The following is a 204757-nucleotide window of genomic DNA, read 5'->3' on the forward strand; positions in this document are numbered from 1 at the left end:
GCAGCCTGATGCCAGTTAGGGGGATATTTGTGGGCAATGAAGCCTGGCTTCTATTGAGCTGGTCTGAGGCAGAGAAATAACTCCTCTCTGCAAAAAAAGGCCTGGCTTCTGCTGTTGGGAGTGTTGTTGGGTATGCTGGCTCCTGCTTGCGCCTCAGTGTTTAGATCAGGGGTGGCCAGCCTGGGGCAGGAGAGCCCACAGGTAGCACAGGCAGCCTGTGTTTATGACGTGGTAGATTGTGGGATGGGGGGGTGGGACACATAGCGTGGTGGCAGAAAAAGCAGGAGGCAAAAAGCAAAGCATCAAATTAAGCCAGGAGCACAGGGAAAAGGAGCAGAAAGCAGAGCAGCAGATCAGGCAGGGAGCACATGGCTACAAGCAGAAAGCAGAGCAGCAGATTGGGAAGAGAATCGGAGTCCGCCTGAACCACCCCCCTGCCGCAGACGGACCTTCACTTCACTTCAAGAGGACAATCATGCTCCACCCAAAGAGGACCCCCATGATGAGACTCTATATGAACTGAGGCACTTCCTTCGAACCACTTCCTCCACCATTGTGGACCATTGTAACGGGTTTGTGTGTATCTATCTCCTTTCTCTGTCAGCGTCATGAACCCCTTCCCTCCCCTTCCCCCTATCCCCAACCGCAGGGCTTAGTTGGCTAACACTGTATCTCCTGTAACCTAGTTGTGTTCACCTCCTCACCCCCATCCCTCTATTGTTAGTCCCTCGCTCAGGAGATCTGTATTTCCCTATCAGCTTTGTCATCTTTTTTTCTGGATTCCCAATCCTAAACATTTACTAATGAAAGTCAATCTGGGGAGGGTGCAGAGCTAATTTGTGGCATGTTTGCCAAAAAGTTTGGCTCCAACTGGCTAGTGCAGTTTCAGAGGTCAGCTTGCTGGAGAGGGAAGGGAGATTTTCTACCTGTATTTAAATTATATTTACTCATAAAGTGTGATAGACCCAATGCCACTGACGGGGAGGGAAAATCCTTATATTATCACATGCTTATTAGGCATGTAGATGCCCAGGATCTTACGTATGTTGTATGACATAAGTGATCTGCCTGAGACAAAAAGCACAGCCTTTACTCAAGGATTTTGCAGCCTACCAGCAGAATGAGACCTATGAAGTAGAAGGCAAGCAGCAGCATGGGGCTGAAAAGAGGCCATGCTTTCACCTGTATTTGACTGAACAGAAGCTACTCCACGTGACCTGGTATATAATTAGGTACTTAACACTTGGTAGAAATCATTGGTACATGCCATGCCCATACAGCACAGAAAGTTAAACCCTGTAGGCCTGGCCCAGGGCCCAGTTATGCTCTGGAGTCCCAGGCCTGCATCAGAGGTGGGATATGGAGCTGTTGTGCCCTGGAGGGTGCTCATGTGTGGCAGGAAGCCACAACCCAAGCTGGGGTTCTGCTACTACATGACCCTGCTACAGGAGACAGTGCAGTGTAGACTCCCCTTGGCAAGCCTGGCTGGTGTGTGGGAGGAGGGACCCCTGGCTGTAAGGGAAGGGGCAGGCACTGCAGGTCAGGAATGGTTCTTCAGGCAAAGAGGCACAAAGACTAAAATGTTGCCTGTACAGGGAGGAAGGGAGCTTCCAGCTTCTCTTCCACCTTCTGCATATAGAAAAGAGGCAGGTCTAATCTGCTGTGCAGGTCTGTACAAGTAAGCTGTTAGCACAGAGCGAGCATGGAGTAAACCCAGAGTACGTGCTTAGGCCCAGCACACTTCACTGCCTGTACCCACATGAATATTCCCATTAGCAAAGAGAATCCTCAGAGAGTCCTTCCCTTTCCTCTGCTGCCAAGTGCCAAGGTAGGGACAGTGACAAGGAGGCTAGTCTCCTCTCCCAAATGCAGGTGCCCAATTTGCCCACATCAATTACTCATTGCTGAAGCCATGCAGAAAGACCCTAATTAGGAGGCCCCTCATCCTCTCCAGGCAGCAGGGGTGTGTGAGGGTGGGGGGGCTTGCAGTTTGCCATTGAAATGATCCCTCATTAAAGCCCATGCAAAACAAGACCAAGCTGCTGTTCACACACATTCCTCAGGGCTTAGGGATCTCCCAGGTCTTTCCTCACTCAACTGATCAGACAGATTTGAAGCAGGAGAGAATTATCTCAGGAATCAGGTCTGACAACTACAGGTCTTAATAACATCTCAGGTCTTAATAACGTCTACTCAGTGCTAGATCTGCCTTTGGTGCCCTCCCCCAGAACAGAATAATGAGAAAGAAAGAGGTGCTGTACAATCTGTATGGTAATAAGGGTACAGGACACACGGCCCCAAGCCTGCAGTCTAAACGAATGCGGTGGTGTAATTTAACTTGACAAGCCCAATGCTGTAATAAAGGCTGATCGTACTGAGAGTTCCTTCTAGGCCCATCTATCTCCCCAGCGTGTCTCTGGAAGGCTTAATTAAAGATCTGATGCTCTCGGCAGGTGAAACAAAAGAAGGAAGAGACATTTGAAAGCGATGGGTCGGGTCATCAGAGGGGGTAATTCTGTTGACAGTAGTGGAATGGCACTGGCTGCAGCAGCTGATAAGCACATCCTATGGGAATGTGTATGCCATGATTCATGTGCAGAGTCCATGGGCTGAGCAAAAATGTCTCTCTTATGTGAGAGGGAGGAAAATAAAGAGATGAAATGAAATCTCCAAGTGGGAGCACAGTGTAGATCAGGGTGGCCAACCTGCAGCATAAGTGTCACAAATGGCTCAGTCAGCCTCTGTGTGTGGCACATGGCAACTTGGGGAGAGGCCAGACAGTACAGTAGTAGATAGGGTAGGGAGTAGAAAGCAGAGTGAGAGATTGGGCAGGGAGCATAGGGCTGGAAGTAGAAAGCAATGCAGCAGATTGGGTAGAAGAAGTGGATCACAGTAGCACTCATGGAGGACGTGGGGCTAATTTGTGGCCCACCTGCCAGAAAGGTTGGCCCTCACTGGTATAGACACACTGTCCTTGCTAAAACGGCACAGCAGCTGGGAGCGAGGAGAGATTTAGATCAGTGGTTCTCAGCCTCTTCTATACTGGAACTACTACTCTCCCCTTCTCTAGCCAGAATCCCTTTCCAGTAACAGGTGACCCTTACCCCTTCACTCCTCTTTGTAATTTCCACGGGACTCAAATATGGTGGGAAAAGAGAAGTTCATAGCTACATCCACCAGAAATTAATATGAGCCGGCTGTGTGATGCTGTAGCGAGTAGGGTAAATAATACTCTGACACGCATCGATCGATGCATCTCCAGCAAAACCAAGGAGGTGATTCTTCTGCTTTACTCAGCACTGGTGAGACCACACCTGGAGTACTGCATCCAGTTCTGGGCACCACACTTTAACATGGCGGTGGACAAGCTTGAGAGAGTCCAAAGAAGAGCCACCCATATAATCAGAGTCTTAAAAGGCAAGCCATATGAGGATAGGTTGAGGGATCTGGGACTCTTCAGCCTGAGGAAAAGAAGGCTGAGAGGGGACATGGTAGCAGCTTACTGCTACACTAGGGGAGTACATCAAGGGCTCAGTGAGCAACTGTTCACCAGGGCACCCAAGGGGAAAACCGGGAATAATGGCCACAAACTCCTGGAAGATCAATTTAGGCTCAATATTAGGAAAAACTTCTTCACAGACAGGGTGTCCAGACTGTGGAAGAAGCTCCCTCCAGAGGTGGTGCAGTCACCTACCCTGGAGATCTTCAAGAGGAGACTAGACAGTCACCTTGCTGGGGTCACCTGACCCCCAGTTATCTATCCTGCTTGGTGCAGGGGGCTGGACACGATGATCTTCCAAAGCCCCTTCTGGCCTTACAATCTATGAATCTATGAAACCACAGCTAATGCTATACATCACCATGTCCTTAGTAAGCACCTTCCTACCCAAAGCGATAGCTCCAAACTTGTGCTGATCTAAAATCATTCAGAAAACTGGAATTCAGCTTCACCGAAAACCGCATTGATTCAACCCTGCTTTGGCAACTCCTTGGGAGCCATCATGAAACCCGAGTCCAGGCTGTGCAAATATGCCTGCAAAGGGGAACTGTAGGGCTGTGGCCATGCAATGGCCAAACAGCAGGAGAAACCAAAACTCTTGTGGAGAGCAGGCACCATGTATAAAAGAATAGTTTGTCCAGCCAGGGTGTCACATGATTCATCTATCATCCAATTAGGGAGCAGAAACATTACTGTGTCACTCAGATGCCCAAGCATCCAGGTAGGCGAGTGAGTCATAAACTGGTCAATTCCCACAACAGTGCTGGCAGCACATGAATTCTGACAAATCCCAGAGCTGGAATTGGCTTATGACAAGTCTCTAGAGAGGGTGAAGGGTGGTGTAGTGATCAGTGAACTAATTGTGATCCATTCACAGGAGCTGGACAGGACTGAAATCCTGCCTCCCCCTCTATGAGCAGGCTCACCACATCTAGCACAGAGCTCTTTCTTTCTGCTCTCTTTTCCCCTCTGGTGTCATTTATCAAGTGTTTTGAAGCAGGGAATGAAGGCAATAAGCCAAGAGCTCTTGATGATGATCTCAGCACAATAGTAATTCTTATTTCCTTCTCCATTTATTGCCAGGCAGCTGAGGTGGGTGTTTTATTAGGTTTAGCCCATCTTGATTTCTCCCCTGTCTTGGTAGAAGATATTGTTTGGCAACTAGAGAAAAGGATCAGAGGGAAGGAGGGATGGACACAGGCCTGGGGAATCCCAGGGATAAAGAGGAGGAGCTTTTCTTTTCTAGCAAGCAACACCCTAATGAATGCTTGGATGCCTGGCTAGGATTATGGCACTGAGTGCGATTAGCAGAACCACACACATGATCCCAGCAGCAGCACAAGCCAGGGGGCCGACTCACCCACCAGTGCTTCCCATCCCACTTCCAACAGCAGCAGGATTTCTGTTTCTTTACTTTGGTGGTACTTTTATTTCTTCAAATCAATATAGCCTAAAATTCAACAGATCGTAGGTTCACAGGAAAGTAGGGCTAGAAGGGACATCTGGAAGTCATCTAGTTCAGCCCTCTGCTCAAAACAGGATCATCCCTGAATGAGGATCCCAGCTGAGTGCCTGTCCAACCTGCTCTTGAACATTTCCAGGGATGGGGATTCAACCACTTCTCTAGGTGGCCTGTTCCATGCTTGGCCACCCTCATAGTCAGAAAGTTGCTTTTACTCAATTTCCTCTGCTGTACTTCAAGCCATTGCTCCTATAAACCAGGTCCCTTCCCCCACAAGTCCCCCTCCCCCCATTCTCCAGCATCTCCTATAGGTTATGCTTCCAACTGAGCCCTATCTTGCTCTCTTATGCAGTGACCAAGCCATCTGCAGAATATTCCTCATCATCTTCCTCTGACCCAGCAAGTGAGGGGGCAGCTGATTCCTCTCAATTGGAGGTGAGCCCAGTTACCTTACAGGGCCATCACATCCTGTGCCACTGTTCCTACATCTACAACCCAGTGGACAATCTGTTTTTGATTTTCCAGAGTCCTGCATAGACTTCCTCCTCCTATCTCTACAATCTCAGGCTAGCAACAGACATTTCATTTGTCACTGAACAAGTTGTACCTGGGTTTGTTCCAAAACAGAGATATCCCAGGATTCGCATGTATACATATCACCTTTCTAATCAGGGTATAATTAGTGACTGAATGTAGTGCCACTTTTCTATCATTGATTCAATGATGCATTTCCAGAATAACCATACAGACACACCTTGCAATGTTCTGGGATCACCTGGTAGCACTTTTTATCCTGTTAACCTTTTTTTGGATTTATCTTGGGACAAACAGACATGGATGTCTGAATAATTGTACTTTATCCCAGGATAAAAAGGTTTATCCTGGGACTAATGTGATGTCTATTTGTAGCTTCAGTGTTGTAGGTAGGTGTTTTCCTGATTCTCAAATAACAGCAATCTCGTCTGTCCTTCAGTGAGTGGCCTGTCTGCATTTTGGCTATGATCAGGCATGACTGGGGCCATCTGAACTCCCAGGCTTCTGGACCTGGGACTTGCATGCAAGATCCCCACTGGATATGGAAAGTATCTGAATCCCCCAGCCAATGGGTCTGAGAGGGAGGATACTTGTCTGGTTGTAGCATTATGGCTTATGGAGTTTTAGAGACACAGTTATTGAGCCTTGCTCAATTGAACTTGGAACTGAATTGGCACTTGAACTAAAAAAGAACACAAACCTGGTCTTTCCTCTTACATAGGACACATTCTCTCAATGCCTAACTTACGTCCCAGAGGCTTTTATGGCTGTTTCCATGTGCCTCAGGCCCTCCAGGCCTCATCTACTAAGCAGGGATGGGTTTGTTCAGATGTAAGACTGCCACATAAGACACAGCTCTTGCAGGAAGCAGTACTGGTTTTTCATTAAAGGAGGTGCTCCTCCCTTCCAGCCAGTCATACTGTGAAGGGGATGCTCTGCACTATTGCAGAGGATAGGAGCAAATCCGCAGCCCTGGCTATTCATGACTATTAGAATTCCCATGACATTTAACTCATTTTCTTAAGAAGCGGGGCTGTGAAGGGATTATACATCTACCCTGCTAATTATACTCCACTCCTTAAAGCTTTCTGAGTCTTTTCAGTAACCTCCTCCTGAGGTTCTGGCTGCATCTCTTCCCACACCTTTTTTAACATGCTCCCCATCTGTGGCCTCACGAAGTCTCAAGGCCTTTTGATTCACCTCCTCCTGGTTCTGGCCAAACTTGCCCTCTACCAGACGAAAAAGGAGGTCCTGGCTGGGGGGGAACTCAGGCAACTGCGGGGCTGGTTTCTTTTCACTCCTTCATGTCTCCAAGCAAACTGATGCGTTGGAGGAGCAGTGGGCACTGGCCTGTCCTCTCTGCTTAATGTCACCCCCTTGAAACCCTCATTCTTAGCCTGTCACCTTGACTCCCATCCCTGTATTATGGTTTGTTGTCCCATGAAATCGGTTGCTACACAGGTAGCAACCTCTAACAACAGAGTGGGGCTCATAGTTTTGGGGGGCGGGGGGTGCAGACCTACTAAGCCAGTGTGTAACGGATGCACCTGAATCTTTCCTATTGGTTCAGCTGGGGTAGTCAAGAAAGTTTATTCCAAAACTGGAAAAAACATGAAGGATTTTAAACAAACCTCTTCTGAACAGAGGTCTCTGCTCATGTGCAGACTGGTTCCACAACCTGCTTATACAGAGAAGTTTGGGTCCCATTGGCTTGCCAAAATCAGCAGGTAGATCTTCCAAAAAGAAAACAAGAAAACCCCTCAGCAAGTTTGGTACCGAGCCAGAAACTTGGCCATAGGTGGCACAGTGGGTACCATGATTCCAGAATATCTGGCCACAGTGGTGGGAGCTGAACACTTAGAAACCTAGCCTCTTTAGAAAAGCTGGCTGAAGGGGCCGTATTCATTGCTGTCACCTTTTCCAGCAGTGTAGAGTGGGTGCTGAGTGCTGTCTGTCTGACTAGGTAGCACTTTACATGCAGTGACCTTGATGCTAATGACAGCAGGAGCTTCAAGGCATTTGGGGAGCTGATCCTTGGCCTCTGAGGTCTCTATACTGCTTCAGTGCTTCTTTGTGGGGGTGGTGGGAAGCAGTCCTGAGTTATCTCCCTCCCTTCCCCTGGCTGGAGGCTGTGCAGCCTGGGTAGTTAGTACAACAGTTTGTAGTGTGACCAATCAGGCCACCATTCAGCAATGCTCTTGGACACACTCTTACACTTACCAAAGGCCTTAGCCTTATAGAGTATCCTGGGAGTGCTCTTCAAGGGGATAACTCCTCAAGTAATTCTGATGACTTCACTCTTTACCTTTAAAGAAGCACCTGGTCTCTAAGCCATAGTCCAGCCCAGGTTTGGCTGGAAACACAGACTGCATTTGCCAAAAGCTTCATCAGGCCAGAGATTTAACACTGCAGAGGTGCCTCCCAGTATTTTCAAACACCCAGCAGGACTTTCAAAATATCTGCCTACCTCTTTTGGCATGCAAATAATTAAAAATCTGTCCCACACATGCTAATGGGATGGTGGTGTCCATTGTCCTGTCCCAGCCTCATCTCTCCCTCCACTGCCTTGTTCCTTCATTTTGCAGTAATTCATCAGACATGTTTTTCTTCCTTTGTTTTTCTTTTTTTCAGCATGGCCTAGGAAGATTTACAGGTAACAGACACCTCTACAGCAGGACCCCAGGGTCGCTGGTGCAGTCCAGCTCAGGTGGCCTGGCAGGTTTCAAGGCATTGAGTTTCTTGCTGGGCATATGATACCTGGGATCTGAGCAGGTGGAGGAGGAAGAGGTCACCCTGGTGGCCCTGTAAGCTTGACAGCCTCATCAGTGAGCAAGAAGGGGCTGGATCCTGAAGCATGATAGGAAGCAGTCAAGCCAGCAAGCATTCTGGCTTTTAAGTGTGTTAGTGTGTACAGAAGGGAAGATGGCTGCTTTCCTTATAAAGCCTATTTCCATCCTGTTCCCACAGAAGTCTGTTGGTGCCTCTCACTCCCTGTAGGCAAACTCCTGTTATCCCAACTCTGCATCACACTCAGCCCACACCTCTGCCCAATGACTCCATCAGTTTGAACCTAAGAAAAGAACACCCAGAACATATTAGAGCAAAATGGCATCCAAGATCTTTACAGATGTAGGAACTGCTAGCCTGCAAACAACCGTTTGGGGATGTTAACATGTAATGCAGCAGAGAGCAGTATGGGTTCTGTTTTGCATGTGATGTTTCAACCGGGCTGTCACAGCCTAGGGGCTGAGGTGGGTGCATCACAGGGCAAGAGGGATTCTGCTACAGGAAGACTTCGTGTAGCAACAGCTCACCAGAGTCAGTGGCTTTGCAGTGGGTAGGGATAGGATGGGAACTGGGAGGAAAACCTAATCTCCTTTTCTTGTGTGGGTGGGCATGTTTCTTCCCAAAGAGACATGCTTTCCCATGCAGGTCAGGTGTATGATCTCCCTTGCAATGGGAAGCCCAGAGTGCTGGTTGACTATACCAGATGGGGGAAGCAGAAATGAGCTTGTAACAGGGCAGCCTGTCCCCTTAAGGATCCAGGGTCTGCAGCCAGTTCAATTAACAAATCAAACTGGGAAGGAACAAATGGTTATAGAAGACAATAAGTGAGTCAGGTGAGAGAGAGTGCTTTATGGAAAGCATACTGTGCTGAGACAGCCAAAAAGAACTGTCTGGGAGAGGCAACATAAGATACTCTGGGGGGAAGAAAGGTTTTTGTTTTGATGTTTTTCCCAAGTTAGATTGGAGAATAAGGAAAGAAACCAGATGTGGCAGTAAGCCCTGCCTTGGTTGCAATGTCCGTGCATTGGATTTAGTGGGGTCCCCACCCTGGTTGGTTGGGTCCCAGGGGAGGTGGGGGCATGGTGGATAACTCACAAGAGAAGCTAATCAGTTTGCATGGCAGGGGGAGGGTAATTACACATTAGTCACAGGGGAACTGGAATTTGCTGATAGCAGGAGGCTGTTGATTTTCATTCTTCCACCTTGAGGGCTCTTTCTTCTGGGTCTCAAATTACCCACTCAGCATCAAGACAAGTGCAGGCAGGGGAGAAACTTGGAGTCATGGCAGGAGAATTCAAGTCATGGGATGAGTCAAAGACCTGGGAGAGGGGAAACACCTTGTACAGTTCCAAGCACACAGCCCGAACTCCATGATCAGGTGTTAGTGAAGAATATGTCCTAAGAGTTCATTCAGGGGGCTGTAAAACTGAATGCAAGTATCAGCATGCAGCCAGCAGGTGGCACTGTGTGGCATGCTGCAGAGTTCCTGCTTCCAGTAGTGCCCAGCTGTTCCCAGTTGGGGCAAAGCCCTTATGGCAAGAGGTTGTAGAAAGGACCCAGGCTTCAAAAACCTCTCACGTGTCTGATCTAGCCAAGACTTTGTCTACAGTAGGGTATTAGCCAGCACAGGGATCATACCCAGAGTAGACCAGATGGAGTCTGGCGTAGTTTACGCCAGTGTGGATGGAGCCTGAGTGCAGCAGCCTAGGGACTAAAATTCCAGCATAACATGGCCTAATTCCCATTCCCGACAGTCCTTCATTCCTGACATGCCAGGCATGATGACTGGATTCACGAGGCTTTCTTGCATGCTGGATTGGCAATTGCAACATGGCTGGCATCCTCAGTTTCCAGGGGGCACAAGCAGGTCTCGCTCACTGAACCTCAGAAGATTTCTGTGAAGAGGTTGGATTCCCCCCCCTTTTACAGATAGGGAAGCGAAGAGGTACGGGGAAGAAAAATAGCTTTTCTGAAGCTGTAAATTGAGTTTGTGTTTGAGAGCCCAGGAATCCTAGTTCTCAGTTACACTACCGCTTCATTTAAATACCAGGCTCAGCTCTGTTCCCACAGCTGGGAATGGAACCCAGCTGGGGTGACTCCCTCCTTGATCTAACCTACAAGCACCCACTTCCCTCTATGCCAGGGAGAGAACCCGGACTCCTGATCCATCCACCCCCCGCCCCCACCTCTTTCTGTGCTGTGATGCATGCAGCAGGGGGCTCCATTGCAGCCAGAAGACACCTGGAGGAGCCTGCAGTGACATGTGAAAGCAAGTAGGAAAAAGTGATGCGGTGGCCTCCAAGCTAATTTGCAGCTGCAGGTGACAATCTGCTGTGACTCAGAGGCTCCTCAATGGAGTCTGCAGTGGAACAAACAGAGCCTACCTGCCTTCACAACATCAGGGAGCAACTAGAACCAGAGGAAAATGAGCGAGCACAGGGCCACTAATGGGACCATTGAAACCCCTGATGCTGGGAGGCTAATTAGCTCCCTGATTAGACCTGGTTTCCGGTGCTAAATGAAACACCCAGGACAAGGCCATCAGCATCATTACTGCTTTGATTCTAAGCACAGAGCAGGCAGCACAGGCTGCTTCCCCAATTCTGCATTTCCTCAGCTGGTCAAGCACATTACAAAACCCACACCAGACAGGCTAGGCTGGGCCAGGCCTTTGTGCTGTCTTGCCCTGTTTGCACTGCATATCAGGCCCCTGGAGAGAGAACATTATGCTTCAGTTGGGAGACGTTGAGCAAACGCCTCCTCTCTCTGATGCAGCTGACTCTTCACAGAGTTCAGTTTGCTCCTGTTGTGTGTGATGGCCCTGATTGTCCTGTAGGGAGCTGATGGGATAGCCAATGTAACAGTCACCACACAGTTGTCACTACTGCACCTAATGACTTGCCAGAGCTTCATAGCTGTAGTGAGACTAACATTCAACTCTTCCTGCTTGATAACCAAAGTCTTCTCTACCCTGCAAGTAAAAGAGGAATCTCTGTTAGCTGCATGGGGTCTATGATAAACAGGGGAATGGTTCTGGTTCGATACAGTAGAAAGGCAGTGCACATGGATGCACAAACACATCATTCCAGGATCTGATGTTCTGAGGTGCTCAGATCATGCAACTCCCTCTGGATATAATTAAAATATAAACAGATCTAATCCATCACTTGGTTAGCACTGGCTTCAAGCATTTGTTTTCTGGTATGTGTCACAGGAAAAGGAAATGAATATTAAAAAAAATCCTTGCTGACTGCAATGAAAAGTGATTCAAGAATATAAAATAATCCATAATCCAGGCCAGGCAGAGCTCAGCAAATGTCCTTCCTTTGCACCCAGGAATAGGGGAGGATCTCCTCATGCAAGACTAGCAGGGACTTAAGTGAAGTCAGAGCTCAGCAAATGTCCTTCCTTTGCACCCAGGAATAGGGGAGGATCTCCTCACGCAAGACTAGCAGGGACTTAAGTGAAGTTACTCTGGTGTCTTTTGCTGCTGGAGTCAAAGGGCATCAGTCTAGTAACCAAGATAAAACTTCCCCAAAGGTTTGAGGAAAAATGGGCAATTCCCCAAATCTTCTCCCCACCACTTCCCCACAAGCTGCTACTAACAGTTACTCAGGCACAGCAGAGGAAATAGGTGTGGCAGTAAAAACTAACAGCTGGAACCTGTCCTTGCATACTGCCAGGAATATGCTGTTGAAAGAGCTTGTTTGGCTAGGGGTGATCTGGGATACAACCACACGTCACTTTTTTTTTTTGGGAAGGCGGAAACCCCCCCCCAAGCAAACCAGGAGACTTAATAATGATCAATAACAATAATCCTTATGTATATGATCCCTTTCAGCTCAAGAGGAAACCAGGCCTGGACTAGCCAGGGAATCTGCACCAGAGCTGCTGTTCCAGTTGCTTGGCTCTCCTAGGCTACAAAAAACCATCATGTTTGTCCTGGGATAAACCATTTTATGCTGGGCGAAGTATAATTGTTCAGACATCCATGTCCATTGTCCCGAGATAAATCCTACAAAAGTTCATGGGATAAGGACTACTAACAGTTTATCCCAGGATATTGCAAATTGCATCTGAACAGTTATCTTGGGATTGGACTAATGAATCAATGGCAGAAAAGAAGCAGTGCATCCAGCTGTTCACTAAACCCTGATCAAAAGGGTAATATGTTTCATAGTTTCATAGTAGCTAGAGTCGGAAGGGACCTAGGTAGATCATCTAGTCCGACCCCCTGCCTTGGCAGGAAAGAGCACCGGGGTCAGATGACCCCGGCAAGGTGCTCATCTAACTTCCTTTTAAAAATCCCCAGGCTAGGAGCCTGCACCACTTCCCCTGGAAGCTGGTTCCAGGCCCTAGCCGCCCTGACTGTGAAGTAGCGCCTCCTAATATCTAATCTAAACTTACCCTCCGCCAGCTTGTGACCGTTATTCCTGGTCACTCCTGGCAGCACATGGGGGAACAGGGACTCCCCCAATACCTGCTGATCCCCCCTGACCAGTTTGTAGCAGGCCACAAGGTCCCCCCTTAACCTTCTCTTGTGGAGGCTAAACAGGTTCAGGTCCCGTAGCCTCTCCTCATAAGGCCTGCCCTGCTGACCCCTGATCATACGAGTGGCCCTCCTCTGAACTCTTTCCATATCGTCCACGTCCCTCTTGAAGTGTGGCGCCCAGAACTGGACGCAGTACTCCAGCTGCGGCCTGACCAGTGCCGCATAGAGGGGGAGGATCACCTCCCTGGACCTGCTCGAGATGCATCTGTGGATGCATGACAGGGTACGGTTGGCCTTCTTGACTGCCTCCCCACACTGCCGGCCCATGTTCATCGTGGAGTCAATGACGACTCCAAGATCCTTTTCCGTCTGCGTGCTGGCAAGAGGGGAGTTCCCCAACCTGTAAGTGTGGTGCCGGTTCTTCCTCCCCATGTGCAACACCTTGCACTTATCAGTGTTAAACCCCATCCTATTCTCATCCACCCACCGTTGCAACCTGTCAAGGTCAGCTTGTAGCCTATTGCACCCTTCTAGTGCACCCACATCCCCCCACATCTTAGTGTCATCAGCAAACTTGAACAGGGTGCTTTCTACCCTGTCATCCAAGTCACTGATGAAGATGTTGAACAGTGCGGGCCCGAGGACTGAGCCCTGCGGAACCCCACTGCCCACGTCCTTCCAGGTCGAGAAGAACCCATCCACCACCACCCTCTGGGCGCGGCCCTCCAACCAGTTGGCGACCCATTTGACCGTGTGGGCATCGACACCACAGTCTCCCAGCTTTTTGATGAGGACAGGGTGAGAGACAGTGTCGAAAGCCTTCCGGAAGTCCAGAAAGACTACATCCACAGCAACCCCTGCGTCTAATGATTTGGTGACCTGATCGTAAAAGGCCACCAGGTTGGTCTGACAAGACCTGCCACTGATGAACCCATGTTGGTTGCCCCTGAGCATGCATTCCCCCGCAAGGCCCTCCTGGATGTGTGCCAGGATAATTTTTTCAAAGAGCTTACCCGGGATTGAGGTAAGACTAACTGGCCTGTAATTTCCCGGGTCCTCTTTTTTTCCCTTTTTGAAGATAGGGACCACACTGGCCCTCTTCCAGTCCTCCGGCACCTCGCCAGAGCACCACGAGTGCTCATAGAGCCGCGCCAGGGGTCCCGCAATGACCTCGGCCAGTGTACATGCCAATACTGGGACATCTCTATTTTTGGACAAAGGCAGGCACAACTTGTCCAGGCATAAATGCAATGCCTGTTCCTAGTCATACTGCTCTGTCTGTCTCCATTGTGAGCTGCACTTGCAGATATGCATTGGGAGCTCAGGCCTGGAGGTCTGCCTTGAGCTACTTTGGTAGATCTGAATGGGGGAAGGCTATTATGGATGTGCCGTGTTTTGGGTCTGGGGAGCTTTGGCAGAGCTGCGTGTATAGAGACCCAAAGGCTGGAATAGCAGGGAACTGTGGATCTGGTCGGTGTTTTATTGGTTAGAGTAAAAGGCAGTCCAGGGGAGAGAGACTTAACGGTGGGAGTCTACTATAGACCTCCCAACCAGGGAGAAGAGCTCAACCAGGAATTCTTAGGTCAGCTTACAGAGGCAGTGAGGGCTAAGGATGTGGTCATCATGGGGGACCTGAACTTCCCAGACATCTGCTGGGAGGAGCAGTCAGCCAAGTCTGATCGCTCACGTCGGTTCTTAGCCAGAGTGCAGGACCTCCATCTAACCCAGGAGGTGCACAGTCCCACCAGGGGAGATGCCTTGTTGGACCTGGTGCTGGCCACGGGTGATGACCTGGTGAGGGGGCTGCGGGTGATGGGCCACCTGGGAGACAGTGATCATCGCTTGCTGGAATTCACCATCCAGCGTAAGGTGGCAAAGGGCTGCAGCAAGGCAACAGCCCTAGACTTTAGGGGGGCTGACTTCAACAAGCTAAGGAGGATCGTTGGGGAAGCGCTGAGGACCCAGAGGGGAAGGGAATCAGATGTCGAAGGTGAGTGGTTGCTCCTTAAGGAGACGATCCTCCATGCCCAAAGGGAGGTAATCCCAACAAGGGTCAAAGGGAGCAGGAGGGCACATAAACCCCCATGGCTCACTAAGAGCATCCGGGAATGTCTCCTTGCTAAAAGGGAGGCATATACCCAATGGAGAGATGGGGTCATCACCAAGAAGGACTATGTTACAGTCGCCCGAGGATGTAGGGGGGCAGTCAGGAGGGCCAAGGCAGAGTTGGAGATAGGACTAGCTTCCCGGATTAAGGACAATAAGAAGTCCTTCTTCAAATACATAGGGGGTAAAAAGAGGGTCCCGGGTAATGTGGGGCCCCTGCAGGACACGATGGGCAACTTAGTCATCACGCCAGATGACAAAGCTAACATATTTAACGATTTCTTTGCCTCTGTCTTCCTAAGTAGGGACCAGTTCAGCCACCTCCCTGCTGGGCCCCCCTCGGGCCCCGAGAGAGACACGCCTGGGCCAGGGGTTAGCGAGGAGTTAGTTAGGGTACTTCTGGAGAGGCTGGACGTGTTCAAGTCTGCTGGTCCGGACGATCTTCACCCTAGGGTTCTACAGGAACTGGCCGAGGCCATTGCGGGACCCCTGGCGCGGCTCTATGAGCACTCGTGGTGCTCTGGCGAGGTGCCGGAGGACTGGAAGAGGGCCAATGTGGTCCCTATCTTCAAAAAGGGAAAAAAAGAGGACCCGGGAAATTACAGGCCAGTTAGTCTTACCTCAATCCTGGGTAAGCTCTTTGAAAAAATTATCCTGGCACACATCCAGGAGGGCCTTGCGGGGGAATGCATGCTTAGGGGCAACCAACATGGGTTCATCAGTGGCAGGTCTTGTCAGACCAACCTGGTGGCCTTTTACGATCAGGTCACCAAATCATTAGACGCAGGGGTTGCTGTGGATGTAGTCTTTCTGGACTTCCGGAAGGCTTTCGACACTGTCTCTCACCCTGTCCTCATCAAAAAGCTGGGAGACTGTGGTGTCGATGCCCACACGGTCAAATGGGTCGCCAACTGGTTGGAGGGCCACGCCCAGAGGGTGGTAGTGGATGGGTTCTTCTCGACCTGGAAGGATGTGGGCAGTGGGGTTCCGCAGGGCTCAGTCCTCGGGCCCGCACTGTTCAACATCTTCATCAGTGACTTGGATGAGGGGGTAGAAAGCACCCTGTTCAAGTTTGCTGATGACACTAAGATGTGGGGGGATGTGGGTGCACTAGAAGGGTGCAATAGGCTACAAGCTGACCTTGACAGGTTGCAACGGTGGGCGGATGAGAATAGGATGGGGTTTAACACTGATAAGTGCAAGGTGTTGCACATGGGGAGGAAGAACCGGCACCACACTTACAGGTTGGGGAACTCCCCTCTTGCCAGCATGGAGACGGAAAAGGATCTTGGAGTCGTCATTGACTCCACGATGAACATGGGCCGGCAGTGTGGGGAGGCAGTCAAGAAGGCCAACCGTACCCTGTCATGCATCCACAGATGCATCTCGAGCAGGTCCAGGGAGGTGATCCTCCCCCTCTGTGCGGCGCTGGTCAGGCCGCAGCTGGAGTACTGCGTCCAGTTCTGGGCGCCACACTTCAAGAGGGACGTGGACAATATGGAAAGAGTTCAGAGGAGGGCCACTCGTATGATCAGGGGTCAGCAGGGCAGGCCTTATGAGGAGAGGCTACGGGACCTGAACCTGTTTAGCCTCCACAAGAGAAGGTTAAGGGGGGACCTTGTGGCCTGCTACAAACTGGTCAGGGGGGATCAGCAGGTATTGGGGGAGTCCCTGTTCCCCCGTGCGCTGCCAGGAGTGACCAGGAATAACGGTCACAAACTGGCGGAGGGTAAGTTTAGATTAGATATTAGGAGGCGCTACTTCACAGTCAGGGCGGCTAGGGCCTGGAACCAGCTTCCAGGGGAAGTGGTGCAGGCTCCTAGCCTGGGGATTTTTAAAAGGAAGTTAGATGAGCACCTTGCCGGGGTCATCTGACCCCGGTGCTCTTTCCTGCTAAGGCAGGGGGTCGGACTAGATGATCTACCTAGGTCCCTTCCGACTCTAGCTACTATGAAACTATGAAACTATGGCATGGCAGGATATGGCACGCTTAGGGTAATAAGGCCCTGATCTCTGCTGAAGCCCAGAGGTGTTACCGCAACATGTGTAAACAAATAAGGGCACAGACAGAAGTAACAATTTTTGCCCAATCTGGCCATAGACAGTGGTCTATAGCTGTGACCAAACACAAGAGTACAGCTGTGGTTGAATTGCTGTTGCACCCTGGTTCAGTTGGGTTTCCTAAACTGGTGTTTGGGATTCTCTGGACCCTGTAGACTTAGGTCTGACACTGCTGCCAGCTGTCTCCAATAGCCCCTTTGCTTTGCATGGGTGATAGAGACTGGGTTGGGTAATTATACTTCAACCCAGTCAGCTTTCCCAAGGTGCTACACTGAGCAGGTGTTTGCAGAAAGCAAGGCCTGTTCACCATAGCATCAAGCTATGTCAAACCAGTGCTCTGTCCTAGAGGTGCAGATTATTTTTAAAGAGCTACAGGACTCCTAGGAGCTGTATGGAGTATTCAGTGCCAGAGAACTACATGGGAGGCTACCAGACGCCTTGTTCCTTCCCCCTGCTCCTGGACTGTGGTACCAAGTGAGTTAAACTTTAGCAGTTTGTGCCAGTGGATGCCAGAGTCCTGAAGGCAAATCAAAGAAAGGACATTCTTTGTGTAAAATGCAGAAAAAAGAATCAAAGTGCACAGAAGCTTCTCCAGGGCCTGCGCTCATACTAGGTGGTGTGTATTTGCCAAGTGAGAAATGAAACAGAAGTTACAAGTGAAATGCAGGTGGCCATAGTACAGCCTACCAGATGTTGGGACCTAGAGGATGACCCTGCACTAGACCAGTGATTCTCAACCTTTTTTGTACTAGGACCCATTTGGAAACATGGATAGCCAGTTGTGACCTAGTGTCCCTCTCTCGCAACCCACTGCCCCCCACCTCCCAGTGTGTGGGGCAGAAGGGTGGGGGGGCCGCCCAAGCAGCTGGAACTCTGCTAGCCTGCAAGAGAAAAGCTATGCTTTCCCATGTTTTTCTCCTTTAAAGAAGAAACCATTTTTTAAGTTTGTTTGCAATCCGTTCATATATTCTTGTGACTCATGGGTTGAGAAATGCCGCACTAGACAGTCATTTGTCTCTGGATGTGACTGCACGTGCTGCCTTGTTGTCATCCCTTGTTTCAATGACCTACATCCAAACGAGTACCCTCTTTGCTTTACCACTGTTGCTCCCAGGTAACTTTGGCAGAGACAGAAGTCTTCCCTTTCTCTCTGGATGTAATGAGATCTGGGTTCTTTTGGGTTGTAGGTGGACTGGATTTCGTAGAAAGCAGGCCTCGAGTGATGCCCACTGTGCAGCTAGAGGACCACCCAGGCCAGATTTGAAAAGAGATGGTGAGTCAATAATACCAAAAACTGCAGGGGTGGAGGGAGGTTATCACATGATTTGTACCAGCCAGGATCCAGGTGGAAAGCAGGGATGGTTCATGCCAGCTGAACATGGCTAGTTAGTCTAGCAGTTGACTTCTTGCTTAGAGTCTGAGGGTAGTGGGATGAAACTGAAGACACAGCATCACAGCAGTGATGAAGGTCATGGTACTGCTCCTCCTTTGCACTGTCTTTATGGCTTTAGCCAGGCCTGTCATTGCCTTTGGGTCCAAGTCTCCATGGATGGCAGCTGTTGATACACGGCATACCAGTGACTGCTGTTCCTGAGAGAGGAAGGACGGAGCTGAAGCAGTGAGCAGGCACTCAGGAGACACATGCTTACTCCCTGGCTTCACCCCAAATTTTCTGTGTGATCTTGGCCAAAGTGCTCACGGACTTGGGTTTTTTTGGAATTTCCAAGCCCTCAGCAGTCTCCTAGAAGTCCATGGGAGATGCAGGTGTTGAAGCCCTTAAAAACCATGTCCTTAATCCTCTAGGCTAGTGATTCTCAAACAGGGTCCTTTGACCCTGAGAGGCCTTGAGATCCTTTCAAGGGTGTTGCAGGATGCCAGGCAATGCTAGTGTGCAAACATGAGTTCAATATAAACCCAGAGATTTCCGATAGGAAACTATAGTGTTAAAAATATTCTGCCCTGCTGTGGACTTTCTGCACTCTTTGCAACAGAAGATTTGCTCTAGTATTTTTCTGTAGTCAAAAAATGAGTGAAAACTAAGAGCTGGCATTTTCCAAGGGTGCCTTGTGTGTATGAAGGGCTGCCATGAAGGGCTGCCTTGATTCTAAAAAGGTTGAGAACTACTGGTCTAGGCCCAGATAATCTGTCTATAAAATGGAGATAATATTTTATGCCTCCCATCTTTCTTTGTCTTTCCCATTTAGACTATAAATGCTTTGAAGCAGAGACTATCCCTTACTCTGTGCAGAGTCCAGAACAACAAAGTTCTTTGGTGCCACCAGGGATCAAAAAGTGGAGACTCAAGGACACAGGGTGGGCAAGTGTCTGTCACAAGGTAGGATGGAGCAATTATTCAAGGGAGTATTAAGAGAAGGAAAGATGCTTGAACTGAAAACTCTGACAGTACAGTCCTGTCTACCCAGTTTTGAAGAAAGAAAATATTTTCATTATTAGTGTTTATTTGTATTGTGGTGGACACTGAAGCCTTTGTCATGAGCCAGAACTTCATGGTGCCAGACACTGTATAAATACAGAACGGAAGATCAGTCTCTGCCCCAAGGAGCTTACAGTCTAAGCAGAGATTCCCCCAGGAGAAGCCCTCTTTTACAGCACCCTGAATAATAACTAGTTATGTCTGCCATTCCTTTGGGGCTTTTTTCATTACCCTACAATGGAACAGGTGCAAAGCAGATCTCTGCAGCTGAATCAAAAAGCATAGTATACAAAGCCATTCCCCCCTGCCCCTTACTGCTCCTTCTCTTCTTCTCAAGGTTGCTCTGGATTCTTCTTGTAAAAAATCTCCTTAAAAAATGAAATGTTGAAGCTGGATATCCCTCCACTGTCTCTGCCTCCCGCCCTCTTTCAAATCATTCTCCAAGGAGGGTGCCTCAAGTCTTCATCTAATCCATTTGCTAGCAAATAAGGGCTATGTCTCCTGGCTGCAGGGGGGTGGGGGGCGGATGGGGGAGGGAGGGAGGAGGTATAAGTGAAGGGCTGGAAAGTGGAGGCTGCTATAGGGAATCCTGCGGCTAGTGTCTGATGGCTGTGTCTGCCCCAGAATTAACAGGCTTTATTCCCTGGTTGCATGGAGACTCCCTCTCTCTCTCTCTCTCTCTTTCTCTTTCCAGGTGGAGTTTTCATTCCCCTAAAGGATGGATATCATTCTCCGGCAAAGAAAAATCCACACCTCTTTCTCTCTCTCTCTCTCTCTCTCTCATACTCACACACGCGCACGCATACACACACACATACACTCACACACAGAGGGAGAGTCTTTCAGTGCACTCCCAGCATCTGAGCTCCTGCTTCTTTCCCGCCTGGATGTGTGACTTTCCCTGCAATTTCTTTCTGTTACAGCTCTTAACCTGGAGAATTTTTTTCTTTATTATTATTGCTCCTTTTCCCTTGCACATGTAGCTGTGCCTGGCAGCTCTCTCAGCTCCCAACTTCATGCTGTGTGCTAGAATAGAGAGCTGTTTCCAAAGACCAGAATCACCCAGCCCTCCTTCTGCTTCCATTCAAAGAGACACAGAAGCCAAGGGAGGGGAAAGGGCTGTGATGCCTATTACCTATGAAGAAATCAGCTGGTGCCTTTCTCTGTCTGGTCTTCCTCCCTCTTCAGTTCCAGGACTTTGAGCAGCTACAGCCAGTAGCTGCAGGGAGATGCAGCTGACTAAAGGTGAGCCAATGTTACTTGCTACTGAGAATGCAATAAATTAAGCTAAGGCATGAGGGTGACAGTTGCCTCAGACAGGTTGAAGCCAAGAATGAGTAAGAGAGAAAGCAAGAGGGGAAACATTGCATTGGCCCAAGGAACAGACCAAGGGTCAAATTCTGCTCTGAGTCACACAGATACAAATTTAGAGTGACTTCACTAACTTTCCATGCCCACTGAAGTACTTGGTTCTGGGATTTATGGGTGAGTAATAATGGAAGCTTATATTTAACAGCATCATTTGAAAGATAAGAGCACAGAACTTGGTAGAGACCTGTCAGGCTGTTGTGGCTATTCCTACATGGCTTTGAAAATGAGAGGAGAAAGTGGGGGCGGGGGGGGGCACATTTGGAAATCGAGGCGGGGGGGGGAAGAAACCAGAAAAATAAGTCTGTGACAGACTGAGAAAGAAGAAGTAGAATGTATCAAGCTCATATGAGCTGTACTCTTAACTCTCTTTTCGGTCTCTGTTTTGAAATCCAATGAAAGATCAAACCCCAGAACATATATAAGGGGGGGCAGTTTAGTATTGTGGCCTCTATATCTAGAATTGAGGCAGTACGTGTTGGAGGATCTGCTTTCTCTTCGTTGCAAGAAGAGGACCAATGGGGATTCTCCTATCTCCCTAACTTTGTCAATAAATTGTCAGGATTTCCCTTTTTTCAGAACTCCAGTGTTGAATCCAGAGCAGATCTGGCTCCCCCTTCTGGTCCTGGGAACAAAATGTGATATCTTTTTCCCTCGAAACAGAGGGCTCAGAAGGTGGGAAATAGTAAGGATTAGAAGGTCATTTCCTTATTAAAATTTGTTTGAAAGGTTTTACTGCCAAGAAACCCCCACATCAGACACCTCCTATTCCTTATTATAGCATCCAAACTAGTGTTCATCACCTCCCTAGACAAGTGCATGATCCCCATCCCAAAGATTTTACAGTCCGTCTCTCAGTGTCTGAAACATGAATGGTGTCCTCAGGCTGGTAAATGCTCTCAGCTGTATATTCCATGCCTGTTACCCTTTCCCCATCCTGCACCTTGCCCTGCCATCCCATCATTGTGTTTTTGATCTAAATTTAGATGGCACCAGGGGAGCTTTGATTTTCTTTTCAGTGTACCACGCTCCTCTATGGCACTCCATTAGTGCTGGTCATCATAGCAAAGAGTGGAACATGCCCATTTCCTTTCTCTCTCTATTAGTGGGATTATTTTTTGGCAAAGATCTGTTTGTGTTAAGAGAAAGTTGGGAGACAACCAGCTTCTGTAGCCCATCTCAGGGAATTCAGGAGCAAGCATATGCACATGCGCAACTGCACACACACCATGTACACACCCCCCTTATCTTTTCTGGTCTGCAAGGTGATTTCCATTGAACATTATTGGGTCCCTGCAAAAAAGACCTTCTCCTTTATGGAGGACAGAAGAATGGTAGGACCCTACATATGTATAATTTTGAATATGTTAAATGTCCTTCCTTTCTCAGAAAATGAAGGATTAATGCAAAAGAAATGCAGCCATCATGCTTTTTGCCTATTCTCACTGCTTGCTTCTTTTAGCTTTATCTGAATACACTGGATAGGCTGGGCATTTTAGGAATAATTCACTACCATACCTCCCTGCTGTAAAGTTCTGCTGCTGGGTGTGCAGTAACATGCTTTGCAAACGGCTGAAATACATTTCTTGTTTGGTCTTCTTGCTCTGAATTGTTGTGGGTAGCAGAAGATAAGGGACTTCTCATCCGCATCGGACAGTTAGCATTTGGGATAATGTTTACCCTCTCTTTTCTCCCATTTACTTCCCATTTCCCAGTGAAAATATCCCTCTAGGTGACATTTCTCTCTCCAGCCAGAGGAGGCCGAATGTCAGTGCTGCCTGAGTGACACCGAACGTTTCTCTCCCAAGAATATTGAAGGATAAGAGCCCATGTTGGAGAGGAAGGATGGTACAATAGTTCAGGGAATAGTTTAGGACTTGGGAGACCTTGGTAGAAGCCTCTGCTATGCTATGTGACCATGGAAAAATCACTTAGCTTCTCTGAGCCTCAGTTCCCCATTTAATCGATGGAATATTTATGCTTCTATACTTACCAGAGGTATTTTGAGGCTTGGTCCACTAACTTTTGGGAGGTACTCAGGTGGACTATAGCCATAGAGGAACTAAAGAATGAACACATTCTAGATCCAAACTCATGTATGCTGCTTGCAAGACCCCAGCAGTAATTGTACTCAGGTTGGCTCAGTAGGAGGTAATACACTAAGGAACTAATTTGTAACATGCCATCAGGATACTGGTGTTGGAGCCTCCTTCTGTGAGAGCTGCCATTTTACTGAGGACACTGCGCCACAGCTTGAGACAGCCTCTGGGAACACTCAGATCCAACCAAGTGTGTGACCAGGGGATACCTATAAACCTGCAGAATTCAGAGTCCTAAGAAAAGCTAGAAGCTCAGAACTAAGGGGGGTGGTGATGGAGTGGAAGATATCTAAGCATGGCTGGTTAATTATTAATTACGGTGCATCCCTTAGGGATAAAGGAATGAAAACTGGAGATGAAGTTTTAATTGTTCAGACCTTTAAACTGCAAACACAACAGTGGGAACTGATGGGCAGGTGAATGCCAGGATGAACGTTGCACTTGGGGATCCTTTGGGATTAAGGGTGCTGAATTATATGTAGATGATAGCATTTCATAGGAGTCTAGTGCTGGACTGAAAGCCCCGCAGAGGCTCTGTCTACAGAACAGCCAAAGAAAGGCAGGGCAGAGATTCTGCAAAGCATTCACATGCCATCTCCTTTCTTCACTGGGGGAGGCATTTTTGCAGGGAAGGGAATGAAGTGCACTCAGCTGTTTGTTCCAAGGCCTTTTTCCCCTGAGACTGCCAGTAATGGCATGGTGGATTTTACAACAGGGCCTTGCAAAAAGTCTTGCCTAACGGGAACTGAACTTGAAAGGCCAAGCAGGATTTGCCTAGACTTTGGAGCAGACATCCAGTCATTACCAAGCTTGGCTGGAATTGAACCAGTGAAATTCTCTAGACTCCCTTTCAGTCCTCCAAGTGATCTGGCACCTCTGTAAGAAAATGATAACAGCAGAGTGTTTAGACAGATGCTGTATTTTTAGGAAAAGAGCCAGACTGTGATTAGCTTTCCATGGGTGTACCAGGGGGATATGGGTGTGAGAGCAGGGCCTTCCGCCTTGTGCAATGGTTCATCTACCATTAAGGCTGGGAAAAGTGGGCATTATGCAAGGTGCATGGCAATGCTGATCTTACTAGCTGGAGGGGAAGGGAGATGGCTAGCAGCAGAGGTGTCTCTTTTCAGGGATCAGTGTGCATTCCCCATCATACACCTCTTTCCCCTACCTAATCAATCAGCTAGACTTCCTCAAAGATGTCTAACTGAGATTTAGCTCTTCAATAGCACCTGGCCAGTACAAGAGGAGTAAAATAGTCCTTTCTAGATTCCAGTGGCACAGGGTCACTTTTCAACCATAATGTTGCTGCTATTGGAACAAATCTCCTGTTGGATATGTTTCTGGGTCTGTCATTTTCTTCTAGCTTGGAAGCTTGGGCCATGTTATAATGCATGTGCTCCCTCAGAAAAACCCTGGGGAAAGGAAACCACTTCTGGGAACAGGTTGAAGATACCAGGGGCCTCTGTGAAAGGCTCCATAAATTGCCAGACTGGCTTACAGTAATGCAGTCCATACCAGAATAAGCCCTTTGCCTAGAACCATGGCCCAGTTCTCACCCACTATTTTAACTCAGTGGTTACGTGGATGCCCTTTTGTCCGTTCCCTTAATCATGGGATGAATCAGGAGACAGCTTCCGGCCCTTGTTGGATTGTTCTTGGTGTTATCAGTCCAAAGTTGTTGTCAGGCTAATAAAAACACAAGGATTTTTTTTTCTGTGTAGCATGGAGGCTGGCGTTGTCAGAGGGGTAATGTACTCCTAGATTTCACTGAATGACCCTTATCTTGTGCAGCCACTCTGGAAACATATTACAAGCTCTACTTGAATGAATTTCCTTTCTCTGTTTTTGTTTCTCCTCTGCTGACGTTCTTCCCCTCTGGAATATAAAGAGCTGGATGGAGAATGTGCTTACAGCAGGTTGCAAGGGTGACCCAAACTTTGTGATACATTGGGATGAATTAGCAACCAGGTAGCCACCCCTGGGCTAAACCTGCAGTACTGGAGTCAATGGGATTTTGGGCACTGACTGTCAGCTAGTGTCCCAATAGAAAACAAGTGTGTCCACTGACATATTTGCTTATGCTTGCATCTTCCTCGAGAGATAAATGGGAATTGCTTGTTTGTGCTTGTTAGCAATAAAAACCTAGCACAGACTAGTGGCAAACTCTCCCAGCAGGGTGCCAGCTCTGTAGATATGCTTGTACTCTCAAATCATTGAATCACCGGCTTAAAGATGTGTCCTCAACAACTTTAAGAACTCTGCATTTTATTCCTCTCAATGTTTTTATTAAGAGCATATTTGTCTCAAAACAGGATTTCTCTACTGCAGTTGCTCCTTGTTCCCCACCTGCGGTCCCAAGGTGAACTCTACGGCTCACTGAAGTCAATGACAAAGTCCCCATTGCTTTCATAGAGGCCAGGATGTTATCCTCAGGCTTGGCTCATACCAAGCCTTTAACAATGGCTTCATAGAATCAAAGTTTCATACATTTTTGTAGCACAGGCAGTTTGTCGAGAAAAGGTGTCTATTCTTCTATGCAGATATGGAGTGAAAGTCTTGCCATTACTTTCAGTGGAAGCACTGAAGAGTTCTTTGTGCATAGGTATAGTACAACCACAAGGAGCACAGGGAAAGCTGTAAACTGACACCTGTGCCTTACATGCAGGAGCCAAGGACCCAGGAGGGGGCATGCCAGGGCATTAGAGCTCATATCATCAACACAATGAAAATGTGAGGCCAAGTACCTGTCTTCTTGTTGAAACTAGAACATTTGCTAGAAACAGAGTGGAATGCTGACCTTCCTGGAAAGCAAATGGTCCTGGCTCTTTTAAACTGCTTCGCTGTCCTCAGGGTGGTTAGTCCGTCATCACCAATTTCCTAACAATTGAACCAGAGATCTAACTTTGTCTAGTGGCTACAACATAGGATTCAGAGGGCAAACAAACCTTGGCTTCTAGTCTCAGCCTTGTTTGTTTTTCTGGGACAGGGACTGTCTTTTTTTTAGTTTGCTTGTACAGTGCAGATGATTATAGATTCCCTGTCCATGTTGGGGATGTCCAGGCAGCATGGTAATACAACTGAGTAAAATAGCAAGATCTTGGACAAGGCTTTTCTTCACCAACCATCCCCGTTTGTGAATTTCTTTGGGATCTAGACAGGCAAGGTGTCAAGTGGTGGTGTTAGTTGGGTGAAATGCTTGGGAATGGTAACCACAGAGCTTGGTTTGAACTGTCATTGCCCTGCACTATATTCAAGGGCTGCTTTTTTGATGACTGGAGTGATGACACAGCTCAAGCCTCAAGGCAAAATCTCCACATTAGAAACCATCATCCAGCGGTGGCGTAGTGGAAATGGGAGTTCAGTTTCTGCAGTGAGATCACTGGGAAAAAGGAAGAGCCTTAGAACACTACAAGATATGTACATGTCCTTGGTGGTATTAGATGGTTTTTCCCAAGAGGTGTGGGTTCAAGAGTTAATGTCCAGCCAATAAAACTAGAAGAAGACCCCAGATCTTCTGGCTCTTTTGCCCCCTCCCCACTCCCACCTTTGTCTCTCTGATGAACTTGTTTGACCTTTTTCCCCTTGTTTTCTCTTACTCAGATGCGATGAATCCAGTAGCCAGCTCCAAGGCTACCTGACAGAGGTCAATGGCTGCTGAGCAAGGGGCTGCATGATTATGCAGATAGATCAACATGCCTCTAGCAGACTGGTTTCTCCGCCACTCAGTTACTATGTGGGTGCTCCTCCAGAGCTTTGTTCTGATTGCTTTTTGCTTCCATTCAGCTACCACTTTCCCAAAGGGTTGCTACCATGCAGAAGAAAATGGCTATAAAACCATTCGCTGTAGCAACGCTCAGCTGGTGGAGATCCCTAAAGACATCCCCAATGACACCAGAAAGCTCTTCCTGGACTTCAATCACATCACTTTCCTCCCCCATGATGCCTTTCGGAACTTGCCATTCTTGCTGGAATTGGATCTGTCCCACAATGCCATTACCAGGATGGAGATTGGGGCTTTCAGGGGCCTCCTGGAGAACTTGCATTCCTTGGACTTGTCCTCAAACAAGCTGGTGTCAGTCAACAAGGACGTCTTTAGCAACCTGAAGGCCAAGGTCAATCTCTCCAGCAACCCTTGGCTGTGTGACTGTAAGCTCCAGGAACTGATTGGGAAAGTAGACCTGATGGCTGGCTCCTCAGGGGGCATTGTATGTGATTCCTCTGCCCAGGAGGAGCATGTTGGCAAACCATTCCTGCAGCTGATCACAGATATGGACTTCTGCAGTGTTTACAAAAGGACCACAGACATAGCCATGCTGGTCACCATGTTCGGCTGGTTCGCCATGGTGATCTCATACTTGGTGTACTATGTCCGGCAGAACCAGGAAGATGCCCGACGTCACCTTGAGTACTTAAAGTCCTTGCCTAGTAAGCAGAGGAAGTCAGAAGAGTCTTCCACCATCAGCACAGTGGTGTGACTAACTAAACTGTCCCTCTTTGCCACATCCCACCAAACTGAGGTACCCAGATGAATCCATGGACAGACTGCCACTGCATTTAATGGGCTTTCTCTCAGCTCCAGGGACATGCAGTGTTATTAAACATAATCAACAACAATAACAATAATAATAATAATAATTTTTTTATCTCTGGAAAATAACAGATGGCTTCAGGAGACCCAGCCTAGCCCATGCCTGCTCAAAACAAAATGGGAGCAAAAGTGGCTTGTTTTTTTTTTTCCAGGATTTTGCAGGACAAGAGCCAAAATGGCTCCAATACTGAACAATTAGCAAGTAACAAGTGGATACAGGAGGGATTTGAGCATCTGTTTATTGTGCTGATTTACAGAGGGAAAACAAAAGAAACATGGAGTGTTCTCCTCAAACATTCAGTAATTACTCGAACTAGTCCCCTTTCAGCTGTTAAACTTCATTTAAAAAGTGTTTTATTTACTTTACAGAAATCTATCAGGGCATTTTTAGAAAATCAATGTTTCAGCTACTCTCTGGCTTCTTCCTTTGCTGTCAGCAAGGGATGTTTCCAGCAACCCTGGGAAAACCCTGTGATATTGCAGAATACTTGAAAATTGGAGAATAGTATTTTAGCTGAACTGTACACTCCTCTTGGCTTTGAGGAATGCTGTGTATCAGGTTTAAGGCAGATCTCAATTGCAGGGGAGTGGTATGGGCTAATCTCCATCAGGGTCATGAATTCAAACTGTACTTAAACATTGTTTCCTTTTTCCTTCTAAGAGCCAGTAAGTTCAATGGGAGCAGAGTTTGTTCAGCTTCTCCAAAGCTTTGGCCTTAGGAGAGATGCAAAGAAGAAAGGGATTCTGTTCTTCGAGATGGCTGAGTCTGTTAGGATAAAATAAAAACCTTTCCCTACCCCTAAAATGCTCCCCCTCCCCTTCACCCTAACCTTTCTTGTAGAAGCAAAGCAGAAATGAACTCTTCAGTGTTCTGGAATGTTTATTATACTTTCACCGACTGGAACTAGATATTGTCAAAATGCCATGTGAAAAGCCATTCTCACAGCTAGCTTAGCCATAGCAGCCACACTGAAAATTGCCCAAGGGAACTTGCCTCATGAGATTTTTCCCCTGTCTGCAGGCCAGAAGAGTCCCATTTTGAGGCTTGGATGCAGTCATGGGCAGGAGATGCACACAGCAGGTACAGGTACTTGATTAAACCCTGTCCTGGTGTGTGATTTGGCACATGCAGTGAGAGAGGGAATGCCTGATGGTATATGAGCATCTCTTTTTTTTAAGAGATACCAGACCTGAAAAATGTAGGTATGGGTGCCAGACCTGAAAAATGAATAGATTGAGCTTGAAATCTTACCCCCTACCACGTCCCCTCCATCCCAATTGTAATGTTGTGCGGTGATTAAAACTGTAGGGTTTGGGAGAGGGCTTTCTGTGGTTCAACCCTTTACAAGTCAGCCTGCCTCATAGCAAGCCATTCTCCCGGCTCCTTACACATAATCTGTGGCTTTTACTTCCCCAGTGGCTATTGGTTATGGCCAAAAGACCTTGCATTGAACTGGGGGTATTCCTCACCATCCTGCACTTAATGGCCACCAGAAGAAAGGACTTTGGTCATCGTGTTTACCTTAGGACTCACAAGTTTGTCGACCTATCACTGTGACAACACGTTGGGAGAAGGACAGATGCAGTGTGTTAAAATAGGAAGCCACGTTAAGTTCTCTCTCTGCCCCCTGCTGGCTAGTGGTCTCAAGCTCTCCTAACTCAAGAAAAAAACCAACAGCTCTTCTCTGCATTTTCAGTATTGGGCTACAATATTCTCTCCTTGTGTGTTGAGAAACAATGCTATAACATTTTGTGATTAAAGAGGGTCCTGAACCATGATGTTTTAGAGCTCAATTGGCCTGTCTCCCGGGCTTAGGTTATGTGTATATGCACATTTGGATCAGAAGTTTTGATTTGGCCTTTGATGGGAGGAGGAGAGGGGAGGGTGTCAGCTGCTAAGTTTGAATCCAGATTCAGCTGGTCTTTAAAGAAAAGAAGGTCATGCAGAACAAAAATCTTAAAAGTAACAGCTGGACCTATTGCTGGTCCAAGGGGAAAAAGCCATACAGCTGTTTTGCATGGTTCATCCATCTTACACAAACTGAAGATAAATTGCCATAATGCAACAAAGGCATGGAATACAGCTCCTTGAAGTAAGGCTTTGCCCTGATTTCAGTAGACTCTAAATCTAGCCCCATATCTCCCCGCCCCACTTATGTAGTTCTGAAAGCAACCTGACAGTATATTAGACCCTTTTATTGCTATTATAACTACTATTAGAGATAGGCTTTCTGCTGCAAAATCTGGATTCAGACCCTAATTAATTAATTTTTGCAACATTTGGGATGTTTAGATATGGGGCCTTGGTTCAGATCCTTCTTTATTTTTTCAATCACCTGTTGAGATCAAATATCCAGAACTGTCAACAACAATCTTTGAATATTGGGAGAGCATGAGATGGCAAATCTTCAAATGATGTGGAAGAGATTTAGAGGCAGGAAGCAACAGAAGGTCACTTGGTGCTCCTGAGCAGAGCTGATATCCCACGCACAAATGGCCTCCAAGCTCAGATACAGTCAGAGCTGCTCAGATATATTTAGAAGTGCCTGCTTTCCAAACCTTTCCAGGTTTCCTGCACCACGCACAAACATCTTTTGATACTGTCTGAAGGCACTCGTGTGCTTCTCCTGGGCTGCACATTGACGGCAATGACCATTGAACAAATTATTCCTTTTTAGATCGATGCTTTGTCCTGCATGGAAGTGTGAACGTGGCTGATTAAATGAAATAGATTGTTCATGTGACAAATGAGAACTAAACATGAATGAACTGCATATTCTACCCCTTCCCCTCACCATATCCACACGCACATGCACACACACACGCACTCCACATTCCCCTCATGTCTATGCTCTGTTACAAAATCCCAGACGAATTCTCATCTGCTGGGTTGCCTGGTTTAAAACACTGAGGTCAGGGCATCCTTGCCAAGTGGGAGAATGTCTTGATAACATCTGACCAAATGATGTGTTGTGTTTAAATAGGCCTTTTACATTCTTACTTTATATGACAATAAAGTTGACTTTTACTTTGGAGTTGGTGTCCCTTGTGTGAAAAGGGTGAAATTTGCATAGCAAATGTTTCTTCACAACCCTGAGCCCAGGATTGATGCCAAGACATTTTGATAAACTGGATGCAGGGCATGGTACAGGGATTATCCCTGAAGAAGAGTACCCACCCCACAAAGGATGTCCTACCTCAGAAGGAAGGTTTTGAGCTGATGCTATCTCCAGGCAGCCCGTGGTTTGATCCTGACTACGTTCCTTATTTAGCAGAGAAAGAAATAGGAGGAGCCAATGGCTGACAGTAAGAGGCAGACAAATTCAAATGAGAAAAAAAGCACACATTTTAATCAGTTAAGGTAATTCATTTTGGAACAAACAGCCAAGGGGAGTAGCAGCAAGATATCATGAAGTTAAACATGACATAGAGGAAGTACCTGTCAGTGTTTCAGGAGGCGGTTGTATGATTTCTACATGGCAGGTCACTATTTCATTGTCAGTGGTAGACTTCAGGGAAGGTATTTCCCCATCGTTTCCTAACTCTAGGCCAAACACATGGTCAAAGGCAGTCTTTGTATCTGCTTCAGTGGGTTTGGACCTGGCCCTGATTGTGCAAGTTTGGGGGCTGACTGATACTATATAAGGCAAAATACTAAACTAGGCAGACAGCGGCATTCTCAGTCACTGCCAGGGTTTTAGGGCTTGAGGCCCAACTTCAGAAGATCCCTCCATGTTTAACATGCCCTTCTTTTGTGCATCCTATTTAAAATTGGCAGCCGTAGCCCTGACTAGGATATAAGGAAGCTGCTAGCTTGGTATTGTCAGAGCAGCCACCCATCCTACACAGCATTCTTTTCATTAGCTGCTAAATGGAGACATTTTGCTACTTGTCTCAAAAACCAGGCCAAAAAAGTACTGGCATACACATGCTAAATATTAAAACAGAGTGTTGAAAAAGCCAGAACAATAGAGCAGCAGGAAGGAAACAGAAGAGGAAGTGGCCCTAAATAAGAACAAGCATATGAAGTGTAAGAGAAGGCTTGTTATGAGGGTTTTGTGGAGGAACAATGTGCATGAGAAAGTGTGTGCAAGATGGCCAGCTAGCAGATTCACAAAGCTGGTCACCACTGGTTTGAACCAGTTAGAGCTTGTTTTGTATTGACCTTGTGACCTCAAGTGGAAAAACCCAAGGCGAGTGGAAATTTCCCAAACATATGTGCGCATATACGCCTATGTATGCCTATATTTGCATATGTATGACCTGTTGGTATAAAAGGTGCTACCGAACTCAGTTCGGGGGAGCTCTTTGTCTGCTGGGCACTGAGTGACCCCTCTGCAGAGAAATAAATCATCTTGCCGACACTCCCTCGTTCTCTGCCTAATTGATTGCAGCTAGGAATGAGCCCAGCAAAAGGGACGAGATCAGTGCTCTTCGGCATATGAGCACACCCTTCGGTGTATGGGTGCTATGCACTAACTGATCAGATTTCCCCTACAGAAGGCACTGTATGTTTTCCAAGCCTGAGTTCATAGTCGTGGTCCATGTGAAGGAGTCTGACTATGTATATAGGCACTACATGTCTGTGTCTCCTGGTGCCTAATGTCCACATGCTGGCTTTATTTGTATGCAGATTGATGGTGTGGGTCTCGATGCAAAGGCTTCTTTGTTGGCCTTTTTTGTGTCTCCACATGTCTGCATGAATTATAGTTCTCTGTTCATTAATCCACCAGAGTGAGGAGGCATATTGTCTGCTTTGCTTCACTTTGCATCTTCATGAATATACTGCTTTGTGCAGGAGGTCAGACTTGATGGAATTTTCTGACTTTAAAATCTATGACTTGGTGTTGGCGCTGGGGCTGTGCATGGAGCCAAGTGCTTCTGTGTGAGCAGAGAGAGAGACTATCTCAGGCAGCCAGTCCGGAGCAAAGGGCAGAAAGTGATAGTGATGGTTTCAGAGCCTCCCTTGCAAAACACTGTCTCTACACATTGATGGCTTCACACATCTGTCACCTTCCAAACACGCCATTGCTAGCAATACAATTTTAATATCAGAAGCAGGGCTATGGAATGGTTCTCATGACTCAAATATCCCTATAGTTTATGCTAGGGGAGCACATTTACCTTTTCCAAGAACACTAGCTACCCTCCTCTTTGGGAATGTCGCTTGGTATTCTGCTTTCTATTAAGAGGATGAAGCTGTTTTAGAAAGAAGATACCCTGATCCCACCAAGTCACAGAGGTGTAACCCTACCTTAGCTTTGAATTAATGAACACATAGCAGCTAGGTTTCTGTAAATAGGAGATGGAGCCCAGGTTCAGAACAATTCAGATCACTGAGAAGCATGAAATTGGATATGCAGGTCTTGTAAAGGCAGCAGGTGGGGCAGAGGGGGAAGTTTTTGCTTTAATCCAGCAATGAGCCATCACATCTACAGCATTTGTTAAATTTCTCCTGACTGTATTTGGCCATTAAGTGCCTTGAGCAAATCAATTGTATACTGTGGAGGTGGAGGGGAAGGCAAGGTCATAGCAGGAGGCAATCTCCCTTGTGTTAGCACTGCCCAGTGGTGAACTTACTTAGTTCTTTGTTTTGGTGCCCTAACAATTATCATAGCAATGTTGTTATTCATGAACAACTGCTAGGCTAGAGGGCAAGGGAACTGGGATCCTTTCTTTTTTTAATGGGACTGGAATGTGTCAAATTGTATAAGACCTCAGAATTGAGTTCAGACTGGGACCACTCTCTCTGAAGCTACTCTGTCTACACATTTCTGCCCTGATCTCATAGTCTGAGCTAGCTGAGCATGTCTCTGTTACATTTCTCTCTCTGCCTTGTACCCATTCAGCATTTTTTCTGCAGTGATCATCACTAATGACAGCATGTAAGCAGTTCCCCTTTAAGATGGGTGCTGATGAATACTTCCTGCCCTTGAACTCAGCTGTAAGTTTATACCCATCCATGTTCCCCTTTCAGAAATGAGGGTGGTGACACTCATCATTGGTTCCTCTGTGCATACAGCTTTAGCCCTGGTATATGTTCATAAGCATTAACCATAAATCCAAAAAACTATTTTGCAAAATCCTTTGGAAATCAATAGAAACCAGATACCTTAGCATCTTTGCAACTCCCACTAGAACCCCATCTGAACCTTCAGACACCTGAAGATCTTTAAAAATTTGGCTCAGAGAGCTTGATTGAACCATATAGTTGTACAACATCACTGCCTTCATCCAGGGCTGCAGGGAAGTTCGTTGGCTGCAGGACAGTTGCATCATGTAAGGGAAATACTGTTTCCGATACTTTGCATGATTACAAGTCTGGTAATTCTGTCTGCCCTGCAGGAGCTCCAGGGAGGGGATTTTGCAGAAGAATCTGCAGAGGAATGAGCCATGACAAGAGATAGTCATAGATCTGTGTTCTTATAGTTCAACTTTTCCACTGACTGCTTAAAATAGAACTGTAAGAAACCTGAAGATACTCTTTATTCCTAACCAGTTTTAAAGGCAGAAGTACAGCTGGAAAGAGCAGTAGTGTAACTGCGGGGGGAATGACCAGGGTAGCAGCCCCAGGCACTGACTTTATGGGGGTGGAAAAATAGCTTCTGCCACTGCAGCTGGCAGCTGGCTGCACCACAGATGGCAGCTTGCCACATGGCTGCAGCCAGAAGCACAGCCCCGTGTACCAGGGCTACCTAGGGTGCAGAGCTGCCCTGCTATGCCTCTGTGGAAGAGACCTGTTGGGTGTGTCTACACATGCATTTAAGCGTGCCTAAATTTAATGTGCATTATCTTAATGCGCATTAACCAGGGTTTAGGCAGGTGTCTACATGTGCAGGCATTAAAGCACATTAACGCTGTATGTGGACTGCCTTGGGATTAAAGTTAATTCCAAGCCAGTTCACACACAGCATTAATGCACTTTAATGTATCTGCATGTTCATTAATATGCTTTAACTATTTGCGCCTAAATTTGATACATGCATTTTTAGGTATCAAATTTAGGTGTGAATAGCCTAAATTCGCCCTTTATAAAGTGCACTAAGGGCATGCACATGTAGACACGTGCCCTAATGCACCTTAAATTTAGGCTAATGTGCCTTGAAGCATCTCATGTAGACATGCCCATTAAGTCTCTCTTAGTTCAGACTGGGCATATCTACACGAGATGCTTTATTGTACAGCAGGCGAAATTGCTCTGCAGTAAAGCATCATCATCTACACGTGTGTGGCAATTAGTGTGCAGTAGATTAATTTAGTTCACTGCTGATTTGTCCCATCAGATACAAGTGGTATTTGACAGCACAGTAAATTACTGTCTCTTTCATAGAGCAAACTGACTCAACCAACTGGTAGAGTTTCAGCCTGCAAGATGCTGCAGGGAGTAGGACGCCAGGGGTGCCATATGCACGTGTGCATGCACACACATGCACGTGGCCAGGAATACTGGTCCAAGCAGTGGTGGAGAGCAGCTCTCCCAGCTACCTGCAGGTAAGTCTATGAGGTGGGGATGGGCAGGGAAGCAGGCTGAGGCCCCCGTGGTGAGGGAGGGAATAGGGCAGGGGCTGGGTTTGGGTGCTCTGCCCAGCCAAGGTGGTATATAGGGCCCGGTCCAGGTAAGCCGGAGGGGAGCGGGGGGCAGAACCATGCACAGCTTGTCCAGAGAACGGAGCCAGGGTCAGCTCCTTGCCACTGCATGCACCCCTAGGCAGGAGGTCATAGGAGGCACATGCCCCCCAGATTTTTGTATGGGGGGGGAGATGTGGGCTGCCCATTGTGGGTTCAGGGCTCCCCGCCATGCTTCCCTGCCCCTGGGAGCCCTGTGCCACCATGGCAAGGCAGCGCCTGCTCATCTGGCAGCAGTGGAGGTGGCAGTGCAACGTTGTGCCCCTTGCTGTTGCTGGGCAGGCAGGGGCTGTTTCCCCATGGTGGTATAGGGCTCCCAGGGGGAGGCAGCAGGGCAGGGAGTCCTGAGCCTGCAATGGGCACCCTGCACCTGCCCCTGGCCTCCCCCTCCCCCCCCATGGGCTTGGTTTGGCTTAATTTGGCTTGGCTCCAGCCATGTGGGGCAGGGTGAAGAGGGAGCATCATCTTAGAGTCTAGCTTCTTAGCACCCCCCCAGCAAAAATAAAAGTTGATACCTATGCTGCATACCGCTGCTTAGAAAACCAGCTCATCCCCTCCTGTTTGAAAGCTGGCAGATTTGACTGATTTTAAAGTGACTTTGCTAAAAAGAACCCTTGAAACAACTACATTAGCTCATCAATACAAAAATAAAAGTCTCTAGATCCTCTAAAAGGGTCCTATCTGCTCAGCTGGTGATGGTAGTAAAAAGATGTTGGATTAAAGAATGGTCCTTTCCAGTTCTCCTTCCTGGTTTCCCATCCAGTATTCTTCTCGTAACTCCTGTCTTCCCCCCATACCTCCATCCTTGTAGCTTGTCATTAAACCCCCTTTAAAGACTCCCTACCCAATTGGGAAACTCTGATGGAACTTTTAGGTGATTTGTAAGACACATGAGGAAAGTCTCTACTGACAGTCCACGTCCAGTGACCTCACTTCCTTTTGTTGGGAAACTAGACAGGACACTGTGAGGCAGAACTTGAAATAAGTCAAAGCATAATGCTTTCAGAGGCAGAGCAGAAGTTTTCTGTTTGGGATACAACATAGGGTCTGCTGCAGTTGGATATCATCTCACAGTTAAAAGAAACAGGAATTTTCTCCAGACACGAGATAGGTGAGTCCTGAGAGTCCAATTAAATCTGTTTTGGGGAACTTATTGCCAGATGTTGCTTTTTTCATTCCTGCTTTCTGCATCTGGTCTTTTGATCCAGGGATACTCAAGCATCTTTGCCAATTCACCTCAACATGACAGCAGCCCTGGGCTGCCCAGACAGCTCTGCTCGTGCCCCTCATCTTTCCCGCACTATTCCAGCCCTGGGCTCTACCACTTTCACAGCTCTACTAATGCCTCTCAGTCCTGACCCACCTCAACCTCCTGCAATTTCTGCTCCAGATTCCCCTCAATCTCAAGCCCATCTCTCCCTGACTATTTCAGTCCCGGGCTCCCCTACACAGCTTTACCATAGCACCTCAGTCCTAACGGGCAACCCTTACTATTCTAGCTCTGGGCCATATTTGTCTTTGACAAAGTACTTTGGTGTTCATTTATAGTCCCTCTTGCTCTTCTATTCTGTTTGTGTCCTAGATTTCTCCTGAACAGGAAATGCCAGATATACCACTATTTGTGTGAGATAATTTAGTGAGATGGACACACAAAAAAATCTGAACATCATGACATTTTGCATATGCAATGCAATCTGAACCCAAATTTACACAGAAAAAGACTGGTGACACACCTCCAACTGGTCTTTGCTGCTTATATTAAGGACCCATATCCTGGAATTAAATGATAATATGAAAATTTCAGCACTTATTTAAAATAAGAATATGTTTCTAGTTCCTTGTGGTTGCTAAGAAAACCTTGAAAGTGTGACTTGAGCTCTCTCTAGAGATTCAAGACACCAGAAAGCAAAGAAAAAAGAACCAAATGTGTAATTATTTAAAATCTAATGATCTGTCAGATAGTCCCATGACTTTCTGGGGGCCTGTCTCATGATTCCTAAATACATGGGCCTGGTGATACTGAAGTAGTTGGTTAAATTTGGATAGGAATATGTGATGTCCAAGAGAAAGTTAAGGGAGCTAGAAATCAAAATGTGAGTTTTGTGGGTACAACCAGTATCCTAGAGAGCCTATGAAAGTACACAGAAACCCTGTGGTTTGGTATGAATCACTGTGGGGACTGGACTCTGGACAGAAAGAGAAACACAAAGGCAGAAGTTTAAAAATGCATACTTGAAAAAGGGACTTATCATTGATTCATAGGTACATAGGCCTGGGGGGAACTGTAAGCAACATCAAGTCCATCTGGCTCCTGGCTTTCTAAGGCAACCATGTTGAAAAATCAGCTCATAGGAACTGCTGCTACCCCCAAGAAGCCAGAAAGGAGAAGAACAGTGGAAAGTGACTCCTGGTTCCAATCTCTGTGATGTGCTTCAACTAAGGCTACTGGGTTCTAATTGGGAGGGAGTGTGCATTTTGCATCAGAGAAGTGGTTCATATTTTACATGTAGGTATTTCTTTGTCCATGAAGAAAAAGGAAATCCATAAGAACTACCTGCATTGCAGAAGGCACCCACAATAGTGGGGTCTGGTTCCTTTTGTGAGCTCCCCCTGTGAGCATTAATTAATTAATAGGCATCTGTCTGTCTTGCAAGACAACAGATTTCTGCCAAATAAGGCATTAGCTCATTCAGTATCGGCAAGTGTGGCTGTAGAGCCCAATTGCTGAGTGACAGTCCCTTCTGCACCTACCCAAGGTGAAATTCATATCTAATAGTCCTGAATGCGGTGCAGGGTTCTTCCTGAGGTTTCATCTTTCTTCTGAATGTTGGGTTCTTCTTTCTACACTTAGGAGACTGTTTCCAAGTGCTTCAGTCCTCAGCAGTCTTCTCCCAGTCATTTGACTCAATGTTCATTGCTTTCTTCTCCTGTGACAGTTGAAGAGACAATGCTACTCACACATCCCACTGAGGTGGTGTCTTTCATCCGTCTACAACGAAAACATTAATAAGACTCACAACGCTCCTATGAGCTGGGTATTTTTTTTACTATTCTAGTATAATTTATAATTACTCACACAAATAAACACTGAACTTTGATACTATGGTGATAGGGGCTATAGAAAATATTTATGTAAGGGAGTGTCTACACTGCAACTGAAGGTATGACTGCAGCTCAGGTAGCCACACTCAAGCTAATTTTAACATAGCCAACTCAAATACCAATAATAGCATAGCTGTGGTAGCAGAAAGCTCAGTGCATGCTGTGAAACAGGTCCAGAAACCAGTGTAAATACTTGGGCAGCTAACCTGCAGAGAGCTTTGTGCTTCAAGGTTACATGGCTATCAGGGCTGCATTGCTGTAGTCACACCATTGTCTGCAGCAGAGGCAAAGCCATAGAGTAATGGCCTGGCCATTAGAGGCCTTGATTGAGTTCCAGCTCTGAAATTTAACTTGTATATGTTACTGGGCAAGTCACCTTGTCTTGGTTTGCTCCCCTAAACTTTGGTCTTGCCTATTTTGATTGTAACCCCTTTAAGGAAACAGATGTCACTTACTAAATGCAGGTACTAGCATATGTCTGTATAACACCAAGAACAATGGGGCTTTATCAGAGTTGAGGGCTGTAATGCAGACATAATGACAGCCTTCTTTATGAAGTACTTTGTACTCTACAAATGAAAAGAGCAAAGCATCATCATTATGCTAACTTCATATATTCCATTCTTTTCTTCCAACAGATGGCTCATTGTTAACACATCAACAGCTTCCTTCTGTCCTGTCCTTAACTAGATTTGGTTACAAGTAACTGAAAATGTTCAAGACACTGGCCAAGCAGATCATACAGGAACTGGACTCTGATGGGAGATTCACTGCTGTTTCTAGTTTGGCTAGTGCCAATAATTACAAACCCTTCTGTGTGGTCAGGAAAGAACAGTTCAGGCTACCTTGGCAACCCAGAAAATACCTCACCACTCCTTACAAGCTTCAAGATGTAGCTGAGAAAGAAACAAATGTGGAGGCAGGTTAGCTTGAATGTATTTTTAATGGCCTGTTGCATGGTCACCAGTTATTATGGAAAAGGGGCCAAACGATAACCGTGCCTCTGTATAGCACTGTCTTGTTCCAGATCTCTAAGTGACTCAGAGACATGCACATGGTCCCAGGGGATGTCAGTGGCAGAACTAGAGTCAGATTTCAGGAGACCCTGACTCCCAGTACTATGGTTTGACCACTGGGTCTCACAGAGGTGTCTTAAATCTCACTCTGGGTTTGACATCTGTCTAGAGGACATGCTGTGTAAACTGTCTTGGGTGGGAATACTTGCCTGTCATGATCTTGAGTATGCTAAGGGCACTGCAGGGGCTATTGGTGAGAGAATGTGATACATATTATATAAGTAAGTACAAATAGGTTTAATTGCTGCAAACTAAACCTGATGCACTTTATTTCCCACAAGAGGTGAAATATGATGATCCATTTGTGTATGATGAGACCACCAAGCACAAAGCAGAAGCAAACCTTAGCTTTGACTCAGAGACCACAGAAGTGGACATCAGTGGCTCAGGCTACAGTTCGTACTCAGTCTCTCAGACATCAGTGAGGAAAGCCTACGTGGTTAAGAGAGTGCCATGGTGGGTTCTGGTTTTTATTTTACTTCTTCTGGGAGCGGCATCCCTTTACAGCCTCGATATCCTTTCCCCCAGCCTCACACTTGCCATTTTGTTCCATTCCCAAATCATGGGGGTCCTGCATTACAGACAGCTTTCCAGAAGAAGAATGCTATATGGATTATCCTTTGGGGAATCTTTCTAGGAATCTCTCTTGGCAGGTCAGCATTGGAACTGGCCAGCTAAACAAATTCCTTGGTTAACCAGAGGTCTCTGTGCAGCAGCTGATGCCAGTTCAATTCCAGCAAGGATGCATTTGAAGTGATTTCCAATGCTGACGCCATAGGAATTCAGCTCCCAGACTACTGCACTGGGCAGCACAGTTTGGGGAGGAGGTAAGCTAAGCAGCTCTCAATGATGAAAGAACAAGTTAGGGGCTATTTAGAAAAGCTGGACAAGTACAAGTCTATGGGGCCAGATGGGATGCACCTGAGGGTGCTGATGGAGGTAACTGATGTGATTGCAGTGCCATTGGCCATTATCTTTGAAAATTCATGGCTATCAGGAGAGGTCCCAGATGACTGAAAAAGGGCAAACAGAGTGCCCATATTTAAGAAAGGGAAAAAAAAGGATCCAGGAAACTACAGACCAGTCCGCTTCACCTCAGTCCCTGGAAAAATCATAGAATAGATTCTCAAGGAATCTGTTTCTAAGCCCTTGAAGAAGAAGGTGATTAGGAACAGCCAGCCTGGATTCATAGTTTCATAGTTTCTAGGGTCGGAAGGCACCTGAGTAGATCATCTAGTCCGACCCCCTGCCATAGCAGGAAAGAGTACTGGGGTCAAATGACCCCAGCAAGGTGTTCATCCAGCCTCCTCTTAAAGCCCCCCAGGGTAGGAGCCAGCACCACTTCTCTGAGAAGCTGGTTCCAGATCCTAGCTGCCCTGACCATGAAGTCGCGCCTCCTGATATCTAGCCTAAATCTAACCTCTGCCAGCTTGTGACCGTTATTCCTGGTCACTCCTGGTAGTGCTCGGGGGAGTCAAACCCCTTGGACCCTTCTTGCCTTCAAACCCTATGACAACTGGAAACTGAGCTCAGGACCTCTGATTAACCAGGAGACCACATTTCTGTGTCAATCGGATAGAGACAGAGGCACTCATTTCAAACAATCTGTCTCTCATTCATATCTGACTACTGACATGAAGAACAATGTTCCTTCCCTCAAAATGCTTAGTATTCTGAACATAATCATACCCGTGGACCCAGCAATGCAAACCCTTATTCATAGCAATAGAGCCATTGACAAGAACTCCTTCCATCAATAAGGGCTGGCAGGGATTTTATACTATTAATTCTTCCCAGTGACTGTCAGATTCAATTACATTAAAAACAGTGGCCCCTTCAGATTTAGTAGTATTCCAACCTAATGAATTCACCAAGGGCAAGTCATGTCTGACCACATTGCCTTCTATGATGAGATGATACCAAGCTGGAGTAGATATGCTGGAGAGTAGGACTAGGATTTAGAGAGATGTAGTCAAATTGGAGGATTAGGCCAAAAGGAATCTCATGAGGTTCAACAAAGACGAGTGCAAAGTCCTGCACTTAGGACAGAACAATCCCATGCACTAGTACAGGTTGGGAGCTAATTAACTGGGCAGCAGCTCTGCAGAAAAGGACCCGGGGGCTACAGTGGACATTAAACTGAACAGAAGCCAGCAGTGTGCCCTTGTGGCTAAGAAAGCTAACAGCATACTGGGCTGCATAGGTAGGTGTGTTGCCAGTAGGTCAAGGGAAGTGATTATTCCCCTCTATTCAGCACTGGTGAGGCCACATCTGCTTACTGTGTTCAGTGTTGGGCCCTCCACTACAGGAAGGATGTAGATAAATTGGAGAGATTCCAGCGGAGGGCAACAAAAACGTTGACGAGGGCTGGGGAACATGACTGATGAGGGCAGGCTAAGGGAATTAGTGCTTATTTAGTCTAGAGAAGAAGAAAAGTGAGAGGGAACTTAATAGCAACCTTCAGCTACCTGCAGTGGGGTTTGAAAAAGAGCTAGACTGTTCTCAGTAGTGGCAGCTGACAGAACAAGGAGCAATGGTCTCAAGTTTCAGCAAGAGAAGTTTAGGTTAGATATTAGGAAGAATTCTCTCACTAGGAGGGTAGTAAAACACTCGAACAGGGGAATCTCCATCCTTGGAGGTTTTTAAGACCCAGGTAGACAAAGCCTTGGGTGGGATGATCTAGGTGGAGATGGTCCTGCTTTGAGCAGGAGGTTGGACTAGATGACCTCCTGAGGTCCCTTCCAGCCTTAATTTTCTATGAGTCTATGATTCTGTGAAGTTTAGCTGGGTGGGCACTAAAATTCTGGAGACCTGGACTCAGTTTCTGTTCTACTACAGGGATATTTTATGACTTAGGTATGACACCGCCCAATGTCTACACTGCAACCCGAAGGTGCTATGGCAGTTTATGGAAACATACACACCAACCATAAACTAGCTAGCTCAGATTCTGAAAGCAGTTTAGCTTCAGGCTCAGAAACAGAGCTGTATTTGGGCATTTATTTATGATCTGCAGTGGGTGCATACATACAAGATGCTTAGTGCAGAGTTGCCTAATTAGTTCCACAGTAAAGTGTCTCTATCTACATGTGCAGAGCTATTTGGCCAGAGTAAACTAATTAACATTACTGTAGGTTAGTACTGCTTGATACAAGTACTGTCCTATGGTGGCATTATTTATTCTACCGCAGTGCACATGTAGACATTGACTGGGGCTAGCTGGGGCACAAGGATGCTTCAGCCAGCCCTTCTGCAGCATGGTGAGCAGGGTCAGAGCAGCCCTGGGTTGGCAGGCTGACCCCTGGGACCTCCTGCCAGCCAGGGCTGCACCACCCCAGCTCAATGTGCTGTAGTTCCGGGCACACATGTAAATGCTGCACCTTGGAGCGATAAACTCCAGCATGAACTGCACCAAAGTTTATTCAGCGTGTTAATATCACATGTAGATTCATCCAGTGGGTGTTTCTCTGAGCCCCAAGTAGAGCAATTTACACTGTTGTTGGTACCTGAGCTAGTGAGTTGAAAGCTAGCTCAAGTATGTCTACACATATAATCCCACTTTTGAATTGCAGCATAGATGTATCCTTAAGCTCTCTGTTCCCCAGTTCCCCATCTACAGAATGGGATAACAGCACTTCCCTATTCACAAGGGGACTGTAAAGATAATTACATTAATTACTGTTAGGCACTCAAACGTTATGGTGATGAGGCACATGTGAGCACCCAAACTAGTAAGAACATTAGCCAAAAAATGGTGTAATGATTTCCCTCACTAAACTGCAAAACATGCACATAAGAGAGGTTTCTTCCTGAAGATAAGCAGCTGCTATTTGGCTTATACCCTGAAGCATAAGTTCTAGGATCCTTTGTAGTAACTGCAGATGATAGTCATTCTATTTCTATGTGTCCTCAACAGGAAAATTGACATGACTCACCAGTTCATACAGCAGTTCTCAGACTCGCAGAGGACAGAGCTGTATGTTGTGACTGAGGCTATTGAACTAATGGCGCCGCTGGTCATAAAGAAGACAATCCAGGGAAGAGGGAATGTCCAGATAAGTGCAGTGGAGATGTTTAGAATACAGGTTTGTGGCAATGGGCAAGTTGGAAGATGCAGCCAGCCTTGCAACTGCTTGTGTTGCATGAGACTCTTGAATCATCTGTCTGACATTTTACCCTAGCATAAATTCAGAATAGCTTCTTAAATCAGACAGAAAGGAAAGACATGGTTTATATGGAATTTTGTTCTATTAAATGTTATGTTTGTTAAAATGAAGCAGCTATCAAGAAGCCATGCCACACAGATTGCTCCTTTCTCTAGAGAAATTTGTTCAAAAGCAGCTTTGTTTAAAATCCATAAATAAGCAGAAGTCTATTTCTGATGAAGGAGCTAAGTAATCCCCCAGACTCCACTGAGAACCAGTGCTTGTCAGAGAGCTACTTGATGATTTATTGATCTGCCCCAGGAGTCTCACCAGAGCCTTGTGACCTGTGTTTGAATCTCCAGGGGCGGGGCAGAAGCATTACAAAGAAAGCGGTGATGATTCCTAAGGGCACAGTGATGGCATACGTGGTCGAGCCGCTGAATACCCAGAAGAGAGATTTCTGTATGTGAACTAAGCTAAGTGTGCATCATGTGGTAATATGTCCGGCTTTAGAGCTGTTATGTTCATAGATTCATAGATTGTAAGGGGCTGGAAGGGACCTCGCAAGATCATCAGGTCCAGCCCCCCTGCACTAGGCAGGAAAGACAAATGGGGTCAGGTGACCCCAGCAAGGTGACCGTCCCATCTCCTCTTGAAGATATCTAGGGTAGGTGATTGCACCACCTCTGCGGGGAGCCTACTCTAGTCTGGACATCTTGACTGTGAAAAAGTTTTTCCTAGTGTTAAGCTTGAAAAGGTTTTCCAGGAGTTTGTGGCCATATTCCTTTTGCTTTTTGTGGCCAACTCAGTGTCCATTTTTACTGTCCTCATAATATTAGATGGAAAGTGAAGGTTTTATCTTGTGGTTAGAGCTGTGGAATGGATGTACCATCTCTGATGCAGGTGTGACTCAGAAGTGCTGAGAATAGATTAATGTTAGCATCTTGGCTTGAATTACCTGCCATGGGGTCAGGATTACAAAAAGTTTATATCACTGCCACACATTGGGGTCAAGTAACTGCTGACATTGGGTGCTTTGGGTGCAAAGATTCCCAGGTTCCCCTCCCACCTGTGCCACTGAGTTGCTGTGACCAGAGGCAAGTTACTGTTTCCTGCTCTGTGAAAAAGGAGAAAATAATTAAAAAGTTAGTGGGAGCCTAATTAATGGGTGGAGAGTAGTGTAAGATCCTAACCTCAGATCAAAACATCATTAATAATAATTTCTGTTTCCTACTCCAGGTTGCCACAAGGACAAAAACCCAAAGGCTAGGAGTTTATTCCTGCATGACGGTAAACTATTTATTTAATTTTCTTAATCTAGACTTCTCAGGTCTCTTACCTTGTATCATTTACATTCTTTTCTCCCATTCTGCATCTCTCATCTAGCTTATTCACAGTAGCCACATCTTCGGTCTGGCTCATAGATGACTGAAGTCAAAATGAGTCAACATGAGTATTTGTTGAGCCAGATTCTCAGAGATTTATTCAAGCTGCTTTGCTGCCTATGAGTTACTCCAAAAATGTAACTGGGACAGGATGAAAACGCCACTGTTTGAAGTGTGAGGATGGAGGGAATGTGACTGTCACAAAGAACTTTACAAATAAGCTATTATAGATAAAGAATGGCAGCTGGGCTTGGGTTCTTAAAAGGTGCTCTCAGGATACAACAGTAGTGGGTTGAGGTAGAAAAATGGCTAGTAGATCTGCTATGAATTAAGACCCAGTTAGGATAAAGCAATTGAGCTGGATTATTAGTAGGGAGAGAGTGGTGTTGGGCTGCTTGACCTTCCTAGATTTGCACCATTCTAGCTTCTGGGAGCTTGAGATGCTCAGTTCATGGTTACTCACAATGCTATTGACAATCTGGAGAAAAAGGTCCCAGAGAAGGCTTTAATCTTGTTATGTTTCTGTTTCCATTTAATTAAGAGCAATGACAAAAAAATGGTATTTTTCTCATTTCAGGTGTCAAGAATGAGCTGGTGACTTCACTAACAGGCAAGTTGCATCTGCTTTGTTCCTTCATATTTTGCTTCCATTTCTCTGATCTCTACAGGCTTGAAAAAGGCCCAGCAGGAATACTAGTCATATAGTATTCACATGTCTAGTGCCTCTCACAAAGGTTAACAACATGTCCTGATTAATCCAAACCACACTCATCAGAGAGAGATCACCATACTTATTTCATTGCTGGGAGAAACTGAGGCACTTAGACACAGACATGCTCAGAGCCACAAAATGAGCCCCTGTCTATTTGCATCTTCCAAGTTAATGTGGGCCTTAAGGCCCACCCAGATAACTAATAGCCCCTACTGTGTGGGGCCAAAATGAGCCCCTGACAGAACTGGGAAGGAACTTTGGAGCCCAGAATTAGAGATGCAGCACGGCTCAGTCCTTGGCTGTCTGGTACAGCAGTGCTGTGACTTTCACTGTATCTTGCCTCACTGCTTGACTCCTTGTTTCCCATGTTAGCCCTATATAATACGAACATTACACAGTATTCCCCATTATTAATATAATAAGAACATTAAATAACATTCTTCTATGATTGGAGTTGGTAGAAGAACTTACCAACCCATTCATTTAGTAGCTTGCTGTGAACTAAGAGGTTGATTTTTACCTACTCAGGGTATGAATTAAGGAGGTGTTTGGGGGTGGGGCTGAGCCCACCCCCGGAGATGAGAGTCCCCCTATAAGATTTGAAAATCATAACCTGGGTGGGGGGGTTTCCGATTGGCTTGCTCCTTCAATTAGGTGGACTTGTTAATCAATGACTGCCCCCCCCCGACAAAGAATCAAAGTGTAATTCAAACCCTGTACCTTCCATCAGAATTTCAAACAGTAAAGGACACTGTTAAAGAAGAATATGAGCAGTTAACCTATCTGAGTCAAAGTCTCAAGCTCAATCTACTGGAAAACTTTTTGAGCTTTCTGCAGGATGGTGACATTGTATCAACTGTGCAAACTCTGGTAGGTTCTCTTTAAATCATTGTATGTGTTCACATTAAGCCAAGAAATGCATTGATTTGGTTCACTTGTGAAATGAGCACAAACCAAGTGCTTCTTATATAGAGATTAGGTGCACATTAATCACTCCAACTGATTACTCGCTACAACACTGTAACCTACCATAGACATAACAGAGCTAATTGATCAGATCTATTGGTAGACTGTGCCCCCACATGGGAATTCCAATGCTGAGACCAGTGGCTTTGAAAAGAAAATGTAGGTTGTGGGTTACAAAAAGGAAAGATTTAAAGTGCAGATTCTAATTTGCACATGCCCCTCCTAGGGTTACTGTGTTTTGAACACTGTATGTATTCAAGCAAAATAAAGGAGATTTAGTGTTAAGAAGAAACTATACTTCCAGGGGTTCCCAAACTGACAGATTGCACACCACCAGTTTAAAAATATACAACTTCAGTTCAACCTTAAGTACTGCCAGCAAATTTTGTCATATAAATAATTATAATAAATCTGTTAATGTGTACCACTAACAGGTGGCCTGCATATCACTGGTGGTACACATACCATAGACTGGGAACCACTTTAGCCATTACATCGGGGTGGGCACTTATTTCAGGAGGAGGGCTGCCTACTGAGTTTTGGCAAGCCATTGAGGGCTGCATGACAGGCAGCCGGGGCAGATAAATATTAATTTTCTAATTTTTTTAGGGGCCCCGCAGGCCAGATAGAATGCGCCTGTGGGCCGCATTTTGCCCACCCCTGTATTACGTTTACCATGGGGACAGATGACTGAGGAAATCAGTAATAGGATACAGAGTCTAGCCTTTTGTCTCTAGGTCATTGTTTTGGATCCTGCCTAGTGTGTAATGACTGAGATTTATTCCCATTTGCTTAATGGTCTCCATACAGTGTGAAGGAGACAGGCATTCTCATCACAAAAGTACCATGTAGTTGGCCAGTTTCAGAAAAGAGATCAAGGATGGAGTGGATCATGGAGACAGAATTAACTTCTAGCCTACTCTGCTGTGACCCCTTTGGATCAAGTCTGAGACACACTGGGCATGTCTACACACTCGTTAATAACATGTGCTAACTTAATGCACCATAATCACCACTACTGCACAATACTACCAGCGCACGTCTTTCTGGTGACACAAATGTGCAGTAGACTAACTCTACTGTGCATTAGCACAGCTTTTGCTGTGACACGCAAATGTGCAGTAGAATTTATCTACTGTGCTTCTAGCATCTTGCATAGACACGCCCACTGACTTGGTGTATTTGTGTATCTTGCTGTCTATAAAGTACTTGTTCTTCATATAAACAAAGGGAAGTACCTTTTCAAATGAGATAGCTGCCACCTTGGCCAACACAGCTGCAACAGATGTGGTGACAACCAGAGCTAAAAGCATGAAATGATACAGATGGAGCAGAAGCATCAATACCTTGTTAGCTGAAGTTGTAACAGGTTAACCTCTACAGTTCAAACATAGAGGCAGAGCCATATAACACACTCCTCGGTGGTTATGCAAGTAAATAATTCTCATACTTGTTAGCCTGGTGCATGTGCACACATGCATGTGCACATGTTTCTGAAGTAGGCATCTGAACCCTGATTGACAGCTTTTCTCCCCTTCCCACCCTTCTTTTATTTATTTGTATCAGCTGGAAATTTCCCTAGCTGGGGGTGAACCTATGCACTCAGTGTTGGATTCCCTAGATGAAAATCTCCAGCCTCGGGTGGAAAAGTTGCTGCAGGACTTAGGGGTTTTTCATGATGGTGAAAGAGGAGAAGCACATTTATTATGGCAACCATTACACTTCCTGTGTTCTTCTTTAGAAGGTATGGAGATATTAATCAGTATGGACAGAGAGTCCTAAGTTATTTGAAAATCTTCTGACTTGGAGAAAGCAGGATGGATCATCCTTATCCATGAGGAACTATGTCCCCATATACAGTTCCGTATTTTAATGTACTGGACTTCAATTAGTTTTGTGTCCAGTCACTCATCTGAGTTTTCTGCCTGGCCTTTTTATTTTTTAGAGGGTGGTAGACTTTCTATTGCCTTTGTGATATCTCAAAGTCAGGGCTGTCTTCTGAGAATTTGAGAGAACTCAGCCTGACATGTCCCTCCATCTACTGGTTCTTTTAGATCACTGATATTATTTCTGTTCGGTCAGTATGTTTTTCTTCCAGTGGTACATATATTTGGCAGATTTGGGATGTTATGCTCATAGGCATATTCAGGATATTCCAATTTGTCTTGTACGGTGTCATGCCTCTAGGCTATCAGCCTTACTGGAAGAACCAAACCCAGAAGCAAGCACTTTTCACATTATCCTTACCTCAGGAAACAGATTTTAACAGATTGGAAGCAGCAGTCTTAGAATGAGAGCTGCCTCATGTCAGGAAAAGCCCAGTCTCAGTACAACAAGAGTGGGGAAGATCCAGAAATATTTTGAACAGCCAACTGTCCATTCCCATTTGATGTTTTCTGCTACAGATCTGTGGAAAAATGGAATGGAACTTCACAGGTTTAGCTTCTTCCAGGTCACAGATTTCAAATATGTAAACTGCCTACAGCAGACAGACTGAACCCAAATGCATTCCTTAAAATAGGACAGGCAACGCTCCGAATGAACGTGAATCTTCGATCTAAGTCATGGTAGAGCAGGTGCAAAATTGACTTTGATGTTTTGTGGGTGGTGTGAAAATTATAACAAGCTGTTTGAACATGAGGTTCACAGAAATCAAAGACAAGGAGGGCTGTAATTTCATTTGCTATTTAAGTTGTATACATTTTTCCTTCTGCTAATCATGAATTTAGAAACAATATTGGTGAGAGGGAAGTGAAAAACAAAGATGTTACTTTCACAGCTTAAATAAGATTAGGAAAGAGTGGAGAAGTCTAGACAAATCAGTAAAAAGAAATTGGGTTACTTTTGCCATAATGATTCTCAACCAGAGAGTTCTCCAGGGGTGGGGAGGAGAGGCCGGGGAGGTGGGGGGGTGTCCCATGCAAAAGGCCGTCAGGGAGGCAAAAGACATTGAAAGTTTTATTATAAGCTAAAGCAAACAAAAATCTGATTTCCCCATTCTTTACACAGCCTTCCCCTTCAAAATCAAGTGCTCTTTTGAAACAAACGTGAACACAAATGTATAGGTTAGCATTTTTATCATTGATATTTAGAAAATGTTTTACAGTAAATGAAAGGGGAGAGCATGACTTTGAATAAAAGGCAACTAACATGAAAAGGCTAAGAAAAAATGCCAGGGATAGAATGCCCCTTAGCAAGGCCCAGTCAGAATCAGGGGTGCTCAAGCCCAGCCCATGGGCCAGGTCTAGTTCATGGAGCCATGCCATCTGGTCTGCAGGGGTCCCACAGGTTCAAAAAGTTAGGAAAGTAGTAGCATTAACTGTTGCTCCCCTGCTGCCAAATATCTGGACCTGTGAGGAGCCCCTGAGCTGAATAGCACCCTAGATCAGCATGCAGAGATGGTTCCCACCCAGGGACACATAGGGGATGGCTGGAGGCAACGCAGTATGTCAGTCTTTGTGGGTCACGGGGAGGGAGAGCTGATCTTAGTGTGTGGGGTCAAGTCTGTCCCATAGACTGGCCCTGTGCCACTCAACCAGCCCACAGCACCAAAAGGTTGAGCACCACTGTTCTGAATGGCTGTATGACTAGATTTAACTTTATTCTTCATGATCTCTTCTCTTGCCTTTTAGCGTTCTGCTTTGGGATTCTGCAGCCTTCCCATTTCTTATACATTTTAACTAACCAAGTCTCATTATTTGTCCTGGAGCATGTAGAACTTGGCATAGCTTCTGTCAAAACTACTGCTTCTTTACCATTACTCTGCATGTGTGTGTGTGTGTGTGTGTGACAGCATTTTGCTGTTGAAAATCCTATGAAGTCCATGGCTGGAAGGACTGTGGTCAGAAGTTAAAGGATTTCTAGGTTTAAGGTCAGATCTTCAGGGCTTTATAGAAAACAAGCAGAAAGAAAAAGAAGATGGCATGGGGGACTCTATGGCATGTTAAACCTTGTGCCTCAGTAGAAAATCCCTAGTCAAATTCAGCACAGGTGAGGTGACTGATAGTTTCTTTTCTTGACCTTCCCTGAGGTTTTTGCTTTATTTCTTACAGATCTGGACTCTAGAATGCTGCCCCTCCTTGCAGCCTGTCTGGAGCAGAAAATGGTGGTCAAGCAGCTTGAACTGGTAAGATCTTTCTGTGCTCATATTTTGATTCTTTCATTTAACAACTACTAGTTCATATAGCATAGTTACCCTTCAGGGAATTATGTGCAGAAAAATTCAAAATTAAGTGCTGAGTCCCAGGGGCTGAACATGGCAGCATAGAGCTGGCATAGCCTGGCCCACTGGCCCACACCTTCAGACCAAACCGGACTGGCTCCGTGCCAGCACGTGGGACTCGTGGCACTGCAGGTGTGAGCCGTGGGCCGTTGGGCCTGGTGGACTCCGTGCCTCCACATGGGGCTTCCAGCATGCCAGCAGGAAGCTGCACTTGGAAGCATGTAATTGCACACCATCAGGCCAGACTGTCTCCGTGCCTCCATGTGTGGCTTCTCGCTGGAGTGCTGGAAGCCCCACATGAAGACACAGACCCGGCTGGCTCAGCCTGATGGTGCATGGCTCCCGCCTGCAATGCTGCAAGCCCCATGTGCTGGCGTGGAGCTGGCCCAGTCTGAGTTGATGGCATGCGCCAGTGGGCTGGCTGGGCCAGCTCCCTGCTGCCATGTGCAGCCCCCAGGACTCAGCTGAAGCCATGTGCCATGCAGCCACGACCACTCCAAGAACCTGCTGCATGCTGCTGCTGCTGGCAGTGGCAGGGGCTGTGCACCATGGGTGGGGGGGCATGTGGTGAGGGGGCCACACCCACATCCCCATGCCCACTCTGCCCTCCTGCAGGCTGGACCTCCTGTCCACTCACCAGCTGTCCAGTCGTGCACCACTGCGCTCGGTGCCTCCACATAGGGCTCCCAGGTAGAGTGCCAGGAGCCCCACAGAGTTGGAGGCACAGAGCTGGCCCAAGTTAAAAGACGTCGCATTATGCACAGTCATACATTTTATGCACAAAACAGTGCAAGCACATAATTGCATTATTCCCTGTGGTATACACAGTGCTGATTGGAACAGATGTGAGGAGAGCTCAGAATAAGGTTTGGTTGGTATAGTCTGTATGAGATTCACCAAGGTGCTATATGAGCTAGGCATGAATATTATTGTAGTCACCCTAAGCCAGTAGTTCTCAATATTTTTAGACTTAAGGCACCTCTTATTATACTCAAGGCCTCCTTTGGAAACTGTCAGCTCTTAGCTTTCACTCATTTTTTGGCTATAGGAAAATAATAGAACAGTTTTTCTGTTGCAGGGAACTCAGAAAGACCACAACAGCTCAGAATGTATTTAACATGATAGATTCCTATTGAAAATCTCACAATGTATCTTATGAATCATGCTTGCACACCTAACAGTGCTAACACTGTGTCATTCTCCCCTTCCCCCTCCCCGCCGAAGGGGTTTCAAGGCACCCTAGGGTACTTTAGCACCCTGGTTGAAAATCATGCCCAACTGTTGGATTACTCTTTCTTTCCTATCTCCTCACAGCTGTCCCTTGAATGGATCTAGGATTTTTCAACTGCAGGTCAATCATGTATAAGAAATGAATGTTTTTCAGCAACAGGTTCCATTATCCACCCTGGGGGCCAGAATTTCAAATAATGTTCAGCAGCCTGTTGCTCTTATTGTGACAATGATGGTCAGATATCAGTACAGCTGAGTCCTCAGAATGCTGTGTCCTTTTGAAAATCTGGCCAGAGAATATGTTGCCTAAATGAAAAACAAGCTCTGGTTTATCTTTGCAGAAGCATGAGGGCTAAAGGGTTATGAACCAAGCGTGCACCAGAACATTGCTCCCTGATGCTAAAATCCTTCAGCTGCTCTCCACTTCACCTCTGAAGGGGACCCGCAATATATACCATGCATGTCAGCCAACACAGTTATACAGCAGGTTCTACCCCCTCCCAACACATTTTTTTTGCTAGGATAATGACACAATGTGAGTCCAGGCAGCTTGGGAAATACTATGGACTCAGGAATTTCTTCCTCCCTAAACATTACAGGAGGATCACGTGGCTGGAAAGTAGCAACAGTCTGTGCATGAGACTGCCTAAGTAGGTGCTGTGTAAGGTCCCTATCCAGTCACAGTCATTGAATCTCAAAGAGTTCCTACCTTAATATTCCCAGTGTAGGTGGCAGCCTGTTGCTATTAGTAGTCTCATATCTCAACTATAAGGAAAAGATTCCTTTACCTGCCCTATTGGGATCTGCCTCAAGGCATACTCTCTGCCAGCAATGGTTCCTGATGTGCATCCCTTCTGTATTGCAGGCATAGCTTTAGCAAGTGGTGATGGACTGAGAACATCCTTTGATTTATGAGCCTTTTAGTTAAAGGAGCAAGAGTAAATACCCACTTTTCCTGAGTATAGCATCCAGCAAGGCCAAACATCTTGGTTACCCTTTGCTTAGAAAATGTATACTGGTGTGATAACATCTTTCAGTAAAACTGGTATCAAGCTTCTGTTTATAGTTCTTTACAATTAATTTAGTTGCTACTGAAAGGCATCAGATAGGAGCCCTGAAAAATCCAGTCTGTATTGAAGCATAGAACAGGTGATACCTTAATAACAATTGAGATCATGGTAGGAAGGCAGGCACAGTATAGTGGCACTACCAGCTTCCACACACTCTAGTACTTTTAACCTGAGCTAGAAGTACTACGTACCATGTAGCTCATTCAATCTTTGGCCTTTCACTGAAGCTGCCAGCATGGGAACTGATTAGTGCCATGTAGCAATGTCATTAGCAGTGCAGGCAGGTGTCCATTAAGAATCAAACTGTTCCTTCCAGCTCACTAGTGAATAGAGGTGTGATTTTTTTTTAAGATGCCCCAATGAATTAGGAGCTTCAAACGCATACTGAAAGTTGATAGGATTTGGGAACACTATTCCCTTTGGCTACCTTGAAGATATCATGTGCCTCTACACTGATTATATTGCCTTTTGTTCACTGCTAGGCTAGGATGGATTTGTGATACAGATTTACCACTAGTAACCTGTTATCCATCTTCTGAATCATGGGTTCTATACTTGCTGTTATGATCATTATGTGAGTCATGAATGGGTTTCAGTCTTACAATCACCTGATTGTTTTGCTCCTATGGGGCACTAGGGGTCTGGAAACCTTTCCATAATAGCATGAGGTCACAGGATGGAAAAGGTTAAGAGCTGCTGCCTTGAACCATTCCCTTCTTTATTTGTTCACAGAGCCTCATGGCTTGCAATTCAATGTTGTTAATAGGTAGTTTCCCCCATTACAAAACACATGGGTAAGCTGAAAGAATGCACAATATTTTAAGCAAGAAAATGACCTTCTTTGTCCTTTCCAACCTGCAAACAATTCTCATTAGTCCAAACAAATCATTCTACTTCAGCAGGGAGGAAATTTCAAGGGGGTGAACTGAGTGGGATGGTATAAAACTGCCAAGAAATGAATTGATTTTATTTGTTTAAACTGGATCATTGAACTCCACAGATACCTTTCATAATGACTGGAGTGAACCAGCACTCAAATATAATCAATTGATAGAGTAGTATCTGGCCAATGTGAAAATAATGGGGGAATAGAGCTTTTTTAAAAAACTAATAAAAGCCTGCAATAACTTAATGTATTTTCAAATGCAAGAGTGTCTCTAAAAATGCAGCACAAATCATGAAATAATCTTATCAGCTGTTGCAGAAAATTGTAAAAAGAAGGCATTTTTTCCCCTATACAGGGTTCATGGGGAAAGTATCCACACATGACTCTTAGGCCACAGCCAGATGAGCGTGAACATGTGGTATGTGGCACCGCAGACCCATCTGCGGCACCACACATGGCATATGAAGGCATTCCTTGTGCTGCTATCTTGTAAGGGGTGGGGGAGGAGGGAGGAGTTGACTCTGGGAGATTCTGGGGTCAAAAAAACCCATGCTAAAAAAAAAATGGGGAAGTGCACATGGCAGCAGCACACACTGCCCAAAACTGAAGCCTGGCCAGCTGGAGACACACTCCAGCTGCCAGACAGGCTCCCAGCTGCAGGAGCACTATGGCTGCAGCTCCCCAAAGCCCCCAGGACCCTAGGTAACACTGCTGGGGAAAGCACAGTTTCTGGCTTCAGCCTTCCCTGGCTCACCCAGGGTAACCTGTCATGTGCCAGAGGGTGCGTAACACAGGTGTTTCCTGGGGACAAGTAGCAGTGGCACAAAGTGTGCCACTGCTACTTGTCCTGTGGGGAAACAAACGTCCATGCTCAAGTGGATGTGGCCTTTGAGGCTAAATGAAATGCAATCTAGATGTACATAGAAGTAGGAAAACAGATGGTTAAGCTTGTTTAAAAACATACACTCATTTCTGTCCTGACTAATAATTCATGCACAGCTCCTTTGACTTTACAGGAGGTTCACAGGTCATAAACGGGGAAAACCTACAATCTTTATTCTAATAAACTACCTATTAAAGTGAACGTAGGGAGTTCAGAATTTCCTCCCCAGTGTTTGCCAGGTGGAAAAATATTGAATCATTAGAAAAAAAGCATATTAAGGTTATGCATGAAAAGGTACTTGACAGAATTTGCATTCAATTAAATGAATTCTCACATGCTCTTCATGAAAATCAACGTATTTTTATAGTGACTAGCGCTGTACAAATCTGAATTATAGCTAGATCTAAAGAGTAAATCCAAGATTTTCAAAACTGACTGGTGATTTCAAGTGTTTCTGTTTAGTTACTCAGCCAGAGACTCATACGGTCCTGAAAAAAAGAAAATCCAGGACTGGACACTCATAATCACTAGTCACTTTTGAAACCCTTGTCCTGTCCCTCTAAGGGTCATATAACTGCTTTGCTCTCTTCTGTTCTGCATTTTCATGCAATTCAAGACTCCAAATGACCAGGGTAGGTCAGTAAGTTGACATGCCAGCTCATGAACAATGATTCATTTGTCTTTTCAACTGTCAGAGGATTATTATTTTTAAAGTCTTCCCTCAATCTCTGATATTTATCTTTGCAAAGATGGATGGCGTCTTGGAATGGATTCTTTCCAGTGACAAAGGAAGCATGTTCGCCCTGACCTTTTTCCTGGCAGAAGAAGAACTTAACATAACTATAGAAATGTTGCATATTTGTGGAGTGATGCCAGACACAAGCAGATCTTCTCTCACCTGTATTTGGAACAAAGCAGCCCAGTCAAATCTAACTGCATTGTATGCATCCTTGTATGGTTTCTGGATTTTAAGTGAATAATGCCATTTTTAAAGGGGGGCTGTTAAAATATTAAAAAATGCAGATCAACATACATCTACAAACCTTTACACTTAAAGAATGAGATTTGGTAAGGTCACTTGAAATATCTGCCCATAAGCATCTCAAGGCTAGAATAGCTTTTGGGTACTCATTAGAAAAAAGGGACTGATTTCTAAGGGCCGTACCTGCCATCCATTTTAAGCAGAATTCACTATTGATTTCATCAGGGAATTCTGCTTAAATATGGATGGCACAACATGGCCCTGGGTACTGCGATCTATCAGATAAAACTCTAGAAATTGGATACAAACTATTCTGGATGACTGTAAAAAGGAGTAATTTCCCTTATCTCAATATTGACTTTATTGCAGTAAATTGCAAGGACTGTCAGCAACCCTTGTGTGCAGAATAACAGCAAGGAAAAAGGTACATTATTCCATAAACAACAAATTAAGGGCAAAATACATCACACAATCCCATCTGGTATAATCTTTCCCAAGCACACAGCAAGTTCATTTGCATGGTGTATACAGTGAGCCTTTGGTACATGCCAGCTGCTATGTGCAAGAAAAGGTGGTGATGTTAACATAAATCTGAATGCGGTCATAGGAAGAGAGGCAATCCAGCATGAAAACCAGTGGAAGTGAGGTCACCACAGCAGTATCGTCAGGGTCACCAGTCTCACTCTAAGTGCTTTATGGATAATAGGAACCAGAGCTCCATGGAAAGAGAAAAAGAAGAGGTGAGTGCAATGACCGCATGTCCTAGAGTCTTTTTTTCAGACTGGTCTATTGTCAGGTTTTCAGATGAGGTGGACCATCACTTCGTAGTGCTAAGAACAGGTGTAATGTGCATAGTAAAGGTGGGTGTGTACATGTGGCAGGTGTCACTGTAAGTACTGATGTCACTGATGGTGATGTTTTCAGCAGTGAGAGGAATATGTGATCTATAGAACTCAAGTAACTCACCAATTAATATTTTGGAGAAATGCCTAAAAAAGGATAGATCTTTTATTAAACTCATTTATAGAATGTTCTAAATACATAGATATCACTTTAATAAGTGTAGTATAGATGCCAAGATAAGCCAAAACAGATCAGTCTTCCTTATTTTCCTAGATTTTGAAAGCAATATCTAAGTAAATATTCTCTTTTAGATCACCAGCTGAGTATACCTCTCTTTCAGATCACCTATTGAGTAGACCACTCTTACTCCTTCATCATTTATATTACATGAATCCCTGTGTGTGCTCTCTGTTTGTGTGCTTATGTTCATCCTGAGTGGTCAAAATTTAGTCAAGGATTGTCTAACGAATTGTGTCTGTTTTTAAGATTTATCATCTTACTTATATGGCTAATTTAGTTTTGGTCCACAGACACATATTTGATGTCAGTAGCTTTCAGACAGACTAGAGATCTCTATTAAAGAGATTTGAACTAGATCATGTTTCATCACTTATACATCTCCAATTTATTTGGAGAATGGTTTTTCCCCTAATATTTACTGCAGCTTTTGTCATTTCTATAAGTGCTGGCATCTGAGGCATCTGAAACCAGACATGACTAGTGAGGCATGTAGCTAACTAAAGGGAATTTGCGAAGCATATGGGTGTTTCATACTGAGGTAAAGTTATCAGCCACAGATGACACAGTGAATGCCTTACTTTGAATGAGGGAATATGTTCGTTCACTTTCACATTGTATGACTCACTAACCTAATTTTTGGACCTGCTGTAGATTTATCTGTCAAAATCAGTAAGAGAGAATTAGCAGTTTGACTTCTGTACAGATCTTTTTATAGCATATTAAATTTTTGTTATTAACTTTTAAACAATTCTTATCTAGGATGTGTGGATAACCAGTTTTGCTCATTCAATACTAGTAGTTGTTTTTTGGGTTTGTTTGTTTTTTGCTGTAAGTAAAGCAAAATCACAAGGCCAAACTTTTCAAAAATATAATTACCACCCTTGTAAGCCTAATACTTGTGGTTCAGTTTTTCCCCGCAGATCAACATCAATGTGATTAGAAGTGTTGTGCAATGTGCCACATTTTAAAATCTTTACTAAGGATCCTTAATGTTAAAAGGGACAGCCGTTATTAGTAAACTCTGTATATTGGGGAACTTAGGAGGGTGATTCTCTCCTGCAAAGGAAGTGAGGGAACTCTACCCTGTTTAATCCATCTATGTAGATAGGGACAGAGCTATTTTGAAAGGGGTGTGCAGATGTGGTGCATCATCACAGAGAACATAACACATATTTTTCTCCAGGTAAAAAGAAACTAGAAGCTTTACTAATATTCTAGGGGCCTAGAGCTATATTATTCATATTAAGATTGAAGTGAAAATAAATATAACTTTACTGGAATGATGTAAAAATCATGGTTCGTTTCTTTGGAGGCTCATTGAATAATAATCCTTAGGCACACATTGTTGGTGAGACAAAAGGTATATATTTGCAAATAGGGTCAGAGGGAGAAGACAAAAGATCAAAACCCTCTGCCCCCGGGCACAATCATTAGCAGGCTTTTATCCCCTCTCTTCTGGCACGTGTACAGAAGCAGGAACTCTTACAACTCATTTCCGGTTCATACAAACATGCATGTGAATACGTCAGATCATGCATCCCATGTGTATTATAATTAACTACTTAAGTATGCGGGGCGGATAGGCTTAATATGTATTAGGTTATTGCGCTTGCCCAGAAAGCACTCGAGGTTATGAAGGGTTTAACTTCAAGGCTAAGATTGCAATTATTCTTATCTTAGCCTAAGAATGTGGGAGCCATGAAAGAAAGTGTGATTTAGTGTAACAAAGAGATAGTAAATTTGCAGAACAAAGAGACAGTGATACCTTAGTACAAAGAGCTCTTGGAGTTTTTCCTTCAGTTTCCAACCCCCCCTTCCCTCTCTCATTAAGGAGACAAGGAGGGCTGGCAGCCGTGCTTATTCAGAGGACAACACTATTGATGGGAGCTAACAGCTATTGATAATGCATTTTTAATAATATTTCTAACAGGAATATGCATTCATTTGATAGATGTAATTTGCTATATTATGTATTAAAAATGCAACAAACTAAGCAAAAAATACTCAAAAGATGTTGTCTCTTTTGCCTTGTAGGCATTAGAATTAAATGTACATCTCTTTCAGATTCATAAAACAAAGTCAAATGTTCCCCTACCTGAGTTAATGTTTTAACTAGAGTTAAAAAAGTGTCTGCAGGGCTGTTAAATAGGAGATACAGTATCAACATAGCTAGTAGACAGCAGAATTGAGAAAGAAATAGTAGCTGAAGAATATTAAAAAAAAGAGGGAGGCTTGTTAACACCTGTGGAATAAAGAGTTTATAATGAGCCATGAATTCAAGTGACACCCTCACTTCTGCCTGAATAGAAATGCTGCTGCCACTGCTGGGCAGCTTGTTTTAAACTTTGGGTAGAGCAGGAATCAAAGGTGCAAGTGCACCATTGCATCTCCCCATCCACACCTGTATGTAGACTTCTGGGATCAACAGAAGCCTCTACATGGATGGCCTTTGCCTCCACTATGTTATCCAGTTGCACTAACCTCTATTTCATTGGTTCCCAACCTCGGGGCGCAACCCAAAAGGGTCACCGGGGGTCCTCAGTAGGGCCATGAAGGGCCGGCACACACATGCACATATATGTGCGTGGCCCAGAAGCGGCAGGTGGGCGGGTGGGCAGAAAGGGACCAATGCACAGAAAGGGGGTCAATGGCAGCTTCCCCGCCCCTGGGCTGCTGCCACCACTGCCACTGCACTCAGCTCCCAGCAGCACCCGCAGCACCGGGTCGGGAGGTCCTGTTGGTGGCCAATTTAGAGTCACAGCAAAAAAAGGTTGGGAACCACTGTTTTATTTGTTCCAGAGTTGTGCTTCAAAGGACTATGTTTGTTATGGCTTCTCCCAACTACTCCCCAAAGGGATTTGCTTCTAGTTTGGCAGTGACTATTTCTACATAATAACACAGGGTCAGGACCTAAAAATGTTCACTTTATAAGTGGGGAGTACAGAGAAAACTAGTCGAGTTTGTCCCTAAGGCTTCTGCCAAGACATGAAAAATGCACTCAGACCTAAAAATCCCACCTCCATCTCCTCACCCCAAGGAAGGTAAATACACTGATCAAAACTCCTAGGCCAGGTATGGGCAACATTTTCTGGCAGCTGGCTCAAATGACCCTACATGGGTCAGAGGAAGACTGGCACTAGGATCCATTCACCTCTGCCACTTCACCCTGCCACCCAGCTGTGGTACAGCATGGCCATAGATCCCTCTACACCAAAGCCTCTGCTGCCAGGCTGTGGCATAGTGTGAGCAGAAAGCCTCCTGTTGCCAATGCTGTGGCTTCATAGTTTCATAGTTTCTAGGGTCGGAAGGGACCTGAGCAAATCATCGAATCTGACCCCTTGCCATGGCAGGAAAGAATACTGGGGTCAAACGACCCCAGCAAAGTGTATATCTAGCCTCCTCTTAAAGACCCCCAGGGTAGGAGCCAGCACCACTTCGCTTGGAAGTTGGTTCCAAATCCTAGCCGCCCTGACCGTGAAGTAGCGCCTCCTGATACTAGCTTAAATCTCCCCTCTGCCAGCTTGTGACCATTATTCCTGGTCACTCCTGGCAGTGCTCGAGGGAACAGGGACTTGCCCAGTGCCTGCCGGTCCCCTCTGACTAGTTTGTAAATGGCCACTAGATCCTCCCTCAGCCTTCTCTTGTGGAGGCTGAACAGCTTCAGGTCCCGTAGCCTCTCCGCGTAGGGCCTGCCCTGTTGCCCCCCGATCATGCGGGTGGCCCTCCTCTGGACCCTCTCCATGTTGTCCACATCCCTCCTGAAGAGCGGCCCCCAGAACTGGATGCAGTACTCCAGCTGTGGCCTGACCAGTGCCGCATAGAGGGAGAGTATCACCTCCTTGGACCTGCTTGAGATGCATCTGTGGATGCATGACAAGGTACGGTTGGCCTTCCTGACTGCATCCCCACACTGCTGGCCCATGTTTATCTTGGAGTCAATGACGACTCCAAGATCCTTTTCTGCCTCTGCACTGATGAGAAGGGAGTTCCCCAGCCTGTAGGTATGGTGCCAGTTGTTCCTCCCCAGGTCCATCACTTTGCACTTGTCGGTGTTGAATCCATCCTATTCCCATCCACCCACCCACCCCTGTAACCTGTCTAGATCTGATTGCAGCCTATTCCTCCCTTCTAGCATGCCCACATCCCCCCACATCTTAGTGTCATCAGCAAATTTGAACAGGGTGCTTTTTATCCCCTCATCCAAGTCACTGATGAAGATGCTGAACGGTGTGGGCCTGAGGACCAAGCCCTGGGGGACCCCACTGCCCACATCCCTCCAGGTCAAAAATGACCCATCCACCAACACTCTCTGGGTGCAGCCCTCCAGCCAGTTGGCGACCCACTTGACTGTGTAGATGTCTACACCACAGTCCCCCAGTTTCTTAATAAGAACAGGGTGAGAGACAGTGTTGAAGGCCTTCCTAAAGTCCAGGAAGACTATGTCCACTGCTACCCCTGCATCTAAAGATTTGGTGATCTGGTCATAGAAGGCCACCAGGTTGGTCTGACAGGACCTGCCGCTAATGAACCCATGTTGGTTGCCCCCAAGCATAATCTCCCCTGCTGGCCCCTCGTGGATGTGTGCCAGAATAATTTTCTCAAAAAGCTTGCCCAGGATCGAGGTAAGACTAACTGGCCTATAGTTTCCCGGGTCCTCCTTCCTCCCCTTTTTGAAGAAGGGAACCACACTGGCCCTTTTCCAGTCCTCTGGCACCACACCAGAGCACCATGAGTGCTCGTAAAGCTGTGCCAGGGGTCCCGCAATGACCTCAGCCAATTACCTCAGTACTCTGGGGTGGAGATCGTCTGGACCAGCTGATTTAAATATATCCAGTCCCTCCAGAAGTTTCCTAACTAGTTCCTCACTAACCCATGGCCTAGGTGCACCTCCCTTGGGTTTTAAGGGGGGCCGAGGTGGGGAGTGCCTGTTCCGGTCCCTGCTTAGGAAAATGGAGGCAAAGAAATCGTTAAATATGTTAGCTTTGTTGACTGTTGTGATGACCAAATTTCCTAGCGTGTCCTGCAGGGGCCCAACATTACCCGGAACCTTCTTTTTGCCCCCTATGTATTTAAAAAGGACTTCTTGCTGTCCTTGATCTGGGCACCTTGCCCTTCCTGACCACCCCCCTGCATCCCCGAGCAACTGCGGTATAGTCCTCCCTGCCATTGGGTGTGCGCCTCCCTTTTAGCTAGGAGACATTCCCGGATGCTTTTGGTGAGCCATGGGGGCTTATGTGCCCTCCTGCTCCCTTTGATCCGTGTTGGGATTACCTCCTTTGGGCTTGGAGGGTCGTCTCCTTAAGGAGCAAGCACTCTTCTTGGACACCTGGCTCCCCTCCCCTCCAGGACCTCAGTGCTTCCCCGACTATTCTCCTTAGCTCATTGAAGTCCACCCTCCTGAAATCTAGGGCTGCTGCCTTGCTGTAGGCCTTTGCCACCTTGTGCTATATGGTGAATTCCAGCAGGCGATGATTGCTGTCACCCAGGTGGTCGAGCACCTGCAGCCCCCTCACCAGGTTGTCACCCGTGGCCAGCACCAGGTCCAACAGGGTGTCTCCTCTGGTGGGGCTGTGCATCTCCTGGGTTAGATGGAGGTCCTGCACTCTGGCTAGGAACTTACCTGACCTGGCTGACTGCTCTTCCCAGCAGATGTCTGGAAAGTTCAGGTCCCCCATGATGACCACAACCTTTGACTTCACTACCTCTGTGAGCTGACTTAAGAATTCCTGGTCTAGCTCTTCCCCTTGGTTGGGTGGTCTGTAGTAGACCCCCACCATTAAGTCTCTTTCCCCTCGACTGCCTTGTATTCTAACCCAAAGCACTTCAGAGTGGCCCTCCTCTCATTCTTTATTTGCATGTTTTGCATGCTGGATCCAACCCCATGAGCTGTAGGTTGCTGGCCCCTGCTTTAGACAGCTTTATAATCCTGCTTCCCAATCAAGAAAATCAAGAGACAAGAGACCCAATCAATCACTCCTTAAGAGCTATACTCTGAGAACTCCACAAAACTGTGACAATCCTGTCAGTATTTATAAGAAGTATCTGTAGCTGTCTCATTGGGAAAGCTACCAGTGCCCTGTATGGAATGGATTGAAATCCTTCAGAACAAGGAAATCCCAGCTGATCCTGGAACAAGACGTATATTCCATCATATCATCCTTCAGCCAGTAAAGATGTATTTCTGGCTCAGCTTATCCTAGGAGAGATATTAGAAATATGGTTACTTTGGAGTGCTGCTTGAGAAACCATGCGTGTAGAAATGACTCATTGCAATGGTCTACTGGGTCACAGGATAAAGGGTCTTCATAAGTGCATTTCACTTAGGCATTTGACCTTTTTTTTTTTTAGGTGTTTGAGATCAATTTCATTGTGATATTTTTTCTACTAACAGTGACTTGTGTTCTGGCCTCTATTTTTTTTTTTTGGTGGTGGGGGGGTGGCCTTAATGTTTGATTTTGCATATCTGTATATTTTAGAAAAGAGCTACGGCAATGTTATTTTTTCTAAAGCTCTTAAGTCAATTTATCATTTCTATTCCCAGACTGTGTTAAACTTTGAAATAATTAGCCTTAGAAGAAGGAAGAAAGGATGTCTAATTGTTTTAATTTTGATAATTATAAACATATTTACAAATAATTAGAAATGATGGCAGCAATTATACTGTGATTGAAGTTGGTCTACAGCTCATCAACAGCTATTCAGTTGTGTGGGCTTGTTTATTTATTTATTTAACCACACAAAATCCATTTTACATTGGCACTGCTGTCAATGATAAATCATACTTATTCACTGCCTGCAAAGGACTCATTAATCCTGTGGTGATGGTTGTTATGGGAATAATGATCTATATATGTGGCCAGTAACACTTTTTATGAGAAGATGAGATTAACTCTGCTAAATCAGGAGCACCAAGAGTAGTTTGAATACACAACACTACATTTTCAGCTCCCCGCATGATATGCATTTCCCTAAGGAGAAATCGAACTGGACTTCTTTAATGAAAAAAGGGTACCACACTTTATTAACAATTCAATTAAGGTTTTTTTAAGGCTTTCCAAATAGGCTTTCCAGCCCGCATTAGCTGAGAGGGGGCTCAAGTCTCAGCTAATGGATTAAAGATTTCTCCATCATCCCAAATAGATACAAATCAATGCTACTTTTGCTCCATTTTTAGGCATATTCCTGTCAACGGTAAGTTCCCATAGAATTCCCATATCATCACCTGACAAGTACTTCTGTTAGGGCTACAATGTGAGAATAGACAAGTCTTGTAATATAATCAGCAACTGCTTCCATATCCTGTATGAGCAAACTGCAGATGGGGAGAGAAGAGTAGGGCACCTGAAACTGCACTTCAAAGAAATCTGCAAGCAGGACATGAAGGCTTTTGGAACCAACCCAAACCTTTGGGAGACCTTATCAGGAAACAAGACAAAGTAATGCTCCCTTCTCAAACATGGTGTCCAACATCACAATGAGAAATGGGTACTCAAATTACAACAGAAAGGTGACCAATGGAAATAGCCTGTCAGTACAGTAGCCCCTAATGCTTTGTCCACCTGTGACCACTGTGGTGAGACCTGCAAGACTAACATTGAACTGTACAGCCACAAGAGAAAATGCATGACCAGTCAGTAGAATAGCTGTAATATCCACTGTCACTGAGGAATGGAGGCTATTAATACAAGTTAATCATCAACTTCCATAAATGTATAGTCTAGTAAAGGATGTAAGACAATACAGTGTAACAGCAAATAATATTTTTGCACAGTCTCAGTCCAGCAAATCACTTTATATCGCTTCTTGGCCTTGTAGACTAAGATCATGTGCTTAATTTTAAGCATGTGAGTGGTATCATTGAGGTCAGTGTTTTGCTTAGTCAAAGTGTAAGGTCAGAAACTAAGGAGACAGTAGGAAATATATAATCTACCTGGGTCCAGTAGCCTCAGTAATGAATCACTCTTTGAATATAACTGAGTTCATTCTAATAAGGGGTATTGCAATATCCCCCATTTATCAGAAAGGGTCTTTGTTAAACTACACTGCCTCCCAACCCCAAAATGCCATCCTGGAATATCTCTTTGTGCCACATAAGCTACAAAACACTTTATCTCAGGACAAAGTTCAGATTGTCCATCATCAATGATGATGCCAATTGTTCAGATGTCCATATCCATTGTCCAAGGATAAATCCAAAAAAGGTACTAACAGTTTATCCCAGGACATCACAAAATGTGTCTGAACAGTTATCCTGGGATTGCATCATTTAATCAATGGCAGAAATGGCAGTGCTTTCAACTGTTTGCTAAACTCTGATTAGAAGGGTGATATTGGGCATGCCAGCCCCAGGATAGTTCTATTCTGGGATAAACACAGGCATAACTTGTCCAGGGACAAATGCGGTGTCTGTTCCTAGCCCAAGTGTAAAATGTCCACAGTGTTAATTCTGGATTACTAGGACTCTGAACAGAAGCCCAGAACTTAAACACATGACCACCATTCTAGCTTCTTTTCTTCCCTATGAAATAGGATGAGTCTGAATGTGGCCCCGTTTCTTCTCCCATGAAAATCGTGTCAGGGACTGGTGATAACTAGAATGCATGATGATGTATTACATTATCAAAGGAGTTCTTTGCATGGGTAGGAAGGATCTAGATTCTGAAATGATTTAATCAGAGAAAGCAGAAGTTGAAATAACCTGTTGGAGTAGCACTGACAGAGCTGTTGAAGCTAAGGGCTTCTGGTCATATGACTGGAAAAAAGAGCCTTCTTTAGAAATGAAAATGTGAACGTATTTTGGTTTGAGTAGCAGAGAGACTTTATCAGTTGTAAAAGGCATGAACTAGATGGCCTTTTGGGTATTTGTCATTCCTGGTCTCTGTGACTAATAATATACTGTGATTATTTTCTTGCACAAAAACAGCTGTGCTCAGCTTCCGATTTGGTTTTGTGTCGACAATGACCTTCTGTCCGATATAGCTGTAGTTTAATAAAGCAAGTGATATGATTAGGACACGTGAATCATATGAGTGATGGCCAAATCCCATCTCTCATGGTGAGATGGCCACTGGCAAATGTCAACTTGGACAGCCCAAACTCCGTTCTGTTAATGTCTGCAAGAAAAACCTTTATGAACTGTGCATCGATGGCTGGCTCCTGGAATCAATCTCTTCAGACTGCTGTGAGTGGAAGGCTGCTGTCAAACAGGGCCTATGTCACTTTCAGATGGAGAGGGTCAATGATGAGCTAGAGAAGAGGCGTCAGAGGCAGGCAAGACAAAACGGTGCTCAGCATGCTAGTGCAGGCTCAACTGAATTTGTATGTGCAAGTTGCCAGAGGGTCTGCTTGTCATGCATCAGACTCCTTAGCCACTGTAGAAGCTGTGGTGGTAACCCACCAAAGGCACAATCTCCATGGTCTCCTGAGACTGATGACTGCCAATGATGATGGTATGGCTCACTTTGAACTCACACAGTACAGTTCAACTGGCAAAGCACCAGTATGCTGCTTGGCCACCTGTAATATATTTTGGTTCAGGTAGTGTTTTATGTAGCAACTTCTGCTATGCAATGGTATCACAGAGAGGAAGGATGGCCTTATAGTTAAGGGACTGGACAGGAACTCAGAAAATCAGAGTTTAATCTCTGCCCGATTCCCCAGGTAAACCTGGGCAAATCATTACATAGCTCTATCTCAGTTCTTCACATATAAAATGGGTATAGTTATACTTCTTTTTTACATCTAGACTGCAAATTCATCGGGGCAGGATTTTTTATCTCTGTATATACTGAATGTGGCATATTTGTCCCACACCATCTGTATCTACAGAACCCACCAAAAAGAATGATTTGGGGTTTTTTTTTTTAGGAAGTACTATAATATAAATAATTAAAAATATAAGAATGATGTAATACAGGAACAAAAGGACTGGAATAATGATTTTTCACATTGCACAAACTAAATTTTTCACATTTCATTTTCATTACAGTCCTCTGATTCTGCTCTTCTACAAAATTCAGGTTCTCTTTCATACAGGCAACATGACAATTCAAAATTCTCAAATTTTTCAAATCTAAACCATCTCTCTGCTCAGTTTTCCACAAAGCCTGCATGTTGTGTGATTTTATTATCAGTAGTGGGGCTCTTTCCTTGCAAATGGATTCCTTCTAATTGGAAAGAGCCCCACTACTGATAATAAAATCACACAACATGCAGGCTTTGTGGAAAACTGTTTGTTTTCACATTGATAATATGTATAAAATATAAGTTTTATTTTACCTTTTGCCATGAATAATTTTTCATTATTAGTACTGGAAAGTACTGTTCTGCTTGCTAGATACATTCTTATTCTAAATTACTAAAAAAAACCACTATTTACAAAAAATGATTTTTTTATTTTCTTTTTACCCAAATGTTTTATTTTTGTAGAACCCTCTTTTAAAATATCAGTGCTGTCACCTGGAAGCTTGGAATCCTGGAAGGTGCCAATTTTTGTAAACCCCAATTGCTTCTAATCTGATTAAAAAATCTCTGTCGTTTCATGGCATCTAAAAAAAATAAATTACAAGCTGTTATTCAAAAAATCAGTTTTTCTTACACAACTGTATGACTTGTTTCACTTCTATTTAATCTGATTTGAATGTAAAGGAGTAACTCATTCACCGGTAATAGGAATGCTGCAGTGAGACAAAGGAACATATTTCCACTAAAGATTTCTAATGCCTCCATAACCCACCCTATGGTAAAAGTTGTATGACTTTCTCAGCTACTACATAGCAGTTCCAGTATGATCCACCAGCTGGCGCAGCAACTCTACAGCAAGTGTTTCCAGATGTGGTTACTATATAGTTCTATGTTGCTGTTTTTGTTCTGGACCAAAAAAATGTGGCTTTAATATTCAAACAAGATGGCTATGGCTTTTATTTGCACTATTCATATATTCTAAAGAATAAAAAGGCCTTCTCTGTGGAATTACATAGAATGTAATTTATATGGACATATCTGAGATGGTGTGATCTAATGCTCTGCACCAGGGAGGACAGGCAGGAATATCTGAATTCTAGTTTCATTCCTCTCACTGATTTACTGTATGCCATTGAACAAATCATTTAACCTCTCGTCGTACAAATCTGTGCATTGAAGGTATTGCTGCTCACTCACTTTGTGAGGGTATTGTGAGGAATAATACATTGTGAGAATGAATCAATTCTTCCAAAACATGAATTGCTAAGTATTTTTTTAATAGAGTCCTTCATATAAATGATCATAGAAGCTTTACAATGACCTATAGGCTAGAGGTAAGTGTTTAATGCCCTGTCTCCCAATTATTGTCTCATGTGAATAAATTTACCTACGTGAGTAGTCTAAATGGTATCATTAGAATTAGCCACATTTTACATTCTCAGGCACGGAAGAGGAGAAACAATATGCAAAAAATGGTGCTGAGTAAACGAAAAGAAAATTAAAACCCAAACGTGAGAAGGAAGTTAATAATAATTCTTCTTGGAGCATTACAGAAGTGGTTCTTGTCCATTTTAGACTTAAGGCACCCCTTGATAGACTCAAGATACCCACTGGAACTCTTGTGAATTGAGTAGCACCCCATTTCAAAAACTAACATTTATTACAGTGCTTACCTTGTTACACAGGGGTGGTAAGAAGGCCAGGCAGGGAAAGCCCAAGCCTTACCTTATCTGTGTATTTCCTCATACCTCCTGCAGCACCTTCAAAGGATCTTGTGGCACCCCAGGGTACCCCAGAATCCTGGTTAAGACTCACTGCATTACAGTGAGGTGTGAGTTGAAGGGTACAGTAATTGGAGTCAAGGATGATAAGAGCTTAAATTTGATTCTTGTAAACTTCAAGATCTGAAAAATTCAAGTAAATCATTTTTAGATAAATGGTGGAGCATAAATAAAAGGTCTGCTTGTACTTAAGGACATCACAGGGCAAGAGAGGAAGCTAAGAATGGAAGAGTAGGATGAATATATAAAGAAGGGCAGATGAACAGGGTGAGGCAATTTCTTGTCATATTATTTTTAAACGAGTGTATAGAGTTCATGTGCCAAATTCATCCCTCCTGTAACCCTATTGAAGTCAAGAGGAATATGATTTACTTTTATTTTTAAGTTTAAATTAAAAAAATGAGTCATTAAAAGAACAAATTATGACCTTATTCAAAAGAAAGAAAGGAGAGGCAGACTGCAGCATATTCCTGCTTCACTAGCTGCCTCACTAATATCTACTCACTGTATTTCGCATTGAATTTATGTATGCTCCATTCCTCTGTGAAAAATTCTGTTTTGACCATGCTGTCTTCCGAATGCCCTCTGTTTAATATGTATAAACCTAATCAGTGCACAAAAAGTCCATTTGGCAAATAAGATTATCAGCCTGCCGGCAATGTAAATGTTCTTATGGTAGATTTTATTCATCAGTTTTTAAGAAGTGATGAATATGAAAAGGTTGAAGCATTGTCTGTACCCATATCATCTCCTGCTGTGATCCTGTCAAACTGCATGAACTATATTGGCTTCAGCCTAGTCAGTTCTTGGAAGAATGTCCACTGATAAACATTTCAAGCTGTAAGCAGTGAGTGTGTAGCTGAGTGGGTGGGTGGTAGTGCAGTAGGAGGCACTTTTTCCTCTGAATTGGTATTTACCGAAAGTCCCCGTGCAGAGGAACAAATGGTCAGCCTGAGAGATATTTGGCCTGGTTTTCCAGTCCTTCACTTTTATTGATAGGTATCATGGGTATAGAACGATATCAAGTCAGAATGATAGTACTTGTAATTACTTTGCACAGATAACTTCAAAGCTAGGGACAGAAATGACGCACAAAGCAGTATAAGTGATCAGAAACTGGTTCAAATCTATTACACAACAGACGTTTCCATGCACATAAGCCACTTTGAAAACAGCTGAAACCAGTTTAAGATAAAGCTGGATTCAGAATCAGACTTAATTGATTTAAGTTAAACCAGTCTATGTAACTTCTATCCCAGATCTCTTCTAGATTCAAGTTAACTCACAATCTCCCAGCATCCCAACCTCCCTATGACAAGAGCACCTTCCAGGTGCAGAACTAATATGGCCCCATCCTTGTCTCTGGGCAAACTGCCCACCTTGTTGATAAATAATTGTTAAGATAGATAGGCAGGAGTCTGTCTTTCGTGCGCCCAAATGACCATGGACGATAAGTACATGCTCCTACCATCCCTACACGTGTCCCATGCCTCGCTGATGTTTCCTCCAGCTAGGTAGCACTAGGACCTGAGCTCCAGAGACTCACATGGGACTCTCATTCCCCACCAGATCTTGAGGTCCCAGTGCCCTTTCAGATGTTTTATCCAGTGGGTTGCATCAGGTTCTTCCTTTAGACAGACATACATACATACATACATAAACACACACTGGGCTCCTGGCCCCACATACTGGGCTCCCAGCCCTCGGTTCCCCCTCACTGGGGCTCCTCTGGGGGCTTGCACCCCATAGGGCTCAGGTGGCTGCAGCTGTGCCTGGACCCCTAATCCTGGGACTTTACACCCTGTGGGGCTCAGGTGACTGCAGCCATGCCTGGCACCCTCTCCGGGCCTCTGTGACCACAGAACTCACAAAAAGCCTGGGCACTGTTCCAGGTCCCTCCATTGACCTGGCCCTGCTTCAGGACTCCCGTGAGCCTGGGTTCCACCTGTGTGGATTGAACCTACCAGGGGGATGGGGGATGGGGTTTTCAGTGCCCCTCCTTACCTTTCAGTGGGGAGGTAACTGGCCTGGCATTTGTGGGGAGCTACCCTGGCACAGGTAGCTCCACCAGGCCACCCTTCCCTGGGAGAGTGCAGTGTAAGATCATGCCCAAGACCAATGAGGCCTCCTCCTTCCCCATAGCCTCGCCCTTTACCTCCAAGGTGTTCCAGGAGCAGCTCAGCCTGATGTTGGTTCCTTGGCTGCTCCACCCAGCCTGCTGCCTTTCTGGCCTAAGTTTGAAAATGGCCACCACAATCAGCCACCTGGCAGCTGCCTGCTCCAGCCCTTAAGGTGATGGAGCACTAAGGCTGATCTGTCACAATCCCCTGCAACCCCCACCCTCAGCAGGCTGGTGGGCTTGTCTTAGCCCAAGCTGTCTGCTCCAGCCAACCAGGGAGGTTTGCTCTAACGCCCCCCAGCTTCTGGCCTGAGCCACCACAGGTATGTGGCTGCATTTCCAGAATGCAGCTTAGACTAACCTGTGAAGATTGATTTGATTCAGCCTCAGGCTTTTTGACTTTCTGTACTTAGCCCACAAGGTTCAAGAAAATCAATCCCACTGAGCTTTGAATGGAATAGGAAAATCTCTTCCTATTCAGACTTGTAGTCACTGTTTTTAGTTTTGGGAAAACTTTTAGATAAAGAATTATTCTTAGTAAGAAATTAGGGTTACAAACCAAACAATTTTAAAGTCCATAGATAGCTAACCGTACCTTAGTCTCAAAAATATTTCAGGCCTGCTTTTTTCACAAGCCAGTATATGAAGATCTATACTAAATCTTATAGTAATTACTAAAAAGAAATATTACTTGAAAGAGACTATAAATAACAGTGCAGCATTATTACAGCTTCTGCTTTATAGTCATCATCTATCATTGCAGATATCTTCATTGTACAGCAATTTTTCAATTTGCTTTCCTTTTGAAAAGTTGCATCTTTTCTGTGAATAAATACTCCCCCTTTCTTGTAATGTCTTGGCAATTTATTTCTTGACTTGTTTACCAATACAGCAAACTTGTCAGGATTTTAAAACTAATGTGAAGGGAATACTCTGCTCATACAAGCACAGTCCTGGAAACCCATAGTACCATGGCTCAGACGTTACACAGAAAAGCAGAAATTGTTAGAGGCAAGCAGACAGAGAACAAAATGTTCAGCAACCTTTTTCCCCCCTGAATGCAGCAGACTACATAAAGCTCATAAGAGCAGGGTCCTTCTGTTTCATGATTCTGGGACTCCAGAATTTGTCATCAGATCCCTTGCCTCAGGTATGTTGTCTAGAATCTAAGGTTTCACTAAAAAATGTAATCAACTAACCAAAAATCCCTGTTTTCAATCTTCATTGGCCTTTTTAAGTTTTTTTCTTTAACTATTCCACTGTTGCTCTACTATTAAGCAGTTTCTACAGGTGGCAGCAGTATGTAAGAGCTCTATGTGGATCAGCTGCCAGTGTTCACACCATTGTATTGTCTAACTTTACTGGCTGGAATTGATGAAAACTAAAGATTATTTCAGAGACAATGTAATTCCTGGGGTTTCACCCTGGTGACCTAAAGAAAAGTATAGGGATTTTCGACAAAAGGCATTATTAGATCTTTATTGTCCATGAAAAAAATTCTAAAAAACACCTTGGATGTATTAAACTGCACACACAAGTACACCCCTTCCTGAGTTTGCAACGCCTGTCAGAGGTTATATTGTAGAATCCATATTTCAAAGATTCATAAATAAAGTGTAACACTTACAAAACACTTCTCAGAGATGAGCCTATAAACTTCATCAACCTCCCGGATACAAAAATCATGGTCTTAATATAGACGTTGGATTTATGACACACTATAACCTGCCTGACATCTGACTTCCCAGGTACCTCTCCACTATTTATCCCCCTTCTCTCCCCGCAACCCAGCTTGTCTCTCACCCACTGACTCCTCAGTTTACATCTTCACTGACTGCCTGTTTTGCATGCATACCAGCCCAGCCTCTGGCTTTTTTACTTTTCATTCCATCCAGGAAGAGCACACACCAACTGCAGAGACTTCCTCATTCTGACAAAGAGTTTTTAAACCCGAAAGCTTGCTAAAAATTTTTTCCAACTCTTTAAGTTGGTCTAATAAAAGATATCAGATTCACCCAAAGAACCTTGTCTGCCGATGTCCTTAGACCAACACGTCTACAGCCTACACCCCTGCAACATTTAGTCTGGAATGTTCAGCCTGCAGTACAAATAAATAGTGGTAAACTGTATCTCATAGCAAAATCAATACATTTTCTCAGTAATATCAACAAATATCAACCTCCCTTATATAACAGGGACTCCACATGCAAAGAGAAATGTTTCCCCCGCCCCCAAATGGACAAAAACAAAGGGAATGCAATAAATAGCTTTATTTTTACACTGGATATGTTAAAGACTACTTTCAGCCCTCAAGAATAAGTTCCAAAACACATTAACATACACAGACTGTTTCTTACTGCATTATAATACATTACATTTCTTTTACAATCAATCCACTATAATACTATATTTTCTGGCATACAACATGCATGTCCCCCACATTAAATATGCACCTTGTTTTTGGAAGGCAGAATGTCAAAAAAAAGATGTTTCCAGAGTCATGGGTGGCCTTGTGACATAGAATAACTTCTCCTGGAAGCATGAAGAAATTGTCCAGGAAATGTGGTATCTCAGAAGACAATTTGGAAGAGGTAGCAAGCAAAGGAATTCCCTGGTGCAGCAGAAAGCTCCTGCTCCCTCACCCAGACCATAGCCTGGGATACCATACCTCCTGGACACTCTTATGTTCCCAGGAGGACTTACTCTTTGTCACACAAGGTTGGGCCCCAGACCCTTGCAAGGGCAGTAGCAAGACTATTAGCTCTTTACTGTAAGTAGTTCTTCATATAAGTTCCTGTAAATAACAGTGTTGTCGACATCACAATCCTCACCACAATACCATCAGTTGCTCACTTGCTGCTTCAGGCATAAGCTACAGTGCTCAGCCAATAGCTGTGGCTATGAGCGGGTTAACATAGGACTTAGCCCTTTAAGCTTGCTGAGTGGGACAAGCAGCAGCCATCTGGGCAGCTACATGGAATGCCCAGTGTCTTCAGACATGCTTCTTCTCCAACACAGAAAACAGCTTTCCCAATACAGGCACCCCAATTTTGGGAGACTGATTTTTGGGGAAAAAGTGCATGTTGTATATGAGAAAATATTTATGTCATCTGGATGAATTGCTTATGGTTCTTTCATTTATTTTAAAGTAGTTATAGTTTTGTAGCTGTGTTCACTGTCATTACAACAAACCAGATACTTTTCATTAAAAGCTACATATCAGTGCTCATAATTGTTTTCAAATCCTTTTCTTCTATTTAATTACTTCATGCCTGATCATTTTATGTTAGACATTTTTAGAATATCCAGCCACAGCTAGCTCTTAAATACAGAGTAGAATTATATGAATTATGAAATGATTTGTTGTTTAACTGTAACAGTAAAAAATTTGTTAAAAAATGGACATCACAAAAGAATAATAATGCTTTCACAACTTTTCTTCAGTTATCCAATTTCTATTTTAAGTTTATTAGCAAGATTTAGCTCCATAGTATTTGATTCGAATGTTTTTACAAATCCGACAGGTTATTTCATTGTTTGGACTGTATGTTCCAGGGTCACAAACCACTGCAAATCAAACAAACATATATTAGATCAATCAGATGTCCTCTGCATTACATTGTATTGTGCACATTATGGCATTTTCAATCTTTGATTAATCATATTCAGTAGATCAAATGCAAGGTATTGCACCTGGGGAGGAAGAACCAGCAGCATACCTACAGGCTGGGGAACTCCCTTCTTGTCAGCAGAGGCAGAAAAGGATCTTGGAGTCACTATTGATTCCAAGATGAACATGGACCAACAGTGTGGGATGCAGTCAGGAAAGCTAACCGCACCTTGTCATGCATCCATAGAGCAGGTCCAAGGAGGTGATCCTCCCCCTCTGTGTGAGATTGGTCAGGCCACAGTTGGAGTACTGTATCCAGTTCTGAGCGCCACACTTCAGGAGGGATATGGATAGCATCGAGAGGATCCAGAGGAGGACCACTCACATGATTGGGGGCAGCAGGGCAGGCCCTATGAGGAAAAGCTACGGGACCTGAACCTGTTCAGCCTCCACAAGAGAAGGCTGAGAGGGGATCTGGTGGCCATCTACAAACTTGCCAAGGGGGACCAGCAGGCAATGGGAGTGTCCCTGTTCCCCCAAGCACTACCAGGAGTAACAAAGAACAACAGGCATAAGTTGACCGAGAGTGGATTCAGGCTAGACATCACGAGGCACTACTTGACAGTCAGGGTGGCCAGGACCTGGAACCAACTTCCAATGGAAGTGGTGCTTGTCCTGGGGGTCTTCAAAAGGAGGCTAGATAATCACCTAGCCGGGGTTGTTTGACCCCAGCATTCTTCCTGCCCATAGCAAGGGGTCGGACTTGATGATCTGCTTAGGCAGCTTCCAACCCTACCAACTATGAAACTACACCATTGTTTGCATGCTGTGTATTTCCCATGGAGCCAAATGATTATGCAGAGAGAAACAACATTGCTGAATTGAATCTACTTTGTATCAGTTACTGTTCATTTCATATTACATTGCTCAGTAGTGTAACTTACTGTGGGGACAAGTGGCGTATCAGCCCCAGACACTGATTCAGAGGGGGTGCCAAAATGGCATCCCACACGGAGCCCACAGCATCACCACCACAGCTCACAGAGCTGTAATAGCAGCCCATACCATTGCCACCCCTGCATGAAGGGTAAATGCTCACTTCACCTCTCCCATCCTGCCCCTGCACAACACCTAGGCAACAAAATTTTAAGTCATGTCCCTGACATTGCTGTATGTCTATAGTACTCTGGGTAGCTCTATCCAGACACTATATTAATTCTGCTGAGATCAACATACTCTGCTTAACTTCATAGCAAAAAGAGCCTGAACCAGGACTACTGAATCAGACAGTATGGGTTAAATTCTATTTCACCTTTACACTCCTAAGTGGCACTAATATAGATCTGTAAATGCGATTTTGGCACTCATGCAGAGTTTGGATTTTATTTCTACCTTCAGAAACATAGTATGGCCCAATGATAAGCATACCTGCCAGGAGGAGGGCCCTCCCACCTTTAGCCCCAAAACGTAGCAGTTAGTGCACTTCCCCTAGAAATAGGAGACTTATGCCCTAGGTCTTTCACCCTGAGGAATTTGAACTTTCATCTCTCACATTCCAGCTAACGGTTGGATAATGAGTTAGGCATTTCCCAAAACACTCGTCAGCCCTCCTCTTGAAGCTGGCCTACTGTGCATCAAGGAGGCAAAAACATGTGGGGCCAGGTGGAGGCATGCAAACTAGAGAAAGGGTGGCTCAGTGAGATGGATGCTGCCCTGGAAAAGAAGGGGCCTTGAGCTCTTGCCCCTGACCCAACAGCTTTTCTGCACCTTTGTAGATATTTTTTGTCCCACTGGGGATAAGAGCCATGGCTGGAACACATTTCCATCTAGGTCAGCATCCATCTCACAAAACCACCATCATTGTAGCTTAAATGCTTACTCTTTCCCCATGTCTTCTCCTCCTAGCTGTCCAAAGAAAAGGGCTGTACAGCACACTAACCAATGTAGGGTAGTTAGTCTTTTTGGCAAGAGTGCTCCACCTTGCCCTAAGTCCCACTCTGATCCCTGTCCCCCCAGAGGCATACTTGAGTTTGCACCATGGACTGCCAGAATGGAGGCAGTGGGGCTTGAGTCTCTGCCCTCATTACAGGAAGATGTTGTGAGAGGAGGTGTCAATGCCAAGAACCAGGTTAACCCTTCCTTGGTCTTACAACCCATGTAAGTTTATATGACAATCAAGGATCCAAAGCCCTTAATTTAGCAGCAGCAATGGGGCCAGGCAAGTCTCAGCTTGCCTCATGGCAGTGACACTTCCTCTCACAGAAGTATCTTACTACTGCTCCACTCTGCATGGCCAGGGACTGGCACCCCCTGCCTCCATTCCAGTGTCCACTACCTGGGCTCTCATTCCACACACAGTGGCTGCTTGTGGCACATGCTGTGGGTTGGTCACCATTGCTTTATGCTTTGCATTTTTTGGGTTGAGAATTAAAAAGAAAAATGAAGTAAAAGCATGCTTTTTAAACATTTTAAAGAGGTTGGGAAAACCACTGGTCACGCATGGGGTCTTTGGCGAGGTCTCAGGGGTGTGAGGTTCCATGTCCCTTGTAAGCTGTAATAGTTATTATTTTATGGCTACACTTGTAACAGGCAGCCTTACCCTGTGACAGTCTCAGCAACTCGCGAGCCTGCATCTAAAGATATTTTCAGTGATGGGCTTGCCATGTGCCCAGTAAGAGTTTCAGGGCCTACACTTCCCATGGGACAGATCGAGCAGGGCCCTGCCTTCCTGACAGGGTGCTGCCTTCAGCACCATATACTCTGTACCAACTGGTACCATCTCCATGCCCAGGGATGGAGCAACACTGCATGGCCTTATAAAGTGGCATCTTCAGAGACCATAATACCGACAATGTGCCTTGCACCCTTGGGCAACTGCATGCCAGAGGCTGCTGCCAGGTGTCACCAGGGTCTCTTAGAGCAGCCTCCATGCTCTTCCCTTTAGCAGGAACTCTCTTAATGAGGTTACCCTTAGTTGCATTATCAGGTCCCAACTGCTGTAACCATGCAGGTCCTGGTCTGGAACTGGCAGGCTCGGCTGGGTCCAGGTAGAGATGTAACTAAGAAGTATTCCACCCTGGGCAAAACCTGTCTGTGCCCTGAGGTGGGGGTTGCTGAGCAACAGAGTGTGGGGGGTGGGGGGGGAAAGGAGGGCAGTCAGTCTTATCTGGAGGCAAAGGCCCCAGCGGCTGCTGCAGTTGAGTCCTGTATCTGGCCCCTCGAGCTGGACAGCAGTGGGCTGTGATCTGCACCCAGGCCCTCTGGCCAGATGGCAGGGATGGTATCCTGCACCTGGCCTTTCAGCATGGCAGTGAGAGGCTGTTGCAGCCCTGCCCTCTCTGCCAGGGCTGAGTTCTTCATGGAGCAGGTGAGCAGAGGCAGTACAGGTCTTCCCCTCCTCTCTTTGTTTACAGTCCTGCCCCTGCTTCAGCCCCAAACCTGCCCTTGCCTCCAGCCCTCTTTCCTTCACTCCTACCAGCCTTTATGTGCCACACACAGTGGTTGCACATGCCATTTGTGGCACTCATACCACATGCTGATCAGCCCTGGTGGTGCCCATGGCCTGGTAGTTAGAGCACTTTTCTAGGAAGTAGGAAATGCAGGTTCCAGCCACTTCTGGGTGAAAGGAGGCTAGAACCTAGGTCTCTCATTCCATGAGCAAGTAACCTGACTGCTAGGCTACTGGACTGAAAAGTGAGAGAACCTCCACTTGTTGTGTTTTTTCTGTAATTAAAGTTTTGGGACTTAGACAGTTTTATACATGTAACTAGTGATGTGTATGGCCAGAGTGCAGCCTATTGAGTTGCTCAGTAGGAAAATGCGGGGAAAATTGCAGTTATGCAACTGCAAATAGAATCCAAACTGCGCTTAAACTCCAAAAATTGCAGGTACACAGTTAGGTAACTACCATTTATATGCATAAACATGAAATAGGCTTAGTCCTAAGAGCTCTATCTAGGTGCCAGAAAAGCAAGTAATCATTGGTTTAATATTAACTTTACATTGCTTAACTTTGACTCTGCACACATGCCTACAAACCACAGATGGTAATATCTGCCATGATTAATAGATATGACTGTCAGATGACCAGTGACATTTAAATGCTTCTATGGAAGAACTGATTTTTAAAGTAAAATCTTTTAATAAACTGCATTTGCTAAATTAATAGTTAATTATTTCAAACTAGGCCCTTTAAAAAGTTAGTCTTTTCAGTGTGTGCTTGTGAGGGGGCCAGGACCCCAGGGGACCCGGCCCGAGCGAGAAAGCCCGGAGGGCCGTCCAACTTCCGGGATCAGACCCGGAAGTATGGCCGGGGAGTTAAAGTGTCCCGGAACGTAAACCGGGCCGGGGTGAGACCGGCCCGGGGTAATAAAAGCAGCACCCCTACCCTGGCTAGAGGAGGGAGGAAGCTCCGGCCGAAGGCGGACCAGGGACGAGCGGAGCCGGACGCAGAGCAACGAACGCCAGTAGCAGCGGAACCAGCAGCGGCCGAACCGGAAGCAGCAGAGCCAGGAGCGGCGCGTGGGGAGCCAGCGGCAGAATCTCCGGCAGCGGCGGTACCGGTAACGGCGGTGCCGGGATCGGGGCCACAGACACCGGCGGCGGCCCAGCCGGGAGGCGCAGAGCCGGTAAGCGATAGGCCGAGAGCCACAGGGCCAGTGGTAGCGGGGCCGAGCACGTCGGAGCCGGGAGCCACGCGGTGGAAGCCGGCCGGAGCTGAGTTGCCTGCGGTAGAACCAGGAGCAGCGCGGCCTCCCGACGTGGCACAGGTACCGAAGGGATCGGAGGCGGTCCCACCGGGAGAACCCGGGAGGGGAGCCTCAACCGGAGGGGACTTTCTCCGAAGACTGGTGGCCAGCTGGCCACGGAGGAAGACCCGTGGGCTGGGAGGCGGACTTGGTAGCCCCCCCGGGTCTAGGGACACCGGCCCTTGAGGGTTGGACAAAATCCGTATCGGAGGCTCGGGCGAGGGTGTAGGGGAGCGAGGAGCCCTCAGGACCCCCGGACTTTGGAGTCGGGGTACCCCCTTGCGTTGGACCGTCAGCGCCCCACTTTGGGTGAACCCCTTTTTTTCATCAAGACGTGGCAGGCGAGATTGACGGGGCACAAGCGGCCCGACGCGTACCCCCTCCTCTCCAGGGGCCATTCGGGGATTTTGGGCGACGCACAACCGGGTGACCTACCCCATCCCCCCACAACTGGTGCATTGGCCGGGAATCCGAACCCTGATCCCAGGGCGTAAGACCCGAGCACCAGAAAATACTCCCCACGGGCCCGGAGGTAGCGCCACAGGCGCTACACCTCATTGCACAGGTGCTGCAGCAGCAACAGCAAACGGCCTTACGACAGGTGAGCTTGCAGGAACTCATCCTACAGCAGGGGCAGGCTAGGGGGGGCGTGCATAGAGAGGAATTAAGCATGCCTCGCTTGACTAAAGACGATGATGTTGAGGCTTTCTTAGAAGCCTTCGAGAGAGCCACATTGGCCGCAGGGCTAGATAAAGGAAGGTGGGCCAGCAGATTAGGGGTCCTGCTAATCAGACCGGCCCAGGCAGCCTACCGGGCCCTGACGCGGGCGGAGGCTGGGGATTATGAGCGCGTGAAAGCAGAGATTCTCCAGCGCCTAGAGATTACACCGGAAAAACACAGGCAGGCCTTCAGGGGAACCAAAGCCAAAGCGCAGAAGACCCCCAAGGCGCTGTGGCACGACCTGAGGGACGAATTGACAAAGTGGCTGAGGCCACATACCGCCACGAAGGAGGAAATTTGTGACCAGATCTTACTCGAGCAATTCCTGGCCGATTTGGAGGAGGACACCCAACAATGGGTAAGGTGCCACGGCCCCACCTCCTCCCTTCAGGCTCTGCAATGGGCGGAGCAGTATACAGCGGCACAAGCCGGGCGCCACCCCTCCCGAGGAAAGCCCCGGGGGGAAAGTTCCCCCCGGAAGAGCAAGGGGAGCAAGGGAGAGAAAAATTACGGGGGCAAACCCATTATTTGCTTCCGATGTGGAGGCCGAGGGCATCTGGCTAGGGCCTGCCCGACAGAGGCCGAATATGCCATTGTTAAGGGGACCCCATATCTGAAAGGGACCAATACGGACAAGGAGGTTCCTCGAGAGGAGCCGATGGAGTGCGGGGTGGCAGGCCGAGAGGAGACCCCCCCCCAACCGTTGCCCCGGGTCAAAGCCTGGGTGGGGCAACGGGCCCTCGAAGCTGTACTTGATACGGGGTGTGCTCAGACTTTGGTTCGGCCCTCTCTGATTGAATGGCGGCGAGCACCCCGGTGTAAGGGGATCTACCTGGTCTGCCTCCACAATCAGCGGACGTACTTTGAGCGACGGCTCCTGAAGGTCCGCCTTCAGGGGGTTTCACGCCGGCTACCGGTGGGCCTAAGTGAAGATATTTTACACCCCTTGATTGTGGGACGAGACTGGCCCGAGATATATGAAGTCCTAGACACTCTCCGACCACGGAAGGAGTTAGCAGCGGGCTTGGCGGGGGCAGAGGCCGAGCAACCCTGGCCAGATGAGCTGAGAGATTTGGCCAGCAATTATCAATTCTGAGAGGCCCAAGAGGAAGATGAAGAGCTACGACCTTTCCGGGAGGAAGCCCTCCAACCACACCAACAGCTGGTAAGCCCCTCCGCGGGTGGCGGGCGTGGGCCCCGGGTGGAATTGAGGCGGGGCCTGCTGTACCGGGTCAAGCCCGAACCCCGAACGGGGGCAGAGACGGAACAGCTTTTGATCCCCAGCTGGTATCGGGTACCTCTACTACAGTTAGCCCATGGGAATCCGATGGGGGGGCACCTGGGGAAAGGGAAGACGGAAGCGCGCCTGACACGGTGGTGTTTCTGGCCGCATTTGTATGAAGACGTGGAAAGATACTGTAAGGGGTGTCGGGCGTGCCAACTAGTGAGTGCCCATAAGCCCTCCCGGGCTCCTCTGCAAGTGATGCCGATCATCCAGGAGCCATTTGCTAGGGTGGCTTTGGACGTGGTGGGTCCTCTACCCCGTAGCACGTCCGGGCATCGATTCTTATTGGTATTCATTGACTATGCTACCCGCTTTCCGGAGGCTATCCCCTTACGGACCGTGACGGGTGCCAAGGTAGCCGAAGAACTCATGAAGTGGGTATCCCGCTTCGGGATACCCAAGGAGATTGTGACGGATCAAGGCACCAACTTCATGTCAACAGTGATGGCCGCCCTGTGCCGGGTATTACACGTCGCTCACCTTCGAACAACGATCTACCACCCCCAGACGAACGGACTTGTAGAACGTTTCAACGCGACTTTGAAAGGTATGCTCCGGCGGTGCGCCCAGGAAGACCCGGCTAAGTGGGATCTCCTGGTGTCCCCGCTGTTGTTCGCGGTGCGGGATGCTCCGCAAGCTTCCACGGGTTATTCCCCGTTTAGGCTGGTCTTCGGACATCAGCCACGGAGCCTCTTAGACACTGTCAGAGAAAGCTGGGAGGATAGTGCGCGAGGAAGCCGACAGGTAGACGGGTACGTGCAAGAGTTCCAGGACCGCCTCCACAGGGCCCAGCGGGCAGAGCAAGACAATCTCGCTCAGGCTCAAGCACAGCAAAAGCACCGGTATGATCAAGGGGCCCAGGAAAGGGAGTTACAGCCCGGCCAAAAGGTGCTGGTGATGCTGCCCAATCATCCCAGTAAATTTGAGGCCAGATGGCAGGGGCCGGCCCGAGTCATCCGGCGAACCGGCCCCGTGACCTACGAAGTCCAGAGAGAAGGGCGGCAGAGGTCATCCCAAATCCTCCATGTTAATTTACTAAAGGAATGGCAGGAACCCCAAGGGCTCCTGTTGGAACTAGATCGGGAGCTCAGAGACGATCAAGATTCCAACCCCGAAGAGGGATCACAACCCCGGACTGAGGGGCACCTGGAGGGTGGAGCACCCCTGTCCCCGCACCAGCAGAAGGGGCTACAGCGGCTCATGACGGAGTTCCATGACGTGTTCACGGAGACTCCGGGGAAGGCCCACGTGGTAGAGCATGCCATCCTGACGCCACGAGGGCAGGTGGCTAGAGAGAAGTGGCGGCGGATCCCCTTCTTCAAGCGCCAGTCCATCAAGAGCGAAATTGACAACATGCTGGCACAAGGCATCATCACTCCGTCCCGCAGCCCATGGCGGAGCCCGTTGGTAGCCGTAGATAAGCCGGACGGCAGCCTGAGGCTCTGCGTTGACTTCAGGAAGCTGAACGCTATCACTCAATTCGACGCGTTTCCCATGCCGCAGGTAAACGAGCTGGTGGAACGTATAGGCCAAGCCAATTTCATTTCCACCTTGGATCTAGCCAAAGGCTACTGGCAGATTCCCTTACGAAAAGAAGACCAGCCTAAGACAGCCTTTGGAACCCCGTGGGGCTTATACGAATTTAAGCGAATGCCCTTCGGGCTGAATGGAGCGGCAGCCACCTTCCAGAGACTCATCGATTGGCTCCTGGCACCCCACCAAGCGTATGCCGCGGCGTACATAGATGATATCGTCATTTTCACCAAGACGTGGGACCAACATCTTCAGGCCCTGAGGAAAGTATTGCAAGAATTACGAGCAAAGGGCCTTACGGTCAACCCGAGGAAATGCGCACTCGGTAAAGCCGAAACAAAATACCTGGGTTTCATGGTGGGCCGGGAGCAGGTAAGGCCCCTAAAGGACAAAGTAGCGACACTACGGGACTATAAAGCTCCGGTGACTAAAAAACAAATGCGGGCCTTCCTGGGGCTGGCCAGCTATTACCAGCGGTTTATACCGAGGTTTGCGGAGTTGGCCAACCCTTTGGTCGACACTACCAAGGGACGAGAACCCCCCCGGGTCCATTGGACGCAGGAAAGGCTACGTGCGTTTGAGGAACTAAGGCGAGCCCTGTGTCAAGGGGTAGTATTACATACCCCAGATTTTACTATCCCCTTTATTTTACAGACTGACGCTTCGGCATACGCCTTGGGAGCCGTCCTCTCCCAAGAGGTGGAGGGAGAGGAGCGTCCCGTGGCATTCGCGAGCCGTAGACTCAACATACACGAGGAGAGGTATTCCACAATAGAGAGGGAATGCCTCGCGATAAGGTGGGGGATAGAGTACTTTAGGTATTATTTATTGGGCAGGAAATTCCGGCTTATAACAGATCACGCCCCGCTGCGATGGCTGAACTCCGCCAGGACGGAGAATGCCAGAATAATGTGGTGGGCCTTAGCCCTACAGCCCTATCGATTTGAGATAGGATACAAACCTGGGCGGAGCAACACTGTAGCCGATTTTTTGTCGAGGGTCGGGGGGGGGGAAGTACCTCCGGGGCCCTCAGAGTCGCCCCCTTCAAGAAGGCAACAACCTGTGAAGGTTGAGCGAGTAGCAGTGAAGAGGACGCCTAGCGGCATCTCCAGGGGTGGGGTATGTGAGGGGGCCAGGACCCCAGGGGACCCGGCCCGAGCGAGAAAGCCCGGAGGGCCGTCCAACTTCCGGGATCAGACCCGGAAGTATGGCCGGGGAGTTAAAGTGTCCCGGAACGTAAACCGGGCCGGGGTGAGACCGGCCCGGGGTAATAAAAGCAGCACCCCTACCCTGGCTAGAGGAGGGAGGAAGCTCCGGCCGAAGGCGGACCAGGGACGAGCGGAGCCGGACGCAGAGCAACGAACGCCAGTAGCAGCGGAACCAGCAGCGGCCGAACCGGAAGCAGCAGAGCCAGGAGCGGCGCGTGGGGAGCCAGCGGCAGAATCTCCGGCAGCGGCGGTACCGGTAACGGCGGTGCCGGGATCGGGGCCACAGACACCGGCGGCGGCCCAGCCGGGAGGCGCAGAGCCGGTAAGCGATAGGCCGAGAGCCACAGGGCCAGTGGTAGCGGGGCCGAGCACGTCGGAGCCGGGAGCCACGCGGTGGAAGCCGGCCGGAGCTGAGTTGCCTGCGGTAGAACCAGGAGCAGCGCGGCCTCCCGACGTGGCACAGGTACCGAAGGGATCGGAGGCGGTCCCACCGGGAGAACCCGGGAGGGGAGCCTCAACCGGAGGGGACTTTCTCCGAAGACTGGTGGCCAGCTGGCCACGGAGGAAGACCCGTGGGCTGGGAGGCGGACTTGGTAGCCCCCCCGGGTCTAGGGACACCGGCCCTTGAGGGTTGGACAAAATCCGTATCGGAGGCTCGGGCGAGGGTGTAGGGGAGCGAGGAGCCCTCAGGACCCCCGGACTTTGGAGTCGGGGTACCCCCTTGCGTTGGACCGTCAGCGCCCCACTTTGGGTGAACCCCTTTTTTTCATCAAGACGTGGCAGGCGAGATTGACGGGGCACAAGCGGCCCGACGCGTACCCCCTCCTCTCCAGGGGCCATTCGGGGATTTTGGGCGACATACAACCGGGTGACCTACCCCATCCCCCCACAGTGCTGAAGGTTAACACACAAAAATTCTGTCTCACTGATTCAAAAAATAAAATCAAGAGCTGAGGAACTTTTACTGAAAAAGCCTTACCTTCAGCTACTCTAATTTCAGAATTAAATACTGCTAGCAAGATGATCTTTGGAATAATCCAGCATTTTAAAAACAATAATAATACTATTCAAGTAACAATTTCTTGTTGACTCTATGAAATGTCCTAAACTGACCTAATGTGAGGAAGAGAAAGATATTCAACTATATTTCCATATGAGATAAAATGACAGTGGGCGTTTCTACAGGAGACACTATGGCTCATTGCTACAGCACTGTAGCATTGCCAGGCAGGAACCATGAAAGCAAGTACCATCTCATGTAGACGTGCCCACTGTCTTTTATCCCATATGGAAATGTGGTTAAATATCTTTATCCCATATGGGGAATATAGTTAAACATCTGTCATGTAGACATGACCAGTGGTGATAAAACTTAATGCAACATGAGATATACCAAATATGGCTGTCACCCTTACCTGTTTCCTTTTTAGCTAGATTTAGCACCTGGAATTCTACTGCACATCACCAAAGAATGAACATCAATATAATTATTTTTGTCACCAATATTTAAAAATATAACTAGTAGAAAACAGTAAGCAGGATTAACATGCAATAATCCTTAGGCTTCTCACTAAAACAAAAAAGGATATGTAAGTATTTTATAATTACCACAACAACTAGCACAATCACTGTGGGTGACATCATTTTTTCCAAAACCTGGTCTACAGCTGTCAATGCGAGTAACTTCAAAACTGTGGTCTATATAATGTATTGCAGGTATATTCTGAAACTCATGCTTCAGAACAAGAGGTTGTTCACGGAAAAATTCTTCAATGAGATCTCTTGCCTAAAATTTAGAAATAGTGGAATGATAAATATAACAAAGTGGTTTTCTTTCTTTTTCTTCTTTTTTTTTATAAATACACATCTTTAAATCCTCTTTGTTCCTGAGATGCAGGCTATGCCAGGTGTAACTGTTCCTGCAGTGTTCCTATACTGAAATGGAGTCATTTTATTGGCTTCAGTAGGCCCAGGATCACATGCATATGAAAACACCATCCAGTTACACATAAAAAAGAATGTACTCTAGGTCATATGTAAAACTATATTCTAGCGATTAATTATAATCCAAAAGTCCATGTTCCAAGAAAATTAAAATAAAAAATATAATACATATAACAGTAACAAACCTTTGTTGGAAAGGGAGATATATACATCTGATAAATAATTTCAAATCATGATAATTTCATATTTCAGAAAGTAAATGTATCAGAAACATTAACATTGATTTCTCCTTTACAAGTTTTGGATCAAACTGACATTCAAAGGAAGTTTTCTGTTTTGAGCTGAGTTATTTAAAATCTCTGCATCACTTCATATTGCTGCTAAATTCATAAAATTTTGGTAAGGCAGGATTAAGATGAATCAATATGTGTAGATTACTATGCCTGAAATTTAGTCTAGCATGAAAGGACCATGAGAAGCCTTCCACAACTTTTAAACTTTACTGGCCTACTGAACACAATTATGGGCAGCCCAACCCAGGTGCAAAGCAAAGTATTCCGAGGTAAAAAGTTCTGTGGAACCTCCGCATATGCTGCATATTAAGGAATACTTTTTCATACCCATCCATGTAATGTGATTTAAAGAGGGTCACTGGCTGATAGATGAAGAGAAAGGAAGAGCCACTGGTTTTTTGTTTATATGAATCAATTGGGTCACTGCTTAAAGAACTTGAAGAAGTCATGGATATTTTCCTAATCTTAGGTGGAATAACGGTATCAAAGTACCACACTACCTGTGGGTTGGTGGAATGGATTCTTTTTCCATGCTGCTCTTTTTAGTGTCCTCCAAAAGCCCAATTATTCAGGCTTTCTACAGGGAAATGTTAATTTCACTTCTAGCGAGGTTTGTAGTATACAGTTTACAAAAAGAAATCTGTTTTAGAATGTAGAATATTCACAATTATTTTTGTTATTTTTGCATTACAAATATCACCTTTTGAATTCTCCTGTTGGTTTCATCTTCACAATCATAAGAAATCTGACGGCAAACTGCTTCCCATCCTGGGGCAAAAGGATTTACTATAAAGAAATGGAGGTAAGGTACAGTTCATCATACATATGTTGAAGAATTCAATACAATTAAGTATCCTAAAACTAATCTTTCTTTTAGAAATTTACTTTACAAAGTGCTGGGTGTGTTTACACATTCATTAACATGCCTTTGCTACTGTACATTAAGTTTAGTACCTCTAATGAGGTACTAGATAAAGATGCACTAGCTGTGGTAATGTGCAATAGCAAAGGCAAACTTTTTCTGATACTTAATATGCAGTAGATTAATTCTATTGAGCATTAGTGCATTAGAACAGTTTTTGCAGTGACGTGCTAAACTGCTGTGGAACAGTCCACTGAACAATAAAGCGTTTTGTGTAGACACAACCACTGATATGCAAATGCCAATTGCCCTACTGCCATTTCTTTATCTTCATCTAATATTAGTTTTATGCTACTGGACATGACTCTAGAAGCCCTTTCAATTTTATCTTAGCTTTGTAACAAATGATAATTTCCCTACACTTGCTTATATGGTAAGTGGGTGTGCCTACATATGCAATTAATGTGCCTGAATTTTCTGTGTAGAAAATTCAGGCACATTAAACTGTACCCAGGCACATGTCATGTGCCTGGGTCAGGAAGAAACTAAGCCTGACAGGATGGCACTGGAGGCAGCTCTAGGCTGTCATGGGACACTGGGGGTCAGCCCTGAGCTCTGGAGGGTGGAGGAGAAGCTGTCTCCAGTTCTGGGGGGCAGCTCCAAGCAGCAGGGAGCTCAAGGCTAGGCAGGCAGTGATAGCCCAGTGTCCTGGGCTGGCAGCAGCAAACTGTGCTCCCTGTTCCTCTGGGAGGCTTGCTTTTTTTTTTTTTTTTTTTTCTGTTTTTTTTGCACCGGTCCTGGAAGCACTACAATACCAGGTCAATGCACCTGGCAGGGGAAGCAGCGTGACCACGTAGGCGAGCTCCCCAGGGTAATTGTCTCTGATATGTCCTCCATAGGAGGTCTATATTGAGCAGATTCTTTTTGGTTTTGGGTGGTGGAACCGGAGCGTGCTCCATCCACTCCATGCATTGTCCTCTGGGAGGCTTGCCCTTGCATAGCCCTGAGTGCCTTGGAGCAATATGGCAGGGGAAGGGGGTGTTAGGCAGGGAGTGGGCTGCAGGCAGTCATTGCAAAGGGAGGGTGAAGTTTGCCTGGTTTTTCTCACTCCATGCCTGGGAGCCGGGTAGCTGCAGCTGCCTCTGCCCAGCTGTTTCCTCCTGCTCTGTGCCCCCGGGGGAGAAGGGTCCCTTCTGTGGGGCACTGGAGGAGGAGGGAAGGGAGGTGAGGAAAGCATAAAGGTCCTGGGGGGGAGGTGTGGCTAGTGAAGGTGACTGCAGCTCCTGAAAGACTGAAGTGGGGTGATGCATCCCTATGCTTCACAGGGATGTACCCCTATACAGCGGAGCTACCTGGGCAGTGGGGCAGCCTGGAGGGCTGCGCCCCAGTTTCCTCCACAGCCAGAGGCACCCTGACCCATCTGCCTTGCAAGTGCTGGGTCAGGGTACCTGTAGCTGCAGGAGAAAGCAGGGTGCACCCCCCAGCCTGTGCCCTCTACCCCCCAGGCAGTTTCATTGCATACCAGTGCATTCCTCAAACCTGGCTCTATTGCATGTGGATGCATGCCCCACCCCAGCCTATCAGAAGCCTTGATAGCCTTCACTAGCTGTGCCTCCCTGGGATCTTGCCTCCCCTCCCACAGGACAAGACCCAGCAGGGACTCCTCACCCTCTGGAGGCACAAAACAGAAGGAAAGAGCTAGGCAGAGGCTGAGGCAGCCTCCTGGCAGCTGTGGCTGCCCAGCTCCCAGGGATGGAGCAAGGAAAGCCGGGCAAACGTTGCCCTCCCTTTGCGCTGTCCACCTGCAACTCACTCTCCCCTAAAACGCCCTTCCCCTGATACTCCAAAGCACGGGGGGCAGTACAAGGGCTCCCTGCCACCAGCCTGGGACATGGGGATGTCACTGCCCTGTCCTGCTTCCCATCTACACTGGAGTTTAGGCACATTAATGTAAAGTGCTGTTGACTAGCAAAGAGTGATTTACATTAATCTACTGTGCAGTAATTGGTATGCATGTTTAGATGATGGCACTTTACTGCACATTAGATTAGTCTAACACACAGTGGGCATGTCTACACGTTCATTAATGCACAGTAGTTACTGCACATTTAGTTTCGTACTTGCTCAATGAAGTTCTAACTAAATGTACAATAACTACAGTTACTCCACAGTTGTGCTGGAGCTTGGCTTTTTTGTGACATTTACTGCACAGGAGCCTAATAACACTGTGCAGAAGTGTATTAGTATGGTTTTTGACCAGCCTGCTACTGCCCAGTGCTATTAGGTTACTGTGCAGCAAGTGTCTAGGATAGACACGCCCAGTAAGATGTCATTTTGAAATAGTTCTTATGACCTGAGATATTTAACTGAATTTTAAGTAGAAAAACAGACAATAAATAGCTAATCAGGAAGTAAAGACAAAATTAAATACCTCCAACTTACTAAAACCTGGGAAGAAAATGCTAAAGAGATTTAAACATGCACAAATCAAAGAGTCTAACTAGTTCATAATTTTAGGATACTAAAAGAATTATCTAACAAATATTCTGAATGGCTAATAATGATTTTGTAATGATCATGGAGAGCTTGAGACATACAGAAGTGCGGTAAAAAGAAATGCATTATTATTCCTTAAGGGAAAAAAAGAGTGATCCTGGCACTTTCCATTCAGTGACTTAAATCATTTCAGTTTCCATCTAATGATTGAATCACTCCAATTTCCACTGAGTGACTTCATCAGAGGCAATTGCTAATAAAATGATGGAAAAAACAATACAAGAAAAGATCTGGAAACTGGAGGTAGAAGAGAATGAATCCCTCACATGTTAACCTCAAACTGCAAAAAGGTCCCATGTCATATCTGAACTCTGGGAGTTTGCATTCTACTTGTAAGAAACATTTAGGAAGAATATCTCCTGATATGAACATGCCACAAGACAGCTCCAAGTCCTGTTGTGTGCATTTCTCTGGGTGAAGGGCAGTCAAACAGCCAGTAGAAAACATAGTCAAAGTACCCCTGCACAACTTCAATTTCCTAATGCCACAATACCCTGCTCTAAGCTGCTCTGGCAGTCAAATCCCAGGACAAGTATGCCACTTGCAAAATATGAGATAGTGCTACTGTTATAATTAGCCACCACTGTCACCCAGTACTGTAAAAGCCCATTGCAACTGGGATATGACATACTGAATTTGGCAACACCTACCCCCATATCTCCTGAAGGGCCAAACCGTTGAGTCAACACTGATCCCCAAAACCATCCCCTTCCATAACTGTTACCCTGATACCTGTTCCCTCCTCAAATACCTCTGCAACCCCCACCCCATCCTTCCATACGTTTCAATCCCCATCCCCTCCTGGACTGCTGCTCTGATTCCTGCTCCCTTCCTGATAGCCACTCTAATGTTTTTCCTCTCCTCAGCTGCTACTCTGATCCCTTCCCTCTCCCCAAGTGCTGCTCCAGTTCCCTTCCTGATGGCCAGTCTAATTCCTACCCCTGCCCCAATCTTCCCCCATGTGCTGTGGGTTGGCCAACACTGATCATCTACTTGATCCCTGTATGATTTATCCATAGAATAAACCAGAACCACAGAATTACTGAATTATTAAAATCAAATAAAGAAAGTTAAATCTGATAAAATAATACAAGACAGTAAATACATGAACTGCCTTAATGTGGTAAAGTAGAACACTTTCCTTTTCTGCAGTACCCTTTACAAATGACACCAATTAAAGAATATTTAACAATAAGTTTGTAAAAAGTAAAAACTACAAATTCAGCCATCTGAAAAGCTGCATTTTAGCTCCACCTGTGGGCTAACAAGACAAAATACAGAAACTCAGAAAAAAAAGCAAAGAAACAACATATGAGGAAACATATGAATCCAATATAATTGCAAAAGTTATTTACACTACCCTTAATGTAGCTCTTTTTAAATAAAAGATCAGTGAGACTCATAAACAAAAGCTGAAATCTGTTACCTTTAAAAGTAAAAAATAGCTCATGCAGGAGGCCATGTTTCGGTGGCTTGACAACATGACATTTGTATGATGGTTCTATGATATGGCATGTCAAATGGGAGATTAAGTCATCCAAGTGTATCTTCAGTCCTTCAAAGAACTGACCATTGGCTGCTAGGCCGCATTCTTTCGTAGTAAACCGAACAGATATCTGGTATGTGTAGTCAGGTTCCCGGTATGCTTAAAAATATGCACATAATATATGCAATATTATATTCATCCTATGCATATTTTGTAACCTATATCTTAAATGCTGCTTTTATTTAAAAATAAAGATTTATTTTCCTCTTAAACACAATGGGACAATTTTTTTCTAAGGTTTCATGGATTTAAGTAACATTGTAATATTAGGATTAATTTAGGTTGGTATGCACAATAATTTTAATGTGTATTTTGTATATTTTCTAACCCAAATACTATACATGATGAAATGTTACATGGCAAAATAGTGACAGGACTAAAGAAGAGTATTTTGGAATGTATGCACATTTTAAAAATTAGAAATATATGAAATATATTAGATGAATTTATTAGAAATCATTCCTTGCACTTGCAGGTTGAGATAGAGTTATAAGTCTGATTGCAAAAAAAGAGATCACATCCATTTCTTTCTATTTTATTTATCTTCTTTAGAATTGCTAATTGTTTTTGGCAAAGTTGCTAAACCGCACAAGCTGTTACCCTGCCACTATATTAAACAGCATACCATCAAGTAAGATCAGAATGCTTATTTTATGTCAGCATAAATTCTCTTTTTGGGCACCTCTTTGGAATAAGATCACAGTCATACCAGAGCCTCCTTTTCTGATCTTGGGTATCTTTGAGAGGATGCAACCTCATCTATTTTTTCTTCAAGGTTAGAAATTATTTCATTTTCAGTAAGGGTCATTGACCAGGCATTTGTGACAGTTGTATTGATTTGACTGAAATGAAAGCCGTGTTGAAATGATTTTATTTGAAAAATATTATTAAGAATATTAAAACTATTATTAAAATGAGCTATTAAAATTAAGCTATTAAAAGAATATCAAAACTATTTAATATCATTCAAACTAGTATTAATAATTATAATTAATTATTAATATTATTAATTGTAATTATAATTAAGCTCATTATTGAAACTATTAAAAGAATATTGAAACTATTATTATATTAGTATATTATTATATATTATATATTATAATATACAATATATTATAATATTATATAGTATGTATAATATTGTAGTTATTATATTATTATATAATATTATAATATATACTATTATAAAATATATTATATTATATATTATATATATTAGTATATTTTTATACTAAGACTGTTTATCACTGGGGTGCTTGATTTAATTTTTTCTAGAGTAAGATGTTACCTAAATTACATTTAATAAACCATAAAATATTGTTGCATACAATACAGGCTCTAAGCCAGAAAAGTCCCATGCACTTGTTCACTAGTAACTGTGCATGCCTTACCGTATACCATAAATTTATATGCCTTATATTTTTCTTTCTCTTCTTGAGTGTCAGTTTTGATGATATTGTAAGAAAGAGTGCAAGTGTACGATCCAGACATAGACTCCTGAAAACCTCTCAACATCAGCTTTCCTGTTTTAGTGACAGTCGCATAACTTTGTCCTAAAACAGAAAAGGAAACTCCTGTCAGTGCTTTTGAAACATACGCTGATGGAAAATTTGTATAGTTTATTCACAAGGAATCACATGAGATATCTTATTTACTTTCAGAAATACATATCAAGTTGCTCATACATATTGATTGGAAATTACCTAATCTTATGATCTTCAGGACTTGTTACAAAGTCTATTTGCTATCTCAGGCACTTGATAATTTGGATGGGAACTGTAATTGTAGATTTTAAAAGGGATTTGTATAGCTATCACAGATACTTAAGATGTATTTTTAAAAAATGGTAAGAGCACAAAGAGCATCTAGATAGGTGGGGTTTTTTAGCATTTTTGCATTCCAAAATAAATATATACTTTCCATATGTAGATGTATGTATATATGAAATATTAAAACAGCCTGTAATCACATACATCAAAAGACACATTTTTACGTTAGTAAATTATGAATTATAATTTGTGCCTTATTTGCTAAATGTAGTTCAAAATGGTACTGTTTTGACAATTTAAGAACAGGCAAAACCCAGTAATCTTAACTATTAAGGAATATGCATGTGTATCAAATACTATATGAGTGAATATTGTTTAATAAGTCTTTTAAAAAAGGAATCATATTTTTAATTTGTTCCATTTATATAATGCCATAGAACAAATAAACAAACAGATTTTCCCTGTTTCATACCTATAATCAGATGGAATAGCTAGCTGGTCAAGCAAGGAAAAGGAAGTGCCTTATAAATGAAGCTTTTCTCTGAAACTATTTCTGAGCCCATGGATGCTCAGGTTAACATCACAAAAAGGGAAACTAAAATCAAACACGGTGAGTCTACGTGAGATGCTTTACTGCAAATTAGACTAATCTAATGCGAAGTAAAGCATCACCATCTACATGTATGTGTTAATTACTGCGCAGTAAATTAATCTAATGCATTATTTGCTAGTACCTATGAACAAGTGGTGCCTCCCATGACTGGGGGGGACCATGGCAGTGAGCGGCAAGTGGGGACTGCCTACAGCCACCGCCAGTGATGTTGGTGGGGAGGCGGGGGGGCGCAAGTGGCAGGCAGCGAGCAGGGACCGCCTGCAGATGCCACTAGCTGCGTTGGTGGCTGGGGTGTGTGTGTGCAAGTGGTAACCATCCGCAGCTTTGGTGGCGGCCAATCTCCGGGGAGGGGCATGTGACCCCCCCGTGCCCTCCCTAAACGTCACCTATGCTAGTACCAATACATACAGGTACTAGAAAAACAGTGCATTAACTAATGTACTGAAGTGCACACGTAGACTTGAAGTGCACGTGTAGACCAAATTTGCTCCTGCCAGGAACACATTCAGAATTGTGCCTGGACAATTTAATGCACCTGAATTTTCTCTGCAGAAAATTCAGGCACATTAATTGCACGTGTAGATGTGCCCACAGAATAGAAAGCCCAAATTGCTCTAACTTCTCCAAAGCCTCTTTCTGTAGTTACTAGGCAGTATTTTTTTATACAGTGCCTCCTGTTTTTTCAGGAGAGCCTGATTGAATATTCAGTCCCCAGATTTTGTTTCCTTAATTTACTTTGTAAATCTGTGTCAGTTATGTTAAAAGAATTAACTCCCCTCTTTCTAAAAATCAAGAAAGGCTTCAAAACAAATTCCAATTACCACACATCATTATCCTAATGGAAAACAGGGGTGAAATAGAAAAAGGGAAGCTAGCTCAGCAGAATTTTCCCATTCCCCTCCAAGCAGATATTGAATGCTTCTAATTAGGTGATATGGTGCTATAAAAATCTGATTGAATGAGTTATAGCAGTGGTGGCCAACTGTTTGGGCAGGCATGCCACAAATTAGCCCTGCATATCCCGCCCCCCCAAGTGCCACTCCGACCCACTTCTCTTACCCAATCTGCTGCTTTTTCTGCTTCTTGCCCTATGTTCCCTACCCAATCTGCTGTTCTGTTTTCTATGTTCTTCCCCATGCTCTGGGGCTCCCTTTGGGCAAGGCTTGGAGCTGTGGCTGGCAGGGTTGCAATGGGACGGTGCAACAACAGACTGTTGGCAGTGCTCAGGCATCTGCTCCTTTGTTTCCTGCCCTGTCTGCCACTCTGCTACTTGTCCCCTCCCATGTGCCACATATAGAGGCTACCTGTGTCATTTGTGGCAGACGTGCTGCAGGTTGTCCAACCTTGGGTTGTGGGAAAAAACAGCCAAGTCAGACTAGAAATAAATGGTAATAAGGACAACTGACCTTCTAGATTCTTTCCATTTGGACCAATCCATAAGTATTTGGGATCTACAAGTTCTTTTTGAGAAAGTGCTAAATCCATGCATACTAGAAATGGACTATTTGTATACACTTTTATGTAAACATCAACTGCAAAACAAGAAAATGAAATTAAATAAGCAATAATGTTGCACTTGAACTAAATTACTAAGTATTTGTTAATTTTGGATCGCCTTTTAATTATTATTCTTCCACTACAGGGATCAGATGTGGATCTAACTGGGCGCATCTGCACATACATTAATGCGCTTTAGTCAATGCGCATTAAATCTAGTACCTCCATTGTGATGTACCAGGTAAATGCACGTTATCCTGTCTTAAGCTGCATTAACTACTTGGGGGTCATCATTGACCACAAGATGAACATGAGCCTGCAACGCGATGCTGCGGCTAGTAAAACGACCAAAACGCTGGCTTGCATTCATAGATGCATCTCAAGCAAATCCCGGGATGTCATTCTCCCCTTGTACTCGGCCTTGGTGAGGCCACAGCTGGAGTACTGTGCCCAGTTTTGGGGTCCACAATTCAAAAAGGATGTGGAGAAGATTGAAAGAAGCCAGAGAAGAGTCATGAGCATGATCAGAGGTCAGGAAAACAGACCTTACGACCACAGGCTGAGAGCTATGGGGCTCTTTAGCCTGGAAAAGTGCAGGCTCAGGGGTGATCTGATGGCCACCTGTAAGTTTATCGGGGTGACCACCAGTGTGTGGGGGAACATTTGTTCACCAGAGCGCCTGGGGATGACGAGGTCAAATGGTCATAAACTACTACAAGACTGCTTCAGGCTGGACATAAGGAAGAATTTCTTTACTGTCTGAGCCCCCAAGGTCTGGAACAGCCTGCCATCAAATGTGGTTCAAGCACCTACACTGAACACCTTCAAGAGCAAATTGGATGCTTATCTTGCTGGGATCCTATGACCCCAGCTGACTTCCTGCCCTTCGGGTGGGGGGCTGGACTTGATGGTCTTCCGAGGTCCCTTCCAGCCCTAATGTCTGTGAAATCTATGCAACTAAATGGGGCATTTTTGCACAGGCTGTGGGACACGTGGAGATGTGGGCCAGAAACTTTTCCAGCGCTTAATTTAGCTGTGGGAAATTTTCCATTTCTAAAAATTCATTGTTTCATAAAATTAATTGGCAACAATGAATGGAGGCCAATACAGTATTAGCCAAGCCTGGCAGTTTCAAAGTTGCAATTAATGTTTTTCAGGTGATTATCCCTAGGAAAGAGTACATATATGTTTTATAGATTCGTTAACAGGAGGATAAATGCACTCACATAATAATCCAAACCAAAAATCAAGTTATGAATTCACCCAATTGGCTGTGCAGGTCAAATCAAAACCAAAGCACAGCATAGCTCTTTGCATGTGTTAAAATTAGTATGTCAACAGTTTTCAGTGCCTTTGTTTTTTTTCCTTAAATTTAAGCAGAACAATGTAAGGGAAGTACTTGCTATTGTGTATTGTCTTTACATCTTTACAAGTACATTTTATTTCAATAAATATAATTTCTTTCCACATAAAGCTTTGAATTTGTTTGAATGTAACGTTTAAACCACATTAAGTGTGCTATATTTAATTTTTTTCCTAATCAAATATTCAGTTCAAATACTTGTGGCTATTGGGACATAAAATTTACGTGGAGGTACTTTTTAAGTTTTGTTTACTAAATATAAGTCAAATAAGCATGCTAAATCAAATCACACTCTATTTAGGGCATTGGAAAATGCTATGGAAAATTTTTCAGAAAATTTGCCAATTCAAAATTTTCCAGGAAACCCATATCTCTGGGGATGCAACACCAGGAGCTTTAATTAGCCAGCCACACTAATCAAAAGTGTCCATGTGCCATGTGTATCACTGTCCTCATGCTGAAAAAATGGCAGTGGGGTGCTTTGAACTAAAGCTCATAGAACGTGTTTTAGTTCAAAGCAACCCACCACCATTTTTTCAGGGCAAAGATGCACTGGGACACTGATATACAACTTCCATGCACCAGCAGACTTGATTAATCCGACACACTAGATTTCCAGAATGTTGGGAGCAGGCTTCGTGCACATGTATAGGATCCCACAGCTTTTAAGTGACATTTTTGCATATTAGCCTCTTTTAATGCACATTAGCTAAATAACCCCTTTTTGTGATGCTTTAATGCATACTAAATTAGGCTAATTAAAGTGCATGTGTAGACACACTCACTGAGACATTATTCTTATTACTTACAATAGAACTGCCCACAGTCTGGCTTGGTGCTGTCCAAACATATAGTCCCAGTGCCAAAAGTTGACATGCTAAGAATATCAGATTTCTAATATACAGTTGAGTTGCTCAGAGGGCAAGAAGAAAATGAATCCTTAATTTTGCTATGAAATTTTTCCAAAATTCTGAACAGCTATCAACAGGCAAAAATGTTCCCTAAGCTCCTACAGTCTTGTACATCATGGAGACAACATTGTTCTTGGAGCTGACATGCAGGACTGTGCTTATTTTTGTCTTTATTTACAGTTTAAAATAATGTAGGAAAAGAAACACATAAAATCATCTCATGCTGGAAAAGAGGTAATATAATTTCAAGCATTACTTAACATACAATCTGTACTGAAAATGCACTCTCCAAAACTGCTCACTGTACAGGCTAAATACATTACTCAGTAAAAGCATTTTTCCAATACCTTTCTAATTTAATATACAAATTCATAAGGACGTGTACTACTGCTCCATGCAATTATTTAATTAAAAGATCTTTCTGTTCATAGAAGTCTGTCATGACATTGTGGCTCTAACTTGTTGACAGCTTTCAGGTTCTAGTAATGGAATTGGTCCAATTATTGGGACCAATTTGACATAAAAGTGTTACAATGATCTATTTTGTATAATGTCATTTATAAGATCTTTTTTTCCTTTTCTGTTCTTTCCATTTTTATGGGCTTGAAGAATTCAGTTCTTTCCTATGTAATTAATATTTGATATTCTTTGCATGATACATTTATTTATATGGTTTGCCACTGTGTTGAAGAGCTCCATATGATATTTTCTATTAAAAATGTCTCTTAGAATCTTAATGATAAAATATACAAAGTTACCTTTATGATCGATGCTGCCATAAATGTCATTCTTTTTTATTAATTCAACAGAATATGGTTCTTCATCATTTGCAGCTTCCACTGTAGAAAAAACACTTAAAATATTTTTTTTAAAAATCAAATCTAAATTTAAAATGAGTTACCCTTTTATTTTACTCTGGGAGATCCTCTCTTCCTACCTTGCTTCCTACCCTTTTTCTTTAAAAAAAAAAAAGTGTTCCTGTTTACTGCCAGATTAGTGAATCTATTTTTATTTTATACAATCCAGATTGATTCAATTTTTATTTTACCAAAGAGCCCTGAGTAGTTATGAATGATGACCGGAAGTATTTTCTAAACAGTTTCTTCTGTAAAAATGATCACGCTTCCATGACATCTGTGTAATAAGCATTAAGGACCCCAGTTCCCAGAAAATCCATCCAACCTTGGGACCATTACATGGGAAGGTGGCTCCCCCAGATGAATTCATCTTGGCTATGGATGTACAGGAACAATACTCAGCTGGCCAAGCGCTTCTCAGTAGAGTTCTCATCACTACATCACAAGGCTGCTGGACTTCTCAAGAAATACATCTGTGAACCCTAATGATGCAGGTGGCCCCAGTTTCCTGAAGCAGCCCATGGAAATGGGATTCACAACAGAAGATCTTCCTTGAACATGTGAAGTCTTGGGTTCATGCTGCAGTGACCCTTTGGGTTGGGGAGCCCCAAACTGCAGGACATTACCCTTGGATGAAAGCGAGTTACTTGCCTTTTTATTAAAAAAAAAATGCAAGTGTGTAAGGGTTTGTCTGAGGAGGGAGTCCCAAACTGGCTGGAAGATCATGGTGCCAACATTTTGCCCAGCGATGCCAATGACTTCTAACCTGGAGCCTTACTAGGGACCAGCAGAAAAATAGGCCTCTAGGACCCCCAGTTGCCCAGAGGGATGCTAAGAAAGAGGCAGGTGTTAGTTCATAGAGAAAATGCAAGCCTCCATGCCTTCCTCCTCGTGGGGGTCTTAACATCAGGGGGGAAGGGCTGCTGTCCTTGGGACCTCCCGTCTTCATACAATGAGGGCTAGTAGATGGGTCAGAGACTCAGGGAGAGCAGGGTGCGCTCCCCGAGAGGCAGGGCTGGGGCTCCCCCACAAAAAACCAGGGGACACGCTACCACCTCCATTACCTTGGGTCAAAGCTACCAAAGCATGCAACAAAACCCCCACGGAGACAAGCGGGGCGCCAACCAGCAGCCCCCAGCAGCCTCCCCACATGGTCAAGCAGCTCCTTCCCTCCCTTCCCCTCCCCCAGCCGGGGCTCCAACCGCCGCGGCACGGAACCAACCGCCCTTCCCGCGCTTTTCCCGCGCGCGCCCCGCCTTTTCTTCGCGGGCTCAACCCGCCTTGCCCGCCCCTTCTTTTATTTTATTGTATCTGTAGCTTCGCAGGGAGCGGACAGCCACCGCTTACCCGTCCCGCCCCTTTCCTCCGCGTTTTGCCCCGTGAGACAGACACCCGTCGCCTCCATGCAGCGGTGTCTCTCCCCCGACGGGAAGATGAGCCCCGCGATGCCCGGGGGGAGAGAGCTTAGGGGGAGGTGATGCGTTGTCGGTCCTTGTGGAAATCGGGCTTGCAGTTTCTGAAGAGGGGTCTCCTTTCCCAGCTCCTTCGCCCACCTCCCCTCCCAGCAGGCACATTGCATCCCAAAATCTAGTTGGGTATTTTATGTAACTAGCCTCAACCGTTTCCATAGAGCAGGGGTAGGCAACATTTTTGGGCAAAGTGCCCCCAAAACCTGTAACCTCCACTCCTAAGATGTTGGTGTGCTGGGGGCAGATGGCAGGGGAGTCACCAGGGGTCTAATCCTTGTGGCAGTGCAGCCGCTTTGCCCAGAAGCACGCATGCCAAGCAAAATGTGTTGGCGTGCCACACTCTGGCACCCATGCAGGGGTTGCCTATCCGTGCCCCAGCCTGCATTCTCCCACTCAGCTAGAAAAGCATGACAGAAACAACCACAAGCCTGACAGAAACATGCCCAAAAAACCCTGCATTAATACAGTGAGAGGATGTGCCCATTTTATGATATCCTAGCAGTTATCATAGCAGCTATAGTAAATAAAAGGAAAAAAACCCCATATATTTGTAACGTGGGATGGGAAGGAAAAGGAATGGGAGGGGAGGATTCACGCAGTTTGCCATTGGGATGGGGTCTTTGGGATTGTGTCCTGACCAAGAGAACCCAGACAGACCAAGCAAGTGACAAGGATTTTGGGGTGACCATGACCGTGCCCAGTGAGAGTCAGGACTGCCCAGTGAGAGGCCGGGGATGGGGGACTAGGGAGGCTGGGTGATTTACATGCACCCCCTGCTGTAATACATTAGGAAAGACATTACAGGCGTAAATTGATATCTGACTCCCCCTACTGAAATCTGCAGGGCATGATACAAAAGGCTTAACTCACTCGAAAGCGCCCGGTCATGCAAACACAAATGCACTGCACTGAAAAAAAATCTGCATTCAAATTTTCAGGCACTCTACATTAATGTCCACATCATCTACACACCCCCCTGCTTCATACAGGTAGAACCTGCAGGATGAAGCACATCTGGAAACTATTTCTGGGCACACCGCTACAGGGGTTCGTGTCTCCATGTTTCAGATTTTGCCAATAAAAGTTATCACCCTAAGAAATGCTTGCCAACTTTCATAAAGGTATTGTGAGTCTGGCAGTGTTTTCTGCTTTTCTAAAGCCTCAGCATTTAGATGAGAATCTTGGCTCTAAGCGTTTGGGTTGTTTTTTTTCCTCCTGCTCTCAAGTAAATGTCTAGCACTCATGTTCGGGGAGAAAAGCTTGATCTGTGTATTCTAAAAACCTAATGTGAAATAAAAAGAACTAGAAGCCAACAGGTATTCTTATTTTAAACAGTTTATGATTTTTAAGTCAATCCCAGGGGCTTGGGGGACCTGGCTCATGGGTTTTGAAAAGTTGAGGTTGGTAATACAGTATTTTTAGAAAATGTGTTGTAGCTACGTTTGAAAATATTGCTGGATATGTTGGCTTGTTTTCCATTAATATTGGATGGCATTAGAAAATAGTGACATAACTGTTTAGAAATTGTGGTCAAGACTTTAATTAATAGAATGAATAATGTCCTATCCACACTACTGCACCACATGGCAATAGCAATGGTTTCACGGAAAAAATCTGACCTGCCAATACCAAACTTGATATCCATTTTTCTATGTGACTATAGCAAGCATAATTCAGTCCACCTATGTGGAAGAAAAGCTTTATTTAAATTATGAATTTAAAATATTTTAAATAACATGAACAAACAGCAAATAAATAGGAAAGAGAATCTATAGCTAATATTAAATTATGGAACGAAAATGTTCAGGCGGAAAACACAGTTACTAAAACATGCTGGTGTTTTTAAACTACTTGCCCTCTCATTTTCAAGTTATTCAAAGCTCCCTGCCCTACTAAATGTGCTTGCCTTAATCGTTTCAGTTATCTCTCTTAGTAAGAGCACAATATCCCACGCTCAGTTTTAAGTAGACCAACATATTATGTCTCAATTGGCTGGCTCAGCTGTAAGGAATATGTCAGGAGTTTTCAGTTTTAGTTTCTCTGAGACACTGAGTTGTTTAAAATTAGGACCAGAAGGTCCAGTGTTCCTCTGTGTCAAATATTTTCAGTTTTACTCAAAGTTATCTTTTCACGCTTATACCATATAGACAAAATGATTCAGTTCTAACCTATGTCTGTTATATACTAGTCATACCTAAGTCTGAACTTCCTCTGTTCCAGAGGATGTTTATGCCCAAATTTAATTTGACTATCCCACACAGACTTTCATTATCCCACTTGTTAATTATTGTAAAATAAAAATCTCTCCATTATAAAGCTTTCTCTGCAGTTTTGTGGATCTCTACATACTTAGACTCACAGACAATAATTCTAGTCAAATGACTCATCCCTTTTAAAGTCATGTTGTCTCTGAGGTAGAAGTAGATTCGTTGTCTTCTTAATAGGTTAGTGAACAGTATTATCTGAAAACGATTTAAAGGCTTATTCACCAACAAAAATTAAAAGATATTTTCTGGAGATTAAGATTGCTATTGTAATATGATTTGCTTTTGGTAGAGTTATCAGGCTTCCAAATCTTATTAAATGCTGTACAAATACACAGAAAAGGTTCTGGAAAATGGAACACAAAATAAGAGTCAACTGAAGAACAATTATTTAATATGGAATATAAAAAGTAAAAGAGGACCATGTATACTTATTTATTCATTTATTCACTTATTTATTCATTTTTCTCTTTTTGTGTTTTACTTTTTGTTGAAAGAACAAATTTTAGAGTCAGTAAATCTGTGTTCTGATAAGGCAGCTAATATGTGCTAGTAACTGAACCAGTAAACATGTTATAATTCAGAGACTCCCAGGCTAAAGGTGCCATCTCAGGTGTTTTAACAAAAGAAAAAACTAACTAAATTTCAACATGGTTTCTAATACAATTAACTATTTAAATCCTCATCCTCATCCATCATTATCATAGAATCATAGAATAGAATCTCTGGAGGCCATATAGTCCAACCCACTGCTCAAGGCAGGACCATCCCTAATTAACCCATCCCAATCAAATGTGTGTCTAATCTGCTCTTAAAACTTCCAAGGTGGGAGATTCCATAGCCTCTCGAAGCTTCTTTCTGTTCCAATGGTTAATTACCCACATAAGGAGAAAGGTCTTCCTAATATCTGACCTAATTTCCCCCTGCTATAATTTGCTCCTAGTTCTGACCCCTGTAGCTGCAGAGAGCAATCTATTCCTGCCATCTTTATAACCACCCTTCAGGTATTTGAAGACTGTTATCAGATCCCTTCTTAGTCTTTTCTTCTTCAGACGAAAGCCTAGCTCTTTCAGTCTTTCCTCATAAGTTTTGCCTCCCAGGCCCCTAATCATTTTTGCTGCTCTGCACTGGATTCTTTTCAATTTGCCCATATCCTTCTTGAAGTGTATGCCCCAAAACTGGACACAGTATTCCACGTGAAGCCTCACTAGTGCCAAATAGAACAGGAGACTCACTTCCTTTAATTTGCAAATGACACTCCTGTTAATACAATTCAGTATGCTACTGGTCTTTTTTTGTAACAAGAGCACACCTTTGCCTCATATTCAGCTTATGTTTCGCTATAACCTTTAAGTCCTTTTCTGCAGCCTAGCCAGTCGTTCCTCAGAAGGCATGTCTACACGTTCATTAAAGCACTTTGCCAAATGCGCATTAAATTTAGTACCTCTAATGTGAGGTACTAAACAAATGCAAAGTAGGCTGCCCTAATATGTGGTAATGAATACACACAGTTTTTACGTGATGCTTTAATGCACAGTAAAATAGGTGACTGCACGTTAAAGCACATGTGTAGATGCACCCCGTCTGTATTTGTGCATTCAATTCTTTTGTCCTGGGAGTTACATCATTACAATAATGAACTGAGTCTGCTCTTTTGTAAAGAGATTTACAAAGAGCAGACTAAGCCAAAGGCCCTTTCTAGGAGTTAACAATTTAATTTAGATAATCCAATATATAAACATACATGGAAAAAGACTGGAAGTGTTGATGTACTGTTTCTTATTTACAGTTCCTTCCCAAGCCTTTGAAGAGACATTGTATTCCTTCTTTAATTACAGAGAAGCCATCTTTCCTACAGAAATGATGGAACACCTACAGTTTCCTATGGGCTTGATTATCTGTGGCAAGGGATGTTTAAAAGAACCATAAGTATAATTTTGAATTTACATGGGTAAGGTATTATCAGAATATAATCTATCTATCTTTGCATGTCTTTCTTCTCTCAACATTCAGTGCTTTAACAAAAAACAGGGTTTCTTGTTTTTAGCAAGAGATGGGGACACAATAGAACTGGGATATTATACAGGACGAATTGCATAACCTCGAAGACAAGAGTAATAAAAATGTGTTTAAATTAAATAGAACAAATGTAAGATTTTTTACTCAGGCACTAATAACAAGAATTTCTGCCAAAAACTGGGAGCTCACCAGTTAGAAATGACAAAAGAGGAAAAAGACCTTGATGTATTAGTTGATTACATGATGCCGAGTATGAGCCATCAGTGTGATACAGCTATGAAAAAAGGAAAATGTCACAAAAGTGATGTTTCTGAGAGAGGAAGGGAACTATTAATTCTGCTGTACAAGCCTCTAGTGCAGATGTTCCCAAAATTTTTCTTGTTGTGTACCCTTCCAGATTTACCAACTGCCTGTGTATCCCTACCAGAATTAAGTTAATATTTTAACCCCTTAAATGCCAATTATTATTAGAATGAAAATTAAATCTGCCACTACACAATTTCTCTTGTATACCCCTCCCTGAGATGTCTTGTGCACCCCCAGGGGTATGTGTACTACAGTATGGAAACCCCTGCTCTAGTGAGGCCTTATCTGGAATACTGCATACTATTCAGGTCACCCACCTTCAAGGAAGATTAATTCAAACTGAAACAAGTGCAGAGAAGACCACATGAGGGGTAAGAGAGGTTACAGCTTCTTTCCATAAATACATCAAAGTAAATGCCAGGGAGGGAAAAGAAATATTTAAGCTGAAGGACTATGTTGGCACAGGAACAAGTAGATAAAGACTGGCCATGACTAACACAAGGCTGGAAATAGGAAGATTTCTAAGCATTTGAGTAGTGAGATTCTGGATCACCTGTCCAATAAATTTAGTTGGTACAAAAACGTCCAACTTTTAAAACAGAGCATGGCCAATTTATGAAACAGATTATCTGATATGGAGCACCACAACAGCAAGGGACTAGAGCTGATGACCCAGGAGGTCCCTTCTAGTTCTGGGCTTGCAAGTACTTATTAGAAATTAGAGTAGAAAAATGAGTCAGATACCAGTCTAAGATGGCACAAAAATAATTCTGAACATCATATCTCAATGTTTTGTAGTTATCACATAGGAGATATGTAACAATTGAAGCCAGTGCTGTTTGGCTTTAGAAACCCCTGTTCAGATCACCATTACACCATCCAAGGAGGTGATCCTCCCCCTCTATGCAACACAGTCAGGCCGAAGTTGGAGTACTGCATCCAGTTCTGGGCGCCGCACTTCAGGAGGGATGTGTACAACATGGAGAGGGTCCAGAGGAGGGCCACTTGTGTGATCAGGGGGCAGCAGGGCAGGCCCTACTAGGAGAGGCTACGGGACCTGAACCTGTTCAGCCTCCACAAGAGAAGGCTGAGGGGGGACCTAGTGGCCATTTACAAACTAGTGAGGGGGGACCAGCAGGCACTGGGGAAGTCCCTGTTCCCCCGAGCACTCCCAGGAGTGACAAGAAAAAGCGGTTACAAGCTGGCAGAGGGTAGATTTAGGCTAGATATCAGGAGGCGCTACTTCACGATCAGGGCAGCTAGGATCTGGAACCAACTTTCAAGAGAAGTGGTGCTGGCTACTACCCTGGGGGTCTTTAAGAGGAGGCTGGATGAACACCTTGCTGGGGTCGTTTGACCCTAGTACTCTTTCCTGTCATGGCAGGAGGTCAGACTTGATCATCTGCTCAGGTTGCTTCTGACCCTACAAACTATGAAACTACATGTACTACTACCTCCATTTCTACATTTTACAAGCATTATAAGAATATCCTTACTGACTTCAGTAGGACTATTTGTACATAAATAGGTTGCATGACTAAGATGTATGTAGCTACAAATTTAATAAATTTCTTCAAATATCAAATAATAATATACATTTAATGTAAGTCTAGTTCTTACTACCATACTTTCTCTTCATTGCTTGGCTTTAAAAGAACTTGTTGTTAATCCTAAAGAACACAACAAAATTAAAAAATAAAACTCAGTCATATACCCAAATCATATATTCCATACCGAAAATTGTCATGCAGCCTTCAGCCAAAAGTATTCATTTTTTCCCTTTACTTAGAGTCTCTTCATATGATCTTTGGTTTACCAGAACTTGAAAGCTGCATATACAAAATATTTGTCAAACCATGCAATAAGATGGGTTGTTCTTGTGCTGGAGGTGGTTGCTGACACATGGATTTGTCATGTAGGCTTTGTCAATATGTAGGCTATTATATTATGAAGTCATTTACTGGTAAATAATTCTGAGTTAAACAAATGACAAAACTGTTTCTTATTTTACAAATGAAAGACTGTGTTTTGCATTCCTGCACTTATTTTCTCACGATGTGTGTGGTGGATGCTCTTTCAGAGTATAATGTTGTTACAGTGTAAAAAAAGATTATTTAACTTCACTTAGAAAAGTTCTTAATAGAGTTATTCCTTACTGGCTTTTCATAGACTGCTTGGTCATTTTAACTTTTTTGAACAACTTAGTTTTGTTCTAAAAACAGATAATGAGCACTGCCTTTTCTTTATTAAGATGAAAAAGTAAAAAAGAAGTCTAGTGCTGTCTCATGCTCACACATTTTACCTTGCAAGGCTGACCTCAGGGTTCCAAAGAAAGCAGTGCTGATGCAAGTTTTTGAAAGAACGTGTTAACATATTTATGTGTGTAAATTATATCAGGGTAAGTTATTAAAGGATATTAATAACACAAAGGATATTAAACTCAAAAAAGAAAATAGTCTTTCATATCAAGTGTAAGTAACACTAATTTAAGCAAAGGCTTATAGTAAAAATCTAGTAAAAAATAAGCACAAACCTACCAATGCGAGGTAGTTCTGACCTACTGCTGTTAAATTCTTAACAGCAGTAGGTCAGAGGTACTGTTACCTGAGTGCTACTTAGCTACTGTTCCCTGAGTGACCCAAATTAAATAGCAATAAATGGCTTTTTAGAGCTACTATGACTATTACTACTTGTAAAGGACTTAAAAGATGGAAGGTGCTCTGAATATCATAACCACTATTTTTAATTGGAAAATTGTTTTAATAGATTGTGGGCCCACAAGATCATCCAGATCACAGGAGTGATCAAACCTCATCTTAAAATGAAGGGCTACAATGGTAAGTTCTATGAAATAACACACATTACACCTGTGTCTTATTTGTAAGGTAAAGACATATTCCTTGAAGACAACAATACTCTTGAGTCAAGATGGGAGATTCATGCTACAGGCTGTAGTATCTGCAGACTACACCTTTTGATGAAGCTGAGGGTTTACCAAAGGCACATTATGGAACTCCTTGGAATACACATTGCCATTTCTTCTCTAAAAGAACAACTGCTTGAGTTATAATGTTATGCACAAAAATAAATTCTCAGCCCCACATCACCAAGAACTAAGAAAAAAATACAAATAACTGCATTTTAAACAGCCTGAACGATTTGCTACTTCCTGCAGTAGGAGCTCAAAGAGTTGAGTGAAATAAGGTTCCCTGAACCTTTTAAAAATCATAACAACATTGTCACTTACTCAACACTTCACCTCCCCTCAAAATGCACCTCTTTTAAAGTTTCACTCTGAAAAGCACGGCCCACACACACACACACACCAATGTCCTCCCTTTGCGGAGAACTTGTGGGTAGTGCATTTTAATTGTACAGGTGACATTGCTTGCGTTTCTAAAATTAAGTAGTTTTAATCTTATGGAACGAATGCATTGGTAATTCATTCATAACATGATTAAATACATGCTACGTCTAATATGTAACATTTCCGTCTAAGAGGCTGAAATAGAGCGCACAGGATTTTAAGGGGGTTGCTGAGACTCTACGCTACTGCAACTGTTTTGCACCAAATCTTCAAACCACCACCCGGCGCCGCTCTAATCACACATACAATGAGTTCCTGTCCCTTTAAATGCCTGATGTCACAGTCTCCTATCCAGAACGGAAGCCCCAGTGGCTGGGAATCTCCCGCCTGCTGCACTTGACAATCCCAGAGCCCTGGACAAGCACGTGGAGCAGGGAGCTCAAGAGGACTTAGCTGCAGCAGCATGGAAGGTGAGAAGGGACTCCCCTTTCAAAAAAGGGAGTAGAGCTACTGTTCAGGGAATCCTGGTCCTTCTGTTTAGTTGTTTTAAATGCATTCTTAATTTATAAATCGCTACTGTCCTTTCAGTTTATTTAAATTTTCCATCTGTGCTGCTTTTTCTGCAGCCCGATTGCAAGCCAAAGAGGAGGAATCTAATCGCGTTTTGCAATTAAACAGGAAACGATTGAGCCTCTTTACGTTTAATTTCAGAAAAGTAAAAGTACGTTAAAGCAATGTTTACAATACATCTACTGCTGATATTCTAGATTTAACGAATTAAGGGCGTACTGGTTTCTTTGTGCTTATAAAAAGCACACCTAACTTTCAGAGCCAGTTAAAAACAAGTTTGCAGGTTAATTTGGGTTACAGCGTAGCCAGTGTTTAAAGAGAGGCAATATACATTGTTTCATACTGCTTTTAACAATCTTGGCAGAACCCCATATGCTCTCGCTCACCTTACAGTTTTAGAGGGTTAGATTGTCAATACATTGTTTTAAAACGTCTTTTAAAAAGTCTGACAGTTGAACCTGCCCGTCCTTTGGAGGAGACACCAGTATTTTAGGATAAAGTCAGTTTTGGTTTTTAAAATGTCTACCCCTGTGCTCATGAAGGATTTTGAAATGTGTGTTTCAGTAATACCCCATCATTTAAATACAACCTGACTCACTTCAGATTGCCACAGTTGGTAGCTGTGAAAAATACTTTAAAAGAATTTGTCTCATCGCAGTTTGTGTATTTGCAAGCAGCAGTTTCAGTCTCTTCAGTTAATGAAGCTGGAGTATATTTTTGTGTGGAAAATGAGAGCTTTTTTGGGCTGACACAAATGTTGGTCTCTGATAAAGAAATGAGCATGCTTCCACCTCTATGAAGTAGAAAGCATATTTTCAAAATCACTTTTTTTGTCTTTAAGAACTCTTGTAATTAAAAAGACTCTTGCTAACGACAGTTCAATTTTTCATTCTGTCTGTGAGTCTGTGGCATATAGCAGCACCCTGTTCATCTGGCATATTTGAAATAACTAACATTTGCTTCATCTTGAAAATCAATGTTTGTAAAATTCAATTATATTTTATTATCTCTGTATTCAATAACTGTAACATTTACTTTTATGGCCTGATTTTTACATTTATTGGTGAAAAAGCATGGTTCCATTGAAATCAATGTGAGCTTTGCCTTTGATATTAATGGCGTCATTCTTCCGTCTTTCCTGTTTTAGAAAAGAACAGGTAATCTGACTGAACTCGAAGAGGTTACTCACATAAGTAAAGTATATTTGCAGGACTGACAGTTTCAGATTGGGTCCAATGTTTATATTTATTAGGCCCAAATTCTATAGTCATTATTTGATCAAATCTCACAGTTGACTGGAAACTTGACTACAGACTTTGATCGTGTTGATTATCTATTTATCTGTGTTGCATTGGCGTGTATAGACTGAGTTACTAAATATATTCTATGTATTTATTGAGGTAATTTCTTAATCTAGAAAGTATAGGAGATATATTTTTCTATTTAAAATGAAAACCAAAATATCATCCCCTTTACATAAAATTTATGTTTTCTACCATGGTATGTCCAGTTTAACATAGTTTACAGTACATAAGATTAACAGAGTGTTAAAGAGCCAGGTTATTTATAGGTCCATAGTATTTAATTTATTTTAGAAATCTGCAATCTTAAATGCCTCAATTAAAAAAGAGAATAATAAAAAAAGAATGCTTCAAAAACTGGAAAAAATGAATACAGTAGCAGCATCTCTCTGAGATTATATCAATGTCCTTAATAATGTATTTTTCATAATCTAAAAAGTTAAAAGGTCTTTTTTCTTTTTTAATAAAAGATTAAATAAGACCAAATGCTTTCTTTGGGAAGGTATTGAGATTTGAAATGCTGAATAAGGCCCGTCTACCTGAACACTACATAGTCTTTCTTATGTTATTAGTATTGCATATTTTTGAAGATGGACTCTATTGGGATTTGGGAGCTAATTTTGAAGATGGAATCTATTGGCAAAAGAGTTTCTATTCAGTTTATAACAAAGACCATGATTACATATGGAGTTCTCATTGGATTCAAGGGTCACACTATGAATTCTCAACTTTTTTAGACTCAAGACGCCTCTCTGAAAATTCCAGCTCTAAACTTTCACAAATGTTTTGGCTACAGAAAAATAATAAAGCAGCTCTGCTGCAAAGAACTCAAAGAACAAAACCATGGATTCCTATTAGAAATCTCTGGGTTTATCTTTTGAATTGTGTAGGTGTTTGCCCATTTAACAGTGCTAAATATTGTGTGACACCCTTAAAAGAATCTCATAACTTTGCATGGTGCCAACGAACCCTGGTTGAGAATCACTGGGGTACTGCATGGGTGTGATTGCAGGATAGAGGCCTAGACTCTTTTTTTTTTTTTTTTTACCTTAGCTTTTTCTTTTGCCTGATAAAGAGTGAGTAAATAATGTTAACTATATACAGCAATAGCAAAGTTTATTGGCTTCAGGAACTGAAAAGGTTTGCAACTTGGTGTGTTAAATTGTTATTACACCGGGAAATATAACTGGTAAAAAAGGAAATCCAACCCTTGACTGATGATGGCAGAGAGGAGGGGTCATAATAATGCCAGATACACACCTGCATTTCTGCTGTCCAGAAACATGGGATAATGTTTTATATACATATTATTATATTTGGAAAAAATGACAACCTATTGAGTAATTTATTCACATATTCAGTCAGTTCTACAAATTGGCCAAATAGTAAAATAAAAGATACATACAGGTATATTAAAAGGTCACATTATTAATTTAGTAAGTTATTTGAGTATTATTTGACAAATTTTATCATTGGCAAAAATGTCAAAATACTTAAGAGCTGGTCTCGCAACCAGCTGCACTTTACTTCTGCTTTGTAAATGAACACTGTGTGCCATATGCAACATATACTATTCATAGCTAAATATTCTGTAAGCATCCTATCCAACAGATCACATCCCTTGAGGTTTAGAAGGCCCTGCTATGGGTATGTAAATGGGTTTTCTCTTTGTGATGAGCACTGGGTAGAGATATTGTCTTATTCTTGGCATAGATAAAAGGTTCCCATACTTTTTCCTCCTAGCACACTGCATGGCACAGAGAAGGATTTGACTCAAATGTTTTACTGAAAAAAGCAGTCCAAGAAAATACTTAGAGAATATTGGAGCCTTAAGTCTATAAGGAAGACTAATGCTATATGGAAACAAAGTGCAGATTGAAGGATTTAGAGGCCTGAAAAGTTTATGAAGAGTATGGTATTAGTGAGTGGGGAAAAACATAATTACACACTGTCATTATTATTATTTATGGTATTTATAATACTTCATTGCTTCAAGGCCCAGTGACAACTAGAATCCTGTTGTGCTGAACATTGTATATGTTTAGAGGAAGTCCCGCCATTAAAGAGCTTGGATTGTAAGGGCTGGTTTATACACACTTTGAACTACAATGTCTCTAGTGGTTTAGGAAACATTATAGTTTATATATTACAGCTCCCTAGGGTGGACAAAGGTATACTATAAAGAGATGCTTAGAGTGATATAGTTTACTGAACACCACATAAAGGTGCATATAATGGTAGTAACTAACACCTTTATGTGGAATTACTGTGCCTACGCTGGGAAGAGGTACTATTTTAAATATATTGATTTCTAAGCCTATTTAGTTTTAGAAAATGTGTGTAGATATAGATCAGCCTTAATTTAAAAAAGCCTTAGGGCAATTATAACTTTGCTTTTTGAGCTGCTGGACACAGAGAACATAGAATAGCCATACTTACAACATGCCATGATTTAAACGCTGTATATTGAGCTCTAGGGGTTTGGCCAGTGCAGAAGCTTTACACCGTTTTTTGTCCAGCTTTCTTGGCCTCCTGTACAAAAAGTCCTTTTCACCACCCTTAAGTCTTCTTGATACTAAGTCAAGTTTGTCCTGTCCAAAACCTAATGTTCATCAAGCTATCACATAAAAGGCATGCCAGATTTTATAACCAATAGCACACAAGAGAGTCATGTGGCTAGCATCACATCCACTCACCTTTGAGAATTCAGTCTGAACAACCAGGTACCTGTTTACAGCTGGGTCAACTATGGGTAGCCTTTAGAATGACTGGAGCAAATTCACTCTTTTGGATTACAGTGGACGTATTAACTGCTCGGCCTCCTGTTGCTGGAAGAATGAAATAAAAATATAATGTAATGGGAAATAAACTGTGGTACATAAGTTATTTGTTCAGTTAAAAAGTTTTGAGTCATTTAAATATCAATATACAACAAATTAATTTACATAGTTATTATCAATTGGCAGTTTCCAATAAGTGTTGCAGTTCATGTTGGTCAATACAGTATTCTGAGCCTATATATTTAGACATAAAAGGGTAAGAGAGTAATTGAATGCCTTAAAAATCAAGGATGCCTTAGTTAAGTTACATTTTTATTAAATGTAAGTCATTTTGTATCTAGCTTTTTGGCTTTGCTTGGGATGTGACTTAATATAATATATTTACTTCTAATATAAAATAAATAATGAAAAACATATACGTTGAATAAACCAAAGTACTCCTACCTTTTCTACCTACATTTTTATTTTTGCCGAACTTTTTAACACCTTTCCTATAGGTGTTAGGGTGTCTATAAAATAAAAATTTAAGTTTCAAAAAAACAAATTCTTGCTGTGGTTAGAATTCGTAATTTGTTTTTATTTCCACCGTTGATGGTTTCAGGTAAAATAGGTTTCTCTGAAAGAGTTTATGAGATGAAAATGGAAATTCACCTTTCTTAATTTATTGTTTACAATGAAATTTTGCTAGCGACTATTTACATAATTGGAAAATTAGCCACATATAGAGTAATTAGGTATACTCATTGCTAAGTGAGACTATTTGGAGAATTTGCATTATTTCCAGCTTCTGAAAATGGTAAAGAAAATCACAGAAAGACCTACAGGTCAGTGGAATTTCTCCCATAAAGAATCATAAATTCACATGATGTTTATGAAGGCTGGATTTTTCATTTGGATTTGATAGAGTTTAATGATATATACAAATAATGCTGCCCAATGATTCCTTTTTGACAACATTCCAAGAGAAATTTAGGATCACAAGTTACTCCAAAAAAGTTATTGGAAAAATATGTTACATAGTTTGCATTAAGAGCAGCCTGTTTTAGATAATGTATTGATTACCTTTGTCTGCTGATACATTCACCCACTTTTGGTCAAAATTGTGTATTTTTTTTTTTAAGGGTCTGTAATAAAAAATGCAGAAGACATGCAAAGCAGATAATCTGTACTGTTCATACTTGTGAAAATGAGAATTAAAGATGATTGTTTTGCAGTGTAGAAAACATGACATTTCATATTTCTGTGACCTACATTGTAAATCTGGGGGATTTTTTCCAGTATTAATAAAAAGTTTTATTAAATATTTATATTGCTATCGTACTAATGGTCTCAAATAGTTTGGGCTTCAGTGTGGTAGGTGCTCTACAAACATATAATAATTAACAACTTGCCTCATTCCTTTTGAGGCCCATCAAGAACTAAGAATACCATTTCATTTTATTTAAGCCAATGTGTTATTAATCTCTGCAACTATGAAAGAATTAGAATCAAATTAAAGCCAGGGAGTAGAAACTCAGGGCAATATGTTTGGAGGAAGTTATTTTGTAAAAATTCTGTGCATGAACAAGCAATTTGCATAAAGTTTCCCTTTATGTTATTCTCTTATTGGCAACTATTTAAGTTTTGTGAAAGTAAACTATTTAGCCTGTTTAAATAACTGATGATCAGCATAGCAAGTGGTTATTTGCCTTCAGTACCTACCACTTCCCATGAACTTTTCCCTAATGGTTGTTCTTTGGAAGATGTCTTCCTTGAAAGTCTTTGATGTCAACAGGACATCATGTGTAAGTACTTAAGATGGCAGAAAACCAATGCAAATACTGTCTCATACAATTAAATGAAGTGCTTTATTTTTCATGATATCTTTATTGAACTAACTGTATAGTTAGGAGAGATGGTGGACAAGCTTTTGGACAAGGTGCCCTTCTTCAGGGACACTCTTTTCTCGGGGACCTGAAGAAGGGCACTTTGTGCCTGAAACCTTATCTAACGTCTCTGTAAGCCAGTGGTTTTCAACCTTTTTTTTTAATTTGCAGACCCCTAAAGAGTTTTGAATAGAAGTGTGGACCCCTTTGGAAATTTCAAAGGGCAGTGAGGACCCCTTTGGATTCTAATTGTGGGAATTCACATACTTTCTATTGATGATAGTAAACTTGCATGGACCCCTTAGATATAGTCTGTGGACCCCCAGGGGTCCACAGATCACAGATTGAAAACCTGGTTCAATAAAAGGGTTTCACTAAAATCTTTTTATCTCATATAGTTCCTTGCCTGTCACTGCTCTAACTCTCATACAGTGAAGTAACTTCAGGACAACTTTTATGTTTAGTTCTAAAGTATAAGATTTTAACTCAGACGTTTTAGAATAAAACATTATTTTCTAAAAAAAAAATTAATTCAAATCCTCTTCCAGTAAAGAAGGTGCTTTTCTTTTCATTCAGGCCCATTTCAGATAATTTTTCTCAGGTAGAAAAGTTCTTAAGGGCATGCTTAAGTTCTTTCCTAGATTGCAGCCTCAGACATTTGGAAGACCTTTTTCTGCAGTGCGCAGCATTTTTTTTCAGAGTACTGTCGCACTACATATACACATGATCAGGCTTTTAGAATATTAGATTACAGAGATGTGACTGTTCATAGGAGATAAAAGAAGGGACGTTATTGAGATGGAGATTACTTTTTGTGTTTAAGAATTTTATTATGACATCTTTGTTTTCATGGCTGTGTCCACTTTAGTACTTACATAGGGAATTCAAGAAACCTTAAGAAGGGTGAAAAAAGAGGGGAAGAATAGTTATGGTCAGGATTAAGGATCAGTATTCCTTGGGCTGTTTGACTTTAAGACTGACTTTCTATATGGCCTTGGACAGATCACTTAACTTTTTTCTATATCTAAATTTCTCCCACCTGTAAACTGTGCATAATGACAATTAGCCACTTTACAAGGAGTTGAAAGATGTAATGTTTGTAAAGCATTTTAAAATCTTTTGTTAACACAGGTTATGGAAGTGCCATCTTTCTGAGAGAAGAGGAAAATTCTGTTTTTTAATTCTAGGATTAAATTCTCATAAGCAGACCATGTGGCTTAACTGCTATAGAAGTTAGTGGCATAATTCCCATTAACTTAAATGAGAGAAGAGATTGGCTGACACTAGGGATATCTACACATGCATCAATGGGCCATAGTTACTGCACATGAAGTTTAGCACTTGTTCTAACTGAATGAGCAGTAACTGGTGCTAGTATGCAGTAGCACCAGTGCACACCTTTTTAGTGATGCTAATGCGTAGTAGACAAATTCTACTGCACATTAGTCCAATAGCACGGCTTTTGCTGTGATGGTCTAATGCACAGTACAATTAGTCTATTGCATATTTAGTGCCTCATATAGATGTGCCCACTGGCTGCTTTTGTTAATCTTCCTCCATTTTTTTGCTAATTACTGCCAGTTAGTTGATTTAAAGAAACTAAAAACATACAAGATTACTTATACCAATATCTGAGCAATGAGAGGTTAACGTGCATTTAGGAGAGAAAAAAGTCCAAAGTTTTTAATGTCTTTAAGAGGCAAGTTTTGTGTGCCTCTTTGCCTTTAAGAGGCTTTTTTTCTTTTATCTTGTTGGCTATATCAGCCAGGGACATAATCACATAGATTTTTTAGGATAACCTCATGTAGTCGCTAGGCACTTTTTTTTTCTTTTAGTTACCCAAGTTTTATATCCTGGTGTTGCAGAGACCACAAAAATGTTCCATAAATGACATTAGTAAAGATAGATAATTAGGGGGTAAATGTCAGTAGTGGTTAACACCTCACTGCCACTATACGTGTATTTTTGTTATGTAACTGTTAGGAATAAGTTTTATGAGCTCTAGAGCTGTTGTTTTATTATGTATGAAGACAACATAAAATGTTCTGATATGCAAAGTAGAAGATAAAGACCTAAAAGAAAAGACCAATATAATATCAATAAAATATTGTGGGTTGTCATGACAGCACAGGCATTTGACAACTATTATATTATATTATATTATATTATATTGATTGAAAATCCTAGCCTGGATAGATTAATGTAAAGTCAATGCCTAAGGTTAGGCTCCACATTTAGGCAGATAATTGGGGCGTGCAAGTAGCACCCATTGACTTCAATGTGTGTTCAGTGGTTTTGGAAATCTGGCCACATGTATAGGTTCTTAAATATGAAGCTGAATTTTGTTTTTATTTTTTACTCATCTCTCTTTCAGAATTCAGATATAAGGATTAGTTTGTTCCACCTTGGGCATCTTGGTGGAACATGCCCAGGGTGTAAACATGAGATGTTTACTGAAGAGCAGAATAAGTGGCTGCTTCCCTATTAGGCTGGAGCAAATTAAATAACTCTGAAGTGGGATAGTACTTGTATTTACAGCCAGGGAGTATTTATACTATTTACAAGTACTATCCTGCTGTGGAGTTTTTAACTCTGCAGCGGCACATGTGTAGGTGCTGCTTGGCTGGCTGGGGCATGAGGGTGCTTCAGTGCAGGGGGTGCCTGCTGGCTAGCCCTGCACTAAAGCATGCTCATGCCCCAGCCAGCTCCTCCGGAGCACATTGAGCTGGGGAGAACAGTCCCAGGTTGGCAGGCTGGGCCCTCTAGGCCCTCTGTCAGCTGAGGCTGCTCCAACCCAGCTCGGTGTGCTGCACTCCCAGGCGCACATTCATATGGTGTGCCTGGGAGCAATAAACTCTGGAGGAATAAGCTCCAGAGTTTATTCATGTGCATCAATTCCCCTCTGAGTGCATCTACATATTCAATTAATACAAAGCAATAAACTCCAGAACAGCCTGAGCTGATGTAAGCTACTCCTCGGTGCAGCATTTGCATGTATACCTGGGACAGCAGCAATTTGATCCAGGGCAGACCAGACCTGGGATGTCAGGGGGACCAGGAGGTCAGCGCAGGTTCTGGCTGGTGGTACTGGGTGGCAGAGGGGCTGGTTGGGACATGAGAGTGATGAAAGTGTGGAGCCATGTGGGTAGGCAGGGATGCAGGAGTTTGGTTCCTGGCTGACTGGACACAATCTATGCCTGTGGTCAGCATCCACATGTGCATTTGATCACAGTTACTTACCCCACCATAAGGTAGTACTGTCCCTAACAGTACTATCTTATGACAGTGTTAATCAGTTTACTGCAGCCTAATAGCATCAGGCATGTATATGGTGACACTTAACTCTGCAACTAATTAGTCTACTCTGCAGTTAAGTATACATGTAGATGCAGTCCCTTAAAACCCAAATGATGCAGCAAAATCAATATTGGATTTTTCCTTGTTATTAAAGGAATTCACAAGTATTTAGCACTCTGACTTGTAGAAAACCCTACCACACAACTACTTTCATTAAGCTGAGTTCACAAAGCACAAGATGTTTTCAGTTAAAACTTTGGCTAATTGACTCTTGAATACTCAGACTACAGAAAGAGGAATGCAGCTGATTTGGACAGGTAACAATGGTCAAGCTACAGAAAAGGAATTTGTATAATTTTAGAAATTCCACTTGATAAAAATAATTTTGGTGACTGTTTTGGAGTTTTGATCTGTTAGTTTTGCTGTTCAGCTTATTGCCAATGTGTTATAAAATTACAATTTTTATAAAATGTGGATGATTTAAAAAAATGTTAAAAACTGACACTGCTTTTTTATGTCTTTTTCAGATACACAGTCAGGTATGGACCTAAGTAATTCTCAGGAACAGCAAATGGCTACAGGTACTCTATTCCTCCCTTACATATATTAATCTGAAACCGATATTCACTGGCCTTCTTGCCATAATTATGAACAGTGAATAGCTAACAGTGTTGATGTTTAAGAGTTTGATTTTTTTTTTTTCAAAGGCATCTAATTGCCTTAGATGCACAAGTTCCACTGACTTCAATGAGGCTACTCACATTGTTCAATGTAAGCATGTGCTTAACTTCTTTTCTGCATTTGGACAAGAATGCTCTGCATCTTGGAAAAGGGCATCCCAGATGGACCTGCTGCATTTTGTAATGAATTTTTTTATGCTCTCTTCAAAGTTCTTGCTTGTTTACTTTCTAATTCATAAAATTCAGTAATTCACTATGGGACTCCCAGTCAATAGGGTGCATTATGAAGGCCTTGCCATATTTCTATATAATTACAATATATCAAGTACACATTCATACCTCTTTCATCCTGACTCAAAAAAAGCACCAGAATAATTCATAAGATCATAGAAAAGTAGGGCTGGAAGGAACCTTCAGAGGTCATTTAGTCCAAACCCCTGCTGGAGGCAGGGGATCATCCTTATCTAAACCATCCTATAATCCATTGTTTAATCTATTAGTAAAACTACACAGCCAACCCTGACACAAGGCATAACACCCTAACCTGTCACAGGTGAGGCAGGGGGAGAACAGTGTCCAATGTCCGCTGCTATAAGGGCTGTTTAAAATATACTTGAGAGATCCAAGAAAGAGAGCCATTTCCTTCACTACAGTGAAAGGCAACCCCCACACTTCCCCAACAGTTTCTACCAACCTAAGCATGGGGTAAAATTCCTTCCTAATCCCAAATATGGCAATCAGTCTAACCCTGAGCATAGGGGCAGCACTCCCTAGCCAGGAACTTCCAGATTTAAGTCTCAGCAGGAGCAATCTGAACAAAAGAATTATAGGTGTATACTTATGGGTGTATATTTATGGAATAGGTGTTTGGTTGTCATCTTAGCAAAGTGTTATTTTTTTGAGGGACTTATTCCCCAATCTGCCATTGCCTCAGTGTGTGACTAAAAGCAAATCATTTCAGCTATGTTGCAATGCCACCCATCACTAATAAGGGTACTAATATTAAACATTTTGATAATTGTTTAAAGTTTGCAAAGTGTATTGAGATAATCGCATGAAAAATGCTCTTAAAGAATCAGTCATTAATTGCTGTTATTTAACATTTCCTTTCTTCAGAAGGACAGGAAGTATTGACAGACTGTAATTCAAACAAATCCCGGGATGTGGAAAATATGAATAAAGGGGAAGACATGAAGGAGCATAGTCAACCTAATGAAGAAGCAGGAGGTAAATTGAGGCCCATATAATGAAAACTGAAAGTTCAAGGTTTCCTTCTTGTATTTAGTTATTTGAAGCTTCCATATAGATCAGAGGCCCATTTTGCCTGTATCCTGTATAAAACTTGAAATATGAGTTTTGATGTTTCAACACTTTACCAGATATTCTTCAGGTGATATGCAAAACAGAAAAACTGCTGAAATTTTCCATTAAACAATTCCATGCACAGATTGTATACAGTGCACTTACATACATTCATGCAATGTATACAATAAGGTTCATACATCAGATAAATACTATTTGCATTTAATAAATGGTGTTATATAGATTTAATTTATTATTTAGCAGTGGCAGCACAGGCTGGTAGTTGGTGGCGGCAGCCACTCTGTGGAAGCTTCTCCCTCACCCTCCCCCAGCTCCTGGGAGGTGGTGGTACGTGGCACTTCGTCCCCAACGCCCCCCTGTCATTCTTGATGGGTAATTTGCTAGTAATTTATAAAAGTCAGTAATTCACTATGGGACTTGCAGTCATTAGGGTGCATTAAGTAATTACAGTGCCGTAAGTTTTTAGTACCTGTTTTAACAGGTACTAACTTCATGCACTGTAATCGGTGCTACTGTACAGTAGCACAGGTGCTTTCACCATGATATGCTAATGTGCAGTAGGGTTAGTCTAATGCACTTCTAGCATCTTGTGTAGACATGCCCATAATATGCTATTTGCACAATCAAAACCTATTATACACACGCAGTAAATAGTAGATACAGATAAGACAGGAAGTTTTATGTTGTTGCATGTCATAGAGGGCACATCTACCCAAGATGCTAGAAGCACAATAGATTAATTCTACTGTGCATTAATATGTCATGGCAAAAGTCGTGCTAATGCGCAGTAGAATTGGCATCATGTAAAAGAAGTGTGCCTGTGCTACTGTGCAGTAGTGCCAGTTACAGTGCATTAAGTTAGTACCTCATATTACAAATACTAAACTTAATTAGTTCTAAGTTTGGCACTTTAATGCATGTGTAGACATGCCCAAAGTTTCAGATAATGAAATGTATGATTGACTTACCTGACTTTATTTTGGTAACACAATGTGGAATCATTCACACAAAGATGAGATTTTATTATTGAAAATCATGCTCTGGAATGTTTTTGGAAAAAAGTAGTTTGTATATAAAAGATCAGATGTGCTAAGAGGGCACTATATATTAATATTACTAAGCTAAATGTATCAGCTTAGATTAGTACAATGAAGTTCACTAAAGAAAGAATAGATTATTCCAAACTCTAAGGGAAAGGCAACCTTTCCAAATATCAAAATATTGTGCACAGTGGGTACATCTACATGAGCAGCTTAGTGTGCATAATGGTGGTAGCCTAATAACACTGCACAGTAGTGTGCTGGGCAAAAACCGTGCTAATACGCTACTGCGCAGTGGGGGTGTGCGAAGCAAGCCCTATTTGATTCAGATTCGGCCTGAATTGGGAACAGTGATTCAATTTCGTTGATTCGGATCACTGTCCCTAATTTGATTTGGCCAAATCCGAATTTGAAGATTCAAGGCTGATTCAGACATAGACACAGCTTTAAAAATTTTTCTACATACCTTGAGGTAGCAGGCGTGGCTTGTGAACGCTGCAATATTGGGGCACATGGAGTGTCCCACACGAGTGCTGGGGGGCCCTCCACATGCTCACCAGCAAACCCGGAAGTGGACCCTAAGTATTTCTGGTCCACTTCTGGTATTGCTGGGGACCACATGGCGGGGGGGGACCCTGTGCCTCCAGCTCAGCGATCCACCATAGGTACCCCAGGTGCTCCCCCAGACCCAGGAGACACCAGTCACTGAGCTGCGGGTATACAGGGGGGGCCTCCCTGCACGGTCCCCAGCAGACCCAGAAGTGGACTGGAAGTGCTTCTGGTCCACTTCTGGGTCTGCTGCTGAGCACACTTGGGAGCCCCCCATGCTTCTGTGAGACATTCCATGCACCCCAGCATCGCAGCACTCATGATCCCCTGCTACCTAGAGGTATGTAGAAAAAACATTTAAAGCTGTCTCTGTCTGAATCTCTGAATCTTTCTGAATCTCTCCCAATCAATTCAGAGGGTTCCAATTTGATTAGGAGAGATTAAAGGTTCCTCTGATTTGATTCAAATCGGGCTGAATTTCCACCAAATTGAATCAGGGACCAAAGCTTCGCTACTATATTAGGCTACTGTGCAGTAAGTGTCACTAAAAAGCCATGCACTGGCATTACTGTGCAGTAACTGTAGTTACTGTGCATTTAATTTAGTACTTCATTAAGCAAGTAATAAATGAAATGCATAGTAACTACTGCACATTAATGAACGTGTAGACACACCTACTTATCCTTGCCCTATAGTTGCTGGGTATAGAACAAGTGGATCAATTCTAGGTTTTTAATCTCAATAAATATAAACAGTGTTTTCTATGCACCTTTTGGGGATGGTACAAATATGAGCAGAAATGCACAGGGATTCTGCATAAATATGTGTATTGCTATTTTCAAATTGTTGCAGTCTCTTCACTGTAGTATCTGTGCACTAATAAGCTAAACAAGATAAAAGAAGCAGCCTTTAGGTAACCTGTCAGGGTGTAGCCCAAGGATTTGCAAATATGCATGTGTGAGAGAAGGCGAGCCCTTGAAATACATCCCTTTATTTAAAACTTCATAAACTGAAATCACAGCATTAATAAACATTCCAGTTACTCTAAGTTGAGCATGTCATTTATGTGAGATCTTGACCACAGACGGTGAAAAATGCTGCTTGGCAGAGGATGTGGTAATATATACTGAGGAAAAGGCTTTTTTTGGGTTTTTTTGTTTTTTGTTTTTTACTGGTTTCACATTGCCTTTCAAATATAGCATGTCCATGGAATGGTACTAGTATCAAGATAAATTATTCCTGTGGCTTTGGTTGATAGTTTTTGAGCAAAGAATTGCATAATTCATACCAATTTTAAATATTGCCTCTGAATTGGTCAGCCACATGAATAAAGTTAGGCATTATTTGTATTTTATATAATATGAATGTAACAAATTAGATTAAAATGAGACATTTTAACTTTTACGGCATTAAAAAAATATAAATTTAGAGCTAATTCCTATTTCAATTTCACCCACATAAGTAGCACGTAAGTAGCCATCTAATGGCAATTTTATCTCTTACACGTTGCATTTCACATAGCTACACTTGCCTTACATCTCCTTTCTTAACATGTTCAGTAAGATATACTATGGCTGCATGCATGCATTGGCACATGTTTAACAGTGCATTAATCACAAAACATTAGTTGCAGAAAAACTACGAATACTGGGAGGGAGAGCTGTTCTACTCTTAGCCCACTAGCCTAGCAGTAATGGCACTTGTCCATGGTGTAGGGGATGCAGACTCTAGATCCCTTTCAATCAGAGGGGTTTTAAATTTAAATTTCTCACTTCCCAGAACTAGCCCATGGGGTAGGTACTTTCTAGAACAATCAAGTTCTGTTTTTGAAGTTGGCCTACTGAGAAGCTGGAGGGGAAGATATATGGGTTCAGGAGGAAAAGAACAAGCCAGAGGAATGATGGCTCAGTGAAGAGCAGAGCCAACTAGAGGGAGGGTGGCAATTGCCCTGTTGGGGTGGAGTTCTGTTTCTATCTCTGGCCCTTGCCTCTGATAGGTCAGAAATTATCCTAATGTTTTATCTATTTTAATGAATATTAAATGCAAGGTGCAATGGGCTAGCTTCAGTAGGAAAACCGAATAATGCTCTGGACATTGTTTAGCCTATACTGTGATGGTTAGAGATTTTTGCTAGGAAGCATGTTACAAGTTCAACCCCTCTAATTAAAACATGGAAGGGTTTCTCCTCCCTGCACCTTTCCAGTATTTATACCCAGTACACATTCCCAAAATTCAAACTGATTAAGATACCATAAATTACTATTGTGAGGCAATGGAAGTGCTGCTTAGGCTTGTGAAGGTGAAATAGGATTCAACCTTCAGTGCTTAACTAGTGAAAGGGTTCAGACTAACTGCCTTAAAGACAGAAGTCCTCCATTTATCCAGGTACAGTACAGAAACTGCAAATATAAGCTGATTATATACCATGTGCTGCTAACATGGCTTAGTTTTCTGTCAAAAAAATGGACTGCTTAGGACCGAGAGTCACATTTTCAAATGCATTTATACATGTATAAACAGATGCCTAGTTGGATTTTTTTTAAAGTGACCAAGTTAGTAGGCACCTAATTCCTTTTTAAAATCAGCAGGACTTGAGCAACTGCACTACTTCAGTGCTTTTGAATATCTGGCCTGGAACCTACACCTGTGCCCTTTGCTTAGTATCATGGCAGCAGTTAGGACTATCAACTACTTGACTCTCCCCTTCCCTCCTGTTCTTTCCCAGTCTTTATAGGTACTTTGCCCTTCTGAAATGTTATGAAAAGGAAAACCTGTATTTAAATGAGATGTATTTTATGCAATTGTAAGACAATATTTATCATGACATTTGCTGTTATATACATTACCTTTTTATATTTTAGTAGAATTTCTGAGTCTTTTTGTATGTGATAAAATTATCTTGAAAAACATGGTTTTGATAATTTTACACACCAAAATATTGTTATTAATATTAGTACAATATTTGTTCACTCTTCAGTAAGCTCCATCCCTATTGGAATTATCATTCATCGTAGGGGTCCCAAACTCTGGCCCATGGGCCAGATCTCACTCCTGGTGCTGGGTCATCTGGCCCACGAGGCTTCCAACAGATTTGTAGGGATCCGTGTGGGCTATGCTCCTGTGTGCATAGGGCCTGATCCCAGTACACAGGGGTTGGGTGGGCACAGCATGGGGCCCCAGAGCTCAGTCCCAGCACACGGAAGCAGAGCAGGGTTCCCAAAGCAAGTCCCTGCTGCATAGAGATGGCATGGGACCCTAGAGTCATGGGGCCATTCTGACCTACAGACCGGCCCAGTGCTATTCATCGGACCCATGTAACCAAAACTGTGAGTACCACTGATTCATTCTAAATTGATTCAGAATGATGGGGCTTAGCCTTTTGGCCCCATAGACCCAGATAAGCCATGTGGGGATGGTTTATGAGCCAGATTGGACCCTGTGTACCAGGATTGTTCCCATATGCCAGATCGAGCCTGGCATGCCCTTGGCTGGCTCATGAGTGCTTGAATCAGGCCCCATGCCACCTCAGCCCAGCCCCGGCCCTGGGGCCCTGCATCTCCATACCACAATCGGGGCCCAGGGCCCCATGCCACCTCTGTCTAGCTTTCTGTATCAGGATTGGGCCCAATCTAGCATACAGGGTCAGTCCATGGGGCTTCCAGTCTGTGAGGCTTCCCATGGACTGGATGATGGGGCACCAGAGGCCCAAGCTGGCCCATAGATCAGGTGTCAAGCACCCCTGATCCAGAATATAAATCCACAACAACACTGCAATAATCCCTCCTCTTTGATCATCTTCAATATATGAGATACATAGGACAAACTTTACCCAAAAAGCTGCATCAAAATATACATTGTCTTATATTACAAGAATGTTATGTCTACTTCACAGTTCTACCTACAGTCCTGAACCATCAATCTGATAGGAGATGCACAGAATATTTCTATTTGTATAGTGCATTGGCTGTAGATTCTACTTACAGCTTCAGGTGACATGTTTTTGTCTCACTAAGCATAGATTGATACAAGTCAAATTGACTTCATAGAATCAATGAGTCAAAAGGGACCTAGACAGATCATCTAGTCCAACCCCCTGCCATGGGCAGGAAGGAGCACTGGGGGTAGGAGGGGTCATAAGACCCCAGCCAGGTGCCTATCCAGTCTCCTCTTGAAGAATTCTAGGGAAGGTGAGAGCACCACCTCTGTGGGAAGCCTATTCCAGGCTCTGGCCACCCTTACAGTGAAGTAGTTCTTCTTAATATCTAACTTAAATCTATCCTCCCTCAGCTTGTGGCCATTGTTCCTGGTGACTCCAAGGGGGCCCTGGTGAACAGACTTTCCCCGAGTCCCTGCGGCTGGCCCCTGATAAGGTTGTAGGCAGCCACAAGATCCCCCCTCAGTCTCCTCTTGTGGAGACTGAAGAGATTCAGGTCCCTCAGCCTCTTCTCATAGGGCTGGCCACAGAGGCCCTCAACCATATGAGTGGCCCTCCTCTGGACCCTCTCCAGGTTCTCCACGTCCCTCTTGAAGTGCGGCGCCTAGAACTGGACACAATACTCCAGCTGTGGCCTGACCAGTGCTGCATAGAGGGGGAGCAAGACCTCTCTGGACCTGTTAGTGATGCCCCTGTTGATGCATGACAAGGTGTGGTTGGCTCTGCCTATTGCTTCATCGCATTGGTGACTCATTCATCCTGGAGTCAATCCTGACTCCAAGATCCCTCTCTGCCTCTGTGCTGCTGAGAGGGTCAGCCCCTAACCTCTAACCATAATGCTGGTTCCCTCTCCCCAGGTGCAGCACCTTGCACTTGTCCTTGTTGAACTGCATCCTGTTCAGATCCGCCCTCTTCTCTAACCTATCCAGATCTGCCTGGATGCGGTCCCTGCCTGCCAGTGTATTCACTTTACCCCACAGCTTGGTGGCATCAGCGAACTTGAACAGGGTGCTCTCCACTCCCTCATCCCACTAATGAAGATGTTGAACAGCACTGGCCCAAGGACCGAGCCCTGGGGGACTCCGCTGCCCACACCCTCCCAGGTCGACATCGACCCATCCACCACCACCCTCTGGGTGCGCCCCTGGAGCCAGTTTGCCACCCATGTGACCATGCATTCATCAATGCTGTAGTCCCTCAGCTTGCCCACCAGAATTGGGTGGGACATTGTGTCGAAGGCCTTCTGGAAGTCCAAGAAGATGACATTGACTTCCTCCTTCCCATCTAAGCTCTTTGTTACCTGGTCATAGAAAGAGACCAGGTTAGTCAGGCAGGATCGGCCTTGCACGAACCCATGCTGGTTACCCCTCAATATCACTTCCCCTGCAGGACTCTCACAAATGTGGCCCTTGATAATTTTTTCAAAGACCTTCCCCAGGATGGAAGTGAGGCTGACTGGCCTGTAGTTGCCAGGCTCTTCCTTCCTCCCCTTCTTAAAAATAGGGAGCACATTGGCCCTTTTCCAGTCCTCAGGGACTTGGCCCGAGCAGCCATGCCAATGGCTCCACAATGACACCAGCCAATTCCCTCAGCACCCGCAGATGAAGGTCATCCAGGCCTGCTGACTTGGACACATCTAAGCCCTCCAGGTGGTCCTTAACTAGGTCTGAACTAACAGTCGGGGGACTCGCATCCTTCCCGGGCCTCTCTACGCTGTCACCCAAGAGCACCCTATTGTCAGCGGACAGGAACACGGAGGCAAAGAACTTGTTGAAGAGTTCTGCCTTCTCTTGCATGTCCATCCCCAACTGCCCTGCCCTGCCCTGCCCTGCCCTGCCTTATAGGGGTCCAATGTTACCCTGAGACAACTTCTTGCTACCTATATACTTGAAAAAGGACTTTTTGTTACCCTTAATCCCAGAAGCTAATCTAAGCTCCAGTGCTGCTTTAGCTTTCCTCACCAAATCCCTACAAGCTCGGGTCAGGGAGGTGTACTCCTCCTTTGTCCCTCCCCCTGCTTCCACCCCCAGTATGCTTTTTTCTTTGCCGTCTGGCCAGCGTGGATATCCACACTCAGCCATGAAGGTTTCTTGGACCCTTTTCCCGGCTTCCTGCACAGAGGAATTGCGTCCTGCTGCACCCAAAGGATAGCCTCCTTGAGGAAGGACCACCTTTCCTGGACCCCCATACTAGCTATCCCCTGGGCTCCGAGTGCCTCCCTGACTACTGCCCTGAGCACATTGAAGTTGGCTTTCCTAAAGTCAAACATTTGTGCTGTGCTAGTTACCCTCCCCACCTTTCTCTGAATAGCAAACTGGATCATTTCATGATCACTGTCCCCTAGCCTCCCTTGTACTAGCACCTCCCCCACCAGGTCATCCCCAGAGGCTAACACCAGATCCAATATGGCGTTTTCCCTAGTGGGGACGAGTACCTCCTGCACAAGGTATAGGTCCTGTACGCACGTCAGGAACCTTCGTGATTGGCTAGACCTGGCCGACTGCTCCTCCCAGTTGATGTCAGGGTAATTTATATCCCCCATGACCACAACTTCCTTTGTGAATGGACTTGATGCTCCATTATTCATTGAAAGCTTCACCTTTTGCTTTCACCTATACAATTCCAAATGTAGCAGCAGGAGCAGATCCAGAGTGGGTGCAGTGGCATAGCTGCACCCCACTGTTGGATTGGACTGCACCATGGGAGCCTCCAGGGATTTCTTAAAGTCCCTAAAGTAAGTGAAAAAGCTCTCCCTTCCCTTTGCTGCTGAAAGAAACTCCTACTTCCCACCTGGTTGCACCATCCTTACTCCTTCTCCCTCTCCACCGCCTGCCTTTCCCCACTGCCATGAGGGCAGAGAAGCACCACACCCATTCCTGCCTGTCATGCAGCAGCAGTTCCAGAGCCAGCCAGGCTGAGCAGGGGTTGGGCTCAGCTGGGGATGGGAACAAGGACTAGGGTTCTCCTTCACCATGCTGTGACTAGACAGGGTGGGGGGAGCTCTCCAGTCACACTGTTGCTACTGTCCCCTCCCCAGCTGGGTCTGGAACTTCTCTGCCTACCAACCATGGAGAATGCAGCAGGGACAGGCAGGGGAGGGGAGAGGGAAACAGGAGGGGAGGGGGCCACCTCTGAGCAGGAAGAGGAAGGGAGGGAGTATTTTCACCTGTTTTAGGACTTTAAAAACTCCTTGGAGGTTCCTGCCATATGGTTTGCCAATATTGGTGAGGCAGAGGAAGCTGGGAGCGGAGGATGCAGCCACCCCTGCAGTGTAGGTTGTTGTTCCTACACCCCTCTTTGGGAAATCCTGGATCTGCCCCTGCGTAGCAGACCAGGTATATGAAAATTAATTACTAAACAGTTATTGTGAGTCAACAGTTGTCTCCATCTTAGCTCCATTTAACTGAATGTACATTCTACCACCATCCTGCCCCAGCTCGGTATGTATTTTTTTGGGTTTGAGGCAACTTGAAAAAGATTCATTAGATGTAGTAAAAATGGATATATAGGGTCCTCCGGAGATACAGTGGGAACTACAACACCATCGAAGTCGATTATAATTAGTGGGGAAATAGTCTCCTCTTGCTGGCTCTTTTAAAAGTCCAGAGTTTTTTAAATTTATGGTATTATGCATGTTACCTGGACATCCTGTATACTCATTCCTGAACATCCTGTGGTCATCCTCCAATGCTTTCATCATCTCAAAAGCTTTACATAAGGATAAACATTTATCTATAGGGAGTTTTATTTTTTTAAAATGATCCAGTATTATGAATTCAAATGCTATCCTTATCCTGATGGGTGGAGAGGGTCTAGGGTAGTAGCAATGACACGATTCCAGTCTCTAGGGTGTGAAAGCCCCAGACAAGCTGCACAGAGGAAATCCACTTAATGCACACCGCAGCTCTGTTCTCCAGTGACCCAAGGCTCTACTTACAGCTGGATGGGGGAGGGAGACTAGAATCATGGCATGTCTTGGCTCAGAGAAGAGTTCAGTGGCAGATAGGATGGTGCCACCTTTTGAAAAACAAAACAATGAAAAGGGAATGAAGACTCTTGCTCTCTGTTAAAAGGGGCTCTTTTTTTCATTACCAGTAATAAAATTAGGCTTTTAAGACAACATGGCTTGCTACATTATAGCCCTGTCATAATCCTTGTACTTTGGTTGATTGCTTAACTCATAACATATTATGTGTTGCCCTATAAGCCTTCAGAACAGCATCCTCCATTTACTTCTTCAAACTAGTTCCCACCAGGCCACTAACTATCCACAGTGGACAGTTACAACAGGGCAAGTTCTCATTCCTTTTCCTCATGGTGTGTGTTGGGGCAAGGAAGGGACAAGATGTTCATTGTTGACATAAGTTCATCACAGGCGTACAGAAAAGTCTCTTTCCTTATCTTCATAATTTATGCAAACATTCCTGTCCATGGCAGTTCTTGAGAATAAGTTGATTTCACCATTCTGTGATCAAGATACAGGCCAGAAAGATGAACTGCAAATGGCTGAAGATCATCCACAATCATAGTATGCAACTATATAATTGCATAGTGATATCATCAAGCATTTGACAATCTAGTGTTTTCTCTCAAAATATTTTTGTGACTGCTTTTTCTTCAGTGCTGCTTTACGCCTACCTGTTTTTTTGTTCTGTAATTAAGCTATCCACACTTGACAACAGTCATCACTAATCTCTTAAAGTTTGTTCAGTTCTTATGAATGTTGTGTTGTTATTGTGGGTGACTCCATAGTCATGGAGCTATGGTTTGAAAAGTTGTGAAGCATGCATGTAACTTAATCTGTGTATTGTCTGACTGTAGAATGAATTAGCAGAGTTCCTAAGATAACTTCAGAAGAAGAGACTAGGGAGCCTTAGTGAGACTTTAGAGAAAATAAAAAAAAGGTAATACATAAATTATGTTATAATGTCAAAAATATTTGACCTTATCAGAACTGGTATTTTTGTGACTTTTTCCTATCACTCTTTACTGTTCTGAATAGAAAATAAAAGAATCAATCAGCAGCACTTAAAATCCGTTGCAAGAAATTTCAAGGTTGTAGCTAACAATTTCAAATTTATATATCCATAATGGGTATACAAACACTTTATTATGTTTCTCTGTCTGCCTTACATGCAGGAGTCTAATAATCTGAAAGGTAAGATTGTACAGGGTGGGTGAATTTCAACCTTTCAAACAGTGCAGCTCAAGTAGGTGGACTTACTTACTGTGATGATCATAATATAGAGACTACAGGTAGACTGAGGGTGATAGCAATATGATAAAAAAAACTCAATAAAGGGCAAAAAAACCCCTTGTTGCCCCAAGAGAATTCAATTTGTATGCTATACGCACATGCTGTCTGCCCGCCTGCAACCATAAAAATACTCTTCCCATGGCACTTCCTGTAACTAGTGAGAAAAGAGACAAGCAATGAAGCAGATATCAGGGGAAGGATTTGCAGTTCCCCTTCCTCTTTAAATCCCCTACTATTATGGCCTTGAGCAGCCCACATACTTAATTGAAGAGTCTTTAATTTAAAAATTAAAACTACAGGGTTTTTTGTGGAAAAAAGTCTAGCACAAGTGTTATAATTCAGTTCTTAATTCCCTCATCAGTTGAGACAGACAACTTTTTCAATGTTATGAATGTTAGCTAGCTTTCATGGTTGTGAAATGAAAAGAAATAGAAGCCACATTTGTGGTTTATGGATGCTAATTGCTGCTGCATTTAGGTGTGTGAAAGGGGGTGGTTAAAAGGCTGGAGTGAGACAGGAGAGGTTGACAAACCCTCGCTTAGGCGCTCACTGAGGTTCCAGTGGTGCTGTTTAGCACACGCACTTATCTGCTTGAAAAGGAAGTGCCGTTTTTTATCAGAATATTACATCTCCCAAGCCCAGATCGAGCCCTGCTGCTCATAGGACTCAGGGGTTATCTTACAACATCAGCAGTACTTTTGCTGCAGAAGTTCACTTAACAGGGGATTTCTGTAAGTGTTAAAACCAGGCAAGGAGTCTGTACTGTTTAACTGTGTCAAGTCTGTGTACTTTGGTGGCTGTGTATGAATTAAAAGGCACATCTCCCTAACGTTATCAACAAAAGGCCTCTCTACTTTGTTGTAGCTGTACAGGACTGTTCTGTGAAAAAAGGAATACTGCCAAATAGGGTAACAGTTTAATGATATTAACAAGCATTGATCAGTTTCAAATGTTTTCAATATAGAATTCCAAACTGTGGTGAACTGCACACATTACTGTGTGGCCCAGTGCAATGCGGATTTAGAGTTATAAAAACTAAATTATCTTCATGGTTTGAAATAAGTAGAAGTGTGCAGTGGTTTCCTTACTCTAGTTTGTTCACTAGTTTAACCTACAGAAAGAAAATAAATTTCCCTTTAAGTATATGGTTATGCTAGCAATAGTTGGTCAGAGAGGCAAGCCACAGACTAAAAAGGACACATTGTGTTACTCAGTAGATTTTAGATTGTTTTCACAATCATTTTTAATTCTCGGGGTGAATATATACTTATGCTCATTTTGCTCTCTTCACACTGTGTGTTCCTCACCAAGCCATGTAAAACAACTCTGTGAAATTAAAACATACATATTTATTCTTTTGGCTGAACTGAAATTTAGACTAAAAGACCTGTTTTTTCTATTCAGGGTATAATATTTGTGGAGCAGAGATGAGAGAATGGCTCTATGAAGTCATCATACTCTTCATATTTGGCAAGAATCTGTTTTTTAGACACATGATAGTGGAGGGGAGTCCCTAATATTTCTCTCTCAGTTCATCCTCAGACTTGCTCTTCATAGGGTACAAAAGGACTGAATTTAAAGGGTAGGTATAATAATGTTTGGGTCATTGGAAAGATGTGTGAATATAGTTATAAATCCACTTGGTTTAAAATTAAAAAAAATATTTTGTGGATTTTATTATTGCAATAAAATGAATCTGGAGAGGTTGGATTAAAATTCCGGACTATCCAGCATTATAAATTAAAATCCTGGCACATCTGACTTAACTGTCATCCCACTTAGAAAGATAAATTGCTTTTTATGCAGTTTACTGAGTTTAGATCTTTTAAACAAATTCTTAAAGATCAAGCTCCTGTCCTCTCTTCATAGGCATTAAATTACCTCTGGTGTTTTAAATAAAAGCAGAAATTTGCCCCAATTCCTCTCACTACAATTTTCCCTTCCCTCAACACTTTGTCTACTGGTGCTAACCTCTGTATAAGAGCTGTTCCTCTATTCTCTATATTGCACATCATTTGTAAAACATTTTAGAATTAACATTTTTATAACAATGTAGATACTATTATTGTATAGTGATGCAATAAATAGCATTTGAAAATATATTTGGGAGGTCTAGCAAAGTAGCACTTTAAGTTTTTTGGATTTTGAAAGGCATTTTTTAAATCAGGTAACAAAAGATAGTCAAGCCTGAGTAATCATATTAGTAATATGTGCCTTGGTATAACCTTTAAACATTATTGAATAATCTGAATTTAACATGTGACCTTTTTCATTCTGACTGTTACGTCCAGATGTTTTCTGGTTCAACTGTCTTACTGAAGTTTGATTTAACGGTTGTGATTTGTAACTGACCTTCTGGACATTAGGAATTTTAATTTTAGATAATGTTTTATATAGGTATTTTCTAAATAGTAACAAAAGGGAAATCTCTGAATGGAATATTTTTTAGGAAAGGGAGATTTCAAAGGACACTAAGGTTCAGAAAGACAATTCCAGCATATGCCACAAATTGGACAAAATTGGCTTGGGCCAGTATTTAAATGGGAAAGCTCAAAGAAAAACTCAGACATTCAAGTAATGCAGTACAGGATACTCTTCCCTCTGAATAAGTGTTAATCCACACCTGTGCATGATCCTAGAGAGTATTATTCAACTGCAGGTAACAACTTTTGTTTGAGATACAAAAGCAAAGCCACTGCCACTTATAATAATTAAAGGAAACCATGGTACTTTTCAGTGTAGCAATGTTAACCTTGGTAAGTAAAATTCCATCTTTGGCAATTAAATCCTGTTCACCCAGCTTCCCTTGATAGTGTCAACTAGACATACTCTTTTCCATTTCCTTGTCTGAAATATAGACATTGGTGTTGCTATACAGCTGACATCTTAAACTTAAGATAGTAATTAGTTTTGGACAGCACAATTCCTCTATAGTTAAGTCGGTCATAACAGTTTGCAAAATGGTTGGGAATCTTTCTGAGTGAAAGTACATTTAAAATATTGGACCATTATTGTATGGTATTCAATTGATGATATATAAAATTATCAGGTAGTACTTTTTAAAACAATAAGGCATAAGGTCAAATATGAATTTATGGGTCTCTGTGAGGCGGAAAAATACAATGTTTGTCTTGATTAAAAACCTCTGAGAAATTAAATTTAACTCAATTTCCTGGTTCACGTGAGTCTAGAACATATTTTCTTTATATTTTATGTTAATTTGATTAATTGTGTTGTACCATAAAAAAGGTTATATTTTGATGGCAGGAAAACTTTGTTACTAGGGAGAAAAATGTAATAGGTAGAAGTTAAGCATTCAATGGTTTGGAAAATGATTCCTGATTTTTCTGTTGCTCCAAGTGCTGCATTTCAATTTGATTTCTCTCTATTTTTGTCTGAAGTCTGAATAAAAACAAAGAGACTAATTAGCATAGAACATGCATTCCACACAGGGGAATTATGAAAGTTTCTATCCTATTTTTAGAAATGAAATTTCCACCAGGTGCATACTACTTTGGTTAATTTAGGAACTACCTTTGAATTGTGCTTTTTGTAGCATATAAGAGCAGTGGATTGCTATTTTTTATCACTGTAAAATATGAATGCTAAACTACAGTACTAAAAATGAGAAATACACCAGATGATCTGGCCCATAGATCACAAGATTAATTTTATATGCCAGTTCTTCAGTTGCACTGACTCAGTGCTTGGACCACCTGAGAGAGAAAACATCAACTTTCTACCACTATACCCAATCTGTGGTGCAATGTAATGCAGCTTTAGGGTGCTAGAAAATGATCTACTTTGTAATGGCATAAAAAGGACCATTACATCTATGGGAACTGTCTGTGCAGTGGGCTCTAGCCATGCCCTTTGCATTCCAAGGTATGAGACAACATGATTGGAGACTCTTGAGGTTTTAAATGAAATGGACAGAAAATCGCATTGAGAAATATAGAAAAATTGTTACAGAGCAAATGGCTCTGAGAACTGCTAATAGGAAATGAAACCTTCAAACTCTAGTTGTCAGTGAATCAAGACCAGATTGGTAGTGATGGTGATAGTTGTTCAGAGGAATTCAATATAAACTGTATAGGCTTGCAGAACACAGAAGGTACACAAGTAGGTTGGTAGCCCGTGCTGAATTACGTGTCTCCAATTCTTTACTACTGTTGTTGCCTGTTACCTAAATTAACTATCCTTAGTATGCTGCTTACAATACCTTAATTGCAGCATAAACATACTGTGTAAGCATATGAAAAGCTCATTGAAGAACTCATTTCAGTTCCTGGTGGACAAATGATCCTTTCACAAAAGCATAATCCCAGACATTTATGGCCTTATCACTGTTTCCAGCTAAAAAGACAAGGCCTGACTTGGGCCATGGAGACTTGAACTTCTCTATCATTCTTAGAATTGATTCTTATAGGTGCACTAGCAGAATAATGTTGGGGAAAGGTATTGTATTTCTGCCTATATTAACTCTTTTGTAGATACATATCGGCTGGTAATCTGACTCCCTTTACCTGTAATAAAATTCATTGAAAAATTATTTTTGTAGTAAGTTAAAAATTATAATTGTAAAATATTAAGTAAACATAATCTAAAACAGGGATGGCCAACATGTGGCACTAGTAGCACAGGTAGCGTTTGTGTGTGGGCACATGGCAGACTGGGGAGGGGACAAGCAACACAACAAGAAATTGGGCAGGGAGTAGAAAGCAGAGGAGAAGATTGGACAAGGAAAGGGATAGGGGAGGGTGTGGGGCTAATTTAACTTGTGCCACCTGTTCCAAAAAGGTTGGCTCCCACTGATCTAGAACATTGTTCTTTGTGCATTCTCCTTAAGAAAACATAAAAATGAAAACAAAGTAACATGCATGTAATTTCTATTTTGTTATTGGATGAACTATATGCAGCTCTCCAGGGATATGATTGTGCATTTGTCTTCCTTGTTTACATTTTTCATCTGCTAAAAATTAGAAATGTTTCCTATGTTATAGAATTATAGTATACACACCTTATATTGGTCTTATCCATAAATATTGCTGTGCATTTATTTTTAGACGTTCAGGATTGCGGTTCATTTTAGTTAATAAACTTCTGGGACTTTCAATTTTTTGTAGCATACAATTGTTCTACTCTCAAGCCAGTACAGATAAGAAAATCACAATTTCTGAATGATAGTAAAGATCAAACTTAATACTGTACTTACAGGTTTCTCTTATATGTTGATCTGAGGGTCAGTTTGTAGAGACAGTTGTGTACAATATGTAACAAGTCATCAGTTAATATTTGTAAAATATGGGTAGCCTCAAAATATTCCTTATCATCCAGCATATACATATATAAACTTCCTTTTTGTTCTTAGTGTTTCAAGCTTCTAAATCCTATTAACAGCTGTCAAAACCTGGTGAAGTATTTATATGCTTCCACAATTTGTTTAATTGGATAGTTAGGGAATGGCATACAAGAAAAGCTCTTTATTTTATTTTTTTTTTTAGTCTGGCTGAACATCTGTAGCATTAGGGGCTCATTATCTCTGAATTGACATAGCAAATCAGCAGCATCATTAAAGTGCCACATTAAAATGATTAAGTTTCTTTGTTATCCAGTTGACTTTTGTGTGCGCTGAGGATTTCATTATTATGACCCCACTCCATGTAAAACACTTGAGCAGCATCCCCCTTTTGTGCTGTTGCCTTTATTGGCTTTTGATTCTGTGTGTGTTCCATAAGTAAGAAAGTTTGCTCAATCACAGTATAAAACATGTTTTTTTCTATGTTTTAGGGTTTTGGCTTAAATATGATAATAGATGTTTTTTCCTCTTGGGAATTCCTCTTAGAGAATATAACCAAGACAACACAATAACTTTTCTGAAATGTTTGTTGTTATTCATTCTTTTTTATTATTATTCTTGCATTTTGTAGAGCAATACTTGCACAGTTACTGTGGTGATTCAGTTTGATGTTGCCACTGCAGGTTTATATTTGGATCTATTCCAGAACCTTTTGTTTTTACAGTGTTTCAGGTAAAACAAAAATACTCTGGAGTATGTCTTTCATATCATAATCATCACCCCAGGAAATGAAACCATGTGCATCAGCCTTAACGCATGAAACCGGCACTTTGTTGTGTAAAATCTACATTTTTTTTCTGTTGGGTGTATTGCCTCATGTGGGGCCCCAACAGCACAGTAATTCAGGTTAGGACAGATAAAATCCTTTTTTTTCTTAACCTCTTCGCTCTCCTAAAGGTAGAAGAGGCAATCATTCTTTTTTTTTTTTTATCAAGAAGTTGATACGTATCTCACTGTGGCCAGTAGGAACAGTTTTGTTCTTCCTCACTATAATTATTTCTCTCCTACTTGGTCATGCAGCTATCTTCCTTTTAGTTGACAAAGCCTAGACTTGAAATTCTAGAACATTAGAGTCTTTCTTTAAGAGGCATGAATTATCTCTGCACATCCACCAACGTTCATACTCCACATTGCTTCTTATGCCAGTCAGCCTGCAGAGCAAGGAGTCAGGACTAGAACTAGAATGTGTTTGCTGCCTGTTGGTGCAGACCTTACTACTTACTAGCTTACTTTAAATAGGCTATTTTTCCGTTTGGAAACAATAGCATGAATACTGCTGTGGGTTTTGTTCTTTAATACTCACATAATGAGGGACCTTGGTAGTACCACTTGCTCCTAACATTTTATGATAGGGGAGGGTCACTACCATTCACTCCAAATGAAATAATTCTTCCCTAATAGCTTTTGTTTTCTACTGCTTTTATTTGTCAGTAGCAGCAGTTTTTCCGTTAAGACTCTTTTAACGCCTACATGCAAACTGAAAAGCACTCAAGCTTTGGTGGGATATCACTTACAGCTGGAGTGATGGTGATGACTTGGGGGGAGGGGGCGGAGGCAGCAGTGGTGGTGGTGGTGGTTGAAGGCCCTTGATCAGAACTCAGGTGCATCCTTCTTATTTATTATCAGAAAACAAAAACATTGCCAGTAGGCAGCGTGTAATATGGAAAAAGCAAAAGGCAGTTATTTTCTGCTATAGGATCATGGAATGGCCTACCCAAACTGCTAGTTTCCCACATGTGTGCCATAGGGAACTCAAACATAAAGCTCATGCATATGATATGCATGAACATTGACATACTTTATAAAAGAGCAAAAAATTGTGAACTATATGGTAAGAAACAGTAGAGGACTGTAGAGAAGCCTTCAGTTAGAGGTTATGGCCAGTCCTACTGCACAAAGCAACTGCACTTAATACAGAAAAGAAAGACATTCATAAGTGGAAATTGAAACTATTTCTGAAGTACCAGATATGTGCAGCTGCATTGTGTACTTTTTTAAACATTTTGTGTAGGACTTGATTAAATATTTTGGAAGAATTGCCTACTTACATGAAAAAAATGAATGCGTTTGGCAAAGAGTTTTTGTTTAACATTCCCCTTAGCAAAAGCAGAAAATATTCCCCCACATTATGCCACTAGAAACCACAAATTTATGGTTGAATCCTCTCTGAATAACCCCCAACACACATGTGTGGCTTTGGGGTGTGTCACAGAGCATGCAGGTGCCCTACTCCTTAGAGCAGAAACAGCTAGGGAGAGAGCCCTAGCAGTGAGGGGGGAGCCCAGCTGCTAGTTACCAGGGCAGCCAGAGTCACAGGTGCTGGTTGCTAGGACAACCGGTGGGGAGTCAGCTGACAGGAAGGGGCAGGGCCTGGCACATATAAACCCCAGGAGTGAGGCCAGGAGGGCAGTGCTGTGCTGGCAGCCAAGGGAGAGGGAGCTCTGCTGGAGCAAGCAGAGTATAGAAGCCTGATGGCACAAGCAGCTTCTGTTTGTGATACAGGGTGGAGAATTCCCTGCTAAGTATTTGAATGCTGGTTTGCCAGGCGTCTTAGATTTTTGTGTTATAACCCAGGGGCTTGAGTTTTCTGTTTGTAGTTTTATAACACTGGAGGACCAGGTGAGGCTATTAGGGGTTGGAGGAGGCCTCATAGGGGCTCCACGGTAGCATGGGGATGCCGATGCCAGAGAGGGCGTGGCATTTTGGGGTGCACTGGCCCCAGCCCCAGGGCAAGAGGGGGCTGTGAGAAGCCCCAGAGCGAGAAGGGGCAGCACAGCACCAAGAAGGCACGGGATGAGACAGGGCGGTGGAAGCCCAGGGAAGTCAAGGGGAGGGCCAAATTACAGCAAGGTCCAGGTCAAAACCACTTCAGTATCATCTGCGAGGCTTGGACTGCAGTGTAGGGAGGAAAAGGAGCTGCAGATAGCGCCCCCTGGCACTGGGGCAAAAAAAAAGGGCAGCCTCCTGCTAATTATATTTATTAATTAACCAATTAAAATCAAGGCATGGCAGGTGAGTAAGCAGGCGGTTGGCCCATAACAGGAGGGTGGAGTCACCGATAGGAAGACTCTAGAAGAGGTACTCATAGTTTCATAGTTTCTAGGATCGGAAGGGACCTGAGCAGATCATCTAGTCCGAACCCCTGCCATGGCAGGAAAGAATACTGGGGTCAAACGACCGCAGCAAGATGTTCATCTAACCTCCTCTTAAAAACCCCCAGGGTAGGAGCCTGCACCACTTTGCTTGGAAGTTGGTTCCTGACCATGAAGTAGCACCTCCTGATATCTAACCTAAACCTACCCTCTGCCAGACCGTTATTCCTGGTCACTCCTGGCGGTGCTTGGGAGAACAGTGACTCCCCCAATGCCTGCTGATCCCCCCTGACTAGTTTATAACAGGCCACAAGACCCCCCCTCAGCCTTCTCTTTTGGAGGCTGAACAGGTTCAGGTCCCGTAGCCTCTCCTCATAGGGCCTGCCCTGTTGTCCCCTGATCATACGAGTGGCCCTCCTCTGGACCCTCTCCATGCTGTCGACATCCCTCTTGAAGTGCGGCGCCCAGAACTGGAAGCAGTACTCCAACTGCGGCCTGACCAGTGCCGCATAGAGGGGGAGGATCACCTCTTTGGACCTGCTCGAGATGCATCTGTGGATGCATGACAAGGTCCGGTTGGCCTTCCTGACTGCCTCCCCACACTGCCAGCCCATGTTCATCTTGGAGTCAGTGATGACCCCAAGATCCTTTTCTGCCTCCATGCTGACAAGAGGGGAGTTCCCTAACCTGTAGGTATGGTGCCGGTTGTTCCTCCTGAGGTGCAGCACCTTGCACTTGTCTGTGTTGAAACCCATCCTATTCTCATCCGCCCACCCTTGTAACCTGTCTAGGTCTGATTGTAGCCTGTTGCTTCCTTCTAGTGTGCCCACATCCCCCCACATCTTAGTGTCATCAGCAAATTTGAACAGGGTGCTTTTTACCCTGTCGTCCAAATCACTGATGAACATGTTGAACAGTGCGGGCCCGAGGACTGAGCCCTGGGGAACCCCACTGCCCACGTCCTTCCAGGTTGAGAAGGACCCATCCACTACCACCTCTGGGTGTGGCCCTCCAGCCAGTTGGCGACCCATTTGACTGTGTGGGTGTCTACACCACAGCCCCCCAGTTTCTTAATGAGAACAGGGTGAGAGACAGTGTCAAAAGCCTTCCGGAAGTCCAGGAAGACTATATCCACTGCTACCCCTGCATCTAATGATCTGGTGATCTGATCGTAAAAGGCCACCAGGTTGGTCTGACAAGACCTGCCACTGATGAACCCGTGTTGGTTGCCCCTAAGCATGCGGTCCCCTGCTGGCCGCTCGTGGATGTGTGCCAGCATAATTTTCTCGAACAGCTTGCCTAGGATCGAGGTAAGACTAACCGGCCTATAGTTTCCCAGGTCTGCCTTCCTGCCTTTTTGAAGATGGGAACCACGTTGGCCCTCGTCCAGTCCTCCAGCACTTCACCAGAGCACCACGAGTGCTCGTAAAGCCGTGCCAGGGGACTTGCAATGACCTCGGCCAGTTCCTTTAGAACTCTAGGGTGGAGATCATCCAGACCAGCTGACTTAAATACGCCCAACCCCTCCAGAAGATCCCTAACTAAATCCTCACCAACCCGTGGCCCAGGTGTGCCTCCCCCAGGGCCCAAGGGGGGCCCAGTAGGGAGGTGGCTGTTCTGGTCCCTTCTTAGGAAGACGGAGGCAAAGAAATCGTTAAACATGTTAGCCTTGCCGTCTGGTGTGACAAGCAGATTTCCCAACGCGTCCTGCAAGGGCCCCACATTACCCGGGACCTTCTTTTTACCCCCTATGTATTTAAAAAAAGGACTTCTTATTGTCCTTAATCTGGGAAACTAGTCCCAGTTCCATCTCTGCCTTGGCCTTCCTAACTACCCCCCCTACATTCCCGAGCAACTGCAGAATAGTCCTCCCTGGTGATGACCCCTTCTTTCCATTGGGTGTAAGCCTCCTTTTTAGCAAGGAGACATTCTCAGATGTTTTGGTGAGCCATGGAGGCTTGTGTACTCTCCTGCTCCCTTTGATCCTCATTGGGATTACCTTCCTTTGGGCTTGGAGGATCGTCTCCTTAAGGAGCGACCACTCTCCTTGGACACCTGGCTCCCCTCCCCTCTGGGACCTCAGCACTTCTCCAACTATCCTCCTTAGCTCATTGAAGTTTGCCCTCCTAAAATCTAGGGCCGCTGCCTTACTGCATGCCTTTGCCACCTTGCACTGGATGGTGAATTCCAGCAGGTGATGATCGTTGTCGCCCAGGTGGTCGAGTACCAGCAGCCCCTCACCAGGTCATCACCTGTGGCCAGCACTAGGTCCAACAAGGGTCTCCCCTGGTGGGGCTGTGCATCTCCTGGGTTAGATGGAGGTCCCGCACTCTGTCCAAGAACCTACGTGAGCGTTCAGACCTGGCTGACTGCTCTTCCCAGCAGATGTCTGGGAAGTTCAGGTCCCCCATGACTACCACATCCTTAGCCTTCACTACCTCTGTGAGCTGACCCAAGAATTCCTGGTCAAGCTTTTCTCCCTGGTTGGGAGGTCTGTAGTAGACTCCCACTGTTAAGTCTCTTTCCCTTCGACTGCCTTGTACTCTAACTCAGAGCACTTCAGAGTGCCCCTCCCCCGACTCCTTGCTAATTGACAAGGATGTGTATTCCTCCTTAATATAGAGTGCCACGCCCCCACCTCTCTTTCCTATCCTGTCCCTCCTGTACAGCCTATAGCCCTTGACATTCACCGCCCAATCATGCGTTGAGTCCACCATGTTTCCGTAATCCCCACTATGTCCGGCCTGGTGTCAGCCAGCAGGAGGGTGAGTTCCTCCTGCTTGTTACCCATACTATGAGCGTTTGTGTAGAGGCATTTGAGGCCTCCTGTAGGTGTGTGTACTGACCTCCTAGTCCCAGTGTTTCCCTGGCCCCTATCTCTTACCTGTTTATTCGCTTCGCTCGTTGGTCTGGGATGGGCTGTAGTTGTGGGTGCTGTTTGGTCTGGCAGTCTGATGTTTCCTCCGCCCTCATCTTCCCCTTCCCCCGATGAGCCTAGTTTAAAGCCCACCATGACTCCTGTCACAATGGTGCATTGGCCAGGAAAGTTTTATACAGCAGTATGCATCATAAGATGCTGGTTTGCCTGTATGAAGAAGAGAACCCTTGGGTCCATGGTGCGAGAGGAACAAGAACAGACACTAATCCCAAGCCCAGAGTCAGGGTAACAAGTTTTGGATCAGCTATATCAAACGGTACAAGGCCTACTGGATCAAGCTGCAAAACAACAGACCCTGTTAGTCAACATGATCGGAAGCATCCGCCTCCGGCCAACGATGCAGGTAGGAATGTGCGGATACGGAGCCCAAGTCGACCCTGAGGCGGGAGATGAGCCACCTGCACTGTTGGTAGAAGTAACAATAGAGGGAAAATGGGTAATAGCTATAACTGGACTCGGGCTTATTGTAGATGATGGTGCAGAGCGATGTGTTACCGGCAAGGGAGAGTGGAAGAGCAGATTGCGTGAGGGTGCAGTGTTGGTGCAGGGACTCCCTCGATTTTGACAGGGTGAGAGTTACTCTACAAGTAGGCAATAAGACCTGCCGGATGCTAGTTGGGGTCGCGGAACATTTACCCTACCCAGTAGTACTGGGTTGTGACTGGGCCGAGTGGCTAAAAGAGATAGCTGGTGTGAGGCGCGAGGGGACTGCTGAGGGTTTCGCGGGTGAAACTTGAACAGTCTCCTGAAGGAGAAGGTGAACAAGGGGTGGATGTCGCCCATTTGTGGGAAGACGAGCATTTTCAGTTGGAGCAGAGTCAGGAGACAGATTATTGGTGGGTGCTGCAGGAACACCTCGCCCAAAGAAACAACAAGGTATTGAGACCAGAGCTGATGAGGACAACTCCGAGGTTCAAGGTAAGAAACGACCTCCTATACCAGATAGAGCAAGGGAAGCCAGAAGGAGGGGAGGTCGTACAGTTGTTGGTCCCTTGGCAATATCGATGGGCCTTATTGAAGGTGGCTCGTGAGCTCCCTATGGGTGGACATCTGGACTGGGACAAAACAGAAGCACACATTAGGGTAAGATTTTTTTGGCCAGGACTGGTGCAGGAAGTAGCACTATATTGTGCTTCATGTCCCATCTGCCAAAAAGTGAACCCAAGGCAGCCTCCAAAGGCTCCTTTAATTCCCTTGCCTCTGGTAAAGGTTCCCTTTGAGAGGGTGGCAGTGGACATCGTAGGGCCACTTCCCTGAAGTAGCACTGGAAACCAGTACATACTAGTTTTACTGGATTATGCAACTCGGTACCCAGAAGAGGTGCCGATGAGGACAATGTCCGCACCAAAGGTGGTAAATGAACTTTTGAAGATTATTCTTCTGAGTAGGACCCCCTAAGGAACTACTGACCAATCGGGGAACAAACTTTACATGACGTGTGTTCGAGGGAGTGAGTAAAGCTTTGGGGATTAAACACCCGAAGACAGCCGTGTATCATCCCCAAATGGATGGGCTTATGGAACGTTTTAATCAGACATCGAAACAAATGCTAAAAAAGTTTGTGGTTGAGAGCCCGCAGACTTGGGACAAAATGATACCACCTTTGTTGTTTGCTGTAAGAGGCACCCCAGGCTTCGACTTGGTTTTCACCCTTTGAATTATTTTATGGCCAGCAACCAAGGGGAATCCTGGACCCGATTAAAGAGAGTTGGAAAGAACAGCAGAGTAAAGACCAGAACGTCATCCAACTGTGGGAACGCCTTGAAGCAGCTCAAAACGTGGTGTTAGGAAATCTCAAAGAAGCCCAGCAGCAACAAGTGAGACATTACAACCGAGGCGCTCGGGAAAGGAGGTCTGACGTGGGGGACTGTGTGTTGGTTCTGTTACTGGACAGTGAGAGTAAGTTACTTGCCTGGTGGCAGCAACCCTATGAAGTCATATGCCAAGCGGGGCCCATGGACTACGAGGTGTACCAGATAGATAAGCAGAAAAAGAAGCAAATATACCATGTCAATATGTTGAAGAAGTGGGAAGACCGAGAGTGTATGTACTTAGTCTCTCTTCCCGAGGAGTTAGAATTGGGACCCATGTTAATGGAGGGAAGTAGGCCAGGTGATGTAGAACTGGCCCCACGACTGTCGGAAGAACAGAGAAGACAGGCTGCCGAGCTAGTCAAGGAGTATGGAGATGTTCCAGGGAACCCCTGGGGAAGCTCAGGGCGTGGTACACCAGATAAAAACTCCTCCAGGCCAGGTAGTATGTGAGAATTGGAGATGGATTCCCCAGCGACTCCAAAGCCAGATAAAAACAGAGATTGCAATGATGCTAGAGAAAGGTATCATATGCGAATCCCACAGCGACTGCGGATGGAAAAATCTGCTTATGTATCGATTACTGGAAGGTGAATGCAGTGGCTAAGTTTGATGCCTATCCGATGCCCAGAGTGGACAAACTGGTGGAAAACATCAGGCGAGCTAGCTACATTTCCACTTTAGACCTGACAAAAGGTTACTGGCAGGGCCCAGTGGCACCCGAAGCTCAGGAAAAGACAGCATTCACCACCCTGTGGGGTCTCTTCCAATTCCGGCACATGCTGTTCAGGTTGCACGGAGCTGCGGCTACATTTCAGCATACATTGATGATATTATTATATACACTGAGAACTGCGCTGAACACCCCATTGTGCTGAGAGCAGTAGTGTGAGACTTGAAAAGGGCCGGGCTGACAGCCAATCCAAAGAAATGTACTGTAGGGAAAAAGGAAACTCAATACCTGGGGTTCCTAGTAGGACGTGGGAAGGTGAGACCTTTGTTGAGCAAAGTGAAGGCGTTGCGGAGATATCAAGCACCCCATACTAAAAAGCAAGTGAGGGCTTTCTTGGGGCTGGCCAGTTATTACAGAAAGTTTGTACCTCACTTCGCGGATGTAGTTGTACCTTTGACAGAGATGATAAAAGCAGGGGCTCCAACCAAAGTGAGATGGACGCCAGAGGCAGAAAAGGCATTTCAAGCGATGAAGGATGTGCTATGCCTACAACCACTCTTGTATACCCCGGATTTTAATAAACTTTTCCTGGTGCAGACCAATGCGTCAAATGTGGCTATCGGAGCAGTATTGGTTCAGAGAGAAGGAGAAGAAGAGCACCCTATAGCCTACATAAGTAGGAAATTACACCCGCTGGAACAAAGTTACACCACGGTAGAGAAGGAGTGTTTGGCAATTAAGTGGGCTATTGAAACACTACGGTAATACTTGTTAGGGCAGCGGTTCACCTTGATCACCAATCATGAACCCCTGTGCTGGCTGCAGAGCATGAAGACAGACAACATGAGTCTGACGAGGTGGACCCTTAGTCTGCAACCATATTGTTTTGAGGTAAAGCATCACCCTGGAACCCAAAACATAAACGCCAATTTCTTCTTAAGACAATACGAGGAAGAAGGGGGGCCAGGAGAAACGGGGATTCCAGACAAGGGAGAAGAGAGGGGGGCATGTAAATAGGAACCTTAACCTTATTGCTAGGAGGCCGGGTGACCCCTCCAAGTCTGGAACCTCCCAGGCAGGACCAACCAGTCAGGCAACAGGAGAACCAAATTCAAGATCTTGCAAATGGTGGTTGGAAAAGGGCAGAGAAGCGGCAGAAAGACGGACTCCCAACAAAGGCAGTAATGTGCCTGCTGCCTCAGTCAGAAGAATACGCCATGCTAAGAGCCATCCTCACGAACATTTAAAACGTGGAGAGAAGACAGGCCTAAGCAGCATCCTACCAAGGGTGGATAATGTATGTGTGGAGGGGGGTTACTTATGGCAGGGTAACTGGCACAAATCCCACATGGTGCGACCTTGGGGAAAAGGCGAGTAGGAGGTGCCTGAAAACCTCCACCTCCTGTATCTGAGTTGCCGGGTGCCTGAAGAAAGGCCAAGAGGAGAGCCCCAGATGGATGAAACACCTGGCAAGAATGAAGACTAGGCTTGGTGAGTCTGGAGTTAAAGGCGGGAGGTGTGTTACAGAGCATGCAGGTGCCCTACTCCTTAGAGCAGAAACAGCTAGGGAGAGAGCCCTAGCAGTGAGGGGGGAGCCCAGCTGCTAGTTACCAGGGCAGCCAGAGTCACAGGTGCTGGTTGCTAGGACAACCGGTGGGGAGTCAGCTGACAGGAAGGGGCAGGGCCTGGCACATGTAAACCCCAGGAGTGAGGCTAGGAGGGCAGTGCTGTGCTGGCAGCCAAGGGAGAGGGAGCTCTGCTGGAGCAAGCAGAGTACCGAAGCCTGACGGCACAAGCAGCTTCTGTTTGTGATACAGGGTGGAGAATTCCCTGCTAGTTATTTGAATGATCATTTGCCAGGCGGCTTAGATTTTGTGTTATAGCCCAGGGGCTTGAGTTTTTTCTGTTTGTAGTTTTATAACACTGGAGGACCAGGTGAGGCTATTAGGGGTTGGAGGAGGCCTCATAGGGGCTCCACGGTAACGTGAGGATGCTGGTGCCAGAGAGGGCATGGCATTTTGGGGTGCACTGGCCCCAGCCCCAGGGCAAGAGGGGGCCGTGAGAATCCCCAGGGCGAGGGGGCAGCAGAGCACCAGGAAGGCATGGGACAAGACAGGGCTGTGGAAGCCCAGGGAAATCAAGGGGAGGGCCAAATTACAGCAAGGTCCAGGTCAAAACCACTTCAGTACCATCTGCGAGGCTTGGAGTGTGGTGTAGGGGAGGAAAAGGAGCCACAGATAGCGCCCCCTGGCACCTGGGCAAAAAAAAAAAGGACAGCCTCCCGCTAATTACATCTATTAATTAACCAATTAAGATCAAGGCACAACAGGTGAGTAAGCAGGCAGTTTGCCCATAACAGGAGGGTGGAGTCACCGGTAGGAATACTCTAGTAGAGGTATTCCTGTCACAGGGTTGCAGCAAAAAGCAGAAACCCCCCGTCAGTGTGACATTTGACCCCTTTACCCCTAACAAAACTGGATGAGCTTTTGGATATATGGGCTCTGGGAAGCCTATTCCATTGGTCATTCTTGGAAAAAGAAAGCATTTTTTTGTCAATGGGATGTCAGTTTCTTTCTCATCAACAGGACCTCCTATGGATTTCTCCATAGGATGGATCACCTGCCACTTACCTGGTTCTTCCACCCTCCATTATCCAGAAGTAAGGCCACAGGTAGAAAAAATACCTTAATGAAGAAAAGGAGATTTTCTTATGCTGAAATATATTTGGCTGCATAATTTTCTGACCTCAACACAAGCATTTAGGTTGTAGGGATACTTTTTTGTCAAGCTTGGGTTGAGAATTTTGGAATTTGTGAAAAGTTTATTGCTGGCTTTTTATTTTTTAACACTTTAACCCTATCACCTCAGTTTCACTGGCACTAATTGTTCTTTCTTTGAATCTCTTGTGGTTTCTTAGCAGATCCAGAGATCATGCAGTTTCAATAATCCATGTTCTGGAGAAAGGGCAAGAGTCTGAGCACCTCACATAACAGGAAGGCAATATTTAACTGTCTTACCTTCAGCTCTAGAAAGGAGCAGGTGGCTATGAATGCAACACTTCCAGATGGAAAATTGTATACTTTCTGTCTGAGGGTTTGTCCTCATTGCATTGTTAGTCTGAGGCATAACTCAAGTTTTGTCCCTAACTTGACCCCTGCCTACACACAAAAAACTAAAGCTTGAATTAAGTGGTGCTTTAAGTCTAAACTAGTTGGCTTATTTGGTGGTATAAAAATGAAACTTGAGTGCTGCTGACATGAGCCTGTAATGAAATGGGGAAGCAGCAAACTGAGTTACAACTAGTCAGGTGCTAATCCAGTGCAAATGGCTCTTTTTTTCATTCCTGGAGTATTACCGTCTTCTGAGCGAGGGGTTATTATTTATAAATGGTCACCTGCTTATACTACAGCCCTGTCTTGCAAAAACCAAGAGATTATCTTTGAGTTCTATTTTCCCTGCATGGCTAACATAAGGTCAGAGGCATTTAGGAGAAGAAATACAGTATCATCTAGACACTGATATTCAGGACTCCCTGGGTTCTTTGCCACGCTTTTGCTATGTAGCTTTAGACAGATCTCTTAATATCTCTGGGACGAATTACCTTTGCCTTTGCTATGCCTAATTTTATTCATCTTTATAACATGTTCTATAAAGTTAGTTCATACTTCTAATGCATTTGAAATTGTTGGATAAACATTGCCATTTGAAGTAAAAGTTAGTATTTCTAATGAGTACAGTTCAGGAGAATGAAAATTATCTTTTTTTTATCCTGCAATCTTATCAGAACATCAGAAACATATTGGATCAGACTCAGGGTTTATCTAAGCACCAAACACCAAATGGATCAGAGGAAGATGCAAGAATGCCCTACAGTCTTGGTCTCGGCAACATCCTGTGACAATGATTTCTATTGTCTAATTATACACTGTGTTAAAAAGCGTTTCCTTTTATATATGGTAGAGTATATGCATTACAATAATCATATTCTGTATAGTGTACTATGAGTTTTATAAATTCAAAATAGCCCATCAAATCCAATTAGCAAACAGCTTTATTTTTTGTCAGAGATACTTCTTAATATTGTCATTAGAAATGTAGGACCCATGCCATATCCACCTTTCTTTGTCTTTATGGTTGTAAATGAAATTTGAGCAGTTATTTTAGGTATGATTTTATTTTAAATTATATGAATTTGTCATAGAGACAATTTGTGGCTTCTAACAATCATTTTTCATTTTTGTGATTTTATCTTTCATCTGTAGATGAGTTGGTTAAAGTGAAGGGAGAATACAGTGAAAGAGAAGAGAATTCATTGAATTCAGAGCTGATGGAAAATACAGAAGAGCCTGAAGCATCTTACACTTATCCAAGAGAATATAATGAATATGAGAGCATTAAGCTGGAGAGACATTCTGGTCCATATGACAACATCAGGCCAACTAGTGGAAAGATGAACTGTGATATCTGTGGCTTAGCCTGCATTAGCCTCAATGTTTTGATGGTTCACAAGCGCAGCCACACTGGTAAATATCCCTATATTATTCATGCCAGAGCTACATATTGAAAGCATATGATTTTAGAGGAAACTACTGGTTAAAAGTGGGTAGGATCCTAGGATTGCTGGCTCCTTGCTTCTGTTCCTGACTTTGCATATGTGACTTTCAGCAAGTTACCTAAACTTTCTGTGCCTTATTTCATTTATTTACAAATTAAGTACAATGATATTTAGCTATTTAATTAGGGCTATATGTTTAGAAAAACATGGTTGTGAGGTTTTTTTGAGAATTTGGGATGAAAGGCACCAGCACTTCTTCTCTTAAGTACCTAGGTCAAAAATCATGAGTTAAGTTCTTTTGCTTGGCTCCTGGATCATGTCTCTTTTTGTCCATTGCCTAGCAACAAACCAACAATCACATTGAATACAGACCTAAAAGAAGGAAAGATTTTTTTTCCTAAAATTTGTTAGCACTTTACAATCCTCCTCCTTCAGAAAAATTATTTCCAGTCCACAGAAAAGACTGTATACATTTGATATGTTTCTCATAAATGGAATTGGAGTGGACGCATTTTGCCAAGTTCTATCACCAGACCCCCTTGTAACTTCCAGTAAAGTCAATGGAAGTAGCATGTCTAAGCAGGAACCGATCCAGTATCTCATTCTTTCCTGTTTCAAAAAGGAAAGGGTGAGGGGAGGTATTACCCATGTAACCATTAAATGTCCTTTTTTGTATGTCATTTTAAGGTGAACGGCCATTCCAGTGTAATCAGTGCGGAGCTTCCTTTACTCAGAAGGGTAACCTTCTCCGCCACATTAAACTACACACAGGGGAAAAACCTTTTAAATGTCATCTTTGCAGTTATGCCTGCCAAAGGAGAGATGCGCTAACAGGTCACTTAAGGACACATTCTGGTAAGTGACTACAAAGACACTTTACCTGTTATCAATGTGTGTCACTAGGACATCAGTTGTGGTAAATAAAAAGGGATAATCAATGTTGTTTAATCTGCCTGTCTCATTCTGGTGAGTTAAAAATTAGCAAGGACCTCTAGGTTTCCTTATAGTTAATTCCATGTAGGGATTAATTTATGGTCTTCTGTATAGGGTGTGCTGGAGGAAAGAATTCATAGACAGCTCTACTTCTACAAGAAAGTGCTATGATAAAAGCTTAGCTACTGTATTTCATTGTACTATATAACCCCTGGGTGTAGTCTGTCAGTTGGGTGATGTGGCCAAGCCATCAACCTTCCAGTTTTTAAAGCAGAAGTAAAAAATGTTCCACTAGAGCTATGTCATCAGAATGACTCTCTTGGATGACAATACTCTACTGCTGAACAAGACCTTACCCTTATTTTTAGTGCCTTTCATCTGAATATCTTAAAAAGCTCTACATGTTGGTTAATTCTTTCAATGCCCTAATAAGGTTTTTTAATCATTTTATAGATGGGATAAGCAGAGGCACAAAGCTGTGGTAACTTCTCCCAGAGCTGAAAGTCACTCACAAAATCAGGAATCAAACCAATAAACTCTATGTCCTAATCCTGTTCCTTAATGGCTAGATCTCACCTGCTCTGATTTTTACATATTCTGTATTACATATAGATTTCAGAAGAAAGCATTAATTTAGAATAATCCATATTATCTATGGTACTACACTTCATAGAAAAAAGGCTTAACTCCACAAAGAGTCCATTTAAAATGAAATGATTTGACATGAATAAATAAGATCATGATTTGATCAGGTTCCAACACAGCAATACTAAATTCAGTTCTCCATCAAGAGTGAGATAGAATGTCATGTTTCAAACATGTCTCAGTCAGCAAAACAGTAGCCCACTTTTGCACAGTTGCCAAACTATGGGAATTACTGCTAATAATCTTACAGTCAGAAGCTTTTTGTGAATGAGTTAGGAAGAAACAAATAAATAAGACTTCTATTAAAAAGAATAAGGAAGCTGATTAATTGGTAATAATTTACATTAATAATATTATCATGGTATCAATAGATATATATCTATTAGATGCATTTTATATACTACCTGGATATTTCTTTCATCACACAAAGTGCTGTATTTGCTTTGTTCAAACATACCTAGTTAAAAAATCTCAGACATTTTTAGGAATTCTTTATAAACTTAACAAATTTCCTAGGGTGAAACTCATATCCCTTGGCCTCACAAAAATACAACTAATCTATTGGGTTTGGGGGCAGGGTACAAAATCTATAACTGTACCTCAGAACAGGGTGGGCACTTCCAGTTTCACTTTATCTTACAAGCCAGCATGCCAGTTAGTAGAGCATGCCGGCTTGTAAGATGCCGGATAGCACAGCTTTTACTGTATTTTAGTTGATCTAATAAAAGATATCAGATTTACCCTAAGAACCTTGTCTGCCTACATCCTTAAACCAACACAGCTACAACCAACACACCCTGAGTTCTCCTTTGGTGCTTTAGTAGCGTATAGAAGACTTCTGCTGTAGTATGCCAATGGTGGACTTAAAGAATGAAGAGAACCTTTTATGGGTTCTTCATGCCAGAATGAATCTCACTATTAAATAACCTTAATAGTACAAATACAACATTTTATCCAGTTATACAGAAATGTGAAGTATTCTCCAGTTATGAGCTATCAGTAATTCTGTACTAAAATGTGAAATCACAGTGTTTCTTCCACATCTTTTGATTGTTTTGTCCTGCTGTCATTCTGTCCTAGTGGAGAAGCCATACAAATGTGAGTATTGTGGACGGAGTTACAAGCAAAGAAGCTCATTAGAGGAGCACAAAGAGCGATGTCGGACTTACTTGCAGAGTGCTGGCATGTGTGAGCCTGGTAAGTTTATCAAATCACAGTGTTTTGTTTTGTACATTGCAGTGCCTTAAAAGGGGTATCTGGCAAGCTGTTAATTTGCAGCTTGACTATAATTTTCATTACAGTAATTTTCAGTAACCCAAGGGGCTTCAGATCTTATAAAAGGGTCTAGTTTAATGCAACCCTCAGGCAGCTGGTTAAAGAACACGTTTATTTTAATCACTTCTTTATTTCACAGTTACTTTCAGTAAAACATTCAGAACTCTTTGTGCACAGCATTTCTGTAGGTGACATTCACATTAGGTTAAATTAGTTCTATATTAGCACTATTATGGGGTTTATTTTATTGGATGAGTTGGTTCCCATTTTTTCTTAACAGCAGAGGCTCACATCTGTGTGTTCCTTTTACAGATATTTTTCAGTAGAATACTATTGTCTGTTTCCCAATGCATCCCAATATGTAAGGATTTGAAAATTGATTAAAATTTCAGTAATCAAGATTTAGGAGTTAGAAATGAGGTGGTATCCTTAAAATCCTTAGAGTAAATCAAATTTTGCTCTGGACAGAAGGTAAAGGCTTGGGAGATAGCTTTGTTACAGATTAGCTATTCAGAAGTAAATTATTCTAATATTATAAAGCCTTAGTCTGTCTGTATGTCTGTCTATCTGTAGCACTTTATTCTCACTCCTACTGGTTGTTTGAAACAATCAATCAGAGTGCTGCAAGAGCGTTTTGGACAGGAGGCGGTGGTGGTGAAGTTGAGCACTGCCATGATGACAGGGATGGAGTGGCTGGAGTGGGGCGGCAAGTCCAGTGCCACTGGTCACTGCAAGCAGCAGCAACAGAGCAGGGGGGCCAGGCCAGTGCTGCTGGCCTCACCCCACCTCCCTCCCCCACTCCCTGCAGGTGGTGGCAGTGGAGCTGGAGGGGAGAAGCCAGTGCCAGTGGCCTTGCCCTCCCTTCCCACCCCTGCTTCCTGCAGGCGGTAGCAGCACAGGGTGCTGACTGAGGGGGATGGAGGGGACGTCGGGGCAAGCTTCCCCCTTCCCTCCCCCGCCCCTGCTCCTGGGAGACAGCAGCACTCCGTCCCTGCCCCCCTGTCATTCCTCAAGGGCAATTGGCTAGTTCTACAATAACTCTGTATGTGGATTCTCTAACTGCAAAATAAGGATGCTTTGTTGTTCTTTGGTTTAATCCATTTTGAGAGTAGACTAAAAATAATATTCATACATGGAATTATTATGGAATAGCTAATGCACTTTAAATTCACATCTTACCTTAATCTAAATTAACTTTCCAGTGTAGGCAAGACTTTAAATGGAAAATATTGACTAATAATTAAAGAAATGGAAGTATTCATAGTATGTTTAATTCTATTGCACATGGTGGATTATCATAGTTCAGCTTGTGACAAACTAAGTTGCCTGACTAAAGTACAGGGGCAGTTCTATTACCCGCTCTAGTCATATAAGTGCCCTCACTGCAGGAATAGGATTGCCCTCTAGAGACATGCAAATTTTTCCTTATTCATACAATAGCGTGCTTATCTACTCAGAGGGTACAATAAGGTATTTCACTTGGTGAAATAGAACACAAAACTTTTGGATAGAATTCTGTTAGCTGACACATGTTTGCTTGGCATTTGAAGGGAAGCCAGGAAACTGGCATAGTATTCAAAGCCTAGGTTATGCTGCTTTTTATTCTAAATTGAAGCAAAATAAAATAAAAATAACATTATTCTCCTAACGATAGTGCCTAAGATGTGTAATGACCAGAAATAGCTTATTGTTAATGCAGGCAATCTGATGTTACATTTTCTTTAATCCTTATAGTTTTCAGGTGCTAGAATTCCTTTATTGAGAAGGGAACATTTGTCTCCTTTTTAGAAAGCTCATTTGTGGTAACAGTTTGCATCTTTTTTTTTTCTTTTTGCAATCCCAGTACATCAGTTCTGGATTTCTGAAAACATTTCACTGACAAAAATAAAGAGATACCACTCTGCCCTACTATAGCTCCTTTCATTGGGGAATTTCAAAGCACAGTCTTCGATGAATTAAACCCAACTAATGTAGGAAAGTGTTTGTATCCCCCTTTATTTAGGAAAAGAAAGCTTGTGGTTTGTCTTGCTAAAAGTTTACAGAATTAATCAGTAAGCAAAGTCTAACATCACAGAGTTCTGTCTTGCAGTCTTCTTTTGTAACAGCTAGAAAATACTTGCCATGCAAAACAGGCATAAAGGGCCAAATCCTGTTTCACTGTTATACTCCGGAATATATATGTGACTTATGTGGCTACATAACTGCTATCTTTGGCACTTAATGCCTCTGGCACATTGTAGTTAATATTATTTGACTAAAAAACAAGCAGTGGGATAATTGTCCCCTATTTGGAGGAAGACCCTGAATGCAAATCCAAAGCCAAACTGGGTCTCCTGCTTCCTGGGACAGAACCCTAACCATGATGCTTTAGGGGAAGGGTGGGCAATTATTTGGGCAGCAGGGCCACCTAAGGAGTTTCAGTGAGTTGTTGCTGGCTGGGGGAGGGAGATACTGATCCACTGTGATGAAGGGATGGGGGCCTGACCTGGGGTTGTGGGGTTGGGGAAGTGAATTGATCCTTTCTAGCCCCTGGCCCATCCTCCCCCACCCACCACCAGGGACACTGGACAGAGCAAGTGGACGTGGTCTCTATGGATACCAGCCTGGAACCCCTGCAGGCAGAGTATGCTCAACCAGGTGGATGGGTTGGGGCCATGGATGGGCAGGGAGAAGTGTCTGGGAGCAGAACAGGTGGGCAAGGCCATGATCATGGGACAGTGACAGCACAGGGAGGGGGCCCAGGACAGAATTACTATCTTCTCTTCTCCCTGTGTGTACCTGCCTGCAGAACTGGTGCCCATAACAGGGACATGCAGAGAATGGATTGTGGCTGTACCCTGGGCCCCAGCCCTGCACTGTAATTACCCTGCCATCCTAGTCCCACCTACCCATCCCACTCCTGGATGCCACTCTCACTGTGGGCCAAGTGCACCCTGCTCACAAAGCTCCTGGGCCACTCTCCATGGAGACCCCATCCACCCACCCTCCCACTCAGTCCAGCGACCCCAGCAGTAAGTGCAGAGCTGATGGGCTAGGGTGCCCAGGCAGTGGGGCCAGGTCCAGCAGTGGTGGCAGAGATGCAGCCAGCAGCAGCTGGGTAGAATGAGCTGCTGCTGCAGGGGCTGCCAGAAAGCCAAGTCTGTCTGCTGTACTGCTTCTGCTCTACTGTGTTTCCTGGGGACCACGGGACCAGTTGCACGTGACATGGCTCAGGCTGCTCCCTGTGCCTGGGGCGGGGTGTGGCTGAGGTACCCACTGTGGGCTGGATGGCAGGCTGGATCTGGCCCACAGGCCATATTTTGCCCACCCCTGCTTTAGGGCCAAATTATTGGAGGCCTGCTACTGCCTTACTTCTGACAGGTATACTTGGACAATCCTTTTTTGACACAGGTGGAAATAGAATCCAAATGATATGCAAGTGCCAAAAATTGCAATTACAGAGCTATGTAAATGCTACTTGGGTGCAGAAAGGAAAGTAGGATTTAGGCCAAAGTATCAAGCAGTTTACAGGGGGTTCTCAATTTCAGTTTCAATTCAATTACATTTGGTTCTCTTTTTTTTTTCTGAGGCAGAAAACTTAAATGTGTGATTACTTCCGATGATAAAAGTGAAAATTAAGATATTAAATTTCTGCTTGGTTTCTGTGGAGCATTTAAAAAAAGCAAAATTCCCTTAGTGGACATTATTATAAAAATGTATATATTAAAATATCTGAGGGCCTTAGACTGGGCAGCACACAGGCAGACCCCACCAGTCATCTTGGTTTACTGGGGCTATGTACGGTCCTCTCTATTTGGGTTCCAGCCTCTTACAGAGATGCTTGTAGCATAAAAAGTTGCACAACAAAAAATTCAATGATTTATAGAAGTAAATTTCATATGAGTTTGATAGGGTGCTTTCTTTTTAGCATGTAACATACTTCTTAGGGTATCAGTCAAAGTACATGGTGAACTGTGTCAGTAACGTTTTGATTTTCATGACAGCCCATACATACTATAACGGCATTATCATCCATATATGCTTCCATGGTGGCAATCATACTGAGATGTCCAACACTCAGAAGTGTGGTCCTGAGAACTTTATATCTACTGTAGTTTTCTGCTTTACAGTGATTCTCATAATTGGTACTCATTTCAGAAAGGCAACATTTAACTTATCCAAAATCTGTGAAATGCAGTACCTAGTAAAATAGTACAGTATGCCATAAATTGGTCACAGAGGAAATATAAATTTCCAGTACAGTATTATGCATCAGTACATTCTGTCTTTAAGACCTTCACACCTTAAAAACACTGCTGTGTTTTTAATGGTTTTGTAAGTTTTATGAAAAACAGGAACTCCAATCTTGCTGAGGCATTTCCATTCAACTCTCAACTGTTTCGCGCTATAGTAGATCAGAGAAATGTAGGGTGGGAAGAGACCTCAGGAGATTATCTACTCCATCCCCCTATTAGACTGAAGTGGAAGAAGTATATCTAGACCATTACTGATATATGTTTACTTAATCTGTTCTTAAAAACTTCCAATAAATTAGAATTAGATTGGTTTGACATTATTTGTTCTTTATAAATCCATCCTGACTGCTTCTATTATCCTATTACAGTGTTTTTCAGCTATGGTCTGTGGATGCCTGGGGGTCTGCAGACTATGTCTAAAGGGTCCATGAAAGATGCCTGTGATCAATCAAAAGTATCTGAATACGCACACTTAAAATTCAAAGGGGTCCGCACATCCATGCAAAATTTCCAAAGGGGTCTGTATCTTCATTCAAAATGTTTTAGGGGTCCACAAATGAAAAAAGGTTGAAAACCACTGTCCTATTATCTTCCTATGTACTTATAAATTAATTGCTTAGTAATTTGCCCTAGTATCTTTTTGGGTGTCAAAGTAGGCTCAGTGACCATGTCCTTCTGTTGTGCTATTTTTAAAGATAAGCACTGCCTTTAAAATTCTTCTCTGGTTCTCAAGACCTTGCCTGTCTTCCATAAGGTCCTGCTAATGCTTTGGTTAGTTCTTTTAGTATTCTAGGGTGACTCATTAGGTCCTGAACATCAGATTGTTATGTTTTGTCCTCATTCATTTCAAAGAATGTGTGTTGATCACAATTGTTACAAAAAAAGCCTAACTTTAAAGTAATCAATATTCCAACAGTTCCTACTTCAGTGTGTTCTTTCTTCTAATAGAAATGAAATCTTCAAATGTCAAGTCAGTGCTTCTCATGCTGATAATGCTGCTGCTGTTTTTAATGATAGTAGCATCCAAAGGTTTAAGTGGGATACAGATCTCAATGTATTAGGTTTTTTAAACAGTGTCATGGGAGACGCTTTGGAAGACAAAAAGCTACAAGTAAATGTACTAAAGGTGTGCAGGGAATGTGGAAAAGAAGTATGAGGGTAAAATCAATAGGAATGTGTGTAGTAGGTTTGGAGTGTTGTTGTAGTTGTGATGGTTCAGGATATGTACAAGAGAGAAGGATTTTTTTGTGATAACTATTATTGGGCTAACTGGGTTTGTTTACACACGTTGTTAATGCAATTGAGTAAACTCCAGCACAGTTTGTACCAGAGTTTATTGCTCCAGGCATGTCATTTGCATGTGGACCCGGGACCACAGCATGTTGAACCAGGTCGGAACAGCCTGAGCTGGCAGGGGGCCCAGATGGTCAGCTGGCCAGCCCGGGGCTGCTCTGACCTGTCTCAACATGCTGCAAAGGGGTTGGCTATGGCACAAGTGTGCTCCAGCGTGGAGATAGGTATCCTCGTGCTGCCAGCCCTGTCAGCACCTATACGTGTGTTGCTGCTCACTAAATAATGCCACTGCAGGACAGTACTTTTTTTTACAAGTACTAACCTATGGCAGCGTTTATTTGTTTACTGTGGCCTAATAGTGCTGCATATGTAAACTCTGAGACTTTACTACATAGCTAATTAAGCAACTCCACAGTAAACGTCTCTTGTAGACATACCCACTGTGTAGTTGGGAGACCTGTTAGATAGCTTTCAGGCATCAAATGCTCTTCCTCAAGAATATGTGGTTATTTGAGACTGACTGTGACTGTGATAACAATGAGTTGGTTTACCTATGAAGCAAGGGGACACATCAAGATCCTATTCTGGCTTTTTTAGATATTCAGGGGAAAATTTTCAAAAGTACCATAGTTAGATTTTCAAAAGTGATTGGGCACTTAGGTTCCTAAGTTATTTTTGGAGATGGTACTTAGGCACTTTAGAAACTGTTATGTTCAGTCCCAGAATTGGATGAGTATAGTGATTATTACAGAAATAGATCAGCCTTTTTCATTTGTTCTTTTCTCTGAAATCCAAAGAAGGGTAAAACCAAAAGTTCTGGGGTTTTTTTTGGAATGAAAGCCAGATACCTACTTTGCTGTAAGGCACAAAGAACAAAGCTGGTAGCTCTCTTTTTTGGGGCCTGACTTTTAAATATAGTTAACAACATCTGTTTAGACTCCAGACAGGTCCACTTTTTTGGTGTCTATGCATTTTTCCACCTCCCAGGATGACGAAATCTTTAGCCAGTCCAGTATTTTTTATTCTTCTCTTTACTGATTTCCAAACTCAAATTCTAACACTTCTACATCTTTTTATGTTGGATCCATTCCATAGGATCTCCACACAAGTTGAGGAATATTTAATCTTTTTAATGACTGTTGAACAAAATCCATATATCTAAAGGCACATTCAAAAAGCTTAAATGTGATATCATGAAATTGGAAATCATGGAAATCACATACTCTCAATGCCTGTTTCATTCTCTAACATACTTACAGTATGTATCTCACAAGGAAGATGAGGCATATTAATGAATGTTTATAAAGTTCTTTATGGTCTAAGGAAAAAACAAAATATTAATAATGGTAGTATCATCAGAATGCAAAGTATGCTGTGGAAACTTAATGTATTGCTCAAAAATAAAGTGAGGAAGGGCTTTTAAATTATCATGTGAAACAAATGGACTAAAACAAAGGGCAAATGTATACATATACATCATCTACATATACATATATGTGTGTATGTATATATCCATATATATATCCCCGAGAACTGTAGTTAAACAATATTTTCACTAGTGTTGAAGCAATCCATTCTCTTAATCTTAAATAATTTTTCATTCCATGCTAGTTTTAATGTAACTTTTCCCAAATGTAGCATTCTGATAGTATTATTTTAGGTAACAATTTTATTAGAATGTGGCTCAGTCACTGATAACAATCTCTGGTCACATCCTTCTCGTTGCACAATAACCTACCTTTCTGTTCCACCTCCATTATGTAGTGACCACACAGTGATGTGACAGGAAACAATGCCTCTAATTTGAGCTTCACTTAGCACTTTAGGGTTTTGCTAATGATGCCCGCATGTTCTAAAAATTGTAGTCACAGTTACTGTGTGACAGAAACCACATTATGGAAACAATTAATTACAGGCCAAATGATAAAATATTAATGCTCATGACTGGAAGGAATGTACTAGTTCTCTCTCACTATAGTATAATATTATTACTAGTTCATAGACATGGCTCTTTGAAGAAAAGAGCTGTTTCATCTAATGGTTAGAGTAAAGACTGGTGTGGTGGCCAGTAACAATGAATAGCTCATGTTTATATAGTGCTTTTCATCACTAAGTTTTTTAAACATAAGTTATTACTGGGTGCATCTACACATACAATTAATACAATGTGATAAACTCTGGTCCAGCTTGCTTTGGAGTACACTGCTCCCGAGCACAGTGTCTACATTACACCCAGGACAGCAACACTTTGAGCCAGGGTGGAGTAGCCCCAGGCTGGCAGCAGGTTGAGGGGGTCAGCCCTGGGTTCCAAGTAGCAGCGCTGGGCAGTGGAGGGGCTGGCTGGGGGCAAGAATGCTGAAACTGAAGAGCCGTGTGGATGACTGCATGAGCCTGCTGGTAGCCCAGGCTGCTCCCAGGGCCTATCACGGGGGGACGGGACAGAAGGGCCATTTGGCCCAGGCCTCTCATTCACGGAGGAACTCAAATTTAGACTTTTGACGTTGTCTCCAAATGAAGTTATACATACAGACACAGAGATACACTGACAGGATTGGAAGAAGAAGACGTTCATCATACAACTTTAAACTTGTGTCCCATTACCGGGCCACACCACCCGTAGTGCACCATGAATTAATATTTTTTTAATATACCGGGAGCCTCAAAAAATGGAAGTGGCCTGGGCCTCTCTCGAGCTCTGAGAGGGCCTGGCTGCTCCACTCCAGCTGAAAGTACTGCTGTCCTGGTCACCATCCACATGTGCATTGCAGCACAGTAAATAACTCCACGATAAGATAGTACTGTCTCTGACAGTACTGCAGAGTTAGTTAATTTACTGCACCCTAATACCAGCGCAAGTGTACACAGTGATGCTTTATTGCTGATCAAATTAGTCAACTCTGCAGTAAAGCACAGGAGTAGATGCACCCACTGAAATGCAAATACTCCTGGGGTACAACAGCATTTAAAGCTCTTCATGGGAGTCTGAGACACTAAATGAAAAATGCCATAACCAGCTGTAACTCCAAGGCGAGTTTGCTAAGCAGAAAATAGTAATATTTGTTTGAAAGTGGTCAGGCCACAGAGATGATTATATCCTAATCTTGGGACAACTGCTGTAACAAAGAGCTTGACTTTTGTTTCATCTGGAAGACCTCTTCTCATATTCATGACTATTAATTATGAGGGCTGTGGCTAGTACTAGCTAAGAGGGAAGAGTTTTATAAGTCTGTGACATTTGCTGCAGTACTCTTGTAGTTTTTGTTCCTGTTCTTCCATTAAGGTAAATTGAAGCCAATATTATTTGGTATAAATGATGTTTCAAGTTTTCAGTCTGTAGTAAATCAAACTCATTAAGGGTCTAGATTTTTCATCTGTCTGTACTTGCACAAGTGACTTGACCCTCCCTGCCATAAAAGCCAGAATTTGTTTTCACATAGTTGTTGCTTTAAATCCAAGTATTTCTGAACTATCTGAGGGAAATAAATGACAAAGTACCTGTGCAAGCTATATGTAAATTATAGTATTATCTCCATCTTGAAATGCACCATGTGTCCTTGGAACACCTCATGAACAAAGGTAGGGAGAGGGAATCAGGAGAGCTGCACTCCATTCGCAACTTTACCACAAATTATGATCTTGAACACTTTATTTCTTCTGAGCCTTACCTCTTTCATCTATGAAATAGATATAAAGAAACCTACCCTTTGAGGATTTTCTTTGTAACTTTAGTGACAAAAATGCTTCTTGACTGCTAAGCACTTTTCTTTGGTCATTTATTAAATAGTTCACAATGAAGAGGTAAAAGAAATCATTGCAAACCCGATGCTGGTTGAACAAAGCTGCATTGATTACATGTGGGAGGATATAGCAAACCCTCAGCCACCCATGTCATAAAACAAACAAATGGCTTTCTGAAAGTATATTATGCAGAGGTTGGCAAAGATCTTTTAAAGCTTACAAGAATGTGGTATGTTTTCTTAAAAATAAATGACTGCTGGTATGCTGCTAGCATGCAGAAGAAAACCATAAAATAATGAAAGACATATAACAATCTTGAAGATTTGACATTTACAGATGACACAGAGCAAGCTATGTAGGTCAATAATTATTGTCTCTTCAGCAGTCTCTTCTGTGCAGAAAATATCAGTATTACCTCTGTAGGAAACTGTTTGCCTTTTTTAGAGTATAATGTATTAATGTTCCATCAGTAGTAAGTGGCATTTATAAAACAAGTAATGTCATTAAAATGCTAGAGATAAAACCTAGCATGGTTTTGGGGCTGAGTAAGGTGTTTTGTAGTTACCATTCATTACTCCTAGGATTTTGCTGATAGATGTAGGAATGGGAGCTGAGAATGTGTAACTTAAAATAAAACAACATGGAGGGAAGAACTAAAGAGAGGAAATGTAGAAAGTTTGAGTGGTGTACAGGTGCCTGAGAGAATAATAAGAAATAGAAAAAGCAAACAAATTATTATAAATTCCGGTAGGATTTGGGAAGAAAAAACTAAAAAAAGCAGTAATGTTATCACACAGATTTATTATGTTCATTCTTGCTTTGTTTCTTATTCCACTGAAAATCTGGGGGGAAAATGCTCTTAATTGGAAAATATATTATTATTATTATTTGGCTTGTTTTGGGTGTTCATTGGGCACATCTACACATTAGGCCTGTGTGAATCAGCAGTAATTCGATCTGGCTTCGGTTCTGGCTGCTTCGGATGGCCACAATCCAATCCGGAGCTCCAGACCGGGTTTCCGCCTTGATCCGGCCGAAGCGGCTCCGAAGCTTTGGAGCCACGTCAGCGATCCGGCCATAGGGTATAACGGGGAATCAATGAAATATCTATAACTTTGTTGTTTTTGTCTGATTTAGATGAAACTTGCAGGGATGGTAGCCTCTGCTGAGAGCATGAAACCTTCCAAGTTTCAAGAAGATCGGTGCAGGGGTTTGGGGGGAACTGCACTCCAAGCTGCATACAAGCAAAACTCTTGCCATGGGTGACACTGCGTGTGTTAAGGCTCAGCGGGGTGACAGCTGCAGGAATGGTGGCCCCTGCGAAGGCCACGATGCCTGCCAACTGTTCAGGAGATCGGTGCAGGAGGGTTCTGGGGCCCTGTACCCCTAGCTGCTGACAGGCAAAACTCATGCCAAGACCGTGTCTGTCTTGGGGCAGTTGATTCTTTCCTCTCCTTAGCCTGGTTTTGTAGGTGCTAATTGATGCTCGTTAAGTAGTAGCTAGGTCCTGTGTATTGAGCTGGTCCCTGAGTCCCTCGTCCCTGAGTGAATCATTATTGATTGATTGGTGACTGGTAACACAGCAGCTTAGCTGCCAGGCCTGCAGTAGTGTCTGCCCTCCCCACCCCAAGCCAGAGATAGTCAGTCCCACAGAATCCATGGCACGAGTTTTGCTTGTCCACAGCTTGTGGGGCAGTTCCCCCCAAGCTCCTACACTGAACTTCTTGAAACTTGGCAGGCTTTGTGCTCTCAGTAAGAGCTACCAGCCCTGTGGTTTTGACGCCCCTGTGTTGTAACACATAGAAGTGACAGGAGTTTTGCTTTCAAGAATTTGAGGTACAGTTGCCCCCAAACCCCTGCACCCATCTTCTTGAAACTTGCCAGGTTTCATGCTCTCAGAGGCTACCATCCCTGCAAGTTTCATCCAGATCAGACAAAAAACAACAAAGTTATAGATATTTAATAGATTCCCCTTTATACCCTATGGCTGGATCACCAAGGCAGCTCCGAACCACTTCGGGAAGCCTGATGAGGCCAGTGCTTCGACCCAGATGTGCTACTTCAGACCCTGAAGTGTCCGAAGCTTCTCTGGATCCAAAGCTCTGTCCAAAGCCTTGCACAGCTGTACTACACATGTCCCTACTGTGCAGTTGTTACTGTGCAGTCATTTAGTACTTGCTTTAGCAAATATGAGGATTTTTTAAAAAGTACTTGCTTTAGTACTTTAGCAGGTACTAAATGACATCACTAACCACTGTTACCATGCAATCACATCAGCACATAGGTCGATTCCAACCCTACTGAGGTCATTGCTATTGCACAGTAGCATTGGCATCATGGTTTGTGCTCACCGATGCTATGTCACCATAGCGAGCTACATCACCGTAGCTCTGCTACGGTGATGTAGTATCTCATGTAGATGCTCCCATTTTATTCTTACTGTTAATACAATGCTGCTTTATATAAAGAACTCAAGTTACAAGCTTATTGGGTGTGGGTTTTTTCAGAACGTGGTTGGAAAACTTTCAAAGATAACCTCCAGGATGCATAAGCAATGGTGCTGGGAATTCAGTAGAGCTACTTTTCCTCCTAAATTAGTGTTGAACCAATATCCCAGTATGGTGCCGTCAATTGCCAAATTATTGGATGCTCCAGCTTTTGGATGAGGTATAAACTGACATCCTGGCATTGAAGATCTTATGGCACTTTATGCAAGAGTTAATCCAAAAGTCCTGGTTAAAATCCAACTTAGTTAATTACATTGTGTCTGTCTGTCTTTCCTATGCAGTTTCTACTGTTGCTGATATTCTGTCTTTCTCACATTTTCTCATGAAAATTGTTATGTAGTATTTCTATACTGTCTGATGCTAGAAAAAGCTGAATGCTAGCACCCCATAAAGTGATCTTTGTTTATATTTGTATTGGTTTTTTAAGTTTGAAAGGCTTGTTGGGACAATTTGGAAAAAAATCACAATAGAAAAGTAATTATTTTTAAGGCACCATGAATGTGGTCTCTTTGAGTTTATCATATAAATCAATGGGGTTGTACCCCCATGAAACCAGAGAAACACATGCATGAATCAGACTCTGCTATCCTATGAGTCATAGTCATAGCTAGATTTCAGGCCTGGAACAGTTTGATACTGAGCACTTATGAAGCACTTTACATTTTCAAAATGCTGTATAAACATTAAAAAATAATTAAAGTTGAGGTTTGGTGAGTCATGCTTAGTACTGACTGAAACTCATTTCATACTACTGACAGTAACAGTAAACAAGTAAGTATTAACGTATTTTGAAATGAACAAAAAATGCCGCACAATAGCTTAGAGGAGGATGATACTGCATTTTTGGTACATTTTACATTATTTCTACTGTTGCATTATTGGCAACAAAAATACATTGGCCTACATCTAATACCTCATAAAGGGTGAGTCTACACATACATTAATGCACTTTAGTTAATGTGCATTAAATCTAGTGCCTCCATTGTGAGGTACTAGGAAAATGCACATTATAGGCATCCATGCATGTTCTCTAGATGTGGAGGGAGAGGCTCTTTAATTACAGCAGCTCCAAGAGCCCCTTTAATTAAATCACCCAAAGCATCTTGTAGATCAGCATTACCAGCTTCAAAATGATGGTGGGGGGTGCTTTATCTAAACCTCATTCAACAAGCTTTAGATAAAGCACCCCCACTACCATTGTGAAGCACAGGGATGCTGATACACAAGACAAGGATGCTAGCTGGAGCATGGTCGCTCCAGCATACTCGAATGATCAAATCTGCTCCACACTCATGTATAGGTACCTTATTAGCCTGACTTAACATGTGTTAACTAAAGAGCATGGTTTTTAAGTGACACTTAGGGCACCTATACATGTGACGGAGCTCTATTCTGGTATGTGCTAATTAGCACATGCCAGAGCAGACTCGATTAATCGAGTCTGCTGCAACTCTGCTGGAGTGTTCTAATTAACTCACTGTTAATTAGAACACTCCAGCAGCCTACACATTGCATGTATTCAGTGTCCCCACATTTCAAAATGGTAGTGGGGGCACTAATTAAAGCTTATTGAATGAGCTTTAATTAAGCTGTCCCCACTGCCATTTTGAAGCATGGGACACTGAATACATGTGATGCTGTGGGCACTTTAATTAGAGCGGCTTTCAGACGCCCTTAATTTACATTAGCTTATTTTAATGTGCATTAACTAAATAGCACATTTTAATGATGCTTTAATGTATATTAAAATAGACTAGTGCTTATTAAAGTGTAGATGCACCCAAAGTGTGTTTAAGTCATGGTAGAGTTGGGGTGCTATTGTAGGTATGATGATCCAGGAAAAATGAATCAACTGTAGAGTTGGGAGGGTATAGACAAGACTTTGGGTACCAAGTACCCTCCCTTGGGTCTTAAGAGACCTGTGAGTGATAAAAAAAATATCACTTACAAGAATTCTTGCCACTTGGCAAGTCTGCATTACTTTAAAAGTGTCTGTGTTCTTCTTTCATGATAGATTTCTTTTCTGTCTTAACCATGCACCAAATACTTGCAGTATCCAGCTATGATACTGTAAAATTAAGTTATTCCATTATAGTGAGGTTGCCATGGTCCAACCTGCTGTGTGATCTTGTGAAAGTAACTTCCCCTCTCTGATCCTCTTTTACCACTCCTTCTTTTCTCTGATTTCCCTTTTAGACTGTAAGCTCTTTGTGTCAACATATGTCTCCTATTACATTATTTGTATAATTCTATGTGCGTGCTTTTATTCTAAGGTAAATGATAACTAGCCCACAATATCTTGTCCCTCAAGGAAAGACAGGTGAGCTGCTGTGGATTACCTTTCATTAATCATGAGGTAAGAGCATGCATGCAGGCAGGTACAGAAACGTAGCTGTAAGGTCTGACCCTATTTACTTTTTGTGGCAACTTGCTCATGTGTCCATGCCTTTAATGTTACTGCATTGCCTTCTTTTGATTTCCATCTGTGACCTCAGCAAAAAATGATAGGGCGAAATAAAGTCATACCACTCATTCAGTTTCTGTTGGCTAGAATTTACCAAATGTTTGATCTTTCTTTTTTTTTTTTTTTTTTTAACTCCAGTACCTGGGAAGCTGGGGTATATTCACTACCATGGGTATAACTAAGAATAAGGTGTCTATGAGTTTAAGATATCATCTTCCGCAGTATTTTAAGGGGCACATCAGTGTTGATTTCTGAAGGGTCCCTGGTCTTATAATAGAGTCAATATACAGTTCATGTACTGCTGTTCTGATAACTGTTGTGAAATCCCAACACATCTCAAATTATTGATATTAAAAATATTTTGTTACTTTCCATATTAATTATAAAAATGATATTATGTTTATATTTTTTATGCCCTAAATTTTCTTCAATTCCTGCAGTAACTAATTACTTTTGTCATTCTCCTAATGGTGGTTAGTGCACAGTCATTTAGTACTTGCTGAAGTACTAAACCAAGTACTTTTTTTTTAAAATCCCCATTTTTTTAACACAGGGGTTTTCAGTCTTTTTGGATTAGTGTACTCCCAGCAAGCCGGACATGGAGTGGCAGGGTGGCATGCGGCCAAACACAGTGACAGCAACCATCGCGTGCAAGCATCCCCTGCCCCCTGCAATTCCAGCTGAGTGGGTGGTGCCTGCACAGCAGCGCAGGGTGGTACATGGTGGCACTTTGTCCTTGCCCACCCGCGTATACTCCCTAGGGCCTTTTCAAGTACCCCTGGGTGTATGTGTACCCCCAGTTGACAACCCCTGTTAAAACACGTTTATCAGGTCATATAGCATATATTTTTTTGAGCAGTTATGATACAACAACAACAACAACAACAACAATAATAAACAACCTGTCCCTGTGGAGAAAACTAAATTTTAGGGGGAGTTGCAGCAGTTAAATTCAAAATGAGTCTAGCAGTACTGGGATGAGGTGGCAAACATAATAGGTTTAGCTTGTCCAATCTAAACGTCTGCACAGTCTCTGTGGGGTTGACAGCATGCATGGTGTGAGATGATGAGCACTGGCTAGTACACCTAGAGTCTTACTTTAAAAAATGGTAAGTTACTTAAAATCATCAGAAGCCACTAGATTAAGTGAACATTACATAGACAAGATACCTGCATGGTGTTCCTATGTTTATAGGTTTGGAGCAATTTAATAATTTTTAAATAGCTCTGAAAAACTGATAAAAATATTTTGCAAAGGTAGAATATGGCCAGTTAATTTCAGCTGTAACAAAAAAATTTTTTTTAAAAGATAGTGGATTCTATGCTGTTATCATTTAGATGGTCTTTTTTCTAGAACCTGGAAAAAAGTGAGGAGGAAATTAAGTTTTTATTGGAGGGTTAATTTTTATAAAAAGAAGAGAAATATAACTTATGTGTAAAGAGATCCTTTACTTGTTTCTTTGTGTCTAGCTTAGTAAGGAGCCCTGTTCATGAATAGTATTAAAGGAAATGTATTTTTGGTATATGACAAAGAAATTGAGTATCTCTTTTTTAACTTGTCTTGAAGAACTTTATTGGTCTGCAGGTGTCACAGAGTGTTACTTAGAACCAAAAGAAAGATGAACAGAGGTTATATCCCCATCTATATTTTGTAACCAACCACGTCCAGCCTGTTTATTTTACACTTCCTCTTGCTAATGAAGATATTGGTTTTGTATGGGCTATGCTCTCCTGCATGAGCTTTAGAGCAAGATTTGTATGTGTTTCTGTGCTTGGTTCCACTCACCGCAACTGGTGCCCAAGACACAAGGAACAAGAACAACAGAAAAACAACAAAACAAGTTACATCATATCTCCAAACTGTTTCCTTCCAGTTAATGTGGCAAACTCTGGAGTTAAAATCATTCATCTCTTCCTTTTTTTTTTCTTTTGACCTACGTCTTTTTTCTTTTCACATTTTCCAAACTAGCAAGCGTGGAGGCAAGGCACATCAAAGCAGAGATGGGGAGTGAAAGAGCACTCGTGTTGGACAGGTTAGCGAGCAACGTGGCAAAGCGAAAAAGTTCAATGCCTCAGAAATTTATTGGTAAGAATAAAAGTATTTTCACATGCTGCAGTTAAATACGTGAGGGTTGTTAATCAGCAGAACAGTAGCAGTCTTGAAGGACTTTTGCTAGTTCATATTTTATTTAAACAGGGTAACTTCTGTTTTCCATTATGTTTATACTTACTGCCTATAGGTATTTGATAGACCTCAGAAATTTTTCAATTAATTAAATAAGAAATAGAGATAAATTAATACTGTATTTTGTATACATTAATATTATTTATAAATACACATTTTTCTAGTGCATTTTTCAAATTGAATATGTTTGAAACTCAGTCAGGCTTTTGCTGGAAAAGAACTTAATGACTTGATCCTGATAGGTGCTGAGTACCCTCCAGCCTTTTTGTAGGCAATGGAGAATGTACTCAGTACCTTCTTGCAGGGGGCAACCAGCACTATTCAGAATTATGCCCAAAGACAGGAGATTATTTAATTTTTGCAGGTCATTTTAAAAAATATGACCCTGATAGTGTCAAACTCTTTCTTGCCCTAATTAAACAAATATTTCTACAGAACAATTTCATAGAATTTATTTGGGACTGAGTTTTATTCAGTGTTCTGCAGATTGGAAATCTTAAACAGTAAGGTTAGACATAACTTGTTGCTCTCTGTTATTAAACTTTATAGATGCTTTCATATCATTTCAGCTATATTGAAACTTGAGCAGTCAGCAATCATTTTTAACAAATATCAGAGAAACATATCTGACTATAGTTTATAATATTTGTTTGCTAAACTAGCTATGATGTTTCTGCAGAAATTAATATAATTTTAAAACACATTTACTTTTGAAATAATGGTACTACTTTGTTCTTGTGTAGCTAGAGTTCTTGTGAGTTTATATAGACAGCTAAATACCATAGTATTTAAATTGAAGTAGATAACCAATCCTAAAGTACATTTTTAAATAATCCTAAATTTGATGGCAATTTTTCTATCTCCATCTATGACAGATGCTGTTATTTCTTTCTGCTGATCATATTTCTTTTATTTGCCTTTAGCAAAAATAATATTGAACCTTATTTTTGGACTATATGAAGCCATGTTCTACATTACAAATTTAATTAGCCAGCAGTTATGCAAGTAGTGTTAATATTGTCCCAGACATTATTTTTTTCAGGGCATGTATATGGAATAGGATGATTATTTTTCTTCATGTACATTTTCTGTTCCAAATATTGCCCTTGGTAATTTTGGTTCATGCATGTATTGCAGGAGTGGAGGGGGGAACAGGGAGAAACTAGTGGTAGTAATCAACTGTTAGAGAACTTGAGCAGCTTCTTTTAGACTGGTCCACAACTGCTTAGGTACCAAGGATCCCTCTTGAACTTGTGGACTCAAATTTTCCAGATCTTAGGAAGTTAAAGGTAGGCTCCTAAATCCACATGTAGATGCTGAAATAAAAGTGACTTGTCTATCAAAGGCACTGAGCATATTAAGCTCACATTGGCTTCCGTGATCTAGCACATCTGAAAATGAAAGCATTGTGCAATATTTGGCTACTGAAGTAAAGATTTAGAAGAGCCTACCTTTAGGTATCTAGATTTGAAAATGTTGACTGGGTTTTAGGCTATGCAGGCTACATTGTGACACAAAAAAAGCATGAAAACAGTGCGTCTCATGTTCATCAGCACTTTTCTTAGCATTAGGAGTAGTTTTAGATTTTTTTTTTCTATTGACAGGGGGTGATTCCTGTGAGGTGCTAAACACCCTTTTACATTTGGGGCAAACAAACACATAGCCATGTTCTGAACTTTGACTTCAGTGGCACTAAAACATATGCATAAATGTAAGCATATGATAAAGAGTTGTGCTGGATGGGGTCCATGTGTTCATCACCTTGCAGGAAGGAAGCCTTTAAAGATTCTTTGTAGTGTTCCAATAATGGAGTCTGTTGATAGCACATGTTGAGGCTGTGGTATGAAGAAGAGATTTTGTGGACAGGTTAGAGGGACAGTGGTGGTTCTCATCACGACACAAAGACATTGATTCCTGAAACAGCTTGCCAAATCTCATTTCTATGAAAAAAGCCTGCTGATCAAAAAGTGTACATTGGCACTTCCTTAAGTAGATGATGCTCTGGAGACTTACACAATCATTATTTTAGGACAAATTCCAACCTGTCATGTAAATGGTTCTAAAATACAGCTTCTCTCATTCTGCAGTAGTAGCCACACTGCATAAATAATTTTTGTGGGTGTGTACAGCTACAATTACTAGTAAATATGCAAACAGGGAAACCATATCCCTGACAGCTCTAACCTGCTTGATACCATTACTTTGTGTTTTATTATCTGCCTTTGGCTTTCACCTGAGTTTTGAGAGAACAAATATTTGGGTGGAATTTTTTCATCTTGCCCTTCCCATTTTCCCACCTGGTTTCTATTGTGTATGCCTTTCTACCAAACTTGCAAACTCTGTCCCTTCATAATTCCTAATTAATTTAATGTTCCAGGAAAAAAAATGGCTGAGTAGAACTGATGCCCTGTAAAATTAATGCAGAGTGGGATCCCTTTTGTATAAACTAGCTCTCCCAAGTGACTGTCCTGGTGACATCTCACTCCTAAATAGAACTTACAGTGGTCCAGATTCTCAGCTGGTATAAATCAGAGTAACTCTGTGAAAGTCAGTGACATTGTGCCAGTTAAACTGAGCATTTAACCTATAGCGTGCTACTTGTTTCTTCCTTATATAAGGTCCTTTCCATTTTGAGTGCATTATTAAAAATATATTTGTCACAAGTGGTAAAAGTGCTATTGTAGTTTTGGCACTTCAGCAGTTACCACCAACTCTTTGTGTCAGGTAACTAATGAGAAATGGCCTGCCTTGGTTAACAGAGCAACAGGATGCAGGTTAACTCCCTGTTTTCAGGGTCTGCACCTCATCAAGTTGCAAAAATCTTCATACCACTGTAGAGTAAGCCAGCATCACCGAGCCAACACATGGGTATGTGTCATATACTGTACGATCATATGTGAATTCTGAAGGGGAAAGTTTTGCACTGTGCTGAGGTAAAAAGATAAACGAGCAAAGATTTTTCTTAAACCGGGTAGTGCATTACTTAGTAATTGAAGAGTATGCGACACTGAATTTAGTTCTTAAATTTGGTTACAATTTTAGTATTTCATAAAATCTTTGTCTTCCTGTGAGAGCAATATACTCATTTAATCCACAGGTATCACTAGCATTGTTCCACAAGGTTGTAAAAAAGTGTATTGCTACTTTGTAAATCCATGCCATTGTTAATTTATGTAATCCTTGTTCCCAACCTGCTGTTCTTTTCCCTCCGGTTGCTGTCTTTATTGAATTGGGTTTTGTTCCATCTTTTATCAGATTTTAGCAACGAGTTGACGTTGACATAAACCAAAGCCACAACAGAGAAACTTAGTCCATTTGCCTATAATTTGGTGACCTTCCAGGTCCCTTCTGGCCCATTGTTTCTATAATGTTACATTGTCATATTTTAATTTGTTATAAATAAACATATTAATTTTGGGGACTTTTATTTCCTATGATTGTAAAATCTGATAGTAATCCTACTTAATAGTAGATTATAAAATATGTAATACCTTTTGTCCCCCTGTGCTTTACAAATTAAACAACTTCATACACTACTGTCTCTAGGGATTCTTTGACGCCTGCTGAGATGGAGCTGCTTCTAGTATAAAACATAGTAGCTTTTCAAAGGTACAGAGGAACACTGAACAGCCATTTAAGTCCAAAGAATGAAGAAGGATATTCTGTCTAATCAATGTGTCATTGGGGATTTTAGGGAAGCAGAATGAAAATAACTGCAGTGGGAATTTGAGAGAGACATCAGGGCTCATATTCCCCATGGAAAAAATACTGTGAGATTTTTCAGTAACCATAAGGGGGCAAGGCTTTTGTTTCATGTCTTATATGACCACTGAGTTTTAATTGTGAGTTTTACAGTAAGGTTCTGTATATTTTTGATTTGTTACTTTTTTAATTTAATTTTTAATTAAATATTCTGTTCGTCTAGCACTGGTGTTATGAGTCATCCAAATGTGTTATACCATTTTGGTTCCTTCTGAGTAGAAGCTGGATCATAAGTTTTGTTGAGGGTTGGAAGCAGTTACATTCTTGTGGTTCACTAACCTTTTTTCTAAGTGTTGTATAAAAGAAACGTGAGCTCCTGGTTTTGCTATCTTTGCAGTGAAACCTGATGAGTTTCATATACATTGAGTCATAATGTTGACAGGTGACTGATAAACATCTGTCCTATTCAAGTTACCGTAACTCAAAAATTAGTGGATCTGATGTTTGCAAGTCACTTGCACGTGAACCTTCAGGCTTGTCCCTTTTGTTAACTATGAACAATTGTAAGCTCCATTTAACCACAGAATTCAGTTATGTATTTCTAGACATCCAAAAAAAAAAAGAAGCTATTTCTGCCTCCTTTGGGATGCAACTTTTTTCTCTCTTTGCACCTGGCATATAGGGGCAGTACCTGTTTGGGGCAGTGCTATCTTTCCTTGTCCCATCCCTGGCTATCAGGTCTGCAAGGAAACAGGTGTGTAATCCTTTTACCCTACTGTTATTCCCACCATGCACACATCCTCAGTGCACACATCCTTAACATAACCAGAGCAGGGACAGTTTTTGCTCTCCTGTGTAACTATTATAAAATAAAGTCCTATATTAGGTGACTAAAAATATATCAGGTATTTTCTCTACATGCGTACCTTCATACATGATTATTATATCTATGGTATATAACAGCTTTCTCAGAATTAAAAGTAAGAACCTTCACTCCTAGGGAGTCTGTGCAGTGCTGTGCATCTAGGTTGGGAAGATGCAGAAATACTTGTTAACTTAAAGTTATTAAAATATAGTGAACATACCAATAATTCACTGTGTTACTCCCTTTTCACGCTATCATAACTGCATGGTCGGTAGTTGCCCTGGCATAAAACTGAACTGAAGAATCAGGTCCAAATGGAATTTAAAAAATTGCAAGTGAAAAGTTTGGTTAAGGATTTCTGTGCAAAAAAAATGGGGGGCAAAATCTTTCCATTACCCCTACATAATCTTGTCACTGGGGTACTCCAACTACTATGTTTATAAGGAGACAAATAAAAATAAAATATATCAAGTGTGTAAAAATCAATAAACAATATAAAGAAAATCCAGTTAGACACTCCTGTTTGCTCTCCCTGTTATAGGAGGGTATGGTTTCTGAGGAGATGATTTAAAACCTAGATGGAATATTCAAGGATCCTAATAGAACATTTTGTTTATGATTGACACTTTTAACAGCTTTTTCACATATTGATGCTCACGTTTTATATTTAAAAACAAGTAGCAATTTTGAAATCTTTGAAAAGTTTTGCTGAAATAATTTTTTTCTCTGAATCCTGGACCAAGCAAAATTCAGTGATGGATTGGCCAGGAACACCAGGTTGTTAAATTAACATCTCTATTACCAGAAACTTCTGATTTGGAAAACCACTTCACTTACACAAACAGCATCCTTGATCCAAGGAGCAGACAGCTAAATTCAAATCTTTCTTGTCCAGGGACTATTGTGATATAGAAAAGTATCCTAAAATGTGAAGACAGAATTCACTCAGTAAATTTAATTTCTTTTTTCTCTTGCAGGTGAAAAGCGACATAGCTTTGATATTAATTACAGTTCAAGTTACATGTATGAAAAGGAAACTGAGATGATGCAGGGACGTATGATGGACCAAGCCATAAATAATGCCATCACCTACCTTGGGGCAGAAGCACTGCGTCCTCTTGTGCAAACCCCACCAGCTCCCACTTCTGAAATGGTCCCTGTCATCAACAGCTTGTATCCAATACCACTCACCCGCTCTGAAATGTCAAATGGCAACTCACAAGATACAGAAAAGAGCCATGCCCACCTGAGAGACAAAAGTCTGTCTTCTGACAGAGGTCTTTCCCCAAACAACAGTGGTCAAGACTCCACAGACACTGACAGCAACCATGAGGAGCGCCAGAATCATACCTACCACCAAAACCAAATGATACCTCCCCAGGTCCGCAATGGCCTCCAGTCCTTGAAGGAGCTCCCAAGGTCATATGACATCATCAAGCCACCAACTATATGCCCACGTGATGCCTTTAAGGTCATCAATAAGGAAGGTGAAGCCATTGGGGTCTACAGATGTGACCACTGCCGTGTCCTCTTTTTGGATTATGTGATGTTTACCATTCATATGGGATGCCATGGATTCCGTGATCCTTTTGAGTGCAACATGTGTGGCTACAGAAGCCATGACAGATATGAGTTCTCCTCACATATAGCACGAGGAGAGCATAGGGTGTTACTGAAGTAAAAGGATTATTTTTTCTAAGACCAGAACATGGGTATTTTAGATTTATTGGGATTTTAAATGTGTCTAAAGTTACTTAAATATTTTTGTGGCAGTTCCAAATATGTTAGTGTCCCTCATAGTTGCAAAGTACTGATGGGACTTTTCAATTGTTACTAGCAAACAGTATACTGTAGCATCTGTGCCTAGATACTATGGTGACTGGCACTGTATAAGCACCAAAGATAGAAATACATTTTGTATTAACTTTATTTTTGTGGAAACTAATAGCAGCATAAGAAGATTTTACATTTTATATGTGTATATGTTAGAACATTTGCTTTCAATAATAGCAACATGTTAATTTTGTTGTATTATGAATGAAATACAGGTAAAGTACTGAACTAATACTTATAAAATGTTGAAACTCAACACAAAAGGTTGCTAATCCATACTGCCCTTGTCCTGGGCCTGTCAGAACCACTATATTCTAACCAGTAATTCACAAGAGAGACTTTTTGTGGGTGTTTCAATTCCTAAGGTCTTCCTAAGTGGCTAAATTAATAAAACACAGAAAACCCATATCTGGGGAGATGGTATCATATTCACTTTTAAATGTTTCCCCCAGAGCCTTAAAAAATGTATGGCCCTACTACACTTTCATTTTATTTACCCACTCTGATCACTTTCTTTAAAATGTCTTTCCACTCACCTCTCACTCAGTAATATTAAAATAAGTAGTGTGTGCTATTTTAGGGTTTAGGGTTTTTTTTTTTAATTATTGTATTTTTTTGGCATACTCAGTGAGACCATTTGTTCACTGCTGTGGAAAGTCAATAGTGAAACTAACATTGACTTTACTTGGTGTAGAATCTGACTCTGAAACAGTAATATGCATGCAAACTCCCATTTATGCAAATAGATTTTTTGCCTATGTCAGGACTGCAGGATTGGGCTGCGTGACATTACTGTACCTCAGGGAACAAATAGGTTCATACAGAACAGATTACAAGAGTTTTGTACTTAAAAAACAATGTCCTAATAAAGAAAATGTAATGAATAGAAGGTAAAAGTTCTTATTCTCATCTCACTCTCACTGGTTTTATGCCAGTGTAACTTGACTGGTTTCAGTGATATCATTACTGCTTTATAACACCATGAGTGAAAGCTAAGCCCCAATTTTATTGGACCAGATGCTGCTCTCTTTTACACACGTGCAACCTCATGGATGTCAGTGGGTCTGTACAGATGAGCATAGAATTTGACCTAAAGTATGCTGGTTTTAGAATTGCCACAGTCATAATGTCCTAGGAAATATTAACAGTAGGTACCGTGAGAATCTTCATATATGAATGTGTGGGAGCTGACAATTCAATCACGCTGTCTGGTTTTACGTGGGGATATCCCTCTGAGTGAAATGTGCTGTTTTGCAAAATGAGTATTTACAATTACTTTGAAGCCAGCTTTTAAAATAGTTCTTTAATCATTGTTCTGCAGCTGTATTATTAGTCACTGTTCTGAAGATGTGAATTTGATAACATTTTTGCTGAGTGTATGTTTATTCTTTTTTTAAAAAAAAAAACTTTCTATAATGTAGAATTAGACTTATTCTGATGAACTTTTCCATCACTGAGTATTTTGTATAAGTATTTCTTTTGTACTTTTCAGTGTTATTGTATCAACTGCTGTGTGATGCATTTCAACTTTTTCACTAGTCCCTACAAAAGTAGTAACTAGTTCTCTGAACGTATGAATGGGCATCAGGAAATACTAAATTCTAACTGCCTCTGACATTAGCTCCTACTGTGTCCTTGGATGTGTCACTGACTTAGGTCTTCATGTGTAAAAAAGGGAATGAAAATATTTACTCTTCCTGATTGGGGTGTGTGTAGAGATTAATAAGTTAAAGTTTGTAAAGTGCTAAGAAGAGTATTACAAAAATGGTAATATTGTTCTCTCTCTTTTGGGGAGGTGGGGAAGATGATTTTGCTCACTTTTATATTTAGCTGTGTACATAGTTGTAAAATAGTTTTAGAAATCTCTTTGTACCAATTAACTTCTTATTACCAGGTATCTTTAATGAACAGAGAGGATGTTAGTTCCAGCTCCTCCAACTGCTAAACACATTATTAATATAGCACTACTGCAGAATCTTTCAGTTGAGTAACTTTCAACTTACACCAGTGTAAGATCAGATAGAGGTCCTTAGGCTCTTGCAAAATTATGTTAGCCACAGTGAAACATGTCTTTAAATGACCATCCAAGGTGTCAAAATCAAAATATGATCACTTTACAGAAATGCTGTCTTAATAAAGCAAAATTATGATCAGCAAAATATTTGGAGTGGTTTGTTAAGATAGGTTTGCCCAAAAAAGGGTGGGGCAGAAACATACTGTATAGTGCAAAAATGCAGTTTTCTTCCTTATTTCCTGTTTAAACTAATGTGAATTGTTAAACAGTTTCAGTCAAAAGATGGCTGCATTTTCATGGAGAAAGTGATCAATAGATACATGCCACTGTGAATGAAAATGTTTCTCATCATGGTTAAACTTAGAAAGATGAATAAGAAAAATTATAGCAAAGTGTAACCTTGTCTTTAGCACAGGAAGCTCTTCAGGCTGCTATATATATGTCATAAAATACCACCAGTTTCTTTCCCACACCACCATAGAATCCTTGAAAATTACTTTGCAGAATTTATTCTCCCACTCTTCACTTACCGCCAACTGTTCAGGCAGGGCTTTAACCACCTACCCATTATTTCCCAGATTAGGTGAGCAATCAACCACTGAACCTGTGAAAAGTTCAATTTGAACAATATTGACAGAGTTTTGAAAGAGGAAAGACAGAGGTTTCACAATATCTGCCCTAGAAGGCAAAATTTTCCCACCACAGCTCAGGCAAAATGTTTGTTCAGATATGCTACACCAAAAGAAATTGTTGTTCATTGCATTGACCAGACCTAATGAGTAATGATTATATTACAGATCTGCTGCTGAAAAATCAAGGTTGTTGAATGTGGACTCAGCCTTAAAAATGTGCATATTTTTATCAATAAGTTTTATCTGATGTGGAAATGCTAACAACAGTATTTTATAAGTTTGTGTTTGGAGCTACCTGAACTTTGGCAAAGGACCATATTGCTTTTTTATTGGAACTGAAGCCTGAGGGCTGCACACAATGCCCAGCCCAGTCACCCTCAACTTCCATTTAAATCAGCATCCAGGACCTAATTTCCATTAAATGGAACAGATTAACTATTACTTTGTCTTTAAAATACACCTGTATCACTCAGACGCTGCAGATTCTGTCACACAATGTTCAATCCTTCTTCCTAGTATGAAGTATTTCATTTTGAAACATGCAATCTATTTCGGCTGTGTCCTTTTGTCAAAAGCCCTGTCACTAGACTAGGACTCAGATTTGGCTTGCAAGATGTATTTTAGCAGCTCTAGCTACAGAAAATTCAAATGCCAGGTATGAAAAACCCAGTGCTGACTTGTGAAATGATCTGATCTATCGAAAAAACCCTAAGCATTGTAAATTGTTGCTAGCCTGATTTGTTCTGCTGTTGGTTAATGCTGCTGGTTCAGTTAATCTTGCTCTGAAAATAAGTTTCTCTAGATATTTTTTTTCTGAAAGGCAGCATAATGAACAATTTTCTCTGAGTCTCCCGTATTTCTTTATTTTTACTGATAAATCACCCATGCCCAATCACCTATGTTGTGGCTTATGCAATTCTGTTTTCTCATAAGTATATATATATTTTGATCTTTTGTTTTAAAGTTGTTTGACTTTTTTTGAAGGTTGGACCTACAGAAAGAGGTACTTAATATGCATAACTGCTAAAGAAGTCTTGACAAGGGTATAGACACAATGTGCTTCTGTGTTTGCAGGGTCTTGAATAATGGGGCCCTGGTTCTGACTGGGGTTCAAGGTTCTGGAAATGTCACTAATAACAATGCTCAGCCCAATATAACAAACCAAAATATTTATTTAAGATGAAATTAATTAAGATTGGCAATCTCTAGATTCCAGAAGTCGAGAAGTCTTACTTAAAGCCTATATTCCGTGCACAGACTGTGATCAGTGCATAGTTGTATTAGACCATTTCAGTACTGAAGAATAAAGTTAGTGGCTGTGGTTCATAAAATATTATATAGTTTCTTAGAGTAATTCTGTTAAACTCAGACTTAAAAATTATGCAGTCTGTTCTACTAACTGTTCAAAAATTATTCCAATATTTGACTTTACTGAATGGACAAATGATCTGTATCCAAAAAAAAGAAGCCCTTTTATGACCTTTTGGAACTATGTTGCACTTTCCCTGTGTTGTCCAGGCCAACCCAGGGCAGGCACTCAAAGGTGGAGGCAGAATGCTGTCCTGAGCAGTAGCATAAATAAAGTAGGGCAACCAGAGCAGCTGCTCTGGGCATCACCCTTGGGGAGCAGGAGGGATTGGAAGGCCACAAAAATAGTCAACAATATCCACTTCCCAGGGTGCAGAGCTGCTCTGTTATGCCTCTGGGGTACACAGGAGGAATTCCTTTTAAATGAATTCACTAGGAGTTTTGTATGTGCATATCTGAAGGCAAAGTTTAGGCCTTGCAGCTTGCTCATTGTGACACTGTGGGCGTGTCTACATGTGCATTAACACACCAGTTAATGCACATTAAATCAAGTACCTCCACTGTGAAGGCATTTTTACATGTGCGGGGGGGGGGGGGGGGTGCAGCATTCTAATTAGAGTGGCTCTGAGAGCTGCTTTAATTAAAGCATCTGTGGTGTCTCATGTATCAGCATCCCCACATTTTTAAATGGTGCTGGGGGTGCTTTAACTAAAGCTTGTTCAATGAGGTTTAGTTAAAGTGACCCCACCACCATTTTGAAGCATGAGGATGCTGATACATGAGACACCGAAGCTGGCTAGAGCATGCTAATTAGCACACTCCACCAGAATCAATTAATTGAGTCTGCTCCAGCACATTGTAAGTATTTCCATGCATATCCATAGGAACCCTGAGGTACTAGGAAAATGCATATTAGTCTGTCTTAATGTGCATTAACTAAATGCTTAATGTTAGCTTATTTTAATGCGTATTAACTAAATAGCACAGTTTTAGTGACATTTTAATGTGCATTAAGATATGCTAATGAGCATTAAAGTGCATGTATAGATGTGTCCTGTGTTAGGAATCCTCATTCCATTTTGGGCCCAATATGAGTTTTACAAGGTTAGCTTTGGCAATAATTAATAGGCACTGAGAACTCCTCTAGTTTGAACTGATGGTGGGCATGTACAGAAAGGGAAAGCAATGTTGATTTGCCTATTTTTGTTTTGAGGACTAGAAGTCCCTTGTGTCTAAATGGACTGCCTACTGAGTCCAAATGTCATGATTTATATTGTTGTTTGGTTGAAAGCTTTTCCCCTTCCTTAGCTTAAAGTATCTGTTAAGAGGCTTTGCCCAGAGTTTGTAAGACACATTGGAAAAAGCAATATCAGCACTTTATATTAAACCAGAGGTGCTCAACCTGTTGGTGCTGCAGGCTGATTGAGTGGCACAGGGGCAATCTACAGGTAGGATTGGACCCTGTGTGTCAGGATCAGCCCTGCACCCTCAGATTGGAGCCCTACACCACTCCCCTGGGTCCTGTCCTGCCCCCACTCAGCCCCATGCTGCAGCGCAGGCCCTGCACCATCTTCAACCAGCCCCTGTGTGCCACTTCCACATGACAATTTAGTGTGCTGTCTAGCCCATTGGTCTCCTCATGGATCCAGAAATTTGACAGCGTGGAAGCAGCAATTGCTGCCACTGGTCCCCTGCCACCAAATTTTCAGAGTGGTGGGGACCCCTGTGGGATGGATGTCATGGCTGGATCTGGCCCACGGACAGGGGGTTGAGCACCCCTGTATTAGACTGAAAGGCAGTATAGAAATACCCAAGGGCACTCCAGTGTGGAACGCTCAGGTGGCTACTCTTTTGCCCCTATTCTGATCACAGGGTGAAGTGACAGCTGGTGCCCTGGTGTGGGCTGCTCAGGCATAGTGATAGCCTTATTATCTACTGCAGACCTGCATATGCCATGCACTAGCTTCCCCATGCATGCTTCCTCCCCTTCCCCCACCTCCTTTTTGCTCATACTATGGAACAGAACTGGGGCATAGCATACATGGTGTGTAGAGCTTGCTGGGGTAGCCTCCCTTCTTGGTCCTGACCCCAGGGGTCGGTATGGGGTCTGGTCACAGCATAGAGGGTGTGTGAATGCTGTGAGCATGCAGCATAGAGGGTGAAAGTAACAGTGGCTGGCCCCTACCAACCATACTCATTTTCTAAAATGCTGTAGGTTTAGACATTTTAAGCTGCTGGAGAGGTCTGCAGAAACCTCAAGTTTTCCATAGGGCTCTGTATCATTATGGTGACAGCACAAAGCTCATTGGAACACATCAGCTAAAGGGGAGTCTCGGTTAATGAGTTGTGGAGGAGGGAGTTTCAGGCTAATACTTTGGTAGCCAGCAGACTTGTTTTAGCACCTGTTTTAGCAACTGCATACTTGTTCACACTTATTTCATACCCTTCTGACACCTTTCATCACAATAAACTGGACAAGATTTTAAAAAAGGCAAAGAGAAAATGAGGGAAAAGAAAGTCAATGCATTTTTTTCTCTCCTCTTATTTACCTACTTCCTTCCTACCCCCTAGTAAAACATACGCAGCTAAAAATGATTTCTCCCTCTGAGCTGTGAAACTTTTAAGCAAATCCTTAAATCATTGTTTAAATGGTTTTCAGGGGCTGTTTTTCAATCATAGTAGTGCTAAGTAATCTAGAACAATGAACAAAATGTTAAAAAGCAAATGTACCATAATTGAATGTACCTTTATTATGGCTTTTCTTTTAATAAAAATTATTCTTTGGACACTGGAAGTCAATAACCCTTCATATAACCCTTCATATACTCATAACTAAAATAGCTCTAAACAGAAGGCTAATCAGGATGTTCAGTTAATGTTGTGACAGACAGATTCGTATCTTCTAAAATGCAGTAATTGCAATAGAACACAAAAGAAATCGTTTCCCCTGTAATGTTGAAACATGCTTTATAATGCATGAAAAACCTATAAAAGTATTAAACTGCACTACTTGGATGGTTTCATATGCCTGTGTTTTTCACTCCCAGGGTAGCGCTTTGCAGCAGTCCTAAGCAGTTGTATTTTCCAAATATCTCATTGGCTATCTTGGTGGGAATTACTCTCCTTTAATTTTGTGAAGTGGGGGGGGAAGGCTGTGGGGACTGACTTCCTGTCACCGTCTCTCTTTGGTTCCAAATCTCCAGCCTTAGGCTGAGTAGCATAACTGATTAGATGCATAAATGCATTCTTGGCTTTCCATGGGGCTCTCTACACAGCAGCAGCATCGTGTGTGGGTACATGAGGGGGAGGCCTGAACTGGGGCTGCTTGCCTGAACCCCTAGGAACTTCAAACCTTGATGCCTGCCGGTGACGGGGGCATAGAAGGGTAGATCTGTGCCCTGGGTGCTGTGCTGCTGGTGGCAAAACCATGTGCAGCCACTGCTATGGCACCTCCTGTTTTTGCAGCACCCAGCTCTGTTCATGTTGACTTAACAGCAGTGGTTCTTAACTGGGAAATGCCAGTTCTTAGTTTTCACTCATTTTTTGACCATAGAAAAATAACAGCAGTTCTTCTGTTGCAAAGAACTCGGAAAGCCCATAGCAGGGCAGAATGGTTTTGACACTATGGATTCTCATTTGAAGTTTCTGGGTTTATCTTGTGAATTGTGTTTGCACACCTCACAGTGGTAACATATAGCACAGTAGAGCACCCTTGCAAGAATCTTAAGGCACCCTTGAAAGGATCTGAAGAATGAAACTATGCTGTCCTCTGCAGTCTGCTCTTTTATGAGTGGCATTTTAAAGGGGCTGAGTGATGCCAGATTAACAGAGTTGGGGGCTGAAATCTTCTCTTTAGCTACAAGGAAGATTTGAAGGGTTTGAGGGATGCAGGGTTGAGGAGAGAGAATCCAAGCCTCTTTCTAACCCACACTGCAAAAAAGAACCATGCTACGGATGATGCGGTATTTTGTCTCTGGTTTATTTGTGGAGACTGTCAAGGAGGAAGCCAGTTAGCAACGTACCTGTTCACTGGGAACTTGGGAGTTCTCAGTACTCATGCCTCATTGGCTGCAGCACAGCTGGTAACTAGGCAGAGGTGTAACCAGCTGTTTTTGTGCCTTGTGTAGTAGCAGCAGCTGGGACAGTGGCAGTGGCTGGGCCCCTCTAAGTCTTACTGGTGCTCTGTTTGCCCACCCCAAATTATGCTACTGTAACTAGGTCTTTAATGAGCTGGGCTGGATTTGAAATGGAGCATCAGAGATGAACAACTCCCAACCCTATCCCCAACTGTTTGACTCATATTGTGCCTCTTGAAAGCTTGTCCGTAATACACCCTTTCTTAATTATCAGCTACGCCTCCGCATGTAGTTAGCATCAGCAATTTCCAGGGCCCTCAGATGTCAAAAACAGCCTTCAAGTCACTGGACACCATTTTCTTAAGACCTAATAAGGACCCCATTACAGTCAATAGCAGTCTTGCAATACTGTATGCATTGGGCCTTTATTTGAACCATGTTTCAGTTACTAATAGTTGGGTAAGGTAGCTTGGTTTGAACCAGTTTTAGACTAGAGGCAAATCATCCCCACAAAAAGCTATCCTGTGGCCTTGGGCTAGGCCTTCCCGTATCATTCAGGTAGATGTGGGTAGTAATGCTTCCCTTGCTGTGGAGGGTAAATACCTAGGCTCAGCGCTAGGCTATCCTTGCTTCCTCTAATGTTTGGTGTGAAACTTCCATTGCCTTCAGTGCCAGCAGCATCGGACTTGGGAGAGTCCGGAAAATGGGCTGGGATCCTTAGATGAAAGTTGATATAGATGCACAAAATATTATTGTTCACTATTTAGGACACAAAAGCCATTTGCTGAAGATCTCCTGGCTTCTCAACCTGGCTTCCTCTCTGACTCTGCTCTCTGCATGATATCCTGGTTTTCTTGGCATGTTTCTAGACCCTGCTCTCAGATTGATCTTTTGGCTGCTTGCACTGGCTTGTTCCTAGATTCTGCTTGCTCCTCCTGACCCTGGTCAGCACTTTTAGATCCCCAAGTGGCCCCAGACCTGGTTGCCCGCAACTTTGTGTGACAGTAAGCTTTCTTTCCTGGCTTTTTGGTTTGAAAGAAAATGGGTGGGCCCAGCCACAAACAGCACAGGGCAGCTCTGTAGCCCTTACACCAAGCGCTATTTACCATGAGAGTACTCCCATGGTCTCTGAGCCCTGTGTGGCTTAAAAAAGGTACCTTATCACACTGGGGAGAATGGGTCCATGTCAGATTAAATGTACCCCCAGGTAGAAAATCTACCTTCACAAGAAATGACACCACAACCCTTAAGGGAATGGCTGTCTTTCTCTTTTTTATTTTTTTCCTGGGCTGTGTGCCACTATGAGTTTAGCTTATTGAGACATTCCATCAGAACATGGTTATATTTGTCCTGCTATTTGCATAGCAGCAAACCCTTGCACCTGTGCTGGTAGTGAAATTCTCTGGGGAGCGAGAGTGCAGAATAGTAACTACCAATTGTAACAGGCAGACTTGCCAATGAAAGGAAAGTCCCTGCAGACAGTTGTTTTTAGAAGCCTCTGCTTTCCACTTAAGACACTAAGCTAACATCCGTATGCCAGCTCACATACGAGCCAAAGCAATACAGTGTTTGGGAGATGCAAAGGCCGCTCTACCTTTTTTCATCACTGTCTTCAAGATTTAAGATACCGTAAGCCAGATCCACAGCTAGCATAAGCTGGTACAGCCCCACTAAAGTGAATGGAGTTGTGCTGATATTCAACTTCTGAGGATCTAACTATTTTAAAACATGCACAAATGCATGCCATTTAGGCCTTGAAGGTAGTTTTCATGCTTTGTCCCTGCTCAGGGCTGGTGGAAAGCCACACGCCCTATCCAGAAGCCAGAAAAAGCCAGAGGCATTATTCCTGAGACAGAAGTTCTCCATCTGCAAGGGCTGGCTCTTGCCACTGCTCTGCCCCATTCCTGTTGGATAATGTGGAGGGGCTGCTCTCACTCATCACCCAGCTTGACCCCAAAGCCCCTGTTTTTGGGTGATCTGCACCTCAACAGGATGAAGAGGGACAAACAGCCCCCATCCTCCCCCCCCAACATGTAAGGAGAAGATGGGAGATATGTTTGCATCACTGTGCAAGATTGTGAGGCAGTTTCCTGTTCTTCTTCAGGCACTCAACATTTAGATAAATGACATGTGCAGCAGTGGTAGTTGGCAGGGTGCCTGACAGGACTTTTTCCTTCCTCAGAAACACCAGATGTCAGTTGTCAGTGAAAAGAAGATAGACACCAGGGATGGGATCACCTGATCTCCCCAGGTAAATTCCTTATCCATCATACCATGTCAGTATTGTTATAGCCCCATGTTTCCCTTGCAGACTTGATCAGTCTGGATTTCGCTGTTTACTTTGGTTTCTAAGATGAATGGGTAACATATGAGCTGTAAAACCTTATTGTAGATGGAAGGTCAGTGAGTACCCTTCGGGAATGGGCCAGCTTGCCTAGGAAGGGACACTGATAGGGACCTTTGTGTCATACAATCATAGAAAATTAGGGTTGGAAGGGACCTCAGGAGGTCACCTAGTCCAACTCCCTGCTGAAATCAGGACCATCCCCAACTAAATCATCCCAGCCAAGGCGCTGTCTAGCCGGGTCTTAAAAACCTCCAAAGATGGAGATTCCACAACCTCTGGGTAACCTGATCCAGTGCTTTACTACCCTCCAGATGAGAAAGTTTTTTGTGATATCTAACCTAAATTTCCCTTGCAGCGACTTGAGACCATTGTTCCTTGTTCTGTCATCTGCCACCACTGAGAGTAGTCCAGCTCCATCCTCTTTGGAACCACCTGCCTGTTGAATGACTTGTGTCATCCAGCAGCAACCTGCCTAGCTGGCTGAGGAGGAATTTTCACATGTTTCAAAAGCTGTAAAGACAGTGGCCAGGCAGTGTTCAGAACTGTGATGGGGAGAAATATCCATGGATAACATCCAGTACTCACAAGTTTGTATAGTTACTCTTTTGGTCACTGAATTCAGACAGAAAAGTTTTTTCTTAAGGAGGAACACAGGTTTTGCCATTCCTAATCAGGCCAGCCCAGACTGATATTTGACTTCCAGCAGTAGCTATTACTCAATGCTTCAGAGGAAGGCAGAAACCCCAGCTCCTTCTCTGCTATAACTCATCTACTCAGCATGTACTGTCTCCTGCTGTGCAAAAAAAGACCTTGGAATGAAATTCCAGTCCCATGGAAGCTGACAGGAATTTTGCCAATGACGCTGGCAGATACAGGATTTCACCCATAGCTCTTTTGCCTCTTGTGTGGGGGACAGGTAAGGGCAGGTATAGTTTCAGCACTGACCCCATGGAGAACAGGCCATGGGGTCTGTATAAAAATAGTCCCTTCTGACTCAGAAAATCTGCTCCCCTCCAAATGGCACGTTGCTGTAGCTGTGGACTGATGTGAATTAGGGAGCTCCCATGGATCTCAGTGGCACCAGGGTTGGACTCTGGAGGGCCTGGAAATCAAGTTGAGGTCTGTGGAGGGAAGACCCTAGAGAGGTGAAAAATACTACCTCTTCCTGTTTTTGCTTCTCCTAGCACTGCAAAGATGAAATCACCAGATGGAGTTTTCTCAGTGCCTTTGCACAGGTATTTTCTAGTTCTAATATAGTGATTCTCAACCTTGCTAGACTCGAGGCACCACTCATTGGGCTAAAGGTACCCCTTGGAAAATGCCAGTTCTTAGTTTTCACTTGTTTTTTGGTAACAGAAAAATAGTAGAGCCGTTCTTCTGTTGCCAAGAACTGTGACAGCCTACAACAGGGCAGAATGGTTTTTACACTATGAAGTTTTATGGGTTTATCCTGTGACTTGTGTTTGCACACCACACATTCTGCAGCACCCTGTGGCACCCTTGAAGGGTCTTTAGGCAGTGCAGGGTGCCATGGCACCCTGGTTGAGCATTGCTGTTTTAGTCAGCCCTGTGCCTGGGATGACTGAAGGCAAAGAGACTGTACATTTGTCATTGGCAAATACTGACAGACGTCCCCAGGGCAGATACCCCCACTGAGGATGTAGCCTGGAGCCAGTGTGGTTGCACACACATAATCTAAGGGCCAAATTAAGCCTTCAGGGTTTACCCTTAGTGGTATGAGTTGTGGCAGGTTGAGTCGTAAGGGAGAGATCTTTGCTCATGCCAAGTGTCCAGAAGCACATACTAAAGCTCTGGAGCACACGTGGAGGCAGGCTGATCTCTCTCTCTTATATCATCTTCAAGCATTCAGATTTCACACTACACTAAAGGCCTCCTGAGTCCTGGCCTTCTTTCTCCAGCTCAGCTCATTGCAGGCGATGCAGAGCCTTTGTTACAGGCAGTGATGCGTGATATGTAAAAAGCCCCGTTTGACTGTGGGACTGTGCTTCCCTTTCACTGCCCCCATTTCCAAAGACTGCACCACTCCTCTATGGAAGGCAGCTCCCTGCCCTGGTATAGCCTGAGTTCTTCCCTTGTGGGAGCAGCTACAGCTCCACCAGAGAAGAAATGTCCCTGCCAGAATCCTCCTCCACCAACAAGGTCTGAGATGGTGAGAATTCTTCACCCATACATAGCCCCTGGTCCCCTCCTACTGGCCACCGCATGGACCACTTCCCTCCACAGCCATGCATGCTTCAATAACTCAGGGCTGGAGCTCCCTAAGTGAAGAAAGGCTGAGAAAGCACCCAGAGAGAGACCCAGCTTTGGCCTCTCAGTGCTATTGGAATGAAGCTGTGCGATACTTTTTCCCCTGCCCTCTCACAGCCCATTGTCCTTGGGACTCTAGAGTCTCATGGCTGCCCCTGGGCAACATTGTCACCAACAGCATGACCCTATTTTCATGATTCAACACAGGGTCTGGTGCTTTGCTTAGAGAGGCAGTGCCAGGGGTCATGGGATTATGATTATCTTTGTCAAAAAGAGAAGTTCCTAGCCCTTGTGTCTGCAGGGGAAAGCTAAGGTCGCAACCGCAGCGCTTGAAACCCAGATGGCAAAGAAAGAGTGCCCCGATGTTCATTGAGCTTCAGTCAAGCACTTTACAACATTTCAGCTGTACCAGGGGGAGGGAGGGATGTGGGGGGGACTTGGCTTCACGAACTATCAAACACTTGGGGCTTTCAGCAGTTGTTCCCTCTGCATGTCTCTTCCCCCAGCTTAAACAATCTTCCCGCCAACCCCCCCGCGTCCTCTCTCTTGCCCCTCAGAGCGGAGAGAGTTACTCAAATTCTCTAAAACCACAGGCTGGGGGGAGGCTGCGTCTGCAGCTTCTCATCTCTTTGATGTTACCGATCTGAGCCCCGAGTCCTGCAGGTGTTGCTGCTGCTGTTGCCGTGGTAATGGAAGCCGTCAGCCCCTGACAACTTCTTTCTGATTAACTTTTACTTAAAAAAAAAAAAAAGACAAAAGAACAAACCCACAGATGCCTCTCCCATTTGCTGGGAGATCTGATTGGTTCAAACATGGGACAGCAAGTACAACAGCACTGTGTTCAATGGTCTTGCGATGGAGAGGTGGCCAGGGGAAGAGAAGCTGCTCTTGCCTCTTGTTCTTCCCCCTGCCCTGCAACCCAAAGCTCCAAGGCCCCAACTCTCAGTGGAAGTCAGATGCATAAATACCTTGGAGGATGTGGGGCCTCTCTGCACAGTGGGAGACTGAACCAGGAACTGCAGTGCAAATTACTAGCTCTTACCTAGCGCTTTTCATCAATAGATCTCAAAGCAGCTCTACTGATGGGTCAGTACTCTTATCCCCACTTTGCAGATAGGGAACCTGAAGCACAGGGATTCCTCTGAGGTGACAGAACTGCCTGCCAGGCCTGCAGGAAGCACATCCTCCCACAAGGACAGCAGGCAATAGGTCTGTTGCGCAGCTGGCTGTAATCTCAAACCCAAACAGTCCCTTCCAGTTCTGTGTTGTCCTGAGGCCAGGGACAGGAGGATTCATGGATTTGAACCTCAGTGGGTGAACAACAAAGGTGTTGCCACCCATCTCAGTAAGGGAGATGGAAGTCTCACCTCCCCCACTCTGGCGTCTTTAAGAAGAGATTGTGCTTTATTCCTGTTTCTGGGAACCACTGTCTGGCCCGTGACCCCAGGGAATGCAACCAGGGGGTCACAGTGGTTTCTTTTGGTCCCAGAGTCTGGGCATCCATGTGAAAGTACAAGAGTGTATTAGTCCTATGCTTGTCACCCGCATCCGCTGTGCATGTCCATGTCTATATGTGGGCATACACACACAGAGGTCCACCTGCCCCCAGTTAGGGAGTGCACAGATGCAAGGACACACATGAATCCATGCATACCCACACATATGTGCATGTACACATACATGTACACACATACACAACCTCCATTTCATGATAAATTCCCAGGTTGGGATAAAGCCTGCCCAGCGGTCAGACAGCTTTTGTCATTTCTGAGCCTCTGGCAGGAGACGGGTCCTCTGTGGGTTTTCCTGCCCTGGCTCCCAGATAGCTCCACATTCATTTCAGAGCCAACCTCAGAGACGGCTCAGACACAACGGGAACTGTATGGCGGTCACTGACAATTGCTTCTGAGAAACGGCACCCAGGGTTTAATCATCCAGGGCCTTTCTGTGGTTTCTCTCTCTTATATCATCTTCAAAGTTCAGTCATGCTGGGCGCCCACACAATGGCTAGAACTGCAAAAGGGCGCCTGTGGTACAGGCAGCCAGTGAAGAACTCTGTCCTGCTGCTGCCATAGCTGGGGGCTGCACCCTGCTCCGAGTCAACTTGCCCCAGACTGGGCAAGGGGCATTTGGGACCAGGCTGGATGGGGCAAGCCAGCTCCTATATGCTACTCTGCCTGTGGCAGTTAGGGCCCTGGAGACATGTGAGGCTTCCTGGGAAATGTCTCTGACACACATAAGCCCTGCACTGGCATTAGTATGGGGATGGGATGAATCTGAGTGGGTCCCACAGAGGTAGCCCAAGCCCTCAGCCACTGTGCTCCCCTGGAAAGCCCCATGGAGAGGAGGGAATATCACAGGTTAAGCCCACTCTAGCATGACTCCAGTCTGCATGAGTCACCCATGCTGGGGGGATACTCAGCTGTTTAGCCTTGCAAAGCAGCATGGCAGGACACAAGGTAAAATCCCAAATGCAGATGTATTTGCCCAAGTGGGAGTTAATTACACATGGGAAATCTGGGCAGGACCCCTGGGTTCCCAGGGCTCCTCTTAGTGAACTGCAGCAGGGCCTGGTCATTCTCCAAGGCAATTTTACATCCCCTGCTTCCCCACATGGTGAGCCAGAACCTGTTCCCAGCTGCAGCTAGCAGCTGCCATCTGCATCTCCAGACCAGCCTTTGGCCAAGTGCCCCCCACATCACCCTCAGATAGCAACCCGGGCAGCCCCTGATGGGGGTCTCTGGTTCCATATTAAGCCTTTCCTAGCCTCAGGGGTCAGTATGAAGGACACAGGTGAGGAGCTCCCTTGCCTCTCAGCTTTTAACTGTGAAGGCCCAGGAAGGCCCCACTGTTTGGGGCCATACTGTTGGACAAAATGGTGTCTGCATCCCATTGTAGCTTGTTCCTGCTCAGTTTTTTGGCCCTGTCTACCTTTGTTGACCCTTTCCCCACTTATGGCCTGGCTGATGGTGGGGCCTGAGCACCCACACATCCCACTGCTCAGGGCCTTAGCATTTTCAGAGGGCAGGACATCAAGGCCTTATCCTGCACAGCACTGAGTATACTTGGGAAATGCTTAGGCACCCACCCACATCAATAGGAAATGAGGTCCCCTTCAGCTCCCAGGAAGCCTGTGGCTGGGCTGGCTACATCCAAGGCAGAGGCAAGGCCACTAAGACTAAGCTCTGGCCATAGTGTAGTAACTGGGGGCAGTTGTCATTGGCAGCTGGGCGCTTGTCGCTGGTGTCAGTATGGTCAGGGTGTGGGATCATCCCCTGCCAGCGTCAGTCTGGGACAGTGAGAGACATTGCACCTGATGCTGCACACAGGAAAGTGGCAGCACCCATGGCACCCTGGGAAAGTGGGGTTGGCCATGGTGCTGGGCAAATGGAGAAGGGTTAGCCACAGGGGTGAAAGGAGGATGTGAGGGCTGATGGGACATGAGGAGCTGGGCTGATGCCTGATTAGACTCATTTCCCAGCAAATCCCTAGGGTGCATGGTGGCGTGTAGGCTCAGGCAGCAGTCATGGTAGGGAGGGAGTAGCCCCCGTAACAAAACAGCTGTTGGCCCTTCCCAGCGCACGGTCACAGTGGCTGCACTTTCAAAGGAAGCCTCTGTACTTTTTCACCCGGTGCCGGTTAAAAATATCACTCCAGATTTTAATAAGGGCTGTCACTCGAGATATTTCTGTCTGGGAGTGGGAAGTGAAACCCTCTCACTGGTCACAGCCCATCACTCGATTCCACCAGAACGAATTCAAACTGCCAATCCCCAAAGGTTGGCAGAAATACCCCCTCCTTGGCAGTCCCACCTTCCCGGCACTGCCTGTCCAGAGCCTGCAGAGGTTTTTCCAGATATTAGTGGATGGAGCTTTGCAGTAGCCCTGTCCTGCAGCCTAGGTCATTGGGAAAGACACTACACTGGGTTTGGCTCAGTGCTATCCCTGTGCCCCTCACCTAGTCTGTGACCCTGGGTGATTCACTTTACCACTCCTTCCTCTCCAAACCCTTTGTCTGTCTTGCCTGCTTAAGCTCCAATAAATTTAAAGTACAAGCCATCTCTTGTCATACATGTGAGCAGCAACCAACACAATGAGATCCTGGGGTGCTACTACAAGTGGTAATAGGAGCAATCCCTGTTTGACCAGTGTGGAAAAGCTAAGGCTGCATGAGTATCCTAAACCAGGTATTAGCTGGGAGTGGAATACAGGAGTGCTGGTTCCAGCTGTGACCCACTAAACCCCATTTCCTGTCCTGAGCCAGGAGCAGAACCCAGGAGTCCTGGTACCCAGACCTATAGCTTAACATTACCACACTTAAAATTAATCCTATGTAACATTTTAACACGCCTGCCTTCCAGCCCAACTAGCACTTTCCCCAGTCCCTAAATGCCCTTGTCCTTGGCAGGGCAATGTGAGGTTGCCAGTCCAACCTACTGATGGGGAATACGGTCCAGAAATGACAGTGGAAAAATGACAACCCTGTTATCAAAGCACAGTAATAGTCAAACTCTGCATCTGGTTTTTGCTGTACTTCTCAGCGCACACCCTGGGTGGAGATGCCACCATCAACATTTCAGAAGGATTGGCTGCTATTTGGAGAAGCTGTGGGTGGTGTTGGAAATGGGGTTTAAATCAACAAATGAACTTCAAATGTAAGCAGGGCATGACTCCCACTCCAGTGAGCTAGCATCTCTCTTTCTATGGTGGGCGTGTGAAAGAGAAGGAGAGTTGGCATTGGAAGGGTGTTTTAAGTATTAGCCTTTGCAGGTGTCCAAGGATGAAGCCTGGGGTTACTTTGTTTTGTCACCTGCGGCTCCCACTTCTCCCTTGCCCCTCTGGTTTTCTCCCACCCACCATCCCCACCCTTTTCTCATGTCCTCCCTGCCAAATGTAGGAATGGGGTAGCATCCCTTTAAGTAGGGCATGAGACTTCTTGTAGTGATCATGGTGTTCAGGGGTTCCAAAACCAGCCACACCTGTAGTGTCCATGATAAGGCCTTGCATGCAGCAGAAAGACAGCTATGTGGCCCCTACCACACTCCAGTGGAACCATCTGATAATTATAGATGTGTATAAAGCAAAAGGCACCAGAGCCTTAGCATCTTTTAGCTTCACTACTTGTCACTCTCACCTACTGCTCTCCCCTTGTTAGATGTCTCTTCTCTGTCCATCCAGCTGTTCTGAGACCCCTGCATGTTGTTCCTGCCCTTCCCAATAGTCCTTCTGAATCCTGGGCTGCCCATATCTTGCCTGTGCCTCTTCCTACCTTGGGTGCCTCCTCCATCTCAGTGCTTCAGATGCACTCAGGATCCCCCAGACATTTGATGCAGGCTCTACCCACTACTCAGGGCCCTTCCAGGTTTTGGTGGTCTATCCCTTCCCTTCCCACTTTTCAGAAGCCATCCCAGCCCTTTCTGCCCTGACCCCCTGCCCTCTTGTAGCACCCCAGCCCTTTTCAAGTTTCCTCAATCCTCACCTCCAGCTGATTTGTCTGGGTTTCCTCACCCACTCTGCCATTCCCCTCCCATCCAACCAGTGCAGGCCACTAAGATGCCCCTGTACACTGTGCCCCCTCAGCCACTCCTCACAACTATCCTCTTCTCCTCATAAGACACACAAGAGCTCACTGCTACAATTACCAGTATTTGCCACTGGATGTCACTGCAGGTGCATGCACCAGGTAGTGCCAACATTGGTGCATGAGGAAAGTTGGTACTGAAAGGTGTCCCAAAGCATGTTCATCGGTGTCTGCATTTTACATTCACCAGCAACCAAGCACTAGTATGGTGCAGAAGAGAACATACATGCCCAGGTCTTGAGAGTGCCCACAGAGGCAGGCTGCAACTCCTATTAGCTGCTGGAGGATCTGCCCTCATACAGCCAAGGTCAGGTAGGCTGGAGCTCTAATAGCCGGGGTCAACATTTTTTGGGGAGGCATAGCCTTGCCCAAGCCTTAAGTGCTACTCCAGTCCTTTTTCTTTGCCTGACTTGCTCCTCTGCTTTCTGCTGTCTCCCTCCTCTGCCTTCTGCATGCTGCCCTGTGCTCCCTTTCCACTGTGCTGCTCCGCTTTCTGCATCCTATCCTATCTGCTGCTGTGCTGCATCCTATCCTATCTGCTGCTTGTCCCCTCCCTGATCTGCCATATTCCACACAAAGAGCCTGCCTGTGTCACTTATAGCACATGTGTTACAGGTTGGACACCCTGGGTATTCCAGCTGGGCGGACTTAGATAGGGGACGTGACCTACCCTGGTTCACATCACACAGTGAGTGTGTAGTGGACCTGGGAACTGACCCCACATTGGAATTTGTTCAGTTTCAGGACCCCCTTCTTTACCCTTTATTAAGTACCAGGGTTGGAGTATTGTAGCCATGATTGCCCAGGGAATAGACAAGAAACAAGGTGACCTCAAGTTGTCTTGGTGTCTTTTGTAGACCTAAGGAAGGTTGGTGTTTGTGTGCAGATTGAGTAAGAGGAGGGGCAGTGTTGGAGGGGAACTTGATTGTGGTTAAGTAGGACTTTTCCTGTCTCTAGCTTTCACACCAGCTTCTGGCCATATCCCAAACCTGGGTGCAAGAATACAGGCCCATCCCTCTGCCTTCAGCATGGCATCTTTCTTTCCATTTGCTTCTGTTTCAGATGATGGGTGCAGGGGCTGGGAGTTTGGCTCATGGGTCATTCACTGAAGAAAGCGAAACTGGTGCTTCCGTATCACTGGTTCAATCCAGCCTAGGTTGGAAGTGAGGAAAAGCCCTGCCCTGCTTACTGAGTGACCCTGTATGAACCTGCACACACAAGGAGTCAGTCCTGTTAGCTCTTACTGGGTTCAGTCAAGCTTGAGTGGAGAACTGGATCCCTGTCCTTCTCTGTGCTTCTTCCCTCTGCTTGCCAATACCAGCCTCTACTCCCTGCTGCATCAAAACCCCTCTCCTGGCACCTCTCTCCAAAACCTCACCCACCTAGAGCCCCTCCTCATGTCTCTCCAGCTCTGAGTGAAGGGCTCTTACCAAACAATGCTGGATATGGTTGGTAGAGGAAGACTGGAGTCTATCTCCCATTGGGCACATGCCACAACCCAGTGCCCCTTCTGCCCCTTGGATACATGATCCTCCCTGGCATCACATGACACACCTCAGGGGCAGGAGGGATCCAGCAAAAGGTGCTTGGTGGAGCATAGGGATGGGGCATTGGCAAACAGCCAGAAGCTCATGGCTCTGAGTTGCCCAGAGGGTGGCGAGGATGGGACCCTGGACGCTACTCGGGGCTGTTGTTCTCAGCTCAGATTCCCTGGGATTCTCACTGGGGGGGTCTGTCTTACTGAGGGCCTCTGAGCACAGCACAGGGTTTCCTCCCTCCCTGTGATTCATAGTTCCTTAGATAACTCTGCATCCCCTCACAAGTGGGAAGATGATGTACAAAGCTGAGGGGGTGATTCCCCGCAGAAGATGGGACTGTTGCTCCATCAGGTTGGGTGTCCTTTAAACTTCTGCAGCTTGCCTGGTGGTTAAAGTGTGGGTGTGGCTTCTCAGACTCCTGGGTCCTATTCCCAGCTCTGCCATTGACTCACCATGTGGTCTTGAGCGAGTCACTTCTCTTCTCTGTCACCCCAACTGCACAACGGGGACTGTAATGTCACCAGGTCTGTTCTGGACATGGAGCAGCTAAGGACAAGGAGGCAGTGCCTTGAAGGGCTGAACAATCAGACCTTTTCTGCAGCTGGCTGAGATCACACCACCTGCAGCACAGGGAAAGGCACAAGCTGCAGAAGGTGGTGGCGACCCCAGCCCAGAGCTGATGCAGAGTATGACCTGGTCATTATTCATACAGCCCCCACTCTGTTAGCACAGGTACCAGTGTGCTGAACCTACAGCCATACCACCTTGCAGGGGAAAGGGGTCAATCTCCCTAAACCAGGCAAGGCAGGTAAGGGGAGAAAGCTAATGCAGGGACGTCTTGGTTTCTTCTCTGCACATGGTGAAAGTGATCAGTGCCACCAAGCTGCCCTTCCACCATCTCACCAATGCCCATGCCCATTATGGCCCTGAAGCACACCAACCCCACTGGAGACCTGATGTTTGATGCCTTCCAACTCCTGCTCTTCATTCACCTCACCCTAAGGCCACCCTGGCTGCTCTACTGGGAAGCCCCAGTAAGCTTCTAGTAGGCCTTAGGAACTGGGGAATGGGTAGGGAGGTGGTGGTGCAGGACTCAGGGGTTGGAAAATGTTGGAGGAACCCCCTGAACAATGGGCTGAAGGGGTACTGGGTGTGACTCTGCATTGACATGTGGTAACCTCCAGCTCTACAAGGGGATCCCTCACTTTCACAAATGGGCAACCTTCCACTAACTTTTCGCCTTTGCCTCCCAACACCAGAATGTGCTACACTAGCAGCAACTGGGGATTCAGATGACCAAGCATAGAGCTAGAACAATCACCATGATGAAGTCTCATGGGCAGTAGCCTAGCAGACAGGTTTTACTATAAATGCTGAAAGCAGACAAAACTTTGGATTTTCAGGGCATGTGCCTCTCCCTGTTTGTATGCCTTCTGATTCTCAGTTCTCTTGGGCTGTGTTACAGGCATACCAGCTCCTCCCTGCATCAAGCATAGAGCTTTGTGCAGTAATAAAGAGAATATAGCAACTTGGATCTTTATTTTAAGTACTCTGTATTCACTGCTGCTGCTTAAGTCCATGAGGTGCATGGTGTTCTCAGAGCTGTTGTGAAATTCCCCAAGAAGCTTCTTGAAAAGAAAGAGGTATAAAACCAAAAGTTAACACCTTACCCCAATTCATCTATGGTTACAAAACATGCTGCACAGGTACTGTGAAAATAATCTACCAAAGGTGAGGTGGAGTAAAATGGGAATGTTTTTGCTTCTGACGGTGTGCATCTTGTACAGACTGTTATAGTAAGCAGTGTTCTGAGACCTTTTTACTACTGTGTAGTTCACACTATGTTAACCAGACTTGAACTGAAAACCATGAACTTTGGAAAAGAGCCATAATTGATAGATAACTATATCAACTGGGCATTGATAGTGCAGCCCTCAGCAAGACAAGACTTTCAGAAACTGGATTCAGAATACATATTGTTCTTGGAAGCATCTTGGTGTCACGCTCCAAATCACCACTATTACAATTCTCCCAGGGGGTCCAAGATTTCTCCCACCTCCTTAGCTATCTTTTAGTGCAGTCTTATGCAGTGGTGCCATGTCTGGAGACCCTTTCAACCCAGACTCCTTCTCCTTGGCGTTCCCTGCTTGACTTCCTGCCTTCCCTAGCTGCCTGATGAAACAGTCCAAGGCAGGCCATATGTGCTGGGAGCCTGGCCCAAAGTCAGTAGGGATTCCAACCTGCTTCCTAACTCAGCAGCCCCTGCTATGGGCTTAGCGAACCCTGGAAATTTAGCAATTTCCCAAATCCAATTCCCTTAGAATCAGCTGGCATTTTAAGGGTTAAGCAGCAGCCACCCCTGACAAAATTCACCTGAGCTGAGGACAAAGAACCTCACAAGCGCTGCACAAAGGCCTCAGTATGCTCCAGGGAGAAGAGCATAATGTGGAAGTTTGTACAGTAAGCTGCCCCTGCCAAATTTCATGCCCTGAATTGCAGGGGACTTTGCCTATCTCAAGGACTTGCAGGTGGAAGATAAAACACAGTCCATGACAGATAGGCTGAGGGCGCTTGGTACCAGTTAGACCACGCACGGCTGCCTCACCCAGCTGCCTGCTGACATAGAAATGCCATTGTCTGCTGCCAGTGCCTGGGAGCAAAGGTGACTGCAGGTGGGGCGCACGTGTGCAATCTTTGCCCAGACTGTCCCAGGAGATGCGACCTTTGGCTGGCTGTTTGGGAGCACTTGTTCTTGATAAATGCAGCCTAATGGGGAATTTCCCCCACACAGGGAGCTCTCTTTCCTCTTTGGAGGTGAGACAATAGTACATCTGCTTAGTCCCAGAAGCATATTCCTAGGACATATATTGTTCACGTGTTCCCAGGTGCTAGTAGTAATTACTGAGATTAATCCCAACTCTCAAAGATCCCACCCCCAAGTCCCTCCTAGGAAAGCTCCTGAAACCCAGATTCTATTGAAATCCAGAACAAAGGACAGCCCAGCCCGGCTGGATTCAGACCCCAGCCTTGACCTGAGGTCTGTGACTCTCAGGATGTTGAATCTCTACTCAGGGTCAGATTGATCTTCCTATTCGGGGTCAGGAAGGATTTTTACCCCATGGTCAAATTGGTATGGCCTGTGGCGGGGTTTGCCAGTAGGGGCCCTTCCGATGTCCCTCTACCTGGGAGCTCTTGAGTATATATGAACAACTTCAACAGAGCAGGACATTAGCTGTTGTAGTCCCTCTGTTCTACCTGTGTCAGAGTCTGGTGTTATGTCTGGTGTTGTGTCAGGGTTGACTGTACAGTTTTGCTAAGAGGTTAGACAATGGTTTTGGATATGGCTGATCCTGCCTCAGGCAGGGGGTTGGATTATATGACCTACAGAGGTCCCTTCCAGCCCTGCGTCTCTATGACTCTGTGACTCAGTGCCTGTATGATGAGGCTCTTGTAGAAACCTTCCACGATTAACTCGGGAGCTGATTAAAGATCACTGAACACAACATCTGGATAGGAAGAGGCAGGGGTGTAGTCAGCAGAAGAGAGAATGCAGCAGGCAGCATGGGGTAACCAGTGTCCCACAAGGCAGGTGGAAGCCCACAGACAATGATAAATCCCAGACTGTGGGCAGGGCTGGGCCATGCTCTGAAGAGGCAGGGAAACTATTTATCCAGGACAGTGAGCTGTGACCCTGCTCAGCTAGGCAATGTAGGGTGGTGGGTTTGATAACAAACATGGAGTGGACCAAGAGCCCAGAGCCGGGTGCACTGTGTTCTCTAGGGCACTGTGCAGACAGCATAGCACCTCCCTCAACTCCTCTGAGCAGATCAGAGAAGGGTGGCTAATTAACCCCTGTGGTTGCCCCCACTGGCCTGCTGTAGCAAGCCCCTGTACTCTCATTGTCTTGCAACTCCTGACCACGGAGCTCAGCACTGAGGGTGGTGCGCCCTTGTGGTTAGAGCATGAGGCTGGGAGTGGAGGGGCTGAGCTGCTGTCACTGGCATGCACTGCAGCTTGGAGAACATGATGCTTGGCATCCGGGGGTCTGTTCCTAAGGACCGTCTTGTCCAATCCTAAGGAATGGGGATCACTCTTGCCCTCATGTGCCTTTGTAAAATGCTGGGAGAACTTTGAATGAAAACCAGTGGCAAACTCATGGCAGATCTCTTTCTCTCTTGGTTTTTAAGCAAGCGTCCACCGCTATAATGTCTAAGCCTTCCTGTCTGTCATTTGCCACCCACTGGGACTAGTCAGAGCTCCCCTGCACCAGTGAGAGGGCTAAACTGTCACAAAGCCTTAGTCCCCTCTCACTTGCATCAAGAGATTCTCCATTTTCTCCAATCAGCACAGGGCCTCTGACACTCAGCACACCCGATCCAAGTTTCTTCTTCAGAGGGCAGTGGTGCTTCACAGACACTAATCAGCAAATTCCACTGTTCCCAGTCAAGACGGCAGAAACCCTTTTGGGGCCATCAGCTTTGGAGCCGCCACTTGCGGGACCTTTTTCAGTGTGGAAAGTCTGAAGCCAAGAAACGTCCCGGGTGGGATAGAGCATGTGGACTCTGCAGATTTCTCCTCTGTAATTAGCTCTGCAGCAGCCCAATAAGAAGGCATTTCCTGAACCTGCACTTCACAAGGGATGGTTATTTTTATCTCCCAGACTTTACTGTAAACCCACAAAGTGCCTCACCACATCTGAGGAGAAAATACATAATCTCCTGAGCTAGCTTAGTGGAGCAGGTAACACACGGAAAGCTGCCGCTTGAAGCAGAAACAGGCTTGCCATGACAACCAAAGTGTGGAGCAGAGTGGGGGCACTGAGAGAGAAGATGTCATGGGAGATGCTGGGGGCAGCGGATATGGGCTCCTGTCAGGTGAGAGCAGTGTTAGCCTGAGTTCCCTTAGCCAAGACCATGACAGCATGGGGTGCCCTTCTCCTGGCTGAGATGCCCCCTGCTTCTCTGCTTAGACACTCCAAAACTGCCCCAGTGGGCCCCGTCATATGTTGTTGTTTGAAGGAGTGGGTCCTTATTGCTGCTGATGGGCTACTGGACAAGACAGTCCTGGGAACAGATATGAGATGGCAACTCCCATGGCCTTGAAATATGCCCTGAGGGACCCACACTTATTCAATTATTAACTGTTCACATTCCAGTGGTGCCTTCAGTCCTCAGAGGAGACCCATGTCCCATGGTGCCAGGCTCTGTACAGATCTTTTAGTATGAGACAGGCCCAAGAGCTGGAAGTCTAAAGACAGAAGGGGAAACTGAGACCCTGACAGAGAACGTGGCTTGCTCGAGGTTGCTCGAGGTTGCCAGCATCTTAGCTACGGTTGCAGGAGTGATGGATGCAGAGCTTTGAAACAAAAGGGATTGTGTTATAAGCCAAAAGAAAAGCAAGCCAGGGGAGGGAGGGGCAGGTCTCAAGCTGGTGTGAATCAGCGTGGCTTTGCTGCAGCCAGTGGTGGCTTACAGCAGGTGAGGATGTGGCCCAGTGGGCGCATAGGCCTGCCGTGGGTGGCTGGGGAGAGCTGCCTGCGTGTTGGGAAGTGGAAGATCTGATCTCCAGGCTGAGCGGGAGCTGTGACTTCTGTGGTGGGAACCTCCAAAGAAGACGCCACGTTCCGCCTTCAGGCCTTTGCACTGGGTGACAGGTACCACGGGGGCTGCAGAGGGTGATGAGCTGTTCCCAGCCTGGGCCCAGCCTGCCCCCTCAGTGTGGAGAGAGTTAGTCAAGCGCTGGAAACCGCAGCCTGGGGACGGGGGCGGGGGGGGAGGCTGTGTCTCTGCCACCTCTCGTCTCTTTGATAAACCCCAGCTCCCATAGGTGCTGCTGTGGTTGCCATGGTGATGGAAGCAGTCATCCTCCATTGGCCAGGGTGCTATGCAGGACCACTGCTGTCACCCCGAGGGTGGGGCAGAAGCACCTGCCCCAGCCCAGTGGACCATGCTCTGCCCATTTCCCAGCCAACAAGCTTGGGTCCCAGACCCTTGGTGAGGAAGATGGAGGGGGGCGAGGTAAGAAGCGCAATGCTCGCAAAACATAACATGAGCCATATCATGCAACTTCCCCTGCCAGGGCATTTTCCAGCCCACTCCTGTCTCCCCTCCTGCGTAAACCAGGTCAGCTGCAACCCACTCTTTGCCATGAGGAGTGGTGTCAGAGTCTTTCTTCTGGTATGAATAGAAAAAAGACTTATCAGAGACTCTAGACACCTTAAAACATCATGGCTGCTGGTATCACTGTAGCAGTTCAACAAGGACTCAGCCAGGCAGGCAGGGACTCTCCTATCCCAGCCCTCAACCTTCCCATAAAGGCCTTCTTGTAGTTTAATCTAATGTTGAGGGCAGACAAGATTCATTGGGCACATCTACACAAGACGCTAGAAGCGCAGTAGACTAATTCTACCGCACATTAGAACCTCATCTCAAAAGCTGTGCTAATGGGCAATAAAATTAATCTACTGCATATTAGCATCATGTAAAAGACGTGTGTATCAGCACTACTGCACAGTACTGCTGATTACAGCACGTTAAGTAGTGCCGATTACAGTGCACTAAATTTAATGAGCTGTAATTACGACGCATTAATGTACATGTAGATGTACCCGTTAAGACATAGAACATGGGTTGTAAACTCCTTAGGTCTGGGACTGGGTTTTTGTTCTGTCTGCTCAGTGCCTAGTGCAGCCAGACTCTGCTCTATGACAGTCTCGTCCTACCTCCTGACTCCAGGAGCTGGGGCTTTAAAAACAGATGCACCAAGTATAGAAAGACCAACTACTTAGTGGCATTCCAAACTGTGCATGTGTGCAATGTGAGACTTGAGGCATGAGCAGAGGGGCACAGTGCCAGCAGGTTTTACAACTCTAAAGCTTAATGGCTTTCACGCCTCCAAACCAAGGCTAGAACTCCAAAGTGCAGTAGTGGGAGAAGACAGACATATCTTTAGCCATGCCACAGCCACACGTCTATGCTGCTTGATGGGAGTTTGGCACACAATCCAGTGCCAGCCCCATGGTGCACAGACCCAGAGAAGTATGCCTTGAGCCCTAGTTACCTTGCAGGCTCATGACACCACTGATCACCATGATGCTCCTGCCCCTTCACCTCTTTACATTGGGCAGCCCCACCTTGGTCAGTCTCACCATGCCAAAGAAGCTGCTTTGCATCATGCCTTTCATCTCCTCAGCAATCCAACATTTGATGGGGCTGATCAGCTCCACCCCAGCACTGTTAACTGCAAGACAGATGGGCAGTATAGCACTGGCAGTCAGGTCCCTTCCCTGAAGCCCAGGGAATTTGTCTTGTCTTGCAATTAGTTGCCTGTGGACTGGGCAGTCTCAGGCCTTAGCTGTATACAAGACAACCAACTCTCCAGTGGATGCTCTGTTTTTCATGTGAATAGATCCTTGCAGTTTAAGTGAGTTCCCAAACAACTGGCTTATCAGAAGCATTGTTAGGCAGGGGCATCACCTAATCTGGTTTAAAATCCCACCTTCCATCAGCATGTGTGTCTAAGCAGACAGGCTCCACATGGGCTGTCCCACAGCTCTCAGCTCCCTGAGGGAAGCTTGTGCTGCACACCTGAGGAGCTGGTGCATCATCTTGGTGCCTTGGGAATGCTCTGGGGGCGCATACTGATTCTGCAGAGAAGTTGGGTTTCATATCCATGCATGAGCTTGCAGCTGCATTGTGAACAAAAACACCCCAGATCAGGCCAATCAAAACCATGCAATCAGCTTAAAAAATGGGGACATTTTAAAAACATGAAATAAAGCTCCCCTCCAGGCTCTTTTTTTGGTGCTTGAGCCTTTGTGGTTCATGCTTTACTTCCTCAGTGACCATGAGGCCTAGGCTGAATCAACTCCTAGGTGCTGTGTGGGACAGCACTGTGTACAGCAAGCCTTGGGGGAGGAGTTTAAGAGCTGTTCTGTTAGCCTGTCCCGAGTGATAACCACATGCACGGCCTGGACAATCCCTTGGGTACTTTCCCATTTTCATTCAGCGAGAGAGTTGGTCCCAGAAAGACTCAGATGAATGTGGACCAGGTTCCTTCTGTCCTGATATTTCAAATCAGTCAGTTTGAAATATGAGGACTGGGACACACTTACAAAGTAAGATGGTGTGGAAGGCCCTTTGGCTCTCAGTTCAACCCTAACCAAGCAAGAGTCATTGCAACTAATGAATCTGGTATTTGGGGTAGAGCAGTGCAGCCCCTACCTGGGGCCATTCACCCTCCCATAGGAAGCATCTCCTTCCTGCTATATCTCTGCTCCAGTTACTACAAAAATGGTGCCCAGCTGAGGGCATCCCTTGGCTCAGCTCTCAGAAGCTCTCAGTTTGCTCCATTCCAGAGGGCCTAGGTTGCCTTAGGTAGGTTGCTGGGATCCAGGAGTGACTGCCTAGAAGCTGCTCATTATTGTTCTGCAATGCCCGAGAGGCAGGTCCCAGGCAGGAAGGGCATTGACCTATACCGTTTTCTCAGATCAGCCACCATGTGACCTGTAGGAGCAGGATGCAGAGGGCTCTCATGATTAAAGATGTGACTCAGTGTCAGGAACGCCATCTGCAGCCTCTGCTCCAGTTCCAGGGTCTGGGAGCACTGTGAGAAACTCTCCCTCCCCCAGTGGTGGTAAAGGCCATGACCCCTTTTGACACTTTCTGGATGTCATTAAGGAAGACATGCACAGCAGATGGGGGAAGAAATGTGCTGAGGGGGTGGCAGACATGTGGGCTAGGGACAGACATTCAAAAAGCCTGAGCCTGAATTGATTCAATCTTTTCAGGTTAGTCTAACCTGGATAGGCTGAACTGGTTTGCAACTGTACAAACATTTCCTCTGATGATACCAAATTATGGGGCAAAGTTAACACACCAGAGGGTAGGGAATGTATCCAGGTGGATCTGGACAGGTTGGAAAAATGGGCAGAATGAAATAGGATGCAGTTCAACAAAGACAAGTGCAAAGTGCTGCACCTGGTCAAAAAGAACCACCAACACACTTACAGGCTGGGAGATGACTTTCTCAGCAGCAGAACGGTGGAAAGGGATCTTGAAGTCATTGACTACCATTCATTACCAGGAGTGACTAGAAATAATGGTCACAAGCTGGCAGAGGGTAAATTCAGATTAGACATCAGGAGGCGCTACTTCACTGTCAGGGCAGCTAGGATCTGGAACCAACGTCCAAGCGAAGTGGTGCTGGCTCCAACCCTGGGGGTCTTTAAGACAAGGCTGGACAATCACCTTGCTGGGGTCGTTTGACCCCAGTACTCTTTCCTGCCATGGCAGGGGGTCGGACTTGATGATCTGCTCAGGTCCCTTCCGACCCTACTAACTATGAAACTATGAAACTATGACTCCAAGATGAACATGAGCCGTCAATGTGACAAAGTGATCAACAAGGCTAACCACATTTTATCATGCATTAGCAGATGCATGATGAACAGGTTCAGGGAGGTGATGCTTCCCCTCTATGCAGCACTTGTCAGGCCACAGTTGGAGTACTGCATCCAGTTTTAGGTGTCACACTTCAAGAGGGATGTGGAGAATCTTGAGAGGGTTCAGAGGAGGCCACTCGTATGGTCAGAGGCCTGTAGGCAAGGCCCTACGAGGAGAGACTAAGGGACCTAGATCTCTTCAGCCTTTGTGAAAGAAGGATGAGAGGTGATTTTGTGGATGCCTATAAACCCATCGGGGGAGGTCAGCAGGGAATAGGAGATGCTCAATTTACTAGGGCACCCCCTATAATAACTAGGAACAATGGCCACAAATTGACGGAGAACAGATTTAGGTTAGACATTAGAAAGAACTTCTTCACAGTAAGGGTTGCTAGAATCTGGAATGGGCTTCCAAAGTGGGTGGTGCTTTTCTCTACTTTGGGGGTCTTCAAGAGGAGACTGGAGAAGCACTTAGCTGGGGTCGTCTGACCTCAGCCCTCTTTCCTGCCCAGGGCAGGGGGTCAGACTCGATGACCTATTGTGGTCTCTTCCAACCCTAACATCTATGAATCTATGAACATACTTACAGGCTCAGTGGCACCAAACCTGACCAGCACCACAACTGCAAGGGACCTGGGAGTAATAATAGACCACAGCATGAACATGAGCCGTCAGTGCGACTCTGTAGTCAGCAGGGCAAGTAATACTCTGGCATACATCAATCAATGCATCTCAAGCAAAACCAAGGGAGTGATTCTTCCACTTTATTCAGCATTGGTGCGACCGCAGCTGGAGTACTGTGTCCAGTTCTGGGCACTGCACTTCAATGAGGACATGGTAAAGCTTGAGAGAGTCCAAAGAAGGGCCACCCGTATGATCAGAGACTTGCACAGAAAGCCATATGAGGAAAGGCTGAGGGACCTGGGACTCTTCAGCCTAAAAAAGAGAAGGCTGAGAGGGGGCTTAGTAGCAACTTACTGCTACATCAGGGGAATACATCAGAGGCTTGGCGGACAACTGGTCACCAAGGCACCGTTGGGGAAAACCAGGAGTAATGGCCACAAACTCCTGGAAGATTGTTTCAGGCTTAACGATAGTAAAAACTTCTTCACAGTTAGTGTGTCCAGACTGAATAGTTAGGATGTCCACGCTCCAGAGGTGGTGCAATCACCTACCCTGGAAATCTTCAAGAGGAGACTTGGACAGTCACATTGCTGGGGTTACCTGACCCCCAGTTGTCTTTCCTGCCTAGTGCAGGGGGGCTGGACCCGATGATCTTGTGAGGTCCCTTCCAGCCCTTACAATCTGTGAATTTTGGATAGGTGAGGTGGACCCAGCTGGCCTCCCTGCAGGAAAAATGTGGAGCATGGCTTTGGGCTTGAATGGCCCAAAGGGTGTGGGCAAGTCTGGTGGCCTCTGTCCCCACACCTCACCCTAAACATCCTCCTGTATACTTAAGGAGGTTCTGGCTCTTTGTGGGCTGGAGCCCAAGACTTTAATTTTCTGCTCTGT

At 43.9% G+C, this 204757-nt stretch overlaps 4 protein-coding genes across 5 annotated transcripts; 3 read left to right on the forward strand and 1 right to left on the reverse strand.

Moving 5' to 3' along the window:
• Window positions 1-19979: 19979 nt before the first annotated feature.
• Window positions 19980-30463, forward strand: LRRC3C (leucine rich repeat containing 3C). Its single transcript, XM_090041200.1, has 2 exons — window positions 19980-20620; window positions 26443-30463. Exon 2 carries the CDS (start codon window positions 26535-26537, stop codon window positions 27315-27317), a length of 783 nt encoding a protein of 260 aa, XP_089897326.1. The 5' UTR covers window positions 19980-20620; window positions 26443-26534; the 3' UTR covers window positions 27318-30463.
• A 5580-nt stretch (window positions 30464-36043) lies between these two features.
• LOC149866951 (gasdermin-A3-like) lies at window positions 36044-58720 on the forward strand. The gene is made up of 12 exons (XM_090044497.1): window positions 36044-36167; window positions 37908-38091; window positions 38797-39081; window positions 39516-39690; window positions 43151-43319; window positions 43742-43841; window positions 44619-44669; window positions 45342-45374; window positions 46207-46346; window positions 48009-48186; window positions 50495-50568; window positions 55483-58720. The coding sequence occupies exons 3-12, from the start codon at window positions 38871-38873 to the stop codon at window positions 55711-55713; spliced, it is 1362 nt and encodes a 453-aa protein (XP_089900623.1). The 5' UTR covers window positions 36044-36167; window positions 37908-38091; window positions 38797-38870; the 3' UTR covers window positions 55714-58720.
• A 15288-nt stretch (window positions 58721-74008) lies between these two features.
• ZPBP2 (zona pellucida binding protein 2) lies at window positions 74009-99128 on the reverse strand. Its single transcript, XM_090041201.1, has 8 exons — window positions 99041-99128; window positions 97878-97958; window positions 94755-94880; window positions 92358-92519; window positions 90847-91065; window positions 86703-86788; window positions 85374-85551; window positions 74009-74228 (listed from the first exon to the last, which is right to left on the reverse strand). Exons 1-8 carry the CDS (start codon window positions 99126-99128, stop codon window positions 74131-74133), a joined length of 1038 nt encoding a protein of 345 aa, XP_089897327.1. The 3' UTR covers window positions 74009-74130.
• An 8592-nt stretch (window positions 99129-107720) lies between these two features.
• Window positions 107721-176199, forward strand: IKZF3 (IKAROS family zinc finger 3). 2 transcript variants are annotated; one of them, XM_090044499.1, is made up of 8 exons: window positions 107721-107811; window positions 117682-117735; window positions 118951-119061; window positions 148073-148333; window positions 149053-149220; window positions 151024-151140; window positions 167425-167541; window positions 173185-176199. In XM_090044499.1, the coding sequence occupies exons 1-8, from the start codon at window positions 107805-107807 to the stop codon at window positions 173886-173888; spliced, it is 1539 nt and encodes a 512-aa protein (XP_089900625.1). In that variant the 5' UTR covers window positions 107721-107804; the 3' UTR covers window positions 173889-176199. The 2 variants fall into 2 exon arrangements, with proteins under 2 accessions (XP_089900625.1, XP_089900626.1); XM_090044500.1 differs by lacking the exon at window positions 149053-149220.
• Window positions 176200-204757: the final 28558 nt, after the last annotated feature.

This window comes from Crocodylus siamensis, chromosome 4 (assembly GCF_052110815.1).
Source record: "Crocodylus siamensis isolate JL-2025a chromosome 4, ASM5211081v1, whole genome shotgun sequence".
Classification (NCBI taxonomy): Eukaryota; Metazoa; Chordata; order Crocodylia; family Crocodylidae; genus Crocodylus; species Crocodylus siamensis.

Bases quoted from the DNA above. Each gene is read 5' to 3' on its own strand.
- LRRC3C (XM_090041200.1), top strand. From the start codon at position 26,535: ATGCCTCTAGCAGACTGGTTTCTCCGCCACTCAGTTACTATGTGGGTG.
- LOC149866951 (XM_090044497.1), top strand. From the start codon at position 38,871: ATGTTCAAGACACTGGCCAAGCAGATCATACAGGAACTGGACTCTGAT. The intron at 43,842-44,618 runs GTATGTGAACTA...TTCCTACTCCAG, and splicing joins TACCCAGAAGAGAGATTTCT to GTTGCCACAAGGACAAAAAC. The intron at 45,375-46,206 runs GCAAGTTGCATC...ACCTTCCATCAG, and splicing joins GCTGGTGACTTCACTAACAG to AATTTCAAACAGTAAAGGAC.
- ZPBP2 (XM_090041201.1), bottom strand. From the start codon at position 99,128: ATGTGGGGAGGCTGCTGGGGGCTGCTGGTTGGCGCCCCGCTTGTCTCC. The intron at 91,066-92,357 runs GTAAGGCATGCA...CATATTTTTAAG, and splicing joins ATATAAATTTATGGTATACG to CATACCGGGAACCTGACTAC. The intron at 86,789-90,846 runs GTAACAGATTTC...ATTTCTTTATAG, and splicing joins GCTATTTTTTACTTTTAAAG to TAAATCCTTTTGCCCCAGGA.
- IKZF3 (XM_090044499.1), top strand. The intron at 119,062-148,072 runs GTAAATTGAGGC...TTTCATCTGTAG, and splicing joins ACCTAATGAAGAAGCAGGAG to ATGAGTTGGTTAAAGTGAAG. The intron at 167,542-173,184 runs GTAAGAATAAAA...TTTCTCTTGCAG, and splicing joins AATGCCTCAGAAATTTATTG to GTGAAAAGCGACATAGCTTT.